This window comes from Brugia malayi (genome assembly GCF_000002995.4).
Source record: "Brugia malayi strain FR3 genome assembly, contig: Bm_007, whole genome shotgun sequence".
NCBI lineage: Eukaryota > Metazoa > Nematoda > Chromadorea > Rhabditida > Onchocercidae > Brugia > Brugia malayi.
The window spans coordinates 167,788-447,156 of record NW_025062284.1 but is presented as its reverse complement, the minus strand read 5'-3'; the positions used below and the strand labels follow the sequence as shown (position 1 = coordinate 447,156).

Sequence of the window (279,369 nt, the reverse complement as noted above, 5' to 3'; positions counted from 1 at the left end):
TTTGTAGCTCTCTGTTAATGAATTAAACGGAAAATACTTTGAATATAATCATAATGAATGTTTTTTTTTTTATTTTTGTGATTGAAGTATGCAACTTATCAATTTCGAACATTGTTAGATAATTTGAGACAAAACTCATAAATGAAACAAAATTCACAATAAAAAGGCATAACTACCAGTTCGATCAATATCTATCATTTTTGGTTATTTTTTTCAAAAAAAATTTGGTTATTTTTCAAAATTTCAACTGTCTATCGTGCAATATTACTCTAAGTAAATGAAATGTTTAATGCTAACTTAAAATGTAGACGAAGTTACTGCAATAAAATATAGATAAATGTAAACAATGTTATATTTAAATAATAAAAAGTTATGTTTTTATAGTCCAATGGAATATTTGTAAATGAAAAAATATAAAAGATGTGAAATATAACATTGAAGAGAGAATGTAAATTGTATTAAAATCAGAGGGAAAAAAAAAACTTTATTTAAACTTAAACTAAGCTATTCCATATATTTATGCACAAAACAACGCTCTTCCTATTTTTCCTAAAAAATTTTTGGGAAAAATAACTTTTCAATAATAATTTTTACTTTATCTCTGCTATTACTGAGTTTTTTTGATTAGCTAAAAAAAAAAAAAAATGAATTAGCAATCTGTTTTTTTTTTTTTTTCTCTTTTTGAACTAAAATTAATAAGTATATGATTAAAATAATACTTAAATAATATCTAAAACATTTTGTAGCAAAATTTGCATATAACTTTTAAAAAAATAAAATGCAATTAATAATGAAAATTATTCTTTATAGAAGATATTTCCTATTTGTTTGCCATTTTTTTTTTTTTTTTTGTTTATTTATTGAACCAATCAGTTATTATTTATTGTTTCGGTTGCTTATTGTCACATCATATAACTATCATCATTAATTATAATTTATTTATAATACTACTTCAAAACCATTTCATGTAAAATTAATATGATAAATTTCCGCGAAAAATATTTGACACAAAAAAAAAGAATTTATAATAAATAAAATTGAAATGCAAAAGAATGGCAATTTTTTTGTTTACAGTTTTTATAACTACCATACATAATTCAAAATACCTGTGGTAGTGTATCAAAGATCGCAAACTTTTTTTTTTTTTTTGTTGTACACAAACAAAAAATGTTCTTTAATTTTTCCTTCTTTTCTGCTTTTTTTTTTTTTTTTTTTTGAAAATAAGAAAAGAAATGTTATTGATAATTTTAGTGATATTAATTTGGATTTATTGATAATTTTAGTGATATTAATTTGGATTTATTGATAATTTTAGTGATATTAATTTGGATTTATTGATAATTTTAGTGATATTAATTTGGATTTATTGATAATTTTAGTGATATTAATTTGGATTTATTGATAATTTTAGTGATATTAATTTGGATTTATTGATAATTTTAGTGATATTAATTTGGATTTATTGATAATTTTAGTGATATTAATTTGGATTTATTGATAATTTTAGTGATATTAATTTGGATTTATTGATAATTTTAGTGATATTAATTTGGATTTATTGATAATTTTAGTGATATTAATTTGGATTTATTGATAATTTTAGTGATATTAATTTGGATTTATTGATAATTTTAGTGATATTAATTTGGATTTATTGATAATTTTAGTGATATTAATTTGGATTTATTGATAATTTTAGTGATATTAATTTGGATTTATTGATAATTTTAGTGATATTAATTTGGATTTGATAATTTTAGTGATATTAATTTGGATTTATTGATAATTTTAGTGATATTAATTTGGATTTATTGATAATTTTAGTGATATTAATTTGGAATTATTGATAATTTTAGTGATATTAATTTGGAATTATTGATAATTTTAGTGATATTAATTTGGATTTATTGATAATTTTAGTGATATTAATTTGGATTTATTGATAATTTTAGTGATATTAATTTGGAATTATTGATAATTTTAGTGATATTAATTTGGAATTATTGATAATTTTAGTGATATTAATTTGGAATTATTTGATAATTTTAGTGATATTAATTTGGAATTATTGATAATTTTAGTGATATTAATTTGGAATTATTGATAATTTTAGTGATATTAATTTGGAATTATTGATAATTTTAGTGATATTAATTTGGATTTATTGATAATTTTAGTGATATTAATTTGGAATTATTGATAATTTTAGTGATATTAATTTGGATTTATTGATAATTTTAGTGATATTAATTTGGAATTATTGATAATTTTAGTGATATTAATTTGGAATTATTGATAATTTTAGTGATATTAATTTGGATTTATTGATAATTTTAGTGATATTAATTTGGATTTATTGATAATTTTAGTGATATTAATTTGGAATTATTTGATAATTTTAGTGATATTAATTTGGAATTATTGATAATTTTAGTGATATTAATTTGGAATTATTGATAATTTTAGTGATATTAATTTGGATTTATTGATAATTTTAGTGATATTAATTTGGAATTATTGATAATTTTAGTGATATTAATTTGGATTTATTGATAATTTTAGTGATATTAATTTGGATTTATTGATAATTTTAGTGATATTAATTTGGATTTATTGATAATTTTAGTGATATTAATTTGGATTTATTGATAATTTTAGTGATATTAATTTGGAATTATTGATAATTTTAGTGATATTAATTTGGAATCCATCAATATGATCAATTTTCACACTTCGATTGGATGAAAGACCTGATTTGACTGTATTTTGCTTGAAGAAGCAGTATATTTTTTTTGCGTGACATTGTCAGAATTAATTAAGAGAGTCATTTTAATGATAGTACTACATGTGACAGGTCATGCATAGAACCAAATTTATATATGCATAAATTTAACTAAAATTTACCCATCCCAAATAATTAAGTTTCTATAATCTAATTTTAGTGTGGGAAAAAACAAAAAAAAAACAAAAAACAAAAAACATGTAGCATAAATATTTGTAATAATTTCTAAAGTAAAAAAGTTTTTTCTTTTTTGTTTACTTTTTGATTTTTGAAAAATGAAAAAAAAAAAAATTGATTTGTCAAAATAATTTAAATTTTAGATTGGTTCATTTCAGTTCAATGAAACATGTTAACTTTCATTGTAAATGTCATTTTATATTTAAATGATAGAAATATTTCATAAGTGAAAAGATGCATGCAGTAATACGTTGCAATGCGCAACCTGCATTATGCATGCAGTAATACGTTGCAATGCGCAACCTGCAATATGCATGCAGTAATACGTTGCAATGCGCACTCTGCAATATGCATGCAGTAATACGTTGCAATGCGCAATCTGCAATACGGCATGCAGTAATACGTTGCAATGCGCAATCTGCAATATGCATGCAGTAATACGTTGCAATGCGCAATCTGCAATATGCATGCTTAACTATAGCTTTTACAAATTGCGCACATTCAATTTATTACAAAAAATCGTTGTTGCAAAAAGCAAATTTTTTTTCCAAATTGCTTGCAAAATGTCATTGTTCCGCGTCTTATCGATTGATGATGCTAATGCTAAGTGGATGACGTGAATTTGCTTAAAGGCTTTATGCAAAGACATTTTCGTATGACAAATTGATGTGACAAAAAAAAAAATTGGAACAATAAAGTTAGACAATATAATTGAGTTACACAACATGGAGAGTGAAAAAAGAAAAAAAAATTCGTTTCAAATTGAAATTTCTTAAAATTATTAATTCATCAAAATATGTAAACATTGATTCATTGACTGATTGATTGATTCCTTGATTCATTGATCCATTGATTCATTGATTCATTGATTCACTGATCCATTGATTCATTGATCCATTGATTGATTGATCACGTTTGTATTATGAAATGCTTCATTAATCAATAAGACAAAAAATACACGAATAATTACACGTGATACGTGACAATAACCACAACTGGTTATTATATCATGTGAGGAATATTTTTGCAGTGTGTGATATTTTGCATGAAGATTTTATGACACAAGCAAGAAGATATCGATGACTATTGGGCACAACGATAAACGAGTGAAGACGTGAAACAGAGAGAAGTAGAGAAGAGAAGAATGATACTGATGACTGACCGACCGACCGACCGACCGACCGACCATTCGTCCACAATATTGACAAATCGATCATCTAGGAAGAGGAACGGGGTAGACGGGAGGAATGGGGGTGGAAAGTAGAAGAAAACTATATTGAAATTTTGTCAAAAATATTACTGGTAAGAGAAGAAGAAGAGAGAGAGAGAGAGGGAGAGAGAAAGAGAGAGAGAGAGAGAGAGAGAGAGGGGGGGAAAGAGAAAGATTCATGAAGGGGGACAATACGGCACTCCATTAAGATCGTAGTCGATAGAATATGACAGTTAGACGCCAACTGACGGCAGACGGGCAACTGACGGCCATCTCTCTCTCTGAGGTGCAGAAGAAGAAGAATTTGAATTGTGTGTCGCTGTCTGTTTGTCTAAATGGCTTAACTTGCCTGTGTTTACGTTTTTTCAAACAGCAATCATTGTCTGTCATAACCTTCAACGAGAAATATTTTCACGTTCTCTAATACTTTCAACTTTATGGCACTGCCATACTTTCTTTCTTCCAACAACCAAACAGTTTTCAGTTTTTGAATTCTATTTTGTGGTGGTAATATTCCTTCTTTCATTTGCTTTTTCTCTTTGATTTATTTTACAATTCTTACCTTTAATCATCAATTCTGTCCGGATTTGTTCCTGACGTAAAATGTACATACACATACATACATACATACATACAAACACACACACACACTCACACACATATACTGTTTGTGGAATTGTTTGTTGGATTATTTGGCTCTATGTTGCCATAGTTTTATAAAGTTTGCCGGAATGTTTGATGTTGTTGTTGAATGAATATAAAAAGTACAGAAAATATTGATAAGCTAATTTGATTAATAAGTTAATTGTATTGATAAGCAAGTTTGATTAAGTTAATTATATTGATAAGCATAAGCGAATTTGATTAAGTTAATTATATTGATAAGCATAAGCGAATTTGATTAAGTTAATTATATTGATAAGGATAAGCGAATTTGATTAAGTTAATTATATTGATAAGCATAAGCGAATTTGATTAAGTTAATTATATTGATAAGCATAAGCGAATTTGATTAAGTTAATTATATTGATAAGCATAAGCGAATTTGATTAAGTTAATTATATTGATAAGCATAAGCGAATTTGATTAAGTTAATTATATTGATAAGCATAAGCGAATTTGATTAAGTTAATTATATTGATAAGCATAAGCGAATTTGATTAAGTTAATTATATTGATAAGCAAATTTGATTAATAAGTTAATTATATTGACAAGCAAATTTGATTAAATTAATTAAATTTGTATTATCTATGACATATAAGTTAGACTAAGGTAAGCTAAGGTAAGGTAAGAGAAGGTAAGGGAAGTTTATTTGATTAAATTTGTATTATCTATGACATATAAGTTAGACTAAGGTAAGCTAAGGTAAGGTAAGAGAAGGTAAGGGAAGTTTATTTGATTAAATTTGTATTATCTATGACATATAAGTTAGACTAAGGTAAGCTAAGGTAAGGTAAGAGAAGGTAAGGGAAGTTTATTTGACTTGTGCTAGAGTTTTAATGAAATAATATGATGATGACTCATTCATATATTTATCAGTGATATTTCATTTAGTTTTCAATGAATGAAATTATCAAAAAAGGAAAAAAAAATTTTTTTTTTTCCTTTTGCTCATTTTAGTTAACTTGATAGCAAAAAGAATGATAATTATTTCTTAAAACAAAATTAATTTGTTTTATAATTATTTTTCATTTTTTGTCGTTTCTTTTTTTTTAAAAAAAAAAAAAAAATCCATTATTCAAATTTTATAAGTTATTAAAGAAACAAAAATATGTTTAAATTCAAATTATTATTATTTGCAAAAAAAATTTTTTGTTCTAATTTTTTACAAATTAATGAAATGGTAAATTTCTTTTCTTTTTCTTTTTTTTTTTTTTTTTTTTTTTGTTAAAAAATGTTATATCTTTTTTCATTAGCAGTCATTTGTTTCCTCTTCTTTTATCATCATCTTTTGCTTACTTTGTTGTTATATTTTAGATATTGCCATTTTGTTTGTTTGTTTGTTTATCTTTTTTTTGTTTTTGTTTATTTCTGTAAAAGAAGAGAAAAGCGCTTAACCATTGCAAGCATAATAAACGATTAAAATGGAGAAATTACTGAATAATTGTTTCGTTTTTCTAGCCTTGGATTTTTTTTTTTTATGTTTCATTTTTCAGTTTTATTTAGAAAGAGAGAGAGAGAGAGAGGGAGAGGGAGAGGGAAAGGTGTCACGACATGGATTTATTGTCACAATTGGTTGCCTGCAAACAATCATCAAATGAAACTGATCAAGAAGAGATCAATTTCAGTACTACTACTACTACTACTACTGCTGCTATTGCTACTAATATTAGCTTAAATAGAAATGAAGGATTAAAAATGATGGAATCAGATGTTAACAAAATTGCTGTAAACACAATGAAATCAAATGTAGTTTGTAAAATGGAAGAAGCAAATTTGGAGAGCAATGATTCACCTAAATTTGGAATTGTAGAAAGTTTTATGTTGAAGGTTTTATCCTTTTTATTTTTTGAAAAGTTAAAATTGCATTCATAAATTGATAAAATAAAATTCAAAAAGATTACTGAATAAGTTCTGAAAGCTCTGAAAATATAATGAAAAAAAAAAAAATAAATAAATAAATATTTGAAATAAAAATGAAAAGAAAAAAAAAAAAAAAAAAAGAAATTAGATTTACTCTTCAAAAGATATTACTATAACTTCAGATGGCACCAGATTCAGGTGTTCAAATTTTTCGTTCAAAAAAAGGTTTCGAAAAATTGGCATACGATGGATTCCTGTATAATTTGGATAAGCGTCATCAGAAATATGTCTTATGGCGATGTGAAATGAGCAAAAAACCAGGATATAAATGCAGTGGTCGAGTTCGAATGACCGAAGATTCTCTCGAGGTAAAGTTCAATGTTCTCCTGAACATTCTTGCCGGGTTTGAAACCATTTATGTTGTAGAATAAGATGTTCTTCTCTCTCTCTCTCTCTCTCTCACTCTTATCGAACAGCTATAATTCAACAATGTAAACATATTGTTGATTATTATTTTTTTTTTTTTTTTTAGCAATTTCAAAAATGGGAATTATATGCTTAAGTTGCTACCATCCTTTAGTTTTCTTCTTTTCTGTCTTTGAATTATGAGAGTTTAATATATGATCTCATCTCAATATATAATCTCTCTATAAGAGCTTAATGATCTCACAAACCTGAAGCAGGCAGGTGACCAACTGACTCCAGCTGACCAGCCTGAGAGCAGTCGGATGTTCAGCTGACCAACCTGCTAATCAACTTGAGAACAGATAGGTGTCCAGTTGACCAACCTAAGAACAGTTAGGTATCCAGCTAACCAATCTGAAAGCAGGTAGATATCCAATTGATCAACTTGAAAGTAAATAGGTGTCCGGCTGACCAACCTGAGAGTAGGTAGGTATCCAGCTGACCAACCTGCTAATCAACTTGAGAGCAGGTAGGTGTTCAGCTGACCAACTTGAAAGCAGGTAGGTGTCCGGCTGACCAATCTGAAAGCAGGTAGATATCCAGTTGATCAACCTGAAAGCAGGTAGATATCCAGTTGACCAACCTGAGAGCAGGTAGGTGTCCGGCTGACCAACCTGAGAGCAGGTAGATATTCAGCTAACCAGTTATATGCTTCCAGTATTGTACATCTTAATATACCATCAATGACATTGTAATGAGAACCTGTAAGAAATTTAGAAGTAAACCACTTAGTCATTCTATCCTGTAACATTTGATCAGGTAAAATCAGCCAGATCATCTCTTTATGGTTTTTTAGGTGATTTTTTTTTTTTTTTTTTTTTGAAAAACAGGATTTGATTATGGGTTATGCAAAAGTAACAAATAGCGCCTGCTTATTAGCGCCATATGAATGATTTCAGATGTATAGTTCACATTCACATCCACCAAATCCACTGAAAGTTGTCGCAGATATACTAAAGGCACGACTCTATGCTGCTGCTGAAGATCCAACGAATAGTTCAAAATTTTTATATCATGAAGCTGTTCATTTGGCTTCATTTGCTGGATCTTCAGGTAAAAAAAAAAAAGAAAAAGAAAATTCAATCAAGAAAAAAACTTACGAAAATATATTTAAATTTCAAGTTTAAATTTTTCTTTTTTTTTTTTTTTTTTTTTTTTTGTTCAAATATTCAAATTTACTAAATTATTATTAATCGTAAAGTAAATATGGGAGAGCTGAATAAAGCTTCATTATTATTTTTCATTGGTTAATCGTAAAGCTATATTAGCACTATCGGAGTGATAATATCCTTTCATATCTGAATATTATCGAAAAAAAATAAATTAACTTCCTGGATTTATTTTTTTAGTTAAGCAATGAGTGTTAAAGAATGAGTATATAGCATCATTTCCTGAATTGTTTATTTCCTGCAGTAGCACAGTAATTTCCTGAAAACACTTATAGTTTGGGAAGTTTTTGAAATTACTGTCATCGTTTGTCCAACATATATATAAGAATAAATTTTGAAATTGTTCGTTTTTTTGACGAGAACATTAGACTGATACTTGACGTAAGATTTGACGTAAATAAATTTTTCGACGTAAATAAAATTTTGGTATATACTCTTTGAAGATATTATTTTACTTGCCAAACATTCCTGTAATCTTCAGCTAATATGAACTACACTTATACTAAGCTACTTTGTTTATCAGTTAACCATTTTATTGATCTCCTTGATATGTTAACTTTTATAGGTCTACCAAAACTTGGCTCAATGCAACGGGTGATCAGTCGTAAACGTCGTCACACGCAAAAATTATTGGAAGAAAGTTTAAATCCTACTTCATCAAGTTATGATTCGAGTAGTATTACCTCGACATCAACCTCAAACGATGGAAATTGCTCCATTAGTGATCTTTTGCAGACTGCTGAACGATTGCAGTTCCTTTTCACTCCCTCAGGAGGTAACACTTATGATTTTTATCAATTCGTTATCATCGATAAACAATCTTATCATTGTTTATTGTGCAATGGAAGATTGTATGATTGGTATGGGAATGAATTCTTGATGGTGCAGATTATTTGATTTAACTGTCAATGATCATTTAGCATTGATTAGCAACTTGGCATTTGTCTCCTTGATATGCTTGAAATATCCAAGCGGAATTCTGCACCATGTTTATGACATTTGATTTCTTATTAAATTAATATTTCTATCACAGAACTCAGAGTTGACGTTTTTTTTTTTTTTTTTTTTTTTTTTAAGGATTTAAAGAAATTGAACCTGAAAGAACTAGAGATACGAGTGCTGAATATTGTACCGATGAATGTAGTAATATGAAAAAATCGAAAGCAAATATGGATGATAGGAAAGTTGAGCTGTTGCCGTTGCAGTCATTTTTTGCTGATGCAAGCATATCCGACGAAAAAACGGAATGTTCTTTTAAGCCTTCGGTTAATGATTTTTTTTTTTGTTTTCTTTTAAACTTTTTTTTTTTATAGCATGTTTTTTTTTTTTTCAAACTTTTTTTATGGATAAATAAATTTGGTTAGATCTTTTATCAAAGCTATTATGCCTTCTTTTTGTTACTACTTTTACTTCGTCAGTATTTTAGGAGTTAAATTTATTACACACATACACTTATTATTTTATTTCTGAATTTGTACAATTCTTTTTAAACTTCAGTACATACTTCTTGACTTGACTAAATTTAATGAGTTAGAACTTAATTCAATCAACTATACCAGAGTGTTTTAATTTGAGTAACAAAAGATGAAGTTACTTAATATATCAACCTTAAGGTAAGATGTCATTATTTTTTCATAAAATTTGTGCTGTTGAAAACCTGTTTGCGTTAAAAGAATAAGCGTTGTGTTTTTGGGAGGGGTTTGCGTTACTTTCTCTCTATCAGTTTGTATCAAAATGGTTTGATTGGTTTGGTGCAAATTTTGCAAATAATCATGAGATTTGTATGAGAAAAAAAAAATTTCTAATATCAAAATTTTATCAGAGAGAAAATTTTATCAAAATTTTATCAGAGTAATTAATTATTCATGATATTTTCAGAGAAGTAAACGAATGGAAATTCAGATTCATTTACAACGTGTTGCTCAAGATATCGGTATATCAGATCTTACTTCATTCGATCTTGCAGAAGCATTAGATGATGCAGATCCATTGAAATTTTTGCGTAATGAGTTTGCATATCCGAAAATGAGAACTTTACCACATGGTAGTAAAATTATTTATTTCATTGAGAATTTTTAGACTGTATAATTTAGAATCATCATGATGAGTTGCATACTTGTGATTTAACTATTTTAGTGATTTTAAATGATTGAAATTAAAACACAAAAAAAAAACAGTCATATTGTAGGGTTATTCTCTGAAAAAAGACTGAGCAATGTGATGGTAAACAAAAGTTGAAAAAGTTAAAAATAAAAAAAATGTTATTGTCATGATTTTATTGAACATTTCGTTCTGTTATGCTATTTGCATGAAATTAAAATAGGTAGACCAGCTCTTTTTCTGATTTTTTTTTTCGGATTATTCAGATTATCCGTTTTTTTTTTTTCATAAAATCAGATTATTTTCATAACACTAGTAATGACTTTACTAATTTGTTTTTCTTTTTTTTTTTGCAGTTGATTTATTATTAGTGAACGCTAACGATGATGCCATTTATATGTGCGGTAATTCGTTAGGATTAATGCCGAAAGGTACGAAACATCTTATGGATGAACAGTTTGAGAAATGGGCCAACATGTAAGTATATATTGTCTATAAATAAACTTAAAAATTTGCACAATTGTGTGTTATAATTTCACATTTATTACCAATGTTGTTATGTTGCTTTTCTCAATTAGATGTCTGAGTTCAAGTTTAACAAAGTCAGAAATTTTTCTCATAAAATTTTTCGAAAAAAAAAAAAAAAAATAGTAATTGACATGAAATTTTTGGTTTTTTTCATTTTATTTTCTAATTCTATATGGTGATTTAATTTTAGGGGTGTTTTTGGACATTTGCAAGAACCATTAGCATGGGCAAAAAGCGATCAATCAATACTGGACAGTATTGCCGAATTGGTTGGAGCTCAACGAACAGAAGTAGCTTTGATGAATAGTTTAACTGTTAATTTGCATATTTTGTTGGTAAGTTGGTAATTTCAAGTTGGTAATTAAGGATAAATTAGACTAAACCAAAGATTTTTCCATTTGTTTATTTTTTAATTGGTATCATCGATACTATGGTGTTATATGTAATTGAGAATTCAGTTGTAGCTCGAGTTTCTCTATTTTCCTTATTCCTGCCTCTAAGAATGCAACCCGAAGTCTTTTTCCTCCATGTTTTTCTCTCGATAAGTAATGATTTATATACTTTTTATTGCAGACAGCTTTTTATAAGCCTACACCGAAACGCCATAAAATCTTTATTGAATCAAAAGCATTTCCTTCGGACCATTATGCAATTGAGTCGCAAATTCGTCTAAAAGGATTTGCTGTTGAAGAAAGTTTAATCTGTATGCATCCACGGACCGTAAGTTTTTTTATTCTTTTAATATTTTATTTAGTTTATACTTTTAAGCACTGAAGGATTGATATGAAAAAATTTTTCAATTTTTCAACTTTAAAAATCTACATTATAAATGATAGATTCAATATGCTTTAATTTTCACTCAGCAAATGTAGCTCTGCTAATTTAAGTATTTAAATAACGAGATGTTGCAGTGTAATTGATTGATTGATTAATAGACTACTACTGCTTATTTTAGTTTGAAATATTCATAAAAGTTTCACTAACTATTCTGTAGGGTGATGATTGTATTCGAAACGAAGATATTATAGCGTTAATTGAAGAACAAGGTGATACGATAGCAATAATTTGGTTCAGTGCTATTCATTATTATACGGGTCAACTGTTTGATATAAGGAAAATAACTAAATCTGGACATGATAAGGCAAATATTTCAATCTTTTTTTTTTTTTTTTTTTTTTTTCAATTTTATCTGAAGTTTTGTTAATTTCGAATTTTATAGCTAATTTTTATTTTTCTTCCTGACTTATGTTTATCGTGAAATTATTTTAACATATTTATTCATTGCAATACTATTAGCTAGAAATTAACTAAATTCAATTTCATTTTCTGTTTTAAGGGATGTCTTGTTGGTTGGAATTTAGCGCATGCATTTGCAAATATTCCATTATCATTGCATGAATGGGATGTTGATTTTGCGTGCTGGTGTACCTATAAGTATAGTTGTTCTGGTGCCGGAGGTATTGGTGGCTTTTTTGTGCATAAACGTTTTGAAACGGATAAACGTGAAAGGATGGTTGGTTGGTGGGGTCATAAGGAAGAGACACGTTTCTTCATGAATAATCGTTAGTTTCACATTTGCAAACATTTGACCGTTTTTGGTTCGGATTTTATTTTCATAGACTGTTATAGTTTAGGAATTTTTCCAGAAAATGAAACTTACAAAATGCATAATATTAAGCATCTCTAGCTTAATAGCTAACACCCGATATTACTTACCAAATCAAATAGTAAATTAGATATTACTTATCAAAATATTACAATTACCAAAACTACCTGGGCTTGATGGACTATTTGCTGGCATATACCATGGTTAAATAAAAGTGAAAATTCTTTCCATCAAAATTCCAACTAAATTTGTACCTCACAGCATTGAAGTAAAATTGTTGAAATAGATTGATGTTAAAATTAAGCAAGAAATATTTTGTTTTCAGAATTGGAATTAGAGAATGGTGCAGCAGGTTATCGTATCAGTAATCCACCGATGATGCTTATGGTTCCATTAATTGCTTTTTTAGATGTAATAGCGCTTTTATTGATTTCACAGTGCAGTATATTTTCTTTTTCTTTTCAAATTAGAAGAAAATTCATGTTTGATAAGCTATTAATATTGATTAGATAAAATGTTTTATGTAAACTATTACTTTACATATGTAAAAAATTCTATATTTGATATTGGCTCGATTTGTTACCAATATAATAACTTAAAAGTTGACAATAAAATTTAGATAATCTTATAATAATTTAATACTATTTGATTTGAATATGCAAAAAAAAAGTGTTTGACCGTTGACCATTTTTTGTAGGTGCTTTCGAAAACAACAATGCAAGATTTACGAACAAAATCTTTATTACTTACCGGTTATTTAGAATACCTCATCAATCATTTCCTCAGTCCGTCTTCCTTAAATCGAAGGACTAAAAAGGTTAACTTTTTTTTTTTTTTTTTTTTCATTTTCTGAAATAATTGATATTTTGCGTGTCGAATATTTTTTTTTTTTTTTTGTTTGTGTAAATCATTTGTGATTTTTGAATCAATAACACATTTCATCTACTTGTTATGAGCTATATATAAAGTGATACTGATATTTTATACTTGTAAGAAATGTTTTTATCTTTAAATTATTAAATGATTTCTTTTTTTTTTTTTTTTTTATCTTTTACTTTATTATTTCAGATAATGTGTACAATCATGACGCCATCTGATCCTGAGCAACGTGGATGCCAGCTTTCGTTGAAATTCAATATTGACATATCACTTGTGTACAGAGAATTAGTTAAAAGAGGTGTAGTGGTATGTTCTTAATAAAAATTATACATAAATTTGAAAAAAAAAAAAAAAAAAAAAAAGGAATCTTTTTTCTTTATAGATAGTTTTCCATAAATTTTTCAAGTTTGAAAAGATTGAGTCTAAAAAAAGAAAAATTCTATAATTTTTGATTTAAAAATTTTTAATTTTTTAGATTGATAAGCGATATCCTGATGTGATACGTGTAACACCAGTACATCTGTATAATAGTTATACTGATGTTCATCGATTCATGCGAGCATTATTGGATTCATTGATTGTTGTTGAAGGTGATTATGAGAAATTATTGTGATCTGAACTTTTTTTTTTTTTTTTTTACTAAAAAAAGATTAGAATTGTATTTAACAACTATTCACAAATTTTTATTTTTTTTACTTCTAGAAAATTCCTTTTATGTCGTATGAATATGAGAAATATGTACAGATTTTTTTTTATATGGTATTTGATAAAAGTTATTAGTATTTGTTAGAATTTGATGCAGTAAATTATAAATCTCATAATTTATCCATAACATATCAGTGCTTAAACTGGACAACATTCTTATAACTTTTTTCTCATCTAACACTTAGAATATTTAATTAATTAATTTCCACAAAATGGCGGAATCTTGATTTAATTAATTAATTTCCACAAAATGGCGGAATCTTGATTTAATTAATTAATTTCCACAAAATGGCGGAATCTTGATTTAATTAATTAATTTCCACAAAATGGCGGAATCCTGAGATGATGTAAATTAGGTTAAATGAAATTAAAATTTTGCTTATACAATAACAAATCTAAGCTCTAAGCGTTATTCTTAGCTCAAATCACTGAACATTAATTAGGTAGAACAGTTAACTTTAATTGTTTGTGGTAGTCGAATGATCTAGCATAATTTTACGGAAACTTTTCAGTTAAGCGAAATGATCATAATACGGAAATATGATCGTAAGTAAGTAATAGATGTTAGAGTAATAAAGTAGCAGTAATTTTGGATGAAGCATAGAAATTCAAGAAAAATGTTGAAAAATTATTTTAACCAAATATAAATTGTAGAAATTGATTGCATGTTTGTTTACCCTTCAAAATACAAAATTTACCCAAGGATCAGGTATGTTTGTTATTTACCTATCATTCATATGCATTTGCTTTGGAAGCTTTGTTTTCTGTTTTAAAAATTTTGTGATAATTTAAGTAATTTCTTTTAATTTTATATACTGAAATAAATATTATTAGAATAAAAGTGGTATGAATGGTTTTAATAGATAAAACTGCAAATTGATAATTAAATTGATGTTAATCCATCTGTCAAATGATTGAACAAAATTTGTCAAACTTAAGTTTACTAGTGAAATCAGTGATTTCCAAGTATATTGTTTTTTTTATTTTTTGTTTTTTTTTTTTGTTCATAAATTTCAAATAGTTTAATAATTTTTTTGTATGAGAATTGTAAATTAATTAGTTATGTGACGAAGCTGATTAATTTTTATTAGCATAAATATGATTTTAATTACTTTCTTACTCATATATCAATTTTAAAAATCTTTTTTTTTATCGGGCAATTTTCATTTGCAAATTTAAACTTTTTTATTTGTTGTTAAATTATTCTTCTGCAATTTAATTTAATTCTGTGACAAACAAAAAAAAAAGTAGAAACTTGAAGAAAGAGGAAAAAATTACTGACGAAAATAATATAATGGAAATTGGTAATTTTTCAATTAAAGTATTTTTAATTGCTTTGGATAAAATTAAAATTCAAATTATATATATTTCGTTCTGAGAAAAAAAAAAAAGAAAAAAAATTTTTTTTTTCCAAACAAAATTGCTTGATAAGAAAATATTACTGAAGAAAAAAGTATATATGTCTTCATGAAATGGAAAATTACCAAAGTAAAAAAAAAAAAAAATTATTTGCAGAAAAGGCAATTTTTTAAATTTGAGAGCTTTTTGTGGTTGTTTCTTATCTCAGTAAAAGACATTAAAATTAGCAGCAAATGATAAAAACTGGAAATGAAATAAAATGAAATTAAATTAAATTAAATGAAATGAAATGAAATAAAAAGGAAATGAAATAAAATGAAATGAAATGAAATAAAATAAAATGAAATGAAATAAAACGAAATGAAATAAAATAAAATGAAATGAAATGAAATAAAACGAAATGAAATAAAACGAAATGAAATAAAATAAAACGAAATGAAATAAAACGAAATGAAATGAAATAAAAAGGAAATGAAATAAAATGGAATGAAATAAAATAAAACGAAATGAAATGAAATAAAAAGGAAATGAAGTAAAACGAAATGAAATAAAATGAAATAAAATAAAATAAAATGAAATAAAACGAAATGAAATAAAATAAAATGAAATGAAATGAAATAAAACGAAATGAAATAAAACGAAATGAAATAAAATAAAACGAAATGAAATAAAACGAAATGAAATGAAATAAAAGGAAATGAAATAAAATGGAATGAAATAAAATAAAACGAAATGAAATGAAATAAAAAGGAAATGAAGTAAAACGAAATGAAATAAAACGAATTAAATAAAATGAAATGAAATAAAACGAAATAAATGAAATGAAATGAAATGAAATAAAACGAAATGAAATGAAATGAAATGAAATTAAATAAAATGAAATGAAATGAAATAAAACGAAATGAAATAAAACGAAATGAAATAAAACGAAATGAAATGAAATAAAAAGGAAATGAAATAAAACGAAATGAAATAAAACGAAATGAAATGAAATAATAAGGAAAAGAAATAAAATGAAATGAAATAAAATGAAATGAAATAAAATAAAACGAAATGAAATAAAACGAAATGAAATGAAATAAAAAGGAAATGAAATAAAACGAAATGAAATAAAACGAAATGAAATGAAATAAAATGAAATGGAATAAAATGAAATGAAATGAAATAAAACGAAATTAAATAAAATGAAATGAAATGAAATAAAACGAAATGAAATGAAATAAAAAGGAAATGAAATAAAACGAAATGAAATAAAACGAAATGAAATGAAATAAAATGAAATGGAATAAAATGAAATGAAATGAAATAAAACGAAATTAAATAAAATGAAATGAAATGAAATAAAAAGGAAATGAAATAAAACGAAATGAAATGAAATAAAAAGGAAATGAAATAAAACGAAATGAAATAAAACGAAATGAAATGAAATAAAATGAAATGGAATAAAATGAAATGAAATGAAATAAAACGAAATGAAATAAAACGAAATGAAATGAAATAAAAAGGAAATGAAATAAAATGGAATGAAATAAAATAAAACGAAATGAAATGAAATAAAAAGAAATGAAGTAAAACGAAATGAAATAAAACGAAATTAAATAAAATGAAATGAAATAAAACGAAATAAATGAAATGAAATGAAATGAAATAAAACGAAATGAAATGAAATAAAATGAAATGAAATAAAATGAAATGAAATGAAATAAAACGAAATGAAATAAAACGAAATGAAATGAAATAAAATAAAATGAAATGAAATAAAACGAAATGAAATAAAATAAAATGAAATGAAATGAAATAAAACGAAATGAAATAAAATAAAACGAAATGAAATAAAACGAAATGAAATGAAATAAAAAGGAAATGAAATAAAATGGAATGAAATAAATAAAACGAAATGAAATGAAATAAAAAGGAAATGAAGTAAAACGAAATGAAATAAAATGAAATAAAATAAAATAAAATGAAATAAAACGAAATGAAATAAAATAAAATGAAATGAAATGAAATAAAACGAAATGAAATAAAACGAAATGAAATAAAATAAAACGAAATGAAATAAAACGAAATGAAATGAAATAAAAGGAAATGAAATAAAATGGAATGAAATAAAATAAAACGAAATGAAATGAAATAAAAAGAAATGAAGTAAAACGAAATGAAATAAAACGAAATTAAATAAAATGAAATGAAATAAAACGAAATGAAATGAAATAAAAAGGAAATGAAATAAAATGGAATGAAATAAAATAAAACGAAATGAAATGAAATAAAAAGAAATGAAGTAAAACGAAATGAAATAAAACGAAATTAAATAAAATGAAATGAAATAAAACGAAATAAAATGAAATGAAATGAAATGAAATAAAACGAAATGAAATAAAACGAAATGAAATGAAATAAAATGAAATGGAATAAAATGAAATGAAATGAAATAAAACGAATTAAATAAAATGAAATGAAATGAAATAAAACGAAATGAAATGAAATAAAAGGAAATGAAATAAAACGAAATGAAATAAAACGAAATGAAATGAAATAAAATGAAATGGAATAAAATGAAATGAAATGAAATAAAACGAAATGAAATAAAACGAAATGAAATGAAATAAAAAGGAAATGAAATAAAATGGAATGAAATAAAATAAAACGAAATGAAATGAAATAAAAAGGAAATGAAGTAAAACGAAATGAAATAAAACGAAATTAAATAAAATGAAATGAAATAAAACGAAATAAATGAAATGAAATGAAATGAAATAAAACGAAATGAAATGAAATAAAATGAAATGAAATAAAATGAAATGAAATGAAATGAAATAAAACGAAATGAAATAAAACGAAATGAAATAAAACGAAATGAAATGAAATAAAAAGGAAATGAAATAAAACGAAATGAAATAAAACGAAATGAAATGAAATAATAAGGAAAAGAAATAAAATGAAATGAAATAAAATGAAATGAAATAAAATAAAACGAAATGAAATAAAACGAAATGAAATGAAATAAAAAGGAAATGAAATAAAACGAAATGAAATAAAACGAAATGAAATGAAATAAAATGAAATGGAATAAAATGAAATGAAATGAAATAAAACGAAATTAAATAAAATGAAATGAAATGAAATAAAACGAAATGAAATGAAATAAAAAGGAAATGAAATAAAACGAAATGAAATAAAACGAAATGAAATGAAATAAAATGAAATGGAATAAAATGAAATGAAATGAAATAAAACGAAATTAAATAAAATGAAATGAAATGAAATAAAACGAAATGAAATGAAATAAAAGGAAATGAAATAAAACGAAATGAAATAAAACGAAATGAAATGAAATAAAATGAAATGGAATAAAATGAAATGAAATGAAATAAAACGAAATTAAATAAAATGAAATGAAATGAAATAAAACGAAATGAAATGAAATAAAAGGAAATGAAATAAAACGAAATGAAATAAAACGAAATGAAATGAAATAAAATGAAATGGAATAAAATGAAATGAAATGAAATAAAACGAAATTAAATAAATGAAATGAAATGAAATAAAACGAAATGAAATGAAATAAAAAGGAAATGAAATAAAACGAAATGAAATAAAACGAAATGAAATGAAATAAAATGAAATGGAATAAAATGAAATGAAATGAAATAAAAAGGAAATGAAATAAAACGAAATGAAATAAAACGAAATTAAATAAAATGAAATGAAATGAAATAAAAGGAAATGAAATAAAACGAAATGAAATGAAATAAAAGGAAATGAAATAAAACGAAATGAAATAAAACGAAATGAAATGAAATAAAATGAAATGGAATAAAATGAAATGAAATGAAATAAAACGAAATGAAATAAAACGAAATGAAATGAAATAAAAAGGAAAGAAATAAAATGGAATGAAATAAAATAAACGAAATGAAATGAAATAAAAAGGAAATGAAGTAAAACGAAATGAAATAAAACGAAATTAAATAAAATGAAATGAAATAAAACGAAATAAATGAAATGAAATGAAATGAAATAAAACGAAATGAAATGAAATAAAATGAAATGAAATAAAATGAAATGAAATGAAATAAAACGAAATGAAATAAAACGAAATGAAATAAAACGAAATGAAATGAAATAAAAAGGAAATGAAATAAAACGAAATGAAATAAAACGAAATGAAATGAAATAATAAGGAAAAGAAATAAAATGAAATGAAATAAAATGAAATGAAATAAAATAAAACGAAATGAAATAAAACGAAATGAAATGAAATAAAAAGGAAATGAAATAAAACGAAATGAAATAAAACGAAATGAAATGAAATAAAATGAAATGGAATAAAATGAAATGAAATGAAATAAAACGAAATTAAATAAAATGAAATGAAATGAAATAAAACGAAATGAAATGAAATAAAAAGGAAATGAAATAAAACGAAATGAAATAAAACGAAATGAAATGAAATAAAATGAAATGGAATAAAATGAAATGAAATGAAATAAACGAAATTAAATAAAATGAAATGAAATGAAATAAAACGAAATGAAATGAAATAAAAAGGAAATGAAATAAAACGAAATGAAATAAAACGAAATGAAATGAAATAAAATGAAATGGAATAAAATGAAATGAAATGAAATAAAACGAAATTAAATAAAATGAAATGAAATGAAATAAAACGAAATGAAATGAAATAAAAGGAAATGAAATAAAACGAAATGAAATAAAACGAAATGAAATGAAATAAAATGAAATGGAATAAAATGAAATGAAATGAAATAAAACGAAATTAAATAAAATGAAATGAAATGAAATAAAACGAAATGAAATGAAATAAAAAGGAAATGAAATAAAACGAAATTAAATAAAATGAAATGAAATAAAACGAAATAAATGAAATGAAATGAAATGAAATAAAACGAAATGAAATAAAACGAAATGAAATGAAATAAAATGAAATGGAATAAAATGAAATGAAATGAAATAAAACGAAATTAAATAAAATGAAATGAAATGAAATAAAACGAAATGAAATGAAATAAAAAGGAAATGAAATAAAACGAAATGAAATAAAAACGAAATGAAATGAAATAAAATGAAATGGAATAAAATGAAATGAAATGAAATAAAACGAAATTAAATAAAATGAAATGAAATGAAATAAAACGAAATGAAATGAAATAAAAAGGAAATGAAATAAAACGAAATGAAATAAAACGAAATGAAATGAAATAAAATGAAATGGAATAAAATGAAATGAAATGAAATAAAAAGGAAATGAAATAAAACGAAATGAAATAAAACGAAATTAAATAAAATGAAATGAAATGAAATAAACGAAATGAAATGAAATAAAAGGAAATGAAATAAAACGAAATGAAATAAAACGAAATGAAATGAAATAAAATGAAATGGAATAAAATGAAATGAAATGAAATAAAACGAAATTAAATAAAATGAAATGAAATGAAATAAAACGAAATGAAATGAAATAAAAGGAAATGAAATAAAACGAAATGAAATAAAACGAAATGAAATGAAATAAAATGAAATGGAATAAAATGAAATGAAATGAAATAAAAAGGAAATGAAATAAAACGAAATGAAATAAACGAAATTAAATAAAATGAAATGAAATGAAATAAAAAGGAAATGAAATAAAACGAAATGAAATGAAATAAAAGGAAATGAAATAAAACGAAATGAAATAAAACGAAATGAAATGAAATAAAATGAAATGGAATAAATGAAATGAAATGAAATAAAACGAAATGAAATAAAACGAAATGAAATGAAATAAAAAGGAAATGAAATAAAATGGAATGAAATAAAATAAAACGAAATGAAATGAAATAAAAAGGAAATGAAGTAAAACGAAATGAAATAAAACGAAATTAAATAAAATGAAATGAAATAAAACGAAATAAATGAAATGAAATGAAATGAAATAAAACGAAATGAAATGAAATAAAATGAAATGAAATAAAATGAAATGAAATGAAATAAAACGAAATGAAATAAAACGAAATGAAATAAAACGAAATGAAATGAAATAAAAAGAAATGAAATAAAACGAAATGAAATAAAACGAAATGAAATGAAATAATAAGGAAAAGAAATAAAATGAAATGAAATAAAATGAAATGAAATAAAATAAAACGAAATGAAATAAAACGAAATGAAATGAAATAAAAAGGAAATGAAATAAAACGAAATGAAATAAAACGAAATGAAATGAAATAAAATGAAATGGAATAAAATGAAATGAAATGAAATAAAACGAAATTAAATAAAATGAAATGAAATGAAATAAAACGAAATGAAATGAAATAAAAAGGAAATGAAATAAAACGAAATGAAATAAAACGAAATGAAATGAAATAAAATGAAATGGAATAAAATGAAATGAAATGAAATAAAACGAAATTAAATAAAATGAAATGAAATGAAATAAAACGAAATGAAATGAAATAAAAAGGAAATGAAATAAAACGAAATGAAATAAAACGAAATGAAATGAAATAAAATGAAATGGAATAAAATGAAATGAAATGAAATAAAACGAAATTAAATAAAATGAAATGAAATGAAATAAAACGAAATGAAATGAAATAAAAAGGAAATGAAATAAAACGAAATGAAATAAAACGAAATGAAATGAAATAAAATGAAATGGAATAAAATGAAATGAAATGAAATAAAACGAAATTAAATAAAATGAAATGAAATGAAATAAAACGAAATGAAATGAAATAAAAAGGAAATGAAATAAAACGAAATGAAATAAAACGAAATGAAATGAAATAAAATGAAATGGAATAAAATGAAATGAAATGAAATAAAAAGGAAATGAAATAAAACGAAATGAAATAAAACGAAATTAAATAAATGAAATGAAATGAAATAAAACGAAATGAAATGAAATAAAAAGGAAATGAAATAAAACGAAATGAAATAAAACGAAATTAAATAAAATGAAATGAAATGAAATAAAATGAAATGAAATGAAATAAAACGAAATGAAATAAAATAAAATAAAATGTGTTCTGTTCATTGAAGCGTTATTGTTTGAAATATTCATAATTACAGATGCTAGAAGGTAGAAGAAATTTGTTGAAGACAATAGTAACAAATTCTAAATATTTCCAAAAACAAATTTCATTGCATTATTTATTTGTTTGTGAAATTTTTAAAAAAAATAGATTTTTTTGAAAATGTCCAAAAAAAAAAATTTTTTTAATTTTCAAATTTTATTTCAGGTGTAAAATTTGATTCTTTTTTCTTCTTAAAATGAAGTATAATTTAAGTTTTTTTTCAACAAAATATTCATCTCATCTTTTCGTGATTACCAATACATTTCAATAAATAAATCATATCAGTATCATATCAGTATTGATTAATTCATATCAGTATTCATGATCTCAGGTAAATGTGACAATATGTCACATTTACCTGAGAAGTTAATTATTGGACGTATACTGCTTAATTTTCAGTTTTAATTTTTTAATAATTGACGCAATGATATTTACTTTAATTATTATTACAATTAGATCATTTCAAATTTTAAAGTTACGTGATATTTCACGTAACTTTAAATTTTATTACATTGATTTTTTTGATATGAAATATCTAATAATTTATAAACATATTTTTTACCTTTTTTTTTTCTCTCTCTCTCTCTTTTTATTTCTAAAAAAAATAGAAATCTTTTTTGAACGTTTCTTTTTTTTTGCTTTAATTTGTTTTAGTTTGTGTTTTTTTTTTTTATTTTTTCACGTAAAAATATTCTCTACTCTACTCTTATATTGAATGACACTTTTTCACAGCAAATTAATTTTAATACTTTGACAAATTTTGACAAAAAAATAAAAAATTTGTCCAAATCAATGCTTTCATATTTGTTTATTTGTTTGTTTGTTTATTTATTTATTTGCTTATTTATTTGTTTGTTTTTACATAGATGAGAATTTGAATGCTTTGGCAAATTTTGGCAAAAATAAAAAATATTGAAAATTTGTCCAAATTATTGCTTTCATTTTTGTTTGTTTATTTATTTGTTTGTTTCTTTACATAGATGAGAAATTGAATGCTTTGACAAATTTTGACAAAAAAATAAAAAATATTGAAAATTTGTCCAAATTATTGCTTACATCTTTGTTTATTTATTTATTTGTTTGTTTCTTTACATAGATGAGAAATTGAATGCTTTGACAAATTTTGACAAAAAATAAAAAATATTGAAAATTTGTCCAAATCATTGCTTACATCTTTGTTTATTTGTTTGTTTATTTATTTGTTTGTTTTTACATAGATGAGAAATTGAATGCTTTGACAAATTTTGACAAAAAAATAAAAAATTTGTCCAAATCAATGCTTTCGTGTTTGTTTATTTATTTATTTATATGTTTGTTTCTTTACATAGATGAGAAATTGAATGCTTTGACAAATTTTGACAAAAAAATAAAAAATATTGAAAATTTGTCCAAATCATTGCTTTCATGTTTGTTTATTTATTTATTTATATGTTTGTTTCTTTACATAGATGAGAAATTGATACAATACATTTAATATTTTGTAATGAAGAAAAATAGCTGATTGGTGGATTGGTTGCTACTACTTCTACTTGCTACTGTTGTCACAAATCATCAATCAATTTGATAATTTAAAAAAAAAAAAAAAGATGAAAAGAAGAAAAGCAAAAGAGAGAAGCATTACAAACACATAACATTTAGTTATCGAATAGTTTTTAAAGGTTTAATTTTTCTTCTCCTTCTTCCTGCTCCTTCATTCCATTTTCATTTGCTTTTTATTTTTTAAATATTTTTTTTTGTTTTTTTGTTTTTTTGTTTTTGCATCATTTATATGAAATATTTATTGATAAAAAATGATATCATTAACTGTAAATGAATAATTGAAAATGCAAATGCAAATAAGTTTATTTATTTTAATTTCTAAATAAATTTCCATTTCTTTTTTTTAATTAAATATTTTTATTCGTTTTCATTTAATACACATATAAATTATTCTCTTTCATTTATCACAAATTTAATTTGATTAAGTTAGTGATAAGGTGAATGTATGCATGCAATATATATTTTTATTTTAAAATATTTGAGAATATTGAGCATTACTGAGCTTATCAGTTTGCTTATCACTTAGTAATTATGAGATGCTAAGATTGTTTAAAATTTTTGATTTCATATTTAAAAGGTAAAGAACACTTCTCAAAAAGACTTTTTTATGGTACCTGTTTTATTGTTTGACACTTTTATCAAACCAGTTTATCAGTGTGATGCGACATTTGTGTTCCTTTTTTTTTTCTTGATTGGATTTTTTTTTTTTTTTTACTTTTGTTTGTTGGAAATAACCTTTTTACCTTCAATTAACTTAACTTTACTTTAGTTACCTTAACTTAACTTAACTTAACTTAGGTGTCTTTTACACTATTATATTCTTTTTTTTTGTGTTTGATTTGTTGGAAATAACCTTTCTACCTACAATTAACTTAACTTTACTTTACTTACCTTAACTTAACTTAGGTGTCTTTTACACTATTATACTCTTTTTTTTGTGTTTGATTTGTTGGAAATAACCTTTTTACCTTCAATTAACTTAACTTTACTTTACTTACCTTAACTTAACTTAGGTGTCTTTTACACTATTATACTCTTTTTTTTGTGTTTGATTTGTTGGAAATAACCTTTCTACCTACAATTAACTTAACTTTACTTTACTTACCTTAACTTAACTTAGGTGTCTTTTACACTATTATACTCTTTTTTTTGTGTTTGATTTGTTGGAAATAACCTTTCTACCTACAATTAACTTAACTTTACTTTACTTACCTTAACTTAACTTAGGTGTCTTTTACACTATTATACTCTTTTTTTTGTGTTTGATTTGTTGGAAATAACCTTTTTACCTTCAATTAACTTAACTTTACTTTACTTACCTTAACTTAACTTAGGTGTCTTTTACACTATTATACTCTTTTTTTGTGTTTGATTTGTTGGAAATAACCTTTCTACCTACAATTAACTTAACTTTACTTTACTTACCTTAACTTAACTTAGGTGTCTTTTACACTATTATACTCTTTTTTTTGTGTTTGATTTGTTGGAAATAACCTTTTTACCTTCAATTAACTTAACTTTACTTTACTTACCTTAACTTAACTTAGGTGTCTTTTACACTATTACACTCTTTTTTTTGTTGTTTGAAATAATCTTTCTACCTACTTAACTTAACTTTACTTTACTTACCTTAACTTAACTTAGGTGTCTTTTACACTATTATACTCTTTTTTTGTGTTTGATTTGTTTGAAATAATCTTTCTACCTACTTAACTTAACTTTACTTTACTTACCTTAACTTAAGTTAGGTGTCTTTTACACTATTATACTCTTTTTTTGTGTTTGATTTGTTGGAAATAACCTTTTTAACCTCAATTAACTTAACTTTACTTTACTTACCTTAACTTAACTTAGGTGTCTTTTATACTATTATACTCTTTTTTTTGTGTGTTTGATTTGCTGCTCATGTATGCATTAACTCTTATCAGCAATGATAATAGCTAAGAACAGTTATCACTCGTTTTAATTATTTCACCTGACTTGAAATATTTTAATATTTTTCATCAATAAGATAATTAGATTCAACTTAAACGTAGAATGTAACCTAATGGTGATCACAGCATTCTGAACTCTGACCTCTAAGCTTTTTAATCACAATTCTGCTTTTTGAAATTTTGTTTTTTTGATGAAAATGCTAATGATTTGATGTTATCAGTAAAATTAACATTAGATTATCATAACAAAATGTTAAGCATTTTGCAAATGTTTAAAAGAAAGAATAAAAATTAAACAAATATACAAATTACAGTGAATTTTATTGTAATTTCTGAATAAGAAAACATTGATTATTTACATTTATTTGCTCTCAAACATATTTTATTCTTCCCAAAAATGTTTTTTTTTTTTCACTTTTGGCAGTTTTTCTTGGCTAAATTATCAAAATAGCCTGAATAATACTTTAGGCTAAGCCATATTATCAGAAAAATATTGATAAGGCTGAAAATAATTCGAATACACTTATCATTAGCCAAATGAAGTAGTTAGTTCGCATGCATTGGATTAAGACGAATAGTTGAAAAGAAAAAAAGGCTATCATAATGGCCTGAATAATACTTTAGGCTAAGCCATATTGTCAGAAAAATATTGATAAGGCTGAAAATAATTCGAATACACTTATCATTAGCCAAATGAAGTAGTTAGTTCGCATGCATTGGATTAAGACGAATAGTTGAAAAGAAAAAAAAAAGACTTATAGTTCTTCAAATTATTCCAATCAAACTTTAATACTGCAATTTAAATTTCGAATGTTCTTATGAATTTTATGGCAGTTGAAAATATGTAAAATTTTTAATTAAATAAAAAAAAAAAGTAGGAAGGAAAGCTTTTGTGAGGATTTGAGAAGGAATAATGCTAGATGGAGAAGTTATAATTTTATTTAATATTTATAAAATGCCATAAAATTCATAGGAACATTTGTCGAGATATTTTTATTGTATTCTTGCGAGATAAAAAAGAATTAGATGATTACAGGGGATGGGGAAAGTGATGATAATAACCCGGATGTTGGGTATTGTTAAATGTAAAGGAAGGAAGGAAGGGAGGAAGAGAGGAAAACGGATTCGATCATTTTACTTCAACAAATTATTCCGGTTTTTTTGTCAACAAAAAAAAAAAAATTTCCTTCCTGAACACAAAACGAAAAAATCATATGACAAAATTAAAAAAAAAAAAACTTTTTTATTTGCTAATTTTATTTTTATATATCATATTTTAAATTTAAAATAAAACTATCAATATTAAAGTTTAATAAAAATGACAAAAAGAAAAAAAAAATTGAGCAAAAAATTTTTAGCTTTTTTTTTTTTTTTTTCGAAATTAAAAAATTACTTTCTGTCACATTTATGATTTGTTATTTAATAACTTTTCTTTTTTCTTCCATTTCACTTTTTATTTATTTTTTTTTCTCTCTCTCAAATATTAATTTCTCTCTCCTTCTTTTTTTTTTTTTTTGAAAATTTAAAATATTTATAAATAATAAATATTTGCAAAATCTTTAATGAAGTATTGAAATAAGAATCCAATTGTTTTCATTTCTTTACCATTTTATAATTTTTTTTTTTTTTTTTTTTTTTTAAATTTCTTTTAAAATTTTAGTTTATAATTTATTTAACTGTTCTTTTCTTATGCAAATTTTTGATGTATTCGTTTATTTTGTCATAAAAAAAAAGAATAATTTTAAAAAAAAAATAAATAAATAAAAGATTTTCTTTTGATAATTTTAAAATTTAATTAGCTCTGTTAAAATATACCTGAACCACCTGTTATTCAGTGATAACAATGATAAATATTGATATGTGCTACTATTAAAAATGGTACTGTATGGCTAAGTAAATATTAATCAACTGAAGAAGAAGAAGAAGACGAAGTACCAGCACCTGCTTATTCAACCATTTGTTTTAAAAAACCACCAGCTGGCTAACATTTTTTAATAATCAAAAAACATATGGCAAAAAAAAAAATAAATAAATAAATAAACAAGTGAATTAATATGTTTTTATTTAATGCTTCTTCATGTGCTTAAAACATTTATTTCATTTTATATATAAAAGAAAAGTTTGAAGAAATTTCATCTCGAGAATATTGTAGTTCAATCTTGTAAGATACATTTTTCTTTTCATTTCGAGAATATCGTAGTTCAATCTTGTAAGATGCACTTTTCATCTCGAGAATATCGTACTTCAATCTTGTAAGATACATTTTTCTTTTCATCTCGAGAATATCGTAGTTCAATCTTGTAAGATACATTTTTCATCTCGAGAATATTGTAGTTCAATCTTGTAAGATACATTTTTCTTTTCATCTCGAGAATATCGTAGTTCAATCTTGTAAGATACATTTTTCTTTTCATTTCGAGAATATCGTAGTTCAATCTTGTAAGATGCACTTTTCATCTCGAGAATATCGTAGTTCAATCTTGTAAGATACATTTTTCATCTCGAGAATATTGTAGTTCAATCTTGTAAGATACATTTTTCATCTCGAGAATATTGTAGTTCAGTCTTGTAAGATAAATTTTTCTTTTCATCTCGAGAATATCGTAGTTCAATCTTGTAAGATAAATTTTTCTTTTCATCTCGAGAATATCGTACTTCAATCTTGTAAGATACATTTTTCATCTCGAGAATATCGTAGTTCAATCTTGTAAGATACACTTTTCATCTCGAGAATATTGTAGTTCAATCTCTTAAAATACATTTTTCATTATAATTCACTTAAAACAACAATATGATTGACTGTCACCAAATATAGATATATATACTAACTATCCTTCTTTGTTATTTTTTTTTAAAAAAGACTAAAATAATAGATGAAAGAGTATTTATTTCTCAAAAAAAATAAATAATAATAATTATAAACAATTCAAAATATCATTGTAAATAATGGTATGTGCAAAATTTGAAGAATTCAATCATCATTTTACACTTCTTGAAAATGATTTTAAAAATGAAAGAAGCAATTTTGAGATCGTTTTGTTTTTTTTTTTTTTTTTTTCATTTAAAATTTATTTCACTGAGACTTATGAACAAAAAAAAAAAAAAAAAAAATTGTCTATTCTTTTTTTTTTTATTTTTTTTTTTTTTTTTTTTAAAAAAATTTCTTTATGTGAAAAACGTTTACGAGCAGCAATTACTTTTCTTTTTTTTTGCATTAAATTATAAAAGCTTTTGAAATTAGGCAGTTATGATGGCACCAATATATTATTATTATTATTATTATTACTACTATTATCATTATTATTATTATTACTATTGTTATTATTATTATTATTATTACTATTGTTATTATTATTATTGTTATTATTATTATTCGTCGTCAATCAGCAATCTTTTACTAATTATTTTCACGACGTTTCTCATTTTTTTATCTCATTTTTCCTAATAATTTGTTTGGCGAATTTAATGTTTTCTCTTTCCTATTTTTCATCAATTTTTTTTTTAAAAAAAACATTACTTTAAATAATTTTATTTCAATTATAATTTTATCTTCTTACGCTTATCAATAGCGAAACGTACGTGTGTGTGTGTGTGTGTGTGTGTGTGTGTGTGTGTGTGTGTGTGTGTGTGTGTGTGTGTGTGTGTGTGTGTGTGTGTGTGTGTGTGTGTGTGTGTGTGTGTGTGTGTGTGTGTGTGTGTGCGTTATTTTTTTTTAAACTTAAAATTATTTAAGTGAAAAAAAAAAAAAAAAGTTGATAGACGACTTTATTTATTTTGAAAATTAAATAAAAATTAAATAATTTTATTTCATTTATAATTAATTTTTTTTTTTAAATAATTTTATTTCACTTATAATTTATAATTAAATTAAATAATTATAATTTTATCTTCATACATTTATAAATAACGAAACGTACGTGTGTGTGTGTGCGCTGTTTTTTTAAAAAAAAAAAAAAAAAACAATTCTGAAATGAAATGAGTACTAAATTTCATTTATTATTTAAAATTATTTAATTATTTAAATTTTATTTAAAATTATGAAAAAAAGAAAAAGAGAGAGAGAGAGGTAGAATGGTAGACAAGTTTATTCATTTTGAAAATTAAATAAAAAATTGCTTAAAAATAATTTATTCACTAGTCACTACTATTCATTCCATTTGCTTGTGACATTTGCTATACTACCATATTTGATTTTCAGTTGTTGACAATCTTTGATGGTGCAATTTTGTTACTTCAAAAATTCATTATTTTCTTTCTTTCCTCTTTTACAAACTTTTCTTTTTTTTTTTTTTTTTAAATTTAAATTTAAAATTTTTAAAAGATATCAACTATTCATTGAATATTAACTTTTTATTCAGTTAATATAAAGTAAAGTAAATATTTTTTCTAGAAAAAATAGCTTTGTTAATTTTCATTTCAAAATGTTTTATAAAAAAAAAAAAAAATTTTCATATCAATTAATAAAACAAATAAATATTTCGTTTACTTTTTTTATATTACTTTAAGTGTAAGTAAAAATATTTTTTTTTTTAAAATATTTTTTGAATAACTGAATTTTTTAAAATGATAAAATTGCATTTAATTTAATTTTTGCCCTTAGAAAGAGATAGTTAAAATAAAAGAAATTAAATTTTGTTTACATGTAGCTTAGCTTTTTCTCTTTTTTTTTTTTTTTTTTTTTTTGTTTGTGAAAAGATGCTCTGTCCTTAATTTCACTGATATTAGTATCATTATTTCAATCTTATCAGTACTCAATCAATTGATGCAATGATAAATTCAACATTATCATTTAAGTAAACAAAATTTCTTTTCTTAAATTTTTTAGTTTCTTTCCTGATTCATAGATAAAAAATACTTTGGTATTTCAATATGTAATGTTTTCAGTTATATATGCAAAAAAAAAAAAAGAAAATTGAATCATTTTGTTTACCAAAATCATTCAACAAATGAGTTTCTCTTTTTTTTTTTTTTTAGATTATAAAAAAAAAAAAAAATGAATAAAAATTTTTATTATAAAATAAAAATTAAAATTTTCTGAAAGCAACGATAGACTATAAACTAAGTTTTTGTTTGTTTGTTTGTTTTTTGTGTATTGCAAAAGAAGGAAAAGAAAAGAAATCACTGATACATTTTTTTTGATAATTTTTTGATTTTTTCAATCAGAAAAAAAAAAAATATTTTTTATTATTAAATAATTAATTTTTATTATTAAAGAAGAAGAAGAAAAAAAAATCTCCATTTTTTTGATTTGTTAATAAAGTAATATTTTTCCGTTTTTCCGTTTTTTTTTTTTTTTCTTTTTTTGATTTGAAAAAGATATAATAAAAAAGAAAAAATTAAGATGAAATTTTCAATAAATATTTTTTTTTTTTTTATTTTTGAAAGAAATAAAATTACAATCCTAATAGTTTATTTTTTAGTATTTTCATAACACTATGAAAATTTTAAATTTAAAATATAACAATATAAAAATATAAATTGTCATCATTGTCATTATTATGAAATGAACGAATGCAAAGCAAAAACAAATTTTTATATTTGAAATTTTTGAAAATTGATTTGAAAAAAAAAATGACGTAAATGAAATGATAAAGTAATATGCATCAGTCAGCTTTCAAAAAATTCCAGAAAAATTCTAATTTGTCTTATTCATACATTCAATAAAAATCAAACAAAAGCTTTAACAAAACTTTGATCTATTAGTGATAATAAAATTATGCTAAAGTTTTCTAATTGAAATGAAAATTTATTTCAAAACAATTTTATTTAATAGCTTAAGCATTTTTCAAATCACAAAAAGGAATACTTTTTGGATTAAACAGAAAAAAAAAAGTTTGCTTTTTTTATGAATTTCAAAAGTGGAACTCAAAAAAAAAAAAAAATTTCTTTTGCGCAAAACAAAAAAAAAGAAAAATATAATTTTTTTTTAAAAAAAAAAAAAATAAAATTACAACGAGAAAATGGAAAGAAAAAAAAGTGAACGATGCCGCTGTTTCTTTTTAACTGTAATTAAAGCTCAATGTAGCAGAAAGTTAGTAAAAGTTAAAAATGACTGTTTCATCTCGTAACCATTGTTCATTTTGCAGATGACAAATGCGCCACTATTCATTTTGCAGATGACAAATGCGCCACTATCTCAAACTCTATATTGTCGCTTTTTTACAAAGAATCAAAATACAGAAGTTGTCAGTGCTGAAATAAATTTGCTTATCAATTTAACAATTTAATTTTATAATCTAATTTTTCTTAAAATTTTTCACAACTTTCCTAAAATTATTTGACAATTTAAATGACCTGGAACTGTCCACTGTATATAACTTTTTTTGTTAAATGACCCAATCTTTACCTTAAACTTTTGAATAAAACAACAGTAAATTATTCCTTATCTATTATTACCTATTTCGTTTTTTTATGATAGAAAGAGGAAAAAAAATTTTTTATCATATCAGACTGATCCATTAGAAATTGCTATTTTAAAAAAAAAAAAAATTATTTTAATATATTTTTTAAAAAAAGATATTAAATGCAATGAAAGGCGAAAGAAAAAGCATCAAATTGTCTTCGTATCAGTTAGTTTTCTTTTTTTTTTTTTTTTTTTTTTTTCCTTTTCGAAATTTATATAAAATTATTTTATTAGATTATCAAAATTTCAAAAAAAAAAAAAAAAAATTTAATAATTTTTATTCTCTTACTATGCAAAATTGTTTCTTTCATTTTTTGCTCTACTTTTACAAAATTTTTTTTTTTTTTTTTTTTTGAAAGTAATAGGACATTTTCAGATGGAAGAGAATAATGATAATAATAATAATAATAATATCAGTGACAATAATAATTAATAATAATAAAAGTAAATAGCTGAGTACGTCTTTTAAGCATCTGATCAATGATAATACTTGATAAGATTCCTATATAAAGTTAACTGATAACGATAATGTTAATAATAATCATTTTCATTGCATTCTCTTTGTTTTGTCCATCATAAAATTACATTTCTTATCAAACTGATTATTTATCATTAATCAAATTTGATAAGATTTTAATATATAATAAAAATTTTTCTACGAAAAATTTTGCTGAAGAATTTTGTGCTATAGAAAAGAATACACTTTTTTTTTAAAAAAAAAAAACATTCTTAACAGAATAATTTCACTGTGAAAAATAATAATTTTTCTTATACATTTTTTTTTTATTGTTGGATAATTTATAATTGATTTGAAAAAAAGTTTTTTTTTTTCTTTTTTTTTCTTCTCTTTCTTTCAGTGACAATTTGTCTACAAAGCATTTTGAAATTTTAGCAGCACGGAAAGGATGACGAATAGTCTAGCAATATTTAGAAGCTTAATGAAGCGAAATATTTGGAATGCTTCGATTCTTAAAATATCACACTATATTTGTTAACTTTTATATTTTATACTACATCTTGGGTAAATGATAATGCATAGAAAACACCTGAGCACAGGTATTTTAATTATTTTGCCCCCCCCAAAAAAAAAAATTATTACCTATGCAAAATAAAGTAATTTTATTTTATACTACATCCTGGGCAAATGATAATGCATAGAAAACACCTGAGCACAGGTATTTTAATTATTTTACCCCCCCCCCAAAAAAAAAAAATTATTACCTATGCAAAATAAAATAATTTTATTTTATACTACATCCTGGGCAAATGATAATGCATAGAAAACACCTGAGCACAGGTATTTTAATTATTTTACCCCCCCCAAAAAAAAAAAAAAAATTATTACCTATGCAAAATAAAATAAAATAACTTTTTTTTTCCTTTACTTGAAATGAACAATTTCAGTAAAGCTTCTAAAGTAATATTTCCACTGTTATAAAATCTATTTAAGATTAGTAAAATGTATGTTTGAAAATTACAAGTAATATTGAAATGTGAAACAACACGAAGACAATTCATTCATTCTCAATTGATGATGGATTGATATACCAAAAAAAAAAAAAAAGGTAAAAAAAAGTAAAAGTGACACTTCCTTTTGAGACTTCGTTTTCCTTTTCGTTCCTTTTCTAATTGCTACTGTCATTTGATAAAAAAAAAAAAAAAACATTTCGCGAATGTACTAACCATCGAGTAAAGTCTATTCCATTCATTCAAAAACGATATTACTTACCTTTCATCCATCATCATTTAGACCACTTTTTTTCTTATTTTACTTTCAAAACAGGTTTAAATTTTGTTGTGAGGAAATGATAATTGATACTAAAGTATGTCTATGAAATAACAATTCACAAGTATTTGAATTATGTTAAGACTACTCTTTGTTGTTTTAAATTTGTAATTAAAACTAATTTTAGTTTGAATTAAGTTAAAACTAGCAAAAGTATATAATCATATTTTTATAAAATAACCACATTTCATTTTCCGATTTTTAAATTTAATCCATTTACAAGTAATGCTTCACTGGTACAATTTGCTTTTTTGCTTTGGATTTATGTAAAATAAATATTTTCATTGAAGTTTTTTTTTTTCTTTGTTTGTAATTTTCTCATAAATATTTCTAATTTTTTTTTTTAGAAATTTTAAAAAAAAAATCTTTTTTTTTCTTGCTTTCCTTTTTACCATCACTCATTCATTGTATTACAATTGAAGGATAGAAATGTATACACTTGTCTCTTCTCCTCTCTCTCTCTCTCTCTCTCTCTCTCTCTCTCTCTCTCTCTCTCTCTCTCTCTCTCTCTCTCTCTCTCTTCTATTTCACTGTCATCAACATTCATTATCATAATTGTATTCCAAAATGTGCAATTTAACATTTTCGTAATTATCAGCGCGTTAATTCTACCAACCATATGCTTAGACCATCTCATCTTTATTCTTATTTTCTTTTCTTAGCTATATTTAAATTTTAATGTTGAAATTTTATACGTCTTCATAAATATTAATCACAATGCAATGCAAATATTTCATTCCTTCTCTCTTTTCTCTTTCCATTCTGTCATTTCAAATTGTTAACGGTCATTTATTCAAATGTCATAGTAACTAGCTAACTATGCCATTTAGCGCCATTGCTGCATCACTAGGCTATTAGACAAGAACCATTTAAATAATGAAAGAGCATTGAAAGAAATGAATAAAATGTATTGCTTACTACCAATTTACCTATTGCCTTCTTCCATTACAAAGAAAAAATTAAATTTCAATGAAATAAAATTAATTTCTAGTATTAAAATTATGCAAACACAGCTTAACTACATTCTATCATCTCTTTTTTTTCTTTTCTTACTTACTTATCAGTAGAAGAAAGAATAATTGCTTAAATCAATCAAGTGATAACATTATCGAAGTTGCTAATATCATTTAATTGTGTGTGTGTGTGTGTGTGTGTGTGTGTGTGTGTGTGTGTGTGTGTGTGTGTGTGTGTGTGTGTGTGTGTGTGTGTGTGTGTGTGTGTGTATGTTTATAGGAACAATTTTCAAGTTATTGTTTTAAACAACTTCTATTTCATTTATTGTTCTTTTTTCTTTGAAAATTCAAATACATATATATTTCGATAAATGTTTTCATATCCATATAATCTTCAGTTTCATTTATTTTTAACAACAAAATTTACTGGAAAAAAAAAAAACTTTTTCCTTTTTTTTTGGAATTTTCATTAAAAAATTGCTGAAAGAAAAAAATGAATTTTGAAATAAAGCAAACAGGGACAAAACTGAGAATAGATTTATCTTCTTTTTGAACATTAAAAGATGGCGGAGTCATGGCAGAGGCAGTGAGACATAATATAAAATAAAATAACTATCGAAATTATTTTTTCTTTTCAGCTCAATGAATGTGCGTGCTACGGACAGATAGGTTGTATTTGGGTTAATAATAGCTGCAGAAAGACATACCTGTCTAGACAGGACGAATGACACACCTGTGTAGCCAGTATAACATGTCCATAAAATACAATGGCAAGAGGGAAAGCCGTTCCTTGGGTGCCATTTTTATTTCAACAAAATAGCATTTGGAGTGGTTCACTAACAGAGAGAGAGAAAGAGAGACTATGTGTCTACCTAGACAGTTTATTGTCGTCTAGCAAAATGACTCATCGAAATGATTGCTTGCTTCAGTTGTTGAGTCAACTTTCTCTCTCTCTCCCTCTCTCTCTCCCTCTCCCTCTCTCTCTCTCTTCCTCTCCTAAATCAAAAAGATAGATAATTAAAATAACCTAGTTTTATCTTATTTAATAGTGTATTTCTCATTTGTCTCCTCTCATCTTTTAGAAATGAAAAAAGAAATTTATTCCAGGTATTATCAGCTAAGGTATTATCAGTTAGGTATTATCAGCTAAGGTATTATCAGTTAGGTATTATCAGCTAAGGTATTATCAGTTAGGTATTATCAGCTAAGGTATTATCAGTTAGGTATTATCAGCTAAGGTATTATCAGTTAGGCATTATCAGCTAAGGTATTATCAGCTAAGGTATTATCAGCTAAGGTATTATCAGTTAGGTATTATCAGCTAAGGTATTATCAGTTAGGCATTATCAGCTAAGGTATTATCAGCTAAGGTATTATCAGTTAGGTATTATCAGTTAGGCATTATCAGCTAAGGTCTTATCAGTTAGGTATTATCAGCTAAGATATTATCAGTACAATAATCATTGGTATTGTCATCTTTGCATTGCAATTAAAATGATTTTAAAATTTTAAAATTAAATTTAATAAAAGAATAATTTTGGGATTTTTATGTGATATATAAACTGTTGAAAGATTGCTAATTGCATATTATCATATCACTATCATTATCATTATCATATTTGCATAGTAAATAAGCACATAACTGATTATACAATAAATTATTTTTTAAAAAAAAACTAAACATTTCACTATTTATCCTGTCATTTTCCCTGAAGTAATCAATCTTTTACTTTTACTTTCTTTTTTTATCTTACAAATTAGAATAAAAATGACAGATTGTATTTGCAAATTGTGTTAATCACATGAAATGAAGTAATTATAATTAGATTTTTAGCAGAATTATCTGCCGAAATCGGAATTATCCGGTTATTTCCGGTTATCCTCTTCAAAATTCATTTTTTGAATGCTATGCTTTTTGTTGTTTGTTGACATATTGGACTTTCTTCGAGATCGATGAAAACAATATAATACAGTGATGTTCATTCATTACAAAATGATTATTCATTCATTCTAGCAAATAAAAGCACTGATAAAACTTTTCTAAATTTTATAGCTTCAAAAAAAAAAAAAAGTCAGCAAAGTTTACGACAGGTATTTAAAACTGCTGATAAGAGTTGACAGTTGTCAACGCTGTTTTCTGTCGTCTCCAGGTGGTCTATCTACCTGGGAGAGTTTCTATCATTCTATCAAATGTTTATGAATACAGTATTTATTTCAATACAGTCATTTTCGTTGAGTATAATTTTGTATGATAAGTATTAATAAAAATTTTAGCATCTTTTAAATTCATAATTTCTAAAAATTTGTAAGTCAGTAATTTGATCTTTCTCGATAAGCGAGCAATCAATAATAGATAGTAATAGATCACACAACTTAATTATCATATCAGTGATATCAGTAGTATGGGTAGTATTATCATATCAGTGATATCAGCAGTATTGCCAGTATTATCATATCAGTGATATCAGCAGTATTGGTAATATTATCATATCAGTGATATCCATAGTATTGCCAATATTATCATATTAGTGATATCCAAAGTATTATCAATGAATCATTTAGTTGTCAAAAGTTACTAAGTGATAATTAATTCATCTTTCATTCTTTTTTCACCTTGTTTTCATTATAATTTCTACCAAAATTTCATCTTTAGAAGTAATTTTTCAGTTTTACTTACTTTTTTTTTTTTTGCCGACAATTATGCATTTAGTAGTAATACTTAAGTTTATTTTATAATGCTTTATCGATGATCAATATGATAGATTTAGATTTGACAAATTTAAACTGATATTATATTTCATGATATGACACTTACATTGAAGGTTTTCCGGAATTAGAATGATTTCTGAAGCTTTCAATGCAAAAAGTATCCGGAATACTTTTCGGATTAATGCACTATTGCAAAAGATATAAATGTCGAATATCCACTGAGATAGCATTTATGGTTTATTTAACTAAGGTAAAGTATCTTATTAAGCAATTTCTTTTGATACGATTCTCGATCGTAGGATTTTGATAAGACTCTCGACTGTAGGACATAGATGATGGGCGGAAAAAAGGGACGAGAGTGTTTCTTTTTGCTCATTTTTGATTTCAACAGGAAAGTGTTTGCATTTTTTTTTTTTCCTAAAATGAATGTATTTCCGGAATTACCGGAATTGAAGGTTTACACATAGACAAACTTTTTGCAGTTTACCCCCCGGTGAATTTTTACTCTTTGCTTCACAAACTCTCAGCAGGTGGTAAAAGTATTTTTCACGCAAAACTTTGCGACAAGTTTACGCCTCCAACACCGTAACAAAATGTTAACTTATTCACTTCCGTCATTTTTTCTCCTTTTTTAAATTTAATTATCAATCGTCACGGAATGTTTGAATAATTATTTGAGCAAATCTTTGCTACTTTTTATTTACTAATTTCAAATAGCATAGAGAGAAGTAAGGAGTTTAAGTTAATTGATAATTCTAAAAGTTGCAGATAGATCGATGATCTGTTATTACCCAACTATATATAAATATCTGTTGAACTTACCTAGTTGGGTAAAAATTGTGATTGATCAATTTAGCATTTAAAAAAAAAAAAAAAAACATAAAAAATGCAACAAAAAGAAAAGTGTAATTGCAAAATTTTCTATATATTTTTCCTGAAATAAAAAAAGCCATTGATAGAAAGTAAACCAATCAATCAATCAATCGATCAATCGATCGATCAATTATTGAAGATCATTGGTAAAATTAAAACTAAAAATTTGTGGATTTATTAAAAATTTTAAATTATTGGATGATAAGAGTAGAAGAGATAATGAAATAATGTTAGACAGTTCAAATGAACGAATTACATGCAAATATAGGACAATCGAGAATTCTTTGCGAGAATTCTTGCTGAGAAACGAGAATGAAAGTCTCTTCGAGAAATTCAAAATTGTTGAAAAATCGATTGAAAATCAAATTGAGAATTAAAAAAAGAAAAAGTGGGAAAAAGTTAATGTTAATAAGTTGAAAAATTATTATTTTCTGAGTAAATTGAAAAGTAAACCAATCAATCAATCAATCAATCGATCAATCGATCGATCAATTATTAAAGATCATTGGTAAAATTAAAGCTAAGAATTTGTGGATTTATTAAAAATTTTAAATTATTGGATGATAAGAGTAGATCAAATTCACACAAAGACTTATGTGACAAATTTTAAATTTTTGAAAATTTTAAACCTTACAAATAAGACAAAGAGTTTGTTTTTTTTTAAAAAAAAAAAAAAAAAAAAAATTGAAATTATGTGATTTTAATTTCATACTTTCATATTCTTTTTGTCTTTCCGTCGTATGCCTAATTAATATGGTTTAACTTTTTGTTGAAATAAATGTTTTTCCGTTAGTTGGACGAAGATTACGTCAAACAATCGTAAAATGCGTGACGTAAAATGCGTGAATTCAAGTAAAAGTTGAAGCATTTCTTTTTGTACGATGATAATGACTACTCAAGGATGTCACCTACTCTTTGTGACAATGGAAAATGGAAGAATTTGTGGGTCATTTCAAAATTAATAACCAATTGTATGAATGAATCAATATTTTCAATGAAAAAATTGAGCTAATTACATAACAAACATTTAACAAAATTTAAGTTTTACTTAAAGTTTTATGCTTTACCTAAAGTTTTACTTACTTAAAGTTTTATGTTTTTACCTAAAGTTTTACTTACTTAAAGTTTTATGTTTTTACCTAAAGTTTTACTTACTTAAAGTTTTATGTTTTTACCTAAAGTTTCGCTTACTTAAAGTTTTATGCTTTACCTAAAGTTTTACTTACTTAAAGTTTTATGTTTTTACCTAAAGTTTTACTTGCTTAAAGTTTTCTGTTTTTACCTAAAGTTTTACTTACTTAAAGTTTTAGGTTTTACTTAATAATCAAATAATAGCAGCATCAGTGAAGAAGTCGCCAAATATCAACAATTATAAAAAGTTTTGACAAATAAATCCAAAAATTGTCGTTTATAAAAAATTAAATGCCTAGAAAAAATTATCAACACAGCTTAACAAATGAAATAATTTTAATGAAACCTAAAATTTAAGTTTCAAATAATAATAAACAATTCTGATATCTTTTTTCTCATTTATTTACATCTATCTAAGAAAGCTATTTCTTCTCTTCCTTTTTGTTCATAAACTTTTTTTTTTTTTTTTTTTTGTCAATTGTCGTTTAATCTTTTATTAGCATACTAAAATATAAGTAAGTTTGATTGAAATGAAACCAAATGCCATACATATAATATTTCTTTCTTTTTAGCTAACAAAAAAAAAAAAAAAAGAAGAAAAGGAAAATTTTCACGATGTATCAATAAAAACAACAAAAAGATATTTTAAGTTTTCTTTTAGTGACAATTAGCGCCTGTCATTTTGAGCTTCACAGGAAAAGTTATATCATTTCTATCTCGAGATCAATTGTTGTATCTTTTTCCATTTTTGTTATTACTTTTAACTATTATTATCTGTTCGATATTAAAATTTGGTTGAAAAGAAAAAATCGATTGGATTGGAGACAGTTGGTGACAATGATTAAATAATGATGAAACAGGATGATGATGATGATGATGATTTACTAGCCAGAATCGACAGTAAAGTTAACCAAGCTGCTGATAGGATTAAACAAAATGGAAAGATGAGCAAATGATGATGATGATGATGATGATGATGATGATGACCTTGGTCAAAAAGGTCATCAACAACCACAAATTGCTATGTTCGCAGCAGAGGCGTAAATGTCGTGATGATGATCCGTTAAATCGAGAAAAATTTTGCACAATATGCTGCTGCTACTGCTACTGCTAATATATATTAGATGGAAAGCAATTCGTAATTAGCGCAGTAAAATGTTAATTTTAAGCGCTCAGTTGCGCCAACTAATTAATTTAGCTTTAGCGCATCGATCAGAACGAATGTCTTTTCGATATTTGTTAATGAGAAAATGTAGGATAATAAATAATAATTAAGAATTTAGGATAGAAAATAACACTATTTGTTTAATTATTTTGGATTAATTAAATTAATACAAAATAATTAAACTTACTTTTCTATTCATTCAAAATGATATTTAGCAATTTTTTGTTATTTTAATTTATATTTAGTAGTAAAATTGAAAAGGTTATTAAGAGGTTTATGATAAGCTCAACATTTTTGTATGAATAGTAAAAATGTAAATAATAAACATTTTACAAAGCTAAAATTTCCTTTGTGGTTTGTCTGACTTAAATTATCAATCTTCGACCGATAAAGCTAAGCTAAGCTTTAACTCTCGAAACTTTTTGTCGGCACAATTAAGAGCTGTCACTTTTTTTTTTCTTCTCTTTCATTTTTCATAAAACATATGCCTGTCCTGTCCTGTCCTGTCCTGTCCTGTCCTATCCTGTCCTATCCTTTCGTTCTTTCCTTTGAAGATGAAATTGCTGACCGAAGAAGAGGAAAAAGATTTATTGTCATCGCTGTGGCGGATGCATTGTTACTTATCGTAGTGGTAATTCTTTCTGTCTGTGGCCTTCCCGTCTCCTACCCTGTCCCCTTCCCGTCCTCTTCCCATCCCCTTCCCGGTCCCTTTCTCGACCCTTCCATTCAATTCCATTTTTGCAGTCTATCCTTTTTCTAATTAATCATCCTTTGTTAAATGAATTTTGATCGAACTCATTTCAGTAAATGACCAAACCAAATTTCAGATTCAAAAAAATGTTTAAGTTTATTTTAGAAATGTGAATTAGCTGAAAAGTAGCAACAGGATAGTTTTTGCAAAAAAAAAAAAAAATCAAAATCAAACAAAAATAGGACAGAAATGATAAATTTCTGCAAAAAAAAAAACAGACTTTCTAGGCTCTTGATGAATTCTAGGCTTTCAAAAGTAAACTTTACTGTCAACGAAAAGCATTTCTCATAAGCAACTTGGCCAATACTTTTACATACACGATAGTATGATAATCATGATGATAATGATAATTATAATGATAACGAATACTGATAATAATGATAATGATAATCATGATGATAACATATTTAGATTGAAATGCAACTTTTTCACTGATTCATTTTTCTCAGTCAGAAAATGTAAAATTGATAGTTGACAAGTTAAAGTTATGTCATTTATTGATTGCTTAGATTATTTCCGGTCCGGTAAAAATTTTTTTAATAAATTTTCATCTCTGAATTGTCCCTTTTGCATTTTAATTTTAACTTTTTTTTTTTCTTTTTTGTTTGTTTATTTGTTTGCTCCTCTGAGCATCACTCCATGTAATTAGGTTACGGTACAATTTTGTCAACCCCCCCCCCACCCACCTCCCCCTTTCTCGTCTCCATGTCAACAACTAATTCCCAATAACCTTGGCCTCATCAGCATTTTCTCTATTCTTACCCAAACACCATGATATTAACAATAACAACAACAACAACAATAATAATAATAATCATTGGTTTCTTTTCAACTGATCCATCCATCCATTCATCTATCTTTGACATTTTACCCACCCAATTATTTTACCCAACCATATATTTATTATAAAATATTTATTTTTTTGTATATGTTTCATATAAATTTGTGTGACAAAATGATAAGTACGTTGACAATCATTTATGACTAATTTTTATTTTTGTTAAACAATTTCATAGCAAAAGTAAACTTTTCTGTTTCATTCAAATTTTTAAATTAAAAAAAAAAAAAATTTTTTTTTCTATTTCTTTTGTAGTTATCAAAAAAAAAAAAAGAGAAAAATGTAAGTGAAAGAAATTTTATTCGTTTTTTTTTTTTTTGATTTAAAATAAACTGACCCTCAAGGACATATGAAATTGCAATGACAATCTTTTCCAGTTTTTGGAAAATTATAAAACGGAAAAAAAAAAAAATTTTTTTTTTTCTTTTTTTCATTCTCTTTTAAATTTCAATTATAAACGTTTTTTACTTTTCTTTTTTTTTTTTTAATTTTTTTTTCTCTTTTTTGTTGTTCTTTTAATAAATGAATGAACAATTTATTTTGTTTTAAAAAAAAAAAAAATTCATTTTTTGCCTTTTTCGAAATAATAAATCTTTTTTTTTTTTTTTTTTTAATGTTATTTTGTAGAATTGAATAAAAATTAAAATTGAAATTTGCATAAAAAAATTTTCATTAAAAGAAAAAAATTAAATTTTAGATTTAAAAAAAAAAAAAGACATTGATAAGAAATAGAACTGCTGTACCTATATAACTGATTGAACTATAATCTAAATTTTGTTATCAATTTTTTGAAACGAAACGAATGGATTAAACGGAAAACCGGTTATTCCGTTGATAAGAGCAATTCTTGTTCAATTCTTAAATTGAAAATTACTTTCCTTTCTGATGTCTTCATATGGTTTTTTTTTTTTTTTTTTAATTACCTTTCCACCTTTCCACCGGAATAAAAATATATTTCTATCATTTTTTTTTTTTTTTAAAATGAAAATTTTATAATAGTAATAATAAAATTTTGTAATTGAAATTAATTTTATTCTTTCAAATGCAAAAAAAAAAAAAAAAAAAATGTAAAATTGAAATTTTTTTATGACAATAATTAACGTTGTCAATGCCACAAAAGGAGAGAGAGAGGGAGAGAGAATGCTTTAGAATGAATTCAACAATTGAATAATTAAATTAAAGAAAATTTCACAAATGATTGAAAAAATTTTTAGCAAAAATTTTAAAATGGGTAAATTTTGGGTTAAAAAATATTTTTGATAATTTTTTTGGATAATTTTGATAATTTTGATAAATTGATAATATTTGTAATGCAAAGATAATTTTGATAATTTTGATAAATTGATAATATTTGTGTAATGCAAACTATCTCAATTGTTCTACCTAAAAAATTAAATTTTTTGTTGAGCAAACTTTTGATCATCATCCATCATCTTCCTGATCGATTTTTACAATCATCATCAATCATCTTCCTGATCAATTTTTACAATCATGATCATTTTCCTGATCAATTTTTTTACAAGAAATTGCTAGAATAAACAATTCCTAATAATAATTTAGGGATTAGATATATATTTTAGCAGTTATGTAAATGAAGACAAAAAATTTAATACTTATAAATTTTAATTTAAAAAAAAAAAAAAAAAAAGAAATATTAAATAGAAATTTGCTTATTTATTTTTTTTCTCATCAAAATGTTATAAAGCAGAAAGAGAAATAATATTGTTTGATAGTAATTTATTATAATTTGTACTAATTTTTTTTTTTGATCTTTTTTGATTTTTCTTTCATACATACACTTTTCATCATTGAAAGATTCATTTTTCTGAACGAAAAGATTAATTTATCAATTTATTTTGCTCTGTTTTTTTTTTTTTTTATTTTGTTTTTATTTTTTTTTTGCCGAACTTAAGAACTTAATTCATTTATTTCTATTTTTTTTTTTTAAATTATAATACTATTTTTAGTAAAATCAAAAAAATTATGCTATGTAGCATAAAATTTTTGTAAATTTGGAACTCCCTAATATTTATTGATAAATTGATAATATCATAAAGTTAATCTTGTAAACAAGATTATTTCAGTGACAGTAATAATCGATGATTAGGTTTAATTGTTTCATTGATTTTTGCTATCAAAATTATCAGTAGTGAAGAAATGATTTCTGATATTGAAGTAATTAAGCTTAGGAACTCTCTGATATTTAGGTATTCATCTATACTACTTACTGATAAGTTGACAAATACCATAAAGTTAATTTTGTAAACAAGATTATTTCAATCGATGATTAGGTTTAATTGTTTCATTGATTTTTGCTATCAAAATTATCAGTAGTGAAGAAATGATTTCTGATATTGAAGTAATTAAGCGTAGATTGTTAACAAAATTTCTCGTTCTCGAGAAAGACTTTCTCGTTCTCGAGAAAAAAGTTCTCGAGAAAGACTATCAGTTTCTCGAGAAGAAAACTTACTTTATTCTATTTTATTTACTTACCTATTCCTGTCCCTTTCTTTGCTCATTTTTCTCCATTTTATAAGTACTTTTGAATGTATAAGAAGAAAAGCATTTATTTATATAAACTGTATTAAATTTAAAAAATTTTTAAAACAAACAATCTCTCTCTCTCTCTCTCTCTCTCTCTCTCCTTCCTTCTTTCTCGATTTCATATTTTTTACTTTCATATCAAGAATGAAATGATATGTTTTTTTTCTTCTTCTCTCTCTCTCTCTCTCTCTTTCTCTTTTTGTGAAGAAGAGATTATTTTACTTTGCTTTTAACTTGTCAATCAATCGAAAATAAGGAGAAGAAAATGTAATTATAAATGCTTGCAAGAAGGGAAGGACTGGCAGATAAACGATGTTTAGAAAATATTTTAGAATCGATAGTTTGACAAATAAATAATTATCCAATAAAATTTGTCCAATAGTAGAAATACTATCCGTTAATAATATAATTAATCATATCTTCTTTCCTTTTCCTTATCAGTGAGCCATTATCATTGATCATAAATTATCATCCAATAAGGATTGTCTCTTATCACAGATATCATAGAGTTTTCCGTTTTGTATCAGTACCACAATTTGTCTCTGATATTGAATAAATTAAATTTTAGTACATTTAATTATCTTATTAATTAGTGACATTCCCTTTCCTTAACAATTTTTACTAAAATTATCAGTGAGCCATTATCATTGATCATAAATTATCATCCAATAGGGATTGTCTCTTATCACAGATATCATAGAGTTTTCCGTTTTGTATCAATACCACAATTTGTCTCTGATATTGAATAAATTAAATTTTAGTATTTAATTATCTTATTAATTAATGACACTTTGATCATTTCATATTTTAATTTTTCGAATTAGCATTTTATCATCGCTTACACCGATTGATTTCTAATAGTGTCACCACTAAAAATTTGAGAAAAATGCCAAATTGATAGGAAGTATTTATGCTTATCGAATGAATAAAACAAAAATTTAAATGACGTAAATGACGCATTGCAAAAGTTTACGTATGTATATCTATGTATGCGTGTAAAATTTATAGTATTTACGTGTGATGCTTTAGGTATATGAATTGTCATTAGAGGTACACGTAAACGGAAATAATTATATATTAAACAAGTATAACTCAAAAGTGTAATATAAATGATTAACGTAAGCGTAAGCGAACGTAAAGAAGTGAGTAAAAGTAATAAAGTAATGTATGTATAAAGTATAAATAGAAAATTTCTGATTGAAAGTATATGTTTAACATAAAAATTTTGAATTTTAAAGCACTTTTTTTTTTTTTGTTTTTAAATTTTAAAAGTATTATTTTATTACTTTAGCTTAAATGAATCAATCGTGTAGAAGCTTTGATTATTTTATAGCTAAATTAATTAGCTGTTTGAGCCGTTAACTGATAATTCTATAGATTTACTCGGTTGCACCTCCCTCCAGAATCAAACCACTTTTGCACCAAACAACCTTTGCACCAAACACTTCCGCTCCAGTCAGTCCACCAGCAGCACCACCAATTTCAATTAACCCTCTCATCCCGAATCCAATCTCTCGACTAGTAGTGTCTCTCTGCTACCACTGTGACAACGAGTCACTCACCCCGAGTTCTGCTTCCCTTCGTTAGCTAAACTAACCAAGCACACTTCGTTAGACATTGTCCCTTCCTTATAAACTGTCTGTCAATTTTGCTGCTTCTGCTTCTACGTCAAATCTAAACTTGCTCAATCATCTGTCAACTTCTGCATAAATATGTACATGTATGTGTGTATGTGTGTGTGTGTGTGTGTGTGTGTATGTGTATGTATGTGTCATGCTTGTCCACAATTTTATCTGTGGTCACTTTAGGAGTAGGATGTGACCATGTGTAGTTATGAGGGAGAATGATTGCTTTTTTCGCATTTCACAATCACAGCCCAAGCCAGTCTTGACTGTCCTTTGCTGAAGTTATCGCCTGTCCAAGTTGTCACCTGTCCCAGTTGTCGCCTGTCCCGTCCATGTCACATGTCTACAATGACACTACATTGTCTCCTGTGTTTATCTAGCGTCTTTTCTTGCCTGAAAATCAAAACGTTACACTCACTGTGACAAGTGGTAGAATGGATGACCGAAGATCGAGAATCTCTTTTTTAAGTCTCTTCTGAAAACGAATGAATGAATGAATGTCACATCATTATGGCTAGCTCTGTCACCTTCTCTCTTCTCTTTTCCCGCTCATTCGTTCAAGCAAACTGTTCAATTTCACTTTTTTTTTTTTGATTGACATTTTTCAATTTTCTTTTTCAAAATTTGCTCTAATTTTTTTGTTTGAAATCAAGAGAGACAGATAAAAATGATAGCTAATGTTAGGTTCAATTTCAATTAAAATTCAAAGAATAGAAAATGTTTCATTCTCAATTTCATCGTTACTTCACAGCTGTGACAATTGCACATCCTATTCATTGGCTAACTTGTCACATGATACACTCCAATTTCTTTCTGATTAAATGTTAATATGTCAAATTAACTAGTACCATCACTTATAAATTTCAAATTTAAAATTACAAATTAAAAAAAAAAAAAAGAAAATGCAATTTGTATTTGCCATCTTTTTACTTTTCTTATTTCATTTCTTGTTCGTTCGATTGCACACTTTTAACCATCCATGATGTAAAAAATTTAGAGCTTTTACTCAAAAAAATTTATTGCAACAATAATTTTATGCAAATATAAAGCCATATGAAGAAAGGATGTGACACTATAATGTGACAATAAATTTGAGGACATTAGGCATTAGTAAAAAATAACTTTAGGAAAATGCATTCAATACTTTCGTTTCATTTTTGTAAGAGACAGTTGAAATTTAATTGATTAATTAGTTACTGTTAGCAGCGGAGAACCTTTTTTTTTTTTTTTTTTTTTTTTTCATTTTTAAATTTTTCATTTCGTTTCTTTTAACTAATTGTTGAATTTGAAAAAAAAAAAATACTCTCAAATGACAACTTATGATGACATCTAATTTTTTCCGCCATAAATCTCACTCACTTTTTTTTTATAAATCTTTATTATATGTTATCGCAAAATATTTGCATCAATTTTTGTCTGAAAATTTTATTTTGCAAAATTTTTTCGGATGCAAAAACTCTTTAATGTGACATTAGTAAATGTCACATTAGCAGTGAATTTACAAAAATAGACAATAGCTAAATGAGAAAAAATTAAAATGTGTGTGTCATTTTATTTTTTTCATTTTGTTTTTGAGCAAAATGAAGTATTGCAAAAAAAAATGGTTGACACAATTGTGTCACATATTTTAGTGTCATTTCTTCAGAAACATTCATTCTTACTATCTGATACCAATGAAATGAAAAAAAAAAAAAAAAAAAAAAAAAAATGAAAATAGTCTAAATATTTGAATCATTTTGCTAGAAATACTTTCTTCACTTTTTTTTTTTTTTTTTTTTTTTGTTTGTCTCTTTTTGGTTTTATTTATTCTGGATGAATGATTCTATATATGGTCAGTTGACATCATGTGACATGTGACAAACGAACGGTTTGTCATTCTCTTGACCATCAACCAGTAGTAGCAGCAACATACATATGTCTTTGTAAAAAGTTGTAAAGTCAAGAAATATGGTATGAAATGAAAGACATTTATTCATTTGTCCTTTCTTTTTTTTGATATTCTGTGACAGGATGTAATCATCGGATGACTAATTCGTATAGCATAGTCGAGAATTGAGATGTGACATGCTAATTTCACTATACTTTGAGAATTTTTCCTCTGAGACAGAACAATAATATATATATTTGCTTATTGCTATCGGTTTAAAAAAAAAAAAAATGAAAGGAAAGTATTGGAGAAAGGGAGAGGACAGAACCGCCCAAGGAAGGCAAATGAAAGATGTATGTCTAGACATCTCCGCCCACATACTTCTTCTGCTTCTTGTCCAATCTCGGATTTATATTATTATTACACTCGATAATAAATTCAGCAATAAATGTATGCAACCTCCTCGTTCATATCCATTTTTTTTCTATATGCATTATATTAATGAAATGATAGGCTTTGTGAGCACTGTACCGTACCGCCAATCTCGAGATTTGAGCTCTTTTGTCCTGCTGAAATTTTTTTTTTTTGCTGAAATTGATTTTAGTTAATCAAATTTCAAAATTTGAAAAGTTTTCCGGATGGAAACCTTCTGTTAGTATCATTGTAAAAGCATTGATAATTTGATTAGTGTAATCTTAGCTTGAATCGATAATATAAATTTTTACACTTTTGGATTTTCCTAGAAACAATTTATTTTCCGGTTTCATCGAGAATCTTTTTTTTTTTTTTTTTTTTTTGTCTGAATTATAATGATATGAAATTTTTCAAATATTTTATGAAAAATATTTTGAGATTTTAAAATGGAAAATTTTAAAGTCGATGAAAACATCGATTTAAATTCATACTTTTAGAATAAGTTTTGAATTTTTCATTCTTAGTGCTTATATAGGGTCGGGTATTTGTTTTTTTTCTTTTTAATCAGATATTGATTAGTGATTTTGATATCAGATATCAGATATTAGATATTGATTAGTGATTTTGGTATCAGATATTAGATATTGATTAGTGATTTTGGTATCAGATATTAGATATTGATTAGTGATTTTGGTATCAGATATTAGATATTGATTAGTGATTTTGGTATCAGATATTAGATATTGATTTTTTTTTATAACTTAGACAAGACGGAGACTTTCATCTCTTTTCTCTCTCTCTCTCTCTCTCTCTCCCTCTCATTCAATTTACTTTTCTATCTTGCTTAAAAAGCAATAATAATTTGAATTTTTACAGTGTTATCAGAATTTTTATGTTATATATTTAATTAACAAACATTTTTATATTATATTTAATTAAGAAATTTTTTTTTTTTATTTAAATTTTTTTTATATTTAATTAACAAACATTTTTATATTATATTTAATTTTTTGTAAATATATATTTATTTAATTAATAAAATTTTTATATTATTATTTAATTAATAAATTATTCATATGCTCAAATTTGTTTATCATTAGAAAAATTAAACTAATGATTATTTTAAAGAAATTACATTCATTAATATTTTTCACTCTTCAATACATCGATTTCTTTTTTTTTTGTTTCATTTTGCATTTTAAAAACAAAAAATTGATCTTTGATCATATGCATATTAGTAATAATAATAGCTTTAAAAGCTTTTTGTAGATAGCTATTTGCTTGCATCATTAAATTTCACAGAAATTAATGATTAATCTAAAAAAAAGAGCGATCCATTATGATTGATTTTTTGATCAGTTTCAATTGATTGATCATTGTAATATCATCAGATCACTAAATATCGATTATTACTGATCATCCATAGGGATAGTTGAGGAAATGGATGGAATATTATAAAGCAGAAAATTGATCAATTCAATTCATAATTAAAATTAAGTATTACTTATTAGAAAAGTAAGAAAGAGTAATATGCATCCCTTTTTACTTGTTTAGTATTTATTAAATACAATTAGAAAATCTCTATTGATTGCTTAATAATTCCCTGTTTATGTTAGCATTTTAATGATATGGTGACACAGAGAGAGAGAGGGAGGGAGGGAGGGAGAGAGAGAGAGAGTAAAGTAATTAGTAGTAATATCGAGTTAATAATATTGGATATCTCTCGAAACAAAGAGGAAATGATTCTTACTTAATAGATAAATTTTTTTTTTTTTTGATGGTAATTGTTAATTAGCGCAATTGTCCTTTACTTGGCAAAATCACTTCATCATTACTAGTAATATATTATTATCATTAGTAATTATGCAAGTTACTGATAAGTAGTAAAGTTTGACATTTGAATATAATTAATTTTCTAATCGTTAAAGATGTCAATAAGCGCAATTGTCCTTTACTTGACAAAATCACTTCATCATTACTAGTAATATATTATTATCATTAGTAATTATGCAAGTACTGATAAATGGTAAAGTTTGACATTTGAATATAATTAATTTTCTAATCGTTAATGAAATCTTTTTACTATTGCTAATTCTACTTGTCCGATTAATTTAGTATAAATTTAATATATAAAAATTTTAATATAAATTTAATTAATATATTTATTTAATTATCAAATTAATTAATTTATTTTTGATAAAAGATAAACATTAAGTTATTTTTTACTTATATATTTTTTTGGAACATTAGTAATTTGCATTGATGAAATGAATCTGAGTAAACTTTTGATTACTTTCATATTTGTACTATATTAAGAGAGGGAGAGAGAGAGAGAGAGAGAGAGAGAGGGATTACTCTCGCAATTTCTTTGCATTTTTCTTTTTTGGCATATTTTTTGTTATTAGTTTATACTAAATATTTTATCAATAATTTTTTTTCAAGTAAAAAAGTTAAAAAAAAAAAAAAGAAAAAGAAAAATATTATATTATAAGGTAATTAGTAAAAATTCAGAAAATTTTAATTTTTTATTCCTTTTTATAGATTGGAAAAAAAAATTTAAATTTTAGGATTAATTTAAAAATTTTTTTACTTTAATTTGCAAATGTCATTTTTCACTCCCCCCTCCTCCCCCGCCCCCGCCCCCTCGGTGATATATTTTACTGTAAAAAATTAAATATAAAAAAAATTTTTTTTTTTTTTTAATTTAAATACGAATGGAATTAAAAATGAAAAAAGAAGGATTAGTGACCAATGGGGGGAGGGCGGGAGGGAGGGGATTATTGGCGATGAAAATTTTCTAAATTTTTCTTTCAACATTTTTTGAAGATAAAAAAAAAAAATATATAAAAGGAAAGAAAGAAACTTATTTAACAGTTGGAAAATTTAATTTTAAAATATCCCTTTTTTTTTTTTTTTTTTTTTTTAAATGAAGCTTAAATTTGATAATTCGAGATTTTACATTGTTTGTGACATTCGAGATGGAATTCATTGTTCAGTGATAAATGATGATAATTTATTTTGATTATTTTGACTTCAAATTTGTGGGTAGTTAAATGTATAATTGTTCTTCCTCAGTCATTTTCAATTTCTGATCCAATTTTTGATCTATAATATTCAGGTCAAAATCCATAAAATTGAATCTAATCAAATTAAACATAAAATATAAAGAAGCTATCACTAGAATATTTCACACTCCCTCTATGATCATTTTTGATCAGAAATTAAAGTGATAAAAAAACTTTATGAAATATTTTGTAAATTTTAAAATTAAATAAACAATGAGCTAATTAGCATAAGTTCATTTTAAAATCGATGAAATATGATGACAGAATGTAAAACTTTAGAAATGAATCTTTTTCTTTTTTTTTTTTTTTTTTGCAAGGTACAAGAAGGTACAAAACCATTTTTAATTATTCGTTGAATTGTTTGTTACCTTTTCTTTCATCTGTTAATCCTTTAGTCAATTATTTCTTTCATTAAAACCTAAATTTCATCAAATTTTTAATAAAGAACAAAAAAAAAAAAAAGTTTACAAAAAAAGAGTAATTTAAGAATTATGTCGAGATTTCCAAACATTTTAATTACAATTCTTTTAAATGTTTCTCTTCTCTTTTAAACTTTTTATATTAAAAAGAAAAAAAATTAAACTATGTTAAATTAACATTCCGTTCTGCGATGATTGTTTACAAAAAAAGAAAGAAACGATGCATCAGATATGTGATCAGATAATTTCAAAAATCTTAGAGTAGAAATATAAACCAACAAAGAAATAAAATGTTTATGATAAAGTATTACTAATCATTTCTTCAATTATCATTTCAAGATATTTTCATTCAGTTGAAAAATATGATTTTGTGTTAAAAGTAAAATAAAATATATATGTGACAAAAAAAGTTAGCCAAATCTGTTAGTGTCAACTACTTATCAGTACTTAATATTATCATTGTTTTCGATGTCAACTACTTATCAGTACTTAATATTATCATTGTTTTCGATGTCAACTACTTATCAGTACTTAATATTATCATTGTTTTCGATGTCAACTACTTATCAGTACTTAATATTATCATTGTTTTCGATGTCAACTACTTATCAGTACTTAATATTATCATTGTTTTCGATGTCAGCTATCATTATTATTACCACTATTATTTATTACTGCAGTTATCATTCTTATCATAATTATAATTATCATTATCATGGTAATTGCTCACTGGTGACTATTATTTATCATTCTTATCAGAATTTTAATTATGATTGTCATGGTCATCTTATCATAATTATAATTATCATTATCATGGTAATTGCTCATTCATGATTATTATTTATAATTATTATCATAATTATAATTATCATTATCATGATAATTGCTCATTGATGATTGTTATTTATCATTCTTATCATAATTATAATTATCATTATCATGGTCATCTTATCATAATTATCATTATCATGGTCATCTTATCATAATTACAATTATCATTATCACGACAAATACTCACTAATAATTATTACTTATCATTATCATTGCAATTATCAGTAAGAACATTTCATTGAATATTGTTAGAAATTCATTCATTTGCATAGTAAAAATTTCTCACATAAATGACATTTTCGTTTCGTTTCTTTTTCTTCGTTTTTTTTTTTTTTTTTTTTTTTTTTTTTTTTATTAATGATTTGTTATTCATTTCTGCTATTTAATATCAAACAAAAATCGTATAAAAAAAAAGAAGAAGAAAAGAGATAAGGAAAAGAGAGAATAAGTCGTTAGCAAATTTCTTCTCATCAATAATCTTTTTTTTTTTTAAATTTGATTATTTTCTTTTTTTTTTTGATAATCTTTTTTTTATGAGGACGAGAAGAAATTCCTTATCACATTTTTCTTTTGCTTTGCTTTTTCTACTTTACTTTTTTTTTCCTCTCTCTCTTCTATCAATCTCTTGCTTGTTTAAAATTATTCGATTTGTAAAATTTATCATGCAAAAATTTGTCAAGTAAGACCATATCCGGCAGAAAAACGTATAAGCGTTTATTTTCCTGATTTTCATTGTCACATACGGTAGTGGTAGTGGTACGATAATGATGGGTGACAGGGTAGGATGAAAGTATTTTGAGTATTTGTGGGTTACGAAGAGAAATGATTGATGAATGACGGACGGATGTACGGATGGACGGATGGACGGACGGACGGACGGACGGATGACAGAGGAGAATAGTTAACAATTTAAAATTGATTGTAGTGGAATTTTTATGCTTCTCAAGCAGATGTTACCTTTACGGTTTAAGATTTGATAATTGATGTCACAGATAGATAGAAGAGACAAAAGTAAACAACTTGTTTATCGTAGTTAAATTTTCTGTTGTTTACCTTAACTTTGATAGTAAACAACAACTTTTATTTACTTCCAACTTTTCATCAGAACAACAAGAAGTGGCACATTTCACAACAAACGCTTATTATATATATCAACAAAATTTTCACTCATATTTATTTACTCATTTCGATTGTTCATTTCTAGCAAATTAGTAAACTTACTGATAGATATATAAATGAACGTTTAAAGGACAACTGTTTGTGTCATCCTAATTTGATGTTTGTCACTTTAATGATAACTGATCACAAGCATATTTATCTGATGATTTAGCTAGGCTATTTGTTTATTTGTTGCAAATTGCGCCCTTTGCGTTGAAATTACACAGGGCGGTTAGATGGCGAAGAGAAGGGAACAATCCTTTTGCGCTCAAATCTTCCCATTCCAAGAAGCTATTCTTCTACTTCCAGCTCCATTTTACTTCCCTCCATCAACTAGCGCCCCACCGATCGTTCCAACCATTCCTCTCTCTTCCAGTTAGTGTCACCAACCCAACAGACAACAACACGCCTACCATTTGCGCCCTGCAATATGCAAAAATGTTTGTCTGTCTGTCTGATGACGTCGTGTGTGTGTGTGTGTGTGTCTGTCTGTGTCTGTGTGTGTGTGTAGATGTTTATATGTCAAATATGTTTACATTGTTCAATGTCGCGACGTCTAGTCTCAGTCTCGTTCTATTTTTGACATAAACACAAATATCGGATTGAATTCAGAGAGAGGGAGAGAGAGAGAGAGAGAGAGAGAGAAAAGAAGAGAGGTTAAGGAGGAAACAATGCATTTGAAGATTGTTATGCAAAGAGACAAACAAAAAAGATACTACTGCTTGTTTGTTAACTTTTAAATTTGTTGTTAGGAGTAAATGACGTATGTATGCAATAAGAGGAAGAAAAGAAAAGAAAGCATTTGATGTGATCGTCTTACCGTGTGATCATCTCTTACCGGATTAACTGGAATCGGATCGAATCGGATCGGATCGGATCGGATCGGTGGTGACAATTATAGCTGTGACAAATAGTGCGTGGTGGTATTGACAGGTGACGATGGTAGGAGAAGGAGGAGGAGAAGGACAAGGCTGCGTGGTTAATGTTTGTCGGCAATGTCCCATTTTCAGAAAACAAAAACTTGATGCAATGGACGTTTTGGGTGTGTGTGTGTATGTATGTGTGTGTGTGTGTGTGTATGTGTGTGTGTGTGTGTGTGTGTGTGTGTGTGTGTGTGTGTGTGTGTGTGTGTGTGTGTGTGTGTGTGTGTGTGTGTGTGTGTGTGTGTAATTTTGAATTTTCATTAGAATTGAAATTGTAATTCAAAAAAATTAAATTTATCTTTCATTTTCAATTTCATCTTTTTTTTTTGTTAATATCACAAGTAGTAACAATATGTATGGATGATGATATCATAACAGATGGTGTCAAATGTCATTAATACTTAGCACTAAAAGGTTAAAGGTTAAAGGTTAATGTTAACCGATGAAAGTAAACCCTTATAAGCATATAAGATGATTAAGTGCTGGGAGAAAGAAAAGATAGCTGAATAATGATAATAGCTTGAAGAAATTTTAATTTGAAACAAATTTTTAAAAAAAAAAAAAAAAATTGAAAAAAAAAGTTTTGCATTGCCTTTTTTTTTTTTGTTTATTTGTAAACAAAAGATACTTAGTAGTATGATAATTGGGATATTATATTAATTTAGAATGTAATTTTGTAAGAAAGAAAATATTTATATTCCTTTCAGACTAAACAAACTTTCTGAGAGAGAGAGAGAGAGAGAGACGAATCTTTGCTTCTGTTATTGTTGTAGAGTGTTGCATGCATGCAAAACATGCATGCATGCAAGTTTTGCATTTTATCGTGCTGCTTATTTCTTCATATTTATTACACTCATTCACAAATTCAAATCCTAGAAGAAATGTATAAAATTTAAGAACGATTTTTCGTATATTTAATGAATTTTGTAAATATAATTGTCATATTGTCACATTATTGATTGTCTTAAAATGCTGCGCTGTTGTTGAATGATTAATTTTAATTTTACTTACCAATAATAAATCTATTTTTCAATTAATTTTGAAAAGTGATTGATCGTTATGATGAAAAATAAGTAAATAAATAAAAAGTTAGATGAAGAGAATTAGCATATTTGACATCTTCAGTTCTTTGCTTAATTACTTATTACTTTTAGATTAAAGTGTTAGTAACACTGAATGACAAATGCCCTTCAGACTAATTTCACTGATTGATTTTAAATTATTTGTTGTTAGACCATTTTCATTTACAGCAATAATTCAGCTAATATTTTAGAGGCCAAAACAAAAAAATTAATTGCCCAGTACTTTTCTCTCATTCTCTCATATTTTCTTTTTATTTTCTTATAAGAAAAGAAGAAATTTTGGAAATTGCTTTACTCGGTTGGGCTTAATTTCCTTGTGCGGAAAATGCTTTTGGCCAGAATGAATGATGGAAAGAAGATAACAACAAGCAAAAGAGAAGTAAACAAAGCCTAAAACTTGTATAGCTGATTTGTTTCAAAAAAGTTACTATTGATGAAATGTGTATGTGTGTGTGTGTGTGTGTGTGTGTGTGTGTGTGTGTGTGTATGTGTGTATGTGTATGTATGTGTGTATATGTATGTGTATGTGTTTGTGTGTGTGTGTTTGTTTGTTTACAAACGAAGGGTCATTCTCCACTGATTTGTTTACAATCTTTCCTGAATATATTATATTCATCTTAGATTATTTGAAGATATTTGTATAAGAATAAACTTACTTATAATCAAAGATACCTATAATCAAATGAACTTACTTGTAATCAATGGTACTTAAAATCAAATAAACTTACTTGTAATCAATGGTACTTAAAATCAAATAAACTTACTTGTAATCAAAAATTGAGGAAATGAAGATGAGATGGTAATTGAAGAAAGAAGGTTTTCTTTTTTTTAGAGAAGTAGATGATAATTTGAGGAAAGTTTTAGAGTAATTAAGGAAGTTATAGATTGTATTTTATTATCTATTCTTTTTGTTTATTCTTATTAATTAACTAAAGTGGTTTAAAAAAAAAAAGGCTATAATTACTTTTAGTATTACAAAAGGTAAATTAGCTATTGTTCAATTTAAATTTTAGCATATTATTCATTCAACTACATCTGTTATTTCAAACTATTTTGTAATAAAAATGAGAAAAAAAAAAAAAGAATGGAAGGAATTTTGTTTACATAAAGAATGAGTGAATCCCTTTTTCTATGTTTGGCTGTTACTGTTATCAATCTTATGCTATGCTAACGAAATGAACTAATTGATTGATGACAATTGGAAATGTTTGCTTCGTAATATTTGTCATCGTGATGAAACCAATATGATAATGTCGAAGATAAGACACACACACACGCACACACACATATGTTTCTATTATAGATTGAAAAATTTTCTTCAATTACAGCATTTTTTTGCTTTTCTTATTGTTATTTATTTGAAACATTCTTGCGCATTTCTTTTCCATTTTTTTTTTCCGCTTCTTTTACTCAGATTATTCAGGAAAATAAACCAAATGAAGTGAAAAACAATGAAATTTCTGAATGCAATTTACCTTAATAATTAATCACATACCTTTTAATACCTGGTTTAAAAGAGTTTTATGAATGCTTAAAGGTGAAACACCTTGCTGAAACACCTTTCCATAATGTCATTTTGTTTGTCATTCTTCATAGCAGACGATAACATTGACTATCGATAGTGCATGCCATCGTCTAAATCAAAATTCACCATCATCATCATCAGCAACACTTTACCAAATACCGTACAGAAGAAGCCCTCTCTCTCTCTCTCTCTCTCTCTCTCTCTCTCTCTCTCTTGTGAAAAAAAGAAGAAAATAATTGGTGTGGTTGCAAAGAAATGATCAACAACAACAATAACAACAACAACAACAACCTGTCTGTTGCTTCTTCTTGTTCATGAAGAAGAAGAAAGAAGAGAAGTAGTTATCACTTTACAATGTATCAATTAGCTTTTACTTACTTTTATCAAATTCAATCAAATCAATGATTGTACTATTTCATATCATATTATTCTATATCATCATTTTTTTTTTCCTTTTTCTATGACAATAAGTATTACTAAGCAATTAAGAATATATTAATAAGAATGAAATATTTTTTTTTTTTTTTAATTGATTTTATGGTACTTTTAATGTTATAAAGTTACATTTGCGCTCTATAAAATTACATTTGCGCCACACTTGAAAGCAATATGATCGTTGTACGTTGAGTGGTACAAAGGTAGTAGTACGTAGTGCTACGTAGTAGAATGATGAAAGTTAGAGGAGTGTAATTGATTGGTTAGCTTGGTTGATTGGTTCATTGGTTCATTGGTTGGTTGGTTGGTTGCTTATCCATCTGAAAATGTTTGCACGGCTCCTTTTCATCTGTTTATATGAATGAGAATAGTGCTGTGCTATTTGAAGCAAGCTAATATGCATTGCATTTGCATATTAGCTTGCTTGCCTACCTACCTGTTATTATACTCTCTTCTACAAATGAAACACAAATGCTTTTACTACTTTATAATTTTTAGTTTAGAGTAGAGTAGAGTAACATTTACTACTTTATCATTTTATAATTTATAGTTTAGAGTAGAGTAGAGTAACATTTACTACTTTATCATTTTATAATTTTTAGTTTAGAGTAGAGTAGAGTAACATTTACTACTTTATCATTTTATAATTTTTAGTTTAGAGTAGAGTAGAGTAACATTTACCTACTAAATTCATTAGTTTACTCAATTTGTTTATCCAAAAGATATACATTTGTTATCATATCATTGATAAAGATAATTTTCCTTCATTTAATTAGGTTCTCTGTGTTGCGTTACTTACGATTTACACGTTACGTACGTATCGTTACGTGTCGTTCGTTACGTATAAAATAATGAAATATTATTAACTAATTGTAACATTTTTCTTCTTTCAGTTTGCAAAATATTTTGAGGACGCATAAAAGATCTAATTGTGCGTGTAATTAAATTAATTCAATCAAAGCAGTATCTCACAAAAATCAAAAAAAAAAAAAAGATCGACAATATTTATTCTCATGCATTATTGTTGTTGTTGTTGTTGTTGTTGCTGTTATTGTTACCTTTATGCGTAAAAAGTTTACAAATTTTTAATTTAATCTTTTGAAGAAAAAAAAAAAAAATACAAAAACGTATATTATAAAACAAATCTAAAATTGTAGCAACAGTGGCGGTAAAGTTACCATCTCAGACAAACAATACGAACCGGTGAAGTAGTACCTGTTGAAAGTAAACATTAGCATAAGTACAGGTAACTGAAACAGCAGTAACAACAACAACAACAACAACAGCAACAGCAACAACTATTACCATTATCATTATCACTAATTACCGCCAACAATTGTGACAATACAGTTTGCTTATCATTTCACTGTTCAGTTTGTGTCGATTAGATCAAAGTTAGTTCAATTTGACTGAAACGAAAGATAATTCTTCTCATTTTTATAATTTTTAAAAAAAAGGAAAATGAATTTAAAATAAATGAGTTAATTATTTTTTTTTTCTTTGTTTGATACCTGTATGTTAATATATACTACTAGCTAGTAGTAGTAGTAGTTGTGATGTTAGTTTGTAATTAGTACCAAGTTGTGCCTGTCCCTAAATATGCCATCTCATTCTCGAACAGAAAGAAGGAACTTAGAAAATAAATAAATGAAAATGACAAACAAAAGAAATTTAAAACATTCCAATGGCTATTATCATCATCATCATTATCATTACTTACTTCAAATTAACTATTATCAATTTGATTGATTTTTTTTTCTATTTCTTCTTATCATTATAATCAGTTTGAAATGAAAAATAGCAAAAAAAAAAAAAAAAAAGAAAAAAGTGGAATTAGTAAAAAATTTTTATTTTAGATAAAATAAAAGAAAAAAAAAAATAAAAAAATGAAATCTAAAAGAAACTTTCAAAAATTTTCCAATGTTATATTACAAAAAAAGAAAAAAAAAGTTAAAAATTGAGAAGAAAGCAAAAATTTGGGAATTATTTTTTCTTATTATTACTACTATCAAAGTAACATTCACATTCACACTTTACCTTCATCAATAAAAGTTTTAGTTTAAAAAAAAAATTGGAAATATTCTTTTTTTTTTTTTTTTTTTTTTTAAAACCAATAAAAGTGTTTGATAATTTTCTTTCTCAATTTTCTTCACTAAATTTCTTCTCCTCTTTTTTTTTTTTTTTTTCAATTTTTATTTAAATGAATGATAAGGTGTAGTAGGAATAAGAACAAAGAATTTTTTATCAGGAGAATTGGATCAATTATCGATCAGTAAATATCAGTTCAACAAATGTTAATGTATAAATATATGATGTGGTCATTAAATATAGCATTTTTCATCCTTATCATCCTTTCTGGTTTGTTTTTCTTTTTTCATTTTCAATTTATTTATTTTTTTATTTATTTATTTTCATTTTCAATTTATTTGTTTATTTTCATTTTCAATTCATTTATTTATTTATTTATTTTCATTTTCAATTCATTTATTTATTTATTTATTTTCATTTTCAATTTGTTTATTTTTTTATTTTCATTTTCAATTTATTTATTTTTTATTTATTTATTTTCATTTTCAATTTATTTATTTATTTATTTATTTATTTTCGTTTTCAATTCATTTATTTATTTATTTATTTTCATTTTCAATTTGTTTATTTATTTATTTTCATTTTCAATTTATTTATTTATTTATTTTTCAGTGATATTTGCATATTCCCAAACAATAATAAATAAATGTTAAAATATTAGTTTTTTTTTCAGTGAAATCTCTTCATTTAATCAATGATTTAAATGTTTCTTTTTTTTTTTTTTTTAAGAAATAACAAAAATCTTAGAATACTCCATGGAAATTAAAAAAAAAAATTTTTTTTTGAGAATTTTTAGAATTTAAAAAAATGCAAATGTATTTCATAAATTTATTTCATTTTTTACAATAATATAATTCATTTAATGAATAATTTTTTTTTTTCTCTTTTAAGAAACACATTCATCAGGTGTTGCTATACATGAATTATTAGAGCAATATCTTGGTGTCGCATGTCAACGAGAAAGGTTTCACTTCTGATTCACTTGAAAATATTTGTTAAAATATTTTTTTAATGACAAAATGAGATTGACATTTTTTTCGTTTTGTTTTTGTTTTCTTTTTTTCTAGCAAAAATTTATGAATTATTTTTTGTTATCAAATAATAATAGGTTAATTGATGTGTAATTTTATAGGATAAGTGTACAGTTAACATTCAACCGGAAAAGACATCCGGAAATGACAAAATCAATTCGTGAAATGATTTGGCGTGGTCGAATGTGCATTGGAGATGATCAATCTGGCTCATGTTGTTCACAACTTAATATGATACAAGATGTAAGCTAGCATTTTCATTTTCATTTTTAACAATAAAATATGAACTTAGAAGTAGTTGGCCGAGAGTGACAAAGGTCATGACCCGATGACCAAACTTGTTTATCTTCTATCAAGCTTGTTTATCTGTTTATTAGTTGCCCGAGAGTGACAAAGGTCATGACCCGATGAACTGTCATCGGTTCTTAATGAGCATTGTGAATCTATCAGACTTGTTTATCTTCTATCAAGCTTGTTTATCTGTTTATTAGTTGCCCGAGAGTGACAAAGGTCATGACCCGATGAACTGTCATCGGTTCTTAATGAGCATTGTGAATCTATCAGACTTGTTTATCTTCTATCAAGCTTGTTTATCTGTTTAGTAGTTGGCCGAGAGTGACAAAGGTCATGACTCGATGACCAAGCTTGTTTATCTTAATTATGAAAAGAATAGAGTCATTTATTTATTTTATTTATTTTTTTTTTTTTTTTTTTTTGCTAGGAGGAAAAGCTATCACTTATTTGACATTTTTTTTATTACATTCATATGATCACATCTGTTCTCGAAGTAATTATAATTTTTAGTTTATTTTAGACAAATGCTAATCTCTAAAATAATAATTAATAGTATTATTTATCAACAAAATTAATTGTCCAATTATTCATTTTAATTTTTTTCTCCACAAAGATTTGTACTTTGTTTTTTTAAAAAAAAAAAATTTTAAATTTTTTTGATATTTCAGTATCATGTAGTATTAGTTGGCTATAGTAAATGTGGTATAGAGAAGACATTCTTTGCTGGTGGCTTCAATTTTATTGCTAAGGTTAAAATTTTTTACATTAAAAAATTTATATCTTTCTTTTGTAAACAATTTTTTTTTTTTTTTAATTTTATCATCTCGTATGATTTAATTTGATTCAAATATGGAAGTAGAAGTTTACGTAAGCGTACGTAAGCCTTATCTACTATTATGGCTTATTTACCTACGTGTTAGCTAATGTACATAACTTATTTGTAGTTGAAATTTATTTACCTACTAAACTAAAAGCAATTAAAAAAAAAACAAATTGTGGTTGTATTAAATTACGTCAAAAATTATTTCTTAGTTCAAGCTAATTGAGATAGATGGATGATTTCTTTTAATATTTATATTAAATTTTAATTTTTATATTAAATTTTAATTTTTATATTAAATTTTAATTTTTATACTAAATTTAAGGTTTATTTCTGGGGTATTGGTAATGTAAATGAGCAATTTGAGATACAATGTGCGGTACCATTCGTTGAATCTCACGTTAAAGTAAGTTTTATTTTTGATAAACAAATCTCTTCCATATTTTTTTTTCTTTTTTTTTTTTTTAAAGTTATTTTCAGTAGAAAATTCATTTCAGAATAAAATTGTTGTAATTTTTTTAAAAAAATTTTTTTTTTTGCTTCTTTAGTATTTTTTCTTTTAGTTGCAAAATTTTTAATGTGTAATAATCAAACGAATTGATTTAAAATTTTACAATGACTCAAATGAAGAATTTTACAAGAGTTAACGAATTAAAATTTAATTTTAATTTTACATCTAGCAAGCAAGATGGCTAATTAATTAGATATTTGTTCATCTTTGATGTTATCTCCTTTGATCACTTTACACAAGAAGAACCGCCATATTATCTATGTATTGATTTTATAGGATGTCAATTGATTGATCGATCAATCGATCAATCGATTGATTGATTGATTGATTTATTTTTGTAGATAATTTGTTGTCATTTATTTGTGCAGGCAAAAATGATAGCATCTCGTAAACCGATCCGGTTATCATCTATGGATTTTGTTAACATTCATCAATCATCGTTATCATCAACGCAACCACTTTCCGTCCGGTTAGGAAGTAATTTGCATATTGCTATCGAACCAACTCTTGAAGGGATGCAAAAAAGTAAGAACCCTTTCAGTACTAAAACAGTATTTAATTTTTAAATATAACATTTTCTAGAAGAAAAAACCAAAAATAAAAATTTTGATAAGTAAATTGTACTCAGTTGATTTACTCTAAATAAGTTAGATTAACTCTTTGCGAATATTTGTTCTGGATCAGTTAAGATAATTTAAATTATTTGTATGAGAAGAAAAATTAAGTAATATGTAGAGATATGCAAAAAACGGAATTGAAATAAGGTTAGAAATCAGGTATGTCATATCAATTTCTTGATAATATTACAAACTATCATATCACCAAAAAAAAAAAAAAAAAATTTATTAAAATAATAAAAAAAATAATTTTTCAGGATTACACACATATCCATTACGCTGTTGGATTACCGTTCCTGAAATTGTTATTCCTGAAACAGTAACTTCTGCTACTTCTGGCAAACAATTAGCAAATTCTGTTGTAGATTTAGCTCGTAGGTTGGTATTAATTTTAAACTTTTTTTTTTCATTTCTATTTTTTAAATTTAAATTTAGTTAGTACTTATTTTTTGTAGAGTTAAAAATAAAAAGTAAGTAAATTTGTTTGCAGATATTTCATAGAAGATGGATGTCCATCTACTGATCATAATTCAGTGTTAGCATTTTTAGAACAAGTAAGTTATTCCTGTTATTTCAATTAAAATTTTTGTTTCTGTCTCTAACTTTTTATGGCTGCATTGGAATCCTGAAAACGGATCATGAAACAGGAATAAGTACCTTAAACGTTTAAACGTTAAAAAACGTTAAAAAAAAAAAAAAAAAACAGGATAGGCTTATGAAAAAGCATACGAAAATTTTTAGCAATTATCAGTAACAGTAGTTATACCGTATTTCTTCTCAATTACCGGATTATAATACCATATCTTCTTTTCTGAATTCATCATATTAACCATAACTCTGATTATAATTTACCACTCCTTTAACTTTTAACTTTTTAACGATTCAATTTTTTTTTTCCGATTTCAGAAAACGGGTACTGATCGTTATGCGGAATGGACTAAAATAAAAATTCCAATTACTCGTAATTTAATTAGCTCTTCATTATTAAATGGGTTTGTTTGTTGTTTGATTTTAATTTCTAACAGTTTTCAATCTCATTTCAATTTGAATAATACTAAAGAATTTATTGAAACAAAAAAAGAAAAAAAAATTCTTTTATTTTAAATGAAAAAAAAAAAATATTATTATAATTTTCATTTGTTTCATTTGAAAAATTCAAAATTATTTATTTTAGATCGGCGGTAATTGACGACGATTCCACTGAATACGGGCGCATTTCGCTTCATTGCGATGTAATTTTCTGTACAGCTAATAAATTAAATGGCTTTCAAAATACTCCAACAGTAACGTTTTTTTTGCTTATTGTCTCTCTTTCTCTTATTTTATTTAAATTTTAAAATTTAATTAAAATATCCTTTTAAGTCATACTTAAACTTCCTTAGTTTCTTATTCCATAAAAAAAAAAATCTCATAAATTGAGTAAGTAGAATAAAATAAGAAGTAAGATTTACTCTAATGATTTCTCTTATTTTATTTAAATTTTAAAATTTAATTAAAATATACTTTTAAGTCATACTTAAACTTCCTTAGTTTCTTATTCCATAAAAAAAAAATCTCATAAATTGAGTAAGTAGAATAAAATAAGAAGTAAGATTTACTCTAATGATTTTAATTTTTTTAATCTTTTATTATTATAATTTTTTTTTTTTAAATTTTATTTTGTTTATTCAACATTTGCAATTATTAGTGTATTAAATTTAACTAATTTAATTTGATAAAATTTGAAAAAAAAAAAAAAAAAACTCCATGAATGCTTCCCTTATTTTTTTTATCAGTGAATAAGATAAGATTTTTTTTTTTTTTTGTTTATCATAGCTTTTCTTCCTTTTTTTATTTAACCAAATTTTTCATTGAAATTGAAAAGAACGAATACGAAATGTCAACTTTAATCTGTCACATCCTTCAAAAAGTTTTTTTTTTTTTTTTGTTTATTTAATTTATTTCCATTCTTTTCATTCATTTTTTTTCTTTTTTTTTTTTTTTTTTGTTTATCATAGCTTTTCCTCCTTTTTTTATTTAACCAAATTTTTCATTGAAATTGAAATTTTAATTCAACTTTAATCTGTCACATCCTTCAAAAAGTTTTTTTATGTTTATTTAATTTATTTCCATTCTTTTCACTTTTTTTTTTTTTTTTTTTTCATATCATAAACTTCAAATTGTAGCAATTCGTTCATTCATCTTTAATCACTTCAATTATTTTTTTTTTTAAAAAAAATTTTTTGAAAAAGTGAAATAATTTTTTTTTTATTCGTTTTTGAAAAAAAAATTTTTTTTTAGAGTATCACTGGTCGGTACACTTTCAGTTTTAAATGCTTTTGAATTCCGTTTTTTTTTTTTAAAAAAAAAAAAAAAAAAAAAAAACTTTGACTTTTAAAATTGACAACTTTAATAAATGTTACACCTCTCTCTCTCTCTCTCTCTCTCTCTCTCTCTCTCTCTCTCTCTCTCTCTTTGCTTGCTATTATTCATCCATCAATCCCTCAAGGACAAATTCATCATCACCACCGGGTCAAGGTAAATTCGACACTTACTGTGATGTCGTGTAGAGCGATAGACGAGCTCTTCAGTACTTTTCAAATAATTCAACCTACTTTTATAACTATTTTATGTATGTGTGTATGTGTCTGTGAGTATGTGTATGTGAGTATGTGTATGTGAGTATGTGTATGTGTGTATGTGTTGTTAATTATAAGTATTAAACGGAAACGGATAGCATGGAGAAACTTTTTAAAGGAAATAAAATTCATAAATTACTGTTCATAACATTTTATCATTTGTTAGATAAATTAATTAGCGTTCAAATTTTTTTTTTCCTTTATTTCATTATAAAAAAAACTTTGAAATTTTTTTTTTTTTTTTTGTTAAATTAAAATTTCTAAATAATTTTTATATTTGATATGAATTACTTTAATTGTTTATAATTTTTATTAGAACATTAAGTTTATTTATTATCAATTCGATTATTTTTTATGTATGTGTCACCACAATATGCTAATTGCTTAATTCTAACAGATTTCTTCTTGTCATTCCTTTTCGTAAAACGTATAAGTAAAATTGTTTGACAGATGTATGTGACACATATGTTGACAGATGTTTTTTTTTTTTTTTTTTTTGTTGTTACTATGATCGAATTACATTTCTCGAATGCTAGAAATAGTTTAGCAAAAAAAAAAAAAAAATTAGTTGAATGGATGTTATCATCGTTGTATGTATAAAATGCTATATTTGAAGTGATCGGAAATAATTTTAAATTATTGTTTACAGTGTAATTAAATTATTAATCTTATTTGATTACATATTTGATTAGTAATTAATTGAAATAGATTTAAAATTAGCCAAAATTGAGATATTTTTTTTTTATTAGTTTATATTCAAAATTAAATTTTTATTTAAATAAATTAAATTACAGTAGACAAAATTGAGATTTTTTTTTTTTTTATTAGTTTATATTCAAAATTAAATTTTTATTTAAATAAATTAAATTACAGTAGACAAAATTGAGATTTTTTTTTTTTATTAGTTTATATTCAAAATTAAATTTTTATTTAAATAAATTAAATTACAGTGTCCACGAGCATCGTTCTGTTCATCAACATCCAATGATAGGCGACATTTACCAACTTGGATTGAGCCTTATTTACACCAAGCAATAACAGTTAGTTCAAGTTCAACAATTCGTATTCTTCTCACAAATGCTACTGAACCATCGTTGGATAATGATGATAATGATGATGATATATCAATTTCTGATGAATTAATTGCTGAAAATGATGATAATCTTATCAATGTTGCATATGGTAAATTTTTTATTTTCCATCACAAAATTTTAAATTTATGATTAAAATTTTGAAAATTTTACAAAAAAGAATGCTTTTTTTTTTTTTTTCTTTTGATAAATAAAAAAATATTTTATTTTAATTTGAAAAAACCATCAATGTATGACAAAAAAAAAATTTTTAGATTCAAAATGTGCTAAAGTATGTGCTGTAGCAGTTGAGAAAGCACTAAGAAAAGAAGAAGAATGTCATTTAGATGGTATTCCATTGTATGTTGTCATCATAATTGCTGTCATATCATTTGCTTTTGGTGTCGCATTTGTGGCTACCTTATGGTTAATACATAATAAGACAGGTATGATATGTTATTACCTTTGGGTAGCAATTTTTTTTTTTTTCTTTTTGCTTATGCTCAAATAAAATATGTAAAAATATTAATTAAGATAATTAATTAGTAGTGATTATCAGTAATTTAAAATTGAATAATAATCAATAAAAAATAAATTCAGTAATTACTTGAGTAATTGATAAATGACTCAATGCTCAAATGAAATATAAGGAATGTTAATTAAAATAATTAGTTAACAGTGATTATCAGTAATTTAAAATTGCTCAAATAAAATATAATTAAGATAATTAAGATAAGTAAGAATATTAATTAAGATAATTAATTAGTAGTGATTATCAGTAATTTAAAATTGAATAATAATCAACAAAAATAAACTCAATGACAAAGAAAAGAAAAAAAAAACTTTCAATTGAATTTTTTTTGTTTGAAATATTTTATTATATGAAATTAATATTAATTTAGTTAAACTGAAACTTACTGTAATTATTTGAGTAATTGATAAATGACTCAAATTATTATTTTTGGATAAACATTACTCATATTTGTCATTTATCAGTAATCAGTTGATTAAATGCCAAAAGTTAATTTAAAAAGAGGACAGAATTTGTAAGATTTATGACTTCTGCATAATTAAAATCTCATACAACTACTATTAAATGAAATACGTTGCAAAACAAAATGTTGTTACTCTTTTCCGGTTTTCTGGAAGTGCAATAACTTGCCGGATATTTAATTTATGAATGCAATTTGAAATTTAAGAATAATTATTTTTGATGAAAAAAAGAATTGATGATAATTTTATAGATCCATTACGGAAGATTCGTTGCGCTGATCGAAATAGACGTGGTATGCCATTAAATGCAATTTATCGAGATTCAGTTATTCGACCATTAAATAATGCCAACGCATTTATGACCACGTGTAGTGCGTCAATAGCGGAACGAGAACGTTTGGTCTGTGATCGACCTCAATAATTGTCAACGTTATAAAATAATTTATGACCACGTGTAATACGTCAATAGCGGAACGAGAACGTTCGATCTGTGATCGACGTCAATAATTGTCAACGTTATAAAATAATTTATGACCACGTGTAATACGTCAATAGCGGAACGAGAACGTTTGATCTGTGATCGACGTCAATAACTGCCAACGTTATAAAGTAATAATAATAATAATAATAAAGTAGTAGTATTATCAATGTTTTATATCATGATGATTCTTTATGAAATTGATAAATTCAAAAATTTCTAGAATTAAAATAGAAACTATACTAGAATCATTTGCATATATTCTTTTTATTTATTTTCTTCTAATGTTAATAATGATATTAATTAAAATTAAAATCGAGAAACCCCCCCCCACCCCACGTCCCCCCTCCCCCAATTTAAAGAGCAAGAAACTGTCACTTACGTGTCTAATAGGTGACACATGATTATACTCACTCAGGAAATAAGTTTTTATAATTTCTTGTTATTGAATATAATTTTTATGTTTTGCATTTCATTTCTTATAGTTATAAGTTTTTTTCTTTCTTTCCTTTTTTTTAAATATAATTAAATTTCTTTTTCTTTCTTTCTTTTTTTTTTTCCAATCAATAATACATCTTTAATTGATTCGTTTATTGATAGAACAGTTTCGTCTTTATCACTAGTCCTCTTTTACCTGTTTTACCTGCAAATTTTTTTTTTTTTTTTTTGTTTATAAATTTCTATTCAATTTAAAATAGTTGAAAATAGGAAAATTAATGAAAGTGAAATTTTTCAAATTGCTTATTTCATACATTTAACATTTTCATTTTTCAGTGAAATCTGGTGCTTTAGCTAGTTAGTTAGAATTTTCAATTTTCATCACATTATTATTATTATTATATTTAAATAAGTAAAAATAAATTCTCCTCACATTTAATAGTAGTAATCAGAAATTAATACTATTAATAATTAGTAATGATAATAATGATAATAATAATAAATAATAACAATAATAATTATAATAAATAAGTAGTAATGACAATAAGTAATAAATAAGTAGTAATGACAATAAGTAATAAATAAGTAGTGATAACAATAAATAATAAATAAGTAGTGATGATGATAAATAATAATAATAATAATAATAATAAATAAAAGTCTTGTTTGATGAATGACATCGTGACATTAGCTTCTTAAAGCTAACATTTACGGAATTGCTTTGATGATAGGAAATGTCACAACAAAAATTGAATACTTTTTTTATTCAATTCTTCTTCTACAGTTTGTTTGAGTGTGAAATATTGTCTTATTGCTGATATACCTATTGAAAAGCAGAGTAGTAGTAATTTCTAATTTGCATAAAGTACTTTAAATTTCTATTAACTAAATGACTTCTCTTTATTTCTTTGTCTCTTGAAACCATTCATTCATTTATTCACTCATTCTTCTATAATCACTCCTGGTTTCTTCGCCTTCGCCTTCTTCTTCATCATCAAATATTTCATTTTAATTTCATCTAAACACGGTTATTACAATTATTACGGAAGAAAAAAATTATCATATATAAATTTAAAATACATTATTATCCAATGTTATACATCGTTCTTTCAGTTTTTATTTCCTTTTTTTATACAAATCATATATAGATAGTACTTGACATTAGTTTCCTGCCATAATTTTTCTCTTTCATACATTTTATGATTTGAAATTGTTCGGTGAAATTTTATCTGTTCTAATTTAAATTTTATAAAATTGAAAAAAAAAAAAAAAAAAAAACAGAATAATAATTAATTTGTTATTAATGAGCTGCTAGTATATTTCTTCCATTTTTAAATTTACTATTTGTTACGTTAACATCATTTTTTTGTTCATAATTCAATTTCGCTATGTTTAATTTTAATTTTTAGAATTTGCATAACTCTTTGTTTAAAATAACTTTCTTACTTTTTCCTCCCTCTCTCTCTCTCTCTGCATTTATTATCAAATGTAAGAGAATTTATGCTATTTCTAATTAAACTTTTGCATTTCGTACGACGAAGCTATTAGTATATTCTCTCAAAAATTGTTTATTAAACAATTTTATCCTAAAAAATTCTGAGTTATTTCACAATATGAAAAGTTCTTCCTTTGAAAATTTTTTGTTTTCTTTTTTATAATGAGAAAATTTATTTTATCATTTGCTATTTGTTTGTATTTGATAACGAGCTGATAACTGTTTTATCATTTATCATCACTATGAAAGAAATCACCTGAGCTCGCCTTTGCTGTTAACATTATTTCTTTCATATATGTTTATTTTATTTTTGTTTGTCATGTATTCAATTCCTTCCCTGTTAATGTTGATTATTACCCGTTCAACGGGTTTTTTTTTTTTTTTTTTTCGTTTTATCCATTTTTTTTGAATTCAATATTTGTTGTATGTTTGATCATACATATACATAATATATATATACATATATAAATACATGTACACATATAAAATTGTTTAGAAAATTTCATCGAATACATTACTGATAATTTAGAAATGACACTATCATTTAAATTGTTATTAATAGTTTTTTTTTTTCCGATAAATGTCCAAACTTTTAAGTGCTTTCTCAATTTTTTGTTTTTTTTGTTTCTTAATATTTAAAATAAAAAAAAAAAATGCTCGTTTGCATCTGAAAATTATCTCTTTGTTATCTTTGTATCCTCTCTCTCTCTCTCTCTCTCTCTCTGTTTTATTTGTATGAGATAATTCATGCTATGCTGTAACAAAAAGTCCATTTATCCCTTTATTTTCCTATTTCCATCAAACAAAGCTCAGAAAAGTTTTCTGTACTTAATTTGTTCACATTCATTCCCCATTTGATCTCTGAATTTTAAGTCTTTGTTTGAATGGAAATTTTCAAAATTGTAAAAGAGTGATAATGAGAGATATTATAAAATTCTCTAGATAATCATAGTTCAGATGCAAGCAAAAAATTTGTCTTTTTTTTTCTCTCTCTCTCTCTCTCTTATGAATTTGTGTTAGGCAGCAGAGATGCCTCTAAAACTTAAACTTTCGTGTTATCGATTGTACACCAACCAATAAATTAATTTGTCATACTTGAAAGAAAAAAGATTTACAAAAATTTACTTACCGAAGTTCAGCAAAAATGATATATAATTGCAGCTAAACATGAATGAATCGATTGGTATTATTTCGGTCATTCATTCACAGACTAACCGGAAAGATTCTCTCTCATATGAAACACCGGTAGTGAGAAGGTAAACCGAATGATTTGTTCGACAAGTACTGTTCAAATTCAGGTGTAGCAAGAAAAAAGAACATAGTTTAGAAGAGGTTAAACACAAATTACATATATAATTCATTTAATTGTTACAACTTTTAAGAAAACTTCTCCAGTAGTAGTGAAAAGTGAGGAACAATTTTAAATGGCTGACTCAAATTTAGAGTAAAATTTATGAAAAAAGACCTCTATAGAACTGTTTTAGTTTGAAAGCGTTTTATACATAAAAGGGATGAAAAGTATAGATGCATTTGCATGGTTGAAAGATGTAAAATATAATTTATTCATCTGTACGGATTCATCTAGTAATGAAAACGTCTCAGCCACATTATCGATCAGTGTCTCTGGAAGAGATCTATACAGAACTGATCTTGAAAATTCTGAATTATTTAACGCAACTTTAACACATTTTTAACATTATTTTACAACACCTGAACATAGAGAACAATTTACATAACTATGAGAAAAGTATTTAGCTAAAATTCAGTTTATATATTGATACATACAATGGTCTTTACATTTTGTCGTATGAAGACAGCAGCATTTAACATCTTTCTAAAGATTCACTTATTGTTCTGAATTAGAGGAAGGTGCATCCGCTCGAACTGAATATTCAGGAGGTTCGGGTGCTGAAAATACTGAGTGTATTAATGATAGCTCAAAGAAGACTACAAACTACAAACGAAAAAAAAAATTTCACTTAAGCAATCGTCGTCTAGTTAGATAAAACATTTTTGTATTGGAGACTCATGAGTCATACTCATAAAGTAATCAACACTTACATATCTCCTAATAACCTTGTTTTTTTTTTTTTTACAAATAACCTTACAAAAAAAGTAGAAAACTTCATATAATACGGAACACATTTAGCTTTTTTTTTCAATAAACTTATATTTTCACCATTAGCTCAGTATAAATTCTGTTTATCAAACTAAATATCCAGAAACGAGAAAAATGAGTTTGTTAGAATAAAAAAGTTTTAAATGTTCGATACCGCAGACCCAATATTTCATTAAAAACCACAAAAAGCAAAAATATGTGTAAATAGCGTTTCACAATCAACTTTCCTATTAGCTTATTCTAGTTAGATGTTCTGTTTATCTCCATGAGTACTTCAAACTTCTCACTGTAACAAAGCATACACTACAGCATTGAAACTAAATGTGGATAATGGAACAAAGATAAATAAAAAGTAACTTACAACGAGCAAAATTCTCCCAAGCCATTTTACCATGTTCGAATGCAGTGCGAGTAACAGCAATCGCTTCATAGGGATAACAAAATGCTGTCATCGTTAATAAACCCATCCCAGAATACAGAAATCTGCGGAATACTGACCTAAAAAAGTCCACTTGACAACAATCAGGATTTCCATTAATGCTGAACTAAACAATACTGCACTGGCAGCATTAAAATTCCACCTGTTTTAAATGAAAAGTAATTGCTATATTTCTGAGCAATGAATATAGCAATATTAAAAACTAACTTTTTCATACCAAGAAAAAAACCAGTAAGACCACCAATGGTGATAGCAGCGGCTTTCGGTAATAATCCATAATCTTCTTGCAAAAATCGTTGGAATTCTGCAATTAAACATAATTCCTCTGGAAAGGTTAGCAAACTGTTTCATATCAAATTACTTCCTTGACCAAGCGAATCTTTGAAAGTTTCCATAACTTCATCAGTTACTCTTCATCAGATACAATAAAATTTGAAGATAAAAAATACATACATGAATTATTCGAAGAGCTAACCTTGAGCAGAGTTAAAAACCTTTTTCGATTTCTCCTCAACATTCAGATAGGATTCCTGCAAACGCTTTGCATAAATAATATCTATATGGAATAAATACATCAGAAAATAAAGTGTAATAAGCAACAAGTGCAATGAATTTTCTTGGAAGGATAATAAATAGTAGTATATAATAGTTCGTGAATTTACTCATTCTTATGTTTCCAGTTTCAAGATACAATCATTTGATAATTTACAGATAATTTCCTATATAAATTCGCTTATTTTTTTGACATAAAATTTGATGAAATTCCGCTATTAACCACAAATTATTATCCGCTATTATCACAACAGAAAAGTGATATAGGCTAAGAAAAAGGATAGACATGAGAAAAGGATGAATGGAAAAATGTTAGTATTCTGCATTTAAAGTCTTGAGTAATCTTGATTAACAAAGTTCCAAATGACGGTTACAAACACCTGGAAGTCATGAAAACGATGCATTCTACCGCATAATACATAATTTATTTTTAACTTTCCTTAAACATCTACTTGTGTTCCATCCAGCATCCAATAAATACCTCAAAACATGCTAAGAGTTGCGTGTTGCCCGGTGTATCCAAAAGAAATTACCCCAAAATCTCCAAAGCGTCGTAAAGCAGCACGTCGTAATAATGCCATTTCCTTCTGTATCGACATAGGAAGTTCTTCGACTTCTTTATAGTATGGCTTCTCATCCGAATATATCGGTAACTGTAAAGTTTCTAGCATATATTCATTTATCTCCTCAAGTAGTAATACTCATTAGATAAGTTTCATGAAGTCCAACCTAAGATAAATCATCGGAATTCTTGCATAGATTCAGTTACATATGTCAAAGTATGCAAGAGCAAATTAAAGAGTTGAAAAAAATCCAACTAACTGGCAAGATTTATTAGTTCAGAATACTTGAAATCTAATTCATTAATGAATTGTAAACAGATTTAATAAAACATTTCTCTCATGTAAGCTACCAAATCTTATCCATATTTTGTAACGGTCAGAAAGATATGGAACGAGAGAATAATCAGAATAAATAAAATTGAAACTTTGATTCAGAACAAAATACAATGAAAATCTTACTTCCTGAACAGTGACCATTCGTGCCGGATTCGGTTTGGGTTGTTTATCAGCATTGACTGCTGTCCACCAACGTATAATGGAAGATTTGATATTTTCCAGTGTTTCACTCATCTTATTCGTCCCAGAAAAAGATTGACCTGTGAAATAAACAAATCTCGAATATATTCTTCACTTCTCCTCTTCATTCTCGAGATCAAAGATGAATGAAAAAACGAATCAATTGCATTTGGGGGTCAAAGTTCAGAGTTGTTTCCCGTCATCTTCAATCCTTATAATTAAGACTAGAAACGTAACGTGTCACCGACCAGTATAATCCCGAGATATACCGGTGATTAGCAGTGAAGTAGTGAAGTTCTCAGTAAACTATCACGTCCATTCTCGAAATGATGCTAAACAGGCTCGTATTCGGAATGCGAAAACTGGTCCTTGTCGCGACAAGTGACGTACGTTTGTTTACGGTGAGGGATTACTGGATGTGGCTTTCTACGTGGTAGACATTTTAATAGGTAGTTTCGTTGGCTTCAATACTTTTCTTTTTTTTACGTAGATATTATTTTAAAACTATTTTCAATAACATTCTTTATTTTGTTTATCTACCTGTTTATCATTTTTTGTTTATGCTTTTTATACAGATTACGTTTTTCTGAGTGAATCTTAAATTTTTAAATGTGATCATTGTCTTTTTGTTTTTTTTTTCTTCACGTAACATTTTACGTGGTTATTTTACGTGATTTCTTTCCGTTCGTAATGATTTTTTTTTTCTTTATAAAATTAAATACATTTTTTGCATATGATAACAACTCTGTGCAATATTTATTTAGTGTGTGTTGTCGAAATGAGTAAACGTTCGAAAAAAGATCGTTCATTGCCACCTGCAGCATCACCACCAGAATTGTTAACACCATCAACAGTGCTAAAAGTGGGTGAAGCATTTATTGTATTACGTCGAGCACCGAACAAGAATGGCGTAACGGATGAACGCTGTCTTGCAACGGTCGTGGAAATTCGTGAAGGTGAACAAGCAAGCACATCTGCATCTTCTACTTCGACAATTACAACTACCACCACTTTATCATCGGTGAAATTACTTGTTCTCTGTGTGTTGTATGAATAGTATTGAAATTTTGACATGTAAAGAAAATGATGAGTTAATGTAGAACTCACGAAAACATGCATTACTTATTTGATACTGATTTGTGCTTAAAAAAGAGCACAGCAGAAATTGTAAGAAAATGTATTTTTAAAAAAAAAAAAAAGAATGTGTGTGGAATAGAAATATGAAAAACAAAGAAATAGAAAAGTATATGTCTAATTGATATACATTTTACTTATAGTGATTTTTTAAAAACTAGCAATTTATCCTCTTAAAAAAACAAAAAAATATTTTAGGATGATATGGATGTCTGTAAGGTTTGCACAAATTTATTAAATGATGTGTCGGGTGAAAACGTTTCGGTAGAAGCGGACATTGCTGCAAGGTTTGTAGAATAAAAAAACTTTAGTAAAAAATTTAAAAGTATAATTTAATGCTAAGTTATGCAAAGTGTTGTCATTAACAACAGTTAACAGTTGTAGCAACAAAACTATTTGAGCTATTTGAGAAATGATGAATCCAACTAATAGGGAAAAAGCTATTAATTTTAAAGAGCTAAATGAAATTGGCTGTTATTTAGCAGTTTTACTGCTCTCGCAAAGATTTCCTTTTTGAGTTTTTTTTTTTTTTTTTTTTTCGAGTATGTAGAATTTATATACAATTATTTACCATTGAAAATATTTATATTCAGATTATCAATATATCAAATGTCTTAAAAACACTAAAAATACTTATGCTTCTTTAGAAAGTATTTACGTGAAGGTTTATAACTGTAAGCCATGTGAAATAATTGAAGTTAATATTTACAAATACTTTCTAATTACTTTTTAATAACTCCTTTATTGAATGATTTGTTGTATTTGCAGAAAGGAACAATTTAAGATGTATTATGTTCATTACGATGGCATGGATAGACGACTGGATGAATGGGTGGGAAGAAATCGTATTGTGGCAAGAGCAAATCCGAACGCTTTTACTTCTGTTTTGGTACAAAACATTTGCTATAGTTTGAATATTTCTATCCATGGAATTGACATATAGTTCGTAGTAGGATGAATTTGTTATGTTCTATTGATGGGATGTGGGAGTAGATGATCATTCATTTAGAAATGTAGAAAGTTAGCTAAATCACCTTTCTGTAAATCAAATAAGAAATTATCTATTACTTTCTATTTATTAAAAAGCATTTACTTTCCCTCTTATTATATTACCTAATAGCTCTATATTTGGTGATCACATTTCAGTGTTGCTAATATGCATTTATTTTTGTAGTCGGTACCATCATCGTTAACTGGTACCCTGGAAAGTGGAACGTTAACTCGAAGTCAGCGACGTATACACGAAGAATTTAATCATGTGCAAAGAAGTTATGAAGATATGGATGCAACAACAGCAAAGCTTGAAAAAGAACATGCAGAGGTATTTATTTTTGATGATTTATGCCTATATCATTCGTTAGTAAGCTATCATTCGTTAGTAAGCTACTTGGCTACGTTTGATTATTAGCTGATGTATTGTGTTGAAGTTTTATTCCACTAACAATTAGATTGAAGATTGTTTTTTCAATCTATTTAACGGTGGTTTTGTCATGCTAATATGGACCTCTCAGATATCATTCCCTCTCATTTTGTCCAAAAAAATTTGTATTCTAGAATTTTTTAGTGTTATACTTTATTCATACTTTTGCTTCTCATCATAGACATGTCTTTTATTTTATAACAGATGACAAAAGTAAAAAATATCGACAAGATACGGTACGGTGATTATGAGATAGACGCATGGTACGTCTCACCATATCCGGATGAATATAGTAAGGCAGCAATACTGTACATATGTGAATATTGTTTGGCTTATATGCGAACGGAAGCGGAATACTGCTGTCATATGGTTAGAATCTTTTTTACTTTTTTTGTTTTATCCCATTTAAATTTGTGATATGTGGGATTTTTTGTAAAAGATTCGTTCTTCATTAATATAACATTTGTAGTTACATTACTGTGATCGACGACAACCGCCAGGTGATGAAATATATCGTGACGGGAATTTATCGGTTTATGAAGTTGACGGGAAAACAAATAAGGTGGGTATTTTTCTGATCCAAAATGTCTCTTTTTTAAATTTCTTTTTTTTTTTTGAAATTACGTATTGTCAGTTATAGTCAGTTAGTAATTCTTTTTCGAGTTTTGCTAATGAAATGTGCATTTCTATTTAGGCTTATTGTCAATGTCTTTGCCTGCTATCAAAATTATTCCTGGACCACAAAACGCTATTTTTTGATGTTGAAACTTTCTTGTTTTATGTGCTGTGCGAGGTAAGTAAAGCTTTTATTATTTTAGAAATGAGAGAATTTTAATAATAATTAGTGGTTATAAGGATTCTTTTATTCGGGATACTATGTTTTATTTCTCATTTCAGTGAGAAAGGCATATGTCGAAGTAATTTTGACATTCATTTCATACTCATTGTGATAACAAAACTATCACTCATAGCAATGTCAATAGAAAGGAATTATATTGTAAGGCATGGAATCTGTGTATATTCCATTTTACTGAATCTGTTTAGGTTGATGAAGTAGGCGCTCACGTGGTTGGTCATTTTTCTAAAGAACGACTTTCTGCAAACAATCTTGCGTGTATTATGGTTTTACCGCCGTTTCAACGGAAGGGTTACGGGAAATTGCTTATACAGTTGAGTAAGTTCTATTTTCCCCCATTTCGTGTTATTCTTTGTAATCATTTAAAGTTATAACTGAAATCATAAGTCATTCAATCATTTTTTAATATTTTTTAACAGGTTATGAATTGTCCAGTCGTGAAGGAGTAATTGGAACGCCCGAAAAACCGTTGTCTGATTTGGGGAAAGTTAGTTACCGTAGCTACTGGTGGTGGATATTACTAGAAGCCCTTGATAGGCTGAATATTGATGATGTAACGGTAAGAATGATTCAAAATTAATTGTTGATTTTTTTTTTTTTTTTTTTTTCATACTTTGAAGCTATTAATTGAATTCAATTGATTACCGAGTTTTAAATGTGATAATTGTTGAAAGTGTGAAATCTATGCAGGTGGAATATGCCACTATAAAGAAGTTACTACTGTTCTTGGTATGATTTTTGAAGGGTGAAGTGAGAGAAAGAGAGATGGCATATATTGTAGAATATTGATTTCCGATTTTAGGTATCAGATTTGAGTTCTGCTTCTGGTGTTGCCGAAGATGATATAATTTCTACCTTACAAACAATGCAGTTAATTAAATATTGGAAAGGTGATCATGTCGTACGGATGACAAGACGACTTGTTGAGCACTGCAAATCAATTAGTATGGGACGTCCACCCAAGTTACTTCTTGATCCTGATCTTTTACGTTGGTGGCCAAAGAAACGGCGTCAGATCAGTCATCGCGACTAACTGTCACGTAAAGGCGAGGTCGAATGATTAGCTGAAATGTGCATGAAATTTACGCAAATCAAATACTGAAAAATGTTTTCGCCTGTTACTTGTTATATGAAAAGGTTCTCATCTTTCAAATGTTTCCAATGTATTATTTTGATAAATTTTTTATTATACTATGTTTCAAATATTCCACATGACATTCCGAATATTCTCTAGTTCTAGTTCCTGTTTGTATTAACGATTTATAACTTGCTTATGCTCCTGAAAATATCAGTGAAAATTCTGAATGAATTTGAAATGTTTTTTTTTTTAACAATTCCGGTTAAACACTCTGTAGATGGTTGATCATAAAGTCAAATCCTTTTTTGATATCAATGTTGGCATCTTATTTAAATAACAAATGAGATTTAAACATTGTCCTCTTGATGACTTACCAGCAAGACCAGTGGAGACATCAGGATTAAATTTTTTGTGCTATTACTTTGATAGGTTGTAGCAATTTTTCAATGCTTTAGCATATTCATTAATCTTCCTTCTTCGTTAGACATATCTCTACAGATTAATTATAAAATACAACTATGAAATGAATTAAAGAAGTTACCAAATTATACAACAAATGATGAGATAATTGCTCTTCTAAAATTTCTGAATTTAAAAAAAAAAAAAAAAAACTAAAAAAAAGGTTAAAAAAAAAAAAATTAAATTTCTGAAAACTGATATCAAATTGTTAACAAACTAATACTCATTTCTTGACATTTACATTATTACTCCCATGAAGTGATACTATAAATTTATGCTTTCAAAAGCACTCTGTAAAATGATGGTAGGGTATTATTCTCATGCAGACAGGTTTTTTTTTTCAAAACATTTCGAGATGAAAGCAAATTGAGAATCATTGCTTACCCTTTCTCCTCAATCTTTCCCTAAATTGTTCGAATTGAAATCATGGTTATAGATCAGTCAGATCGCACATCTGCTCTTCAAATATTTATTCATGTTATGTTATAGAGACAATCACAATGTTTTTTTTTTTTTTTTTCTTCTATTTCGGGTAACCAACAATCACTCTTCTATTTCGGGTAACCAACATCATTCCCCTCTTTCCTACCCATCAAATCGAAAACCCATTGCTGCTGCTGCTGCTGCTATCAGTCTTAATTATTATTCAAATATTTTCTTTTTCTTTTTGTCTTTGAAAAAAAAAAAAGTTTGCTTTAATCCAAATATTATTACATAATTTTTTTTTTTTTTTTCTAATGAGAAACTCTTTTCTAATCTTTGATTTTAATTGTTACTTATTTTTGCATAAATTTTACTACAAAATCAAATAGAAGAAAAAAAATTGAATAAAAATTCTTCCTGCAAAGAAACTTATAAAGTGACCAACTTTACTTTTACTTTTTGAATGTTTTTTTTGATGATAAATCATTGTAACGAATATATATTACTTAATAAATTTCATAAATTTAATAGCAAATGCAAAATGATAACTATTTTTTTTTTTTTCATAAATTTACAAAAATTTGATCATTTATTTGGATATTTCAGTTAAAAATGATTACAAAATAAAGTGTAAATCTTAAAAAAAAATAAATAAATAAATAAAAAAGTTTAGAAAAACAGAATAATAATTAAATGAAATATTTTAAATGTTAAAATTATAATTATTAAAGCATAATATAAAAGTATTTATAAGTATAAAAATACACCATCAGATTGTTTCTAAATTATTAAATCTTTTGATATAATCAATTTTTCGATTTTTCTTTTTTGTTTTTTTTTAGGAATTTATAATAAAATAGTTAAAATATTTACCCTAAAATAATATGTAATAGCAAACATAAATGATAGAGAAGCATTTATTTGTAATGTATTATTGAGTTTTTTTTTTTTTTTTTTTAAAAAAATTATTTTAAAAAAAAAAAAGTGAAAATTTAATCGTTCTATTTACATTTCATTGCTATAAAATACTTTTTTGCAAAAAGTATTTTTGTTTATGGATGGAAATTTCCACAAAAACTTAAATTCTTAAAAAACACAAAAACTTAAAAACAAAAACATAAAACTTAAATAATTAAAACTTAAATTCTTTAATTTTTATGACAAAAAAAAAGTAAATTGTAGTGGATGTTAAAATAGTCCAAATAATATATAATAAAAAAAAAAAAAAAAACTGAATTAATTATTAGATTTAACAGGTAACCATATTAATTATAAATTTGTTAAAATAAAATTAAATAAAGTAAATTTTATTTTAGGAAAACAATTTTGATTAATGGCTTTACTCTTAAATCTATTAGAATAAAAGTAAAATTATTATTAAGTGTCAATTATTAGATTTAACTGGTAATCATACTAATTATAAATTTATCAAAATTAAGTTAGATAAAGCAAATTTTATTTTAGAAAAAATAATTTTGATTAATTTTGATTTTGTTTTAAAAAATTTTGATCAATTTTGATTTAAAAAAAAAAAAACAATTTTTGATTTAAATCTATTGGAATAAAAGTGAAATTATTATAACATACAGATTATTATTATTAAGTGTCACATAGCTCTTTTTGAGTTAAAATTTTAAAACTCTTTTTTGAATTAAAATTTTAAAATTCTTTTTGAATTAAAATTTTAAAATTCTTTTTGAATTAAAATTTTAAAATTCTTTTTGGGTTAAAATTTTAAAATTCTTTTTGGGTTAAAATTTTAAAGCTCTTTTGTTTCATAACAAACTGAATTGAGCCAAATGTCATAAATCATTGTGTTATTTAAAATAAAAACGCATCTGTTTTCTAAGCCAAATTTGAATTTGTCTCTCTCTTTTGTGCTAAAATGATGACGATGACTCATCCCTTAGACAGAGAGGTATTTGTCCAAAAGATATTTCAATTTAGTATTATATAAATTTCTTATTAAAACTAATCTCATCATCCTCTAAATCACTGAACAGATTGAATTCAATGCAACAAATATTTGTCACATCTCTCTGTCACAGCTGCTAATCGTTATTTTCACCTTAAGGTCAAATCAAATCTTTTTTCAATTCCGGGTCAAACAGGTAAGTTCCACTCTTACCTGTTCATTCCTAGCATTCATCTTTCCATCGAGAAAGTTTCAAATTTTCCTTCCTTTTTGCATCGTTACTAATCCAACGAATGCTTAATCTACCTCTATCGATAGTACATTGTTTGAACGAAATAATGCCAACAGCTTTATTCAATAAATTTTAGAGTGTATGCTTGCTCGGTCAGTTATCAACAAAATGACCGATGGTCAATTGTCCTAGCAATTATAAATAGTAGATAGATATATCCATCTATCCTTTCTCCATTTCATTTTATTCTTAGCCTTTTCATTTCAACAAGCCATGTTCGCTTCTCCTTCCTTCCTTCCTTCTTTTCTTTCTTTTCTTTTTTTTTTTTTTACTTTTGAGAGGAACGAAAAGGCTTATTAATTTGTTAAACTAAACAAAGAGAGAAAGTCCTTTCGTTGAGGAAATGTTTGAAGATTGAATTCTTTAACTAATTTTTAAAGTTCTAAAGGTCAGTAATCTTAAAGTTCTAAAGGTCAGTAATCTTAAAGTTCTAAAGGTCAGTAATTTTAAAGTTCTAAAGGTCAGTAATCTTAAAGTTCTAAAGGTCACTATTCTAAATGTTCTAAAGGTCAGTAATCCTAAAGTTCTAAAGGTCAGTAATCCTAAAGTTCTAAAGGTCAGTCATCTCGTCTATTCACAATGATACTTTCTTTGATTTATTTAAATCTTTTGTGTAACAAAAATTCTTTTCTTGCTCGATTAACTTTTCCATAAATAATTAATTACAAGAATCAATTGGCATTGTAAACAAAGTACAGAAATCAATGAGATTAATAGATTTACCGAGGTATTACTGCTCTTCTAGTATCTACCGAGATATTACTACTCTTCTAGTATGTACCGAGGTAGTTCTACTTTTCTAGTATCTACCAAGGTAGTACTGCTCCTCTAGTATCTACCGAGGTAGTACTACTCTTCTAGTATTTACCGAGGTATTACTGCTCTTCTGCACCTACCGAGGTATTACTACTATTCTAGTATCTACTGAGATATTACTGCTAGTATCTACCGAGGTATTATTGCTCCTCTGGCATCTACCGAGAATTCTTACTGCATAAGCCACTTCTGTCGGTAATTCTCGTTTAAGCAGCGATCTCCTGAAACAGATGAATGACACAACTGGCAGAAAAAAAAAGTACATTTTCTTGCTGCATTTCCTTCTATTCTTAATTACTATTCGGATATATGTGTGTCTGTGTATGTGTATGTATGTATGTGTATGTGTGTATGTGTATGTGTACGCTTCTTGGGATTGTTAGCCATTAGAAGAAATATGAAAGCTGTGGCGGCAGTGGCAGTATCGGTGGCGGCTTTGGTGATTGATGGAAGAGTAAGTGATCTGAATGTGTTCGGTAGTAGTCAGTCGTAGTGTGATGATCTCAGATTCAGATATTATTCATTTGTCCTTGTGAAATTCACTAAAAAAAAAAACTATTATCTTTCTTTTGCACTATGAAATTTGAAAAATGTTTTTTTCTCATTTCACATTGACTTATGTTTTTTGTGGGTGAGAGAATAATGCATAAATGTTAAGCTAATTAAAGTTAAAGGAAAGATGTGAAAGTGTTGAAAAGCGCTCTGCTACTACCACTAGCGCCCAGTTACTATTTCTATTTGCAATTCTTTTTTTTTTTCTCCCTTCTTTCTCGAGAATTACTCTACAATTACAAACAATGCTACAAATCGATACATTATGAGAAAATTTTTGATATAAGGTCAAAGGTCAAAGGTAATCAAATGTAGAGAAATTTAAAAAATTAAATATAACCCATTGCTAATCATTAGTTTTCACAAAAATGTTAATTAAATGTTAATTTTGCACTTTTGTACGGGGGGGGAGAGAAGGGGTGAAGCGGGGGGGGGGGAACTTCCTGGTCAAGAAAAAACTTCTGAGAGATTTGAGATTAAATAAATTCCCACAGTTACCTGTCGGATTGGGAATATTCATTTTGATAAAAAAAAAAACACTTGGCCATATTTTATCAAAATTACATTGAATACATTTTTTTTTTTTTTTTGGGCAAAACTTTATTGATTTTTTTGAAAGAAGAAAAGTCACAAATGGATTTTATTGACTAATCAATAAACTGATCAAAATTTTCATCTTTTAATTTATCACTAATCAGAACTGATCAACGCAACAATTAATTTATCACCAATCAGAATTGATCAACCCAAGAAGTAACAAATAAACTTATTGTTTGAAATTACAAATTTAATTATTTATCGATTATTCAACATTTTATTTATTATTTGAAAACTTCTGATAATGTTTTATATGTAAAAAAATATAGTAAATTGATTGATATGATTTCATTGAAATTTTCTATTTTGCTTTCGATATATGTGCATCAATATGATACCATCTGCACATCTGCGCATCTGCGCACCTGTCCGATTTCATTCCAATTTGAACAAATTCTCATGCAGTTTAACTAATTTTTAATCATTTTCATTGCATATTCTCTTTGTGAAAAAAAAAAAAAAAAGCCATCAAAATGTTTTTGTCAACTATTCTATTAAAAGTTTAATGTTATTATCATTTAATAAAATGATGTGAATTCTTCAATCTCTCAATTTGGTTTATTTCTCTTCCGGAATTTTCATTTGGAAATTAAAATTTGTGCAGTAGAAGTAAATTGTAAACAATAAAATGAAAATAATTAACTTTGAAATATAATAATTTCGTTAATATATTTGCATTTTTATTGTTTCACTATTTTTTATCCATTGTTTACTTACTTATTTATTTGTTTACTTATTTGTTTTCTTTTGAATCATTTATTCCTGTCAAAGACAAAATTTCATTCTTTTCTTCTAAAATCAAATTTCATTTGTTGCAATTAGAAATATTTTCTTGTTAATATGAAAATTATTTAAACATTTCTTCAACAACAATGTGCTAGCTGTTTAATTATTTGTTTGTTTGTTTTTTTTTTCTTACTTTAATTATTCCTTCTTTGTGCCTATTTAATTTCTTTTTTATAAAATTTAAAAGACACTTAGACTTGTCTGGATGATAACATCCGGTTGCAATCCAGATATTTTTAGGATAAAATAAGACTAAACTTGAAATGATAAGTGCTAATTCACTTTTTAACTTTACTTTTCATCGAGATTACAAAAATAAAATCATCGAAGAATTCAATCATCATTTTTTCACAGAATTTTTCATTATCACTTTTATATTTCAAAATTTAAATTTAAAATTGATGTGATTACTGCATTTTCAATTAATTTCAAGATTTTAATTCAAATTTGAAATGTTTTATTTGATGGACATTATCTTCTATAATTCCTTTGCTAATACATTTATCTTTGTGAAAAGCAATTTAATTGGACAAATAAATGTGCAAATAAGGGAGTTTTACTAAAGAGAGAGAGAGAGGGAGAGAGAGGGGGAGAGAAAAAGAGAGAGGGAGAGAGAATAGATCAGAAAAATTTAGGATATTAGTTGTGTTATCAAGGGAAATTCTATTATAGTGTGCAATTTTCATTGTTATTTGAAAACTTTCCGGACCAGAAATTCCATTGTAGATTGTCCGGTTTTCTCTACCGGTCTGTTAATTTCAATTTCATTTGTATCAATTCTTTTTTTGCATAGTTTTCGATCAACTCAACTATTTATGGACCATATGACTAACAATACATATACCACTTACTTCCCTCTCTCTCTCTCTTTTGAAAAACTTTTTCTCTTTCTCGCTGATGTATAATTTTTATTTCATTCTTTGCAGAAGAAATATTCCAATTACTTTGATAATTTTTTTCTTTTTTTTATTCCTCGAGAGAGAGAATTTTGTCTCGAAAGAGAGAATTTTGTCTCGGAAAAGAGAGAATTTTGTATCGAAAAAGAGAGAATTTTGTCTTGAAAGAGAGAATTTTGTCTCGAAAGAAAGAATTTTGTCTCGGAAAAGAGAGAATTTTGTCTCGAAAAAGAGAGAATTTTATCTCGAAAGAGAGAATTTTGTCTCGAAAGAGAGAATTTTGTCTCGAAAAAGAGAATTTTGTATCGAAAAAGAGAATTTTGTATCGAAAAAGAGAGAATTTAGTCTTGAAAGAGAGAATTTTGTCTCGAAAGAGAGAATTTTGTCTCGAAAAAGAGAGAATTTTGTCTCGAAAAAGAGAATTTTGTATCGAAAAAGAGAGAATTTAGTCTTGAAAGAGAGAATTTTGTCTCGAAAGAAAGAATTTTGTCTCGGAAAAGAGAGAATTTTGTCTCGAAAGAGAGAATTTTGTCTCGAAAAAGAGAGAATTTTGTCTCGAAAAAGAGAGAATTTTATCTCGAAAGAGAGAATTTTGTCTCGAAAGAGAGAATTTTGTCTCGAAAGAGAGAATTTTGTCTCGAAAAAGAGAGAATTTTGTCTCGAAAGAGAGAATTTTATCTCGAAAGAGAGAATTTTGTCTCGAAAGAGAGAATTTTGTCTCGAAAAAGAGAGAATTTTATCTCGAAAGAGAGAATTTTGTCTTGAAAGAGAGAATTTTGTCTCGAAAGAGAGAATTTTGTCTCGAAAAAGAGAGAATTCTATCTCGAAAGAGAGAATTTTGTCTCTGTCTTGAAAGAGAGAATCATTTTGACTTCTTTTTCACTTTCTCTGAAGAATATTCTATTAAGAAATGAAATATGAAAGACATTCAATCCATTAATACTTTACTTTTCAAAATTTGATGTTAATATTATCGTTTAACATAGTTTTGTGATCAGTTCGAATACTATTATTTCTTATTATCGTTAAATACAAATATTTTTTTGTTATTAATAATAATAATAGTAATAGTAATAATAATAATAATATTAATAATCTGAGGAAAGCTTAATCCATTTACTGTGATTTGTTTGAAATTATTGGCCAAATTAATTTCTTTTTTTTTTGGTTCTTTAATATTTCTGAGCTAATAGTAAGTTAAATGTTTGAAATGATAGTATTGTAATGTAAATTTGTATGGAATTTTCATGAGACAAAATTAATTGACTCGAAAATTGGGGACAATTTTAAAGTATGTCAATTTTAAGCAACGGATTAGTCATAGACAATTCAAATGGCTAGCACTGATTGACAATTCTCGAATTCTCGAATATACTCCTAAAGCAATATATTCTTTTTTTTTTTATTTTTTTCTGTTAGAGGTTGAGATTTCAGATATTTGTCAATTAACTATGCTATGTCTGTTCCTTATTAACTATTTCAGAATTATAGAATAGAAGCTTCACTCTTCATTAAAATAATTAATAATTCTCGAGAAAAAAAAAATTAGATTAGTAGTTAGACTAAATTGTAATTTTGTATCTGTCTTGCTCTGCTAAATGCAGGTAGGATCATTTTCAGAGTAAGGTAAGTATCGATTATTAGTTTCAATCCTTAATTAATATATAAATTTAATTAATATATTAGGAAAAGGAAGAGAGGTGAGTAGGGCTATAATTTAATTATTTCATTTTTAAATTATGGTGTAATTCTAGTAAATTATTGCATTAGATTCAATGCTACATCCTACCTCTAACTTATTACTCAAATCAATTGATGATGAGCGGAAAAATGCTGACAAATACCGCCATCATTATTTTCATCATCGCTATATACGACTTTTTATTCATTCAATATTGTGTAATATTTGAAAGTGAGAAATTTGTTTCAGACAATTTAATTGTTTAACTTTTTCTCTGACCTTTTGATATATTTCCTTTTTTTTTTTTTTTTATTCTCGAAAAAGTACTACTAAAATACTAATTCTCGATTACTGTAAAGCTTGAAATATTTATTTTGTTGATACGGTAGTGCTTCAAAAATAAACGAAATAACAAGCAATCATTTTATTTGAATTTATTATTTTCCATCAAAGAGAGAGGGAGAGAGAGAGAGAGAGAGAGAAGAGAGAGAGTGAAATTTTTGAATTTATATTTAGTTTGCATTAAACAATGTCATCAATTTTCTCTCAAAAATGCTTAGCAAAATTCGTTTTAAATAAAAAAAAGCATAAAAATGGAATAACTGATAGAATTGCTTTCTCTCTCAAATATTTATTATTATGCTAAATGCTTCCATATGCTAGCTTACACTTAGATTATGTGACAATGTGACACTATTTCCTAGTGAATACTCTTTCTAGGGATGATATGACTCATCCATTGGTGACACATGTATGAGTCATCCTGTCATCTTATCATTCACAACATAATTTCACTCTTTATTATCTCCTATCACTGATAAAACTGATAGAGACAGTTTCAGGAAGAGTTTTCCCATTTTGCAACTTAAAGCTTATCAGTCTAAGTACATTCCATTTAAATTTTAAGAAAAAAGTTCTTTTTCTCTTTATGCATATGTATGTGTGTGTGTATGTGTGTATGTGTGTATGTGTGTGTGTATGTGTATGTGTGTGTGTGTATGTGTGTGTGTGTATGTGTGTGTGTGTGTGTGTGTGTGTAGAAAAGAATTTTAAAATGAATGTAACTCTAAGCTAAGTATAATATATATGTATGTGTATGTCTGTGTATGTGTCTTCGCTAATACATTTTTGCAACTTCTTTGTTGTTTTGAAATTTCAGGTAGAAAAGAATTTTAAAATGAGTGTAATTCTAAGCTAAGCTAAGTTAAGCTAAGTTAAGCTAAGCTAAGTTAAGTTAAGCTAAGTTAAGTTAAGCTAAGCTAACCTAAGCTAATCTAAGCTAAGCTAAGCTAATCTAAGCTAAGCTAAGCTAAGTTAAGTTAAGCTAAGCTAAGTTAAGTTAAGCTAAGCTAATCTAAGCTAAGCTAAGTTAAGTTAAGCTAAGCTAAGTTAAGTTAAGCTAAGCTAAGCTAAGCTAATCTAAGCTAAGCTAAGCTAAGTTAAGTTAAGCTAAGCTAAGTTAAGTTAAGCTAAGCTAAGCTAAGCTAATCTAAGTTAAGTTAAGCTAAGTTAAGTTAAGTTAAGCTAAGTTAAGTTAAGCTAAGCTAATCTAAGCTAAGCTAAGCTAAGCTAAGCTAAGCTAAGCTAAGCTAATTTAAGCTTAAATAGGTTCTATTCATTTGGTATTCGTTTCATTTCATTTTATGAATTAATCATTGCTAAATGAATGCAAAAAAAAACTTTTTTTCACTTCTGGCAGACATTTTTTTTTTTTTTTTTTTAGAGAAATTTTCCTTTCTTTAATTCATTTTTCTTTCTTTTCCAATCATTCAGTGAAATAAATGAATGAAAGCTAATTAGCATACTTAAATAATAAATTCGAAACATTCATTGAATTCAAATTAATTTTTCTTTTTCCTGAAAACAACAAAAAAAAAAAAAAAAAATTGTTTAAATAAAGTTTAGATTACTGGATGCAATTTCAGTATTTTTCCTGAACCATAATAGAAAAGACTTTTTCTCATTTCATCGTCCGGAAAACTTTTACGGAACTATTTTTGTCACATATGTATATTTCAATTATTAGAAGTCGAATATTGTTCTTCCGTTTTTTGACCTTTGACTTTTTGCTTCAATTTTAAAAATAAATAATAAAATTACTAAATGAATTACTTATGCTTGAATTGTACTTCTCAATTTGATTTACCGATAGAAAGTTGAAAATAATAATTTTGAAATAATTATATTATATTTTGTACTAAAAGTCAACACATAATTTGATGGCTAATTCTTTCTCGACATGCAAACTGCATGCATGCATGCATGCAAAGTGCATGTACAATAGAACTTAATGCATTATATCAAAATTAGCATAAATATATTTGTTTTACGTTATTGAAATATTAATGTTATGAAAAAATTTGCATAATTTTCATTTCATAGAATGTTATTTCATTAAAATTAAAATTTTGAAATTTCTTTAAACAAATTTCGTTTTTTTCAATTATAATAAATTATTAAATTTGCTGATTTTTTTTTTTTTTTTTATTAAAATATCTTTTATCAAAAGAAAAAAAAATAAATTATTAAAATATATGATTAAAAAATATTAATTATAATAAATTTAGAAAAAATTATCTGATGAGATAAATTAATTATAAAATTTATACCTTCCGTCTCTTTTTATTCTTTCTAGTAATTTCTAATTAAGTAAATATATTAATTAGTGTTTACTTTGCATAAATATATGAATATATTTTAGCAGGAAATCTCGAGATTTTAACAGAAATTCTTGATTTTTTTAAATTCACATACATTTATAAATTTTTCAAATTATTTTTTAAAAGAAAGAAATTTCTGTGACAGTAAAAATTTGTAAGACAAATTCAAAATTTATTCAACAATTTGTGTACTTTTTATTATCACATAAACATTTTGTGTATTGTTTATTAAAATTTGTTTATTAAAATATGCGACATATTTTAATAATTACTATTCGTCGTACTTCAAAATAACTTTTAATTCGAATTTTGTTTTCTAAAATTTATCCAAAGAATCATTTTTGTGAGTAAAAATGTAAATTATTGTTTTTTCAAACTTTTTTAAAAACTTTTTTAATTTGCAAATTATATTGTTCTACTTATTTTCATTGCTTCTTAGCAAAACGAAAAAGTAAAATAAATTACTGAATATCAAATATTAATTCATTTCAAGTAAATCTCATATTTGCTTTTTTACTTGTTTAGAAATTTCGATAAAAAATTAAACTCAAAACTAATTATAATAGTAAGAAATAAATTTGTGTATCATAAATGCTATTTTGTTCTCGAATGGAACAAAAAAAAAAATCTCGAATACTTACTAAAGACTTAGTTATCAATTTCAAAAGTTTAAATTTCAAAATTACTTCTTTATTTTTTAATCTTTTTGTAATTACTTAGAATAAGCTAAAGCTAAAGCAAAAGCAAAAGTAAAAAAAAAGCTAATCCATTTGTTTGAATTTAATTTCAGATTTAAATTTGATTTCATTCCGATCCAATAAGCAATTTTGATTTTCATTTCCGATCAAATCGTTTCAATTTTATAGCTTTTTTTTTTTGAATTATTTCAGCTTTTGCTAAAATATTTTATACATTTTCTAATTTTTTTTTTAATTAAATCAATTTTCTGCTTTTTTCTTTTTAATTTGAAAAAAAAAAAATTGAATTAAATGAAAAAATAATTTTGATAATAAAATTTTATCCTTTCTTTGTCAAAATTTGCATTCATTAGCTATCATATATTTATCTCTTCGAACTAAATTCCGCTCGTTTAATTTTTCCTTTTTAAATCTGAATTTTAAAGTTAATTTGATAAGTTAATTTTTGATAAGATAAAGTATTCTCATAAATTTGTCAAATCATAAGCAAAAGATTATTGAAGTACTTTTGCTGTCAACATTGGCTATCATGCTTATTTCAATTTTAATTATTCATTTAATTAATTAATTATTCAATTTTAATTATTCATTTAATTGATTATTCAATTTTAATTATTCATTTAATTAATTATTCAATTTTAATTATTCATTTAATTGATTATTCAATTTTAATTATTCATTTAATTAATTAATTATTCAATTTTAATTATTCATTTAATTGATTATTCAATTTTAATTATTCATTTAATTTAATTATTCAATTTTAATTATTCATTTAATTAATTATTCAATTTTAATTATTCATTTAATTAATTATTCAATTTTAATTATTCATTTAATTTAATTATTCAATTTTAATTATTCATTTAATTTAATTATTCAATTTTAATTATTCATTTAATTAATTATTCAATTTTAATTATTCATTTAATTTAATTATTCAATTTTAATTATTCATTTAATTTAATTATTCAATTTTAATTATTCATTTAATTAATTATTCAATTTTAATTATTCATTTAATTAATTATTCAATTTTAATTATTCATTAATTTAATTATTCAATTTTAATTATTCATTTAATTTAATTATTCAATTTTAATTATTCATTTAATTAATTATTCAATTTTAATTATTCATTTAATTTAATTATTTAATTTTAATTATTCATTTAATTTAATTATTTAATTTTAATTATTCAGCAGAAGTACTTTTGCCGTCAACACTAGCTATCATGCTTATTTCAATTTTAATTGTTCATAGTTGCAAAATTTCTAAAAATTCCACAAGGATCATGAGTGATTCATGTAAAATTCAATTACAATAGACTCTTTATTATCCAGCAATTCCGGAACAGGAATTCCCATCTTCGTAACGTTGCCATACAGGAAGAAATAATAATTATATGCACCGGAAGATTACCTGTCACCATTATCTGTCATGCTATTGTCACCCATCCTTCTTCTCTTTTATACTATTATTTGTAATTTCAATGTAACTAACTTCGACAGTATCTAACTTTCATTGTTTCCGGATCAAATTTTTCACTGCTTCCGGATGATTCTTGAATTTTATTTCTTGATTGTTGATCTCAGCCTTTTCTTTATACACAAATGAAAATTTTGTTTAATTCGATTATTAATTAGCTCGTTGATAATGCTATTTGAAAATATTTTCAACCACCTAAATGAAAATACTTGAAAATATTTTATTATTTTAAATTATCTTTAATGTTTTCAAAAAAAAAAAAAAAAATTAGCAAATATATATTCAAAATTTCTTTTTGTTATTTACAATAATTTATAAAGCAATTTAAATAAGTTGTTTACATTTATTTGCGTTAAAAATTTATTGTTAATAACTTTATTGTTCAAAATTTATTGTTTTATTGTTATTAAGCAAATAAGAAATTAGTTAAAATGGCACTAAAAAAAAATTTTTTTTATAATTTATGATATGCTATTGTATAATCAAATAAAGACGAAATGTCGTAGCGATTTTTGAATTTATTAAATTTTCGTCAATTTCGAGTAATTCAACTATTATTAGTAAAATTTCAGACTAATTTAAATGAATCAAATTTTAGGAATCTGATTGATATGATTATTGCATTATGTGTGTTCAGTTTCTTATCAAATCTTATCAGATCAGTGATATGATAACGATCATTACAAACCGTTATTGTTGCTCTTACTGAATTCAATTGCTAATGATTGATTGATTGATTGATTGATTTGATTGATTGATATGCTAAAGATCATATTTCTATTTCATCCTCTAATCCTTCTATTTTTTCATTTAACTTCAACAGAAACAAATTTTAATTTCAACGTTACATATGAGGTAAGTAAAATGATAAAATTTAAGTTAACTTAGTCACGTGGAAAGTTACGTGAAAAGTAGAAAATTGCGTCAAATCAATAATGTTTCAAATATCAACAAAAAATAGTGATAAATATAAATAACATTTTAAGAGATAAAATATAATTTTGATTGAAGTTAAAAATAGAAATAAAATTACGTGAATTTTCCGTGATTTTCCGTGATTTTTTTTTTTTTTTAACTGATCAAACTAATTGATCATCTGATCATTTAACTTTTATTCATTAAATTTGTAACAAACTAATACTTTTGCAATTGTTTGTTAATTTTCAGTCAAATTTTACGGATCAAAATGAAATCCATGCAAGAATATCACGACGATTACGTCGTGAACCAGCCGTATGGGGTGAACCGGCACCGGATTACACCGGTGTTCAACTGAATGATTACATACATTTCCTGAACGCTCTCATTTTTGTTGATTCAAAGATTGTAAGTCTATTTAAGATTATTTTCAATTTTATATTTCAATTTAAAATGGGATGCAGTTTATTCTGCAGTTTGTCACTAAAGCATCATTTCCGGTTGTTTTACTTGTTCTGTTAGATTAATTGCAATTCCTGAAGCAATTTTTAACTATCCGTAAATGATTCATTACAGACAAATCATTATGGCTCCGATATGGATAAGGTAAAGAGTGATGTAATGAAATTGATTCAGGAAGCTAACAATGTAAGCTTTCTTTGAACTTTTAGCTACTCATAAAATATGTCATTGCTTGTCACCATTGTGTCACATTCTTTTTTTTTTTTTTTTTTTTTTTTTTTTTTTTGAAATTTAGTATTTCTATCAAATAAATGTTCGAATAATTGTATTGGATGTATTGCAAACATTTCGTGATGACCTCAGTTTGTATTCTTTTGAGGAATACAGAAATCACAGGTAAGCTATTCATATTTATTATTAATTAATTTCGAGCGAAGGTATGAGAATTACTTTTACTTTTAGAAAACTATTATGAGATTAAAATTCACAAAATGAATTGAAAAAAGAAAATTAATGCAGAAATGATACATTTCAAAGTGTTGTTTACAATTTCATTTAATTTTAACAAAAAAAAAAATTTATGAACTTTGTTGTTTACTGTTTATTGTTTATCAGTAGTTTTGAGATGTGCTATTCTAATTGTTGTCAAATATTTTCTGTCATCAGATTAAATTTCTCATATGAGTGATAAATTTTCAGATAGCTCTCTCTCTCTCCCTCTCTCTCTCTCTCTCTCTCTCTCTCTCTCTCCCTAGTCTTAATATTAATGAATTCGAGAAAATTTAGCCAACTTTGATCGATTTTTTAATTTCATTTGGAATAAATTGTGAATGATTAAATTTGTGAAAGAGTAATTAAAATTTAAAATTACAAAAAAAAAAAAGCAAGAAATTAGTTTGAGAAGTAAGTTATACTTTCAAGATTGACATTAAATTAAACAGCTCTTCAAATTTTAATTTTTAACTTTAAATTTTTTTTTTGCAAAAAATTTTTGAATTTTTATTTTTCATAGAATATCACAATTACCGAATCATGATTTTGCTGCTTTAATTTCATATCGCTATGCTGGTGGTTTAGCATTTGTTAATGGTATGTGTACCGCAAAGACTGTTATGTTATGTGGGGTATGTTTACATTTCATTTTCTTTTTTTAATTAATTAAATTTTATTGGAAAATTTTAAATAAACATCAAAAGTACCAATTGTTTCATTTTTTTTTTTTTTTTTTTATAATTTTAATACTTTTGAAATGGTCAATTTCTAAATGCAAAAAAAAAAAAAAAAAAATTAATTTAAATTTTTTTTTTTTTTTTTTTTAAGTTAAAATTTTTTTTTTAGTTTTATCCAAATAATCCAACTGCTATGGGAGGGATATTTTTTCATGAAGTAGCACATCTTCTTGGTGTACCACATCGTAATGCAACTAATCTCATTAATATACCGAATTGTTATTGTCCGGTAACTCAACGTACCACTAATTCCGGATGCCTAAAAATACCGTACGTTTTTTGAAATGAAAAAAAAAAAAAAATTGTAGAAAATTTTTTAACAAATTAACCAATAATTTTTTTTATCTAATTTTAAATGTGATAGAATATTTCTTATTTCAATTACTTATATGAATTATTTAATTTCAAAAAAAAAAAAAAAAAAAACATTGTTCAAAAATCATTTTTAATTCATTTCTGATAATTTTAAATTAAAATTAAATATTCAAAATATATAATTTACCTTAAACTTAACTTTAACTTATGTCAGAGGTTACGATCATGACTGTACGCTCCAACAAATGGTCAATATGCTCGAGAAAAATCGCTGTCTCAGGCATGTTAAGGCTACTAATTTCTTCTTTACGCAGCATATAGTTGAAAAGTCGTCATTGCCGCTTTGCGGTAATGGTGTTATCGAAGGTGAAGAGGAATGTGATTGCGGATTGCGCAAATTGTGCCGCAATTGGAATTGTCGCGCCGATGAATGTTTACAAATTGTGAAAACTTGGCAAATGGTAAGTTAGCATTAATTTAAATTTTAAATTTAATTTCACTAGATTTAAAATTTAAAATTTTAAATTTTAAATTTTAAATCTAGTGAAATTAAAACTGGAATAGACACTTTACAAAAAGATATTACGAGACTATCACCAGCACCAATGATTATTTGAGCTGATGTGATGACCTTATGACCTTATAGGGTCAAAGTTTACTTCGTTGATAGAATATAATAAACTTTCTACCTTTTTCTTTTCTTAAATAATAATTTTGAAAAAAAAAAAACATAGTTCGGTTGAAAAGAACATTGAATTTATCAGAATTTATCATTACTTCTTATAAAGTATTAATTTCAGTACATTTGCGCTTGGTTAATTGCTATGCTTATTGTCACAGTAATTATTTGCTGCGTTATTCGACGATATTTGTCGCATTGTTGTGGAACATCAACAAATTATAGCTATGGCGCTTATTGTTCATGCAATCTCTTACAACTTCTTTCAAATCTTAAATCAGTAATCCGTCCAAAAAGTAAACATTTCTGGTATCGTACGGGCAGTAACTTCACGCATTCTTTACGTCATACTGGTAATGGTACCATCGGAACCAAACAACACTTCATTGGACTACCTAATAAGGTACATTTGCAACCATATTCGATTTTCTTCCCAATCTTACCTAAACAATAGCAATAACTTGTTTTTTGCAGTTGGATTCAAATAGCATAGCAATATTAATTGCACCGAGTGATAAGGAATGTCTCATTCGGAAGTCAATGTCAACACGACCTAAACAACCACCACCACCACCACCAGCACCAGCACCACCAGCACCACCAGTACTACCATCGCTTTCATCTAGGTATATTGCTAGATTATCGCGGTTTCAAATCTTCAAATTCTGATCAAATTTAACTTATTAATTGTTTATTTCAGGAACACTCTTAACAAAGTGCTACCATCCACTGATAATATACCATCATCTCCTCTAAAACAACCACCACCATTACCAATAAAACCACCTAATTTATCTCTTAAAATGTTTGTAACAGATAATGATGATACCTACGAAATGCCAAATACCGCAAGAAAAAGGTATGCAAATTTGCTATTTTGTGGTACCTAAGTATACTTAGTGCTTACTTAATCACTTAACTTTAGTAATATAAAAAAATTTTTTTTTTTTAATTCTTTGTACATAATTTAAAAATGTGACAAATTTGAGATTATCTTCACTAATTCGATCAAACACAATGGATTATTCGCAATCATTGGATTTTTATACTGATCACTATGATAGTATATCTCGAAAATTTGATGATGATTTTGATGATGATTTCGATGATAACGAATTTCTTTCTGAATCATACAATCATGATAAACAATATCATGATAAACAACAACAACAACAACAATCGATACATTATACAGTAATTGTTCCTACAAAAGAACGTTTACCTATTCAAGGTAGTTTAATTTTATTTTCATTCAAACATTTGAGCTTTCTTTGCAACCGTTTACTTTTCTGCTTCATTTCTGATTTTTAAAATTTGTTTACTTTTATTTATGTCATAAATAACCTTTTACAGTGTTTAACTTTCACGTTTTCACCTTACAGAAAGAAAAGACGTAAAATCAGTACCAATGCATCACTTGGAACACTTAGCTAAATTATCTGTACGTGAAGAATCATTCTCGTCTAATGAATCCAGAAGTCACTTCTATCCGTCAGATGACACAATAAGCACTGGACTAAGCGAAGAAGATGAACGACTTGTTTCTGTCGTCGATATTGTGCGCAAATTTAATGGCGCAAAAAGCTAAAAAAAAAATTCAAAAATAACGAGAATGAAGTGCTAACACCTGAAATGTTTCCTGAAATTATTTTTTTTTTTTTTTTTTTTTTTTGTTCCTGAAATTCTGAAATTAGTGGCATTGTCTTAAAAAAGAGTAGCTAGATTGCTGATCACTATAAATGATCTTTTAGAAAGATGAAATTGTCAAATTAGCATTGTTCTCATTTTCTCACTTCTCGAGATTGTATAAAATGTTTGGTAGATTTCGAATAAAACATTTCGAAAATCTTATTTATTTATTCATATAATTATACTTAAACATGCACATAGTTTGATTTATTGTTATCATTGCGTTATCACTTTATCAGTAACAATAATACTGCAATTATCACTGCCATTGTTCCTTTTTTCTGCATTATTCGCTTATCATCATTACTTTTTACTTTATTACTTATATTTTGCATTATTACTTATATTACCATTATTTATATTTTATATTTATCACTACTTTGCACTGCCAATCTATCATCTATCACAAATTTCATCGTTCACTTCAATTATTCAACGACCTTTTTATCTTCACCACTATCAGTTATCAGTTATCAGTTAATGTTTTCTTCTTTCTTTTATCACAAAATGTTCTAACTCTTTTCGAAATATTGAGCAAAGCATTTGAAATAAATTATCACTCAATTAAATTGCATTTTACTTTGAAATGAATGTTTATGGTATTATTTCCTGCCGAAGTTAATAATATCTCTTACTCTTACTCTTACTCTTACTCAGGTCGTAATTATCAATAACAATAAATAGTATCATTTCATTTGTTTCTCCTTGTTTTCATCTTTTTTTACTGTTTTCTTTTTTTTTTTTTCTTCAACTGACTGTTGTTTATGTTTATTGTTTACTTTATTTTTCGTGTGAAATTATCTTGTTCACTTCTGCCATATCAAATAAACATTATCATTTGTAATTTTCAACCTACTATCATTTGAGTGAAAAATCATCAGATAGTAAACAGGTATGGAACTTAAATGAAAATAGAAAATCATCAAAATTGAAAATTTAAACAAAGCAAATTTTGTTTCTCAAAGTTAGTCTAACAAAATGTCACACATTTGTCACACATATATTCAAAACATAATAATATTTAAATTTCCACTGATGACACTTTATTAATTTGAACTTAAATGAAAATGGAAAATCATCAAAATTGAAAATTTAAACAAAGCAAATTTTATTTTTCAAAGTTAGTCTAACAAAATGTCACACATTTGTCACACATATATTCAAAACATAATAATATTTAAATTTCCACTGATGACACTTTATTAATTTGAACTTAAATGAAAATGGAAAATCATTAAAATTGAAAATTTAAACAAAGCAAATTTTATTTCTCAAAGTTAGTCTAACAAAATGTCACACATTTGTCACACATATATTCAAAACATAATAATAAGAATAATCAAATTTCCATTAATGGTAGTTACTCAATCACAATCTCAGGCAGATTATCATCCATTTTTTTTTTCTGTCCCATGAAAATAATAACTTTTCAGTAACTTTCAATAATTCAGGAATGTATCGATGCGTGAGAGTTTCTTTTTCCCATTCTCTAATTAATTGTTCGTTCAATGGAAGAACAATGATGGAATAATACTTTCTCACAAACAAAAACAATGCCGACATTTGACTAAAATATAATTTATAATTTCACTTTATTTTACAATTTCAAAAAAGAAACAAAAAATTAATTTATCAATAATATTTGATTCATCGATTGATTGATCGATTGATTGATTGATCATCAAAAAAAAAATTAATTTATCAATAATATTTGATTATTGATTGATTGATTGATTGATCATCGAAAAAAAAAAAAAACTAATTGTAATAAAACTAAAAATTTTATAATCAATATTAATTAAGAAAAAAAAAAAAAAAAAAGAAAAAATCCCGAAAAAGATTTTAAAAAAACTTGAAAGAATGTTTGGTTGCATCGATCATCGATTACAATCCAATCCGATTTACCGGACAATCATTCCCACATTGATTTGTCGCATTGACTTGTCGCATTGATTTCATTTCATTACAATATGTTATGCAATTCATAAAAGATTTTCCCATCGTACCCGTGTTTCTCATGAGGGTATCGTCATCATCATCACGGGCAGGCAGTGTGATATAATGGGATAAATGGGTTAAAGTTATTAAAGTATGGGAAACAAGCAAATAAGTTAGTTACTTCCTTCATTTTAAATCATTTTTACATCTATCCAATCTATTGTTTATTTTGTTGTTAGTCTTCATAGGGTATGGGTATCAGTGCTTCTAGGTAATTTACTTACTTTTCTTTTCTTTTTCTTTTTGAAAAAAAAAAAAAAAAATGAACAAATCTAAGTATGTGACATTAATGTAAGTTAAGGTTAAGGTTAAGGTTAAAGGTTAAAAGTTAAAGTTAAGTTTAAGCTTTCTTTGTATTAAATTCAAGTATTAAATCAATGAAACGAGTGAAAAATGCCTAAGTGATTTTTTTTTTTTTATATAATTTCTAAATTAGATGAAAAAATAATTTTCTTTTTTTCTTCAACAAATTTTCATAAATTTTTTTTTTTTTTTTTATGTCCAATGAAATAAAATGGAAATTTTAATTAGTAATAATTTAACAGAGATTGAATTCAATTATTATTTCAATATTAAATTCTAAAGTATAACTTACCTAAAAGCACTGCTTCATAATGTTAAGATTAAATTATTTGAAAATTAGTTCACACTTAAACTTCATTTGATAATATTTGGATGACTTTTTTTTTTTGGTTATAATTTAATTCAAATTTAAATTCCAGTTTCAAAATACTGTAATTTCAGAATCTACAATGAAATCAAACGATTTTAATGCTATTTGTTCGAATGATTTAAATTTCTTGCCGGTACCTTTTTCTTTTTTTTTTTTTCATCATTAAATTGTCTTGTGAAGTGAGAATGATAGCCTAAAGGATTTCTAGATTTGAAAATTATAGATTTAAAATTTGTGGCCAAAGAATATACAGTTTTCAGCCTAATAAAACAAGCATGGCTAAGCCAAGTTAAATGTTTCCAAATAATACTTCTGAATAATAAAGTTCATTTATGAATATTCGTTTCTAAATGTGATTAATCATTTCACTTTCTGTTTTTCAAATCTAATCCAACTATAAAATTAAATTCAATTTATTAATTCCATACGTAGTTTTCTATTTTGTTTTATTTTTTTTTTTTTTGCAAAAAAAGTGTATTTCTGTAAAGAAATCGAAAATTATATTTTAAATTTAATTCTTTAGTCAAAGTCAAATGGTTTTAATTCATTTATTTGTTTGATTTAATTAGCAAAGAAATGAATCAAATTGAGTAGCAATAAAGAAATTGGATTAATAAACTTTTTTTGAAATTTGTTAATTTGTTTGAAAAAAAAAAAAAAATTATTTCTTTGATTTAATTAGCAGTAAAGAGGCCCAAAAAAAGAAAAAATAAATAAATAAAATTTTGAAATTTTCCTCTTTAAGAAAATCATAATAAAAAGTAACAATAATGGTTGTTTAGTAAAAATTCTTTTTAATAATTATTTAATTAGATTTAGACTGAAAGATTTTGAAATTCAAAAGGAGAAGCGAATTGCTAAAATTTTAATTTTAAAGCTAAAAAAATAATCAGCAAAATTATCAATTTTATCAATTTGAATGACTAATATTTGTTGTTTGTTTAAATTATCACAAAATGATTAATATTTGATGTTTAAATTAAATTAAAATTAATTCAAATGGAAGGAAATATTCACTCAGTGATTTTTTCTACTCAAAAAAAAATTGAAGCAAATCAGTTTGCTTAATAATTTGATTTGAGTGAAACGAAGAAGTTTAAACAAAATTTTTTTGAAGATTTTTAGAAATTTTATACTTCAAAAATGAAATGAAATGAAATGAAAAAATTAAAATGGAAATTAATTTTGTGTTTTTTTTTTTTTTTACAGAGTAAAGCAGAAATTGAACGTCGTCGACGAGCTCGAATGAATGCTTCGTTGGATAAATTGAAAATGTTTCATTTAATAAAATCACCAACAATTGAATCAAAATTTGAAAAAATTGAAACTTTGAATTTAACAATCAAATATCTTCAATCAATTAGTAATGATCAACGAAGAGGTACAGATAGTATTATGCGATGATCTCGAAGAGATGATCTCGAATGATCGATCGATCATCTTTTGTACATTTTTGAAATTTCTATTCTATCAATATCAATTAATCAATTTGATATTTATTTTCTTTTTTTTTTTTTTTTTTTTTTCTATTGGATTATCAATTACTCACAATAAAATACTTTTCAAATTATAATTTGATATTTAATTATGAATGTAATCATAGTATTTACAGGATTATTATATTTTGGCCAAAACAAACATTCTGCATCGTATCAGCTTTATATGAGAACTAACTTCTTGGCTTTGACCTATTTTTAACATTTTTTAGTTTTATTTGAACTGCTAATATAATTGGAAATATTTAAGGAAAGGTCAAATGGAAATTAATTACTCATTAATTCTCTCATGTAATTTACTTCAATCTATCAACAAACACAACTTTTTTTCTTCCCAAATTATTACTAAATTCTAAATTTTCCAACTTTAAAAAAAAAAAAAGAAAATCAAAGTTTTTTTTTTTTTTTTTTTCACAATAATTTTCTTCTTTATCTACCTTTTTCAATGATCATAAGTTGTGTTACTTTTTCCTTTCCCAAAAATTTAAATAAGTGACACTAATCAATTCCCGTACTGTTGTTCCGGTGTTCCGGTGTGTTCCGGTGTTTTGCTGAGCAGATTGTATTGGCATATGGAATCCTGTGAAGTTTACCGTTTTTTTTTTTTTTAAAAAAAAAAATATATTTGAATTTTGTTTGCTTTTTTTTTATCCCAAACACATGTAATTATTTCAAATTTTACTTAAATTTTGTGCAATTTTTTTAAAAAAAAAAAAAATTAATTCTAAAATTACTTTTTTTTTTTTTGAAAAAAAAAAGTTATATATTCTAAAATTACATAAATTCAATTAAGTTATTATTAATACAGAGGTCATTTTCAGGATCAGAAAAAACAGCATATACAGGATTTAAAGATGGATTTGAGGCGGCGCAAAAAGCTGTCACTTCATTTATCTATCATCGATGTCCTCCTTCGATCTCATCATCACTGGTTGCTTCGGTTAATGCAGAACTCTCTGCAGTATTTGATCAATCTTTTAAATCAATGAATTGGTTACGATCTGTTTATGGAAACAATGCTACAGGTCAATCAATTTTTGATCTGAATTGTTGATTTAGTTAGGGTTGAAGCTCAATGATTCATTTTAGTGGCCCATTAGTCTATTTATTCAGCTTACTGAATTTACAATTCAACTAGAGCTTATCCAGCGATGAATAAACAAATTTATTTTTAATTACAATTTACTAAATCGAAATGTCACCAAGTGATTTACGGTTGTCATTCTACAGTATTCCAGGAGAGAAGCAATCTTCGGCAAAGAAACCAAAGAAACCAGAAATGAATTTACCGCAATTTGGACGACAATCGTCAAGTTCCTTGCTACAGCTGTATTCGTCACCAGTTTCGCACTCACACAATATTCCACCACTATTTGAGTCACCTGAAAGTGCATACACTAATCAATCGTTGTTATCATTATTATCATTATCAACAATGTCATCATCATCACCATCATCATCATCATTATCAGCAAAAGGAAGCGACGAAATTTTGGATCAGTCAAACAGTACTGCGGAATTTGTTTGCATCACTTGTGACGGAAACTGCATTTGTAATAGGAACTAATTCCGGATCATGTTGACAATCTTTTTGCAGTGCTCTTAGTTTAGTGAATGAATGACGACGACTGTTAAAATTTGAATTTTTACATTTCAAATTTTTGCAGTCTGAAATTTCGAACATTCATTCCTCTATGATACCACTACTAATGCAACAGTGAAATTCGAGAAGATGATGTATATTTATCAATGTTTCCATGATGACATCCGGAAAAAAGGAAATTTCAGTTTCATTATTCCAGTAAATTCAACCAAAAAAAGGAAAAATACACCATCTACTCAAAGTATATTATCCTGAATATGAAATTATCATCGATGATAATGCTTGTGTTTACTAGTAATAATTAATTGTTCACTCTGCATCTTCCATTAATTTTATTGTGAACTTGAAATTGTGGCTGAAACTTGGAATAACTTTTATAACTGTTATAGCTAAATCATAACACTACTTCATCATCCTTTACATGACAACAATTTGTATTGTTGTAACAACTTATTGTACTAGTTGTTTACTGTTGTAAGCTAAGCAAACTTTTATAGGTATGTAGAGATGACAGATGTGTTTGATGAGTTAGAGTTCAGTGGAAGAGAGTTGAATTGAATGAATTTTTAATGACTAAATCTTTTGTTGAAGATATCTATCTACAGATTCATCGCTGTCAATTGCTAGTATACCTTATCTTAGAAAAATTTAAATGGAAAATTGCTAGCACGTTGAGATAGTGATGACCTGTTGCACTTTTTCTCGAGATTTTGTTTGCTTACAGAAAATTGCACAGCAAATTTTGTTAGAAATCAACTCCCTGTCTTTCGTCCACAATTAATTGTTTAGTTAGCCAAACCATTAAATCTTTCTGCAGGATTATCACGGAAAATATTTTTACCATAGCATCAATGATATATCAGTTTTACTTAGCACAAAAAATAAAACAATCGAGAAGAGATACCAAACAGCCAAAATAACAAGGCTCTGCACAAGACGTATATCTTCTTTAAAGTATATATATATATATATTTCGAAGAGACAAACTAGTTCCTAATAATTTCAGGAAAAGGAAAAAAACAATGTCGAAGATGAATAATTTAGGCAGCAAAGTTGAGCTATATATATATATATCTTAAAAAAATGCTTAATCACAAATATTTACGATACTGCTTACCAGGATGAAAGAAAGTTTAGTCGAATTATCAAGAAACTAGAATAAATATCTCTGCTGCTAACTGATTCATCATCTTCATATCCTAGACTTCTAAAATATTGCTCTGCTTCGTCCTATATATACATTCAGTTTACTGCAATTTCAAAAACATCTACCCAGTCATCCTAAAAAACCATCCCTTATGTCTGAAATTGTGCCAAAGCATGAAGAATTGCAATTCGAGCATGCACTCTACTACCATTATCAATTGACTTCAGTGACATACAAACAAAGTCGGCAAAACACTCGTCAGCATCACGAGAACCGACTGCTCGATCAAAGGCAGGTTTCCGTTCCGCTAAACGCTGCAACGCTTCAACACTACGCATCAATGCACGCGCAACTGTATCTGATGGTGAATCCGGTGAAGGATCGAGTCTAGAGCGTTTTACTGGTACTTTTTCAAGTGACACTAATTCAGCTATTTCTGTTCCAGCTGTTGCTGTCGCTGAGCTTACGGGCGGTGTTGGAGATTTATGACTTGCTTTTCGAATCCTCTGTCTTCTTTGTATTGAACGCTCAGGTCCTGATGAAGAAGGGACTGTTTCTTCTTGCTCCATTAACATGTCATCAGCGATCCTAAAAATTCAAATGAATAATGGAATTCATACAAACTGTAAACTATTTCGATAAATATTCCATCTAAAATATGGATAAAAAAATTCCTGGAAAATTAAACCTTGTCTTGTTTTAACTCATAAGATTTTTGAAATAAAAAATTTGTGAAGCATGCGAAACATCTTAAGAATAGAAAGCACTGGACGGAAATTTTATCGACATAGCAACAATAATTTCTAATTCCTTCCTATTACCAGCACTAATCTCCTAATTCACAATAACTACTAAATTCCACAAATGTCAATTTCTATTAAAAAATTTATCCTGAAATCTATGAAAGTACGAAAACGAATAACCTATTATCGAAATTATAACTGGTATCGGATGACTGTTCAAAAACTTCTGGTTTCACGAACATAGATGTCGCAACATCGCAATGAGCCGCAGTATTGTTGCTATTTCTATCATTGCCGCTGCGGTTACAACTTTTGGTAGGTTTTGATAGTACAATCCTAAATGAATCAAATATTTACTTTAAAAAAAGCAACTCAATTTTACAGAATTACAACATGTTTGATGAAATTACGATGAAAAACAATAAATTGAAAAAAAAAAAAAAAACAATTCAAATATTTTTGTTCCATTCTGCCTGTACAAATGCTTAGACAATCTGGTATTTTCAAGAGTGAAAGAATATGTTAAACCTATTTTCCGTGCAGGAGTTGTCCAAGAAACAGAGATCAGCATAATAGGAGAACGATGATCCGACACCGCACGTCATCACACGTCGACGTTCCTTTGTGTATCGGTCGCGTAAAGTACGCCAGCGAGTTTTTACAGCTTCTACTAAAGTTAACAAACAATTGTAGTAAATTTACTTTCGCTCCTTCTTTTTTTTTTTTTTCTTTTCCTTTTTACAAATTAAACGAATCACAAGAATTTAACAAATAAACAAATTATTATTCCTAACTAACCCTTCTCATTAAGTTTGGCAGCAATTTCAATCCAGGTCTCCTGTTTCTTGATTGCATTACCATAAAGAGGATGTGAGAAGTCATAGATTATTGGATTCAGACGTACTTCTCTGATTAAACTATCGTTAAATGTGGAATCTGGTCCACCTTTCAATGACATCACTGAACTATTACCAGCATCGGAATGCCTGAAAAATTCAAAATATTCGCTTTTATTGACTTTTTGTTACACACCAAACACACACTCGAATATGCAAAATTAACAAATGAGCAGCAGCTCCGTAATATTAAATACACATTAGGCGACAGCACTCAAACAAAGATTAAGAACAGGAAGAATCTCCTTTTCCGGAAAAGTAATTAAGGTTCTGTACCGAAGCATTAATACTTAACCATGTAATCTATGTCTTTGTAGGTTCAATTTTATATCAAATTTCTATCATTCTAAATTTCTCTTGCGCAAATACACCTAATGAAGTGATGATCTAACTCTGAGAAATTTTTGCTAATTTGTATCAAATTTCCCTATCAAATCTCTCAATTTATACTTCGCTGCAAACATAGTTATTATTAAAGCAATAATATTTTACATTAAATATGCATAAATAAACAAATAAACAAATAAATAAATAAACATATATATGAAAAGAGGAAACGATGTATTTTTTACTCAATACTTTTTCCCCTTGGGGTTAACGAACTTAGTCTAGTAAAGGTCAAAGTGAAAAAGCTGCTGTTGACGACGATGTGTATGAATGGAATAGCTATGTTATTATTACATATTACGTATACATACACACATACACATACACACATACACATACATACATATACATATATGCATGCGAGGAAGAAAACATCTGTTGGTCGTCGCTGTCGTCAGAACCAACTGAGCACGTCGTCGTGGCATCCTGCCGGTACCTTACAGCACCGTTCTCCACTTCCTCATCACCACTACCATCATCACCGCTAGCAGCACCAACAGCAGCAACAGCACAATCGATCCGGGCTTCGCTGCGTACCGCTTGTTCCGTCGGCAGTCCGCAAAAGATATAACACTTTACAAAGTGTCAATGCCTGTCTATCTTCTTTCCTTCTCTCCGACCACATCTATTGTATGTGTTTGTATGTCTAGCATGTCTGTGTGTGTGTGTGTATGTGTATGTACGTGTATGTACGTGTATGAAGGGTACTTATCTCTCTCTTTGTTCTATCATTTACAACACAGTTATGCAATGGGTTATGGGTTATGGGTCGTACTCCGTATGTGTGTGTGTGTGTGTCTGTCTGTCTGTGTGTGTGTGTATGTATGTGATAAGCAAGAAGCGCACAGTGTTTTCCGTAAGGCAGCACTGTCCGCTCCTGTAGGAGGGTATGATGACGACGTATAGGTACTGACTGAGCTGAGTTTTCTCTCGCAGACTCTCACTGATGCGATTATTCCGCCGTGGACGAATTGAGCGCTCATTTTATGTGTTTATCTTTATGTGATACCTTTCTTTCTTCTATAAATAAATGAGAATAAACTGAGAGTTACGCAGAGTTCTCGGAGACTTTCCGGACTGATCGTTCGTTAAGGTAAGCAGTAGGTAGCTCCGGTCACTGTTGATTGTCATTAGAGTGGACAGGGATGCTTGATTTTTTTATAAAAAAAAAATTTGTAAAACTGTGAAATCCTCTGAATATTTATTCATTTATTCAAAACATGAAATGCTATATGCGTACGTGTAACGTAACATAACGTAACGCAACATAGTTGGTAGCGGAATTCATCATTCAACCGGTAAAGTAAGTAATGCTGTTCCGAAATTTAATGACATTCCAAAATTACACACATAACTGGCATAGGTGACTTGTCAATAATCGAAGCACCAATGGTGACAAAAAAGATAAAGGAAGGAGGAGAAGGATAGGAATTGATATGATTGAGTACTGATTACCTGTCCTTACCTGTCCTTCAGTCAGGTAATCATTCCTGATAGTAAATCGACCGACCGACCGACGGTTACTCTGGCAGTATCATAGATTCTTCAGTACATTCTTTTCCTTTATTGTTTTGAGTAAAAAAAAAAAAAATCATCGTACAAAAATTTTCCAAATGTTTATCGTTGGCTTAAATTGGCGAACAAATTTCATTTTAAAACTTCCCAAAAAAAAAAAGTAATGTTTTTTTTCAAAAAACTGATATTTATTTTATTTTTTTCTCTTCGTTTATTAATATAAATAACAGCAATATTTTGTATATTATTTTCAATAGTATTTTTTATGATGAAGTCGATGATGTAATGGCATCTTCAGATGATACGGCTAGCTCAGAACTGATTGATAAATCGGTGTCATCAGGTTTGCCATCTAATTTTTGTGATCCAATCATGAATTCATCAGGTTCCGGATAGTCACCGATCATCGCCTGCAAAAAGTCCTTTAATATGGGTAATGGATAGTGATGTTGAATTCCTCATAACATAATGCTTCTTGAAATTTCTTTTGAATTATGGATAATAATCCATTAACAATTCAATCATTTTTCATTTCAACTTTCCGCCGTTTCTCATCTCATCTTTCCGCCCTTTCCGTCGTTTTTCATCTCAACTTTCCGCCGTTTCTCATCTCATCTTTCCGTCGTTTCTCATCTCATCTTTCCGTCGTTTCTCATCTCATCTTTCCGTCGTTTTTCATCTCATCTTTCCGCCGTTTCTCATCTCATCTTTCCAAGATCAAGATAATACCTTTAGCACCTAGTGTATTCAAATATGAAGAAATACAAGAAACTAGAATTAGTCATTATGCCAATGCGAATCGATGTAGTCATTTTGCTGAATAATTTAACCTTTCTACTTTTCTTTATTTTGAATTTTAAAAGATTTTTATTCTCTCAGTTCGCAGCATCAGTAATCTATGGAAAATAATAACAATTTTCTATTGTTTGTTTATGATTTGAAAGTAAACATTGAAAATTTTTGGATGCATAAAACAGGATCGTATTTTTGGAAATTTTGCTAATATTTATGTGACATTTGTTTTCTTTTCATTACTGTAATTTAAAAAGAACTCACTTTTAAGCCAACAATATCTCCTTTAACGACCAATAATTGAGGTAGATTATGGAAGTCTTCAAAAACCTACAATAATTACTCGATTAGATTGTCTAACTTAAAAAAGTTTTAGCAAAATTTTCGAGAATAAATTTTGCTCGAGAATTTTTTCCAATTGAAACCAATTGATGTTATATCCCTAAAATGATACAATACACAGAAAAGTTATTTTGAGAATTTATAGTTAAGTTCGTTGATGTTATAGAAATTTTGGACAATCTCGAGTAATATGGCTTACTTCATAATTTCGGCATTTGTGCACAATAAGCTTTTTGAGCTGAGGATGTTGGGCTAATTCAACCATCGTCCCACGATTAATCTTCTCGAGATCAATTTCACGCAAGTATATAAACTGAAACAATGGGAGGTTTATAAAGTGTAACTTTTTTTTTTTTTTTTAATTGTATAAATTACGTATACTTATGCTAGTGAAGTAATTATCTAACATTTAGCTTCCGATATTATTGAAATCTAAGACAAGCTACAGACGCTAACTATTCAGTGTAAGCTTTTTATCTTGTAGACTGAGTATTCTCGAGAGTCTTCTCGAGACTGGCAGAATAGTTTCCAGTTCTAATTGGTAAAACGTCATATTAACGTATTATCGACTGGACTGAAATACCAATGTATTGAGGAGAATGCGATGAACAACAGTAAACTTGAAATATGTTAACCATCGTGATGAAAGAAATAAATTCACACTAGAAGCTGCCCATATGATTGAATAAAAATTTCAGGATACGATAGAAAATTCCTGACATACCATCATATTATTTAGAAGCTATCCATTTAAACATGAATGCATTAAAATTAAAATTAATTGTCATCAATCTCGGGTAATTTTGTGTGTTTTCCAGTTTGACTAGAGGAGGGATAGAATTATCCATTCGGGCCAGGAAAATTTTATAAGAACGAAGTGAAGAGACTTACCTGAAGACGAGGCATACTTCTGGCCATATAGGAAAAGAAACTATCTGGCAGAAAAGCGTAATCCACGGGCGTATCCACAATACATACACGTCTCACTCGATGCTCCAATTTCCTTAGCAGTGCTAATAAAGGCCCCTGTAAAGTGTGATGACGTATAATTGATCAATTGATAAATAATCATCTAGATGTTATTAAAATTGAAGTCTTAATTAATATATTTAAAATTAATAATATTCCTTATTAATCTTTTTTTGTAAGTGAATTAAACTGGAATGGAAAAATTGTTTTGTACTTAATTTTTATTTAAATAACTTAATTTTGCCAATATTCCGTTTTTTTTTTTTTTTTTTTGTAGTATTTCATTCAGAGATAAAATATTTTTGAGGAAGCTATGGAAAACTGTAAGCAAACAAAATTTCAAAAATATAAAAAATAAATTCAAAAAAAAAAAATAAAATAAAATAAATTCAGGTAACTAATTTTTTCCTAATGTAAATTGATAGGTTGAATTAAAACGATGCATAGATCATCAGTTATGACATAAACATCTTTGTTTACACCGGAGGCAAACCAGACTAACTAACTAACAACTCTTTCTGCTTTGCATCTGAAACTTCTAAAAGTTATCAGTTAAGCGAAAAATAGTAAAATACTAAAAAAAAAAAGAAATAAATTCTGTGTAATTCAAATTCTGAATTAATCCTTCTGTTTATTTGTTTACATCATCAGATAAGACAACAACTTTGTTTTTTTTGCAACATTGAATTTTTCATTTCACACTATATGTTAGCCTTTTAACTATTTCATTGTGACTAAAACTTCCAAGTAAGATTACATGGATGAAATTTCAGTTTTTCACTAAAATTTCAAAACTGATAGAGTCACGACAGTAAGCTTTAAATAGCAAATATGTCTTCAAATGGTTTAATCTAAAGTAAATTTAGCAAAAAAAAACAAAAACAAAAAATAATGAAGTAATTGATCGAGTTATAATATTTTACAAGTACTACTAGGAAGAGTAATTCGAGAATGACAACTTATTAGAACTACTAAGAAAGATAGTTCGAGAATGACAACTTATTAGAACTACTAAGAAAGATAGTTCGAGAATGACAACTTATTAGAACTACTAAGAAAGATAGTTCGAGAATGACAACTTATTACTCAGAAAGAAAGTATTACTACTATTAAATATAAGTATAAGTACCTCATGTTCATGAAAATGGCAGCTACAGCAATAAATATAAGCCACTTGTCGTTTCCAGAAGATTGGTCCATCGAAGCTCATATTGACAGTCATTTTCTCGTGTCCACTGCAATGATTCTTTCGAAAAATGATGTAAACCCATACGGGTCGATCATCCTTCTGTGATGCCATCAGTGACACTTCACGCCACCTTCGATTCACTAATTCAAGTCTACAATTCAGACAATTGGTAATAGCATGTAGAAATTTGTGAACTAGCTAGAAAATGAAATGAGAAGAAGCTATACCGCACTTGTGTCACAAAATGTCACAAGATTCTCGCATGAGGTAAGTTCGAGAAATGCTCCGTGCTTAGCTCTGATCATAAAATATCTTTTATAAACCGCAGCAAAACACAACAAACTTCGAAAAACATCCAAATGCCAGCAGATGCAATACCCATTCCCGAGAAAATGGCATGGACGAAGAGATGTAACATAAAAGTAGGAATGAAGAATATAAACAGAATATTCCAAAACAACAACAGACACACACACACATACACACACATACATACATACATACATGTAACATACACTGAGGAGGAGAAGGAGAAGAAGCCTGGTGCAGTTTGGCTTATGATTAGTTTGAGTGATTAGCCGTATCTCTCACTGTGCTAATCAAAGTGTACGGATGGGATGGATGATTTATACAAGGCTTAGCTGGCAGGTTGGTGGCTTATTTATGATTGATCTCTAGCCTAGCAACAAAGGAGCCAATGTTTTGTTCTGCTGCTAGCCACAAGGTTCAGGCTCATTATTTCTAGAGCCAGAACTACTTGACAGATAAATGAATGTCTTCGATTGCAGTAAGTGTGCTATCACTGTCTTCCGTTCTATTCTCGAGAATAAAACTGTAATTAGACTTCTTGTCTAATCTTTGCTTAGAGGTACTTGGCTCCTCTGAAATGAATTTTTACCTGTTAAGAAATGGTAGTATGAGAACAGAGAAAGAAAGGAGCAGTCTCATTTTTGTTTGTTTCTTTTCATTATTCGGTCTGATAGGAAACCGGAACCGGAATCGGAACCGGAATAGCAATATTTCTAGCGATCAGTTCATAATGTTATCTATTCCACACTCGTAGATATATTTATGTTTCCTTATGACTGTGTGTGGATGATTGCACGTACTATGTTTATATATGAGTGCTTATATGTGTGTGTGTGTGTGTGTGTGTGTGTGTGTGTGTGTGTGTGTGTGTGTGTGTGTGTGTGTGTGTGTGTGTGTGTGTGTGTGTGTGTGTGTGTGTGTGTGGTGTGTGTGGTGTGTGTGTGTGTGTGTGTGTGTGTGTGTGTGGTGTGTGTGTGTGTGTGTGTGTGTGTGTGTTGTGTGTGTGTGTGTGTGTTGTGTGTGTGTGTGTGTGTGTGTGTGTTGTGTGTGTGTGTGTGTGTTTGTGTGTGTGTGTGTGTGTGTGTGTGTTTGTGTGTGTGTGTGTGTGTGTGTGTGTGTGTGTGTGTGTGTGTGTGTGTGTGTGTGTGTGTGTGTGTGTGTGTGTGTGTGTGTGTGTGTGTGTGTGTGTGTGTGTGTGTGTGTGTGTGTGTTGTGTTGTGTGTGTGTGTGTGTGTGTGTGTGTGTGTGTTTTTGTGTTTTTGTGTGTGTGTGTGTGTGTGTGTGTGTGTGTGTGTGTGTGTGTGTGTGTGTGTGTGTGTGTGTGTGTGTGTGTGTGTGTGTGTGTGTGTGTGTGTGTGTGTGTGTGTGTGTGTGTGTGTGTGTGTGTGTGTGTGTGTGTGTGTGTGTGTGTGTGTGTACTATGAAGTGCACAGAAAATGTATAAAAGTTCAATGTTCCGCGCGGTGCAGCCGCTGGAGCAGTGGGAGCAATGATGCGCTGCAGCGGAAAGACTTAGCTAAGTGTGAAGTAGCACAGAGCGAAACCTTCTGGAAAAGAGAACAGAGGGGAAGGAAAGAGAGTGGGAAGGAAGAGAAGAGGGGAGCAAAGCAGAGGGAAGGGAAGAGAAGGAGAGTTGTCCGAGACGAGGTGCAAATAGCAGCGATCAGTCATCTGCGCCAATCTCGAATGAAATGTTATATCAGTTAGCCATAGGTAACTGATAACGATGATAACATCGTAAGCTTTACGTTGATTCGAAATCTTTTTATTTACCTTTATCAATTCATTCACTATTTCAACATTTTAGCATTATCATTCAAAAAAGTGATAAGCTAAAGATGAAATGAAAGGTGTCAATAACAAAAAGTTAGAAATACAGGTGATAAGAAGTAATATAGAATTGCTATTACATGTCATCCGGAAAAACGGATTGCTTGCCGGATTGTATTGTAAATTGATGTACTTACCTTGTTCGTTGTTTAAGTGAAAGTTGTTGAAAGATATGTGCGCTTATTCGTATCGGTAATTGTTGTATTGGATCGATGGTTAATATGCATCGATGATAAGACTGAATTTGTTGTCGTCCGTTTGCATTGTATTTAGAATGCATTGCTTGTTGCTAATTTTAGTTTTAATTTCGAATGTAAATTAATTTGAGCAATTTTTAATGAAATACTGAAAAAGGTGGGGGGGCTTATCGTTTTATTCAGGTTTTTACGTAACTTAAAAGTTACGCAACGTACGGTTAATTCATTGAATACAGAAATTGAAAAGAATTCATTGAATGAATGTACTTCTCTTCCGGTTATTGCTATATGCATAGAAATGTCCATAAAAGCATCTATCATGCTTCCGGCTTATCATTAAAAACCGGAACGATTATTGATGATAGATAGAGGCATGCATTATTAAACTTTGCATTATTGATCTTTCACTAACTAATTCAATTATAAATTATTTGTGAAAAGATAGCAGAATGAAATTTCCTGTTTTTTGCAAGAAATTCTAGCTTAAAATTACTTTACTAGCAAGTTTACATAGTAGTAAGCAGCTATTTCTTATTGATTTTCAAGTGAAAAAAAAAGTTGAAAATTGAAAATTTTAATGATTTAAACAAAAATATTTAGATGTTTGTAATTAATGTGTGGCTTTTTTTTTTTTTTATTAGTGTCTATTTAAATTTGACATTTTAGATTGAAATTTTAGATTGCAAATTTTGCTTTTTCATCTACTAAAAGCTTCCATTTTAAAGGAGAAAATAAATTTAAAATTTTCAAATGATCCCTGTTCAATGGCAAAAGCTCACAATTAATATTAAATTTGTCTTCTTTATTACCATTTTTTTTTTTTTTTTTGACTTTTCCTAAAATTAATTGTTCTATTTTAGAATGTCTAATCTGAGTTAATAGACTGTTCCGAAATCTGAAATTGAGGTATAGCGGAAAAAGCTAGTCGGAAAAGCGGAAACATAGCTTTCTATAACTAATATATCTAGTCGACTACTTCATACATCGTTGTGAAAAATCGTTGACTGTCGCGAAAGCGATTCGTTTCAGTACTTTGTGTCGCATACCTTATTGGTGACACTTTTAGGATCATTTCAAAATTTCTTTCTGTTAATGACGGAAGGATTTGTTGCGTAAAAGAATTAAAATTTCGATCAAAGAATGTACATCCACAATTGACATAACAGTTTGATTTGTTAAATTTAAATTTTGTTTTTTTTGTTGACAAAATTTTTATTTGCTAATTTTAGCATAATATTCTAAAATTATTTAACTAAAGTGAAAATTCATTTTAAAAAAAAATTCGTATCAGATTTTCAATGTTTCACATGTAATTTAGTAAACAAACAAAGAAAATACTTTTTTTTTTTTCTGAAGAAAAAATTTCAAAAAGAAAAAAAAAAACGTATTTGAAATTTACTTTACTTCTATAACTTAACTGTACGTTTGACATGATCAAATATTTGGCGCAAAGTGTGTCAACTATTTGGCGCAAAATGTGTCAACTATTTGGCGCAAAATGTGTCAACTAAAGAAGACAAAGAGACATCATATTTTCTTACTAAAAGTGCTGCATAAGCACTTTTTAATGATTTTGAGTTTATGCATAAATTTCAATGAAAATTTAAAAGCGCTCAATATACTTTCTTTTTCAAAAAAAAAAAAAGTAAAAATTCTCAAAGGCTTATAAAATCATTTCAAATTATTAATTTACATATAAAAAATTAAATTTGATATTATTAAAGAGATGAAAAATGAAGGAAAATAGAAATGACTGATATAATTTTTCCTTCAAAAGTAGGTAAAATAATTTGAAAGTTTTTGAAGTCTTAAAATTTTAAAGTTTAAAAAATCACTGATATTTTTAAAAAGGAAACTGTTACAATGATAACATTATGCTTGTGAGAAATCATTTAGAATAAATTATAAAATAGCAATTTGTGAAAAAGAATCAGTGCTGTGTTTGTAATAGTTTTTAAAATATTAAAATTTTTTTTTTAGGATTTTTTTTTTTTTTTTTTAAAGCATTCATCTTCGGGCAGAAATTGAACTATTTTGCATGAACTATGGAGATGATGGATAGTAACATTGGACTATATTCAAAGGTAGTCTGCGGGTAGCTAACCATGCATGGGGAAATATGAATTCAAATATGGGAAGTATGAAGTGTGCGGGTAACCAGCCATGTATAGGGAAAGAGGAATTCAAATATGGGAAAGTCTACGGGTAACCAGCCATGTATAGGGAAATAGGAATTCAAATGTGGGAAAGTGTGCGGGTAACCAGCCATGTATAGGGAAATAGGAATTCAAGTATGGGAAAGTCTACGGTGTATGGGAAAGTGTGGGGTAACCAACCATATATAGGGAAATATGAATTGAAATATGGGAAATATGAAATGTGCGGGTAACTAACCATGTATGTGGAAGTAGGAATTCAAATATGGGAAAGTGTGCGGGTAACTAATCATGTATAGGGAAATAGGAATTCAAATATGGAAAGTGTGGGGTAACCAACCATATATAGGCAAATAGGAATTCAAATATGGGAAATATGAAATGTGCGGGTAACCAACCATGTACAGGGAAATAGGAATTCAAGTATGGGTAAGTGTGCGGGTAACCAACCATATATAGGCAAATAGGAATTCAAATATAGGAAATATGAAATGTGCGGGTAACCAACCATGTACAGGGAAATAGGAATTCAAGTATGGGTAAGTGTGCGGGTAACCAACCATATATAGGCAAATAGGAATTCAAATATAGGAAATATGAAATGTGCGGGTAACCAACCATGTACAGGGAAATAGGAATTCAAGTATGGGTAAGTGTGCGGGTAATCAACCAACCGACGTAAATGTTGCCAGGAAACGAACTGATAGTTATTAAAGTTAATTAGTTTATATAATCAGTTAGCAATGTCTCAACTAACAGTATTTCCATGCTTATACTAAAAAGAAGAAAAAATTGGAAACTAAATTATTTAAAACGATGGATTTGGTTTCCATTTGGAATTTTTGTTGATTTAACTAATTTAAATTAAAATTGAACATTTTCTATTATTATTATTATTATTATTATTATTATTATTATTATTATTATTATTATTATTATTATTATTATTATTACTCTATCTGATTTCTGGCATTAATGGTTTAAATAAGGAAATGAAAAATAGAATGAAAAAGCTAAAAGCAAGGAAGCAAAATTGAAATGATAAAATTAATTAACATCAAAAATAACTCGAAAAGACTTAATTAACTTTCATGCAATTCAGCTTCTCACCAATATTCTTGCAAATATTCAAAGTAAAAGTAAAAGTAACAATAACATTTTAAAATTACAAATGCAATTGAATAAAATTATTCCTAAAAAGTAATGACAAAAGAATTTTTTCATCAAAAAATTCACTTTACAATATTTACTTTAATAAATTGAAAAAAAAAAAAAAACAACTGTTTGAATAAAATCATCTGATGATAATTTATACTTTATTTCTAGATAGTTTAAAAACTTTTTTTTTTTTTAAAAAAAAGATTCTTTTAGTTTTGAAAAGTTAATTGGCTGGCAGAAGTTTTTCGGAATACAAATAGTTCCGGAAGCATTTGCATATACTTTAAGAAAATGTCACATTTCAATGAATGAATGCAAGATTAAAAGAGTGTAAAATCTTTATTAACTTTGAATTATCTCTATTATTTCTTACTCAAAACATCAAATTTTGATTTGGTAAGTAAATATGAAATACTAAAAAAAAAAAAAAAATTAATTAAAAAATAAATAAAAATTAAAAAAAATTAATTACGATTATTCAGTTTATTGAACTGATACATTTTCTTTTCTTTTCATTCATTATTCGATTAATTTAGTATATTATTTGTGAAAAAAAAAAAGTATTTATGAATTGTAAGTGAAAAGGAATAATGGAAAAAGAAAAAAGAAAAGTTTAATTAATTATTTGTCATTAGCTTAATGAATGATCTAAAAAGTGTCAACAATAATACTTTGTATGCTAAAATTGTGTCTGATCACTTAACTAATATTTATAAATTTTCTAATTAACTAATATTTATAAATTTTCTAATTAACTAATATTTTTAATAAACTAACTAATATTTATAAATATTCAAATTAACTAATATTTATAAATTTTCAATTGAAAAATGCTAAAAGACTATGTTTAAAAAGTTGTAAGTGTTTTGAGTGTTCCGAAAACAATGATTCCTGGTTGACAGTCCACTCGAGAAATGGTTTCATTGTTTCTTCCGTTCACTCATTCGGTTGTCGAGAACGGAAGGCAGGAAGGAAAGCATTTTTTTTTTCTTTCTTTTTTTTTATGCAAACAAATTGTCCCAAAGAAAATTCTTTTTCTTCCATTATGTAATCATTTTAAAAAGAAACTAAAAAAAAAAAAAAGAAAAAATGGAAATGTTCATTTTTTTTTTTTTTTAATTTGAAAAGTTTGATTTGAAATGTATATTTTTGTTAATGTAAATGAATAAGAAAATGAGGAAGAGAAGTTCCCCGTTGGATGAGGTAAATAATTCCCAAATGGGAAAAATTCTGCTTTTCATTTCACTCACAAAAAGAATAACCAAATAAATGGATAAAATGAGAAAAAGAAGAAAATTAGATATTTTAAGGATTAGGAAGCAATTTAATTTTACCCGAAGAATAGCAATAAGAATGCATCAACAAAAATAACAATTTTAAGTGGAAATTTGTGACATAAAAAAAAAAAAAAAGTGCAAATTTTAAAATTAATTTTTTTGAATTTCACAAAGAAAAGAATTTTTGAGTCATACAATTTGCAAATATTTGCTATTTGTTAATTAATTTTGCTAAAAATTAAATTTAATATTTATCATTTTAAATTGATAAGCATACATTTCTTTCTATTTTATTTTAAAATATTCCGAAAGCTATTTTTGAATTTTTATGCAAAATTTTTAAGTGATTAATAGTAATTGTTCTAATAGCAATTAGTTGGTGATAAAAGGAGAAATAAATAAAATTATCAAAAGGTACTAATTTCCTGTCACGTTACTATCACGTTTTTACGCTTGCGTGAAAGCAAACGTTGTTGGGAAAAGGAGCTGTTAGAAGTCACAGAAGAAAATATAATTTAGAATTTGGACTAGTGAGCAGATATCGATTGATCATTTGATCTAAGTTTTAAAAATAAATGAATAGGAAGATAGAAGAAGAATTATCTGATCTAAGAAAGAAGTTTGGAACATTCGCTCCAAGCAAGCGCAAATGTCTCAATGACATCAAAAGGAACAAAATTAAGTACAAATATTAATTAATTTTGTGGTAGAATATTCAGCGAATAAATAACTTAAAAGTTATTTAATGAATACTTAGCATCAATTTTAATTTTTGAATTTTTTGTAAAAAAAAATTTTTTCCGAAATTGCATTTAATTATGACAAATTACCATAAAGGAATTAAAAATTTAAACATATCATACAAATTATAGATGAATTTCAATCTTAAAAAACTAAATTTAATCAAAACATGGATGTGAGACGTGGCGGTGTATGAAATAAGTGATAAATTATTTATGAACTGATTATCATTAGTTAAAGAATTAGTGATAATAGAATGATAATGAATGATAGTAGAAAAACTTGTTGTGATAAAATTTTTGTTAAAAGTTTATCGTAACAAGTTTTTTTTTTTCCTGGAAATGAATAAATAAATATAAGAATAAGTCTAATCAATTTAATCAGTGAAATAAGTATAAGTTAAATTAATGTAATCAGTGAAATAAGTATAAATTAAATCAATTTAATCAGTGAATTAAATATAAATTAAATCAGTTTAATCAGTGAAATAAGTATAAGTTAAATTAATGTAATCAGTGAAATAAGTATAAATTAAATCAATTTAATCAGTGAATTAAATATAAATTAAATCAATTTAATCAGTAAAATAAATATAAGTTAAATTAATTTAATCAGTGAAATAAATATAAGTTAAATTAATTTAATCAGTAAAATAAGTATAAGTTAAATTAATGTAATCAGTGAATTAAATATAAATTAAATCAATTTAATCAGTGAAATAAATATAAGTTAAATTAATTTAATCAGTGAAATAAATATAAGTTAAATTAATTTAATCAGTAAAATAAATATAAGTTAAATTAATTTAATCAGTGAATTAAATATAAATTAAATCAATTTAATCAGTGAAATAAATATAAATTAAATCAATTTAATCAGTGAAATAAATATAAATTAAATTAATTTAATCAGTGATTAACTAAATTAAAACATAAAATTACTGCATGAAATTTAAAATTTGATAGCTAAAAGTGATATCGTTGAATAGGTATAGTATAGTTTGTATAGATGAGAATTGAGAAAACGAATGAAAGAAATTTAAAAGTTTATTTATTTTTTTTTTTTCAATATCTTTTTTAAAAATAAAAAATGAAACTAATCTTTTAGTGCAGCGAAATTAGATGAAATTGAACCGATCAGTTTGATTTGCATGAATTTGAGGAAATCAGCTAAAGTGTTAATTCAAATATTAATATCATATGAATAGTTGGGCAAGTACCCTGGAATTGGGTACAATTGTTGACATATTTCCTGGGATTTGAATATAATTGCTAGCATATGTCACTTTGGTTTACACATAATTGTTGACAAATTTTCTGAGTTCACTATGATCAACTAGCATGTCATTCTGAGTTGGACATAAATTATTGGCCAAGTTTTTCTAGGCTGGACATCATCATCACTAATTTGTTTTGCTTCAATTTTTTGCTACTAAGCCACTTGAAAATCATCATCGTTTCACACTTTAGCAAACAATAATTTGTGGCCTGATAAAAAAAAGTATGGGCAATATACTTTCATCAAATTTTAATTTCTAAAAATATAATAAAATATTTGAATCAATAAATAAATAAACAAAAAAAAAAAAAAAAAAAAAATCGATATACTTTTATTCGATAAAAATTATTTATTGTATGAATGTTTGTTATTGGTAAAAATATTTCAAAAAATATTGCTTTTTTTTTTTTTTTTTTTGTTTATTTCAATATTTCTTTTCTTACTTTTCTACTTTTCGGCAATTTGCAAGACGATGTAATAATGAAAGATAGCAATATCGATTGATGTGTTTTTTTTTTGCCTCAATTTTAGTTTAATTATTTGAATTAAAATTATTTAAATATGTTGCAAATTAATGAGGTTGAATTGATGTTTATTCGAGAGTATATTGTTGAAGCAAATGTAGATTTAAAACTCACATTTATTTTATTAATTTGAAATTGAAATGATAAGAAAGAGTTTGCCAACTTTTAACACCACCAATTCTTTTAGAGTTTTTATTGTGACAGTCAACAAGTAAACTTTGTCTAAATCCTTAATGCGGAAAATTTGGGGCGGAAAAAGGTACTAATTGGCGGCTTTGACGTGTGTGAATCTACCTGTACAGGTGATCTGCAGTTGATAATTCAACGCAGATGACAATTGCGATCGGTGTTGACAGTAAGTGAACTTTTCGTCCTCTTTTCGATTGATCTGCTAAAATTCTGAAATGCATCTCAGCAATCGGTGTAGAATTTAGCTTTTCTAATTTATCGAACTAAGTTGAATTGATGGTTTGTTGACATTTCAATTGACATATCTCTTTTCAAAATTAAATTTTATGTTTAGATTGAAAAAAAATTTTTTTGCTTCAATCAAAGATCTTTTCATCTTTATAGATTGCCAAGCTTATATTTTGAATAAATTTAGTGAATGATGTAATCGAAATTATAATCAATGATTAAATATTTCTGAATGATTCTTTTCATGTGAAGTGATTTCGATTTATTTTACAATTACTGCGATTGAAAATTATCTGTGATAAGGATTATCTGTGATAAGAATTATCTGTGATAACGATTATCTGTCATAAGAATTATCTGTGATAAGAATTATCTGTGATAAGAATTATCTGTCATAAGAATTATCTGTGATAAGGATTATCTGTAATAAGGATTATCTGTCATAAGAATTATCTGTGATAAGGATTATCTGTGATAAGAATTATCTGTGATAAGAATTATCTGTGATAAGAATTATCTGTGACAAGAATTATCTGTGATAAGAATTATCTGTGATAAGAATTATCTGTGATAAGAATTATCTGTGATAAGGATTATCTGTCATAAGAATTATCTGTGATAAGAATTAACTCTGATAAGGATTATCTGTGATAATAATTATCTGTGATAGAAATCATCTTTCTGAGACATTCTTAAAGCATACTTTTTGCAATTATCAAAATAGTATTTTATTTCCATCTTGAATTTGTAACTAATTCTAATGAGCCAATTTGTCTTGGAGTAATGTATCTCCATTATTCCCATAAACGTTTCCATACTTTGTCACCTAATTATGTGTCACTGATCACGCTGATCACGCTGATCACGCAGATCATAATGATGGCTTTTATCCTTACATCGTAAAAAAAAAAAAAAAATTCACCACATACTTAACTTATTTCAAACATTAGAAATCGATGAAATGTTCATTTACAGATTTTTGATCATTGTTCGTTTGTATTTTAGTTTCTGTAGGTCAGTAACGAAAGGTAGAAGATTTCATTATTTAAGTTTAATTCATTAATTAATTAATTTTTATTGACAAAGTTTCTGTGTGCTAAAAATATTTATGCAAAAGGTAACTTATTAAAAGTATAAATTAAAAAATTAAAACAAAGTATTGTTTGTTCCGATGGTACCGTTACCAAATGACGTAATGATTGCGTGAAGTTGCTGCTAGTATGACGTAAAGAATGCGTGAAGTTACTGCCAGTATGACGTAATGATTGCGTGAAGTTACTGCCAGTATGACGTAATGATTGCGTGAAGTTACTGCCAGTATGACGTAATGATTGCGTGAAGTTACTGCCAATATGACGTAATGATTGCGTGAAGTTACTGCTAATATGACGTAATGATTGCGTGAAGTTACAGTATGACGTAATGATTGCGTGAAGTTACTGCCAGTATGACGTAAAGAATGCGTGAAGTTACTGCCAGTATGACGTAATGATTGCGTGAAGTTACTGCCAGTATGACGTAAAGAATGCGTGAAGTTACTGCCCGTACGATACCAGAAATGTTTACTTTTTGGACGGATTACTGATTTAAGGTTTGAAAGAAGTTGTAAGAGATTGCATGAACAATAAGCGCCATAGCTATAATTTGTTGATGTTCCACAACAATGCGACAAATATCGTCGAATAACGCAGCAAATAATTACTGTGACAATAAGCATAGCAATTAACCAAGCGCAAATGTACTGAAATTAATACTTTATAAGAAGTAATGATAAATTCTGATAAATTTAGTTATTTTATCTCTTATATTATCAATTCTACTTCGTTTAATTTGCATCGATTTTAAAGATAAACCATCGAGAGGAAGGGAAGGGGACAATGTGGTTGACAATTTTTGCTTTTTGTCTTTTAAATTGATTCTTTTTTGATCCCTGATGAGATCAGTAAAGTATAATTGAGAAACAATCAATTAAATATTTGAAAAGTTTTTTGCAATGTTTCCTTAGAATTTGATAAAATTGTAGTAAAATGATTCGATAATGTCAAATTTCGAAAAAAGTAATTGAGAATTTCAGGTTGTTCACGAGTACGGTCTCAAACAGTTTTCCGGTTAAATCCATTTGCTTTTTAACTTTCCCAAAACAGTAAAATTGATTTTGTTAATAAACTGATTAAATTTCATATTCCATTTTCCATCACAAAAATTTCAGCGAAATTTTTTTTTTTTTTTGAATTTAATTGTTTAGTTAGACGGTTGCAGTTTAACAATTTTGTTTATAACTTTAAATATGGGTCTAAATTTTAATTAATTTTAAGAATTTAATTCCTAAATGAAATTAGCCGAAATTTGTTTTGATTAACATAATGAATATTCGAAATATTTTATTACAGTGTTATAATTTTGATCACTATTTCAAAGAAAATTTTCCTTCTAATCTCATTTCACCATTCCATTTCCAGATATGATTTCAGGAAACGTTCATGCACTTCCGTATAAACCGCATCACAATAACGAATTTCATACCGGAGCTGCTAAAAAAAGCACATTTGCGCCATTAAATGATTATTTATTATTCAAATTAAAACACATTTAATTGCTAAATTTTGATGATTTTGATGAAAAGAAATTCGACAGAATAATTTTAATGCTAATTTCAAAGATTACGCACGTATCACGTACAGTTCACTTCTAAACGTGTACTTACATCTCTTTCATCATTTACACCCACTTGATCACCTTTCAATTTGTCAAATTCATTAATAATTTTATAAATAAGATTAATAGCATTATTAAAAACAATCAGCAATCTTGCTTCGAGAACCACTCGATGACCATATGGTACTTTTCGATTCTGCAAACTTTTCAACTATTTTAAAATAAAGCATTTTAATAAATTAAAAAAATTCAAGCATATTTTATGATTGATTTCATTTTAACAATCAAACTTTCATATAAATTTCAAATTATTGCAAATAATTTTTCAATTTTACTACTAAGTAATTTATCAATTCCTTCTTTTCTTTCTTTTCTTTTTTCCACTTCAATGTTAGCTAAACTTCATTTATCAAAAATTTTTCCTAACAATTCTATGACTAAAATTCTTTTTTTAAAAAAAATATAGCTCACTTCATGCTCTTCAAAAATTTCAAATGATTGAGTTGCCTTATCCAATAATTCTCCAAGAATCTCTAGACGATCCTCCTCTAGGGAACGATCTTCATATTTCACATTCGAAAGTAATTCTTCGGTTTCTTTGATACGTATCTCTGATTGCTGCCAACGACGACTGATATCCTTAACATTTGAATGATAACATATCACCAAAGGAAATCGCTGTAAATTATTTTAATTTAAAAAAATTTTTTTTATAAAATTTATTGAACCATATAATGAGAATATTATTTTTTGATTGATTTAAACAAATTAAATAATAATAATAAATTCTTCTTTTTATTATTATTATTTTTTTCTTTTACTTTATAATAAATTTTTGCAATAGCATCCGGTACATCTTTCATATTTTTAAACCATTCCAGAGGCCTCTTGGCAATCTCTCGAAGCAATTCTACCTCATCATACTCTTTCGATATTTTTGGTAGACTATCTGACAAACATAAATTAATTAAAATTAGAAATTGTTATTTATATAAAGTAAAAATTAAGAATGGAAAAATTTTTTTCTTAAAATTGCAAATTTTTAAATTTAATTACTGCTCTAACCTTTAGTTTTTTTATTTTCATCAATTTTTTGCTCATTTTTATCACACATTAGCAATTTTTTAACCATATCATTGCTGATTTTACTCATTTCCATCTCATCATCAATCTCGATGAGATCATCAGTAAAACTTTCATCAGTTATTTGTACAATTTCCGATTTTCCTCTTACCTGAAAGTGGGGCGCTACTGTCACTGTCAATTTTTCAGTAGTATAAAGTAATGAAGAAGCGCTGTATGGTTGATGATGAGAAGGCAAAAAAAGAAAGTAATTAACAATTATTATTATTGAAACTTGGAAATTAATTGAGGAATAAATATTACTTTAAAAAAAGATTGGAAAAACTTATCGTATTAAAATATTTGAATTTAATATTGTTTGTAATCTAATCGTTATCACTTAATCAAAAATGATTCTTTTTCATTATTTACTTAATTTTTATAATTTTTTTTTTTCAATTTTTTGTCTTCCTGAATACATCATTTCCACTTTTTTTTTTTTACACATTGAAATTTGAGAACTAAAAAATTAAACGATAAGTCTGATTTTAAAATTTGATTTTAAAATTTGAAATGAGAACTATATGGATTATCTGCTAGTAATATGATGATAATACTCATATTGCATAGATCTTACTGATTTTGTTGAAATTTTGGTCATCGTTTGATCATCGACGTCGATTGCTTCTTTCTGTAGTACAACTTGAATTTCTGTTGTGTTGTTATCAGTCATCTAAGAAATAATTAGTTGAATTAAAACAACAACATCATCATCATCACTTACTCTTGGAATCTCGAACAAAGTAAAGTTAATTACTTCTCGATCAATTACAAAAATATCTTTCTTATAAAATGGTGAAATTGCCAGCTTTGATAGAGGAAGCGCAAAAGTCTCGAAAGATGCTTCTCATTTAAGTTGTTTTTAATTAAGCTCTAATAATTTGAATCATTTTCACACTTATTCATCGTGTTGGCCAGTTTCAGGACAAATAAATCTTCCAAGATAAATAACCTTGATAGCTGGCAATCTTGGAAGCACTTAGAAAAAGAAAATAAAATGAATTCAACCAACTTCCGTAGCTCTTGGAAACAATAATGCTTGTAGATAACAAACTTTTAACATTTTAAAAATTATTTTTTTTCCACCAAAATATGATTACATTTGCATAATCATTTCAATAAATTAATGGATTGGCATGAAACAAAACGAGAAATAATAAACATAAACAAGGATGAGAGTTAAACAAAAGCTAAATTACTGATAACAATTTGCAAAGATCAATTGATATCTCGAATTGAAGCATCTTATCAGAATTAAAAGCTACTAGTCTAATGTAAATTGCAGCACATATGCATGCAGTGAAAATTGTTATAAGTTTAAGATTTGACATCTTCCTCAGCTATCTTAATTGAATTTTATTGAAATTTAATTGAATCATTTAAGTGAAACCCATCTTTTCTTGAACTTCACAAAGTTATTATATTATCAAACAGCTAAATGTTTGTATTTTTATCTGATTATTTCGATACTATAGTGGAAAAAAGATTTTTTTTTATGATTAAATCTCTTGCTCACAAAACTTGAAATTCAATAAAATTCATGCAGCTATTGTTTATACAGCTCTTTTCATTATTTGAGGACACTTGAAAAAACAAACAAAAAATTCTACTTGAAATCTGTCTGTAGCATCATATTTCTGTTGTTTTAGAATGTGCTCCTCTTCAATAAAATCCAATTCTTTTATTGAAAATGAAAATTCTGGTAAGAAATGCTTAAAACTATCTCCTCTAGCAGACAATAACAACCAAGTTAGATATGTCACATGCAATCCTAAAATTAAACGCAATTAACTAAACAATATTCATTTATTTTTTTGGTAGATCTCGATAAACAACTTCAATGGTATATAATGTCTGTTCTCCACATAATGTATACAATTTTGAATATCGATCCATCTAATAATTTTTGCTCTCTTTAACTGCAACTGAACTAACCACTTCAAATTTGCTTGAACTATTTCTGGAATTAAATTAAAGTGACCAGCACTATGCACCCTTTTTTGAATAATCGATCACCTCAGTACTACACATCAATCCAAAAATCGATAATCAATCCTTCAAATCAATAAATATTACTCGACAAAAAAATTACACATTAATGACAACAACAAAGTAAAATTTACATACATTATCCAAAAATTATCATGCACCTACTTTACCGTAAATATAAAAGCATTAAATATATGATTATCATCAAAACTACCATTCTATTATACTTACAAAACAAAAAATTTTACTACCACATATTTATTTATAAAATTATTAAAATGACAAGCTAGAATATAAAATAGATATACACCATATATGGTGGACATTTCATTTTCATGTCCTTGGATTGGTAAAATTTTGAGTGCAAATACATACGATATAATAAAATCACGATATGATACAAACTATCTGCTAAATACTCTATAACATCCTTTCACCACCAACATAGCAGACATTCCATATACATTTTTAAAAGCTAATTTATTTAGAAGCTGGAGACGTTGTGACATCATTGCCCGTACCAATGAGGTTCGGATCGTCCATTTCTTTGACTGGTTCTATTGAAAACAAAGATCCAAACTGAAAGTGTTGCACTACTGGGAACTTCTTGAGCACCTAAAAATCAAACTGAGAAATCACATAATAAAGATAAATAATAATAACAACTTTGACAATTTAGAGAAAATCAATTCATGAGAAGTACTGCCTTACTCTATCTTTTCAGCTTTTTGTACCTTCAGCTTTCATTCGCTCAGCTCTCATTCTCAATCGACATTTTTTTTTTAATTTTAGAATATACTCTCATCAATTCTATATTGTCTTTAACATAATTCTGCCATTTTATTTCATGTAATTTTCAGCATTATCAAACAATTTTTGGTCAATATTTTTCTGAGTAGATGTCGAAAACTTTCTGAGTAAAGCAGATGCCGAAAAACATGAGAAAGCTACTACACTAACTGATAAAGATTACCTCAGCTTCATACATCTTGAACAAGCCAGAATTTATCTTTTCCCAAGTTTGTACAGCGCTAATATTCCACAATTGATTTGAATGCTCATGAAAGGGACCATTTTTTGTCTAAAAATCAAAAATGATGTTGGAATCTCAATACCAGATTGCTCAAAACAAAAAAAAATGATAGTTCTTCTATTTTTTTCAGAATAAGTAATCATTTACATTGTTTTTCCGAAATATTTGGCATTCAGTAGCGGAGAAAGAATTTACGGTTCAAAGAAAAAATCTGAAAACTTATAAATGACATCATTACTGCAGATTATCGAGCTGATCTATAAATACCCCCTTTTATTTATATGATTAATCTTACGGTATTGATATACTGGATAGCATCAAAAAATAGATTTCTTGAAGAGTGCATTTCGACAATATCAGGCTTCAAGTAAGACTCTGGTACCAATCGTTTATTTCCTATAATAAAGAATAGAGCGAAAAGACTGTAAGAAGTCTGGCAACAAAGATAAAACGTAAGTTTTTATTCATGATATTTTTTCAGACAATTACCTACCGATAAGTTGGGAACTACCCCAGAGAAAAGGTATGAACTGAAAATCGTCCAGTGCATGTACACCTCGGCTTCCAGCTGGTTCCATTCTATAAGTAGTTTGAAGACACCGTATTAATCGTATATATCTGAAAAAGGATATGCAGAATACAAAAGAGACAAAACACCGATCATTGACAAACTTCAAAATAAGAATTTATCCGTTCAACAAGTTGCAGCATAATAACGTTATTGATAAAAGCTCTAGAAAATAATACATAAATTTCAGAAATCAATCATAATAAATGAAATAAAGGACAAAGTAGTTATGTTCATCAATAATCTATAGTTTATTTAAACGATCATGTAACCTTACTTTAGAAATAATCGAAGGACAAGTGAGCGATTATCTGATGGCACAAATACGCCCAATTTACGGAGACAAAACATAAATATTAGAAAGGAGGCTTCATGTCCTAAAAGATTTTTGAATGCATTGTAGAATAAACACAAATCAAGAAAAACCACCAGTCTTTTTAATCACCATAGATCATTTCGATATAAAGTAAATTTTCAAAAAGAATATTCAGAAAAATCAATGTAAAGTAAAAATGTGCAACCTGATCCGTAATCAATTCGCGTTGCATTGCCGAATGAATTCAAAAAGTATGGAAGTAATTCCACGACGAAGCCTTTTTTTTCTGCAGTCAAAAGGCCATAAATTATATCATCAGCTTCCTAAAAAAGCAAATCAAAAATTAAGTAATTTAACGAAAAATTAATTGTCTGCATGAATACTACTTAAATTCATAAATGAAAATTCATGAAAATGCGAAACCTCTGTTAGACGATCATACCATTTACGAAATGCAACATTACCGAAACGCTGTGTTCCCATATCTTCTGGAGGATATTCAAGTGTCCATTTCTAAAAAATAATCATTATTATTTGATCTGAGAATATTTGTTATCGAGTTTTTGGAAGAATCGTTTCAGTGATAAAGGCAAGCAGTGTAATCTGATGTTAAGATGGCAAGAAAAATTAGAATATAATAAATGTCATTAATGATTTAAGTAAGGCATGTATACAACATCGCAAAAAGGTAGAACGCTACTTAGTAAGAGAACAAACGAAAATATGCTTCTTTACAAAATGTCGTTTTAAAATTTGCTACCGATAATAAAAAAGCATAAGAAACCTGAAGATCGTCCAAAATGTCAATTGCATCCATAACTTTTGGACTGATAGGAATATCTTCCGTTGACATAACACCTTTCACTGCATCATTCAGTTCATTTACCATTGCCATATATTCCATATAAGCCTGAAAAGTCTCTAAATATCTTATCACATAAAACCGCAGATAATGAAATATGGGATGATATAGAATATTAATGATCTCTCATCAAAAGGTAATTGAATTTGTTAAAATACTATCTCAACACTTTCAACATATAACAAATATGAATAGTCTACGCCATAAACAGCATCTCAGAGCACTGATTGAAAATTTTCACTAAATTAATATTCTACTCAATAATTAGTTTTTGCTTTGTGATTACTCATGAAAATTGTTTAATCAATTAAAAGAGCATATTACTGCTCTGTTTCTTTCTTTATTTTATCGTTGTCTTGAGCAAATTTGTTCTTGGTAGTCAATGTTTATATTTACATAAACACGAACAAACAATCTTATCACAACTCTTTTCAGGATGTGTATCCAAAAAGTTCTAAATAAGTGGAAAACTATTTCGGAACAATGAGAAATAAGAATAGCATTCTATCAAAGTTGCATCCCTGATGCACAAAAAAGTAAGAAATTGCTCGAATTAAACAAACAAATGAATTAACCTTTGAGCGGCACCATTTTGTAAGATCGAATACGGACAAAATATGACGTTCTGGACAGCAAATCGCTTCTTTGGCCGATTTACCTGAAATGCCATTCATCGGTTCCGTTTTATCTGAATATTTCCAACTCGATAGAGTGCCTACAATCAGTTTATTAGCAGCAAACAATGAATTTACAAATAATGCATCGGCGTTAAATGATCTATAAATTATTGAAAGTTTATTCAGAATAACTCGAAATTAAATAAAACGCAATTAGACTATGTGTAGTGCAACAAGTAGAATAAAAATTAAGCATGATGTATACTACCCTTCTAGAAAGTTCATTAAATTCCCGTAGTTAAGTTAAAGTTAGATGGACAGGACAAAACCGCCAACGAAGAAAGGCGCAAAAGCAACAGTGGAATGAATTGGCATGCAGCCAACATTCATATTACCGCCTTTTCTTCCTATAACACTCTGATATGTTTGCTCTAGCCATTGAGTATTTTACGACAACAATGACGCAGGATAGCAGAGAAAAAAAGAAAGTGCGTGATTGTATGAGAGCAGAGACATTGAGAGGAAATGATGTTTCATGCTGTGCTGACACGAGTAGAGAGCATTCGCAGAGAAGCAAAGAGGAAGTGGAGGAGCGGAGAGTGATAGTGTGTTGTGGCGAAGCGATGAGGACGCACTGCTTCTTCTCTTCTCCCTACCGTCTCCATGGCCGTCGCCCTATCGTAGTGTCGTGTCTGTGTCTGTCGGTGTATGTATGTATGTATGTGTTCCGGTCGATACTGTATGGTACCATATCGTCCCACCCGCGTGAATGTATGTCAGTGAATGTTCATATGTGTGTCATCTGCATGGATGTGCATGTGGGATACACACACGTGCGTGTGAATGTTCCGTGAGTGCTTCACGTCTGTGGACGTCCACATGCTTATTATGCCTTTGCGTACATGCATATATATTGGATTATATATAGATGTATGTATGTGTGTGTGTGTGTGTGTGCAGTGTACATCTACCATACATTTATGCAAGTTAATGTACGTGTGTGTGTGTGTGTGGCTGGTCTGTGTAAGCACGCGGATGTATGTTCACATGCATACATGCCCGTGTGTGTATGTGTGTGGGTGTATATGCATGCATGTATGTGTGAAATGTTTGATATTCTTTAAAATAACCATATATCTTGTTGTATGACTTGGAAAAGTTTTCATGCATTGTTGCTGAGTTGTGGTAACCGCGGGAATTTTATTTCCTTCAAATTTATGACTGATCTGTTGGGTTCCTGTAATTGTCTTTTTTTCAAAGTTTTCTTTTTACATTTGTTTTTTTTTTTTAAAATTGTTTAATTTATTTCGACGTTTCAATCGCGTGAAAAGTTTAATTTGATAAAAATCAAAAAAGTTTAATCTGCTAGAAGCTTAATCTCCATTTATTTACAGTTAGTTTAAAGCATATATATTGCATACATATGCATTTAAACATTTAAAACACAGCGACATTCACATGAGCAGTTAAGAGTGACTTTTTACTTGAAATTCATTTAAATTGACTTCCCTAATGAGTTTGCCAGTCCTTTGACCTTTTACTTATATTTGATAGAAATGAAGCATAACAAACTTTAGCAGAAACTATTGACATATTTATATATTCATTATGCTTCCATTCCTAATGTCGTTGTTCTCGGCTTATTCCTCTTGAATATCGCTTTCTTCTGTTACATTTCACCGTCTATTGTTTGATAAGTTAAATGATTACAAGAGGACATCTTCAGTTCTACAAGAGGACATTGTGTAGAATGTCTGATCTGTAGTAATGCTACCCTCAAAGAGTGTACTGAACTGAATATCGCGATGTTTTGACGATTTTGTAATAGTGTACCCTACTTACCGTATCAGTGAATATTCATTCTCTCATCCCTTGCTTGTAATGAAATGTCAAATAGGACTGCTGGATACTTATTCCTTTATCTGTAATAACAATTAGCTTATATTGAAATTGTAGTCGAGATAGAAAAAATCCAGCAAAGTATGCTTTTGCTGGATTTTTTGAGCAACTTATTGCAACTAAATGATTTTATTTGTGTGAGGTCATTTGTAAACTTCCCTTCTGTATTTTACTTGTTCTTTTTCAATGACGCAAAATTTTTGTTCTTTATGGACTAAAATTATTTTTCTAGTAGTGTTTCATTTGTTTTCCCATTTCTTTTCCCATTTCCTTTGCTTGTATAGTTTTTTTTTTTTTTGAATTTTCTTCTACCTTTAACATTTTATGAAGATATGATCTAACGAACGAAATCCTTCTTCGTTACCAATGATGATGAGACACATTTACATTTCAGATTGCTCTTTACAGAATTTTTAAGACACACTCATTGTTCTAGCTCCTTTCATTGTTTAACTGTTGACCCTTGCTTTTGTTTTGATAAAAAAACAAAAGAATTAATTTGAATAGTGCTGATTTAGAAAGCATTTTAAGTGCCACTTTTGGTTTTCTAATTTACGATGCAATGTTAGATTGGTAGTACGCAGTAGTCGTAATGAAGACACTTATTTTCTGTAGTTTATGTTCGAAAGTAGCTATTGTTTAAATTTCGGATTTTCCGAATAAAGATTCACGTCCGGTTTTTTTTTTTTTTTTTATTCCATTTTACCTACATTTAGCATCAACGCTATTTTAACATAGGCAGCTAAATTATAATTCAGAATGTGTCTTAAGATATGGTAGAAGAAGGGATAAGCTGAATTAAGAAAAACATTAGGATTAACATTTTTTCCTTGATTGAATACCTTGATCATCGTGACTTTTTGGGTTTGCTTGCTTCCCGGAAAAGTCACTTACCTAGTGATGATTTAATCTCGTTTTTGCTAGACTTTGATAAATTTAAGCTGATGAATATGATACTTCGCGAGAAATTAACTATTTTTTCGCAGTTTTGCAAACAACGATATGCTTAATCTTTCCAAATTCGGGTCATATTCTTTCTTGGTTCCAAGATAGCACGGCTTATTCTTGTATTCCTAGGTTTTTCCTATTAGGTTCAACTCATGTCACTCAAAGAACTGAATTTACAGATTATGAGTCAGTTTTTCGGGAAGAGGGATCATTCTGTATGAAAAGTCGCAACAGTCATTTGTTGTCATTACTTCATCTCAGCCATGTATTATCATAGAATATTCGAATTTAATTTTCAGGACATTCCAGGTAAAAGTACTAGTAACATAGAATAATTTGTTGAGTATATTGGAAGAAAAAAAAGGAAGGATTCGCTGTGATCTTGAATTATCTGGATGTACTGTTCATGTTATGGCTTTACATCACAACGACATGGCAGGAGGACATGTAACACCAGATGGGGTTGTTTATCATCAACAGATGGATCCAGAGCATGACGACTTACGGCGAATGGATGATGATCTCCACGATCCTACATATGCTACTGAACATGAAGTAAATTTCAGTATTCATTTAATCTGACGACAAAAACTAACATGAGTTTTTTAGAGTTTCTGCCACCTGCATTCAAGTTCATAAAACTCGCTTCTTGCATTCATTTTGCATTTTACACTAATTTTGAAACTCTTCCAAACTATGACAACTTTGGGTATTCGTTAAGAAATAAGTTTGAGTTCCCTACCACTGCAAGAATTTTAGTCTGTATCGATTCTGTGGGTTTCGGTTGACTGGATATTAGAATTTATATTAGAATTTTGATTATTCCTAAAATTCTGACATTTATTTTAACATGCTGTATTTAAAACTGTTAACGTAATCTTTTTTCAAGTTTGGTACCGACGATGATACTCCACATCATACCCAACCACGGGCTGTACATCAATGTAATATATGCAACAAAATTTTTGTTTCGTTTAAAGGTAAACATTTTCGCCCCATTCTTTCCTTGTCAATTTTTCATAACTGTAGAATGAATCAGTTGATAAATTTCCATTTCTCGGTTTCATTAATGAATTCTAAAAGCTTTAATTATCCTTAAAGTGAAAGTATTTGGAACAATTAGTAAATGGTTTTTATAGATGCTTTCACTTTCCTCATTTATTTGTTCACCATAGAAGTTACACCGGTATGCGAGAAAGATTCCATATTTTAGAAGTTAAAAATTGTGAACGAAGAATTAAATTGTGCAAGTTGTGCACATAAAAATCATATGTCTCGAGATCCACATAGGTAGTTTGAGAACTATGCGCGTGCATTGATCATTCGAAGCTCACCAATGCAGTTCTTTAGAATTTCTATGATTTTCTTCAAAAATTAAGAAGGAGTGCAATCTGATAGTTTTAGGCCTGCAACAACATGCTGTAATTCATACAGATCAAAAACCGTTTGGCTGTGATATTTGCGGGAAAGCATTTCGGTTTAAATCGAATTTATTTGAGCATCGCTCGGTACATAGTGGGTTCACTCCTCATGCGTGTCCTTACTGCGGCAAAACATGCAGACTTAAGGGTAATTTAAAGAAACATTTGAAAACACATGTTTCAACAAAGGAAGAACTTGAAGAAGCCTGGAAGCCGTTTGCAAGGTAAACAACCAATTCTCCTAATTTATTTGAATGAACATTAGGATTACACCAGGTTGAAGTTTGCCCCATAATTTCCATAAAGTCTAATTCGCGTAGGGACTTGTACCTGTAAGATCTGTATTACTCATATGGGGATTATAATTTAGATGTGGAATTATAATTTAAATTATTTGTCGATTTTGATTGCATTATAAATGGTTATTTTAAGAATGCTTTCTTTATATTCTTCCACCTTAACTCATCTTTGTAATTATGGAAAAATAGATAGCTTTGGCTTGTCTAAAGTCATGTAATAATAAAATTGTATAATTTATTTCTTTTTTGTACGTTAAAAAAGACATTAAAAGTTGAAAAATGAATTTTTTGAAAGGACACAATTATACTAAATGTTTGATTTTAATATTGCTTCTGATTTCCACCTTTATCATTTTTAATTGATATCTCTATTATTACAGCAATCGAAGGCCACCAGCAGATATTCCTGATGATGCCATAATAGTGCGTAGCGCCGGTGAACCCTTTTTCACACCTCCAAGTCGTCCACGAAAGCGAAAACTTGGTTTAGGTCCTGATGCGCGGCCGTGGATTGAAAAAATTCGACGTGGAGAATTATTACCAAGTGCTCCCATAGTTGAAAAGGTAACAAAAAAAGAAAAATATTCAATTAGGGAGGGTTAATGGAGGATTAAAGTTAGTTTCCATCAGAAGAGTGAGATTAGAAGAAAGATCTAAGAAGATTGTAGCACATTGATCATATAATTTTCACGCAAAATTGACTTCAATGAAGAAACATGTTTCAAAAACACATTTTCTTGAAACTTATTGACTTTGTGCACTATCGAATTATTTCCATTTGTCTAGACTGCATTTATTAAGTTTCTTTGTAACTTCCAATTATATGTTTCGAAATAACTCAGGAACTTGCAATCATAATTATGTGAATTCCAGATTAATAATTTCATTTGTAGATGCGAAGACTATCAGAATTATTAAAATCAGCTGAAGAAAATTCATTTAATCTTGACGAAATATTCGAACAAGCCCGTGCATTGTCATTTGAACGTTTTGATTGTCCCATCTGTAAAGTAGTCTTCATGTCAAGGTTGGAATGCGTGGAACATATTGATATTGAACATCCGATGGCAAGAACTGAGCGGCCATTGTTTTGCGAAGTAAGTTTCATTCTTCTGTAGAATAAATAGACTTAATGAGATTGTAATTCTTTTACAGTTCGAGTTTTGCGGTTCTCAAAGCATATTTGTTCTACTGTTTTTCCCCATGAATATTTTTCATGGTAATGAATATATTTTACACAACAAATGAATATATTTGTTACTGTTAAAAGAATGAAACTTGTTCAAATGATGTAAGTATAATATGTTTGATTTAGGTTTGTTTGAGAACTTTCGCAGATCGCAAGGCAATGGAGCAACATGAAAGTTATCATAAACGGGTTCATTTGCTCATTGAACATGGTGATCTCGAGGTAAAATATTTGTGTGATTTTAATTTAATAAATGAAACTCATAAATGTTATGCATCTGCTGTTTGATACTGAATGATATGGTCCGGGATAATGGTGAGCTTGACTTGGGATTTTTCTTGGTTTTTTCTAGTTTACAGGTGTTGTATGGTGGACTTGTATAATAAACGGCTACGTAATTTTACAATCATATACAAAAAAAAAGAGAGAGAGAATTAAATGAAATATTTGTGGAATATTGAAATATGAATCATAACCTGAAATACGATCATTATAACTGAGCTATTTATTTCTCTGGTTGATGATGAATTTAGAGAGAAAAGTTTATATTATAGAAATTATCAAACTTATCTTATTGCAGTTTAAAATTTAATTGTCTAGCTGAAGCTAGTTAATTTACATATAATTTGTTTAGATTGTGGATCCGGAAATTTTACTTCCGGAAACGTGTGACGTCATGGATGAAGAAGTAGAAGCTGTTTGAGACCGTTGCTGATTAGTAATGAATTTATACATAATTTGTTTAAAAGTTTTGCATTTTCAACTGTGCATCAAAAGCCAATTTTAATTAATAGTTTTCCTCCAATTTCGAATATTGATTTTCTAGAGTTTTTGAAATAGAACTCATCTCATTTATGACTCTATCTTAGATTTTTCCTGATTTCGGCAGTAAATATTAGTTAGCCTCGATGGAACTGACCTTCTGTTTAATCCATTATTTGTTCTCCTGTTGTTCTAAATTCTAACTCTTGAGTAATATTACATAAGTCTTTTGATTAAAACTTCGAGAATTTCTGTTTATGTTTTCGATTTCGATTCTGTATTTTATTGTAATTATTATTAACAGAGTGTCAGGCAGATACTCAAGGCTAATTTTTCGTATGCATTAATTCAGTACATAAGCAAGTAAGTGATTATATAGACCATTTATAAATTGACACTCTTGTTTTACGGTTTACCAATAATTTGCAAAATTTTTAATTTTCTATTTATTGGTTATTTCCAGCTGTTCATGTTTTTATTTCTTTGTAAATTTTTATTTTTGGTGCATCAGATGATTTCAGGCCGTTTTTCTTTCGCTGAATTTATGGTTGTTAATTGTCTGATATAATTGTTTTATGTTGACAGCTGTAAAGTTTTTGCGGTTTGTACAGCTATTGTCCTCATCTGCTGACTTTAACAATTTTATAGGGTTCGTTACGAAGCATATGATAATATGCTTCTAGATGGTTGATGTTGACATTTTTAAATCAGATAAAAGGTCTGAAAACACTTAATATTTTTAAAATTGTGGGATTCAAATAACTTCCGAGTGATTCGTCATCTATGTTCCTTTCTCACGAAGAACTGCCATCGATCACTTCAGTAACAGAAACTGTTTCTCGTGTGCATCACTGTGAGTTGTCGTTATTGGTGTATTATGGATACGAACAATTCCAGGCTTTATCGTGAAGAAAATGTTTTCTCGGGAAATTTTAGTGTAACCTACTTTGAATTTGAATAAATTTCATTAATTGATAGCTAACACTGAAAGCATTTAAATGGGGGAACAATATAGGTCATTTCTAACGTATATTTCATTTCTACGGAACATTTCTTGGTTAATTCGCTCTAGTTAGGCAGCAAAAGTCAGTGGAGTGGTGTATTTCGTTGATGTCATCAGACAAAAAGCAATGCATTTCTGGTATTCTCGAGAGCACTTCCCGAGTGAGCAAGCAGATCGCAAGGAATGCAAAATTCACAACTTTTGTAGCTCATAATGTCCTGTTGTCCTATTACTATTGCATTTTGCCTCACTTTGTCCACTATCAGGGAGCGGAATACTGTGATATTCTCGTACCTGGTTTGATATATAGCTCATCAGGACGAGAAGTGAAGGCTTAAGTCTTCTCGATGCACTCAAACAATTTGCAACTTCAACTGATCATTTCCTTTCTCACTTATTAGTCCTTTCTTTTAATAGAAGTCATTGTAATACTCCTGCTGTCCTCTATGATATCTATTTAGTTCATAGATGATTTTCCACTTGTATCGGTACTTGCTACTTTGTTCAACAATGATTACATTGAAATTTAACATCCCACGAATCTATCCATTAAATGATAACTCTTAAACAACAAAATGCCAATCAATTTTATTATGTATAGAAATCAGTTGCACATAACATCACAAAAAAAGAGTAACAAGTAGCAAAAGCACGAAAAAGTCGGTCCACCCCAATCACTTTTTTCCCAAACATGAGGGAAGATGCTTCATTACCGACTTTAGAAGACTTAAAAATTATTAAATACTAGATCTGGCAAACTATACTTGAAATAACAGTAGAAAAAAATTCATACCAACTAGGAAATAGTGTACTAGTGAGATGCTGACGAAAAAATAAAGCAAATGAGGAAAAAAAAAAAACCAATGAGCGTAACAGGTCAGCATTTTAACGCATATACAACATCAGAGAAAAAAAATTGAATTAATTGTAAATCATATTCTGGAAACCACGTCCTCGACGACTTGTTACAGGTATACGCTGGAGAAACGTGTTGCTTGACTCGAAACGCTGTGGCTCCGACTGAAATTTTTAAAAGTGTAAGAGAAATTTCCCTAACCTCTTTTTATTTCGGAAGCGGAAAGTATCAAAAACGTTTTATCACATAATGTGCAAACAACATGTCACATAAGTAAACCTTCAATGAAGAAACTTTTTATGCACATGGAGGACTTACTAAGCAATGACTAACATCGTCATCTATTTGACAAGTTGTGAAAACTTACTCTTCGTAAACCAATCCCCAATGCTTTACGCATCTGCACAGCATTTGGGTTGACAACATATGGCGTTTTGCGAATTAGGCGGTTACGCGGTAGCACGTCGACAGCACGCTGAACACGTCCAAATTCAGGTTGTGTGCGGAAATGAACCTGCGGTGGCTAAAACAATACACCAGTTGAAATTGTAACTGTCGAAATGAAATCATTAAATGACAACAGTAGAAACAAATTTTTTGAGGAGTAATTCAAGAAATGTACCGCATTTCTTACAACGACGACACTTGGTTCATTCAAAACAGCTCGTTTACGTATCCCTCCACGACGAATAATTATGGGCTGTTGTTCAACTATCACTGGACGTGTACGGCGCTGCACGACAACTTCACGATGTGGATGTGCAGCCACCATCTCACGACGTAACATCTTCTGTTGAAGCACTGGACGAACACTGTAACAAGCAGCAAACCTTAATATTGAACACATAGCTGTCATGAGCAGTAGTGTCTGCCATCAACAACTCTCAGCAACTTGTTTTCCAAAAGATCTATTTCCAATGTTCGATATTATTTGAAATGTATTATATCTTCTTTTTTCACCACTGAGTTTAAAAAGTAGATTACAACTCGACCAAATAATACACGAACTTACATTTCGCGTTGCCCAACCATGAATGCTTCACTATCACTTACAAGTTGACCCATATGTGATAATCCTCGACCACGTACCAACTGTAACGACAAGTAAACTGGTACTTAATGTAATGTAAACAAAACCAGTCGAGCCAAAGACGAGCTAGTGCTACCTGAGGTGAAGTGAAGACTACTGGCTGTCTGCGCACATTTCTTCTGGGATTTCCACCAATTACTCGAGAGCGTTGACTAACACCTGATAAACGGCCTACAAGGCGTGATCCAACAACTGCTGTTTGTCTCCGCGCACGTAATCCGTTCACCTGAAAATGAGACTTCCCCAAACTGAACCCATTAATTCAAATAATTTAATCCCTATAGAATTACTGCATACTTCACAAAAACTCACTTCGTGAATGTTGAAACAAGGATCTTTCCTACTCTTCACACAAAGTAAGACGCATGCCGAAATAATGCATTTGATGAGAAAAAAGCGTTGAGTATAAAAGCTTTCTTTTCGTAACTCATCAACAAACAAAAAAACTTCACCGGATATCGATCGGTAATTTTTTTTTTTTTTTAAATCATTGTCCGTCTGGTGTGTACAATGCAGTAAATGGCGACGTTCACTCACATTCCATGGAATTTTCAAAACATCAAATCAAGAACCCATCAAAGACCATTCATTCATGACAATAATAATAGTAATAACACGGCTGATTCATTGCCTTTGGCATTCTCAGGTAAACCTCCTCTTCCTGAGGTTAAAGTCATGTGACGTAAGCTAAGTAATTGCCAACAAAATTGCATCACAGTGACACGTATGGATTTGATGCAACACCACGCCATAACAATTTCTGTTTCTAGTTCTTCAACAGTAGTGCTTGACGTTATCTTTACGTGCTGCTTTCTCGAACAATCAATTGGACGATCATTTAGATCACTGGTTTCCAATCATTTAACAACGCATTAAAATGCAGCAGGGCCTTACAGCCCATACAAAAAGAGGAATGGCAGCTGAACATACGGCTGGTCTCACAGCAGAATTCCGTCGAAGAACGCGACGACGCAATGTCACCGCACGATTTATAAGTGACTGATTGGCTCGTCGTCGAATCGCTTTCTGAAATATAATTGAACTTATGCTTCATATAAAAACTCATAACTGTCAATGAAAATACTAAGCAGGACGTAAATTCTAGATCAAATTGAAATGAAAAAGATACGTTGACAAGTCTATTGACAACTTTCATCGTAGTTGCTGCTGAAAGTCCACCATTTGCAACAGTTTGCTGGCGGTTTCTACGTGTGATTGCTCGTTTGCCCTACAAAGATTCTTTCATTTCTCTAAATCGTTTGGAAGTAGAGGATACACAAAACCTCTATCTAAACATAGGTCTCTTAAACATAGCGAGTAATGAATACCATTAATCAGAAAACCATAAATAATGCCCCTTTACATAAAAAAAGTACACTGTAATCAGAAATTACCCTCTTAATGTTAGTGCGCTTTGGTACCACACGTTTTGTTCCTAACCCTTGCATACCACTATCTTGTTGTCGCTGCTTCGCTTTACGTTCTCTTTTTATTATATCATCTGTAAGATGAAAATTGGAAGTTATGAATGGGAAATTAACCAAGAAATTCAACTAGAAAACCAACACAATGAAATAAATTTGAAATCCTAAATTTGAAACAAAATACGATCAATCAGCCAACAGTCGAATAAAACAAGTTTTTATTGAAACAAGCACATAAATTAAAAAAAAGAATCACATAAACGAAATAAGTTAAGTGAAACCAACCCAGCGACATATTAAGCTTATTATCAACAATGCTACCATCCATTGTTCAGCACAAATAGAAAGTTTGCAGAATAATAACTCGCAAAGTGTGTATTCACTAATGAAACCTTGACGTATAATTCACAGTGAAATGCAGGAGCAGACCGCGATAGCACTCTGTAAGAACAAATGTGATCTTTAACTTTTCTGTGCAACGTGATTGGACAATCTTATTACTCCGGGATACAACTGATACAAAGAAGATTTTGCATCGATTCGCTCTGGAACAAGACTCACACTTGGGATTCAATCTATTAACTTATTCTAAATCTTTGCCTTCTAAGTAAAGGAGGAAAACTTTATGTGCAGGAGAAAAAAGATTACTGAAAACACATCAAACTTGACCCCTCTAATGTAAACTCAGATTACAAGCCGTTACAACTTTTAAAAACGTGTATAGTTGTTAGTTGCAACGGACAAACTGCTCCCTGCCGTTGCTGAGAAACGTGACAAAAACGCTGAAACGGTACGTGAGGACGTAAAAAGATACGCCTACACTACGTCTGCAGAAGTCCTCACGCACTACACAAACACAACCGATCCACACGTGAACAGCGAGCAAGAATCACGCGATCACAACATCACTGCCAGGAAATATCGATCGAGAGGCATGCTTTCGTCGTAAAACCATAGCTGGAAATTTTCCAGCACCAATGAGAATTTCTGTTTTTCTTTATTCTCTCACACTCACATATTCCCTAACCCGTCTTTAACGTCTAACCAAAGACAGGTGCAGTACTAGTGGATTCCTTTCGCTACCTTAACATCGTGGTGACGTGTGTTGTTAGGCTGGGACACACGAACCGGAAGTGCAGGTGTGTATTGCATTCCGTAAAGGTAAAGGTAGACTGTACTGCTGCTCAGTGAAAGGTTATTTTCTTGAGAAGCTAACTCAACTTTTGGGACTATTTGATTATTGCTTTTCTAACTTCCTTAGATCAGTTTTTGTAATTTCATTTCATCATTTTGCAAAAAAAAAAAAACTGTCCTTATTGAAGTAGTTGAATGTTTTGTGACACTTTCACTTGAATGACTGACTAGGTCCTGAGACACAGTAGATGAGTTTATGGACAAAGAACTTATAGTCTCTTCAGCAATAGGTGAGCAACCTGTGATGCTGTCATAGGCGACAGGTTTTTTTTTTCCGACATCAGTAAACTTCATTAATAGGTTCAAAGTTCCAGAAATTATCTTTAACTATCGATTGAGAATTCCAGTTACTGAATGTCTCTGTGTTTTTACTTATCTAGAATGCTGAAAAATGTGATTCAATGATATATATTTCGAATGAAGGCATGAGCTAGGAAGAATTCGTAGATTAGGATGAAATGTTTAGACATAGAGTATTCAAGTTAAACTATCATCTGCAATAAATCGCTAGTGAAATAAATGGCTTCACTGTTCCTGTTTTTTTCCACATCTTGAAGATCATAGAGAGTAAAATATTAGTAAAATATTAGCTTTGGTTATCTTTCTTGATAGGAAGTGGAGTACTTTGCTTATCGTAGAAAATTTTAAACCATGTTTTGGATTATTCATGAGATTCATGTTTCATCTATAATGTTTGTTGTCCTACAATTTTAGCGATTGATTACAAGGTTGCTGTAGAAGTTTTAGTTCCATTTACTAAGAAGTTGGACTAAAATATAGTTAGACAAACTTCAGTTGAAACAGAATTCACTATCGACGTCGTGTAAAGTGTTAATATCTATCAGGATATTATATTGTTTGCAAGTATTGCATTACACGACGATAATATTAATTTTCATTAAAAGATGTTTTTCAGACAATATTTGTAACGAAAGAGTTGCAATCATGCCATCCAAAGTAAGTCTGTTTTGTTGATATGGAGAAGCTTTAAATTTGTTTATTAGATCTTCCAAAGTATGGAGAGAAGTAACTCTTACTTTTTTGTTTACTTCCGTCTTTTTTCATACGAATTTTTGTTACTTATTGGTTATTTTTGTTGATTAATTTATGGACTATTTTTTTACACATAAGGGGTGTAGGAAGATAGTTATTTAAGAGAAAATATTTCGTAAATTATCAGGCTTTAATTAATACTTGGAACATCCACTGCTGTAGACACGATGTTTCCCAAATCTTTTAGAATTCACAAAGCAGTGGAACTTCTAAAGCAATGTTGGATAAATCTTGTGATCAACTGCGAGTAAATAAGTGGGATGGGCCAAGCGTAAGAAACACAATTGATGATGCAATTAGAAAGGTTAATACCGCTTATGTTTTCTGAAAGCAAGAGTACTGCTTCATTATCAATTCATTTTCCGAAATAGTTTTAAGGTCGTTGTTGGGGCGTTGACAAGTCCTTTGTAGTTCACTATTTTTCATGTTCGGAGAGCGCTATAAATGTTTACATTTCTATCGATGAATAAGTTGATAACTGCTAGGTTATCAATAACTGTATTGTAAAAATATTTTTTAAAAAAAATGCATTTACATTTTGTGTACCCAGAAGCATTTAGATTTTCAATGAAAAATATGATACTTGGACAGAGAGACATACGCTAGCAGATGGACGGTTAATAATATCTACTATTGCTGTTGGTTTTGCCGCTATTGCCCTCATATACGATTATTATGAGCCATTTCCAAAATCGAAACCGGTGATTTTTTCTCCAAATTCAATTTCATTATGTATTTACACTTACATATAAATTCTTTATATTTGTTAATCCATAAATAGGTTGAATTGTTGATCCAGTTGTTTTTCTCTTTTAATTTTTGTTACTTTTAAAACGCAAAATAATGATTTTATGAAAGTTTTAGGTGCTTGCAACATGTTCCATTACATATTTTATATTAATGGGTGTTTTACAACTCTATCAGTGGTATATTGAAAAAGGTACTTTTTATCAAGCCGTTGAAATAGATCCAAGTGAACGGACTCCGAAAAGATATTGGAAATGGTCATCATCGATCAAAAAGTTGGTTTTTTTCAGATTTATTTATGTATCCATAAAATTTCTATGAATGTGGAAAAGCTTTTTATATGGTCATTGTTCATCGATTTTTCAGATATGATGACAAATATATTCTAGAAGCCGAGTATATGCAAGAACCGCGTACAGGATACATCAAAGTATGTGATTTTTTCCAAGTTTGTAAAATGTTATTCATTTCGTAGTAACTTTATGACAAATTTATCGGTTGACGTTATATCCTCGGTTAGAAACAAATAGGCGAAACTTTTTGAGGCTTCAGTAGTAGTAAAACAAAATATAAAATTAATACTCTCCATATCATTTTTCCTCCAAAATGTGACTGAATTCGTTAATGAATACAAGCTGTTCATTCATGCATTGGTGTGTGGGATAGTTAAAAACATATTTTGGGAGAAGTTTAAATTGTTTTCTCTAATAATTCTTATTGGGAAACTACATCCAACATTTCAGGTCCTCAAATCTATAGGAGCATTCATAGATGAAGAAGGTGTTATTGTTCTGCCACTCCTGGAAAAAGAATTAGCACATATTATTAACAGTGTATTAAGAAAAGATGGATGACCAAAGACAGTGACTTTGTTGGTACTTACGCTGTTGTGTTACAGTTTTCCTGTTATTTTCTCATAAATTTGAAGCAATATATTGAAAAATTGGGGGAGAGCAATTTTTTCTTTGAAGAATAAATTATTGTTCGGTTTACAGTCTTAAATTCAACAAGTCTATTTTATATGGCTATAAAATTATTTTTTTGGTTTTCAATAAAAAAGAGCTCTTGTTATTTATATTAGGATATTTCTATTTCTTGATATAATGAGGTGATATTGTTGTTTTGCAGTTACGTGTATGACAGCATATCTTTTATCATTCTTTTTTCATAGCAATCTTATTTTCAGTCGTTTAAAATGCTTTACTTTACTAGAACTTTCCAATTCATTTTCCTAAAAAAAATCTGGTTCATGAGTATTGCTTGTTATTAGAAAAATGGGGGTGAGGATATTTATTCAACGTCTTTTTTTTTTTTTGCGTAAGCAAAACTGTTTCGGATTATATACTATAATATACTCTCTCCTGTTTAAATAGCTATTATCATAATTTTGAAATGTACTTTTTAACATTATCTTTTTGTATGCTTTCACTCTCCGTCTTGTTTGTATAGGTAAATTGTTTTTATCGCAGTTGTGATCCTGTGGTTAAGATGGTGTCAACACCATGCATATACTATCCGTTGCAACGTGAAGATGTTAATTTAAAATTAAAGAATTTCTCGAAATTTTTTACTATGGAAGTATGTGATGTTTACTTATCCATGAGCATATGGATATTATTGTTCACATACGTTTGAGGCATGCACTTCGTGTAAAATATCTACATACGCGTATTGATATTAACGTATAACGAAGGTATTGGCGATTTGCTCTCTTGCAGGTGAGTCAAACTTGATCTCATTGTGCGGCATGTTGAGTTCAAATCTTCTAGGAGTAATCATGTTCGTTTTATAGTTTAACTATTTATTTTCAGGTGCTCTGAATGTGAAAATTTATTTCACTCGGAATTTGTGGATTGATTTAACGTCCTAGCAGTTTGTGAGATATCGTGCTAAAAGCGGTTGATTTCTGAATCCCGCTGTTCAGCACGGCAACGGTGCAAACGGTGTAATGCCAAATAATGTTCAGCGTGTGATTAATGGTGGCCATCAGAATGTTGCTAGCACATCTGGTTAGTGTTTATTGTTCATATTAAGGCTGTTATGATGCCTTTGAAGTTATTTCATCAATCGTTTGGTGGAACTGAGACGCTGTGTATTAGAATTATTCTGGTGATCCGCAGTTAAGCAGTTAGTTGATATGGTTTGGGAACCAAATATAGTTGAGAAATTCAAAGTGAAACCTGGTCGAATAACGAACTGTGTTAATTTAAGTAGTAGTGGAGTCTTCTAGAATGATAGCTCCGACAAATTACAAGAGGAAATTTAGCATTGTTTTGAAGGAATGTCTTTTTTTGTTGATATATTTTTAATTGAATCGAGAAAACCGAAATCCTTATAAAATTTTGGCTCAACAGCAATATGCATATTTTATTCTGTAAAGTATTAAATTTCTTATTTCATTTTTTTCTGACGTTCTATTTATTTAATTTATTTTTACAAACACACGTTTTTAACAGGTGCAGCAAATACACACACCAGCAATTCCGGAGCAGCAAATGTAGATGCGGAATATGGCATTTCATATGTTAAGGTAACATACATTTTTCCTGTTACACTAACCAAATTTTTTGTTTTTTATGATCACTGAACACAGCCTCACTTTTTTTTTTTTTTGTTGTTTTCGGAGACTTAGGTTGTTTAGCGATTCGTTTTCTATAAATTTGAGCATAAAGTTCAGATGCGAATTCCAGGTAGTGGCAGAATCCGTTGGCATAGCAGGGCTTTCCGATGTTTGCGCATCTCAAATAGCAGTTCAAACGACTTATGCAGTGAAGGTAACAACATTCTACTTTAAAAGCATGTGCATGTCTTGGCTTCCATCTTTCCACCGTAACTTTATTTAGGTTACTGATTGCAGACATCTTTGGCTTTTGAGTTTTTTTTTCAGATGGTAACTGAACAAGCAAAAAAATTTGCTGTGCACGGTCGTCGTAAGCGCGTCACAGCTGAGGACATCGATTCAGCATTTGCATTGGGCGGCTATCCGGTATTAATTTTTGGTTACAGCTTTAGAATTTCAAGATTTTCTTAAATTAGAAATGAAAATATTGTAAAATCAAATATATTATTCTAGCCTTTATTTGGTTTCACTGTGAAAGAAGGGTTGCCTTTCCGTTTCGCTGGATCGATGGGACGTGATTTGTTTGTTACGGATGATCGTGATATCGAGATCACACCAGTAGTTAATGCTCCTGCTGCTAAATTACCTCTTGAAACCAATATTAAATGCAAGTTTTTAATATGTTTTCTTCCTCTCAAAAAAACCGGAGAATTGCTGTCCCTCGAATTTGAGTATATTTTGTCTGTTGTTTTTAGTGATTTACAAAAACTTTTTTTTGTAAAATTTTTAAAGGCAGTTGCAAAATTTTTAAACCATTTTATGTCATGTCGGTTATCACGACGTTTTCGTTACCTTTTGTTTGTTTTTTGCAGATGTTTCAGTTTGTTGTGCTGTGCAGGCTACAGTTTTCTGCAACAAATTCACCATTTCGGCATTATAAGGTGCAAAAATAATTTCGTTTCAGCTCATTGGTTGGTGATTGATGGCGTGCAACCAGCTGTGCCAGAGAATCCAGCTCCTGTGGTACAGAAAGAAGCGGCAGTAGTAGTTGCTACTGAAAAAGCAGCAGTTGATACGGGTCTATCGATATTATCAAAGGCATGTAGAGGCCTGCGACAGACCGAGCAAGTACAAATCAAAACAACTTCTACACACGCACTATCCGTGGTTGGTTTTTGCTTTACTTACTGACTATGGATTGATATGTCATTCAGTTATTGTTCATACTTTTCGTGAATGTCATGTTGCCTGTCATGCAGAAATGAAACAGAAAGGTTAACAGTCTGGTATGTCATTATGTACGGTTGAGATTCTTGAAAAAAAGAATTTTTTTTTGGTATCTCAACATTCAATACTTATTATTGTTTTTGTATTTCATTATTGTTGATTTTACTTGCAAAGTCAGGTCTTTTTATAGTTGATTATTGGTTTTTCTTATCAATAAGAAAATTCATTAGTATGCGAAATATGTTTAATTTCCTTCAGGAGCAGCAGGTGTTCTTTAAGGAGATTACTGAGGCTATTATGGGCAGTGATGATACAAGGAGGACGGTACGCTTATTTAATTGTCTGTACTTCTTTCATTTCATGTTATGACAAAGCTTAGTAGTAAGTTGCTAATGATAATAAAACAATGTTTCTATCTTACCACATTTGTGAAGTAAAAATCTTTGTTTTAATGTTGATGAGGCATAATGTTATTGAGATTAGAATGGTTGCAATATCCTGTTAATTTCATAATTCATAGTTTATTTTTTAACTCAACTCAGTGTTTTGAATCCATGGTTTCGTTCTTGTAATTCTCTGATTCTCAATTCTGATTTACAGGAAGCCTTATACAGCCTTCAAACAGATGCGGGTTTACAACAATTACTGCCTAGGTTTTCGGTGGTGATTGTTGAAGGGGTTGGTTGCTTATTCGTTCGTTTATTCTACAAAGTGAATATTTTTTGTTATCGAAGTAATCTTGTTTTCGCTAATTTTACTACATTTTTTAAATTAAGGTTCGATGCAATATTGTGCAACACAATCTGGCTATTCTGATATATTTGATGAGGATGATTCAGAGTTTGGCAAATAATCCAGCATTATCATTGGAGCGTTGTGTCAGTGACTATATTTCGATCTGATTTCTAATACATTAACGAAACTAAAGAATTTGTATAATGATTTGGTGTGTAGATGATCAATCATTCTTGGCTGACAATAAAACTTTTTGGTGTATCTTTTTTGACAACAATAATTTGTTTGTATTTTCTAATTACTGAATTACCGATCCTGAGATTTACAGTTACATGAGTTATTGCCTTCTATACTGTCGTGCATATTAAGTCGGCAATTGTGTGCTCGCCCAGAAACAGACAATCATTGGGCATTACGCGAGTTTTCCAGTCGTTTGTTAGCCAATATATGCAGGTGGGATTTTTATACATATTATATAAACGAGAATTAAAATTGTTCAGCAATAATCATTGGAATATTCTTGTAATCTTACATAAAAAACAAAAATTGAACCCTATAAAATCAACTACATGAAAAAAGTTTTCATATTGGAACAGGACTTTTCAGGTCATATAACATCAACCACTTACGATCGCGTGTAACTCAAGTGCTTGCCCAAGTTTGGCGTGATGAAAGTTGTACACTTGCGGCATTGTACGGGTCACTGTATGCTCTGAACGAGCTCGGTGTTGATGTACATCTTTTAATTATTAAATTTCTATTACGTTAAGTAATATATATTAGAACAAACAAAAAAAAAACGAATGGCACTTTTAAATTATTGTTATTGTATTTTATCGCTATTCTGAATTACTTTTTGTGTCTTGTTTGATAGGGAGGTTAGCCAAGCTTCGGGTTTATTTGCTTTGTGTTTGGTGTCCAAAGTTTGTGTTGAGCCATTATGAGTATGTGAAGCTGGAGATGTTGGCTTTGTATTGTTTTAGAAAATCCTTGAATTTTTTTTATTTTTAAATTGTTGGATGTTATAAAGTTCATAAAACAGTTTAAGTAGTAATAACAATTAGATTGGAATTCGTGACATTCTATATCTTTTACGTCATAATTATGGGATTTGTTGCAGACTGTGCATTCTGTGGTGATACCTCGAGCTGCTCAGCTACACAATGATCTTCGGAAAGTTATGTCGGACAAACCGAACGTGGTTGATAAATTAGCCGCAGAAAAACTTCAAAATTTCGTTATTGTAAGTGAAAATTCGTTATCATAACTTAAACTTCCGTTAAAAAAATGTTAATATCATACATTTTTTCTATATTGCCATTTAAAGAACTGTTTTAAAGAAAGTATTGGTGCATTTCGTAAAAATTCAAAAGCCAACTGGACTGAAGGAAGTTACGGATTATCAGAACATGTTCGGAGGATTTGGCGAAGCTGTACACAAGTATGTTATGGTCTTGCAGTTTTTCTTTTTTTTATTTTTTGCAGAGTCTTGAGTTTTACATATTATTAATAATCACTACTTTTGGTTAAAATAAGATTAATGTAGTCCGAAATACATATCGAAAATCATTCTCGTTCTGCAGTAAATTTCAGGACATTTTTGGACTAATTACCGCAAAACAGTGCAGAAATTACAGTAAATGTTATTTTTACAGAGTCATAACAAGTGAGCATACATCAGTAGTATCTGGTAGTACACCGGCAAGTAACAACAATGTACATTCTGCTGTTCTGCACAGATCTGGAAGTGACCGAAGGCCCTCTGCATCCACGGTTAGTGTATACTGCATTCATTAAGCTTCTTTGTGGAAAGGAGAGAGAGAGAGGAAGAGAAGTAGGAAAAGAGAAGAATTACTAAGGATTAAATTTTTTTGTATCCGTTCATTTATTCTAATATCTACAAATCATTTCAGCAGCAGCAACAGCGTTTGATGATAGGTACAAAACAACCTGTGACTTCTTTATCCAGTTCACCACTTTATGTGGTCCGCCCACAGAGCTCACCTGTGCCTGTTCGAAATTCTACCCAGCAACCATATGTTAACATTATCAGTGGTAGCCGTTTGCAACAATCAACTTCAGTACTGAGTCGTCCAACACAACAGAGTACATATTATGTCTCGGGTGGAACAAACTCACCGGTATGTCGTTTTGTTTGCTTTTTGCTTTATTATTCTTCTGTTTTCTTCTTAAGACGTGTAAGAGAACTATTTAATGTCTTGCTCTTCTACGACTCTATCATTAGCACTAGATTCCGAAGTAGAATGTTATCAGCGTAGTTTAAATTTAAGCAAAAATTTTTCGTTTTAGTTTGTTTATATTATTTATTGTTAATGTTTGGAAGATGTATGTATGCATTTCCACTCACCACACTATTTCGTAATATCGAATTCCAAATTCGTATTATATCCTAAATTAAATTTAGACAAACTCTTATGTTGTTCGACCAAGTGGATATAAGAAAATGATTGTAACAAGTCAGCGTGGTACTTCGAGCTCCACGAATGACAGTTTTAGAAATTCATGAATGGTGTCATGCATTTTTTTTTTTCTTTTTCATACCAAATTACCTCTTATGTTGAGGATTAGAGAAACAAGCCGATCTCAGGTTTTTTTCCTTTCTCTTTATCTTGTTCGTTGACAAACTCAGAGAGAGAGAGATCTGTGACTGTTGTTAGTTAGTTTCCTGTGTCACTGGTCGCTGAATAATACAAATGCACTTGTATTATATATGTATCTCCTTATTACTTCTCTTTTTTGTCTTATGCTAACGTCAGTTGGGATCATTTTAAAATGAAAGTTTAAATTGGATGTAAGTATTTTTCGTTTTGGGTTTCTAGATTAGATCTATACATAGTTTAACTTTTTAATGTCTGAAAAAGAAGGCTGAGATTTAAAATCATTTCTGTGGCATTAAGAAGAGTGCTTGGTACCTTCTTTACTTCAATTCCCTTGCATTGGATCGATGGTTTTTATTGACGATATGATTTGGAAATTTTTTTTAATATATTCATTTTTTTTTTTTTTTTTTGTTGCGGGTTGATAAGGCGATGAAGACCCTACTATAATTTAAATTTTTTCTTTTCTCTATAGGAAAAAGCAAAATTATTTATAACGATCAGCGCATGAACAACGTTTTATTTGAGAGGCTTACTTCATAAATGTTGTCATTAACTAACTTTCAAACACACTATATTTTATCAGGCGTTTATGATCTCAGAATCCAGTATGGTTATTTTGGGCTAAAAAAGCTCTCGTTCTAGTCTTTGCTGAATTAGCCTGTTTGTTATTTCGGACAGCGCTAAATAAGGTGAGAGATATATCTGAAGGCTTTAGATATGAGACAGGAAAGGTAAAAGGCAGTTACAACCAGTTCATCCTAAATTGGAAAAAAAAGCGGTAAGCTTGGAACTAATCTTGACTTAATGACTGAACATTTTAAAGAAAGAAAAAAACGCTGTCTAGATTGTAATTTACATCATTATTTTCAAGTAAAGATATTAGTACTGTCCTCTTTTAGAGTTTTAAATTGTATGATAAGTATCAAGAAATCTCTGCTGACATGGAGCAATTGTTTGTATTATATTTTCAATATTTACATTTACATCATGTTTGTTTTGTTATAATGTCTGCTTGTTTTTTTTAATTATACGATGGATTAAGATTCAATTGCTCATGGCGATACTATCATTAATGTCCTAATGCAATAGTGACATATCCAGGATTAAGTGAGGTTGAATTTCGTTTTCATCTCTTTCTTTTATAATATTTTACTAAGTAGTATTTTAGGTTATCACTGGTCATCTATCTTTTTATCACTTTAACGGTGTAGTGACAGAAAGTGAAAAATGAAGACAACAAGACTCAATCTTCAAGTTTGATTTAAATTGAGATTTTTTTTTGTGTTAAACTTTTGTTTAATCAAGAAGCTCTTCCCAGAAAAATCCTGGATATGTCGTCGGTTACCTCAGAGGACGTATACAAGCACACACTTATATTTTCACTACTTGCAAGTTAGGGTGAACAAATTCGTTTGTATAAAAATAAACATTTTTTTTTAAATTCGATGGAGGTTCAATCTTTTTAATGGGAAGGAACTTTATTCTAGGAAATATTTTTGCATGTATTTTCTTGAAAATGTTAATTTCATTAAGAGGGAAGGTAAAAAATTGTTTATTTCTACAGTTGTGAGGAACTTGGATTTGTATACTGAAATTGTATTGATGAATACAGTGTTACCCATTGTTGATTCTATGCTTTTGCTCAAGGGTTGGATGATTTTGTATATTTGCATGATGTGTCAGATCTGCTGCTGCTGCTCTGCTCATTACGCAAAAATAGGTTTCCATTCGCTAAAATGTAATGTTTCTAGTGGTTAATATAATTTTTGGTCTACAATAGTAGTTGTTTCTCATAGCCATTCAATGGTATATTATCAATGCTGAATTTTTTGTACCAAATATGAAAATTATGCTAGAATTTTACTTCGAATTTACAGGTTCACGCTCATTTTCAGTCTTTTCATGTTTTTTTTTTTTTTATTTATATATTTATATCTAATCCTCATTTTAAGCATTTTTTTTTTAGCTTTCGCAAAACTACGGCAGATTTCCTGTGATAGTGATGTTTTCAAACAAACTTGATTTTAATATAATATGCATACAATGAAAATTTTTATTATGAGGAAGATCATTTACTTGGTTCAACAAATTATTTTCAGTTATTAAAATTTTTGTGCAAATCCATGGAAATACTGCTTTTTAAAACAAAGAGGTCATTTTATAACTTAGCAAATCTTTTTTTTTTTTTTTTTTTTTTTAGAAAGGAATTAAAATCCATTATATGACGATGTCATATTTTTTTAACACATCACCTTGTTTGTTTACTTATTTGTTTGTTTGTTTGTTTGTTTTTATACAGTGGTTATTCTTTCTTCATTTAATGAATGCCAGGAGACGACATTATACCACTGTTTCGCATGCATAAACATATGGACTTTTTTTTTTTTTTTTGAATGCTTTGAAATGAAATCTGAATATTCAAGGTGTCTTCACAGATTCTGAAAATACTACCTATCAAATGTTTTTTTTTTTTCATAGACGATGGATGCTGCTAAAAAGTATTCGTGATATATATAAAAATTGATCGATAAAATACGGTCACATTAATACGAAAATAGCTTTTTGTTGTTGCTAGGAGTGGATGACACATAATGCTCTCACCGACAATGCAAATAGATCATATGAAGAAGAGAGGAAGAAGAGACGATGTTTACTGTATCCTCAACAGATATTATCATTTAAATTAATCTCGTACACTAGGAAAGCATTGTCATCGATGTGTGTCTTTTTTAAATTCACTGGGTGTCATCTGCTCAAGGCTATACAAGAGACTGAAAGAAAAACAACTTCATTCTGATCATGAAATGAAGAAGTTTGTGCTAATCAATCATGAAAGTGTTTATGCTAATCAGAACGAATATGCGCTCCATCCATTTAAAAAACATCGGAAGAGCTCAGCAAATTTTTCGATTGTTTGGAGTTCTTTCTAAATGAATCCTGTAATGCTGTAATTCCAGTCCGATTCAGGTAATCAGCACAATAGATAATGTTTTTGTAAACAGGGAGCAATATTCAAGGAATGAAAGAATATTAATTAGTCTTAGCATTCATTTGCAAATGTGACCACTTTTGGAAACTTAGTACTACTTCTCTTCTTCCCCAAAATATTTTTTTCTGTGAATATGTACAATTTCGATGGCTTATCTTTCATTTATGTAAGAAAATTTTAAAAAAATTTGTATTAAAACGTAATTACTCAGAAGTTTACATATAAACGTATTAAATCTATCAACAATTAGTTAAAATTCTCAACTTCTCTTTTCAGAAATAAACAAAATTTTCATGAACGAAGCCTTATGAAGTTTGGCATTGAACCATACGAAGTTTGACACAGTTTGAAAGCTTCAAATGCATTTTGATAAACTAAAAAAATTTGATAAGCTAAATTAAATGCCAAATAAACAGATAAATAAATTTAAAAAAGTATGGCAATGTCGGTTTGTAAGACTAGATGACTAGGTGAATCTAATTGACTTTCTGGATAGCTCAAGTTTTTCAACTTTATAAGAATGTTTTTTTCTTAGAAAAGAAAAAAGGTTAAAATTTCAACATACGACAAACTTTAAGTTATTTCGAATTAACTGTAATAGTTGGTAGATTATCCTAGAGATAGAGAAGTGACATTTATTTATTATAAAGTAATGCATACCTTTATCACCACTACTACTACTTTTCTTCCAATGTCCTTTAATCGATATAAACAATCTTCAACCAACTCTTCTTTAATTCAATCATCTCTTCACTCTGTCTTATAAATTACAGCAACAATAATAATAGATCGTCCATTAACACAGCACTGCTTTATAAAGTATAATGCATGCATTTGTCTAAAACAATAATATCAAATAAATAGGATGACTGACTGTCTCATTTACACAGGTAAACAGGTAATTGCATAAGTTTTCATTTTATGAGATTGTAATTTCTTCTGCTACAAATATAAAGAGTACATTGCTGATGTATTTCTTAATTTTACATGCAACTGCTTTAATTCCATCAAAAGTTGACACAATTTCATTTGTCAACTTTTTTTTTTTCAGATCATCTACCGATTGCAACTAACTACTCTTATGATACTTCTGAATCTACATGATTTAAGAGGTGAAATAATTGTTTTCACAATGAATTATATGTTTTACTTGCATGCATGCACTTAACTATTTCATATGAAATTGCTTGCAATTAGCATTTAAATTTATTTATGTAGGACAAAAATTTCAACGATGTAGAATTTAGTCATAGTTTGTTCGATTTTCTTTTTGATAGTTTATTCTTTTCACCTTTTTATCATTTATTTATCAAATGGCTATTTACTATAAAGACTAGAATATTATTCTATTTAGGTTTATAAATTTCATCTAGATGTATGGCAACAAATACTCTTATCCTGTTACCTTTATAGTTTGCTTTTATAGATGAAAGCAAAATATGTTGGATACTGCTGTGCTGTGAAACGAGAGAGGTGGATGAGAATTCTGATACGATGAATGCTCTTAAATGAAATTTGTTGTCACTAAAGTGTCCTCTTAATAATATTCTCGTAAATGCAATGCTAAAACAGAGAATTACTTCAAATGTTGATGTGAATTTATTAAATTTACCCCACTATTTGCTTGGCTCAGTGAAATTTAGCGGCCAACTTCTATAATTTATGCTAGCTATACAGATTTATTCTTTGATCACTACTAACACTTTTCTCAGAATGAAATTATTGGAGTAGAAAAGCCGATGATAAATTTCTACTATTTTAATAAACTCTTATAATAATAAATGTTTTGTTTTCTTTTCTAATAATTAATATTTATTTTAATAAACTATTACGACAATAAAATGAAATATCGAGTGGTATAAGAGTTGTGATGTGAAATGTTACAAGTAATCTATAACAACAAATACTTAACTTCTCTTTGAAGGTGAACAAACAAATACTATCACCATGTGATGATGTCATGTGTTTCTCGATGAAAACACTACTGCTAACTGTCACATTCATTTTATAAACTTATACTAATCTAAATATGTATATTGCAGGTTTATTAACGATAGGTGTGTCTGATTTATAGGTGCAAATAATATCACACATACACAGACAGACAGATCTGTAATTATAAGAGCTACTTAAATTTATTGAATGAAACATTTCCCATCTAGTAAGCATCATCGGATATTTTACTTTATAACTTGTCTGTCCTCTTTGATGTCACTTTACTTGCAATTCATTCTAGCAAGCACTCGTCTGTTTCTTCCTATTCTACAAGTTGCTTCAGTTGTAATCGAAGTTCCTCACTTCAAAATAATTTCAAGGAAAAACTAATTTTATCACATGCAATGAAAATGATTATCAATGTATGAATTAATGATTATAACTGGATAATAAATTTTTCCGGAATTCCGCTTCTATTTAAGAAACTTCCGTTATAACATTTCTAATGTTTGCATAAATACAAACAGTGCAATTCAGTAGAATATTTATCATCAAATATAAAAAGCTAATCTACCATTCAGGAATAAATCACAAGTTTGTATAAGTTGTTGATAGTAAAGAATAAAATCACAAGTTAAATGCAGCATACTTAATTTCAACCATATTTAATTCTCGTATTATCACTTTGGCATCTAAAAACTGAGATAGTCGATTGATAAAGAGGTATGTCCTTGTCTAAGTGATGCTATCAAGTGATATTCTAATAAAGTTTTTGACATTTTCCTGTCACTTCATTTTGAATTGCTTTTGGAATATGACAGGAATGTTCTCGATGCTATTCACAAGAATGTCAATATTCTACTACCTCCATTATCTACCTCCATTCTAGGTGGTTTCTTCTGCATTATTTTCCTCCTTTACTTTTCTCTCTGGATAAAACGGTTTCCTGATTTGTAGGTGGTAAAATTAAGATGGAAAATTGCTGCAATGCTGATGATGGCTGCTATTGTACTTATAAATTAATTTATAGAGTAAGGTAGGAGGATTTTTTTTTTTCTTTTGTGAGATCATTTGCGAAGTGAATAATAGCATTAAGTGATAATAAATCAGGATGACCTTAGGTCATTACTGGACATTGTATTAATGGATTATCATTGTTTGATCGTATTAATGGATTATCATCGTTTGATCGGATTAATGGATCAAGATCAAGATCGTTTGATTTCTGACAGACGATTCTAGGATTGAAATTTATTTTTGTAAAATTTATTTTTCTATCATTTTGATCTTCATTTTCATGCAATTTTTCCAACAGTTGGATAAAAATGTCGTTTGAAATTAGTTTTTTCTTCCACCGAACACAAGAAAAATTTGAAATATCTGTGGAATTTTCCTGAGCTGGGCAACTTTGATACCATCTATGTGTGTAATTAGTACATGAGTTTGAGTTAATGAGTTATTATTTTTTTTTATTCTAAATTATAATTAAGTTTCTTTGCATAAATACAGTTTACATGTCTAATCCAGAATTACCAAAGCGTGTCCATTCGCAAGAAGAGTTCACAGGAAAGGGTTTACAAAAGATTACCCGGAAAATGATGTCAATCACCGATCCATTTCTATTTATAGTTCAAACCATCGTTCAGCTAACTATATGCATGTGTTACCCATCGTTCAGGTAACTATATGCATGTGTTACTAAAAGGTCCAATAAACTTTACTTTTGTTACTATAAATTTTTTAAGGAAAAATTCAAAAAGTTTAAAAATACAAAGAGTAACCAAACGAAAAAGTTTTTGAAATCAAAGAAATATAAGTGCTCTAAGTGAAGGATGGAGGGACATTTCGATAGATATGTCTGTGTGACACGAGTGTGTCCTGCCTGTTATAAGCAATTGTTCAACGTCTCCTCATGTTTTATGTCTCTTGTCTTGTCTTATCTTTTAGCATTGTTTGCAAAGATTCTTGATGAGATTGCAAATTAAAATTGTCAATTAATCAAATCGAGAATTCACAAAAAATACTCCTTGTCTACTAGACAAATGCACTTCTCCATCACCAATCAAATCCTGCATGAAAACTGAAACTATGCCATCATCAAAATCCACTATCAACGAAACAAGATTTCACAACCGGATCTCCACAAGTTACATCAAACCGGATGATATCCGGACTTTTATCTCAGCAAGCAGCACGCAGCAGGAGACTGTCACTTATTTCGTCTCCAAAGCATTCTATTCTCACTTCCTCTCCTCTGATTAACCATAGAATGAGGAGAAACTTGGTTACTTCAAATTTCATATTTGAATTTCACTAAACAGTGGGAAACGAAGGGAAGCATTTGTTTACTGAACTAGTGAAAAAGTTTAGACGGATAAATGTGAGATACTTCTTCTGCTGGTACTATGAAATAGGATGTTTATCTGTCGCTCTTCATCTAGCTAAGAGAGCTAGGTGAACATTTCTAGAGTAAATCAGAAATATATGAAGCAACAGCCAAACCATAAAAAAAAGTGTCAGGAATTTCGAAAATCACGAATTTAAATTAACAAAATAAAATAATTTCATATAAAATATTAGTCATACGAATTGTAAAATGTTAACAATATCAGCATTTTTTTCTTATCTTGATTTAACTAATTTCACATCTGCTGCTTACTTTAATTGAGTTAGTCGTATTTTAAACTCCTAATCTCCTTCACTACATTGTATTGTAATACGATTAAAGACACGCAACTGGCAACAGAAAACTAGAATTCCTTCTCGAAGAAGTCAAAAGCGCCGTTAAATCAAAATACGCCTCGTTGCACCAAAAATTTTATGAAGGAAGTTTAATTCATTTGGAAGGTTTGGATTTGACACAATCGGATATTTGCTAATAAATGTTAATTGCATTATGTGATTGCAGCAGAAGCATCTATTCTCTGAAACAATGACCTTCAGAACATATGTTTACACGGTATCACCAATTTATTTTTTCTTTCCTCAATTAAAAAACAAACCAAAAGCCCAGAAATGAACATTAAAGATTTAAATTCCAAGATACAATAAGGCAATGCGATATTCAAATGAATTGAAACCGACAAGTCAACCGAGAGAGATCTAATTTCTGACAAAAAAAACATACTACTGGTAAAATTAGATTCCTTCGTCATATGCACCAAATAGATTGACTTGCGTACCACAGTGCAACAATACCTTCAGCTTGGTGCATACAAATTTAAATACCTATCCAAAACCAATGAAATTACTCGAAATGGCTGATAGCCGCTGTTAATTGAAAATGTATCAACAGAAACTTCACGAAGTTTTTTAGTTCATAGCATCGGAATACAACTATTATACACTATGGCATGAAACAATATACATAAATTAAGGAAAATACATGGCGTTAATGATTTTTTTTCACGAAAGAGAAAAGGGAAGTTGTCCTGAGTTTTGAAAAAAAATGATTTATGAAAAAAAATATACTCGTACCAATTTTCTTAAGCTCGTACCAATTTTAACATTGGGAGGTACAAATTAATAGCGATATTACGAACTTGACTTTTTCATTCTGCATTATGAATGGAACACACATAAGCAAATGAAAAATATAAGTTAACATTTGTTATTTTTCCTAAAATGATTAAATTTCTTTTTGCACAGAAGTAATAACCATAAAAAAAAAAAAAACGGTATATTGAATTTTTCCCATCCAAAAGGAAGTGCTATCCTACTTCAAATATGCTTTATCTTATCCATAGCGAACAAATCATTTTCGGTATTGGATGTTTCTCAATCTTCCAAGCATATCAAGAACGAAGATATCCGAGAAAGAATTGGCCGAATTTGGTCCTCACCGATATAATCCGAGTCCCATACATTTAATAAGTGACTGAAAAGTCTTAATTTAGAACGAACAAAACAAGATCATATGAAAAATCTCCATGCTTTGATATGGGAAAATTTCTATTCTGAGCATGACATAAGATGATATACGTCCTCCTGAACAGCGAACAAAAATATAAAATAAGGTGTTTAAGACAAAATATTTTAAAAACATGTCCTACTCTCACCTAGATATTTCATCTTCACAGTTAGGATGAGAACCGAAGAATGAATTAATAGTCAGTATAATGAGTGAGGAACGAAACGGTGAATGGTCAGCATCAGATAAACTGTGTAAGTATAAAGGAGCATATCCTCGCAATGTGTCGATTCCTGAAAATTTCGAAACCAATTATTTTTTGCCTCTACTGCTTAACAAACCAAACGGATAGGAAAACTTTCAAGAAGACATATAAAACCTGTATTTTCATCTAACAGTGTTCATCTCTCACTTCTCAAATGCTCAGGTATGAATGAAAACGTTCATTTTAGAATGTTCCAAAAATTTACCATGTAAAACCACTGATTTACTGTGTTTTGATAATGATTTTGTAACTTCACTTTCCAACAACTGTCGTTCTTTGTATTCATTACAAAATATCCTATCAATTTCTCCCTTTCCAGTGACATTCGAAAAAACATCACCAAGAGCATCTGCTAACATACCGGCTTTTGTACCCGTAATTAATACGACATATGGTTCGACTGGTTTCTGAAATCTTAGAATAGTATTCCAAACTTTCAAAAAAACTCTTTCCGTTAGAGTAAGTAAACTTTAAATTACAACCAAAAAAAACACCTTGTTCAGTTCCAAGAGAAGTCGCATATTTCTACAAACTGTCATTTGAAGTAAAGTATTTAGGGAGAAATTTTTCTTCACGTGATAATCCAGATAATGTGCAGTAGTCTAGGAAGGACTCACCTCGTAAATCCATTTTTCACCAATAAGCCGTAAAACTGCCTTTGTATTAACACCATGTTCATATTCGTTAGTGAAACTCTTCTTCAGAATGCCGTTTACCTGCTGTTTATACCTGCAAATAATAAATAAAATACATACATACACAGCACCTCTACTTGTATAAATCCCACTTGTTTTCAGAGATTACTCATTTCGTGTTCATCTGTTCATCGTTATATAGCACAAAAGTAGATGTCTATGCAGACAGAATGTATTTATGATGCTTAGAACTTCAAGTAACGTTCGTCGCATATTAAGTATTGCAGCAGCATAATAATAATAATATGAACATATAATCATGAAATATGCTGAAAGTTGAAAAGCACAAACTTCTTCAGTGAAATGCCTTCACTGTTTGGATTTGAGAGTGAATAAATGAGACCAAGAGAAACAATGATAATTGCTAACACCAAAAATAATAACACCAAAATAGACTGAAACAGAAATAGTTGATCTAAATTCTGTGGGAAAATAAATTCCTTCTTGTTTGCTTTCAGAAACGGATCAGCTAAACAGTTACTTCAAAATATGATTCAGCCAAATTCCCAGACCCGTCTGTCAGTCTTGTTTCAAATTTGATTTATTAGATCACTGCGATGATTGTGAAATTAATTAATTCCAGATATACTTTACAGTTGTGTGAACATTCACATGCAAGAAAAAAAGTTTTACTATATGTGACCGAAACAGATTCCAAATCCATTCCAATACAGTCAGTATTGGCAACTTTTTAGCATCCCTTTCGGAATCATCTTCTCCATGGTCTGACTCATAAGATCTAAACAGAGTGAAATTCGTTGAAGAAAGAAAAATAGAGACAGCAACAAGCAAGTTTCTAAACTGAAGACTGAAAAAAGAAACCGCTATCTGACTCTGTCAGCTCATTTATGGAAACTGTTTGTCACTGCTAGTAAAAAAGGCTTGGGACAAGAAACAAAGCCCTCTTTTCTGAAACGGACAACTATTCTAGTGTCCTGAACCATGTCCAACAAATGAAATGAGTTATGTTTCTACACCTCTACGGAATCGAATTAATAACAACCAGATTCAAGCATTAAACAGGTTGAAATTCAAAGCCATCGTGTCAAGTTTGAAATTGAAATAAATGCAATGTCAAATGCAATCAATAACTTACACATTACCATCGTTACTATCATCACCATCATTACTAAATTGTTCCAGTTTTGGATATAAGTTTTCTTGCTGATTTCGCTTTCGAAATACCGAACGACCCGGACTATATCGTTTCATACTTTTAATCCTACTTCAAAATCTACGTAAATCAATGTTGTTACCAGAAAAAAAAAGTGAATAAACTGACAACTAAATAATAAGAATATTTGTCGAAATTAACAAAAGCATTACAACCTTTGCTTTCTTTGCTTTTATTACACTACAAACTGCAGATTTTAAACTTGAAAAGCAAAAAAAAAGAAAAATCTATATTCTTCAGAAAATGTAACTTACACTTAACGCTGGAATATCACATTGATCGTTAGGAAATACTTGTTGAAATCCAAACAGACAAACTCTGACATCACACTAACAATGCAGTGACAGTCAAGCCAAGGGGACAACCGAATACTGAAATTCACCTGAATTACGCGGCATTCTCTTGCTGCCGTGAATTACCAGGGAGCGATTTGCAAGACTGAAGTCTCAGGGCGGTTTGTTTATTGATGAAATATTGAGTTATTAGTGGTAATTGTGACATAAGCGCCATTTTCTAATTATTATTTTGATGCAATTTTGTACAAAGCCTTCTTTAGACAATCGTAGAAGATTTCTTTTTGGGTAGCATGGAGGAATGGGAAATGGGATTGAACGATTTGCTGTACTGAAATGATATCCGACGTAGACTTCAATAAAACTCTTTGTCAGTTCTATCATTTGTGATTGCAGTAACGCTAACAGCAGTATCAGTGACAAAAATGAAATAATTAATTCCAAAATTATTTGGGAATTCACGGACAGATAAGATTTCTTAACAGAACAAATATATGTGGAATTCAATTCAGGTAAATGACAGAGTAAGACTGTTTGGGTTGTGAATGTCGTAGAGTGGTCAACGATAAAGGAATTAGAGAAGATAGTACTCGGAATACTTCCCAATAATTTGACACTTGAAAAGAGTGAGCTTGACGGAATGGAAACGTATTAGGCCGTATGAGATCCATCCGTTATATTGGCTTAAAAACCGGAATGTATCACTGGAAAAGAGAATAGAGTCATTGCATAATTACACTAACGTAAATACGGAAAGGATATTCATTCCGGTTTCGAGACCATACAGAAATGTGAGTTTAACTGACGACTGCTAAATTGGAGAAATAAATGATTGCAGTGGAAGTATTTGAGAATTATCGCTGGTAAAGGTAAAAGAGATAATTAGACTATTTAAAAGTAGAAGAGAAGAACCAAAGGATATGAGGTGAACCCAGGACCAGGCATAGGTAGAGAATCCATTCAAATAGAAATCATTAACTGATAGCAGGTGGTGGTCTGTCAGTGATGGTAACTCTTGTGAAATTGCATAAACCGATAATTGATTTCATTATAATCGGTTTTTTGATTGTATAGGAATTTTCGCACAACAAAATAAGTGTAAACAAACAAATGCAACAAAAAGTGAAATTTGAACAGTTTAAAATACTTCGGGAAATTTAAAATATAAACTGGAATCAGTATATTACTGCATTTTTAAAAAAATGACAAATTAATTGATATCATAAAATAGCAGATTATCAGCCAAATAGTATCGAAGCCAAATAGTTACAAAGTTTCGAACTCTAACAGTAGTGCTAGTAGTCAGAACAGTGGAGGAAAACAACAACAGTGAAGGAACTGGCGCAACTATTAATGGAGATGCGCAAATGTCCTAAGACGTTATCCACTTTGGATTTGTGAACTTTTTTAAATCCAACAATGCAAACAGTTATACTCCAAAACCTTAATTCCAAGCAAAATGCTTACGAGCAAAACAATGCATTGAACAGTATTGCAAAATGGATTCTAAAATGAGCCTTGAATTGCTTTGGCTTCTCAAAATAAAACATATGGCCAAGGTCTGCACTATTAGTCTATGAGACATATAAATTATGAAACAAGTGACAAGTAATAAGTGTAAATAATGCTCTGTTCATACATGTTCAATTGATGTTAGCAAGGAATTTTGTTCAAAAATTATTTTAATATGAGTTCATGTATTAATCTGTAATGTACAAATTATTTACAGTTCAAAGGTCATTCTTAATAGGACAAATACTGGCGTATTTTTGACAATAATTTGTTGCTTTATTAGCCAAAAAAATTTATTTTGCAAACAATTTTAAAATCCCTCGATGTGTGTCATCTTTTGACGGTTGTTGAAAAGGGCAAAAGATGAAGTGGCATTGCCTGAAAAGTTATTTGTCTATGATAAGCTAAAGAGAAATTTGATAAGAGTATAACTTTCAGTGTTATTATTCCCAGTTATCACTGCTCCTTTTCTATTCTCACCCTCATTCTTGATGATAAATCCCGAACTCTATTAATTGCTCTCAATAATTCTTTGTAATCTCTCTCTCTCTCCCTCTCTCTCTCTCTCTCTCTCTCCGTATATTATACTTCACTTAATTTTTGCCCCACTTTTAACCAAATTTCTTTCATGACCATTTTTTAAATGTGCCATCTGAAATTTAGTGAATGGAACTGTTCGTCTACAAATTGTGTTCCGCGTTGCATATTTTGCACGTTTCACGTGTGAGCAACGTGAATACAGGTGAACAGGTGTTTATTGATTGGATATCTCCACACTTTGTTGTTTATTTTTTAGTAGTAAGCATACATGGGTTTACTGAAATTAGTTGGACGAGAAGTGACAACGGCTTTGTAAACAGATCAGACATCCTAACTATGACATTTCTCGATGCTAATCAGTGATCAGTGCAGAAATAAGCAATCAGTGATCTCTTTATGGATCAAAGCATTTCATATGTTCGATCTTTTCCTAGCATCATCACATCAGTGTTCATATTCTTATCAGCAATCAGTTTTATCATTCTTATGATCGTAGCTATCACAAAATAGTCTGGTTGAAGAGTAGTGTCGAGAATATTTCAAATAGAAATTGCTATGACGAGAATGAGAATCTTTTGAGATAAGGTTGTTTGGCAGAGAGAAGTGCTTGCAGAATATTTTCAATGGAAGAGAAATTCCAGGCTGCTGTAAGTATTGTCCAGAAAATGCCAAAAACTGGTAAAGATTTTATCTCTCTTGATTGCTAGTATTATAGTTTGAAGTGAGTAAAAAGTTATTACTGTTAAAGTCTAAGGCTTATTTTGTAATAAAATAATTCAACAAAGAACTGAGATTCATTAACTTTGAAAAAAAAAAAAAAAAAAACTTATGAATTATCTGTTTCAATCAATAAATTTCTCTTCAAAACTATTTTTGAATTTAACGATTATTGGTGTATAACAGTTACAAACATCCAATTAGGACACATTTCTAAGCTTTAAGTTTGAGACCCAAAAAAAAAAAAAAAATGGTTTGGAACTCATTTAGAAATGGAAATGCTATTTGAGTAAATGTGTAAATTGATATCGAATTTGGTGGTATTAGTACTCACACTCTAACTGAATGACTTCACTAAATGAAAAGTTTCATTTGTGAATTTCATTGATCGTAAACGTTTGGGTACGTTTAGTAGGAAATACTTATTTGACGTGACGTATTATGTTCACGTGACAATTATGAGCAAGTCTTAGGTCTACAATTAGCTATGATTGAAAAAAGTCTAATGAAATGGAAAATGTTATAGGTCCAATGGTACCAACAAATGATGAAAAACTTATGTTTTATTCTCTGTACAAGCAAGCAACAGAGGGTAAAAATAAGAATGCACAACCAAATTTCTTGCATTTCCTGCAGAAAGCAAAATGGTTTCTACTCAATTTTCTTTTTTTTTTCAATTAAAATGTTGAAAAATCATCAGGAGAAACAAGAGTAAGAGAAAACTTTGAAAATTCCCTCAAAACTCTATCGAATTTCGAGAGTTTGAGTAGTGGAAAACTTTAAATAGTCTTTGACTTCCACTTCAATTTACTAATTTGCAGGGAGGCATGGAAAAAATTAGGTGAAATGTCATCAGATGAAGCAAAAAAAAAATATATTGATCTGGTAAAGCAAACTATCAACGAGATGTCGAGAACGATGAATGTAAGCGAATGGCTTCAACAAATTGATCCAACGCTATCAGAGAAACTTGATCTGATTATAGCAGAATAATGATAATCATAATTATCATTATGTTTGTCATAGATGATTGTTATAGCAGTCAGAAGATAATACTAAATTTTTATTGCTAGGAAAGAATTTGTTTTGAATTTTGAATTGATGAAAAAATTTTGTGTTCAGAAGAAAAACTTTTTTTAGCATAGAGAAATTTTTCATAATTGTTTGTTTATGTTTATTATTCGTTTTTAAAACAGCAAAAGAATTTACAACAGCGAAAAATTCAAATGTTTCTAAAATTTTTTTGATCACTGCAAATTAAATTATGCAAATTTACTGAGTTAAAAAGCTGAGATAAAATTTAAGCTCAATTTGCTTCAAAATAAACTATATTTCACTTTGCAATCGGAATCGATTAATGCAGATGAAAAGAAAAAAAAAAACAAACTACTGCTGATCGATTTATTTGCGATAACATTTGCGATAACATTTGCGATAATCGTAGCCATTTACGATAACAAATTTTTTTATAAAGAATTTCTCTATGATATATGATTATTCCCTTTTCTTTTACACAGGTAAATTGCTGCCACAAATATTCTCTTTTAGCAATTAAAATGAAAAACAAAAAAAAAATGTATGAACAAACAACCAAATTCACTTTCCTTCTTAATTTTTTGTGGTGCCATTTTTTCTATTGGTGATAATTTCTACCTTATCACTAATCTCGTATACCTGGTTCAAGTTATCACCATATGATCCTACCTTATCACTAATCTCGTATACCTGGTTCAAGTTATCACCATATGATCTTCAATTTAGGCCATTCATGACTGATTTCTTCTAATCCTTCTTCTACAGTTTATTTTTCTCTCTATCCTCCATTTGATTGCTTATTTATTTATTTGTTTGTTTGTTGGTCTATAGCAACAATAAAGTATAGGTATTAGTCTATAGCAACAATAAAGTATAGGTATTAGTCTATAGCAACAATAAAGTATAGGTATTAGTCTATAGCAACAATAAAGTATAGGTATTAGTCTATAGCAACAATAAAGTATAGGTATTAGTCTATAGCAACAATAAAGTATAGGTATTAGTCTATAGCAACAATAAAGTATATTGATGAGAACTTAAAGGATTTAAATAAACTGAATTAAATGAGTGCAAGATAGTAGTAATAGTAATAGCCAAACTATAAAACTTGTTGGTACAAAGAACTTACCCAAGACAAGGGATTTAAACCCTGAGGCAAATAGTGGGCATTGATTTGAAACAAACGTATATATAAGAGTCAGTTTCTTATCTCATAAGGATGACTATTAGCCTGGAAAGCATATTAAAGAATTGCACAGAGTTTTTGTTAACAGTTTGAAAATTTCTAGAAATTTCTAGACAGGTAAGCTCAGCTAAATTGAGAAGGTAAATGATGGAATAATGATTACTTAGATGAGATGCAATTTGAAATAGTTTTGTATTTCTTTAAAGAATGTTCAGTTAAGACAGATTATGGATTTATGCAATTTTATTTGGTATACTCTGTAAGTTATTTGGACATTCGAGTGATTTATCTCGAGAATTATCTCGAGTTTCACGACAAATTGATGTACAATTTCAAGGACATCCATCTAGAGTAGAATCGTAACGCATGAGTCATATTCAAATGCTCATACTGGTTGAGATACCATTGGCAGAAGCTTCCGGAACTGTTCCGGAAGCTTCTGCAAAACAATTTTTTAGTGCACAAATAATAGCAAATCATTTATGGAAAGATCCCTTTTATTATGTACACATTTTTTTTCTTTTTATGTCACATCTTACTGTGTGACATCACTAATGAACTAAATTGTTTAATTCATTTTGTTGATTGTTTAGTTTAAATTCCGCTCTAACCCAAATCACATCAATTCAAATCGAAAAATACCTGTTCAATGAATCAAAATCCAAAATCAGGTCGATGTCATTTCGTAGAGTAATGTTTTTTAAGTACTTTCTCAGAAGTTTTTTTTTTTTTTTTTTTTTCTCATCTCTTTTCGGTTTTGTTCTTTCGTTTGTTCCGGTTAACAAAACAACTTACCGGCTTGATTTTTTAGAGATAAGTTTGATAATAAAGGTACTTGGATAGTAAAGGTACTCACTTTACTGCCAAAAAGTCAGTGCTTCTGCTCTTCCATCTTCATATCGAGTCATATAATCATGATTTAACAAGAATTGCTTCATGTCAACTAGCATCTACTTCTTCAACATCTAATCTCTAAAAACTCAACACAATGTTTTCCTATGTGACAGATCGTTCCCTTCCGGAAAACTGCTTTAACGGATCGCACTTATCAAAAGTTGCTTACCCAACTTAGCGTTTAGTATACTGAAATGGTAATAATTTCAATATACCATCATGAAGTGTACTCAATTCCTCTTCCACGTGACACACGTAAATGAACTGAAACTAACGTATACTTCCTGAACTGAAACTAACGTAAGTAAACTGATTAATATTGTTTTGATTTAAACTTATTCAATTTTGTGATCAATGAAGATCAATTAAATATTAGAATTCATCGATTAACTTTTCTCTCTGTTTTATCATTAATGATGCAGTCAACATCGAGACTAAAAATCAAGACAGATGTGACATGTTGACATTTACAATTAAATAAACAAATGTCTCATGTCACATCACTCTAAGACAACAACCTAACGTTAATAATTTGTACTGAAAATGATTGTTAAATGAATCTTTTAAGATAACTTTGAACACTTATCAGATTATTGTTAAATTATTATCAATCACAACGATCAATGTTGATGATAAACAGTCTTGCTTCTTCAAATATAATAGAAATAGATGGTAAATCAATAATAATAAAATAATTAATAATTAAATGTTAATTAGCTTTCAACAAGCATATCGCATCAGAACTCACAGGAAAGCAAATTTATTCGCATTAATCAAGAAAAAATTTTGCATTTATTAATTCTCAAAAATTGAATAAACTGAAATTAAATAAAAATTTGCACAAAAAGTTAAACTTTTGCTTTATTATACGACTTATTTACTACTTGTTGTACAGATATTATTGGATAGACAAGCATTTTTTTTTTCATTTAGAGTTATTAATTGAACAAGCAAAATTATTTGAATATACTGTGGCGCAAATAATAACCATCAAACATTGTGTTTCCTGAATCGATCAGGAATTACGGAAGAGTGACACATTTATAAATTAAGTCTTTTCTAGATGTGACAAAATTTTATTCAAAATAAAAGTTAAATGATGACATTCCTCTTCTCTGTGCATATTTCTTCTTTAATTCTTGACAAATTAGCTTCACGATGGCATTTCGTTTTCTTTTTTTTTTTCTTGTCGTTTTATTTTGGAAAACTTTATGCGTTATGATTATTTCTTGATTAATTCTATTCAGCCGAACTGAATACCTAGTTTAGTTAAGCTTTGTTTGACATTGACTTTGTCGCGTAAGTTCATCTGACTGACAAATTTTTGCGTACGTCGAATCCGAGTAGCTCACTTCCCGTGAATTTTACTAGCATATGTTTCCACTTGAATTTAATTATGTATTTGATCTAGTGAAGTTAGCTTAGGGTGAAAGAGTAAAGTAATCTTTTCCGATATATCTGATAGGACAATCACAAGTTTTCAATCAGTGTTCTCAAAATGCAAAATTTCATTTCATACAAGAATGGAAGTGGTAAGATGTGCTTTTATATTTTGTAAATTGCTACAAACTTGCCAGAACAAAACTATGGTATCTGAATCTAATCTTTCCGTAATCAACGTTTGAATTATTATGTTTGTATTAATTAATTCGTTTCTTTTTTCATTTAAATTAATTTACAACTATCTGCTATATTTATGAAAAAATTTTAACAAGAATCCCAACAAGCAGAAATGGGAATAAACATTAAATAACAAACTTGTCGAAGAGCAGTAAACAAGACCAAGAAAATGAGTGGTTGAGGTTGAGCATAGGAAGGTAGGGAAGGAGACGGTAGTCTTGAGAAGTGCGCTTACAGGTTTATTTATAACAAGAATGAAGAAAGCAGTGCTTTTAACTTTTCTATGAAATTAAAATGAAGAAGGCGAGCAGCTTTTCCTCTATCGGTTTCCTTCTTTCAATAAAGATTCAATCACCAGATGAATAGCTACAAGGAGTAACTGAACACATCCATACTAAAAACTAGGATTATGTAAATAATGAAGAAAAATATGCATAACACTCCTGAAGAATCAATAAATTAAAGCTTTCAAGATCCGTTTTATTTACACATAAAATTAATTCCTTTTCTGGATAAAGCTAGACTTTTCATCATTTAGTCATCTCACAAGAAGACAACTTTGTTCACAAAAAAACTATGTTACGAATGCAAGTTTCATTAGGCATATAAAATAGTTTTAATAAATTGCAAAACTAAGAAACTACAATTATTTCTATAAGAACACTTCGTCATCACTTATATGCTTTAGTGACAAAAAACAATTAAACACTTTTATTCACAATGAAAACAGAAATAGGAACCTCTTCCCACACTCAGCATTATTTTCACTAACGTCTCGATTAACACATGAAATGAATGCACTGTTTAATAAAGGTCACACTTCTATGCCTTATGTAATTGCTGTTAGTTAACCTCGTATTTTACATCTTATCCGTTATACATACAATCACTAAGAGATTAATTCGACAATCAGTACCTGACTGCTTTTTTAATGACTCATAATGTCTAACACAAAACAGCGCTAATACCAGAAAGCAACAAAACTCGTTGTACTGAGGGGCAACAAAATTAATTAAATTGATTCTGCACCCTTATAAAGCCTTGTCTGCGAAGCACATTTTGCCTCCAATTCACTAGGCCATAGCTAGCAACAAAACAGGAAGCACATAATACTGCGAATAAATTAAACTGGGTAGACCGATTTGTTTTTCCAAAACATGGCTTCAAACCAAGCCGTTTACTTTGTGTACAGTTCACTTTATCGTAATATCCGGTTTCAAAGCAATAAGCTGAAAAAGATCACGAAATTTTGCAAAATATCATTCATTTTTAATAAAGCGTATCAATTCATCTAAAGGATAAAACATCTCTCATAAAAGTACTTCTAGGACTATCTCTTCTGAATTTATCTTTTCTACGTTACGGACCCATTAAAGAGGTAGAGGTTAAAACTTAAAGTATTCAGATATTACCAAATTTTAATAAAGTGGGGAGTACGAAAAAAAAAAAAAAGTACTGGACAATAGGAGACCCCAGGAACGTACAAAGAGACAATTATACTGCTTTCATAAGATATGCCACATTATTTAAATAAACAAAAAAACAATTCAATAAATAAATGAATCACCTGCTCTTATAGCACTTTGCTCAAACTGAGAGCACGCTATACAACTTTCCAGAACGATAAATGGCTCATTTTTATAGCACATATGATCCGGTAATTTTGAAGTAATTCCATTCGAGATCTTAATTTTTTTCCTTAATTGAAGTCACATGAACAATTTTTATGTAAACACTTTGTAACTTAAAAAAACTTTTACTTTTTAAATATCATCTATCACAAATCCTAAATAGCTGTTTCACGTAAGGTTAATTAATATCAAGTTGGAGCTCAATATTCGCCCGAAAAGTAAAATTTTACCGGCTGGATAACTCGAGATGCATCGCTTGTAGTATTTTGTTGAATATTCCACATAACAAATTTCTTTAGCACAAAATCTCCGTCGTAGACATTTTCTAATGGATATATACAAACGAACAATATAAACGTAACTCTGAAAAAGGAAAATTTTATCTCTGTCCTACTTATGCTTGAGAAGCTCTCAAACTTCATATTACATCTGAAAATACCATGATCTATCATTTAAGATACCGGAAAGTAATGTGCAGCTACTGTGGTAGCAAACATTCCCGGCATAATGGGGTTCGTAAAACTCAATTAATACTATTTCCATTCTCAATCCCACTTGTTGATTTAAAAGTTGAATATCAGGAAATCAAAGAGTAAACACGTGGATGCACTGCATTATGGCATATTTAATATTTGTTAATTTGCAACAAGATATAAAAACAAATAAGCCTACAATTCCTTCAAACAGAAACGATCTATGATGATTTTAAAGTGCCGAAACGAGATAGATAATCCGGCAACTCCAATAACAATCTATTTTTCAAAGTAGAACCAATAATTCAATTCAATTAAATTAGAAGCATTAGAGCATTGAATAAGTGAATCAACGAAATGAAATGACTTTTCGATTAATAACCTTTTAGATTAGTAATTCAGAGCTATAATTAGATGTGAATGATCAATGAACAGGTATTTCAGGAAGAAAACCTACAAAGTGATGATAGTACCAAGTAGTAAAAAGCGTCGACTGAACAACAATTCAAGCATCATTTATCAGTTTTTTGTTGAATAAACTGAACCAAAACGATCTTCCATTCTTCTAGTATTTGAGAAGAATTCTGAAGTATGAAAAATATTAAAATGAACAATTGATAAGATAAATTCATCGAAAAAAGGCAAATTCGTTGCTAGAAGTATATGATTGGAGTACAGTGCAATAAGAACTTCTAATCTTTTAAAAGTTAAATCTCAGAATTTAATTTTAAAAATGTGCTGGAAGCAACACCAAGCATTGACTTCACAACGAGTGACAATAAGTGACACTATCGAGACAGGTTAGTGCTCATTTCGCGATCCTGTCAAACATTCATGTGTATTTAGCTGATTGGACTGCTAATTGCTAATTAATAGATTGCTAATTACTAATTAAAAGCTAATTGCTAATTAGTTAATTGCTAATTAAAAATTAAAGAAAACAATTAATATTTTACTTCTAGGTACATTTGTTGACATACATATTTGCTTGTAATTTTCCAAAAATTATTGTTTAAAATTTTGAATAAAGAATGATTTTACATTTTAAGATGGTCATTACTTGATAGTTTTGATGATGATAGCATTGATCATGTGATAAGTGTAATGAAAGATGCTTAAGGCATCTCCAGACATTATCTTATCAATTTATCACAATTCATTCATGTATAATTTTGTCATCATTTTTACACTACATTATCTTATCAATTTATCACAATTCATTCATGTATAATTTTGTCATCATTTTTACACTACATTATCTTATCAATTTATCACAATTCATTCATGTATAATTTTGTCATCATTTTTACACTACATTATCTTATCAATTTATCACAATTCATTCATGTATAATTTTGTCATCATTTTTACACTACATTATCTTATCAATTTATCACAATTCATTCATGTATAATTTTGTCATCATTTTTACACTACATTATCTTATCAATTTATCACAATTCATTCATGTATAATTTTGTCATCATTTTTACACTACATTATCTTATCAATTTATCACAATTCATTCATGTATAATTTTGTCATCATTTATAGACTTTTTTCCAGTTGCTTACTCGGATATGAATCAGAACAGCAACGATTATTTGATCATAATGGTTAAGGATGAAGGAAGTGGCCGTAATCATAATCTTAGTTCGAGATATTGGGTACACTGACAACACAAGGTGTCCTATTCAGATATATATATATATATATCATTTCTAAATGTTAGCAGGCTGTTATACAAAGCGTTTAGTAGCAAATTATTGGATATTTTTAAATCGATGGGTGTCAACAGCTCAAGACAATATTACTTATCGTATGGGTTTGGATGCATCTGGAAGTCATGCGACACAAACTGCACTGATCCTTAATGATACTGATAGAGTAACTTATAGAGATCTGTCAAAAAAAGTTGGTTCGATGGTGGCACTTCTACATAACACATTTGGACTCTGTGTACGCAATCTATTTTCTTTTTTTTTTTTCTTCAAATTAAGCTGAATTCAAAAAGTTTAGTTTAAGAAGGAGTTTATTTGGAATTTATTAATAATTTTTACTGCATAAACTAATCATTAACGACGTCTGGACTGATGTGTCACTTTATTCTACATCTCATAACCTTGACGGATTCTTGACTTCCGAGCAATTTCGACTTTAGATACAGTAGATATTCTTTCTTCACATCATTTGACTGAAACAAAAAACCTTTTAATATTAAACTAACACGTCTTTTACAGTGTTACTTTTCAGCATGGCGACAGAGTACTGAGTCGTGTTGAGAAATCGATCGATAGTTTGGTGCTTTATTTGGCAACAATACGACTTGGGGCTGTTTATGTACCTTTAAATCCAAACTTTAAACTAGCAGAAACTATCCATTTTGTTAAAGTTAGTTTTTTGATTAATAATTTTGTCATTTACTGACAAATAATATATTGTACTAAGATATCCGTGTTATCTTTCGAGTGCATGAGTTGCCCCACATAATTTTTATAGAATTATATGGGTAATGTCTAGAAAGCTTGGCTTTTATTATTTATCGGAAATTCTTCCATTTACAAAACTGTAGAGAAAAAAGCATTCTCTTGCAGGACAGTGATCCTTATTTATTTGTTACTTCTAATATCAAACAAGATGAGATTTTTGCAAATAAAGTTGAACATGTCATGGATTCCACTGCTTTGTTCGAGGAAAGTCGCCAGATGGAACCCGACTATGGTGTGGAATGCGTAAAACCTGATGATACTGCATGTATTTGCTATACTTCAGGAACTACAGGTTTGATTTAACACTTCGCATATAGAAAAGAACTTTCCAAATTTTTTTTTTCGATTACATTTTAAGAATATATCGGTTTTTTAAGCATATGTTAGAAGTGAAGGAGAAAATATTTAGGTTTACCAAAAGGCGCTATGATAAGTCATGGTGGTCTTATATGGAATGCAGAAACACTAGTATATTTGTGGAAATTTTCACAGAAAGATGTGCTGCTCCATATGCTTCCTTTTGATCATATACATGGGATGTTCATAAGTCTCAATTGCACCCTGTTCACGAAATCTAGTGTCATTTTCAGGTAATGATCAGTTTTCCTTGATCTAATTTCAGTTTTTATATCCATCCTTGATTAAAAATTTGAATGCATGAAGTAGTCTTTTCATTTATCTTTCACCAGCAAAGACAGAAGAAGAAGGATAACATTGAAAGGAGATTTATCTCTTTGGTTTTGTTAACCTTAGTAAATAAATTTCTTAGGCCGAAATTCGATGTGAACGATGCTTTGGATTGGTTACCTCGATGTACAGTCATGATGGGTGTCCCGACATATTACAGGTTTCAGTTTTTTGCATTTTTACATTTCAGCAAATTTTAATACTTCTCGCCTCAAAGACAACTTTGACTGTTCTTCACAATTTAGAATATTTTTGAAGTTTCTAGTGTATGAAAGATGTGGTCAGATTACAAAATATTATTCATTCAGTACAACTAGTAAAATTTAGTCGTTTGATGCAAAAATCCAGTTTCGATAAAGATCTGACAAAAAATATTCGCTTATTTATAAGTGGAAGTGCACCTTTATCTACAGTGTTGTGGGAAGATTTCAAACAACGAACTGGACATGAAATATTGGAACGTTATGGCATGACCGAAGGTTACGATTTGTTCTGTCATTAAAATCAGAATTTCTCTTATTCTATTATTTTTTTATTTTTCTTAGATACATCACTGTAGTGGATGAATAATTATTTTAATAGTCTTGCTAAAATGATATTGATTTGGATGTCAATAAGCTACTGAGCCTTACATTCAAACGTTTAGTTATAGTTCTGGCTCAAAATAATTGCTTTCAGCAGCTGTAATTACAACTAATCCATACAATGATCGCAGAAAAGGATCTGTTGGAAAAATTTTACCGGGTGGCAATGTAAATTTCTTTTCTCCACTTTCATATTCTATTCAAACAATTACTTCGTTTTTATGTCTTCCTGCATTATCTTGTTTGTGAAAAAACAAAATTGAAAATGGGACACCCTTTGTTACAATATAATTTCTTCAATTCTAATGATAAATTTTAAGTAATGCAAGAAAAAAAAGCCATCTTTCCTTTCTTAGTCTTTCTTTTCGTCTTTCTTTTCTTAATCTATTAGACTAGAAAAAAGTTTAGTAGATTAATTCTTTTAAAAATTTATTGCACTGCAACGTAAATATATATGCGACTGTAATATAAATTTATTAAAATCAGTGGTTAAGGATTGATAATTCAGGTCATTTAATAGCCTATCATTCATTTCATATTAAAATGTTAAAACTATAATCTAACATATGTGCATTGTAGATTCGTACAACCGAAACTGGTTTAGTGCAGATTCGCCTTCCGAGCTTGTTTTCGGGATACTGGAAAAAAGACAACAAAACACAAAAAGTTTTCACTGAAGATGGCTTTTTCAATACTGGCGATATCGGTAAAATTGATGAAGATGGTAAGTTTTGGAGTACCAAAATTTGTGTTTTTACTCCATTCGCTAAAACATACTGTATTGATGTGATCTGTTATGTTAAAATTATTTTTTACTGTTTTTGCGTATCAACTTTTATCAATTTAATATATGTTTGAAGGTTTTTTATGGATACAAGGTCGCGAAAAAGACTTGATTATAAGTGGCGGATTAAATGTTTACCCGAAGGAAGTGGAAGATGCTATAGATTCTTTACCGTATGTATTGGAATCAGCTGTAATAGGTAAATCACTTATGTGTTTTTTTCTTTTTTTTTAATGTGTAGTATCAGAATAGCGATAAATAGCCAAAATTCGTTCTGTCGGTAGTTCTAATTTATTATGTTTCATTTTATAGAATATGTAAATACCATCATTTTAATTCTCGAATTTTTAGTAAGGTATTTTCTCTTTTTTTGTTGTGTGCATTTGAACACTATGAGCATTATTTCTTGACCTTTCACTCTAATCCAGTATTGTTTTCTCAAGAGAGCTTCACATAGTTAGCTTAATGAACGAAAATGCAATTTGATAACGTTTACATTACAATTTATTAAATTCTTGGTAATAATGTTGATGTTTTGTGAGTGTAAGCGAGAAGATATAAGAGGAAGGATTTTTGCAGTATTAAGTTTGAATATGTGATGCATAGTTTATCTTCCTTCAGGTATCCCACATCATGATTTGGGTGAAGCAGTGTTGGCTGTTTATGTACCGGAATTAGGTAGTCATGCATTTCTGCATGAATCTGAAGCAATTCGTATTCTTCGTACAAAACTTGCTAACTATAAAGTACCAAAGCGTTTTCTCTGTCTTGATCAGTTGCCACGAAATGCGATGGGAAAAGTACAAAAGAATATTCTCAAAGAACGATATTACAGTTTATTTTGCGCTCAATAATGTGTGATATTTATTTATGTAATTATTGATTGGTAATTAATTTATGTAATTATTTATCAATAACTTTCAACTTTGTTAGTAATTGTACAACCATAGAAAATTAATGAAAGAAATTTCCAAATTACTGCTTAGATTGTACATTTGGCTTAAGATCTGAGCAATATGTTTTGTATTTGATGGTGGGTTGTGATTGGTTGTGTGACATAGTGAATTATTAATAATTGCGCTTGTCGCATAGAGTGAGAATTTTTTAATATCTTAGAGAAAGAGATTCGAAACAAGAAAATTCAAGGTTGTCTGTACAAATAGGATATATTTTGTATAAAGCCAAGTTTTAAGAACTTTTTTTTTTGATAGATTTTGACCTTCAATGTAAGCCTATATGTTGATAAAGTAGTTGTGCTCAGTGATGTTTGCATAATATTTGATATTTAGTTTCTATTTTTTCACATAGTTTTGCAATTTTTCATTGTTCCGATGTTTTCTCTTTCTCACATTGGTTCTATGCACATTCACAATTGCTTAAATTTCAATGAAATAACCTTTTTCTAGTAATAAAACATATCCTACATAACTATTACCTTGTTTCTTTTTCTCGACTTTTTATTGTTTTGCTTTCTTTTCAACCATTCTAGCAAATTATGACATGTCTAATTTACCATCTTCCTAGTGTTATTATGCATTTAAGGAAGTTGCTGAAGGTAATCAGTTGCACATTTCATTAGTATATTAAGAGAAGTGTTAAATTTAGGTTCAGGTTCAGATTCTGTTTGTCATCTGCAGTACATACATTGCTGTTGTTGTTGACGATGACAGATATTGACAGAGTAGATTTGTTGTTTCTCTCATCAAGGAGCACATTGTAAACAAAGAAGCTGTAAACATGCAACCATATTATTATACCAGTAGCAATATGAACTCCTGTATCGGACAAATACGAGAGAGAGAGAGAGAGGGAGAGAGAGAGGTAGCATATTTTATTGTCAGCCAAGTTAATATTTCTCACCGTGCATTCCTTTAACCCGTGGACATTTTGTTGTCAGTGGTAGTAATAATATATCGAGAATGGAGTGCATCAGAGGATGCGAAAGGAGAGAAAGGTTATAGTTTACCCTTGACCTTGGGCTGTCTCTCCTGTCCTATCGTTATACAGTGTTACTGCTAATGAGACAATTTGTACGAACTTCTGCGAGAACTGCAATTCGTTTGATTTGTCAGTGAATACAAACAGATAAGATTAAAGTAAGATTGTTTTCTCAAAGTTTATTTAATTTCACTCAGAATGAGAATGAGGTACAGTAATAGACAAACGATACGGTACTGATACAAGTTTTGAAATTGAGGGAAGGATGAAAGGATGAAAAGTTAGTTTTGCTGATAAAGTGCAGTTTACAAAATGGAAAACAAACGTAAGGATATTTCTGCTATAGGAAAAATTTATATTTATTAGAAGCTTAGCAATTTAGAATTGTTTCATTTTTCAAATAGTACTTTTTCCATTTCCATTTCCCTGTTGTACTTGAAAATGGCACCGATAACTGGGAGAGTTTAATCCAACTATAAGTGTCCCAAACTTACAGTAATGTCCTTGAAGTAGTTGACATCTCCGTTATGTACAGTGAAAAAGCCGCCGTGTTCGAAAAGGACCTGATGAGACAGAAGGAAAGCAAACCCATCACCTTGCTAATTTAACTAACAGCTAACTTATCCTATCCTAGGATTCAAAGTTTTGATCACTTGCAGTAATTTCATAAAATGACTTGACATGAGTGGTGTGACCAATGTTGAAAAGAAGAAGAAATTGTCAAAGCACTTTGTCATCACTGATAAAACCACCTGCTAATATGAAGTTTTCAACTTCTGTCACTCACATCCTTCATGCAAATTTTACAGTCTATAATATTAATAATTAATTCATTGACATACTCTACGCTTCTAATTAGGCGTAAATAACAATCACAAATACATATATGAGAAGGATGACGTGATACGTGATATTCTCACTGAAGGATGACGTGGTACGTGATATTCTCACTGACGTAACGTCATTACCTGTGCAGTTTCTTCCCCAGTACAACAATGGAAGACTATAAGCGCTCCTGAAGTTGATGAAAATTTAAAAGGAAGAATGACTGAAAGTTTGGAAGAGAATCTGATTGGCAATGGCGTTGATGGATAGCCATGACGATACAGCGCCACCGTACCACTACTACCGCTACTGCTACCAGTGCTACCATTACTACCGCTGTCACCAGTACCTTGCTGCTATTAGAGAAAGGGACGGATGGATGGGTATGTGGGAGGAAGGAGGGAGTTGAGGAAATGGTCGTTGGCTAAATTACTCAAGCAAACTGCTACCACCAGCACCGCTAACTTAACGGTGTCTGCTTAACCGGTGGCGTACGGTTTACCGCTTGCGATGACACACACATACATACATATACACACATACATACATATACACATATACATACATACACACACATACATACATATACACACATACACACACATGCATACACATACATACATATACACACATACACATACATACACACATGCATACACATACACATACACACATACATACACATACATATACACATACACATACATACACACACATACATACATATACACACATACACATACACACACATACATATACATATACACACATGCATATACACACACATGTATATACACATACACACATACATACACATACACATACACATGCATATACACACATGTATATACACATACGTACACATACACATACATACCTACATACATATATACATACTTCTGGGTGCACCTCAATTCTCTCACTATCTTTTTTGACACCTTATATTACGTACCGACTCCTTCCTCTTTCTTAAAGTTTACCATTTCCACACCATTCCTTGCAACTATACACACACAGACACACACATACACAGACAGACAGACAGACACGGGACAGACGAACAGACACTGCACACCTTGAAGGCAATCGTCTTCACTTTCAGTGTCTTAGCTGCTGTCACTACTGCGCTACTGCTACTCATAGGAGCGGCTTTGACCCGACCCGACCCGACCCGAATGATCCTGATCTAATCGAAGAACGTACCTCATCTTTCTGTCTGCTTCCCCAGTAACACTTTAACAATTAAAGAGTAAACTTAACTTTCTTCTCTTCTTACTTCATTTTCTGCTCCCCTCTCCCTCTCCCTCTCCCCCCTCTCTCTCCCTTTCCCTCTCTCTCTCTATCAACACACCTTTCAGTTAAACTTGATCGGAACTGCAAAACAGAAACCATTCATTTGATAACGCGTTTAACTGCTTGCAAAGCTCACCATCCATCCATCCATTCTGCTTACTTTCTATTCTTTCATTACTCTCTGTCTTCCCTCCTTTCTACTTCTCATTCATTTTCCGGTTTTCCCATCATTCGGTCACTCCACTTCTAGTTCCAGCTTTTTTTTCCGAACGACAAGTAACAAACATCTATCCATCCATCCATCCATCCATTCAGCCAGCCATCCAGTCAGGTAGCCATTTCACTTCAATAAACAATCGCATCAGATTGTGCGGGTGGTTTGAGATAACCCATGCTACTATCTTTTACCATTCTTTATCACTTATCAATACATGTTAGATTCTTGCTTACCTGATACTTACCTGACATACTGCTTACCTACCTATTCTTCTTCCCATGCATAGGTGATATGCAAGAAATGGGAAAGCAATACTTTGGTGCTACACTGGTCCTACTCAGTTCCTTATCACTCTCCTATCAGTTTGTGGCAATGTCACAGCAACAGATGGCTTTCTCTTCTTCATTACTTACCCCTCCAGTGTCTCTACCACTTCCATAAATCATTGCTGCTGCTGCTGCTAACATCGTCCTCATTATCAGTGTCATCGTAAGATTTCATTACCCTTATCAGCATGCCACACCTCTCTATTAGTATCGTTATCATCATCATCATCATCATCACCATCCATTTCCTCACAGACCCACTCACCTTGTTTAATGTAATACTTTTAACTCTCTATTACTGGAGAAGATAAGAGAGAGCCATTGAACGGTCTAAAAGTGGACAAATGCAGTTTCCCTCGATGAAGTAAGTGCAATTTCTGATCACATCGTCATTTCTGTGCTGAAGAACAGACAGAACACAATTGGAGACGATCATCGGACATTGTGACGTCAACCGAGCAGTCAAATAATTTTTATCTTTTCAATTCATCCATCAACAGTCTTCCTTTTCTCTATCGCTTATTTGTTTTTTTTTTTTTTTTTTTTTGCAGATCTGTAACTTGAATACTATAACTTGGATTTCCTCCTTCACTTTCTTATCTCTTTGTTTTTTTTTTTTTTTAGATCAACAACAGGTATAATCATAGTACCTAACTAAATCTGTTCATCAATCAGATATGAAACAAATCAAATAAAATATATTGGTATCGAATAAGTCAAGTAAAATGGTTAAAAGAAGTGTAAACATTTGCATCCTTTTCTTAATCACTCACTTATAATCATATTCCACAATATCATTTATTTAAATTTTGCATTAGTTGAAAAAATTTCAAAAATAAATGAAATAATTTGAGAGTTATTATTTAAGCTTTCATTTTAAGATTTTCTTTTTTTTTGCTCAAACAATGAAATATTTGATGAGAGAGAGAGAGAGAGGGAGAGAGAGAGAGAGAGAGAGGTAGTTGTTGTAGTGCTACAGCAAAATACCATATCATCATCTCTCTGTAAAGGAATGTAACGTTTGTGTATTATCGAAAATTGAACGTTGTAAATATCAATGGCCTTTTCATTTTTCTTTTTTCCCTTCGTCTACGTTCCCGTAGCATCGATTTATATCACTACAAAATGACATTATTGCATCATTTGCTATGTCTGGGAGGAGGGAGGGAGAGAGGATGGGTGGGTGGGTAACGAAGAATTTCTTTGTTTTGTTTTTCGATCGAGCAGTCCGGAAGTTGTGAGAAGGTATTTTGGCGGTCATTCATTCATTCTCCCGTTAGATCCGATTGAAGAAAACTCTCTGCTATGAATACCTGGGTAGGATCAGGTAAGGTAAGAGGAAGAGGAAGAGGAAGAAGGAGAAGGAGAAGGGGAAGGTATTTTCAAGACAAGAAATGTTGTTGTTGTTGTTATTCTTTATTAATTGGATGCATGTTTGAATAATTGGTACAACTAAATGAGATGAATTAAAAGGAAATCAATCATTTTGACAAGAATCCAGAATTCCTGAGTGATATTTCAAATCTAACATAAAATAATATAATTTTAGGAGAATAACCAATAAAATGGTACCTTCTTTTCACCAGAATATTAACAGTTTATAGAAGAAGTTGGTACCAAGATACGGTATTAGAAATGTTTCTGGTGGAAAAAAAAAGAAAAATTGAATTATCAAAACTGTGAATTAACTATTATACCTGTCGTATAGTTTACATTGCTTATAGTAGATGTTACTATGAAAAAGTCAAAGTTAATATGAAAAGTAAATAATACTGCTTTACATGAAATCTTCAGGAAGTTCTTTAAATTCTTTTAAATTTGGGAGTAATAGTGGGTAAGGAAAGGAAATTTTTATATCAAAAGCTTCAAGTAATCAAGAGGTATGCTTTCTCATTCTCATGTGTGTGTGTGTTTCAAATAGAGCAAAATTAGCATTGGAGATTGAGAATGCTTGGAATCTGATGTGTGATTGGGGGAACGTTGGGCAGAATTGAGGTATTTGTCGGGCAGAATTGAGGCATTTGTCGGGCTTAAAATCTTCATTTCCCATTAACGCTGCCACATTCGCAAATGTGTAAGCAATGTTTTGCTGAGAAAAAAAAAAGTATATTTTGCCCGATGCCGAAATTGGGCTAAAGCTTTACCCTTTTGGTAGTGAATTATTGGATTGGAAAATGATGCATTACTTGCATATGCATGTGCATGTGCATGTGGCAATGCATGTGCATGTGGCAGTGCAATTTAACTTTAAGCATTGCTTCCAAATATCCATCCTTTCTAACTGTATGCTATCAGCAAATCCCCAACAAATTTTGCTCTTAAGAAATTTCCAGTATATGCGAAATGAATATATATGTATGTGTCTGTCTGTGTCTGTGTGTGTGTGTGTGTGTGTGTGTGTGTCAGAAAGCATCGAAGTAGCAATTAGATAGGTAGAAATTAAAATAATGTGGTATTGAGAGGGATGGGAAGATAGAAGTGTGGTCCAGTAGGCTCCGGAATGTCGCCGATATTTGTTGGACGCTGAAAACAGAAAAATTTATAATGGTAATTATTAGATTCGCCGAAAGACAATCATATAAGATGTGTTTTGGTGTGTATGCATGAATAATTCAATTGCTACCTTTCCAAGAAATGAGGTAGAGATAAGGTAAGGTAAGGTAAGATGAGGTAAGGTAAGGTGAGGTGAGGTAAGGTAACAGAGGACGGGGATGTACCATTGTTACCGTAGTGGATGGGAGGCTTCCAATGAAATTGATGCTTTTGCCGCTGTTGTTTAGGGTAGGGCATATGCCCATTTGTGGATTTCCATCCCATCCGTTTGCTGCAATCCTGTGATGGCTATGGATTACGGTTCCTTCTGCATTTCCCTTCTCTTTTCCACAATTACATCTCATCCAGTTTTCCGGTTTTTTTTTTTTTCTGTTTCCACATCCATTTCACTAATTCTTCCATTTATGTTTTACTCTAATGAAATTTTGCTTTAAAATTAAGTTTTATTTCACAGCTATTAAACTGTATAAGTTTGATCTTTTCTTCTGGTCAATGTTCCATGGAAATTTTCTTTTATATTCCAAAGTTAATATTTGATTAAGCAATGCCAACTGCCACCTGCTATGTTCAGTACTATTTCAGAATAGTCCAATGAACTCATAACACTTAGTATCGTTCAGGTACCACAAATTTACAAATAAGCAAGGATGTTTGTTTGTTAATTAACTGATTAAACGTTTTGCTTCCGTTATGGTTGTAAACAGATTCAATTTGCTCACAGTGAATTTTATTTTTCCGAAGAGTCGCCGTGATGGCGTCGGCGAAAAAACGAGTGGAAATGGCGATGGCATCGAAAGCGAAACTACAAACAACAACGATGACGAGCACTCCGCACGTGCAAATTAACACGCACGTCGATGATCCGCAGAAGTCGCTGGAGGAGCTCTTCACGGAAGGAATGCGCACACACGGAAAGCACTTTGAACGGAAGAAGGTATTTTAGTCATCGGTGAATAGTAGCACACCATTTTATTTCATCTAACGCAGTGTGATGCGGAACTGATTTTGTCATTGCTGTCATCATCAGTTTATCTGATGCAACAGAATATCACTTCCATCAGTATTGAGATGCAGCGGCAGTTCATCCTTGTCTACTTGCAAAGTGCTGTCTCATGTTACCGCATATCCGGAAGAGATTATCGTTTCAGCCAAGTGTGCCGGCATCATTTAATCAGCGACCGGTGTCATCATTGAAACCACATGTTTCTTCCACAGAAGGATCAAGCGATGATGGACTTGGCTCTAGTGGTCGACAAACTTTAAGTCCAAGTTCAGTCTCATCCACACAGCTTAATACATCTTATCAAGGACCTTATCATCCCAGACAAAGTTCTGCACCTGCACTAATCAATTACGAAGATAATATTGAGCATCACTCCAGGTATTACTTTCCTCTTTTTATCATACAGTAGGACAGGTTTCCAAGTGCTGCTGCAAGTTTAATTAATAAGGAAAAGACAGCGATGGCTAAAGTAAAAATCTTTTCAAGCATTTCAAAAATATACAAAATTGTCTGAAAGTCAATCTTACCGACATTTCGTCACCACCAATTTGCAGTCGCTTGGCATCTAGTATAACACATGTACCTTCCAAGTCGTTAAGTGTCATGGCGGTATCTAATGTTGGTGAGCAGTACCAAGCTGCATCTCATCGAGCTGCCAAAAGTTGTGACTTAGATTGCGAGCCTAGCAAACACTTCGAGCCAAATTACACTCCGCAAGGACAGCCTTACTTTATCGAGTATGTTTCTTCTATTCGACCATTTCAATTTTCATGAACAATAAAAAAGTGGAAATTTCACTTCTAAGTTTTAAAAAAAGGTAAATATGATGGACTGAAGATTTAATTTCTCTATCTCTCTAGATAACAGGTGTTATTTTCTTCTACTAATATGTTACCACAAATCCGCATGCAATATCTGATTCATTTGATTGCTCACTTCAGTGATTAAAACTTGCCTAAATGAGGTAGGAATTCTAAAACTCAGGTAGGGATTACTTCAGAAGCAATACCACTTATCAGCTACTTTTAATTTCGGGATTTTTGAAAAATTTTTTCTTCATACAGAGTGGATATTTTAACAAAGAAACTAAAATTGAAGCAGAATTGTACTTCAAAATACAGTAATTTTTAATAATTAAATCATTTGAACCTTACCGACTTCTCTTACATTAGCAATTAAACAGTTTCAATCGTCGTACATACTTCGAAAAATTAATAATTCAAAAATGATATTGGAAATGATACTAACATATATTAGAGCGGTGATAACAATGATATGAATTGGGAGAGAGAATATTTGATAAAAATAATTTGGGACAGATTAGTAAAGTTGATGTTTTGAGTTTTTTTCAACTGGATGATGACTTCAGGTATATTCTTCTGGTATTTTGCAGAAAATTTCTTAATGCTAAATATTCCACCATCGTTTCATAATTTAACAATTTTCGTTAAACTTTTTTTTGAACAAATTTAAAATTTTTTTTTAAAAATAAAAATTTTATAACAATTTTAACAATTTTACATATTAACTAACCTATACTGAAATAGAAACTGAAATTGAGTAAAATAGGAGTTTATAAGAGTTTATCTAAGATCACATAAACAGAACTGAAGGCTGTTATCATCCATTTTAGTAATGCAACCGAAGTTACTTACTGGAGTGAGCCACGGGCCAAAAGTCAATCATTGGATCCAATGGCTTTGGTTGCCAGCGAGAGTCCAATGATGGAACGACAACAACAACAACAACAACAACAACAGCAGCAACAATCTATTTTACAGCCTACGGCACCTGTGTCGCAGACTGTACGTCATTTTCTCCTCTCTCGGATGCATTGCTTAGGTAATAGGATACCAGACTTAATTACTGCAATAATAAGTATTTAAGTAACCTTTCAGGAATACAGGAGCTAAATGCAGAGTTAGTGTCACAATACGATTAATCATTAACGAAAGTTTGCAAAGAAATTTTGATATAAACAATTAAACTATGCTATTATAATTTATTACATTCTACAGGAATTGGATGATGGATTAGGACCTTTACCGGATGGATGGGCAAAACGTTATGATCAGAACGGTGAAGTGTACTTTGTAGATCACAACAGTCGTGAAACAACCTGGTATGACCCCAGAATACGTACGTTTTGCTTTATACGATATCCAATGAAGTACTATGACTATGATCGTTGAAATCATTGCGAAGATAATTTGCAGATTATTTCAGCCAATGTTAGATGGTTTAAATTATTTTCATAAATAAATATGCTAATTCGAAATGCATTCCTATTTCATTCATTTGAAGTGTCACATTATAGCACCACAATTGCAAGAAGAACGTATATGGCAAAGGCATGGATGTACAAGGCAGAATACAGGCCAAATTAGGAGAAATGTTTATGAAGTGTCGCAGGTGGATCTTTCAGCTTTAGAACATTTTGCGCCATTTTCATTTTCATAGCAAAAGGATTACTAAAAGAAAAAGGAAGATAAGAGGGTGATCAGTTAACATAATAATAGTGATCTGGAGTGATAGGTACCTACAAGAAAATTAGGCTTAGAGTAGTTCTTTTCACGTGGACATGGATCAGAAAGTCTTTCTGGATTTGCATTACATTCTTTTTGGTGTCTTGGTGCTGACCGTTTACCACAGGATGATTCATCGGTTCGAAGACAACAACTACAGATGGAACGGCGTGGTATGCAAGAACGTCAACAGCAGCTTTACAGACAGGTAATTCAATTTCAATTTCACATTTTGTGATGTTCCGTTCCGCGCAAAAATACAAAAGAGGAAAATGTGCGGAAATGGAAAGTGTAGCTGAAAGCGGAATGTAGAAAATGTGTTCGTTATGGAGGATTCCTTTTTGTTTATCATTTCTATGCAGACAATCACATATTTCTGAAGCATGCATGAATTTTTAGGGCTGGATTGGGCCACCATGGCAGACCGCTCAGCAGCAGCCGCAGCCGCAGCAGCAGCAGGTTCCAGTACCTTCTATGGTACAGCAACAACCTGAAATCCCTGCGGTGCGGAAAGATTCAAAATTCGTTACTTTATTATTTTATATTGCATCAGTTATATTCTTAATAGAAGTAGGAAGAAGAGTAGTGATAGTTTTAAAGTTCAAAAAGAAAATGAAATTGATAGAGTAGAAATGTGATTCATACAGGTGTAGCTATTAGCATGAAATTTTCTGGAGATTTTTTCTGAGCGAAAGGTGGAACACTGATTACCAATATAATTACCTTATTCTAAACTTTAGAAATCTTTCTTGCAGTGCTATTAGTCATAGTATAGAAAATTTTTTTGCCACAAACAGGTGGTTCATTTTCACTATTTCTACATTTCATATTCATTAAATCTTTCATTTCCTTTAAAGAAAATTTAAAAAACCAAAAGTGTATACAGAAATTCCAGGTATCTGGTTACAACGAGTATTACGTTTCCGGTCAAACAGTTGGCAATGATTTTCTTGGAAGAACTCCGTACTATGCACATAATGTATGATTTTTTTTTTATCATTTTTTTTAAGAAAGGAAAGTAAATTGGAATTCTTTTCTGGAATTGCTATAGCAGTCCTTGCATAAAGTTAACTCTACTAAATGATAATGTAATGATAAAAAAATGATAATGATAAAAAATAATGTTAAAAAAATAGTCATTAATTATCTCAGTCGAAAATTGGGAAGAAAATGAGGTTTAAAGTTCAGTAAAAATTTAAATAGCACTCTGATTAATAATTTAAGAAAAAAAAAAAAATTTCTTGAAATAACATTCTAATGTTAATAATTTCTATTACCAATGCAGTCGATCTTCATCACCTGCTACAGAAAGGTTTCATGACTTGAAAAAAAGATTTGAAAAAAGAAAAAGTTGTTTTATGATTTACTTTTCATTTCATCTTACTCTATTAATTAAGTATAAAAATATCAAGTACAAATGATGAAAATATGAGAAAGGTGCAGGGGAAAAGAAGTGAAAAGTAATAATAAATTAATAATAATAATAATAGTAGTAATTAAATTGAAAGCATTCAATTGCAGAGGAATGTATCGAATGATTCAGCTGTAGACAATACGATGGAAATCGATTACGTAAGCGTAGGTACCGTAAGTATGGTTCCGTTACAAAGTGCTCATGAAATTGATCCCAATCTTGTGAGAGTAAGTCGAAATTTTGCAAATAAAAATTCAAAATTAAATCCAAAAATGTTTTATTTCATTTTATTTTTATGAGCATTTTTGACGTATGAATAGAGAAGCTTAAGAGTAATTGCATTTGATAAGAATTTATTTATGAGTAATCATCTGTTGTTATTATCATCACTAATACCATTTGATGATGAATTATTCATCGATAAATGGATGACATTTTAGTATGTTCTAATGAAAAGTTTTTTTGCTCTCTTAGTAGAACATAATAAATAAATAAATTAGAAATTGGATGAAATCTTAATTTCAGGAATTAAATGCACAAGATTTGAATCCACGTGATTTCGACCAGTATCTTCAGCTAAATGATAACCGTTCATCAGCAGCTGTTGCTAAGCCATACATGTGAAGTAAGCATAAATGCAACGAGAAAGAAAAAAAGAAATTGAAATACGGATGGATGGCTATTTCCGGAAAATGAAATTTAATCCCATCATCAATCTGTCAGTAGTTCGCTTCGATGCTGTTAGTTGTGTCTACAGACCCAAAACTTTAACATCAATTCAAAAGATCAGTTTAACTACACACACACACACACACACAATATATGTCGCATCTAGCAGGTCACCTGTGTCAAAGCAATGCAAAAAAGGTTTTGCAAGAATTAATATTCCATCTATACGATCGAGCGATTTCAGTTCCCTCTTTTGCTTCCTTCTTTCTTTTAAACGACCATCCCAATTCTTATGTTATTTATTGTCGTCTGTCCACTTCCAATCATTGTCAAAATCTATTTCACGCATTTTTCATAAAAAATTATTGCTTTTTTTAAAAAAAATCTTACTGCCAATTTATGAATGATTCCAAATAGATTGACGAATTCATTTTTCTTTACTTTTTTTATTATTTGGAAAGAAAATATTTTTGCTAAACTTCCAAATCTTATCATTTAAGTGTATTATTTTTAAGGGATGGAAAGAATGCTATCATTATCGAAAGATGTAAATTAGAATTGTTGAAGAGCACATTTGTATTTATTTATTTATTTATTTTTTTTTTCATGCGACATAAGTTTTAAATGCTTGACATAGATTGAACGTATGTGCTAACACAACAGCTAAAAGAAACGAACTAAAAAGTAAAACTCCAAGTAAAAACAATTTTTCCGAAGGTAATTAATACAAAGTAGTGAAGTTTGAAATCAATTTAATTTAACAATTTACAACTTAATTTCCTTAAAGTTTCCCAGCTATTTTACTGATAGCTGATGATAGCTTGTATTCATGCCATTCCGTTTAATGTGTTTTCGGTGATTGATTAAGTAAGTCTTCGATGGTCATAACTTTGCCTGCATCTTCAAAAAAAGGACGAGTAAAATTTCTAGATTCCAGTGCGGGTATCATTTTCCTATTCAAGAATTTGCATTTTTTCCGGTTTTGGAATCAGAAGTTTTCGATGATGGATGCAACGGATATATGTCCTTGCAACGAATTCAATATTTACCTTTAAAATTTACCTTCAATATTTACCTTTAAAAATGACTCTATCGGAAAGTTCAAGTTATACTTGACATTTTTCAGTAATTCAACTTATGAATTATGAATGCAACATGACAGACATGAGTAGTACTTATCTTGATTAACTAACAGTTTGATATGATATGTGTTTCTGTCTTAAATTTAATTAATATTGTTTATTTGAAGAGTTGAATGTATGATTAACTCAATGATAAGCTAAATCACTCGTTCATTATTAGCTATATACATACGAGTGAGTACAACTGAATGTATTTTTGTTTTTTATATTTGTATCTTTGTTACGAATAATTCACATTATATTTGTTTCTTTTTTTTTTTTTGTGTATATTTTAAAAAGAAATCTCTCTCCTTTAAAAGTCTCTCTCTTTAGACTTTTTACAGTGAATTAATTAGTTTATATGAAAGAAAGGATTATCTTTTAGCTAAAATTTCTTATCAAAATCTCGAGAGATTTTCAGTTCTTTATCAAATTTAATGATAAAATAAATGTACGTTTATTCTATTGATGAAAACCATCCTTCAACTAACCACTGCTTTCAGTAAAACTAACGAAATATGTGTTTTGCATGTGGATGGATTAGTTGAACGTTGGTGATAATCACTGATAATATTTACAGTAGTGAATCATTGCAGAGAGTTAAAAAACGATTGATGTGATAACGGTGAATATAGTAATTATCATTGGTGATAATTATGATTGTTATTATTTCTCGAGTGCTTTTGTATATGATAATACCTATGATTTTTATCCATTGCAATTAACAATTCTGTCAACTTTCTGTATGTCATCAATGTTGATTGCATGTGATAAGATTAATTTATACTTATTTCTCTCTTGCACACAAATTGAATTAAATTGTGTTGTGCAAAAAGATTGTTTACTAAACTATAATCAAAGTCTTGAATTTTAATCCAGTGGTATTTCTGTGGTACACCGAATTATAATCCAATCATTTAAATTTACCTCTGCAAATTACCACTCATTCGTTTCGTCTCATCAAAGGATGATAGCTCTATTTAATTTGCTAGAACTACGATAACAACTCACACACCGATTACTTACTGTGACAGTCCTTCCATATGATCGAGAATGATTTAAGATTTAAGGCATCCCAAAATGTCATCAACTTTTATATCTGCAAAAGCAATATGACATTACTAATTTAATTTACCAATAAACAATAATACAATGCAACAACGCAGCATTGTTTCTTTTCAAAAAAAAAAACCTATTAAAGTATTTACATTTTTGAACTGAAAAATAGTGTAAAAGCAATATTTCTGCAATAATCGAAAGAGCATTTCATTTGGAAACAGTTTTTGATAATTATTATTCTGCTATTCTGCTATCCTAATTTATCTCTTAGCTTTTCTTCTAGCAAAAAAAGAAAGGAATAATTTTACGAATATGAAGATTTTAAGAAGACAGCTTCAAAATTAAGTGAGCATATTTAACAATTGCTACAGTTTTAAAATTGCACTAGCAAGATTTTTTCAAAATTAAAAAATAATTGGGATAATTTAAAATTTATGATTCGTATGATTTCAAAATGAGCATATGATTTTTTTTTTTCTAATTAGCAAAAAAAAAAAACCATGAAATAGGATAAAAGAATGAAGTAAGAGGATTGATTCAATAACGATTCTGCAAATATGTATGGGAAATACTGCATCACATTTTTTGTTTTTTTTTTTTTATCACTAATACTCTCGAATGTCACCATCCATGACAAATTTGCTAGATAAATGCATTAGAGTTGCAGTGGGAATACCTATTATCAATAATGATTATCAGGATGGATTTGATATCATCAATTTTCAATCATTGTCTTCACTGCTATTCATTAGGATGAGTTTACTGTCGCCTTGTTTCATCTCTCCGACATATTCACATGCTAGCAGGATGGATGATGCTAATCTTCAATTCAATTTAATAAACTCATCTCGAAACACTGACCAATTGCTGCGATAATTCAGTGCAGTAACTCTACAGTGCAGTAACTTGCTCATCATATTCACTTTCGTCATCGTCATCGTCATCGTCATCGTCATCGTTACCTCGATCACAGTTGTCATTGTCACCACCATCAGTAATGACACTGTTGAAGCCATCATCAAAATCATGATAACCGGACTCCTCGCTAATTGTGTCTGTTTCTCGTTCTAATCGTTTCTCTCCGTTCCGCAATTCCAAGGGTCGATTTTCTGAATCAGTGCATTGAATGCCATCATCTGAGCTAATACTGGATGGAGCAGAATCAATACTTGAACTAAAATCACTAGTCACTGATCCATTCCGTTGTTCTTCCTCTCCAATCCTCCTCTTATCACATAATTTCCTTATTAAGTGCTGTCTCTGCTTCACACCATAACTGTCTAAAAAAATAGTTAAATTATTGTTCTAAGCACTGTGACATATTCAAATTGAGTTTCTTCATAAATCTAAATAGCTGCTCTTATTCATCCTTCTAACTATGAAAGGAAAAGTATGACACTGCAAGAAAGCAATAGCAACGAAGACGTTTAACGTCAAACACGTCAATTTTCTAACTTGTTTTTTTTTTTTTTCTCTTGGATTTCAGTAAAATGAAAATAAACCGCGGGAAGAATTCTGTCGACAGAAAGGAATTTCCACTGTCTCTTCTAAACTATTCGTACTACAGGCATCAGCACCGACCGATGATTCTATATAACATAATGAATCTTCATCCGAGTATTCTTCCTAAAATTCCATCTTCTCATTTTCAGAAATATTTTCGAAAATCCGTTTAATAAAGAAATGAGGAAAAATCATTATACTAAAAGAAAAGAAATTAGTCTGAAAGGACATTAATGAACATTAAGAAATATTTGCAAATGAAAAAATCCGGCTATTCAGGAATTCATTCAGGATGTAACAGAATTCAGAAATGTGAGGAAGGAATGCATTGATGAAGAGCATTTCCCGAGCAAAGTTAAAAACCTGTTGTTCCTCGGGATATTCATTCTCCTCATCGATATCAAATAATCTTGGAGCACTTTTTGAACGACCACCTGGAGGGCGAAAATTGAGTGAACCAGTTTGCAGCAACAGTTTCCTAAATTAAAAATCAATTGGAATACGAAGAAGGACACAAGGGTCGCATATCACTGAAATATCATTGGCAAAAATAAGATACCTTTTAGGTCCAGTGAATGGTTGTCCAATAGTTTGGGCATTAATTCGAGTGTTTTGACGATACAATTTCTCACGACGATACTCCTAAAATTTAAACCCAATTTATATAATTATTATTCAAACTAATAAAAGAAAAAAAAAATGAAATAATTCAAATTTTAGTTTCTAAGAAAAAGTAATCGTTTTATGATTTGTATGGATGAAATGAAATGAATGTGGTATGAATATCTTAAAATTATCAGATTCTCAGAATATATCTCCTTCTCAACGTATCTAGACCATCATTTATGTATATTGGTAATAGTAAATCAAATTTTTGATCTTTTGAGCAATTCAAATTTAGTGTTCATCATATTTCATCTAATATACTTGTTAAATTAGTGATTAAGATAGGGAATTTTGAGATATAATTAGTTGAAATGGAACCTAGTAGCAACTACTGTACGAGAAAATTCAAAATATTAACGTTCAGTTCAGATGGAAAGAGCAACATTGTAAACAATTATTGCGCTAAAGATCACAATAATTTTGATGTCAACTGAGTTCAGTGAGAGTGGTAGATGACATGCCATGACATGAAATGACATGGCATGACATGCTTTAATGATAAAGCAATCGAAAGGTATAATTGGCATTACCTGAAGAGCAGCTCGAAGGTAATGTTCCAATGTTTGAGCTATTCTATAAGGATCTGATGGCTTTTTGCATAGTGCTGCATGACATCTGAAATTTAGAATGATTTAAAAACATGTCAAGTGATGATTAATAATTTTAATCAAAGTTATTATACGTCATTTTATCCTCTAAATGATCACGAAAAAGAAATAAACATCGAATATTTAAAAAAAAAAAAAAAAATCATTACCATTTATTTGATTTATAATTCCACTACATGGCAATAAATAAGAAAGAAAGTGATAGTTATCGGAGAAAAAAAAAAAAAAAATCTAATTTAATCATTCTTATTCTTTAAGCAAATTTATTTTACGTAGTTCATTTCAAAGAACACACACACAAAAAAAAAAAAAAAAAAAAAGGATTCTAGCTAGTTATAATACCTCAATTCCGGTTTCATCTTTTTCCCTTCGTGCTTATAAACCCAACAAAATACCCGTGGCAAATTTGACGGAGCCAAACAATACGTTATCCGATGTGACCAATACTCTGTGATACCTTGTTGCTTTGTTTCTGCCTAAAAATAATTTTGTTTTTATGAAAATGCTTTTAATTTGCATTTAAGATGAGATAAAATCATCTTCTTGCAAACAGTTTACAAGTTAATTAATGATCATCATCTCATTTTGCTTACAGGTTAATTAATGATCATCATTTCAGTTAATTAATGATCATCATCTCATTTGGCTTACAAGTTAATTAATGATCATCATCTCATTTGGCTTACAAGTTAATTAATGATCATCAGTTCAGTTAATTAATGATCATCATTTCACTTTACTTTTACTTAATCATTAGCATTGAAGAATCGATGACATAAGATTATTACTGTCTTTTGGTATACCACTAAATTGCAACATACTCATAAAATAAAGCATATTTCTAATTATTTCAACTATTCCACCCAATAATTTACTCATTCTCCAAATAATTTTTTTCAAACCACTGATTGAAAGAAAACATACTTTCATTTTGATAGTTAATACAAATGTTTATTTTAGGATAGTTCTTTTTTCATTACATTATCAAAAAAAAATAAAAAATAAAAATAAAACAACTTATTGCACTAATAAATTTACTCAACACCAGAAAGATTAAAGGAAATACAAAAATGATTTGATGAAGTGATAAAATTTATCGAATCTTGTTTATGCTAGACTCACTTTGACATTATCATGATTATTAAATTTAACTAACTTTAAGTCCAGAACGTGTAACAGTAAGTTTCATTGGTAGTTCCGTACGTTTCCTATTGCAATACGTGTGCCAAATTAACGAAAGAGGCTTCTCCAAGCATTCCTCGCCTGAAATTACGTCTTTTGTAGTTTTACTTAAAAAATAATAAAAAGTATCGAGAGTCAAGAAACAGATTCTGAGTGTTGTTATTCTGATGCTAAGGTATGCAAGGTTGATATGAATTGAGGATAGCACTTTGTTGTCTATTTGTCATTTTGTTGAGTTTCACTTTTTTGACGTTTCCCAAATGACTTCGTTTCCAGTAAACAATTAACTGATGATGCTATTCATATCACTATTACTATTTATGTAAAAAAAAAAAAAAAATGAAGTGCTATTAAATTTCATAAATTATTTTTATGGAAGAACAAATCAATCAGAAATTTTGCTTACCAAACGTACGCTTGTAACGTACGAGTGCGTACGTGTACAGTTTAGTTAAGAGTATGAATTCAATATTGTTGCAAAAATTTAGTGATTTGATCAGAAAAAGATCAAAAGATGTTAAAACTATTACCTTTAGCAATGATCGTCAATACATTACCAAGGTAAATGACATGGTAAGTGTCATTTGGCGGATTTATCGTGTAATGTTTCCGCCAATGCCGAAATGGAAACGTCAAAAATTGCACCCTACTGGTTACCGTTTTATCGTTCGCATCGTTGTTGCCAGTTGTATTGGCCGTTGTAGTAGTGGCCAAGAATGATAACATGAAAAAGGGACTAGGCTGAAAAAGTTTTTACAAAGTAAGGTTTCATATCAAATGTTATTCATCATGCAACAGCAGCAAAAACATCAATCAATCTGATAAGTTGGATAAATTCTTTCTGATCCATTTTTTCATTTCCATATTCTCCTCAAATTCCTTGAAAATGAACTCTCACCTCACCTGAACCAGTTCAGTTCGGTATTTTTTACTAGCTAATCCGTATGGGAAGATTAAGCCAGGTAAAATGGAATTGACAAACTGAAAACTGGATAACACTTTGATATAAAGAACGGATAAGTCTTCCCAATTCCGTTTGACAACTCAAAAATGGTTGCATTGGTTTCTGTCTGATTTAAAAAGAATTCCATGTGAAACAGTTATTTCTTCTTATGTTAAACTTGAGACAGTAAAGGAGAAGAAAGGAAGTAAGGTGACTTCATGTCTTAAAAAACTTTGAGAGTTCATCTTGGAAAGGAAATGAGAGGAAAAAATGGGACAGTGAGTAATTGCCAAATTGAAATTCACAATTTATGTGATATGAAATGGTGATGGTACAAAGAAGGAGTAAGGAGAAGTTAAAGTATGAGATGAAAAGAGGGACAGAAGACAAGGAGAAGAAGAAACCGGATCGAAGGTGAAGTGAAGAACAAGTCCTTTTACTGTTGATTTAAATCAAGAGAAGAAAAGGGAGATTTCATTGTTTAGAAAGCTGCACAAATATGCAAAAAAGGAATTTAAGATTATTGGAGGAATAAAAAAGAGATTTCCTCATTCCTGAAGCGTTAATGACCTCTCTGAAATCATTGTTATATGAAAATGAATTCACCATTTCATTTCATTTCTTACAAAAAATTGAGAGCAAAATTTGGAATTGAAAATGTCGAATTTTCTTTTATTATAACTTAAATTGCTACTGCTTATTCACTAATTTTCCTTACATTTATAGCTATACACTTCAATAATAAGTTAAATGAAATAAAACCTTTTGAAGAAAGAATTTAAAATAAAAGTTTCACTCATCACAGACTTCATGTAATCCTATATATTCTTGTTTGAAATGATAACTGACCATTGTACATCAAACTTGATCTATTAAATTTAATTCATTGATGAAACAATTAAGAATGAAGCAATTAAGAATTTTTTTTTTTTGTATGAAATATATTGGAAGAAATAAGGAAATGTGTTGAAAATTTAAAGGAAACATGTACTCATCAAATTCAGAACAATTTCTGATATACAAAGAAAATTTTAAGACTAATTTTAAGAATATTTAAATAATGTAGCATTACGGCAAGTAATACTGAAAATGGAAATAATATAGTTGTGAGAAAAGTAATGGCATAATTGGATGGATAGATGGATGGAAATGATAGATAGTGGAATAATTTGCAGGAGAATATGTGGGAGAAGGGAAATAAAGAAGATAAGGAGGAACAGTTGGATGTGTAAGATGAAGTAAGTGGACAGGAGACATTCAGTGGACAGGAGACATTCAGTGGACAGGAGACATTCAGTGGACAGGAGACATTCAGTGGACAGGAGATATTCAGTGGACAGGAGATATTCAGTGGACAGGAGATATTCAGTGGACAGGAGATATTCAGTGGACAGGAGATATTCAGTGGACAGGAGATATTCAGTGGACAGGAGATATTCAGTGGACAGGAGATATTCAGTGGACAGGAGACATTCAGTGGACAGGAGATATTCAGTGGACAGGAGATATTCAGTGGACAGGAGACATTCAGTGGACAGGAGACATTCAGTGGACAGGAGACATTCAGTGGACAGGAGACATTCAGTGGACAGGAGACATTCAGTGGACAGGAGATATTCAGTGGACAGGAGATATTCAGTGGACAGGAGATATTCAGTGGACAGGAGACATTCAGTGGACAGGAGATATTCAGTGGACAGGAGATATTCAGTGGACAGGAGATATTCAGTGGACAGGAGACATTCAGTGGACAGGAGACATTCAGTGGACAGGAGACATTCAGTGGACAGGAGATATTCAGTGGACAGGAGATATTCAGTGGACAGGAGATATTCAGTGGACAGGAGATATTCAGTGGACAGGAGATATTCAGTGGACAGGAGATATTCAGTGGACAGGAGACATTCAGTGGACAGGAGACATTCAGTGGACAGGAGATATTCAGTGGACAGGAGATATTCAGTGGACAGGAGATATTCAGTGGACAGGAGACATTCAATGGACAGGTAACTCCTCTCCTCACCTCTCCTTTCATCTCATCTCTTCGAATTCCTCTGATGACCATCACTGGACAAGACGAGACTAGACGAGACGAGACAGTCGTTGTCACCACTGCCACTACTCTTATGCAAATCTACGTAAACAATAACTAAGAGAGTAGCAGTAAGTACATCTGTAAACGGTAATAATTGAAAGTGAAGTGAATTAAATGCATTCATTCATCGTCTTATGCAATCCTTTAAAGTATATATATCTCAATTCTCGTGAAGACTGTCAGTAATACAAATAATTTCACGTGTAACAATTACTTACGTTACGTAAAAAATAAAAAGAAGTTCTACTATTTATGTGTTAATTTATTTAAAATGCTTTTTAATATCTAAAGTCGATCAGATATGAATTTTGTTTGCAAACAAAAACTAACTTGAAAAATTTGAGTAGTGAAAATGAAAAATTTTGAACAAGAATAAACGCACAATTGAAGTGTTTATTTGAAGTATCAGCTATTCTTGAATGATAAGAAGCTTACTAAGGAGAATCTTCAATAAAGCAATGCTAAAAAGCTAGTAAAACCGGTCCGGTTACTCGTTGCTTTAATCCGTAATGAAATCCGTAATAATTCCTTCCATTTTGACAAGTGAGAAAAGAAAATAGATTATGATATAAATAACACTGAGAGAATTTTACTGCAATCTACTGATCCCATCAAAATTAACAACAATGCATTTCCAGAAAATCGTCTCCAACAGCTGTCATTGCTGTCTGTGTCCCAGATATTCTTCTTCCAGAATATCAACAATAATATATCCATCCGGAGTCAAACATCAAATACAGACATCCTTCTTTATTCTTTTTTCAATTTAATCAGAAATGCAAACACGGAAAATCTTTAAAGTTTTAACATTTAACGGAAGGAAAGAAGGATTTATAATAATATGAAAATTGGAAACTAAAAAAGAAAATTTGCTTTGAACAAACATTGACAATTTTTATAGAAAAACAGTAGTGGGCTGTTAAAAGAGAGAAGAGAGTTTGCATTAGTCGAAATAACATTAAACAAACGATAAATAAATAAATAACAAACTACTTGGAAAATTAGAATTATGCAATCATAAGGAAATAAATAATATAAATTAGTGAAGTGTCACCAATACTTTAAGCACCAATACTTTCCTCTAAATAACTCCCACAGAAGTGTCAAGCATGTCAACGAATGACCAATCTCATTTGGTTAGGACAAATTCACCAATAAATAATTGTAAACGAACAGAAAGAAAAAAACAACGATAACTGGGCCATCATAACCCTGACCCGTTCTAGGGTATCTGTTGGGCAGGCAGCAGTAGCAGTAGCAGTAGCAGTAGCAATAGCAGTCGGGCAAAAGGGACAGCAATTGCTGAGAATGACACGAAAGCATCGTTTCTTAGTGTCGTGACGGTATGTCCCCATTGTGTGTTACCTTTGTCGAAGGTCATTTCGACGTATCACACCTTCCTTCACTCATAGCAACAACAAATCATCCCTAAATCCTACTCTAATATAAGCAACACTCACTCAAATGACCAACTGTACAGTTTTAAGAAGCGCGAAACCTAGCTAGGTGCAAATCTTTGTCTATTTCTATTGCTACAAACTCAGCCATCGCAAAACTTTGACAAGTTTTTGTAGACAAACTTAAATTGCAAATTAATTTATACGTAAAAATAAACTTGAGAGAAGGCGAGAAACCACTGTGAAACATACGAAAGAAGATATAATGGTCAAGAAAGTTTCTAATACACTTAATGATTAAGAGAGTGATATTATTAATCCACTCAATCACAAGAGAAATCTTTGGCCATACTAATAATCACTGCTGTTTCATTTTGAATATTCAAATAATTGGTGGTAGCTGAAAAGCAAATTCATCTATTATTCGTGATTGCATTTCCAAGTCTTTCTACTGCTTTCCTGGTTTCAAATAGCTTCTCTGTTATAAAATATTATCGATTCTCAATGCTAATTTAGCTGCTCAACGATTTAATATCAAAAGAATGATGAGAATTTTCCCACAAGACAAATGAATAAAAAAAGTAGCACACCATTTGTGAATATAGACTGAGAGTACGAGATTGAAAAAGGAAGGAAAAAGGGTTATAGCACTTCTTGAAACATGCAAAAATGGGAGCAGTAGCATATATTGATGACAATGGTTGAATATTATTTCTATATAACTATAAATATCAAATATTGTCATCATATGTGTTCGAATGAAAGACTAACAGCAGATGATTTTCAACAACAAAGAAGAAGAAAAGGTGAATCTGGGTTCGTTCAGACCAGGTGACAACCTATTCTCGTCCATCACAACGATGTCACCTCTTTTCTTACCCTTCCTTCTCTTCTCTTAAGTATAGTAATGAAAATAGCTGGATGATGATTGCAAGTGTGGTATGTTTTTGTTCACCGAAATCTCTTTCTCTTTATGTCTATTCCAAAATCACAGTGATAACAGTCGCATAGAAAAGTAAGAATGTTTAAAATGAAACATGAACAGTTGCTGATGCTAAAGCTATACAAAAATTTACATTCATGAATTGCAAATTTTCAGGATTTCATTCTATTCCATTCCGTTCCGTTCACATTCTTCTTCACACAGTCCACTTCAAACACCTAAAGTACAATAGCATTAATGAAAATTCCTGAGTGCAAAATCAATATGTTGTTGTTATAAAACGTTATTGAAATAAGCAGTTCCTCTCCTGGTAAACATAAAATATTTCTTCTCAAATAACACAACATTTCCGAAATAAATTTCACTGCACATATACTAAAATTCACTTCAAATTAACGATATCTAATGTGCATTATTAAGTCAAACTTTTCTGAGTGCATCTGCAGAATATCTTTCGTTCTCCAGAAAAGTTTGACAAAAAATGAACATGTTTTTCAAACTTATTCTTTTTCTGTCGTCTGACAAGCATTCAGCCTTCTTGATCGTTTAAAGACCGCTAAGTCATTGCATAAAATTATCTCGGGTTTTTGAAACTGGCAAATAATTGCGAATTAAGTCACGAGAAATTTTCTTCCTTTAACTAATTATATGAGTGTAAAAATGCTTTAAAAACATGTCTTTCTTTCTGCACATTTGAAAATTTAACAGTCCGTCGAACCTCGATAATCGAAAATTTCACCAAACAATACTACATAACAATGACAGTTTTCTCTGCAAAAATTTTTTTGAAAGTAGGTGTAATTATATGTCAGTCGAAGGAAAAAAATGTGAGAGCATTGTAAAGAATTGCGATTACACAACATCAAAGTTTCACATTTCCAGATCACAGAGTTAAAAACAAGATGGTTTGCTGAACAATTAAAAAAAACCGTATGTTCTTAACCATCAAATAAAAAACCGTGCGAGCCTTTGCAAAAAAAAAAAAGTTTTCTCATGTCCTTAGGGTTGATTGATTAAAGAGCATCAAATTCGGTCGTATTTATGTAGAAAACAGCAATTTCTAGGTGTGTGCACGGAATGACGATCAAAAAAGATCAGAATAACTTTTGCACTGTCTCTGGTAATGAATCGAGAATGACATCCTACCATCTGTCGACTTCCTCGAATCTTCGTTTCGTTAGGAACTGCTTATTTAAAATTTTGTTTAAATGGTAAAAACCAATTAAATTAATGTAATCATCACCTAGTGTCATTATGCAGATCTCTGCAACTTATTGAGCAGTATCGTACACCACACCTCAAGCATGTATATTTGGAGAAGAAACCGCAAGCTGCGCAAAATTGCCGTGGTGGAATACAGCTTGGTGGTGCTCGCGCAGCGTTATAAGCATCAAAACCCGAAATTTCCATAGATTTCGACAGCTTAAAAAATATATTAAATGCAAGCACCAAGACCTTAACAACAATTCAAATTTAACCTTTTAATTAAAAAGTATTACGAAGAACGGCCTTTATTATATTCTTTTCTTTTGCTAATAATAGCAAGAAATTAAGTTTGAATAAACACGAATAAATAAAATAAGTGATGACTCCGACAATAACTGATGGAAATTACTATGATAAGTTGATAAGAATAGATTCCACAAAAAATCCACAAGAATCTTTAGTGATAATTTACATCTATAAAAGACATTCATACCGTTTCCTCCTCTACTAAAGCTGAAAAATTTTTCCGAAATCTCTGTTTGAAATATTCCACTTTGAATTTCTTCCTTTTCTTTCCTGCAAGCAATGTTTAAGTCTTTACACGAAATCAAAAATACATGCCAACAGCTACAAAATCAGCAAATAAATATGCTTCCTCAACATCAAAGCAATTATAAAATGCAACTTAATGAAAAAACTGTCTGGAATGGCTACCAAACTCATAATCGAAATTCATGATAGAAATACCAAATAAGATGCTGTAATTCTAATAAATATGTACATTTTATATGCACTTATAGCATCAAAATCATACCAAGTTATAATAAAAAATGATGTGATAGTTCGCTAAGTTATATTTTGTATAATAAAGGAAACTACCTGATTCAGAATCTGCTTTACGAGCTGGTGACTGTCCCAGTTGGTCATCCTCGAATTTGGGAATATTTTTATGCCACTGCAATTGTGCATGAGGGTCTTCATGAAAATTGTCCTAAAGAAATTTCAATTAAATCATAAAGTAAATTTCAATTTGCAAAACTGAATGTTATCAACGAGATAAACAGCAATACTTTCCATTTTTCGTGAATGAACAAAACGGTTAATTGAAATAGTTATTCAGAATGCATAAAATGTCAACAAACTGCAGTAATTTTGTTTTTCTTTTTTTTAATGAAAATGACAATAGTTTTAACTATTGTCAACTATTGTTAGCTAATTCCAATCAAGGAGTGCACGATCATTCTAAAACATTTCAAGAATTGGAAATATTGCATGACGTCTCCTAGTAAAGTGCAATTAAAACTTTTAAACACGAAGCTCTAATCAGAAATCTACATTATTAATTGCTAATGAAAGGGTAACAGATCATCATAAAACACAACGAAAAATAGCAAACAATCAGTGCAAAACAGAATGTGAATATTCACTCTAGATAAGTATTTAATTGTAATGTTTTCCTTTGGCAGTGTAATATAGAGTCTCAGAAGTACTTTCGTACAGAATTTAGAGAAATAAGACAACTCATCACTACTTAAATATTTATTTCAATACAAAACTGAAGGAAATATACAAAGTAGACAACATGACTAATATCAAAAAAACCTGTTCAAGAGCTTCCAGCTGTTTTCTCAAACGTCGTTTTCGTGTTATTTCATCTAACACACGTGTTGACTCGACTGCATGTAAGCGCACTAAAATTCCTTTTTCTTTTACAATTTTTAGCGTAACTGAACTTAAAAAACTTAAAATTAGATTTAATTCAAACCAGAATGTCGCTGTGCCTGCGTTGTTCGACTAATACTCATGAATGAAGCCAAATCGATCCATTAATTTCCAGCAAAAAATGCCAAACTTGGCCTAAGAAATGAAAAGAATCCTATCGATATTAAAAATGCATTACAGAAATATGATGAACTAAAAATAATCTAAACTACTAAAGTAATAACTTCCTCAACTGTGATTATAACCCACAGCTTAATGAAAGAAACCACTCGTTGGTTGGACTTCAACTAATATATTAGAAGAAAGTTAAACAGATTCATAAATTAACAAATTCAATACTGATACATAAACCATTCATTTGTAACATGAAATGGGAACTTAAATACATTATATTGTGGAATACAAAGTTGAAAAAAAAAGTGTAGTAAAGAAATCAAAAACGATATCGACATATAATGCAGTTTTACGAAAATTACAAGAAACTCAGCTTCAACAGGCAGTCAGAATTTCAGCTATCTATCAACAATTCGACCTATTAAAATGATTTATTGCATAATACCTTTATGACTCAACGTTGACCCTTGGTACCTATATCCTTGTAAAGAACAGAACTATGTTATTTTCCATCTATCATTCGACGATCGCAGTGTCTAACATTTACCAGCAAGGCAATTAATATGTCCAAAAATGAAAAAACTGATTGTAGTTGTTGAAAAAATTGACTGTACCAGAAAATACTCAACCAACTTCGCATCAAAAGAGACAAAAAAGATAGGCAAAAAACGTGATCGCATTATAGGTTTGAAATGATTAATTTTAACATTGTTATTATATTCCAGAAAAATTAAAGCGCTGAGAATTTTCCTGCGTTTTATCTTTTTCCTTTTTCAGTCATAAGAATCTTAGGGTTATTTACAGCTAGTGTTAAGGTGAGATAACTCAGCTCTGCAGGAATGAAAATAGCTTAAAATTGTCAAGAGTGGATATTGATTTTGCAAATAAAAACTTCACAACAGAGGAAACAAAAATACATTTTTTTCTAACATAAAAATAACAGAGTCACGACAAAACCGCTGCGATGAAGACATTATTATCATCCACTCGTAATTCCTCCAGTCGTTTCAGATGGGTCAAACAAGGTAGCGCATATTTCCAGCAAATTTTTTCTTTTGATGTGAGTCGAACAAGGATCTCATTCAGTGTAATATACCAGCGTCCCTTCAGTTTTTCACATTCCTGTAATTTGGTGAAGGAAATAAGTCAAATTACAATCAGCTAATGTTCCTAGATCTGAACCGAGTGCTCACTTCAAATTAGTGTATTAATTTCTGGTGCTACTCAGATTTCAATACTGAATTAAGCCTAGTCTCGAAAAGCTTGAGAAAGTGATTAAGAGTTTTACGAAAACCCAACAGCATAAAAAAATCGCAACATATATTTTCAGGTAAAGAAATATACCTGTTTTTTGGCATTCTTCAGTGCAAGAGGGAGACGTTTTTGGCTTAAATATTTGTCGGTAAAAATTTCATCTATTTTCTTTAGCAACTGAAACGAAATTTAATTAGCCATCAATTGAAACAGTAACACTCTAACTGTGGAGGACAGAATAAAGAAAATCCTACATTATTGATTTACTGCTACAGAAATACATATTTCGAAAAACAAAGCATAGTACTTTAGAGACTTTGTGCACAAAGACCTATTCTTTAAAAAAGTGATGAAATATTCTACCAAACATTTAACCTGATTTAGCTCAAGACGACCTATTCGACCACGCGTTTTCGATGGAATTAGAATGAATTCACCTGTTTCAACTAATCGTAAAGACTTCTGAAATATTAGAAGAGAAACAGAAAGTACACTGTGATAAATCCAGTTATTATGGTAATGGCGTAACTCTTTGGAACCACTAAATGTGCAGTTCAAACATTTTCTTGCAACGAATAACAAAATAAACCTTCAACTGCGAAACAAGAAGACTATGTCTTTGCCGTTTGGAATGCCTTTGATTATTGCTCCCCGGTATCTGTTCTAATTTCAAAGCGCTATCCAAATCACATTCATATGAAGCACCTTCTTTTGGACTATCTTCATCGAGAACACCACCTAATTCCTAAAAGATAGAAGGCATTTCAAAAACTCAAATCAACGATTTCACTTTTTACAATTAATATACATAAACAATTACCACCTATATCTTACATTACCATTCGATCAAAAGTCTCTTACGAAATTCTCCAACTATATTTTCTAGACAACATTTACACTGCCATATTAATCAGATGATAATACAATCTTCCCAAAAAGTCGTTGTATGAATATAGAAAAACAAAAAAAAAAAAACAGATGAAAATCATCTCAAAAACTGAATATAAAGATATGGAACAAATAACTAACAGATTAACTATAAAGAAGCAGCAATAACAAATGAGCAATTGGTATGAATCATTTAATATTTCAGCATGTCATAATTTGAGCTTCATAAGGTTAAGAAAATAATGTAAAATCATTGGCAAAAATTCGAATTCAATTTTGCAAAAGTTTGCAGTAAAAGACATCAACCTTTACAAACAGTAGAAAAATCATCGGAAAATAGTACCTTGAAGTGCAACAATTTCTGTTCCATATCTGCTTCTTCCAATCTCTTCAACTTTTCTTCTAGCAACTCAATATCGTGTAATAAATTAGCTAATTCTTTATTCTTTTCGATCAAACCACCAACCACTGCAATTATAACTTTTCCGAGCTCGGCTTCTTCAAGTTGCTTTATTTATCATTAAACATAAAGACACAGAAAAAAAAAATTTCGAGTATTAATTAATTAAAACATCGTCATATGACATAAAATACAGCTTATACTAATGTTCATTAAACAAGAGCTAAAATCGCTTTAAAAAATGTTAAGAGCAAATCTGTACGAAATATTTAAAATTTTCAACTACAACCTTCAATTTCCAGCCATATGAATTATTATCTACATTTAATTAAATTATTTAAATTTCAAGCTGAAGATAGCTATAGACTGGAATGTTCAAAAATCCACAAATTAGAGCGGATGAGTACCTGACTTCACACACGATATAATGAAAATATGGAAAATAAAATAAAAATCAGAAACTGAAACTAGAATGATCCACATAAACATACAGATAACTGCATAAAGTTTGAAAAACAAGCTGATTAAAAGGGATGCTTAAACTGGAAATCTAAACTACAGCTCAGAAAATTGCAAATAGTGAATGATAAATTGGAAATTTGCAAGAATCCGAAATTAAAGATTTCAATTAAAATCTCGAAGTACCTCGGTTAATATCTGTGTCGGAAGCTCCAAATTGCAGCATAGAATTACAGTATCTTTCGACCTTACAACAACTTTGCTTCAGAAATTCCTCCCTTGCAACTTCAACCATTGAACGTAACATCCGGAAAGAACTGTGATGGTGAGAGGACTTCACAGATAAAGCACTCTCGACTCACGATTTCCAAATACAGAAAGGTCAAGAGAGATATGAGAGACCCGGCAAATACCGGAAAATGAAATCTCTCTCAGCTCCTACACTGAAAAATGAAATTCTTGAGGGGAAAGATTGCATACTTGCAAGAGACAGAAGAGAGAAAGATCATTGCAATGGAAAATCGATTCCTGAAGAGAAAGATTGCATACTTGTAAGAGACGGGAGAGAAAAGGTCATCTCAGTTGTCCCCTCGGTCAGCCAGGTTTGGGCGGGTAGTTGTGGAGTGCTCTCGTTTCGGGTATCTTTTGACAGGCAGAATTTAATGACTTCTGAATAATTCAATCACTTCTCTTTCTCTCTTGGCCTTTTTCATCTGATAGAATTTTAAGACTCATTTGACTTCTCATTTTATCGAATATACCTTCTCCTCTCATAAAAAGTTAACCACTGGAAGAAATGGATGTGACAGATCCATATTTTTCTGTACGAGAAGTTTTAGACAAATTTCCCACCGACGACAGTGTCAAGGTATGTTCTCTTTAGTTACTGCAACTTCCTAGCTTGTTTGTTGTAGGTTTTTTTCTACTAGTTTTTTGCCTCTTTTAAGGAGAAAATGACTTCATACAAGTATCCACTTGTTATCACTCTTTCAAAGATAAGAAAAACAAAACTTTTGCTATCATTCTTGGTATTCATTCCTTAACCACCCAGAAAAATACATTTTTTAGAGAAAAGCTACTGCTATTGCCACTAATACAGTTGGTATATTTTACACAGAATTCTTCTTTACAACGAAACAGTTAAAAGCGCTTGGTTTAGTTTTACTTCTACTATAGATTTGTTAGATGATTATAGGAATCAATGGAGCAACGTGATATCGATTACCATCAAATTCATGTCAATATATTGCATACTGTTGGAGAACTGAATTGTTTAAAGCCATCTTATAATGGTATGTGAAGATTTTGGGAAAGTAGTAATTTTATACTTTAAGCTTCAACTTATTTTATAGTTACTTAGCATAATTCCTTAAAAATATCTGAATTGGAATAGTACACAAAATAATTGCGTTTGATAAAAGTAATTTAAAAAGTTGGAATATTAAAGTATTATTGCTAACAAATGAACATTTTTTAATGTTTTAGTTCCACTTACTCACTCTTAACAGAATTTCTCTTGATAATTTTCTTTTTGATAGAATAGATTTTTAGGACAAGTGAATACGAACCTCGCCGAGAAAGAAACTTTATTAACTACACTATATTCAATCGAAAGAGGTAATAAATAGACTTGTCAGAGAAAGTCAGTATTATAGCATTTGTAATAATTCTTTTTTTACTTCATTGTTCACACGAAACTGTTCTACATTGATTTAGCATATTTTGGTAGGAACAACTGCTATGAAGATCTGAGCTGCTGACGATATAACTATCCAAAGTTATTTATAATTCTGACAAAAGAGATTTTATTAGGTAAAATTACAGATACTTCCAATTCCTGATTTCGACTGTGAGGAAAAAAATATAGGATTGATTTATGTACACATTCTTCGATATAATTTTGTTTTTACTCATCACTTATTAGATATACATAGCATTGAGTTACTGATATATATACTGTGATATATCTGGAATTACGAACATTGCAGATACAAAAAAAAAAAGATTGTATTTGAAGGAGAAAGAGATTGAGTTAGAGGATTTGCAGCATCTCACCGAAACGGAACGAAAAATACTGGATGAGCACAAAAAGCAATTCGAATTGCTAAAAAGCATTAAGGTAATATTTGAATTTTACCACACTTATTTTATCTAGACTTGTTTAAAATGTTAGCTATTATTTAATGTAAGATCGGTATAATAAATAATTTCATTGTGGCAATAAACTTCATTATGAATTTTAATAAGATAGATAATATCATGCATTTTTTGTGCTAATAAAGCTATAAAAACCTACTGGGAAAACAGCCCTGATAGAGATTTAGAGGCAGGAAACACTCATTTTATATCTTCTCAGTTTAGTGCTCTTTTCAGTAATTTTTCTCTTATTTCTATTGTCCAGTAATTTAATTTTTTATTTCTACTGTCCAATCATTTTCTTAACATTTGTTTTTTTCCTGATTAGAACTTTATTTCCTTATTATTTTGTCTAATGAATTTTGTACAAAAAACTAAATCGTTATTTTTGTAGGCAAAAAAGGACTCGATTGGAGATACTGCGGATGACCATTGAAATTTTCAGAAATACTTCACTTCTGACCTGATATATTTTAAATCGTACACAGGCAGATATAGTTTTATTGAAGCGAACAGTTCGTCTTCGTTTTTTTTTTTTTTTTTTTTCATCATTCCATTGTATTATCCTATTTTATAGTCATTCATATTCTAGATATTTTTATGACACAAAGATTTTTTGATTTAATGCCGATTAAAATTTGTTGCTTGCTTCAGAAATTGTTGCTTCGATATCCTTCATAGTCATTCATATTTCCATATCATTGCTATTGTAAAAAATATTTGTTTGCGCATCCGTAATTGTACATATATCATTTTTACATCCATAGTCTTCTGGTTAATAGAAATAGCTGTTCAAACAAGACAAAGTATTTGATGCATCAAAAATGGACTAAATGTGAATTGCACTCTTTCGAAAAATTTGCACAGGTCTAGATGCACTCTGCTACCTCTAATTATCGGTTATTGAGCTCTATTTTGAGCATGGCATCATCGATTGTTCTTTTAATATATTCAAGATGTTAGCTTGAAATTGATTTGCTTATGAACAAATATTTTGAAGAGTTTATTAACATTCATTGTGCAAATCTATTGACATCACTGCCTTAATCTCATTCTATTTATCACTATTTTTTCTTCAACTTCATGTAAATTTGCGTATTTCTGAATTTCGAAAAAAAAATTGTGCGACATGTTACTTTCTGAGTTACTATCCATGATCTGGAAAGTGTCAGGGTATTATCTGTAATTTGGAACTCTAAATCAGTGCTGATTGTATTGGAAAAGTTCTAGTAGTGATGGATTGAGTGAGTTAGTGAGTGCTGATCTTTGTAGTGGAAAAAGGAATCATTATCTGGGGGAAGTTTGCTGATCTCTGGGAGAATTGTTTAGTGTAGACGAAAATATGTGGAGTAACACAGGAACATGATATTTCCTTTATTAACAAAAGCAGTAGTATAATATAAAATTTATAAAGGCAGAGGTACAAATCGAGGAGATAGAAGTCGAGCAGATCCATTCTTTGTTAACTGCAATTGTTCTGGTACAACTGGGAGGATGCTGATAATTTCCAAAGCTAGTGACAATCAGAATGTAAACATGGAAAGTTGGAGAGGTTAATGTGAGGTTTAAGTATCAGCTAGGAAACAATGTGTAAAGTATTTACAGTAGAAACATTAGAAAACAAAGAGTTTAAGCTACAAACATTTTTGGAAACATTGTGTAAAGAGGTTTACGTAAGTATGCTTAAATAAGAATTATTTGCAAAGAGCTTATCGATCATATTTCATACTCTCATTTTTCTTTACTTTCATTAATATTTTAGAGTTTCGCGACACTAAAATGTCGCAAAAGTCATTGCAATATGCAAAGATTGACCGAGACAATGGTTTTAACTCCTTATTAACAAAAATGTTGAGTAGAAATTAGTTCTTAACATTACAATCAGTTGTTTATAAGAGTGACCGCTGGATTAGATCTGTACAATTTTTCTACCTTACACAAGAAGGTTTGATTTATAACGAAGAAAGTTAATTTAACGAAAAGTTGAGATTCTTTTAGTCGAATATAAGTTTGGCAGATCAATGTCAACATTAGAATTGAAAGCAGTTTTCAACATTTTAAGCGGTGCACACATCATTTGTTAACAAATTGTGACATTCTTGACAGTATACAGTTGGAAAATGAATGTTGGATAAATGATTTCTTGCTTGAGATATAAAACTTAAGGAATATTTAAATGAGATAATCTTTAGTCTGCAAATTTCTAATGGATTTGAAACAAAATTATTTCAATATATTATGAAGTGTGGTTTTTCCGGCAATTTGCTATTGCATAGAAATCTGGTACCTTAGCCGAGTTGTATTTTTTTCTTTCGGCAAATAATTCTGAATCTCCGTAAATAATAACGTATATTTTATCATACATGAGTGATGTTATCTATTATGACAGGAGACAAAAGAATCAATCGTAAACGAGACAGCGGAAACCTGAAAGTATTGTTGACGAAAAACTGGCAGCCGATGTTTGATTTGTGGAAATTGAACGTCTCGCATGACTCTGATGTGGGATTCCGTTGTTATGCTACTGTCTCAGGTGAAATTCTCAGATTCAGAATATTATTTTATGTTTGTATCTAAATTTCTATCATATTCTCATCATTTCATCAGCAGTACAGAAGTCTGGTGGTGGAAAAAATTTCCAAATAATTACTATTTATTTCAGGTAGTTTTCTTTTTGTTTGGATGGTTCTTCTTCATGAAGCAGTTATTTCGTGATTATGAAGTACACAAAAGACTTGTACAGATATTATTTTCGATTACATTTGCATTATCTTGCACAATGTTCGAACTGATTATTTTTGAAATTATTGGCTTCCTAGAACCGAGGTGAGCTTCTTTTTTGCTACCTCATCAGTAGTGTTCACAGTTTGATTACTCACATTTTGCAGCTGTGCATATCAACATTTATACTTAGAGAGACCGATAGGTAAATTGTGTCAAAAAATCACATGAAAAAAATGTATAATTAGATAGGAATTTGTAATAATAAATTTTGTAATAATAATTTTTTCTAATAATAATTGTAATAATCTTATATCTTTTACCATGCTTTTGTGAAAATTTCAGTTCTCGATTTTTGCACTGGAAGTTGGGACTTTATTCAATACTTTTTGTATTAATTGTAGTGCTTCCAATTTATTTCTCTTTTTCATTGTTCCGTTCAATCACTTTCAGTAAGTATCATTTCTCTTTTTATTTTTTTGCTCCTCTTCATCTTTAAATATTTCTGTGGAATTTTTAGCTGCTTTCTAGTTTTTTCTTCCTTCAAATAAAGAGTAGACAAATTTTGGATAACAACTCCTATTAGTACAAAAGTAGAAGAAGGAAGGTAACGTATGATATTAATAAAATAGCCTTCGGGATGCTGAATATTTTGTACTATAATGAACGACGAATATTGTTACTTTTAAGTAGTTACATAAAAACTTCTTAAAAGCCTACTTGTGACTTTCAAAAAAATCCATGAAATTAGCAACATTGTAAGTATTTTCTTTCTTTTTTCATCTATGGATAGGAATTTCATGTACTTCGCATCATTGACAGTTTCAAAGTGTTCAATTGTTTTAGTAAGAAGAAAATGGATATTGCCTCTCACAGTAGTTTCATGGATAATATTTATCTATTTCTTTTGGAAAATTGGTGATCCATTCCCAATTTTGAGCGCCAGACATGGTAAAAATAAATTTTTACTCATTTCTGAATTTTTTTGAATTCATTTCACTTGGCATAACTTTTCTTCACCGTTATCGTCTTTATTGAAAATTCTGCATAATTCAGGTTATCTTAGCAAATAGAGTATGAAGAAAAATGTATAAATTTCATTAATGCTGAAATAGTTATTTCTTTAAAACATAAACAACCTTCATAACCTTAATTTGAAAATATAATGTGCAATTTTTGAAATGAATATAGGTATATTTACAATTGAACAAGCAATTTCACGTGTGGGTGTGATTGGTGTAACAGTTATGGCTATGTTGTCGGGATTTGGTGCTGTGAATGCCCCTTATTGCTATATGACAATTTTTATGCGACCCGTTGGACAGGTACAAATAGCACAAATGGAACGAAAACTTATGCATACTATGGAAATGATTGTTGCTAAGAAAAGACGCTTATGCATTTTAGAGAAGGAAGTTGCATTAAGCGCTTTTACTCAAGGTATTGCCCTTTATATGAGCATCGATCTTCATTGATTCTCTACAGATTCTCCTAAATGACGAATCGGTCCTTCTTTACTTGCTGTTCGTTGAATCAGTGTTGAAAGGATATTTGTGTTTTTTTGCCAACTTTTGTAAAGTAATGTATTATTTTAGGGAGTGACAGTCAAGGAGGTCTTCTGCAGAAATTGTGGGGTTCAGTATCATTTTCTTCGAGCTCATTAAAAGATCAAATAAGGTTGGAGTTTTAGTAACCTTTTAGTTGTATGACTACAACTAATTCATTTCTACTGTTCTGTTTGTCCTGTTTTTCTGTATGAAATTTATGTGTCTTCAGTTTGAAATTCTTAAAAAGATGGTTTTGCAGCACGCTTAACTCAGAAATAATACCTTTAGAAGAACTCAGTCGCTACCTGTTTCTAGAAATTGTTGAACTACGAAATATGCGAGTATGTGCTTCCATATTAATGAAAAAATTTTTAAGATTTTGATAAAAATATCAGAATCCTGATAGTGCACTTAATTGGTATTTGACAGAACTAATATCGTTTATTCTTTAATTGAAATTAGGTCAAGAAATAGCCGAGAAATCATTATAATTCAAAACGAAGGTAGATAACCAGAAAGCTAGCAGGTGGCATATCAGATATTGAAGAATAAATTAGTAACTTTTTTATATCATACTTAAGCAAACACAACGAGTGAAGTCTAAGTTTTTGTAATAATGCTGAGTATTTACATTATTGATATTTACTTTTTTTCTCTTTTTTTACAACTATGTGAAATCCTTATGAATATATAATAGGAAATCTGCTAGATGTTCTTTAGAATTATTTCTTAAGAAAAAAACTCTTATATGTACGTTATTACATTTTGTTTTGTTCTTGTTTTTTTTTTTTTTTTTGTCATTCTGTCATACTTCATTATTTTTGATTGACTAGAGCGATAGAATATATAAAAATTTTAAATATAAAAAAAAGATGAGTAGTGAAACATTTTAAGAAAAGGAACACATTTATTTGTAAGATTTTTTGTTTTATCACAAAGTTGAGCAAATCTTAAAACTTCTAGTACGAGTCAAAGTTTCTTCCATATCAATTGGAGGTTTTCTCTCTAAGGTTTTGCTATAAATCATAGTTTTACATTTGGAAATGCAACCATCTCTCATAATTCCATCAGCAGTTTTTTTGCAGGAGCGCATGGAATATAGTAAAACTTGGCAAGGACAATATTTCAATGTAGTGGGACATTTTTTTTCAATTTATTGTATATGGAAAATATTTATTTGTACTGTGAATATTGTTTTCGATCGAGTTGGTAAAGTGGATCCGGTTACAAGAGGAATTGAGATTGCTGTCAATTACATGGGTTTTCAGCTTGATGTAAGTCTCTTCCATTGTAGTTCGTCATTTACTGCAAGTTGCATCACAAAAGAATGCGTGTGAAAGCTTCCTGCTTATGAAAGTCATCGTTATCTATCAGTTAAAGGTAGACTTGGATTGTTCATTCCACTTAATCCTTCACTCATTCCACAGTAATTTTTACCACTGTCTCAGAGTTAACTGAACAGATTAAATATGAGACTTAAGCTATCAGAGTACATTTGAAGATTCGGTTTTGGTCACAACATATATCATTTCTGTTAGTGGGTGTTATCGCCGTAACTTCGATACGAGGTCTCTTAATAACACTAACGAAATTCTTCTACATGATCTCGAGCAGCAAATCGTCAAATGTGATTGTTCTAATTCTTGCTCATATTATGGTAAGCAATGAATTCATGCTTTTTTTTTTTCCAGAAAACCTGGATTAAAATGTAAGAAGGATTACTTATACAGTCATTCTACAGGATAAATGAGGAATATTGCATTTCCGTGGTGCAGTACTCTCGGCATCAGTTAGGTAGCGATGGTAATAGAAACACACACTTTTTTTCTGTTCAATTAGCAAGAAATTAGGAAATAAAGAAAGTTTCCGACTTTGTAAGTAGTATACAGCCTTTACTATTTCTAGGGCATGTATTTTGTTTCAAGCGTGCTTTTAATGCGAATGAACATGCCACATCAATATAGGTTTGTTATTATCATTAAACTTGTTATCGGTTCACTTCTTTGTGCTATAAAGCAAAAATTTTATTAGTGCTTAGGTGAGGAAGCGAATATCTCCCATAATTTAATTTAATAAATTTAATTTAAAGAACGATGTGGATTCCATGAACAGAGAAGTATCCAAATCAAGAAAGTAGACAGGATGTATAACATATATATTGCTAACATTTCAGGAATAAAAATATGAATGAGAGAATGGAATTTTTTTTTTCAGGTCTAGCATTACTGTTGTTTTGGGAGATTTGCAATTCAATTTTTATCATCGATGGTTTGACGTCATGTTCCTTATTTCAGCCTTGATCAGTATTGCCTTCCTTTGGTTAGCTCATAAGCAAACACCAGTTTCAGCTGATTTGTAATAGGTGAATATTGCTAAAAATCCGCAAATTGTTGTGAGCGTATTTTTAGTCAAAAAAAAAGAGGCAAAATGAAATTTATCTTCTGCCTTAAAGCACAACAAGGATTCACTGAAATATCCTGTTTTAACTTTATTGCCAATTAACCAGCAATATAATTACTAAATTGAGCGTTTATCTTTCATTGGGGCAGAAAACATAGTCCTAGACATCGTTTAGGATCGTCAGCATATTGCCTCAGACATTTGTCGTAAGTCTTCCAAACGTTCTTCATCAGCCCAGCGGAGGAACTCCAATACATTTTCATTATCTATTGGTTTCTGTTCCATCAAACAGTTTTCATTTAGCCGCTGCAACAAATTATATGTATTACTTAGGCTTCAGTGTTTCCAATATTGAAGCCTAACTAACATAGTCTCGCTCGACTTCTCTGATCAAGAGCTACAATCTTGACGGATATGACATTTTCAGTGACTTTTAATCACCTCTAAGCCGAAAATATCCGTGCAATTCTATCGACCAAGATTTGACGTAACTGATCAGTTTAATAAATTATTTTCATTAATTGCAAATGGTTCAGTAACAAGAAAAACCTTTAAGGGTATCTGACTTTGTTGATAAAAATATATTGCCTTACATAGGTTCCAGTAGTCAAAGTTTGGCCACAGCACTCCATCAAAATAGATTTGACATTTTGAACACTGAAAACATGAATTTAATTTATCAAAAAAAAAAAAAAAAACAACTTTTATAGTTAACTGTAAGAATACATTGTGAATTGTTTTTGTTTAAAAAGTTAGAAATCAGAGATGATATCGAAATTCTTCTGTTAACCAAACCTGCCATAGTAAGAAATCACTCAAACGTGTCTCTCCACTTGTTCTAATCAGCAGATCTGGATCTCTCGAAAAACGACTATCAAGGCATCGTGATATCAAACATTCGTTTATATCAGTTGTTGTCAACAACCCTAGAATACAAATATTTTCAGAAAAACAGAAAGAAATTAGATTGAATTCAGCATGGATAACAAAAATTTGAAGAAATATAATCCTTAAAATTAATCTGTACAACAGTTTGCAGCTACATACCTTTTTGTATGCCATGAGCTATTGTAACAAAAGCTCTTCTCAGCTCATCCTGCGACGTATAAGCAATGCATACATTCACTGTGCCACTAAAATATGTAGCAGAAATTTCTATATCGTATCAAAAAAACTGAACAATCGAAAGATGTCTTCATCATTTTATGTTTAAACAATTAGTCTATTTAACAGTACGTAAATTATTTCAACACTCCTCACTTTTTAATTTCAAAAGTTTAATTAGAGATACATGGAATTTCTCTCAATGTGAAAAATGTGATCAGCAAATTGCATAAGCCACTAAATATTTGGTCAACATTTTATCTTGCCAATCTAAGAGTTAATAGAGAATTAAAAAAAAAGGAAATACCATTGTCTTATGCATTGCTTAGTGCTTTGTTGAATATTTCAGATTGGTGTATTTAATTTTTGCATTAGGATTCTCAACAAAGAAGAAAGTTAAAAAAAAGTACTCTACTTTGCTTAATGTAACAGATAGCAGAGGAAGGGATGACATTACCTATTGTGTTCCCTCGTTAATAATTCAATTTTCGCCATGTATTGTTGAAGTTTTCGAGGAAGATGCTTTAAATTACCAAAAAATTGAATACGAATACCATTTTCAGTAAGTTTATCTCTAAAATGTAATTACTAAAATTCATTCTTCCTTTATAAAGCGTGGAACGAAGAACTATCCATGAATGTTTTCATTATAAAATTTTCTTTATTAAGATCAATTACAAACTGATTCGCGCAAATAATGCACATACTACTTACAAAGAATGTTTTCAATTTTATATGAGGAAGTACTAAACTTTCATCAAGAAGCTGTAAAAGTTTATGCTCGAATAATGTCATCAAGTCGTCAACTTCAGTTCTGCTTCGCTTAAAATTTTCTAAACTAAGCGCATACACGGTCACTTCTTTTACACCAAATTCTCGACACCACTGCATTACCTGCAAGAACAATTTTGTCGCAATATTTTTAAATCACATGCATACTTTATAATTTTCTAAACTGGGCTAAACAATATGAGCTTTGATTGTAATCAGTAATGTAGAGAATAAAAGATGTTAAATCCCTACTTTTGTTAACTTATCAAAACCCTTGCGATGACCTTCGGCAAACGACGAATACCGTTGTCTGCGAGCATATCGTCGATTACCGTCCATAATGAAAGCAATATGTTCCGGAATCGGACCAAGCGTAAGAAAATATTTTGCCAAACTATGCCACCAAGTTTTTTTTTCGTTCACATTCAAATCAAACCACATAATACCAAATGCTATTTTCTTTTTCCCAATAAATATAAGCTGAAATTAGAAACTACGACTCTGGTCTAACTTTAACTTTATCGGAATATGATAGATAAAACAATTCGGACTGAAATACAAAAAGTCGCTCTAGCAAAAATAAGAACCTAATACTACAAAAAAATTTACTGCCAACAAGCAGGCACCAGCTTGAAAGGATATCAGAAATGTCTCTTCCTAATTCGATATAATCAATAAAATAATGTTACTTAATTCCTATCTAAAGGACTATATCGAATCAGAACGTCCCAGACTCAAAATTGTCATTGAATGACAAAGACAATACCTGCATCCTTATATTTTAAACCAATCTGACGGAGAGAACTCTCTTTGCTTTACACTGTTAATTGATGTAGGAATTATGAAATGTCAAAGGAATACGACTAATACTTCGTCTTCATCTTTTTACAACTATTTCAAAAGATAATAGATAGAAGAAAAACTTTATAGCAACAGATATGCAATTAAAAATACATAAGAAATTATTATCCCAAAAGAATTGCCGCATACTTCAAATAAGTCCATATTAAATTAACATCGTCAACAAGAAAAGTTCTTCCTGAAAAATCACAGGGGAAAATTTAAAAGAAATAAGAAATTTGTATGGCTTACATAAACTACAGAAAGAAAACAAACTGCTTCACTAGTAATGCTTATGAGATTTTACTACTACATTACATTATGAATAAAAAGTAGATTTTTTCATATTCACTAGTTGTCTAGAAATCTTTATAGATGAACCGAAGAGTTGGAAAAGCTGTATACAAATACCGAACATAGAAGATTATTGGCTTATCGTACGCAATTATTCCTATAAATTTAGCTGGCATTCTTATCTTTGAGCCTTTCTAAATGCATTTTAACATTTCAACAAAGTATTAAACGAAATAACACAAACGACAACACAGAAAATGCATGCTGACCGTTCAACAAACGCTAATACAATGGTGTATTTCATATACCAAGTATTAAGCATAAAATCCGTCTGAAAAAAAAGTTTAAAATGCCTATGTATGATTGACAAATACAAAATTTAAAAACAATGCGAACTTTATTTCTTCAATATTCTTGGACCATAAAGTAACACGTATGCACAGTGCCAATCACCACCACCTGATAACTTCAAAATATCTTCTGTACTGACTGGATGTACCTGTAAACCCGTATAATAAAAGTTCGAAAACTTATATTATCATAAGAAAATAAAGTGCCGCTATTTGGAAAAAGATAACACTGATGTAAATTGAGTAATTTACTTCATCATCGTCACACATTGCCCAATGATTTTCTTTCACGCGAACCCATGCGACATAATGTCCACTACTGGATGAACGACCTTTGTGTGTTATAACTCCCTAAAGCAGATAATTCAAACGCTAGTACTACATGGAAGATTTCAAGGATGAATATTTTGGCAACTACTTTATTAATAAGGATCACATATCACTAAAGAGACTTTATTCATTGCCAGAATTATTTTAAGGCAAACTACCAACAGGGAAATGAGTTAATAGGAATTATGTGATACCAATATTACCAGCATTTTCCGAAAAGTTAAATCTGGATTTTGGCACTATTCAATGATGAAACTACGGAGATATTTTAAAATAAATCGAAGATGTATAGACCAACTTGCAATTCATAATATCCACTATTATTTGATCCAGGATCATTACTAAAACTAAAAGGAAAAGCTTTTTCGATTTTCTCATCCTCATCCGGTCTGGAAGGATGAGTTATCTCATCAGAAGTTTTTGTTGCTCTTAGTTTTTCAACTTTTTTGTCCTCCTCCTCCTGCAAGACAGAAGCACATAATTACATAAAGAATGTCTTCAAAAATTATCCAAAATGTATTTTAGAAGCAATGCAGAGAATATTTGAAAATTTTCGATATATCTTGTATACATGCGATGTTCAGAGAAAAATCATCTTCTAAAACTTAGACAGAAAAAAATTCGTACAGATATATTCGATAGTATCAAAAACAAAGAGACTAAATATGGAAATATTTTCATAACATATAGAAAAAATGTTACTTTAAAAGCATCCCGTGCCGGCAATAACTCCTGCTGTAATTCGGGAGTGCACATGTCGTACAAATCGAGAATGAGGGGAAATTTAACGTCTTTTAAAATCTTTGCATTGACCTAAAACAACTGTGACTGAGTACAGTACAAAAGCATGACGCATCCAAATCAATTTAATGTAAAAACCAACTGCAAATCTTAAATGGTCAAGATTCTATAGAGGAATTCCTTTTAAACCACATGGGAATTGTCTACGTTCAAGGCACTGGGAATATTCAAAGCAATCAAACTGTAACAAACAAATTCAAAAAAAAAAAAGCAGTTGGACTTACCTTATCCTTTTCCTTGTAGAAAAACCGAACCATCTGTATTGAGAGATAAGCCGGAAGACGATCGATCAAAGTCTTCTTCTCATATCTAGCGTCACGTCCAAGCACTGCTGACTTTTTGATAATTTCCTCCGTCAGTTTACCTTTAATGCCGAGTTGCACATACTTAACTTCTTGGCTAAGGAAACAACTTAGCTGAAATGGAATTTTTATAAAAATTTGATAATGAAACATCTTATTTTAAAATTAGATGAACTAATAAATCATCTCTCATCTCTTCCTTCAAAAAAGGGAACAAAGATTGAGAAAAAAAAAAAAGACCTGCAGAAAAGTTTCATTTGTGACACTAACAGGTTCGACATCGGATTCCAGATTCTTCATTTCAATCTTGAACCTACCTTCCATATATCTTGAAATTATGGATGCCAAATCATCCTTTGAAGATGACTCGGAATCTATACGAAGAAAATAATATATCAAATATCAAACCAACTGGTTAAGAAATTTTAGCCAGAAGCAATATATTTCAACCGTAGCACTGAACCAAAAGATAATGCATTTTTGGCTTACTACTAAGATTTCCAGACATGAAAACATTTTTACAAGCTTATTACTCTCACTCAATGGAAATTGAAAATTATGGTAATTAGCTATGCTTTTAGCAAAAGACAGAAAATTAAAAACCTGCAACTTTCAGTTGAGTCTGAAAAGCCCGAAGTAGCTCAGTCCAGCACTCATTTGCATCCTGTTGCATCCATCCATGTTCATCTCTAGCCGCAAATTGTGGAAGGACATTATGTACTACCTTTAACAGATAACCGATAATTACTATCCCTACAAACTCCATTCAAAATCTCAATATATTACACCGTAGCCTGAGAGAGTATCAATTGCACTGCTAAAACAGTTGGGCCTACAACTTAAAAAATGAACTGTTTACTGAAGGAAAAAAGCCACTTCGACAATTTGTATAATCGATCGTTAAACTCACCTGTATCATAATAAGTGGAATAACACCGCCAAAGCTTTTTGACTTTTGATTGTCCATCATCCGATACAAGTCACGAACAGCAGCTGTAAGAGCTTTCGAGCCACCCTCACCATCAACGGATGAACTTTGAATTGATTCAGAATATTTGCTTAACGCTTCCCTTAGTTCTGGTATTACCTAAACTGGGCATATGTAAAATGTTAAAATGCACTTTCAAAAAGCAATTTTAGTTTTAAACAACAGACAAGCGATATTACCTTGAAACACTGCAAAGTTGCATTCAGGTAACATGTATTGCCTAGATTCTTCAAACCTGTTGGTAGAATGATTGAATTTGACGTCTGAAAACATAAAAAACCACTAAGAACATCAGCAAGTAATCATTTCCTTTTCTTAATTGACTAAATAAAATTCTAGGGTTAAATTTAAAAATAAGATTCAAGTAGTAAATGACTCCATCCACAAAAAAGATGAAAAAAAAAAGTACCTCAGCTTCCATACCATCAAAGCTTTCTTCAAGACTGCTAATTGGTGGAGGTGGCGGGACTACGCCCCCACTACCAATCATCATCATTATCATACCATCTTTCAACTCACAACCATCCCAGCTGTTATCACCAAGAATTTTACCCTGCAAGTATTATAAAAATGAATCATCAAAAATGTTCTACCATTTCATGAAAAATGAGTGTCCAATGTCATAGACATAAGTTTAAACATAAAATGATGCTATTCAACATTTTTTACGTTCTCACATATTTTCATATTCATTTGAAAACTAAGGAAGTTGCTTTCATTGTACAACAAAGGATAAAGCATTCAGCAATAAAAGAACCAATAAAAAAATGAAATTTTTAAACATAAAAATACAACAAAATTAAATGACATAGTAAAGGTAACCACAAAAGATTACAATTAACTCTAAGTTACATTAAAGTCAAATGCAACTTAACAATCTAATGCAACATATTCTGTTTAAAAAAAAAAAAAAGTAACGCTTAAAACATCTAAATTCAATATAATGTGTATAAATTTATATAATTCTTCATACATAAACACTTGTATATCTCAAAAAAAAAAAAAAAAATTAAATATAGTATAATAAAAAAAAAAATGTAATAAAAAATATTTAAAAATATACTATAATAAGGATAATAAAAAATATCCCAACTCGCAAGTATTCATAAAATAGTAAGCTGACTTTACAAAAAATTTGACTTACTTTAATGAGCACTTTTTGCCGATCCGGATTCACACCTGTTAAGGAAAACAGTTGTGATTTTAGTTGAAGCGGTGAATCGTTCGTATTTGCTTCCACTTCGAATCGTTCCTTTCCCCACTTAACGAATACTCGTACCATTGTTTTATCTTAAGGAATAAAACTGAACGATCGATTAAAATGTAAGCTAAATGTCTGAGAATTATCAGAAAAGAGTTAATCATTAGCATAAATCATTGATAATCTGTAGATAAAGTGATAAAGTGGAGATTTTGGAAAATTTCTCACAGTTACATGGAATTTCTAAAACGAGTATTTGCTTAGTAATAAAAAAAAATATTTTGTCTGAGATCTTTTCATCTTATTCCGAAAGGTACCAAGAAAAGGTAAGCATGAAAACCTTCAGGTAATAAAGGTGACAAATTAGGATAATTAACCAGTAAAACCGGTTAACACGACAATAAACCACTGAGAGTAGTCATTTTGCAGTGACCTCACAGGAGCCGGGCACAAATAGCTAAAGAAATGTCTTTTGTCAATGCAAAAAATCTCGCAGAGGTCGAGAAGAGGTTGTTTTCCGGATGACGGTGTGATGTAAATCTACCTGACAGACTGACGTAATTAATTGTCGGCAAATTACAGTTTTTTTAGAGATTAGAAATTATGCAAATTACTGTAATTTAATTGAAAAATTCTGACAAAAGGAATTTGTAAAGACGCAGGAGTGTTTGAGATAAATGTTAAATGTTAAACTGAGTACCTTCGAAGGATACATCGAGAACGGAAACGAAGAATAGTCTCTTCCGGCTGTGTTAGTTTGTTTGACCTAAGCATCACAATATCGGACAGATTATACATAGCTGCATCCGGAATACTGCAAGCCGGAAATAGCAATTATACTCGTGTAAATATGCAAATTCTCTGTTTAAATTTAACCACTGCAAGTGTAAGAGTAATTTGGAAGAGGACACATTGTTTATTATGGCGAAAAACGGAAAGGTTGGTAAAGCAATAGCCACCGCTTATGTGAAAGATGAACGAGACATTCCGGATTATGAGTTTCCTGATAGGTAATATTACATATTAATGCTAATTTCCGGACATCGTTTCATCATATATTTTATAGACACATAAGCTATTCTTCTTTCTGAGTAGATTCTCAGAAACTATAGAAGCAATTCGTCTTCATAAAACCGGTCCAGGTAAATTTATTCCGGAATAAAATTATTCAGTATCGTTACCACGTCCAAACGTGCAGCAATAGCGACAATTTGGCTGCGAATGTACTTTAAATTCAATAATTTGTAAAATTGAGATGAATGTGTGAATTTAGTGGCCATGTAAAGCTAAACTTGACGACATCAGATGTAGCAGTTCTTGAAGGAGCAGCTTCTGAACCGGATATGCAAAGCAAGTCATCGACATCGTTAGCAGATATGTAAGCTGAGAATACTTATTAACACCTGCCGGACTGTCGGTAAAGCTTTTGAACTAGTGAAATATCCTTGAGGTTGAAGGTTACTGGGAATTCAGCACCAACCTCTCATCAATAAAATTTCCTCTCATCTTTTACAATGACATTATTACCACTGATCACTCTAACGACTACTCCGATTCGTATCCGTATCCGTATTTTTACCGGAACATCAATAATGAACTTTCAGAGGTTTATCCCAATTTGAAATTCCGATACATCTATTATTATCATCTAAAGTTTGTTAAGTAGCTGGTAGAATATGGAATTTGTTAATATCTGGAAATATAACGAAACTTAAACCAAACTCTCTGAGCAAAAGAACGAGAACTAACTTAGTTTTTTTTAGGAAAAAGCAAATTGTTGAAGCTCGTTTGCTTGCAACAGTAGCAGTACTTCTTAGTTTAGGATTTATTTGGTTAGCTTTTTTTATTCTTAGATTCGATCATATAGCACTGTCTCAAAATTAAAATTGAAATTGAGATATCATTGTTCTGTCAACTTTCATTAAGCAGCAATTCTCGAAATACAGTCTGCTGCTAAATTGTTTTGTGTGGCATGCGGTACGAAATGCAGAGATGAAGCAAATTTTGTTGGGCATCTTAACGTTTATTGTGGGAATGTCAACTCGAGACTGGTACCGCTTACATGGCGAGAAACTAACGAGAGCTTTGAAAGCGCTTCTTAACGTCTCCAACATGCTTAATTCTTTTGAGTAGGTACTTTCCCTCCTTTTGTTCCAAAGTTTTCCTTCATAAAAATGTTTCTTGAATAAACAAGGATCGGGAAGCTTGAAGGGAATAATTGTTTCATGTTTCTTAAAAGCCCCAGAAATTGGCTTTCATATTTTGCTCCTCAAAAGTGCGACCAAATCATAGGATGGGGACTAATTCTTCGATGGTTGAACTCTTGAATTCCCTTTCATCTGCACGAATTCGGCAAGAAAATTGTCCAGTCCTAATCCACAAAAGTATGGTTCTGCTTCACATATACATTAAACTTTCTAGTACATCTACTTTCGATTTCTTTGGCATCTGTAAGTGTTTGAAACTCAACGGGAAGTATACCCCGGAAGATTTAAAAATTAACGAAGGAATACCACGAACGCCGGAAACCAGGTAACTCAAATAATTTCCGTCTATAACTTTCGGAATTGATGAAGATATCACACACATCAAAACACAGAGTGAGTAACAAATCACTAGACTTCCAGTTCAGATCTTTTAATGCATCTAAACTACAGCCCAATCAGATTTTAGAACACGGTAATACTCGCATGTTTCAATAAAATAATATCCAATCACTATAACAAATGATTAGATAATTAAAGTAACTGATGGTAGATCGGAAAATTTTACTGAAAGAACAAAATTAATCGAAAACTATTTATAAATTCTCTACTGTTTTTGTTTTTTGTAGTCCGCCGTTAAGTCCTTCGACTGAAGAACAAAGCGAAATAAGAAATTCGGCAATAAGCAAGTCTTGAATCTCCGTCAATAGGTCGTTACAGCTACGTGCATTTTTTATTCCAAATAAATAAATAAATAAGAAAGAAACTACATTGCCAAAATTGAAATTGCCAATGCAAATTTGAAACTACTTTTTATCTCATCTTGTGGTCGGTTATATCAAATTAAACTTTTAAAGGATAGTATTTCTACTGAAAGATGTTGAAATAGGATAGGACACTCTCAGCTTTTAAAACCTTCAAAACTCACGCATGTTGAACCAAATTTAGGATTCAGAATCCCGTAGGAGAAATGCAGAAACGACGGCTTTTGCGCAAATATCCAGGAAAAGCCAGGGAAAAACTTTTCGTATATCACTTTTGAGAAGAATTAAATTATAAAGCAGTAGAGGAATAAGCAAAGTCCAGAGGCATTTGGAGATCTTTTTATCTAAGGATAACACTAAAACAAAAAAAAAAAAAAGAGTCTAAAATAGCCTATGTATAATCCTATATAATCATTATTCTATAAATGCTTATCAAATCAATTTAAACCATATTAAACACAAAACACATAATCTTTGTTATCATATAGAGATCATTTCTTATGTAAACGAAAAGAATGTAAGAAGGATACTGTACAAAACTGATGATTTAACCAAGTAAGAAACCATCAAAATAAAGTTAACTCATTAAAGAAAAACTCAGTAATAGTTAAATAAATAGTTGGGTAAAGATTGAAAACTCTAATTTCAAGTGATAGGTATGAACCCATGAAGTACCATATGCCTCTCCACACCTTACTTATTTCAACTATTTTGGTAGTGGGAAAAAAACCTGGAAGAAATCATCCATATCCCTTCTACAGTATTTTTTTTTATCTTAGTCATTAACTAATAACAAATGCAGATGCTTCGCTTCCTGATAAAAATCCTGATTTATGGAGAATAAAATCTCAATTTATTTCTATGAAGTCGGGCTTTGTTGCATTTCTGTAAGTTTGGACAGTTTCTCTGACACGTTCAACAGCATCACTCAACATAGCCATAATATCTGGATCTTCCTGAAAACCTCATATTGAACAATGCATCACTAACAAATTTTCAGTGGTCTAATTCTAAATATTTCGCTTTTTACGATGAAAATAAAGAGATAAAGAATGAATGCTAAGTGGGCAAATATGACAGTCCGAGCTATGTTAGTCTTCATGAAAAACTTCCAATATAACTGCACCGAAAATACGAAGCTTTTGCAGACTGTTCAGAAAATAATTCTCACTTTTAAGAATTGATCCAAATATGCTTTCTTTTTGAGGAGTGTTTCGCACTGATTCAAACTCTCTTGAAAAAGACTAGCTGCATTTGTGTGATTACAAAGCATCAGTCCGGAAACTCTATTTGTTACTGGTAAATAAGGCGAGCGACGACATTGAGTTATATTTAATGAACCTGAACCCCATGGCGCAAACCTGAAACATTACGTACCTTTTTTGAACTATTTTTCTTGAAGAAACATTATGAAATTAATGAAAGCATCAGCAAATCCTATTATTTAATGTAATGCAGTTGCGGATAGTAATGCATGGATGTCTAAAACAATGTCCCTTTATTCAGACCATTTAATTCACTCGCTGAAAAAACTATTTGAAGCTTAAAAATGCAAAGAAATAAAATAATTGATAGAGTGGAGCAAAAGGCTTTGGAGCAAGAGCTTACTTTATATCACGTCTTTCTTTAATCTTTGCCAGTGATGAATAAATTTCAGTTGGATCAATTCTACCCTGCAGAATAGCCAACGCCGACAACATACAATGATCAACTCCTTTTTCCATTACAGCGCTGCTCATCATACTTTTTGATTGTAGCAAGCGTCGAAGCACATCACCAACTGAAGTTTTCATCACCGTAGCATCACCTTCACGAAGTGGTGTAAAACCTAAAGAACGATATGCAGATATGTTTTTGTTAAAAAACCAAAACAGTTGTCTGATAACAACCAACAAAGGATATACCAAAAACGAACTCAATTAAAGGATGAGATGGAGTAATACTAAAATATGAAATAAACTTGAAATGAAAAAATTTTAATAAGATGAGATTGAAAACGAATTGCACGCAAATAAAGACAACCTGTCTGGATAAAACGCATTGGTGGATATGCAGCCAGTGGAGCAATTAGATTAATCAGTCGAGTATTCATTGCACCAGGAAACCGTAGAGTAGCTGTTGATGCGCACATAATTCGTGAAACCTGCATAAATTCCAATTTCAAAATTTTTGTTTATGTGTGACCGTAACATGCGATTAGTAGGCTTATTTAAAAAAGGGTCGTTGCTAAGGATATCTTGTATAGCAGACAACTTAATAAGATATAAAGCTGAGCAGTTCCATATTTTTTACTGAATTACCATGGAATTTATGTGAGAAAATGATGAATTACTATCTGGTGCATTTTCACTTGCAATCCGATGAAGAGCTGTATTATCCAGAACAACTACACAATTTGGATGTTCAATTAACCGAGCCAAGGTCAAAATAGAATTATATGGTTGTACCACCACATCACTAGCTTCACCTTTCTTCATCACTGGGAAAACTGAGTAGGTTTGCACTAATTTCTTCGGGAATCTGCAAAATCCATATGAAACAACTTCAAAACAAGCTGTCTTTCCCACCAAACATTTTTATATTATTAACTATAATACCAATACAGTTTCTACCTAACATTAATTATAAGAAACGAAACCTATCACTTATTTTTTCCAGCGCATGAGATCCCATTCCTGAGCCAGTACCACCAGCTATGGCGTGACATAACATGAATCCTTCCAGATAATCACTGTTTTCTGCTTCTCGTTCAAGGATATCAAACAACGCTTCTTGTGCTTCCCTTACAACATTCTGTTTTATACAGTTAGTATTTCTTCTTTCAATCAGAAATTTGATAAATGAAATATCTCATTTCCGAATATTATACGACAAACAATTCAGTGGTTTTTTCTCTTTTTGTACAAGTAACTTCGTTTGCTTCACAAATGTTGCAAATTCAGAACTGACAAAAATATTAAATAAAAAAAAGAAATCCTCGTCCATTTAATTTCTTGGCTGCATGCAGAAGGAAAAGCAAACAGGACAGTTCCAAAATAAGACACAAAATGTAATCCAAAAACTTCAGCAAATACCACAGAAAGAATACCTACTATACCTAACATTTTCAGTATTTTCCTTCATCTTTCAGAAAAATGAAGAAATCTTACCTTCCTTGCTTGTAGCCACTAGCAAAATTATTTCCCGCACCACCACCACTTTTCGACATAAAGATATTTTCCATATTGTACAATGTACGATAGTCAGAAGTGATAATACCATTGATAACACGTGGTTCCAAGTCTACCAAAACAGCACGTGGAACATAACGCTCGTCGTCCGCCTATCATTATCAATATAAATTTCAACGTTCTGAATAGTTACTCGACCAATTTGATCCAAAAAAAAGATCGTGAGGAAAATCAAAAAACTTTGAGTAGATGATTCGACACACTGAATGATATAGATGCTTTAGTATCTTCTCATAGGTACACCTGATAAAAGAAAACACGCTTCAAGTCCTTCGCATCAAGATCACTTTGTATAGGCACACCGTTCGATGCAATACCGTGTTCGGCACATAAGGCACGCCAAAATGCGTCACCTATTTGATTTCCACATTGACCAAATTGTACAGCAATTATTTCACTCGGCATACCTGTCATTAATAAAATTGAGTTTCACGCTTATCAAACTTCTATTGACTATTTAATGTACCAGTCAATCAATGTGTGCTTCACCATCATTTTGTTCCGAATAGGTAAAATTCTAAAGTAAGAATACCTTACTCTTTTATCAACCAGAAATATCGCTCAAAATATAAAGTATAAAACACCTGAGAAGGCAACAAATACACTGACGAGCAATAAGGATAAAACATACATATTTTATTTAAAAATTTTTAATCCGAAAATCCAATCAAACAAAATCTTACATGCATGATCAACAAATTTCTATTTAACAAACAAGCACTAATCACTTAAATCAAGAAAAATTCGCAGATAAAACAGAATAGTGCTACACAATACCATGTAAACAGGAAATATTTGGCTAAACTTTAAATAAAATCGGCACAAATTTCTGTATGACCAACTCCTTTTATGCAACTAACAAAGAGATCATATAACAGCAAGGAAAAACTAACACACAACGAAATAGCAATTCCTATTTGCAAAGAATCATGATTTCGTTCCTGACAAGTTGAATCCATTCTAGTCTTCAGTATTCGTTGTATATAAAGCATAAGAGCTATCAAATTTTTGCCTTATTGAAGCAAAAATACATTCCAATTCTTCAAAACCTTTCATAAGCATACTGGCTGCTGACACTCCACGTTTCGTTTGCAAACGGATTAGGATTTTATCTTCCAAAGGATGGGGCACATTGTAACCACAGAACTCAACATCTCGCCTAAAAACATTTTCTTAGCAGCAGTTAAAAAATGTACGTGAAACATTATATTCGACTCTTTTCTTGTAAATCCATCAAGAATTACTTGTCATCTAAAAGATCATTTTCATACCTTTTCTTCTACTTCCCACATAGTATACTGCGCCCATCCCTTTCAGAATCAAACTTATCAAAAATCAAATCTATAAATTAAATCAATGAAAAGATCACTAAATAACCAAAACTAAAAGATGAAAGAATAATGACATATATATAAGCTGCAATAAAATTTTTATTGCAGCTTTGTTTCTACTCTATGCCAGTTTAATGCTGAATAACGAATACGCAACAATAAGCATACATTTTGCACAAGACATGTTTCAGTGAATTGCCAATAGTATGATCTTCTTCATATAATATCACTGTTAAATTTGACGGGTCTGAACGGAACGAATCCACATCTAACTGGAAAAGAGGTACAGTTAGTGAGAAAAAAACTAAAAACTCTAGAAAATTTTGTAAAATTATTTAACACGTTAAGTTACTAAGAAAAATTGAAAGTTACTTCAAAATAAAAATATGATAGAAGCAAATTATCTTAGCAAGGAAAAAGATGGAAAGCCCCCAATAACACTATAAAATTGGAAGTTACGCAAACTATTACTGATCTTACTTTCTTGATAAGAACTAAATGAAACTATCATCCATTATAACATTTGGCTTATTACTTGAAAGAGATGCATTATAATTACCTCTACCACTGTTATGTCATTTCAGAATCAAAACAAATCAACTAACAATTTCCACTTTTCGCTCCGAGTCTAATAGACTTGTCATCACTGAATCTACGGCCACTGCTTCAAATTTGAAATCAAGCAACAGTCTCGTTGCATTACGGACCAGACGTGTCTGATTCCATTCTGGTGGTACAGTATGAAAACAATGATGACTTGAAAGCACCGCGGTGTGTTGTCATTGTATCGTTGATAGTGTATAAGCTTGGAGAACTCATGTCACCGCTATCAGTTACTTATCTGTGTGACCTTGCAGTGCATCACGTAAAGGTCACGTCTTCAAAGCATTCCGCTACCAAATTACTTTACTTGATAAGTTGACATCAGAGAAGTTGGAACTTATTGTCTGTATTTTTGTTTAATTGGAACATAAGTTCACTGTACACTGTAACAGTGCAGCATATTGTGATATAAGTTTGTACTGATTTGATACAGATCACTCCCAATCATTCATAGTTGTTGTTGTTGTGTAGAAATCTGTGATGAATGTGGTCGCCTCTTTCTTCCTGTTTCTGGTTTGAAAGTTAATTCAAGTCAAAACTTTGTTCTTTTTTTTTTTTTCTTTAGTTTCGACACACTCTTCCAGATGTAAACAGAGACTGTCTGATCAGTTGAAATGAGCTCATAAGCTAAGTCCCTTGTCTCTCTCAACCATAACGTAAGTACAAATAGATGAGTCATCCCTGTCGTCCGGTTTAACCATCGCATTCCATCTTTCATGTAATAAATGCAGAAGTAAATTATAATGCTTTTGTCCATTTTGAAATGATCAATTCGAAAGATGAAGAAGTAAATTTTTGCTTTTAGAAAAATTCTAAGTTTTATTCAGTTTAATTCAGATAATAATGCAAAAGAGAGTTTAATGTTTTCATGAAGGATTAAAGAGAATTATATAAAATCTGAAATAGTTTGTTCGGAAAATATGACTCAACAGACAACAGAATGCATAATACTAAAAGTTGAGAGGATGATAAAGATTTCAAAAGTGTTCTGCGAAATAGAAACGGTTGCTGACCTGATTTAGAGAATCGATGATACAAAAAAAAGAGAGAGATGCCGATGTCAACGATGTCAATGACAGCGGTGCAGAATGATGCGACGCAAAGTGAGTCTGCGTTGTGCGCTACGACAGATGACATCTGCATTTTCATTCACATTCAAAATGTCCCCGAAACGATGTGACAAAGAGAAGGGATAAATCTGTCCATTCAATCCTTCTGTCATTGTTGGAGTGAAATCGCCGCAAGTCCCTTATATATTCTCTGTTGTCAACGTCTCTCATTGTTTTTCACTGATTATCAAGAAGGAATGCTGAACGACTTTTGCGCAGTTCTTGTTAATTGAAGGTGTGAAAAATGGCAAAAATTTCCTACAAGGAGAGATTTTACAGTAGTATTGGAATGTTCCTGCATGTACTCTTTGTGGCTGGTCCTTTGGACTTTTGGTACTGGATCAGATCCAGTTTGAAGTCTGTAAATGGACGCACCGTTGTTATCACAGGCGGTGCATCCGGCATTGGTAAACGTTTAGCTGAATTATTAGCCATCCGTTTCGGTGCCAAAGTTGCTATTTTGGATATAAACGAAGTAAGCCATTCTTCATAGCTCTCAACTTGCTGTAATCGCTCTTATAACTAGTGACTTGGCCACAATTAATCCTCCAAGTATTTTGCGATCATTGCTCTGAGACAAAGTACAGATATTAAGGAAAGTACAGATATTAAGGTTGAGATGAAATTTTTACAATTATAATATGCAATGTGTTTTTTTAAATTTTCTTTTAAAAGTCACTCAGTGCTTTCATATTTGCTATTAATGCAAAAAAATCGTGCTATCTCGGCTATTCTTGACTTTTTTTCGCTGGAAGAACAAATTCTTAGTAAACTTGCTGCTTTTTATTTGCGCACATTGTGTCCTCTTTTTTGAGATCAAAATTGAGCTACTCGATAACTGTCGCCTCTACTCGATAGCTGTCACCTAAGGTTATGTCAGCAGACACCTCTCATCATCAGTCATCAGCTAGACATTAATGTCCGTATGACTCATAACAATTTCTCCATGGAACTTACTGGTGAAACTAAAGGAAAGGTAAAGTATAAATGAGCGCTATGTATATATCTATTGTAGCATGGTGCGCAAGAGACAGTGGACAACATTGTTAGAGGTGGCGGTATTGCGCATTGCTGGAGATGTGACATAAGCCAGGTGGAGGAAGTGAACGAATGCGCCCGACAAATTGACCTCACATTTGGTATGGTCTTTGTTTGTTATCGTTGTTTCCGATCTCTGTCTTTACTGTTTCTTTCCCTCAAACAGTACTTTAATTTTGCGTTCTCTCTTACTTCCTGTTCTGTTAACGGATGAACACGGAATATGGAACGCATCGGCGTTTGCAAGAGATATGAGGAGCGCAAGGGAGACAATTCAGTAGATAAAGCATGATAGAGAGCAGTAGATTGAACGATGGTTCTAATCAGGAAATTTCAGTGAATTTCAGGAAATGTCGATATCGTAGTCTGCAATGCGGCCATTTTGTACATTGGAGGAATGCTGGATTTGACGACAGCTCAACTGCAGAACTCGCTCGATGTCAACGTGATGGGCACCATCAATGTTTGTTTATAGACTTTTGTAGAATTTGGAGTTTTTTGAGAATTTGGGACTTGGAGGTGAAGGATGTATAGCAATCGAAGCTGCTAGTCCACTTTACAATTATTTCATGCAGAGTAATGAATTTAAAAAGAAACTTCCAAGAGACATGGATGCAGTCGAAGTATAATACAAATTTGAAGGACTGGGCGCTTATAGCTACGCTACAAGCAAGAAACATATCTCAGTGAGTGTTCGAATAGTTTTAGTATTTCGGTATTTCAGTCCTGGGGACATCCACTTTTTTAACTTTTCTCTTTATTATTAGCGGTGTTCCAGCTACAAACTCTAACAAAAATCATATTTGTGCTAATTACTTACTCTCTTTAAGTAGAACACTGACTGAATTCGAGTGATCATCAAAATATGGTGGATGAAAATGTGGGAAGGAGTGGATGAAGAAAGTGAAATCTAATAATGGATTGGTACTAAGTGCGCCTTTACAGACAATTCGAGCATTTCTTCGTTCGATGGAACAACGAAATGAGGGACAAATAGTTGCAATTTCGTCAATTGCTGGTTTCTGCGGTGAAACGAACGGTATTGCATATTGGTTAGTTAGTAATTATTAAGTTTAAATCAAAGAATATGTGAAATGCACAAGTTTGCATAAAGTATTAGGAAGAAATCACGCAAAAGAAGAGTTCATCTGTTATCTTAATTTTTAGATATTATATGGGACTTTTTATTCGTTGTTTGATCCAAATAATAGTTATTAATCATCTAATTAAGATGATTAATTATAAGCATATATGATCCTTATTCGGAAGCATTTTGTTGACAGTCTACTGGGTATTATCATGTCACTAAATTATTGTTTTATAGTTATTCCATTTATAGCAGTACGAAATTTGCCATTAGAGGTGTAATGCAATGTCTGCAAATGGAAATGAAAGACAAAGGTCTGAATGGTATACGATGCACGACAGTATGTCCGTACTTTACACGAACACCGATGATTCTGAATTTAGGAATGAGACCCACATCCATGTAAGCTTCTCCTTCTTAACATTCTGATATCAAGTGTATCTTCCATCATTTCTAGAAATTTTGACTATTATAGGAATTGTTGTTGCTTATTGTCTGTTTAATTCTTTTGTGAACTTCACCATCTTCATATGATCAGAGGATAAAGACTGAGAGACAAAAACGACAGGTAATACATTTAAGTTTATTGGTGCATAAAGAAATATCATCGATATGATGGTGTTGCAGATGGTTGCCATTCATGTCAGTTGATCGCTGTGCATGCCAAATTGTAGATGCTATTCTGAGGGAGAAAAGTATCGCATTCGTGCCACATTATATTAGTATCATCGCACAATTGAAAGGGTAAATAAATAAATGTTCGAATATTTTTCGTATGCAAATGAACGAAGTTTTGAAATGAATTAAAATTTAAGTACAAAAGTGAGAATATTTCGTTGACATACTTCAATTGAATAAAGAAAGAAATAGAAAAGAAAAAAAAGAAAATATGAGATAGAAGAAAAGTAGTTGGTCGTTTTAATGGATTATTAACGCTTTTGCGATCTTAATGGCGCTAATTGCGACTATGCAGAAAGAATAGAGAAATAGTCTTTCGGTTTCACGAAGACCGTCTGAGTTGTGAGCAGTTCAATTACTTGATATGAATGATAGTCTTAATTATTACTATAAGCTATGCCCATTACACCTTAATTCTGATCGCTCAGGTTGTTATCGGAACGTGTGGAAAATGCCTGTCGAGAATATCTGAACTGTCGATATGAACCACTAAAACATGAAGAAGTGGAAATGAAAGAGATAACGATTGCCAAGAAAACGGATTACTTTAAAAAAATGGACGCTGGCAAGAAATATGTATTTTTTGTCGCTTATCTCATATTAGTGGTAATTTTTCAAAACTTTTAAATTGCTTTTAAATTCATATAGACTTGAGATGATCGCGAATAAAGTGGGTTTTACACACATATTTCATTTTACTATCTCTCCATTTATTTAAAAAAAAAAATAAACTGATAATAAATTTGATGAATCAAGAAAATGAAAAGTCATAATTCCAGTTTTTTTCATCCAAATTCTCCACTTTTAGTTTCTTTTTTTGCTTGATTTTAGCGTTAATTTTAGACCGGTTATTTGATAATGCAAGGTGATGTGCAAAGCATGCTGCAAACACTGGTAATGTTAATCATTTCATCGAATCTCGTGCTAGCAATTTGGGCACTGCATGTTTGTGATCAATTGCAATTCTCGTTTCCTTGTAAATTTCGGTGGTTCATGCAAATTTTCTGTTTTGGTTTCATTTCTTTTCTTCAACTTTATCGTTTTCGATACTCTTCCAGTAATAAAAAAGATTGCATTACATGAAAAAACGCTCCTGTCCGGCTAATACAGATTGAATTATATCTAAAAAAAAGTGAAAATTTACAAACGGATTTTGCTTCTAAAAATTATTCTATGAATCAAATTAGTCAAATTAAAGAGAGAAAAATTCATAATTATTACAAAGTTAAATACTGTTAATTTAAAATAGCATAATAGAAGTGAATTTGGAAAAAAGGCTAAATTCGATTTGTCCACCAAAAAGTCTCGATTATTTTCCGATCATTTCCATTTGCTGTCTAACATACTATGTACGTTTTCTATATTATTCTGTCTTTCAATTATTGTTTGATAAAAAACATATTTTGAGATAGCTTTCCGTATTTCATTTTACCATTTATTCTATACGTCCTGAGGTACTCCAATCGTAACCTCTAAAAGACGACTGCTTCCAGCGGTACTTTTGTCCACTGCGGCATCTATTAATAATGTAAAAAATTGAGGACTTTTTATTTACTATTTATTGAACACCTAAGCATAGCAAGCATGGAGAGTGGTAATCTAATCGATCATTTCACGCCGTACTAACGGATTATACGGAATCGGAAAGGAATTCCTGAAATTCCCCTTATCAATATGCAGCGCAGGATTCCTTTGATAAAGAGAAAAGTAGGGGAAGCTTAGTTCACATTCTTTACGGGTTAAGAAGTTGGAAATAAATATCAGTCATTTCAAGCATCGATCCCGAAAATACTGATGGCTGATGACATGTTGTTGTATTGCTATGCATTCTAACTAAAAGTGTATTAAAATTGAGAAAATTTCAGGAAGGAGCAGAAAAAAGCCATGTCATTCTCGACTCAACCTATTCATTATACCACAGTTTCATGCTTCACTATTAATACAATTTCCTGTCGTACTAACTGTCCCCTGATAGCTTGCTTACTAATGCATCATTTGTTAGTAATAGGCATTTCTTACTGAACATGAATGCCTCTAATCTTTTCAGAACTTTTTAAAAAAAATATCTGAATCCTCGGAATAAAACTTTGAATTTCAAAATTCGAATAGCAATGAACGATTTCTTCAAATCACCTCATCTGATGTGGTGGATTCTCGTACCAGTTGCTCTCTTGATTAATTTTGTAAGCTTATTTTATTTCTGTTTAGTAAAACCTCTTTTCTTATTTTTCAGCATAGATGTTTACTCTTACGACTTTTTTTTAGACTTTAAACGATTATCTTATATTTTTAAAGTCAAACTTTGCTACTACCATCTTTCTGGTAGATAACGATCAAGTGCCGTCCTTTTCTATCAAATCATTTGAAAGCCCTCATTGCACCAGGTATTTGGGAAGTAATAATATTGAGAAAGGTTAGAAAATGATCAAAAAAACAGAATGCGTTTCTTCCCTGAATCACATTTGCAAGTGATATTAGCAAATTCAAAAATTTAGTGCCATGAAATTCTTTGTTGTGAAAGCAAAATAGTCAATGCACAAGAAATGAACGACCCACAAGAAGCTCTTCCTAAATCTCATTTTCTCGTTAATGAAATTCTGTTTAGATGACATGGTATGATGCACATTGGTTCGGTCAGTTCGGTGTGTCAGGAAAATTCTTGGAACTTCTAGGCGTACGTTTCCCATCGTTCTTCATAGCAACCAACTTGTTCGCACTGATAGCACATCTCGGCGAATCAATGTATTCTCTAAAATTGTGCAATCTGCTGCGTATATCACGAAATAATACGTTAAAATGGATGCTGCAAACATTTATTCTTGGTTATCCATCACTACGAATACTTCTAAGTCGTAATGTCATGTCTCGGCATCGTTGACAACTCATATGAACTTTTCATTCTGAGTGATGAGTGATGAAGTTGAAAGTATCTCTTGAAAACTATACTCTTTCTTTTAGTAAAAATAAAATAGAACATATGAATGCTTTTTATAGTTGAATGAAACTCGAAATTTTCAAAAACTTATGACGGAGCTAAGATAACATTACATAAGGGAGCGAAATCAAGAAATCTTGAAATTTGTCGCTTTCTTTCTTTTAAAACAAAACATCACACTGATACACTATGGCATATCGATCTATGCGGAACTGGAACTGATAGTTTAGTCTGATATCTAATCAGACTGATCTGGTATGGCATTTATCTAACTCACCATCTTTAGTTTTTGTAACAGTATTAAAAATCAGAAGTATTATTTCAAAGATATATTTCATCTAAATTACACATCACGACAAAGATCATCGATTTCAGTAAAAAAATTTGTTTGTTTCAGTGAAACTTTTTTGCCTTTGAACTGTTTGGTAAAACTGATAGATTTCGATGTGTCTAGTACCCATTGTCACCTTTTGTCACCACGAATTGTCACCTTTGAGGAGCACTAAATTGATTCCATTGCAAAACAATTATTTGCTATCAACTGCGAGACTCTTTGATAACAGTGAAACTTCTCTTCAACTCATCTCTCTCCTGCAACGAATCAATTTGAACTGATTATTCCACAGTGTCAGTAACATGGACGAGTCACAAGTCACTCAAAAATTGAGGACAATTCTCTCTCTCTCTCTCTCTCTCTCTCTCTCTCTCTCTCTCTCCCTCTCGGAAGCTAACATTATTCGCACTCAGTTCTTCATCAGATCGCCACTGACAAATATGAAACGAATAAATAAAATCAAACAAGACAAGCTTAAAATAAAATAAAAAAAGAGTTCATCTAACTCTTTCAAGTTGAATTCTTATACGGAGGCATTGATTTTTAGATCATGACAAAGTAATAAAAGCCTAAGAATGTTTTCTTCTCAATATCACTAAAAATAATACTACTCTAGATGAAATAGCACATAAAGTCTGTGGCTAAACTCTCGATCTCGAATAGATTTGCAACTTAAACGAGCATTAAAATAGTTGCAGAGATTCCATAAGAATTTCTTACAAGTAATACATGGCATTCTTTAGCTTTTAGCCATTGCATCAATAACTAATAAATCTTTTTGTATTAAAACATGCTTAAAAGAGTAAATCCCTTCAATATTAAGTTTCCCTTCTGTTCTTTAAAATTTCTCTCCCATATTTCTTATCAATTTTTCATATTAAAGATCTGGCACTCATCTTTTGTTGGAACTAAAATCTATTATCGAAATAATCACTATGATTATCATTATGCGAACAAAATCATTTTTATCCAACAGTTTCTATTCTAAGCAATTTTTCAACCATTTAGAAGTAATGGTAAGGTTCATAAATAAAAAGTAAATGCGGTAAATATTTTTTTGAAATGAATTTGAACTGATCATTTTCTAGTGATCGAAATTAAGAAGGGTATCAGTAACATTCTCTTCATTAGAAAGGTCTTGGATAAGAAGAAACTAACTGTATATTTGTGTTTTCTGATTTCAGACCTGTAAAGAACTTCGCTCTCAGACAACTTTCTGCACTTTAACACCTTTAATTCTTGGTTCATGAAGTCCCCTAAGTTAGTACCTGGTTTTTAGCCCACCATCTAACCAAAACAAAGTAATATAAACTCTCAAATTCGGGTTCGAATATTCGGTGCAGCGGTATAAGCAGTAATTCTGAAATAATTTCCAATATATATTTATATATGACTTTAATCACTCGAAGTGATAAGCCACCCAGTAAGCAACTGCAACCGCGGTATGACTCAAACAAGGTGACAGGCTTGTGTTCAGGTTGCAAATAGTTGTATGACCGCCCAGCTTTCAGTTGCTACCTTCTTTTCGGTTCCTCCGGTGCAGTCTACCTGTCAGGTTGTGGGTCTCGAGAAGTGCCGGGACATTTGCTAAGAGTTTTGACTGGGAGGTATTAATTAGATGTAAAGTAGTGCTGTACTTAATATTTACGATATAGTTAGTACATGCGTGAAGCTATTTTGTCAGTTTATTTTGTCTCTTTCAATGCATCTCTTAAACATAGCATTCTTTTCTGAATATTGACACATTAATTTCTCAGGTATGAGTGGTAACATTGGTAGTAATAATAATGATCCGTACAAGGAAGTGGTCCGAGGTGGGTTGAAATTGAAGAAAGGCAAATCAAAATTCAAGAAAAAGGCAAGTTCTGTATTTGAAAGTTTATGACAGTACAGTTCTGAAATAGTGCATTTTTTTAAGCAGTACTTACTAAGGGTGGCATTATTTTTAAATAGGTATTCGTGGAATGATATTGCAAGAGCAGGAAGGTGCTGCGATTTAAGTAATGTCATAAAATAATGCTGTAGAAAGCTTTCTGGATTATCTGTCTTTTAATATTCCGGAGTAAAACTATTGTAATAAATAATAAATAATGGAACCTTTCAGTAGAATGGTATTCTCAAAATAAATGTAATAGAGGATAACCTAAACAGATTCTTCCTGTTATATTTCTTTTATAAGTTTAGTGAAGAAGGCGACTAATAATTTGCCAGTGATTTCTGCTTAATTGCCTAAAATAATCGTATTTTCAGAAGAGAGAAAGTGTTGATCTGAAGAGTATTGATATAACTATCCACAAAGATGTCGATACGACAGTTACATATAAGACACCAGCAGAGATAGCATTTGAGAAGCGGCAGTTGCAAAATCAGGCGAGAATTGTGTTTTCTTGATTTATTCAATTTATTTAACAATTTTTTTTTCAAGTTGCTCAGCTACAGTAGCAAAAACACATGGGAATGTTCGCTGTGATTGGATTTTTCATCTTGTATCACTAAATATTATACATGTTTCTGTAATACAGTGTGTATTACAGAGGCATTTTTAACAAATTTACGGTTTTGCATTTTGTCGCACTTGGTTTCTTAGTTTATGAATCATTTTATTGTTATTTGCAACAGAACAATAACTCTGGAGAATTTAATGTTTATGCTTTTATAGTTCGAACGGCTGGCGAGGAAAGCAGCTGTAAGTCATCGTGAAAAAGTTGAAAAGTTCAATCAACAAATGAGTGAACTAACCGAATTCAACGATATACCAAAAGTTTCATGGACGAAGTGATTACGAATTGCGTGGCAAGACTTGAGAACCAATTTTAGAAGTATTGCTTCCAATACTTTGCTATCTTATTTTATTTTCATCGGACATAATAAAGTTTATAATTATAATTAATTATGTCGTGTAGTTGTATATAATATTCCTGTAACTGTTCATACCGTTCTTTTCAGTCCATTCGTTATTTACAGTGATGATTATTTTTTAATTGATTATCACTCTCTGTTTTGTGCATTTACTTTTCTACTTTTCTTGTTTTCATGTCGTTTTGACTTCTTTCGAATAAATAAATGAATTGATATATTTTATACATGAATGATAACTGGAAATCCATGGTAGCTGTTTAAAATTGTATGTGTATAGAACCATAATTGCAGAGCTTGGTAATTTAGTATAAGTGATGTTTAAAACAGTCGATCATCTTGTAATTATTTTAATTCATTTATAATTATTGTTTTAATCAATTGCATCACGATAACTGGAAGTTTTAGGATCCTAACATAGAAGGCTTTTTTTTTTTAAATTTTAATTTAAAAAGGAAAATTCTGTTTGAGATTGTTATTGAAGTTAAATGAACCAGTCGTTCAAAAGTGAGAAAGTGGTTGCCAAAGCTAATGAAAATGAAGCGTCAACTTCACATGTTGTAAAGGACAAGTTTGTACCATCCTACACATATAGCAGCTGGAGAAGGTATTGCATTGAGTCAGATTTAAATTAAAATATGCAGTTGCAATGCATAGCGGTCAGATAAGATATTAGTAAGATAATTGGAGTGAAATGCTAGAGCTATAATGGAGTAACAAATATCCGTTGCAGGTTGCGTGATGTTTGCCGTACATTGCAAGAAACGCAGGAGATTGTTGCATTTCAACGAAAAAAACTGGATGTACTGTTGGCAAGTGAGGAAGAGTACCGTGAGCTGGTTAGAATTTCTTATTTCGAAAAATTCCGACTCGATATTTTACTTTATCAGGAATGCTTATCCTTAAATGTTATTTAAGGCCGAACGAGTACAGTGCGAAAAAGTTGAACTACAAGCATTGCGAGATTATGTAGAGAAGCAGAAATGTCGTATAATGACGTGTCGTATGAAATTAATTCATTTTAATGACGAAAAATTCCAGAAAGGTGTTTAATTTTTAATAAGATTATTCGTATTACGTATCATTCGTGAGATTAGCTGAAGAATTATCATATTAAAACTGGGCAGTTAGCCAGATCACTTTTTCATTCTTACTGACATCTCAAAACTTTTAAATCGAAGCAGTCCTAATTGAGGAATGAACAGTATTTTAAAACAATTAACAGATATTTGTTGATGTAGGATGATTACAGTGATTTTGTAAGTCGAACTTATTGCAAAAATAAAAAAAAATTTTTTTTCATTTTCTAATCTCTGGTTCAATCAAAAAGTTATTATAAATTTGCCAGAATCACCTCCAGACTATGGAGTAGTTTAAGAGTAATTCTAATAATAATTACTGCTTGCTTACAAATACTTTCTAATCTTTCGTCTTTGCTGAATATTTGCAAGTATGTTGTTACAGATGTAATGACTAATAAACGATCAAACGAAGTTATAAAAATGCAAGAAGATTTATTAAAACGGAAAGCAGCACTTTCTTTGGCAAAGTATGATCTTTGAGAAATTTTTTTGATGAATGATAGTGCAAACTTTAGAAGTTTAAAGTAGGTCAATTTGGCTTGTGATAAACTGTTCCATTAACTTTATAAGTGAAAGAATTAGTTGCTTATTAATAGCTTTGAACAGAATCTGCTTGACACATTAAAAACGCTTACATCCTATAACTTATACATGATATTTTGCGAAATCATTGATATTGTTTATCAGAGATAATTTGCTCTTGATCGCTTCACATCTGGCCTGGCGTCGAAGGAAGATGGTTGATGATCTGATGCATATTTATGTCATTAATTTAAATACATCACCAAAAGCACGTTTGATGCCTTCATCGTGTGCTTGTCATTCGATAGCCTGTATTACTGGTCTTCATCTTCCGGATGCTTTATCTTTTCTTGGTTAATTCTTTAATTTCATGTTAGAGGTACAATAATGTCGCGAAAGAAAATTTGGTGCAAATTAATTTATTTGTTGGAAATTTATTAAGCTATCAAATGATTATAGTCATGTGGTATGTCATTTTTAGGACATTCCGATATAGAAGTAAGTGCTGCTGTAGGGTATGTTGTTCAGACGTTATCCTTACTTTCTCGAATATACAATTTTCCATATCAATACGGCATGTTTTTCTTTGGCTCAAAATCAACAATAAAAGATCCAATACTTGAGGAGACGTAGGTGTTTATGTTTATTTTATTTCTTCAGTTGATCATTAACACTTATTTTTTAATAACTTGCAATTAAACTTTCCTCCAGATATGGATGCCTGGGTTTTTTCATTTCTGTGAATTTATTTGATAGCTGGTATTTGTTTTTGATTGGAAAAACTTAAAAACAAGTGTTATATCGTAGTTCATTAAAAATGTCCATGTATTTAGATATCCTCTGTACGGTATGACACGAAATCGTGAAAAATTTGAAGAAGGCATATCGCTGTTAAATAAAAATATATCGCAGCTTCGTTGGTCATTTGGTATAACCACGAAAAGAGTAGGACGGACTCTGTTTAATTTGCAGGATTTATTGCTGCACATTGTTAGTGGAAGGTGATTTTGTAGAAAAATTGATTTCAATATTTATAGCTAACTGAGGAAGGATTTGGATGAAAATTAAGATAGCTGGTATTGCAGTATTTTTATTTATGAAGAATTAAGATTTTGTGGAATAGGATTGCTTGTGTTGCAAAATTGAAAGTAAGATGGGCAAAGTTATGTATACATAAAACGAAAATGTTCGATAATTTTAATCCAATATAAGAAATGGGAAACGTTGATAATCAGTTATAGTTCACATTTCAGACATGACAGTTCCACGGATCCAGTCCTTCAAATACCGTCAATTAGCTGCAGAAATGTTGGGAATGTAGATATAACTTTGCATAAATGTGCTGAAAGAAATAATGAGTTTAATCAAGAAAACGAATCATCAAAAGTGGATCCTCCAAGCATTTGTAGGTGCTAAATCTGCACCATTATTTGTAGGTACTCATTTTTCTCATTTGTATATGTGCTATTACAATGACAAATCTGCTGGACTATTTGTTGTAAAACAATAATAACCCATTTGCTTTTTTTTTTTTCTGCATTAGGTTTCTTCAGAAAACAGTGAGGAAAACGAGAGGAAAAAATCCCTATAAAAATTCATGTTCTTACATTTTTTTAAAAAATTTTTTGATCTTCTGCAACGTTGAATAATGGTGTTACATCAAGTTAATTTTTTGAAAATTTAGTAGCTAAATTTTCTGAATCTATTGTAATTTTTACAATAACGCATGAAGATTGCATGGATTAAAAATGAATAAAATTAAAATTAAAAATAAATTAAAATTAAAAATATAAAATTTTCTCGAGAAACCTTTACCTAACTTTGTCAAACTGTTTATCTATCTTATGCACTAGTGACTTCTTTAATTTGCACAAAATATTCAAAAATATATTTTCGTATTATTATTATTGGGTAAATAATGCACCGCTATAAATGATTTTTTTTCTGCATTATTTCCAAATACTTTGGAATGGTTAAACTGGTGCATAATATTTATGGATTTATTTCCACTCATTAGTGGTTTGTTTTATTTATCATGTGCAGTGGTCACATTTGCTAGTGCCATACTATTTTTAATCTTTTCCTCTATAGTTATTTAAGAAAGAAAAGTTAGTTCACTGAAATGTCCTTTGTATTTGCATTAGTCTGAGTTACTTTATCTTTTTTAAAATACCTTCCGTAGTTTTTGAATCGAAATGGTTCAGAATAGAAAATGTAATTGTTTTCGACTGTAATACATTGTGTTGAAAACCAAAGCCTGTCACCAAAATTATCAAAAAAAAAAAAATATTAATAAAACTTCACTTCACCGTTCCGCATTAGTTTTGTTATTTGAGTTTTAAAGTATTTTTATTTTATTCTCTCTTCTTAACTATTTTAGGAATAGAACTAACAGTACTAAGATTTTATTTGGATTTGATGTAAAAAAAAAAAAAAAAGCATCTTATTTTCAAGTGATTATGATGACAAGTTGTTAATCAAATTCTCGTGTGAAATTTTCTGTGCCTTATATTTTGAAAAATTCTTTTGTTTAAAAATGAATTAATGTTGCTTATTTTTCTGATCTTTTCTAACTTAATAGCTTCTTTTTCACACACTGTTTGCAGTAGAATAAGGAAATGCCAATAATTGCCAATGTCCATCCATTAATGACGGAAGTAGAAATAAATCATATTCACCTCAAAGTAATTTATATCCAAGGCTCTTATTTGTAGCAATTAAAACAACAAAAAAAAAAAAAAAATGCATATTTTTGCTACTCCTAAAATCTATACTTTTTCTAAGATGGTGACTTCGTTGATAGCTAGTAGTATTTTTATGATGTTATGACGAGGTGAATGTTATCTATCATAGAACAGGTGTGGATTATTTTCTTCCTTACATATGATAATTTTAACAACATTTTCCTTATACATTATAATGCTGTGCTTCTTCACTCAGTATATTTCCTTCATCCTTAATTACTTCCATCCTTCCAATATTTCGCTATGCTCACTTATTGTATGTTAACCAAGTATACATGTATTATTGTTATATACCTGTGTTCTCGTTATGTTTAACTCTTAGGACAATAAAACTTCGCATCACAGCTTTCAATCAGTGTTATTATTGTCGGTCAAAGGTTGTAACCTTTTTTTTTTTTTTTCAAATTTATAAAATCAGATTTAATTTGCTTTTATGATTCGATTTAAAGCTTAAAAATTTATGATTGCAATCGTTACTTATTAGTCTGGGATATATCGTAACCCGATATTTGCTTGTGGAGTGTTAAGAATATTTTGTAATTTAATTTGGAAATCTTGGATTACTAGTATGGGTATGGGACACCGAATGTATTACTGTTATTTGTTATTTGGAAAGATTTCAATTTTTAAATTTATTTCCAGTCATTTCTCTGTCACTGGAAGTTGTAACTCTAGCATCACTCATATGCAAGAACAAATTGACGAGGATGAGAAGAGTGATAGGATGGAATCTGACATCGAGGAAATGTTGCTGGAGCCACGATTCAAATATTCCAGAATTTTGAATAATGTGCCTGGAGTAAGTATCACATGTTGCTGTTCTTAAGAAAAGTAGGGTTTAAGAAATTTGAGGAAAAGATCATTGCTGAATTCTGCAAAAAAATGCAACGAAAGAAACTGAATCCTATAAATTTAAAGTGAATGCGACCAGAGCTTGTAAAGAACCTTATGCAAATGTCTACGGCAAAATGTTTCTTATTGTTGATGTTACCAGATACTGAGAAAGGATATGGCAACTTGTATGGCAATACATGATAAGTTCGCTGCACTGGGTAGTCGTTCCGGAAATGTATATATCATTGATCATTTCGGAAGCTTACATCCAGAAAGTGTTAGCTTTAATTCTTCCGTTCCATGTACCGTATGAATTGCCGAAAAATGAATCGTCAGTCAAATTTCAAAGCAAAAATTCGCAGATTATTTGGCTTATTTGAAATTTTACTTCCATGAAACGAATGCGTCTTATGCATGTCTTTAAAATACATCGGAATTTTCTACTATGAAATTTGTTTCTTTGATAGACAAACTTTATAGGTGTCAGAGCAAAGACTAAACGAAATGTCAGAAATTGCTATTTTTGTAAATATTTGTAAAATTAGAACTACTCGTTCAGGGATTTAAATTTCTGGCTTTTCAAAATAAAGTGAGTTTAGAAGAGAAATTTATGAAAAAAAAAAAAAAAATTAGCATGTTATGCAGTCGTAGATTTAGACAGCACGCCATCATCGATGTCCCGTTACAAAAATATCGATTGATCCGACCGGATCATACTTTGTCAGTTGTTCGCAGGATGCTCGAATCAGTGTTGCAGGAATTACTTCCTTCGAATTTGCTCAAGTATTGTTTAACGAACAATTTTTTTTTTAGTTTTTGCTTACAATATTATTACTTGAAATTTATTAGGATATTGTTTATTTTAAAGCACACTATCTTATATGTCATTTATTAGAGAGGGAGCATTATTTATTTGCAAGTATTTCGAATCCTTAAGAAAAACATAAATAGAGTACATTTTAAGCGGAATTCCTAATTAATTTTAAGAAAATTATCAGTATTGGAAGAACACTAAATCTTTTTCTGAAAATAAAATTAATTTTAAAAGCAGCACGAGAGAGACTTTCAAAATTTTATTTCTTTGTTTAATACTATGATATGGAATGGTAGTAGAATGCTATTGCTGTTAAAGAACATGTGATAACTGTAAAGCACTGGTTAACATATTGGGATATTACTCCCCTTCTGTAAGCAGTACTCTTTAAGTTTAAAACTATATGAGACGCTGTATTGTTGTAATTGCAGATTATAGATTTAAAGATAGCTGCACGATCGGTAGCAATAGATCCGGACTTCACTAAACGTGGTTCAGGTCATATGTTTGTGAGTGGGGAACGGAATTTGTTGCTGCATCACCGAACATTTTTCGGAAATTACAGAGAAAAGGTTGTCGTCTATATGATTATAATTTTCGAAGTACATACTCGTAGGTCATTTTATATGAATTCTGTTTCCTAACAACTGCTCTTTTCCTTTGAATTTTATCGATTGTTGGGGGTACAAATAGTTTTTAACATTATATCAGTAATATTCACTACAACACAATAAGAGTGAGTATCTCAAAACGTATCATTGATTATCATACGGTAGTTTGTGTCCGTGATTGGATCGTACAGTCCTTTCAAAATTCTATTAATTTGTGCAATTCAACATAAATGGTCATTCAAACGAGAAACAAGTACTTTTGCTACTGTTCGTATTTTACTTCAGTTAAATGTAACCTTGCTTTGTTCAGATATTATATGAAGGTATGGACTGTGATGGAATAATTACACAAATTTCTTGGCAAGGTTGTTGCATTGCTTTTACAAATGAAACAGGAACTAGGATATTTGATAAGTAAGTGGTAGATGATTTTCTAGTCTTACTTTATTTATTGAATCTGCAGATGTTAACTATCTTTATATGATTTCAATTATTGATAATGATTGATCAATCGAAGAAAATATCATTTTTCATTAGGTTACTTTAACCTCCTTTTTATTATGACTTTTTGATAAGCTCAAAATTTTGTTTTATTTCCGAAATGCGAACCAGTTAATTGCATTAGTCCAACCTACACATGAAAAACAATCAACATTTGCAATCAAAGTTCGTCCGTCTCACTGTTGGATCAACAATGAAACTCTGGCAATCGGATGGTACGATACTGTTTCCATATGTATGATTATCGGTTCATCTGATTCACAGGCAAGTTTTTACACTTCTTTTTTTCAAGCTTTTAATAAGTTTAGATTTAGCTCTTTTCATAAATTTGTTGTTAAGGTAGTTTCATCCATCGAAAAGAAAGAAGTGGAAGTGCATTATGCTTGGAAATTCGATATGTATATAGCTGATATTTCGTTCACTCTTAGTGATGATAAATCTTGTTTCTGGAAGGAAATAACAGTTTTCGGAATGAAGAAGGCAGCCGTTGAAAATGTGCATTTTTTTTATTTTTTCATGACTTCTTTTCACAATATTTAAAACATCTTATTAGGAGTTTATTTAATTGAGATTTGATAACGTCGTGGTCTTAAATAATCTGTTTTAAAAAAGAGTTAGAATGAATGAAGGAATAACTGCTTCATTTTCTTTCTACCATATTCTAGAAAAAAAGCTTTACTTCTGAGTGAAGAAAATTTGATTTATTGATTAGAGCCTATCTTAAAATGTTTCCGTTGTGATCCATTTGCAAAATATTTTCAAACTTATGCAGAATGAATGTGAGATGGTACTGGCATTATTGGAACCTGAAGATTCAAGCACATTTAGTTTGACCACCGAAGATAGAATTGAAATGTGTACTTGTGATCAGGGCAACCTGACTTTGTTCCATATGTCTTCTGTTCCACATGAAAATGTGTACTTTTTGCTTGGCTGTCAGGAATTCATTGAGGTCAGATTTTTTTTTTAAAAAACAATTTTTCGTTCTTAAATCGATATAGTTTGAAATTGTACAAGGATGACATTGAAGACATTTTGGTTGGTGCATCTGTGAGTAAAAGCATCACAACGATACTAAGCTGCATACTAGTCTTAATAGGATTGTGATTTGATTGATAATATTGTAAACAACTAAACAATTGTGACAGGAACATTGGCTAGAACTAGTTGCTTACAACTATCTGCAGCAAAATAAATGTTAAAGGCTCAACCATGTTCGGCCGATGACCGAGTACGATGGTATTTGGAGAATGACCTGCTTCGTGATGCAATGCAATATGCAAATGAGCACAAAGCTCAACTTGAGCATTTAGATCCTGTCGATATTGGAAAGCGCTATTTGAATTCTCTCACTAAACAGAAACGTTTCGCTGAAGCAGCGGCAAATCTTAAAGCAGTTTGTTTAGAATTTATTACATAATTTTATGAGAATCTCCAATTATGAAAAGTATATTCTTAATTTATAGGATAGTAAAAATTCTTACCAAGTGAATCATTTCATCATTCCACTGTTCTTCCTTTTTTTGTTTTTAATATAGAATAAGACATTCTCTATTAATTTTAGGTTGTTTCCTTATTAGATCATGTATGAATATTCTCTCATAAAAAATTCCATAATTTCAGCTGTTTAGCTACCATTTATTTATGTTTAGTCGATTTGCTCTAGTTTTCATTAATATATCCTTGAGTTTTACAAACAGACATGCGTCCACTTTATTCAATATCATCTGAGCAGTTTGAAAATTTGATTTTTAAGGTCTGTGGACGTCAGAAAGATCTGTGGGAATATTATGTAAATGAATTTGAACAGAATAATGTAGTCCTTCAGTTGGCAAAATATCTCCCAGTAAGGGATCCCCAACTGGAACCGGAATGTTACCAGTGTGTACTGATTGCTGCATTACATAACCATCCAGTTTTGTTTTATAACCTGATCAAAGTTTGGAATCCGGATTTATTCCGAGTAGGTTGGTATCTTAATTACTCATTACTGTCTATTTATGCACATTATGGTTACGGTGAAGTTTTCCGAATAAGGAATGCAGAAGGAAGAAGAACATTCTCACTTCAAATTAAAATTTATAATAGTTTAGGTGCAATAACGGATATGGCAATGAAACGGATTGTACATGATAATGTAAATCCACTATCAGAAAATGATGCCGTAGCTATTTATCGATCACTGGCTCGTCTTTATCTGTATGAACGAAAGTATGATAAAGCTTTGATGCTTTATATTATGTTAAACGATAAAACTGTTTTCCAGGTCATCGAGAAGTATCACCTTTTCGACCTGGTAATTCTTCGATCCTCTGTGTATCAACCATTCTAATTTCATTCGGAAAATTTAATGTTTCTTAAAATACAGCATTGTAGTAATGAATGTTTAGGAATATTCGTGTGTTATTTACCTTATCCCCTCGAAAACTGAATCCTGAGCAGGTTATAAAATCTGACAAATACAAGTCGAGAGTAAAAGGCTAGAACAGATGGCATGGATGCTTGAGTTATATCTTTATGCCGCAGGTTAAGAATGATTTAACAAAACTGATGGCTATCGATACGAATCTGACAATACGATTGCTGATTGAAAATGCCGGAAGTCTTCCAACAAAAACGATTCTAACTCAGCTCGCAATGTACCCAAAATTGCAGGTTTGTTTTTCTCTTATTTTTATGTTTAATTTTTAAAATATTTGAAAAAGCAAAAAATTATAATCATTCAAGACAAAATAACGTATTTCAGTTGGCATATTTGAACACACTATTTGAGAGAAATGAAGGCGAAGAATTTATCGATTTTGCCATAAAACTGTATGCTGAAAATGAACCACAACTTCTTTTACCGTTCCTCCGAAAAACAGCAATCTACGATATAGCAAAAGCCATTGACATCTGTGAAAAAAAGCAATACATCAATGAGGTTTACTGATTTGATGCTTTAATTGTTAGTTTTTAAGTTTTTGATCATCTTGAGAGATAGTACGAATAGTGTTATTGTAGTAATATGACAAAGCTCAATTCACAGGCTAGAGTAAGCAAGTTAAAGCCTGGAGTTAGTTAGCTTGGTATTAGGTCATAGCATAATATCATTACAAATTAGCAGCTTTATCGAGCAAAAACTCTAGCAGGTGATTTTTTTTTTAGCAGTGATATGATTTGCAGATGGTTTATTTGCTGGGAAGAAGTGGAAATCGTATGAAAGCTTTAGATTTACTTGTAAATAAGCTTGGTCGCATTGATAGTGCAATTGACTTTTGTCGCGAAAACGATGATTCCGATTTATGGAATTCACTAGTCGATGCAGCTGTGAAACGACCGGATCATATCATGGAGCTTTTGAATACTGCTGGAAAATATGTTAATCCATTAAATATTATTGAGAAGGTTCTTTTTTTCACTTAAATATGTAGTTTTGCATTTCTCTGACGTAGTATGTATTATCACTATTATTAGTTTTATTCTTAAAATTCAAATCCTTAGTATTTTATGGGAGATATATTATGGAGATGGTTCTCAATTCTCATATAAAAAAGCTCATACACAAAATGGAAACCTGGAATACCTATGTCCAGTTATGTTAGATCAATAGTAAGGGCAGGGCATTAACAACTGGACAACTTTGACGATCACTTCCTATAAATCTGTATTTTATTTTAAGACTTTAGGAGTTAAAAGATGGGCTGCTTCTGTAAGTGAGAAACTGGTCCATTTAGATAATGGTCCGACTTTGAGTATACTAATTCTCAGAATAACATATACTATTTTGTCACAAAATTTTTGAGTTTCCAGATTCCTGAACAGATGAACATCCCTGGTTTACGGAATTTATTGGTAACAATTTTACGTGATTATGAACTACTTGTACAAATGCAACGCGGCTCTTTGCAAGTAACAGAAGCCGACAGTAATCATCTTTTTGCAAAATATTTATCAAATCGTAAATGTTCGACTTTTATCGGTCTCGAGCAATGTTGCATTGTATGCAGGTGAAACAACAATTTCTTCATTGCAAAATTAACACAAATTAAATTTGAAATATCATTGGCCAGTAGGCTTTCTTTTTGTTTCTGCTAGTGAGTCGATTTTAGGATAGCTGTACTGCTAGAACGCGAAAAGTCCACTGACTGCAGACATGCGAATTGTGACATCATTGTTTATGATTGTGGACATTCAGCACACATCCGTTGTATATATGTCCCTCATTCAGATGGACAAACAGTTATGGAGAGTAGATGTCCCATGTGTTATGGGTTGCATTTATATGGAAAACGTTAGCAGGATGAGTTTACATTTTGCGTAGTTTATGGATACTCTTGGAGATAATCCTTCCCAAGAAATCACGTATAAAGAATTTAAAATATTGTGATATCGCTGATAAAACCAAGTCATTCAAAGAGATCAGTTTTATTTACTTATATTGTTGTAAATAAAATGTTTGTATTCTTTTCCCACAGCTAAATTTTGTACTTCAAATATAAGAATTCATTGGATGTTCCTCAACTTTATCTTCCACATATCTAATCAACAATCACACAAAATATTTCGGAATACAAACGCTATTGTTAAGTATTATTTTTCAATCATAAAAAAAGCATAACTGCAAAAGCAATTCTATCATCGGATGGATATAGCAGTCTGATCAGGAAAAGTTAATGACTTATAATTCATTTTCATGCACAATCTTAATACCCGTAAGAGTGTCTTAATAACTACTGCTTGTTGTTAATCGATTATATAAGTCATTTTTGATTTTTCAGCATGGGAGAGATTTTCGAGATGAATTATTAACACGACAGTACATAAAACATGAGTTTCAGTGAACTGAAATCGTATATTATTCGTCAGACAAAAAAAAGTGCAAGAATTTAATGAAAAAATTTGGGAAAGTATGAGTTGAATTTTGCAGATGTAAGGAACCAAAAGAGGAAGGGAATTCCTCTGTTGATGGTGACACATTTGACTCCGAGAAGCTGAAGAAAGAGAATGAGAAGACAAAAACATAAACCTGGGAGAGGTACCTACCTCAGCATCTGTATATGTTTTGTTCCCGGTGTTAAAAACACAGCAAATGCGGTAATTATTTTGCCGTTAAACATAAATACAGACACAGGTCTCAATATTAGAAAAGAATCTTTTAATTTCGACTTTAGAATCATTAATTATTGTCGAAGGTTTTACAATACAAAAAAATTATATTTGGACATTAAGTTAAGCCTGATGAGAAATAAATGTATTAATGTAATTGTACTGTAATAGTCATTACTGATCATGAGACTGGAATGACTCGTAACAGATGGAAATCTGTAAGAATGAAAAAAGTAAATAGTATTCAAAATAAATAAATATATGAGAAAAATACTAAAAGGAAGGGATGGAAAACAGTGTTAGGTAAGCAAGCTGCTGATGGATGACAACCTACCCACACTTAACACAAAATACATTATAACATGAATTCGAACTGAGAGGTGAAATTAACATGAATATGACCTAATCTGTTTGAAATAATAAATAACGATAAGTCTCTTTCTCCCTAGATAAATCATACTACAGAAGTGAAAGAACCATATAGTGTCATTACTATCGCGAGTACTGCACATATTTTTATTGTAAAAGGCAACTCTGGTGCTATGAACATAGTAGAATGATATGTTAATGTTGGATATCACCAATATTTCAGAAAATACAAAGCATGCTAAACTTGCACAGCATGCGATACATAGCATGCTAAACTTATAAACATAAGATAATCCTTATATGGGAAGATAATGCATTTCCAGATATCCCATTCGTTAGCTATTTTTTTCTTCACAATTATAGTGTCCGGTATACAGACTAACGGCAAGAAAAAAAGCCAAGCACACCTATCAAAATGTTTTTCTAATGAGAAAGCTGAGACAGTAATGAAAAAATAATATCTCCATTCAACGAACAAAGGAAAAATACAACATATTCAATTTATTAAATTAAGTTAATATTTCAGTAACACAATTAATGCTATTACCAGCGAACTATTACTTATGAGACCTCGGAAATTATTCTTAGTGACATGCATCAGTAGCAAATGTATCCAAGTCGTCGGTCTGTGGATTAAAACATTTTAAAATAGCAAATAACCAATGTCCGAACGCTGCGCCCGCAATTACAGCCATGGTTAGCCAAACATTATACGTCATCGCGATAAGCATCAAACAATATGCCAATGTTAACTGTACAAAATAAAGGACTGCCTATAATGATACACTATTCAAATGTTGTACTACGTTCCTGTCAACATTTCACAATCTCTTACTATATCTGAAGTTAAAGAAGGAAAATAATAAAGTGCTGAATGTGTACATACTTGCAAGAATCGAATTTTCGCAGAAATCTCTTCCTTTGTTGTTCTGAAAAAAAGTACGACTTTGAGTTTTAAGTATACAAAACAAAAACCAAATCTTCAAAATCCCTTTGGATATACTCCGACAACAATAATCAGTTTGGATACTTCGACATTGTCCTAACGCAAATTAAAATAGAAAACTCCGTCTAAAAAAAAAAAAAAAAAAAAATACTCTTCAAATATTAAAACACTATGCAAACCTTTTGGAGATCTGGTGATAATCAGATGGTAGAGTGGTCGTCAGAGGTGCTGATACAGACAAGCGATTGCAATCAATACGTTTTTCATCATCTTGCTTTACTTCATCTTGCTTTCCTTTATCAACTGCATGATTGCAACTCGGTGGACATCGTGCAGCAGAAAGCTGCAGATAAACACGAAACCATTTAATCCACTCATAAAAACAAGCCATTATGAAAATCAACACACAGGAAAGCAAGAGACCTGCAATTACTACCAAACAGTATTATGTTACTCATGAAACTGTTCCGTTTAATTCTTTCATGTTATTTCCACCTTTATAAGATAAATAAACGTGAATTGATATAAAGGAGTAAAAAGATGAACTGATTAACTGATTGCTTGCATAAGGATAAAAAAGAATATCAACATTTAACGAAAATATATTGAAAGGTAAGAATTGATCTTCTCCTCTAAAGAAGATAAATGATCAGTGTGATTAACAAAAGCATTAAAAAACTAACCATACAAAGATTCAATTTGCCAAAATTCGAATAAAATTGTTTCATGATAACCAGAATGAAACCACATCTTCATAGCATGCTCGCCATGCTGATGGTTATGTCCTCCACCGTGCTTCATCAGTTCATCATTCATTCCATGCATGTGGTGGTGGTGCAACTGTTCACTAGATCCAAGTACTTCGTCCTTATTCATTATTTCAATATTATGTCCTTGATTTCCTTCAAAAGAATAGGCAAAGTGTATTTTACAAGTGACAAACACAGACGAACATACGAAAATATTTCTCGCTTCTTGCTTTTAAGAAAGATCAAATTGAGGATAAGCAGGTCCAGATTAACGCAATGATGATATAATTTTAACAAGATAACATTAATTTCACCTCACCTACATCAGTCTTATATTTTTTTCTTTTAACAACGCCTTCCGGATATACTGCAATGCGAATGACACCACCGGAACTTTAGCTGATGCCGGGCAACACAACCAGTGCTACAGTGTGGTTTTTGTTTCATAACATATATCTTTCTACTGATAACAAACATAATCAAGTAAATTAAGAGCACCTGGTTCCTTATAATCATTCGCTAGTTCATCCAAAAAGCTTTTCACACTACTTAACCGATCAAACCCTGAAAAACCACTGGTGTTTGTCGGAGATGCATTCAACCTTCCATGTTCGGGACTCAGTGCAGTACTCATGATTGCCTGAAATATTCTAAATCCTACAGCCGAAAAATTATTTCCATCTGCTGCATATAATCGATAGCCGTAAAATATACGTAGAATAGCAAACACAGCTCATTGCCATAATGAACCAATTATTTTAGAAATCTCTTTCGAAACTCATACTGTTATATCGTTCCAATCACGGAACTGAAATGAAACTGAGTCAGGAGAACCGTCCATCAATTACTAATATCCAAAAAATTGAAGAAAATTCTAGAAGATTCAAACATAGCGAATTAGTCCACTTCCTTCCTGTATGAAAACCTAATACATGAACTCAAAATAAGCTACTTCATATACAAATAGATCAGTCCGAACAGAATTAAAAACAAAAGAATGAATCAATCAACTTAGAAATGTTATTGATGACACGTAACAAAGGATGAAAGAAGCAGTACTCATATGTAGATAAAGCTGCTTAATACTTCGTGATACATAATGCTGTTGCAGACAACTTTATCGAGACAGATTAGCTCCTTAACAAAATTCCAAACATTCGTCCGTTTCTGAAACCTAAACTAGTGCTCTGATGAAGTTACTATTAACAAATAATTAATGGAAATCAGATGAAAAATATAAAGTGCATGAATATAAATAAAGTTAATGTAAACTACAACAATCGCTATCAATATGTTCAAAAAATGAAGCATAAAATAAAAATATAAAATGAAGGCACTTACAGGTTAAAAATTCCGAAAAATAACTAATAAATAACAGAAAAAAAAAAAAGTTTCCCGATCATGTACGGCAATCACCAAAGGGAAAATATGAGCTAATGTTAAAACAAAAATGTTAGTGAAAGCACTGTCATCAACGACAAAAATTTCTACTCTCTCATGCTTCAAAGAGTACACACCATATTTACATATTAAAATATATCACTGTCTCTTTGTACAACCGTATGATTTTTCATCACTGGAAAACACATTAAAGTGAATATATTGTTAGGATTTTTGCATGTTAATGACTTCCGGCATTCAAAAAAAAAAAATTCATTTCATTTAGTTTCAAAACTATGCATCAAATACCTCATATCTTTTGCAAAATCCTTCAGAGATTCATTATCTAATCACTAATATCAGTCATATTTTAAAAAAGATATTTGTGTTATAGAAAATAAAGGAATAAAATATTATGCTTACAATTCTATCTTTCGAGGCAGTAAGAAAAGAATTTCATGGATTGAATTGAAATCCTTTACAACAGATTCGATAATTCTATTCAGATATTTCAGACAAATGCTATTCCTTCATATTTGAACTTGCCAAAGAGTGGCATTTCTTCGAGCAAGATATGACCCATTTCATGATTAAATACTGTTATGTAACTGGCTACTGGTAATGTGTCTTTTTCCTCCGATTTTAATGCCACAATTATTCGATCACTAGTACCAGGAACAAATTGGAAAGCTGAGAAGCCTCTTGTACTGCTTAATGGCCCAATCTGTTGGTATTTTATGTCAGAAAAGTCCTCCGAAGCAGAAAGCAAATAATTAGTTCCTGAAATAGGGAACATGTGTATAACAATAAGCTAACTTAGTCCATTTGTTTGTCATACTGAGGTCTTCAAATCCGATCTATGTAGCTAACTAGTTGAATCCAGAATATCTCTTAATTTCACTCTTCTCATATGTTAATCTAAGTGGTAGCAAAACTCGAAATTTACTTGATATAAGCTCAATATACTACTGTATTTCATCGCAATGTAGTCCAATCGTGTACAGCTATATTGTCTCGTCATTATTACAAGTAGGGTAGGTAGGCAAAAATGTTTGGGGGTACTCACATTCAGAAAAAAGGGGTACTCACATTCAGAATATGAATTATTAAAAAAATCTATAGCCTACAGCCTAGTTCCAAATTTCCAAAAATTCAAAGAGTATGACGATTAGATTTCGAATCATACGATTCAGTGTACACAACCTAAATGTCTACTAACCTCTTTCTTCATCCTCTGCTTCGTTGTATACTTGCTTACTAGCTCTTCTGGGCAAGAAGAACCACTTTTTGTAGATTTCTGACCACTGAACTGATTCGTGTACCATATAACCAGGCCACTCAATCCCAACTGCAGAACGTAATTTCTTGTATTCATTAACCCAACTGATATGCTCGACACTACCCTCGGGAGTTACAAGCTGAAATCTTTTAAAAGAGACTATTCTCAATTAAGTTTATAGAAACCAGAAGCGACGGATAAATTTTAGTGATAATAAAAAAATTTTTAATTCAATCAGCCCAATACTCGATTATTCAGTATAATGCGTCTTTTATATAAAATAAAAAATGTTCCGAAAAACCGTCGGATGATTTCAACAACTTCTATTATAATCACAACCATCACTTACAGCTTCCTACAAACCATTAAATAGGAAAAAGTTAATAAATAATATCAAAGTTTCCCATGAATACGAGGCTGTACCTTGATCCACATAGGATCCTCGTTGTCAAATACACCTTCTGTTGTTGTCCACTCTTTCCCAAGGCCACCGACGTAAAGATTACCATCTTTCACCGTCATCCATTCACCTTTGAAACCTTTGGTTGCATTTCCAGCACCATCACTGAGGTAAATCTTGAATTGATGCAATTCTTTCATGCTATTGCAAAAGTAAAAAATTTTCAAAAATAGAGTTCAGAAAAAATGACAAGATCTTTACAACAGAAGTCAAAAAGAACAAAAAAATAAAAAATAAAAAAACCCAAGGATAAGCCATGTCTTTTTCGATTCGATAAATAATTCCGGTTCGATCATCTATTGATAACAATTTCCCATCAAAAACGACAAGATCAGATAGTTCCATCGACCGTCCACCACCAGCAATTGTCGAATAAAGTGAAATCTACATGAAAAACTTATGCATGCATACTGGGCCATTTTATACCACAGTTAGTAAAAGATATCACCAGTTTCAAGAAACCTGCACAACTCTCGCAAGCAATGATATCGGATGATTTGAATGGTGATACTTCACAGAGAAAACACAAGAATTTTCAAAAATATGCAATTCAAAAAAAGTGACAATAAATATATTTAATGCTCCACCTGTTCATTGCTATTCCATTTAAGAGATGCTTCAGTGTAATCCTTATTCACTGTGAGAATACCAAATTCTATGAAGCTCTGCCATTGATTTTCTTCTGTCGGATGCTTACTGCTCTTGTCAAGATCTGTCACAACCATTATACGAAACTGATGAGATCCATCAGCCAACAAAACTTCATGACCTATGTAAAAATCTTGTCAAGAAAACTGCCACCACATACGAAGATTATAACAAATATACAGTAGTCCTCTCAAAAATATCATTTGTTCAAAGCATAAGTGAAATGTTAGGCGCAATAAAAACGGTTCAACATGAACACAAAAAACTTTAGACATTGATAAGCTTGGAACAAATTACTTCAGTTGGCTCTTCACTCTCTCTGAGAAGAACAAAACATTAACTATGCAATCATAATAAAATCAATAGATGAATTAAAAGAATGAAGGCAACAAACATAATAAAATGGACATTCCTGTGGAAAATTACTAAAGTTACTTACCAAGCTGTGATGTATTATATGGTCGACGATAGCATCCAGGTTTCTGCATATTTTTGGTTAGTGCAATAAATGCTGCACATAAAGTGACTATAAGCACAGTAGTAGTAAGGGAGGAACCGGTGAATGATAGTCGGTGAACACCATCCTTCCGAATTCTTGAACGTGTTTCGAGATTAACCATGTAATTGAAAATTGTACTAATTATGAGGGCCTGAGAGGACGTAGAAATCTAAAAGTAATTCAGGTAATGATATATATGTGTACTAAGTAGTAACAAGTCAACAACAAATACACATAATATTCAGACATTAGTCTTAGTGATTAAGTGCTAAGAATAAACAACTGAGTGGGAGAGATTGAAATTTGAGATGAAAGAAAGTTTGAAACAAAATTGAAATACTTCTCGAGCCGAAAGATTCTAATCCAAAGATGGATATAAGCAGCGGAGAAAGTTGACATCTGATTTCTTTCAAGCAGATAAAACAATTAAAATGTTTAGGATGAGCTTTTCGAACAGACAGAGTTATCTATTTAAAATTGAAACTCCTATATCCATCCCATTCCTCATAAATTTGAATTAAATTAAATTCTCCTGCAACTCGAATATAAGCCTTTTACAATTTACAAATTATTCGGTGACATCCGATCAGGAAAGGTGAGATAAGTGAAGTGAAGTGAAGTTTTATTCTTTGTTACCATTAATCTCTCATCTTTTGATTATTATAAGTTTATAATGATGAAGTATACCTGTCTACTCTAATAGAGACTCTTTTATAGTAGAATAAAACTGTTGTAGTGCAGTATTTCATTCATTCTTGTCACTGATAATGATAAGACAACAGCAAGGAGCAGCTAACTCATTCTGTCTAATGTCAGTTTTTTGTGGGCAGTTTGGATAGCTGGAAGGGAAGGGAAGGGAAGGGCAAAGAATCCTGCCATCTCGTCTCATAGGTAGGTGGTGCCGGGTGATTAAGGATCCACTAGTCGGGCAAGTGACAGTGAAGAACAGCTCCCGAAGGACGGGAATGGTGATCTTGCATCAGCAGAAATGGGCAGAGACAGGCAAGTGCTGATAACAATTACTGATAATGCACTGTCGAACATTCAATTATCCAAAAAAAAAAGTAGTCGTAAGGGGTAGAATCTATGTACTTCCGAGAATCAATCCTCTATGAAAAATTCTCGGGAATGTACAGAAGGAAAATACTCTTTATTCAGTTATCAGAGCTGGTTGCAATCTGAAATTTGCAAAAGGATGGTCATAAATGTAGATAAATTCTCGGACATTTACAGCTATTTATGTCTTCTATTATGTGTCCACAATTTAAATACCTCAGTTGATTTTGTCAAATGACAAATTGCTCATTCTTCGAGTTTTCTTTCCAAGCTGAAAATTATCAATCGCAGCAAGCATATCAGCAAGATTGTATCACTACACCATAACAATCAATAGTACAATTGCCGAAAAGTTAACAAAAGGACAAAAAGTCCACCATCACTGTCAGTTCAACACTGAGTCGCTACAATTTATATCTCGAATGTTTTATTGAGGAGAAGAGAAAAAGTAATACTAGTTTCGTCCTCATCACCTCGTAAATTGTTGTTCAAACAAGAATTTTATTGAGATAATTTGTGTAACCACATTTTGTGTCAATTAATGTTGGCTTGCAAATTCGAGTTAAATTGAAGTGCGTAATTATTTGACGTCTAGCAATAGCTCTCCTAATATTTAAAATCGAAGTCGACGAAGTTTATCGCTGCACGAAAGATAAGATAAAAGATTCCTGTATAGGTCAAATAAGAAAAACTGTGAGTCTAAATGTACTGCAGATCTACTAAAAAAACTAAAAGATATTCTTTCAAGATTACTTAAGTCGATTATAGCTACTCCCACTCTCTCTCTTTTACTTAATTATAACCTACATGTAGACATTGTCTGTATATTAATTCTGAAGTGCTCGGAAAGTGCCAAACATCACGATGACTCTAGAACGTGGAATGGTGACATGCAGGTTAAGAGGATGAACGACACTGTAGATTGCAGAGCACTGTTGACATACTGTCTCAAAGGATAGATTCAAGCATTCTCCATAACGTTATTATTGAACAGATGTCATAAGAATAGTTATGGGAGTCAGTAGTTCATTCAGCACGATCAGATGTTTCTTCTATTCTACGGCAGCACAAGTTTAAATGTTTCAGAAACAAACCACATTCATAATTTAGTGTTAATTGTTTAATGATTATATGGCTTTATACCGCATCAGTTGCAAATACTATCTTTTAAAGGAATTAAGGATGTCTATACTACTTCAACGGGACGATAAAATGAGTCTGATGATCTTAGTCATAAAGAAAGAATAAAAGAGCAATACTGCTATATTATAGTGGCATCGAGGAGCAAAATGCTGCAAGTTCAAACGATATTAACGTATAACAGAAACGGGGTAATTTTATACTTGTTTGTACCAGCACCAACAGGAAGGTTTAATTTCGTGTCAATAGTAAAATAACAATATTTGGGAAGACACCGAAATTTTTATAAAAGAAAGCAAAAAAATACAATCACAGTCTCAAAACAGCTAAAAACTGAAATGTAAAAGTAGTCCTATCTATAGCTCATATGTGTCCTCCACTTTAAAGCTAAACAATATTTTTTCCAAAACTGAAAAAAAAAAAAGTTTCCCATAACAGGAGAAAGGCTGCAAAGGAAGAAACAACATACAGATTATCATGACAAATTTTATTGATTTTAGCGCCTTTCCAATGGTTCGGTAGTACCTGAAAAATAAGATGAATAAGAACTCGTAAGACAGTTGGAATTAAAACTTTTTATAACGATCTCTTGCAACAAATATCTCTCTCATACCTCACTAGGCACAAATTGACGACTTGTAGCTTGCAAAGGGAATATATGTAAAATTATGAACATTATTTCAAATCATATACTTGATTAAAACGATTACGTTGATGAAATTGTTTAAAAACGAACTTTTTGGTCGTGGCGTTGGTTTTTTAATCATTGGGCCCGGAGGTGGGATGCCTGAAAGCAGTGCCATTTCTGGAGGAGGAGAACGACCATCATTTGAACCACCGGAGGAATAGTACAGAATACCACTTTTGCTATTTTGCTTGTTGAGAATTGTGCCTGCACAAAAATCTACAGAAGATTCTGGATATCCAGGCATATTTAACATTGGAAAATAATCCGTATGAAACGGATGTCGACCATGAGAGCGCGAACGCATCCTCCTACTTTCCTAAAATAATATACAGTCAAATGCCACACAAAATCAGTATTAAACTTTCTACTTCCTCAACTAATCACATAAACAGTGAACTCTAATATATATTATAAACCTTCTACAAGGGAGGAAAATTCATAGTTATGACTTTTACATTGTGTCATTATCTGTGCAGGTGCATTGAACAATCTCACAGCATTTCCAAATGATTTCAAATCAAATAGTTGACTAAATTAAACAACCTTCTTATGGCGTGACTGTGCACCATCCACCTTTACACCAATATTTTGTTCTTGCTCCCTAATACTTCGTCGTTGCTTTGATCCTCGGTTATGGCTCATATTACTATTTTCTACTGTCGCACCATCTAGTAAAGGGTCTATCTTTTTTAACAGCGATGATTCACCATGAGAAAAAATCTGTAATAAAGCCATGACATATGTAAATCAAACTCTAACAAACTAGCAAGTTAAACTTATGTATTAAAGATTACAAATCCCCTTTTTCATGTTACATTAATGTTTTAGAAAAGTCTACGAAAAAAATTAAACACTGAAAGAAACGTAAAGAAGGGAAATCTTGAGAGAAGTGGATAAGATTGCTCTGAACAAAAAATCATACTTCATTCCTTTCTTTCTTCTTTCATCCTATTTTTTTTACTGTATATTGCTAAAAAAGAAAAATTATTTGTCGTCAACAAAAAAGTTTTGATCAAATCAATATTTTATGTGCAAGCAGACCTCAGGTGGCTCGTCATCCCATAAAGGTCGTATATGAGATAATAATGGTGGTGCAACTAGACCACCACCGCTGAGTGATGCACCATAATCACGATCTGATGATGATGCCGAGATATTCAATACATTAGCATTATCAAGCATATTTGATGTTGGATTTGACAGATGAATTTGCTCCAGTGACTGCAATTTCACTCTTCAGTGATTCCAAAAATAGCAAAATACATCAAATTCAAAAAAAAAAAAAAAAAAAAGGCAAAGCTAGAAGATTAACATTGTTCAAAAATATTTCAGTACCACCTATGTGCAACCAATTCATCCATAAATAAAGCAGTATTTCAAAAAACTTTAAAGAAAGATAAAAAAAAAAATAATAAAATAAAACGATCAAAAATTTAGACCTGCTGTTGCAAAACTGCTATCGTTTGCTTACATTGACGTATTTCATGGAAAGTACGTGTTTCCAACTTAGCATATTCTGCCTTTAAACGTTTTAATTCTTGATCAGTTTCCTAAAAAGACGGAAAGCTTTGATTACCCGAAATCTGACTTTTCAGATATATTTCACTTCCTTGGATACCTCATTTCAAAATCATCATTTTACTTCTTCACTTCATACACTACAAGTTCTATTTCTACAAAAAGAACCTTCAACCTTAAGAGGACAAAAACTTATATAAAATCAGTTCTATCATCAGTTTTAACAACAAATCATACAAAGTAAAAGTAATTAAATTACCAATAATTTAAATTCCACTGCTTTTTTTTGATCTTCCAGTCGTCTTACTTCTTCTTGCCATTTCATCACCTCGTTACGGAGCCTTTCTGTTAGGTCTTCTGCACTTCGTAATTTTGCTTCCTTCAATTGAACAGAAAGATTGAACTAATCGCTTACACATTATATATTACAATTAGTGTTTTAGCCCCTTTTTCTCAAAAACTTACTCGTTCTTCGACCATTCCTAGAATTCTTTTGAATTGATTCTGCGCTTCAATCCTTTCAGCCTCCTTTGCCTCCACTTCCTTCAGTCGTTTCGCCGCTTCTGTTTCGGCAAATTCAACTTTACGCATCAAATGATCACGCTCATTTAACTCCTTTTGCAGTGTCAATCTAAATCATTACTGCATGGAATATAAAGTTACTTAATTACATCAGTATCACAAGCAGAATATTAGACTCAGCTAATGTTGCACTAAATTAGCATAAAACCCAACAAAATCTTAAATTAGCTACTCATCACGGAGCTGTATATAAAAACATTTGTAGATTGCTTTTCCTAAAAGACGAGATAGAAACTAAAGCCACCACAATGCAAAAGAATGTTAAGCTTATAACCAAAATACTGTAGAAAGGGAAAAAGACCATGAACTTTGTTATTCGGTATCCTTCATAGCGCATTTTTTTTTTTTAGTCAGAATTATAGTTTTTGAGCATACTTCGCCTGATCCAAATCTGCCTCAACAGTCTTTAACTGTACTCTGAGTTTTGCAACTTCGATAATTTCAGCAGGTGAAATCCGTGTAACAGTATGATCTTTTTTCGGTTTTTCTGGTACTTGCGCTGTCGTTGGATTGTCTACATCAAATTCATCAAAATCTGACCAACCGCTTTCACCTGAACAAACTTCATAAATAAGTAAATACCCCAACCTTTCACCATAAGTTATCGTTTTTTTACAACTATATTTTCATTATATCCTTCCCATTCAAAAGTATTACATTTGCCTACGTAAACTATTCAGCCAATAGAAGATAAATTCTGAAAAAAATGAAAAGTATCAATGACATTTAAATGCTATTAAGTGAGACGAACAATTATACATATACATCCAAGTGACAGTAGAAGAATATACACGGCCAATAAGAAACGAACAACGGGATAATGAAATGACAACAACGTTAGAGAGACGTATACTAGAGCAAGAACCTCAAGTTTTTCAGTATTCCACTGAATCAATATTAGATAAGAAAAGAAACCTAACCATTTACATTTTCTTGTGCTTGTCCATCATTTTCTACCTCAGCAGCTGATAATCCGTCCTGTTCAACATTTTCCGAATTACGTATTTCATTTATAATTTCCGACAATTGAACAATTTCATTTTGGAGTTCTTCCACCCGTTTGCGTAGCATTTTGCTTTCTGATAAGGACGTCTACAAAAACATAGAATCGAGAATTCACTTTCGAAAATTTGCTTTCATTTAGTATTAGCATGATGAAAAAACTTAGCACACTGTGGAAAGAACAAACAACTTTGTCACGCAAATTCTTCGAGTTAAAGCTAAAATGTATCCTTAAATGAATAATCCTGAGAAATGAAGAAAAAAAATCATTGAAGAAAGTATAATGTACCAACTCTTACTTTCAATTGATCTTTTAAATTTTTGATTTCGAGAGAATATGAATTTGCTTCCGACTCAAGACGCATTAAATGTGCATTTTTTTTGGTAGCTTCACTAACCAAACGTTCATTCTCTTCATGCAATACTTCCATGGTGGTATGTAATTCGGATGACTGTTTCATTAACAACTAAAAATATATCAAAATGTATTAGTGGATTTGGACGGAACACAAATTTTCCAGTTCTTTTAAGCACAATTCTCTTAGTTGACATTTTAATTCCTATATGCAAATAATAAAAGAAAAATCCTCTCCAAGTTTCAAGGTAGATACAACAAGAATAAGCACAGTTCACCACAATATTATCCTATTCACGCTTACAAAACAAGAAAGGAAACCTCGTTTTTCTCCTCAAGATTTCTATTTTGTTCTGTTAAATCCTTGCATTTCAAACGTTCCCTTTCAATCATTTGACTCGTTTCATCCGTTTCTATTTTCAGATTATCATTTTCTTCCTCAAGCATATGACACCTATAAGTGATATTAGTTTGTCTTTACGCGATAAAACTCTGAAACCAAATCACAAATTCTTCAAAATGCAAATCCCTTCCTTATTTCTCAGCATAAAAAAAAGAAAAAAAACGCATACTTAGTTTTCAATTGACTCATTTCCAACTGCAAATTTCTGAATTTCTCGTCCATTTCGGTATTCCATGCATTTCTTCCTTTCTCTATTTCAGCATGCAGCAACTCAAAAAGCATCAATTAAAATGATGGGTAGACGAAAATTCTTACTATTACTTCATGATATTTCACTAAATAAACAATTTGACAATACCGCCGATTCGATTGTGATATTGGTGAATAAGTGATACATTAAGAAAGAAAAGAAATTTCACAGATTTTTAAATTCTCTCATAATTCAAATACTGAAAAGCTTTTTATTTCAAGGAAGAAACTTTGTGGGACGTAACAATTTACCTTTATCTGAACTTCACGTTGTCTAATGGTTGTAAATGCATTATGTAGTATTCTTCGATCAAAATTATCCTTGTCAGAAGTATCCGCAAAAACTAGCATCCGTAGCAAATGAATCAACAAACAAAGGGGAACGAAAATTGTTACCAAAACTCCTACAAAAAAAGAACAATGTTGGCTATGTTTCATAGAAATAAAAAAAAATGAGAAAGAGACCCGCGAAATGATCAAATGATGAGGTATTAACAGAATTATGACCAAAGAAAAGGAAACATACGATACTTAAATTTTGTAAGTCCTTTTACAATAAAAAAACATGCCTTAACGAATGAAAATTAAATATCTAGAGCAAAGATTGATCTCTTAAATAAAGCTCAGTATCCTAATATTCAAAATCACGTCCGCTGCTTTTATTGGTTTAAATCACAACAGTTTTTTTTATTTGAGATATAAAGTAGGCTTAATTACACAAACAATACCTGCATCGTCAATGTTACTTAATGATGATGGTAATATATAACGTGCAATACCAATCAATTTGCTGATCCACTTGCCAATCACAAATAAATATTCCATCTTTGACTTTTCATCATTTATAGCAGTCTTATAAACCTTGTCACATTCACCTTTCACGCAGTAACCCTATAAAAAAAGCAAATGAGACGTCAACTACCATTTAAATAAATAATTACTACATAATATTAACTCTTAAAATATACCACTGCCTTAACCTTTATTACAGAACTAACTGAAATAGATGTGAACTGCTTCTTAGCTTTTCGAGCTGCCATTCAATAAACATAAATAAATAATGTTCACCAAACATTTTCTCCGCATATGCGCTCTCACACTTTCAATAGGAAAACATATTCCTGCACTGCAGGTCACCACTCATCGACCAATGAGGATCACATAAAAGATTTTGAAAGCACTAATTTATCCTTCACTTTAAGTTATTAGTAAATAGCCTACTAGTCCATCTTCTTCTATAATATCTGTCTTCACTTCTTCCTCTGTCTGTACAGGTCCATCGACACTTCTTCGCTCGGTTTCTATTTCTGTATTAGAATTTCTTTGTGCTTCCTCAAATAAAGTGAAAATAAAGTTGATAAATTAAAAAAAAAAAAAAAAAATCCAATTCAACAATAAAACATCTTTGCATAACTGTTATTTTCTTTTGACATGACTAACAACCATAAAGAATGCTTTCCTGACCTATTCTTCTTTGTTTTAACGTCATTTTTCTATTCACAGCACAAAAATCTTAAAATTAAGAATGTGTGAAAAAACTTTCGGTACTTTAGAATAAGAAAGTCCTAAACATTAAACTTTAAAATTGCATCATGCCTTATGTGTTTTCTAACCAGTCTTTTCTATGAAACGAATTAGTAATTAGAAAACGTATAGGGAATTATCTAAAAAAACTTTCACTATTATCCATTTCAGCTAATTCATATGCTGATAGGGTCAAATTTTCTAAACAAGAGCAAAAATCTAATATCATATGGAATTCGATAACAGACACACCTGCTCATAGTCTTCAGTCACTGATGAACTTATGGAAACAGATGAAAACGATGGTGAATCAAGCTGATGGTTAATTGTCGTTGTTTCTGTATCTTTTTCCCATGATCCCAGTTTTTGCTCCATTTTCACTGCAGAACCGAACTCAGATGATACTGTAACCGGATCAAACTGTTGAGCAGGAAAGGTGGCGATTGTTGGTTCAGCATAAGTTGACATAGGCGTAACGTCGTGATTTGCGAGGATTGCTGCAGTGCCACTTGGAGATGATGTCTCCGATTCAATAATATGGTGTTTTGTTGGAGGAGGGGATGATGGTGAAGATACGTACACAGAATCTGGATGCACAGATTCTAATGATGGTGGTGGCATTCCATCTGACACCACTGCTACCGAAGGAGGGGGAGGGGTTGGTATAGAGCCATCGGCTTCAAAAGGAACATTTGGTAAGGATGGATTAACTGAAGGGAGAGAGAAATTGATTTGTGATACAGTGGGAGGGAGAGTGGATTCAAGAACTCCAACTGAAGTAGTCGTAATTTTCGGGTGAGGAGGTTTGATGTTAATCTGCTGTACGGATACTGGCTGAAGTGATTCGGTGGACAACAACTGCGCGTTCATAATGCTTGCAGATATTTTTTTCTCCGATGAATCGGTCTGTGGAAGATTACCATCCTCTGCAAAACTAATATCAGATGGGAGCAAATTTTTCAGCGTAGCTGACGATCCTTTTACATCTGAAGGAAGCCCAGGCACTACTGTTTCAGGAAGATTGGGAATGACATTTGATGATTCCACGTCTGGCAGCAAGATAGGAGTACCAGATCCGTGCATTATATTTTGTTGTACAGGAATCTCTGGCACGACATTGAATTCAGAGTCGAGAAGAGATATCTAAAGCAACAGCATATAAATGAAGTATACCAAATCCAACTCATAATGCTACAATTTACAAAGGTTTAACTATTCACAAACAAAAGAATTATGTAGGTTTTTAACCTTCTGTTTTTGGACTGAAGTGATCGTCCCATCAGGTGTCACCTGCGGTTCATTTTTTGGGACATTAACTGCGGGAAGTGATGAAACTGCCTGGAATATGTACTTCAATTACATCATAAAATAATGAAACATCTTATTATATCATAAAATAATCAAAAATATGATCACAATACCGATGCGGCAATACCAAGCATGCTATTATAGAGAGGAAGTTTCAACATTCTACGCACAATTATTAAATAAAATATAGCGGAATAACATAAGGCTAGATTATCACAGCAAGGTCATTTTAGGTAATTGTAAAAAACTGTTTTCGACATACAAACTCACTGTATTAAACTCTAAATCACTTCATTGCTAAAAATAGTTTATAGAGCGATACGGAAAAAAGTTCGCGCAATTATCATAACCTAGAATCTACTTTTAATCAAAGGTTATAGTTTTCTAATGAATGAATAAGAGAAACAGAGATACACAAATACACAAAGAAATACGTACTGTTGCTTCAGAAGATTGATGTGTATGCTGCACAGTTCGGATATGCTCGTGCGAATCTGCATGTATGTTACGACCATGATAATGTTCATGATGATGAAGTTCGTGATCATGAGAATGTCTATGACCGTGTGAATGGCTGTGTGAATGTCCGTGTCCTTGATAAATATGAGGATATAAATGATGGAAATAAGCAGTAGATTAAAAACTACCAGTTCTGTCCAACTTACAAGTATTCAAAATGAGATTAAACTAGACATATTCAGAACATTAGAAAATGCAGATTTTAAATGCAACTTTGATTAAAAAGACCATGTATGTCTCCTGATTCTGCAGATAAATACGATGAAGTTATTAAAATCAAAATAACCTTGGGCATCGGAAAAGTATCCCAATGAAGCATAATCGATTTGCTCTGCTGGTAACTGTCTTTCAACAGAAAGACGTTTGGCATTCACTTCATAATCTTTAATTAATTCTGGTAGAGCTGCTTTGATACCTCAAAATTTTTTTCACTCAAAAAACAAAAAAAAATCGACAAGACAATATTAAAAAGAAAAATTACAAGTTCTATCCAGTTTAAAAATGTCTAAAATGACGATTACGATATACTCAGAATATTGGAAAATGCAGGTTTTAAATACAACTTTGATTAAAAGGCCATGTAGGTCCTCGAAGAACCTTTATATAAAGCAACATACTTCCGAAAAGAGCAATGAAATAATGCCAGAAGCAAATTATTTATTACCGACTAATCTGTGAGAAGGATGATCGCGCGGATCTCTACTGATCATAAACATTGTTTTATTAGACACAACCGCATTTTTTAAGAATTCTACGTAGTCGTCGAGATTAATATGCATCGAGAAAAAATTTCCTTTCCTTGCCGGTTCACGGACAAGCTGCAAATATAAATCCAGAATTAAACTAGTAGAAATACAAGTCAGAAACTTTAAGATGACAAAACAAAATGATCTGCTTGCTGGTATGTAAGATTTTCTAAAGAACACTATTCAAAAGAAAAGTTGTGACAGAAGCATTATTATTAACTAAAAATATCGTAAATAAAAACTTACAGCGCCTTCCATTAAATCCGTCCGATCACTGAATTTAATTGCATAGACGCTGACAATATCATTTTCATTAGGCGATAGGAATGACTCGTGAGTAGCTAACGATGAGCGATGAAACTTTCCTTCGAATAACTTCTCTAAATTTTAAAATTAAGGTCAGAGAGAAACTGAAACTAATATTTAAAAACAAAAAAAAAAAAATCAATAATTTTTCCACACCAAGCAAGAATTGTTACAATTTGACAAGAGGACGAGTCATGATGATAATTCTCCCACCAATTAACAACATAAAAAGTTTCAAAAAACTTGCAAAACTCATGCAATAATTCCTCGAGAAAAGATAGTGGAAAGCTATGTCTGTAACAGCTAGCAAATTTACTACAGCATATTATTAATAACTGACTCAAAAATGCATTAGTCAATTTTTCGAAACGAGAGATTTCAAATTTTCAAATTCCTACATTACAAAAGACAACTATCTTCTAACCATCTCTAATAAATTGACCATTTAAAAAGTTCGAAAAAAGTATCACCTGAACAAGCTTCGTCGCCACACAACTTTGTTTTCTTTGCAATTGTTCCTACTGATGAAGCAAGTGGCAAAAAGCACATAATTACCTAAATAAATTACTTCCTAAACAACTATTGATAATATTGCGTTAAAAAACATACTCTAAAGTAGGAAAAGAAAACAACCTTTCACACCAAACAAAGAAAATCACTTCAATTTGAAAAAAAAAAAAAAAACCACTTCACGATAACCGAACTTATGGAAATAAGTTGCTTTCTTTTACATCGTTGACAGGTGGGGCACCTGACCGAATAGAGGCTATAAATAAGGTATTTACTTGGAAGGCTGTACCTGAGAAATGATTCACTCTGAAGTAGACAAAAATTACAAATTGGAAAAAAAAAAAAACAAAATTAAATTAACTTACATTAACATTAACGAAGTGGAAAAACATTGTGGCCATAATCGCAGAGTAATCTCAAACAATAAAATATAAAAGCAGATAAATAAATACAGAAAATGGGCTTCTTTTCGTTTTCAGATTTCCGAACACATCTTCTACCACCTCTGAATTAAATTTTATAAAAAAGTAGTTCGACACAGCAATTCGAAATAAGAAAGCTAAATTTGAATCCCAGCATTCTGATTTTCACATATGAACTTGTAGTAAAAGCTACTTAAAAGATATTTTAACTAAACTACAACCATTAAAGATCTCAGAAAAATGAAAACAATGAATTCGAATCATGCGTTTCCTTTACATATGTCTTCTCTATCAATAGCAGAAGTAGATAATAGAACAAATTAAAATTCGCTTGACATTAAATTACCACAAAAATTCCAAAGCTCAGATTCATTAGCAATTGAGCTTGTATTATACAACAAGCAGAAATGATACGCTTAGATTATACACATCATTCGAGTTTGCTTCTAATTTAGATCTCAAGCGAATGATCATCTCTAATAATAAAAGGAAAAGAAGAGCCATTAAGACTTCATCAAAGTACACCAACTTTCCCCTGCAGATATCGAATACCTGAACCCCGCATCCGGTAGGAAACGACCGGAAAGACTGATCACTCCGTCCGGTACAATCCAGCCAAACAAACCACCTGTGTTGACGTGTTCCAATCACCATTCGCGTTACGCTACTGCTCGAATACCTTGATGGAATCTCATGAAAATCTTTATGTCAATAATCTATTTAAATGATCTTAATAGTCCACAGCGGGAAGCTTAAACTTCACTGCGTCTTATTTACGAAGTATTCGCACGTGTGACTTACGTGGATGCATTTTCTGACGTGAATTTTATAAAGCATAAGGCTTTCGATTTCAAGCCCACTCACTCCAGAATTTGAAAGGATTTTGCTTAAGTACAAAAGGTAGATTTTTTGCTACTAATTAAATTTTCCAAATTTGTAGTTTAATGTACTTCTTGAGTTTGCAGCAAAAGGTAAATGAATTGGATGGATTCTGTAAAACATACTTCTCATTTGCATTTGACTTACTTTTAACTTGGCCAAATTTAATGTGCGGGAAATAACCCATCACTGAAACAGCTAGGAATCACTGCAGTGGGTTATGAAAGTGCGAAGGATGAAATATGGACTGAGATTTCTTTGCAGTTGAACTGTACAGATCACCATTGAACTGTACAGATCACCATTGAACTGTACAGATCACCACCGATTATTTGTTTTTGGAATTATCTTGCATCCACTGTTGACTGCAAATTGCTTGCAAATCCAACTGTGATGTGCACGATAGTACGGGCTTGTCTACATAAATGCTATTGTAATTCCAAGACTAATTTATGACACTTCTGTCTCTTAGGAAAAGTTCCTGTGAATGGTGGAACGCAGTGAAACAGACTGCAGCTGCAGTGTCATCTCTTGCTGCACCTACGTTGAGAAGAAATTCATCTCAGTGAAGTGTTCGATTACACTGTACTATCAGGATCTGTCTACCTGTTGCAAATGCTGTCACCATGGCAATTTGATGGGTCATCAGGATCGGATAAGTGTGGAAATATTAACTGAGTAGTGACCAGTCGAAGGAAGGAAGACAAGAAGACAGATAGATACATTGGCCATATTGTTCCCTTGTCACCATGGCAATTTGATGGGTCATCAGGATCGGATAAGTGTGGAAATATTAACTGAGTAGTGACCAGTCGAAGGAAGGAAGACAAGAAGACAGATAGATACATTGGCCATATTGTTCCCTTGTCACCATGGCAATTTGATGGGTCATCAGGATCGGATAAGTGTGGAAATATTAACTGAGTAGTGACCAGTCGAAGGAAGGAAGACAAGAAGACAGATAGATACATTGGCCATATTGTTCCCTTGTCACCATGGCAATTTGATGGGTCATCAGGATCGGATAAGTGTGGAAATATTAACTGAGTAGTGACCAGTCGAAGGAAGGAAGACAAGAAGACAGATAGATACATTGGCCATATTGTTCCCTTGTCACCATGGCAATTTGATGGGTCATCAGGATCGGATAAGTGTGGAAATATTAACTGAGTAGTGACCAGTCGAAGGAAGGAAGACAAGAAGACAGATAGATACATTGGCCATATTGTTCCCTTGTCACCATGATAATTTGGTGCTGAGAGGAAGTTTTTTGTGAATTGCATTCTTTTTTGTAGAGACTTTCATTTTCGATTGCTAAATGAGTTGTATGTAATATAAATGCTTGTCAAACAGGTTTGAATCTCACCTACCATTCATTATCTTTGCCTTTTCGATTTCATTTCCAGTTGATGCTTTAAATGAATTAAATGTGACAGTAAGGAATGCCACCTCATCTACCGATGATGCATATCTTCAAGCTTACTATGATCAAGTTTTCTACAATTTTTACCTTTTTATATGTACATCGTTTGCTAACTATTTAGTAACTTCTAAAAGAATCGAAACCAGAGCTGATTTATGGGATATCTAGCTCCGGCAAATCTTTAGGACGTAAATTTGGTTTCTATTAATTTTCCCGTCATTTCTGGCGACAAAGATTCACTATAATTCATAGTGCTGTGGTCATTCTCGATTAATGCGGGTAATTTAGAGGAACAATGCATCTTGACTTTGGTCAAACGCGAATGAATGATACTAATTTTTTAAGATCGAGAAATGAATTGTCTTACTTAGTGACATTTAAAGGTTGCATGGATTCAAATCAAAGTGAAGTAGTCAATTGAATTATGCAGGTATATGTACAATCTTTATCAACTACTTGCTGATATTCTGGACGAATTTAGAACTAATCAAAAGCTTAGAAATGTAACTTGGATATCTGCGCTTTAACTTATTATTCGCGTGGATATCTGCGCTTTAACCAATCAGTCATTGCAAATCATTGACTAATGGCCTAGTAAAATAAGAACATGTTTTGACGACACTCTAATTTGTTTAATTCTGTTATAGTCCATAATTTCGAAGTTTCAATTTTTTGCAGCCTTCTGCTTTATTTGCTTCTAATGTTCTTTTTCTCAAGTCTTTAGCTCTAATTAATCGTATCTATAGAATCGTACCTATAAAATTTCAATGTTATAATGAAAAAACCATGCGCGCAACTTTTTTTTATCCAACGAATATTTAATTCGGAGCTAGCATTCAATATCTGGTTAGTAGCAGATACCAGGAGATAGCTAGCAAAGTTAATTAGTCTTGGCTTGGACTAATTTCCCAAATTGTGGCCCATTACTGGCGACGAACATGTTTCCACTTTGTAGAAGAATCGATGTTGCTGTGAAATCTGAGAGTAAAGGGAAAAGTTGTGAAGATTTTCTTCCTCCAATTAATTCACAAGCAATTAAATCGACGATAATAGTAAAAGCTTCCATTCTTAGATGTTAAATAAAAAAAGATCATAGCCATTCCATGAAGAGTCTGCTCGTAAACTTTAGAATTTCCTGCATGCTATTAGAAATCTCTATCTCGAGATGTAGAGAAAAAATGAATCGATAAGGGTTGCACTAAACTGTTTGAATGTCATTTAAGAAATTAGAGGAATTTCGTACTAGCACCAGAAATCACTTTTATTCCTTCTTTAATTTAGCATGTGCATTGATTATTTTACATATAATTTACATTTGTCCTGCTTTGGAAATCGTTGATTTACAAATTCCGATTGGATTGAGAACTTGAGTTGAAAATTTGTTTCAACTTTCACTGCATTACAATTCATCATAAACTCTTATTCTTAATTTAAGCTTCGTCAGATTATATTGGAATTTGGAATTTAGAAAATTCAACATGAACTGGTAGAACCATCAATATTGTGCACAAGGTGTTAATTTACGTGAATGCATGAGAAAAAAGTAATCCTTCTGCTTACATTAAAATAAGTAGTTTTGAAGACACTTTTGTATGTGAGTACAGAAAAGACGTTTAAAACCTTACGTTAAGAATATTCCATTACACGAGTAGTAGAAGAGAGAATGCCGAAATGCATTCAGGACAAACTGATACTTTTGAATAAAGTAGAGTGAATAGTCCTAGTGATCCTGGCTCTTTCCCTCTTGATAGCAGACGATACGTCTCACGTGATCAAGTTGAATGAACTGAAGCAATCACCTGTTTAATTTTGCAGTTCTGAGAAAATGGTGCAGGTGGGATGCGAAGAAGGAGAGAAGTGCACTTCCAGGATATCATCTGTGCTGCAATTCCCGCATGCACATCAGTCCTACAAGTGCATATGTGGCTTGATACACGTTAAAGTAATCTTCCATGCAACGTTTTCCTGATAGATCGAAAACTACTCTGTACTCTTATTTCTAGCGGTTAGTTGAATAGCAATCATAAATGTACTGGTATTTGTTGACATACTCTTGAACTCTTGTTAAGAATGGCTGAGATTTTGTATCCTGGAGTTGTCCTCAATGTTTACTTTTGTTTACTGGGCAAGAATTTGAGTTTGATAGAAAACAAAAGAAATTGGAGCTTTAATCAAGCATTCATTCTTTTCACTAATTCTTTGCAGAGATGAATAATTGAATAATATTTTCAGCCTGCAACAAGAACAATTGGCGCAGTTACAGTGTTTCTCATTTCCATGAATTTCTTCTGGGTCATTTTGACTTATTCTGATACAAAAGATGTCTCAGTAGGCTCAGCTGTACTTTACAGCACTTATGTGCTAGCAGTTATTGTGTCAACATTTGCATTATTCCTTGGAGTGAGCAGAAAACGGTACAAACTTCTTCTACCGTTTATTTTTATTCAGGTTATCTTCCGCTCTTCCTGAATACCGCAGCTGTATTGAGAGGAAATTAATCTAAGCGAAAAAGGAATTCAAAAATTGGATTACAATTTTATGACAAGCAATCGGATAGTAACTTTGTAATGAACAAGTCTTTACATGTTTTGATGACCTACTCTAGACATTACAAGCTGATCAGAAGAACATCAATTCGTTTACCGCTCATTATGACTATGTACTTGATAGAAGATAAGCAATCCAAAAAGATCTGAATGTTATGCTAATCAGTCAAAAAGTAAGCAATCCTTTGTGACTCAGATAGTGACAGCATTGGCTTCAATAGTGTTTCTCATTATTGTCATAATATTTGCTGTGTGCAATACATGGCATCTCATCCATCCACATGTCAGACTACTGTTGGAGGATTCAGCAAATCAAAGTAAGAAGCAAGATGTGATTTTTATATCTTCTTTTTAAAATGTCACAACATAAATCGAAGAGAAAAGAAAAAAACACAGTTACGAAGCATCGATTTAGATAGTTGTAGAGGAACGTCAAACTCATTCAATTCATTCCTTCCTAAATTCGTAAATTTCAGATCAACCAAAAGAGTTATTAATATGCTTTCTGGCTGTTCATATTTTACTGTCTCTATGGTCAACTCGTATAGTGTGCACGTGCTATCGATATTTCGATGAACTTGAAAACCTTTATAAGTTACATGTCTTTATCTGAGAAAGATAAAAATCGATAATCGGTAATTAGAGAGTTCGAAAAGCAGTTTTTTTGAATGGTACACATTCCGTCAACTCAATGTTTCTAGAAGAAAATAAAATCTGTGATTATAATTTGAAGCGTAAAATAAGACTCTATGGATTGATTATAGCATTGTAAATAATATAAATTTTTACCACAAATTAGATATCACGTAGCACGTGAATACTTCCGAGATATCACGGATTATTCAAATGTGTAGCTTTTCTTCACTCCAGCAAATAGAGTCTATTTTGTTGTTTCTTTGCATAACATTATCGGTTGATTTAATCTAAACTGTTCAAATTGTTACATATTTCTTTTCCAATCATAAAAAATATTGAAATTCAGTAAATATTTTGTTTTCTATAGACAAGCGAGAAAAAGGTGTAATACTTTCATATATTCTGCCAAAAAAATTAAGCTGGACTTTGGCGGATTTTGAATCACAACTGATTTGGTAAGTGAACAAAGTACTCAATTATGAGTCATTTTCGCATTTTCGTTATTATGATATCCAAAACAGGAATAGAATAATCAAATATTTCTGGATGAAAATGGGATTTTTTGGTGACAAATGAAATAAGAATACATTTCTGCTAATTTCTGCTAATAAATCGAAATAAGTTTTTGGGCAAAGTGTAGGCAACCTCTAAAAAGGATGCCATATCTGCTCTTAATTATGATAGTTTGTGTGCTAGAATTTCGCTATAGAAGGCGATGATTAATTTATACCTTTGTGACAAAGGTATAAGTTAATCATCACATTACCAAAACTGGTTTGATTGCTTTTGATCATTTTATGGAAATTAAATGACATTAATACTTTTCAAATTAACCGGCTTGAACCAGCAATATAGTAGTAGTGGTGGATTTTGGTGTGACAGCAAGAGACATTTTTGTTGGTAGTTGAAAGGAGCAAAGCATTTGCAGGATGAAATGGGCAAGCAGTCTAGCTGAAGTGATTTAAGTTAACAGTAGCTCACATTCTGAGTCACTTTGGCTATGAAGTGATCAGAGGTTATTATTAATGTTGCTTGATTAAGATAAACTTTTTCAACGCTCCTAAAATTGCAACGAGAATTGAAGATTCAATGAAACAACGAGAAAGGATTGATTATTCATTTATGTTTTTGAATGTTGCATTCGTGAATTGCTGCTTTGTGTGGTATTTACAATATGTGTGACATTTCATCTGATGCAGTCATTGATAATATCTGCTTATCAGGAGTACGAATAGCAATTCTTATCAGTAAGCAAACTAACAATACT

General features: G+C 29.8%; 46 protein-coding genes and 2 non-coding genes across 56 annotated transcripts; 24 read left to right on the top strand and 24 right to left on the bottom strand.

Annotated features, from left to right (window-relative positions):
* Positions 1-6,384: 6,384 nt before the first annotated feature.
* On the top strand, positions 6,385-14,053 carry Bma-kynu-1 (the record flags this gene model as incomplete). 2 transcript variants are annotated; one of them, XM_043082683.1, is made up of 15 exons in its annotated part: positions 6,385-6,660; positions 6,876-7,061; positions 8,058-8,211; positions 8,893-9,102; positions 9,405-9,592; positions 10,206-10,371; positions 10,784-10,904; positions 11,146-11,290; positions 11,529-11,675; positions 11,950-12,096; positions 12,292-12,517; positions 12,887-12,972; positions 13,259-13,378; positions 13,630-13,746; positions 13,916-14,053. In XM_043082683.1, the coding sequence occupies 15 exons, from the start codon at positions 6,385-6,387 to the stop codon at positions 14,051-14,053; spliced, it is 2,427 nt and encodes an 808-aa protein (XP_042938617.1). The 2 variants fall into 2 exon arrangements, with proteins under 2 accessions (XP_042938617.1, XP_042938618.1); XM_043082684.1 differs by lacking the exons at positions 6,385-6,660; positions 6,876-7,061.
* A 31,233-nt stretch (positions 14,054-45,286) lies between these two features.
* On the bottom strand, positions 45,287-46,836 carry Bm10776 (Uncharacterized protein; the record flags this gene model as incomplete). 2 transcript variants are annotated; one of them, XM_043082682.1, is made up of 2 exons in its annotated part: positions 45,287-45,413; positions 46,602-46,717. In XM_043082682.1, coding segments are annotated over 2 exons (243 nt in total), but the record flags the coding sequence as incomplete, so codon positions are not given. The 2 variants fall into 2 exon arrangements, with proteins under 2 accessions (XP_042938616.1, XP_042938615.1); XM_043082681.1 differs by lacking the exon at positions 45,287-45,413 and adding an exon at positions 46,816-46,836 and having other exon boundaries at positions 46,598-46,750.
* A 12,926-nt stretch (positions 46,837-59,762) lies between these two features.
* On the bottom strand, positions 59,763-59,876 carry Bm1473 (Uncharacterized protein; the record flags this gene model as incomplete). The annotated part of the gene is made up of 1 exon (XM_043082680.1): positions 59,763-59,876. A coding segment is annotated over one exon (114 nt), but the record flags the coding sequence as incomplete, so codon positions are not given.
* Positions 59,877-60,853: 977 nt separating this feature from the next.
* On the top strand, positions 60,854-69,025 carry Bm10775 (Zinc finger, C2H2 type family protein; the record flags this gene model as incomplete). Its single annotated transcript, XM_043082679.1, has 13 exons — positions 60,854-60,920; positions 61,542-61,614; positions 61,783-61,924; positions 62,644-62,724; positions 63,121-63,201; positions 63,675-63,831; positions 64,181-64,301; positions 64,414-64,477; positions 64,830-64,915; positions 65,098-65,206; positions 67,492-67,723; positions 67,887-68,057; positions 68,856-69,025. 13 exons carry the CDS (start codon positions 60,854-60,856, stop codon positions 69,023-69,025), a joined length of 1,554 nt encoding a protein of 517 aa, XP_042938613.1.
* Positions 69,026-72,861: 3,836 nt separating this feature from the next.
* On the bottom strand, positions 72,862-75,258 carry Bma-moma-1 (uncharacterized protein; the record flags this gene model as incomplete). The annotated part of the gene is made up of 6 exons (XM_001892987.2): positions 72,862-72,923; positions 73,496-73,632; positions 73,781-73,877; positions 74,049-74,103; positions 74,659-74,778; positions 75,148-75,258. 6 exons carry the CDS (start codon positions 75,256-75,258, stop codon positions 72,862-72,864), a joined length of 582 nt encoding a protein of 193 aa, XP_001893022.2.
* A 724-nt stretch (positions 75,259-75,982) lies between these two features.
* Positions 75,983-79,647, top strand: Bma-mys-2 (conserved hypothetical protein,hypothetical protein; the record flags this gene model as incomplete). Its single annotated transcript, XM_001892986.1, has 10 exons — positions 75,983-76,225; positions 76,537-76,625; positions 77,107-77,227; positions 77,513-77,659; positions 77,963-78,127; positions 78,228-78,320; positions 78,453-78,551; positions 78,803-78,932; positions 79,034-79,173; positions 79,417-79,647. The coding sequence occupies 10 exons, from the start codon at positions 75,983-75,985 to the stop codon at positions 79,645-79,647; spliced, it is 1,458 nt and encodes a 485-aa protein (XP_001893021.1).
* A 14,067-nt stretch (positions 79,648-93,714) lies between these two features.
* On the top strand, positions 93,715-98,146 carry Bm2597 (uncharacterized protein; the record flags this gene model as incomplete). Its single annotated transcript, XM_043082678.1, has 12 exons — positions 93,715-93,810; positions 94,123-94,281; positions 94,450-94,521; positions 94,631-94,731; positions 95,348-95,459; positions 95,674-95,834; positions 96,094-96,340; positions 96,680-96,961; positions 97,033-97,184; positions 97,259-97,417; positions 97,548-97,789; positions 97,941-98,146. 12 exons carry the CDS (start codon positions 93,715-93,717, stop codon positions 98,144-98,146), a joined length of 1,989 nt encoding a protein of 662 aa, XP_042938612.1.
* Positions 98,147-100,997: 2,851 nt separating this feature from the next.
* Bm10773 (Helix-loop-helix DNA-binding domain containing protein) lies at positions 100,998-103,981 on the top strand (the record flags this gene model as incomplete). Its single annotated transcript, XM_001892984.1, has 4 exons — positions 100,998-101,051; positions 102,128-102,299; positions 103,236-103,439; positions 103,653-103,981. 4 exons carry the CDS (start codon positions 100,998-101,000, stop codon positions 103,979-103,981), a joined length of 759 nt encoding a protein of 252 aa, XP_001893019.1.
* Positions 103,982-105,313: 1,332 nt separating this feature from the next.
* Bma-madf-9 (Uncharacterized protein) lies at positions 105,314-106,865 on the bottom strand (the record flags this gene model as incomplete). The annotated part of the gene is made up of 4 exons (XM_001894124.2): positions 105,314-105,752; positions 106,088-106,243; positions 106,436-106,577; positions 106,706-106,865. The coding sequence occupies 4 exons, from the start codon at positions 106,863-106,865 to the stop codon at positions 105,314-105,316; spliced, it is 897 nt and encodes a 298-aa protein (XP_001894159.2).
* A 622-nt stretch (positions 106,866-107,487) lies between these two features.
* Bm12730 (Uncharacterized protein) lies at positions 107,488-108,173 on the bottom strand (the record flags this gene model as incomplete). The annotated part of the gene is made up of 2 exons (XM_043082677.1): positions 107,488-107,763; positions 108,033-108,173. The coding sequence occupies 2 exons, from the start codon at positions 108,171-108,173 to the stop codon at positions 107,488-107,490; spliced, it is 417 nt and encodes a 138-aa protein (XP_042938611.1).
* A 795-nt stretch (positions 108,174-108,968) lies between these two features.
* On the bottom strand, positions 108,969-112,108 carry Bm7092 (Uncharacterized protein; the record flags this gene model as incomplete). The annotated part of the gene is made up of 5 exons (XM_043082676.1): positions 108,969-109,115; positions 109,762-109,827; positions 110,039-110,152; positions 110,731-110,865; positions 111,938-112,108. The coding sequence occupies 5 exons, from the start codon at positions 112,106-112,108 to the stop codon at positions 108,969-108,971; spliced, it is 633 nt and encodes a 210-aa protein (XP_042938610.1).
* Positions 112,109-116,856: 4,748 nt separating this feature from the next.
* Bm1472 lies at positions 116,857-117,066 on the top strand. Its single transcript, XR_006227890.1, has one exon. It is a non-coding gene; the product is annotated as an Unclassified non-coding RNA Bm1472 (non-coding RNA).
* A 7,259-nt stretch (positions 117,067-124,325) lies between these two features.
* On the bottom strand, positions 124,326-126,334 carry Bm6755 (Uncharacterized protein; the record flags this gene model as incomplete). Its single annotated transcript, XM_043082675.1, has 6 exons — positions 124,326-124,415; positions 124,589-124,735; positions 125,011-125,178; positions 125,361-125,488; positions 125,605-125,773; positions 126,239-126,334. 6 exons carry the CDS (start codon positions 126,332-126,334, stop codon positions 124,326-124,328), a joined length of 798 nt encoding a protein of 265 aa, XP_042938609.1.
* A 1,796-nt stretch (positions 126,335-128,130) lies between these two features.
* On the bottom strand, positions 128,131-131,103 carry Bm7078 (protein phosphatase 2A, regulatory subunit B, putative; the record flags this gene model as incomplete). The annotated part of the gene is made up of 9 exons (XM_001897070.2): positions 128,131-128,265; positions 128,624-128,731; positions 128,979-129,079; positions 129,177-129,301; positions 129,529-129,628; positions 129,773-129,890; positions 129,991-130,080; positions 130,352-130,477; positions 131,005-131,103. The coding sequence occupies 9 exons, from the start codon at positions 131,101-131,103 to the stop codon at positions 128,131-128,133; spliced, it is 1,002 nt and encodes a 333-aa protein (XP_001897105.1).
* A 401-nt stretch (positions 131,104-131,504) lies between these two features.
* On the top strand, positions 131,505-131,900 carry Bm10771 (Zinc finger, C2H2 type family protein; the record flags this gene model as incomplete). The annotated part of the gene is made up of 1 exon (XM_043082674.1): positions 131,505-131,900. One exon carries the CDS (start codon positions 131,505-131,507, stop codon positions 131,898-131,900), a length of 396 nt encoding a protein of 131 aa, XP_042938608.1.
* Positions 131,901-134,304: 2,404 nt separating this feature from the next.
* Bma-lsl-1 (conserved hypothetical protein,hypothetical protein) lies at positions 134,305-137,505 on the top strand (the record flags this gene model as incomplete). Its single annotated transcript, XM_001897071.2, has 7 exons — positions 134,305-134,448; positions 134,783-134,873; positions 135,298-135,538; positions 135,994-136,177; positions 136,507-136,710; positions 136,929-137,024; positions 137,437-137,505. The coding sequence occupies 7 exons, from the start codon at positions 134,305-134,307 to the stop codon at positions 137,503-137,505; spliced, it is 1,029 nt and encodes a 342-aa protein (XP_001897106.1).
* A 1,983-nt stretch (positions 137,506-139,488) lies between these two features.
* On the bottom strand, positions 139,489-142,265 carry Bm10770 (Uncharacterized protein; the record flags this gene model as incomplete). The annotated part of the gene is made up of 9 exons (XM_043082673.1): positions 139,489-139,587; positions 139,791-139,946; positions 140,046-140,235; positions 140,436-140,515; positions 140,590-140,739; positions 141,444-141,539; positions 141,643-141,741; positions 141,908-142,014; positions 142,223-142,265. 9 exons carry the CDS (start codon positions 142,263-142,265, stop codon positions 139,489-139,491), a joined length of 1,020 nt encoding a protein of 339 aa, XP_042938607.1.
* A 1,811-nt stretch (positions 142,266-144,076) lies between these two features.
* Positions 144,077-145,785, top strand: Bma-hpo-21 (Conserved hypothetical protein, putative; the record flags this gene model as incomplete). The annotated part of the gene is made up of 6 exons (XM_001897074.2): positions 144,077-144,088; positions 144,372-144,488; positions 144,745-144,885; positions 145,049-145,206; positions 145,298-145,361; positions 145,675-145,785. The coding sequence occupies 6 exons, from the start codon at positions 144,077-144,079 to the stop codon at positions 145,783-145,785; spliced, it is 603 nt and encodes a 200-aa protein (XP_001897109.2).
* Positions 145,786-146,419: 634 nt separating this feature from the next.
* Bm974 (Uncharacterized protein) lies at positions 146,420-146,801 on the top strand (the record flags this gene model as incomplete). Its single annotated transcript, XM_043082672.1, has 3 exons — positions 146,420-146,509; positions 146,625-146,649; positions 146,743-146,801. 3 exons carry the CDS (start codon positions 146,420-146,422, stop codon positions 146,799-146,801), a joined length of 174 nt encoding a protein of 57 aa, XP_042938606.1.
* Positions 146,802-146,879: 78 nt separating this feature from the next.
* Bma-taf-6.1 (Transcription initiation factor TFIID subunit 6, putative) lies at positions 146,880-151,980 on the top strand (the record flags this gene model as incomplete). Its single annotated transcript, XM_043082671.1, has 16 exons — positions 146,880-146,940; positions 147,388-147,461; positions 147,622-147,705; positions 147,819-147,917; positions 148,005-148,158; positions 148,456-148,658; positions 148,977-149,042; positions 149,319-149,396; positions 149,495-149,596; positions 149,782-149,906; positions 150,060-150,186; positions 150,574-150,696; positions 150,794-150,894; positions 151,109-151,226; positions 151,367-151,594; positions 151,879-151,980. The coding sequence occupies 16 exons, from the start codon at positions 146,880-146,882 to the stop codon at positions 151,978-151,980; spliced, it is 1,845 nt and encodes a 614-aa protein (XP_042938605.1).
* Positions 151,981-160,775: 8,795 nt separating this feature from the next.
* Positions 160,776-163,080, bottom strand: Bm10769 (Uncharacterized protein; the record flags this gene model as incomplete). The annotated part of the gene is made up of 7 exons (XM_043082670.1): positions 160,776-160,875; positions 161,057-161,201; positions 161,379-161,580; positions 161,791-161,902; positions 162,160-162,263; positions 162,502-162,607; positions 162,965-163,080. The coding sequence occupies 7 exons, from the start codon at positions 163,078-163,080 to the stop codon at positions 160,776-160,778; spliced, it is 885 nt and encodes a 294-aa protein (XP_042938604.1).
* Positions 163,081-166,010: 2,930 nt separating this feature from the next.
* On the top strand, positions 166,011-167,097 carry Bma-acbp-3 (Acyl CoA binding protein; the record flags this gene model as incomplete). The annotated part of the gene is made up of 3 exons (XM_001895645.2): positions 166,011-166,065; positions 166,631-166,751; positions 166,926-167,097. 3 exons carry the CDS (start codon positions 166,011-166,013, stop codon positions 167,095-167,097), a joined length of 348 nt encoding a protein of 115 aa, XP_001895680.1.
* A 4,750-nt stretch (positions 167,098-171,847) lies between these two features.
* On the bottom strand, positions 171,848-173,459 carry Bma-jtr-1 (Uncharacterized protein; the record flags this gene model as incomplete). Its single annotated transcript, XM_043082669.1, has 4 exons — positions 171,848-172,068; positions 172,407-172,524; positions 172,701-172,833; positions 173,401-173,459. The coding sequence occupies 4 exons, from the start codon at positions 173,457-173,459 to the stop codon at positions 171,848-171,850; spliced, it is 531 nt and encodes a 176-aa protein (XP_042938603.1).
* Positions 173,460-174,668: 1,209 nt separating this feature from the next.
* On the top strand, positions 174,669-178,341 carry Bm3983 (AMP-binding enzyme family protein; the record flags this gene model as incomplete). The annotated part of the gene is made up of 10 exons (XM_043082668.1): positions 174,669-174,902; positions 175,197-175,334; positions 175,538-175,724; positions 175,842-176,022; positions 176,202-176,279; positions 176,447-176,598; positions 176,798-176,871; positions 177,283-177,427; positions 177,564-177,686; positions 178,109-178,341. 10 exons carry the CDS (start codon positions 174,669-174,671, stop codon positions 178,339-178,341), a joined length of 1,545 nt encoding a protein of 514 aa, XP_042938602.1.
* Positions 178,342-180,217: 1,876 nt separating this feature from the next.
* On the bottom strand, positions 180,218-182,331 carry Bm11879 (Uncharacterized protein; the record flags this gene model as incomplete). Its single annotated transcript, XM_043082667.1, has 4 exons — positions 180,218-180,235; positions 180,394-180,603; positions 181,326-181,436; positions 182,284-182,331. The coding sequence occupies 4 exons, from the start codon at positions 182,329-182,331 to the stop codon at positions 180,218-180,220; spliced, it is 387 nt and encodes a 128-aa protein (XP_042938601.1).
* A 3,059-nt stretch (positions 182,332-185,390) lies between these two features.
* Bma-yap-1 (Uncharacterized protein) lies at positions 185,391-190,205 on the top strand (the record flags this gene model as incomplete). Its single annotated transcript, XM_043082666.1, has 11 exons — positions 185,391-185,573; positions 185,788-186,020; positions 186,197-186,379; positions 187,276-187,447; positions 187,661-187,781; positions 187,960-188,054; positions 188,295-188,375; positions 188,567-188,671; positions 189,063-189,146; positions 189,689-189,808; positions 190,107-190,205. The coding sequence occupies 11 exons, from the start codon at positions 185,391-185,393 to the stop codon at positions 190,203-190,205; spliced, it is 1,476 nt and encodes a 491-aa protein (XP_042938600.1).
* A 3,116-nt stretch (positions 190,206-193,321) lies between these two features.
* Bm12745 (GH04568p, putative) lies at positions 193,322-197,115 on the bottom strand (the record flags this gene model as incomplete). Its single annotated transcript, XM_043082665.1, has 8 exons — positions 193,322-193,710; positions 193,933-194,056; positions 194,297-194,411; positions 194,493-194,575; positions 195,130-195,214; positions 195,550-195,683; positions 196,364-196,470; positions 196,920-197,115. 8 exons carry the CDS (start codon positions 197,113-197,115, stop codon positions 193,322-193,324), a joined length of 1,233 nt encoding a protein of 410 aa, XP_042938599.1.
* A 1,398-nt stretch (positions 197,116-198,513) lies between these two features.
* Bm17081 (Uncharacterized protein) lies at positions 198,514-199,485 on the top strand (the record flags this gene model as incomplete). Its single annotated transcript, XM_043082664.1, has 2 exons — positions 198,514-198,560; positions 198,630-199,485. 2 exons carry the CDS (start codon positions 198,514-198,516, stop codon positions 199,483-199,485), a joined length of 903 nt encoding a protein of 300 aa, XP_042938598.1.
* Positions 199,486-201,963: 2,478 nt separating this feature from the next.
* Positions 201,964-204,778, bottom strand: Bma-zhit-1 (Uncharacterized protein; the record flags this gene model as incomplete). Its single annotated transcript, XM_001897169.2, has 6 exons — positions 201,964-201,985; positions 203,011-203,189; positions 203,467-203,549; positions 203,853-203,964; positions 204,576-204,664; positions 204,739-204,778. 6 exons carry the CDS (start codon positions 204,776-204,778, stop codon positions 201,964-201,966), a joined length of 525 nt encoding a protein of 174 aa, XP_001897204.1.
* Positions 204,779-205,754: 976 nt separating this feature from the next.
* Bm10765 (Uncharacterized protein) lies at positions 205,755-208,117 on the bottom strand (the record flags this gene model as incomplete). Its single annotated transcript, XM_043082663.1, has 6 exons — positions 205,755-205,931; positions 206,154-206,240; positions 206,439-206,525; positions 206,653-206,808; positions 207,295-207,419; positions 207,997-208,117. 6 exons carry the CDS (start codon positions 208,115-208,117, stop codon positions 205,755-205,757), a joined length of 753 nt encoding a protein of 250 aa, XP_042938597.1.
* Positions 208,118-208,606: 489 nt separating this feature from the next.
* Bm14795 (CG8090-PA, putative) lies at positions 208,607-210,382 on the top strand (the record flags this gene model as incomplete). 2 transcript variants are annotated; one of them, XM_043082661.1, is made up of 5 exons in its annotated part: positions 208,607-208,678; positions 209,006-209,102; positions 209,362-209,427; positions 209,799-209,929; positions 210,341-210,382. In XM_043082661.1, the coding sequence occupies 5 exons, from the start codon at positions 208,607-208,609 to the stop codon at positions 210,380-210,382; spliced, it is 408 nt and encodes a 135-aa protein (XP_042938595.1). The 2 variants fall into 2 exon arrangements, with proteins under 2 accessions (XP_042938595.1, XP_042938596.1); XM_043082662.1 differs by lacking the exon at positions 208,607-208,678 and having other exon boundaries at positions 209,012-209,102.
* Positions 210,383-212,437: 2,055 nt separating this feature from the next.
* Bm7138 (CG8090-PA, putative) lies at positions 212,438-216,573 on the top strand (the record flags this gene model as incomplete). Its single annotated transcript, XM_043082660.1, has 11 exons — positions 212,438-212,479; positions 212,609-212,772; positions 213,013-213,119; positions 213,514-213,618; positions 213,859-214,107; positions 214,263-214,344; positions 214,474-214,555; positions 215,300-215,488; positions 215,716-215,871; positions 216,120-216,178; positions 216,429-216,573. The coding sequence occupies 11 exons, from the start codon at positions 212,438-212,440 to the stop codon at positions 216,571-216,573; spliced, it is 1,380 nt and encodes a 459-aa protein (XP_042938594.1).
* Positions 216,574-216,794: 221 nt separating this feature from the next.
* Bm5483 lies at positions 216,795-218,930 on the bottom strand (the record flags this gene model as incomplete). 4 transcript variants are annotated; one of them, XM_043082656.1, is made up of 7 exons in its annotated part: positions 216,795-216,920; positions 217,164-217,271; positions 217,410-217,540; positions 217,662-217,747; positions 218,176-218,294; positions 218,472-218,612; positions 218,742-218,930. In XM_043082656.1, 7 exons carry the CDS (start codon positions 218,928-218,930, stop codon positions 216,795-216,797), a joined length of 900 nt encoding a protein of 299 aa, XP_042938590.1. The 4 variants fall into 4 exon arrangements, with proteins under 4 accessions (XP_042938590.1, XP_042938592.1, XP_042938591.1 ...); XM_043082658.1 differs by having other exon boundaries at positions 218,774-218,809; XM_043082657.1 differs by having other exon boundaries at positions 216,910-216,920; positions 217,208-217,271.
* A 1,090-nt stretch (positions 218,931-220,020) lies between these two features.
* Bma-usp-14 (Ubiquitin carboxyl-terminal hydrolase family protein) lies at positions 220,021-223,676 on the bottom strand (the record flags this gene model as incomplete). The annotated part of the gene is made up of 11 exons (XM_043082655.1): positions 220,021-220,122; positions 220,226-220,324; positions 220,602-220,763; positions 221,006-221,116; positions 221,329-221,520; positions 221,647-221,780; positions 222,010-222,130; positions 222,317-222,493; positions 222,574-222,657; positions 222,804-222,947; positions 223,539-223,676. 11 exons carry the CDS (start codon positions 223,674-223,676, stop codon positions 220,021-220,023), a joined length of 1,464 nt encoding a protein of 487 aa, XP_042938589.1.
* An 840-nt stretch (positions 223,677-224,516) lies between these two features.
* Bm10764 (Zinc finger, C2H2 type family protein) lies at positions 224,517-226,495 on the top strand (the record flags this gene model as incomplete). The annotated part of the gene is made up of 6 exons (XM_043082654.1): positions 224,517-224,605; positions 224,869-224,973; positions 225,359-225,427; positions 225,542-225,724; positions 226,017-226,127; positions 226,429-226,495. The coding sequence occupies 6 exons, from the start codon at positions 224,517-224,519 to the stop codon at positions 226,493-226,495; spliced, it is 624 nt and encodes a 207-aa protein (XP_042938588.1).
* Positions 226,496-227,411: 916 nt separating this feature from the next.
* Bma-tbg-1 (Tubulin gamma chain, putative) lies at positions 227,412-230,198 on the bottom strand (the record flags this gene model as incomplete). 2 transcript variants are annotated; one of them, XM_001902471.2, is made up of 8 exons in its annotated part: positions 227,412-227,519; positions 227,735-227,924; positions 228,172-228,391; positions 228,586-228,706; positions 228,864-229,083; positions 229,202-229,345; positions 229,713-229,885; positions 230,037-230,198. In XM_001902471.2, 8 exons carry the CDS (start codon positions 230,196-230,198, stop codon positions 227,412-227,414), a joined length of 1,338 nt encoding a protein of 445 aa, XP_001902506.2. The 2 variants fall into 2 exon arrangements, with proteins under 2 accessions (XP_001902506.2, XP_042938587.1); XM_043082653.1 differs by lacking the exon at positions 230,037-230,198 and having other exon boundaries at positions 229,713-229,786.
* A 555-nt stretch (positions 230,199-230,753) lies between these two features.
* Bma-rpac-19 (putative DNA-directed RNA polymerases I/III 16 kDa polypeptide, putative) lies at positions 230,754-231,768 on the bottom strand (the record flags this gene model as incomplete). Its single annotated transcript, XM_001902470.2, has 3 exons — positions 230,754-230,952; positions 231,293-231,396; positions 231,730-231,768. The coding sequence occupies 3 exons, from the start codon at positions 231,766-231,768 to the stop codon at positions 230,754-230,756; spliced, it is 342 nt and encodes a 113-aa protein (XP_001902505.1).
* Positions 231,769-233,125: 1,357 nt separating this feature from the next.
* On the top strand, positions 233,126-236,722 carry Bma-dhs-29 (Uncharacterized protein; the record flags this gene model as incomplete). The annotated part of the gene is made up of 8 exons (XM_001898302.2): positions 233,126-233,311; positions 233,852-233,975; positions 234,222-234,337; positions 234,820-234,926; positions 235,214-235,363; positions 235,589-235,705; positions 236,068-236,245; positions 236,483-236,722. The coding sequence occupies 8 exons, from the start codon at positions 233,126-233,128 to the stop codon at positions 236,720-236,722; spliced, it is 1,218 nt and encodes a 405-aa protein (XP_001898337.2).
* Positions 236,723-237,750: 1,028 nt separating this feature from the next.
* Bm3654 (oxidoreductase, short chain dehydrogenase/reductase family protein) lies at positions 237,751-238,517 on the top strand (the record flags this gene model as incomplete). Its single annotated transcript, XM_043082652.1, has 2 exons — positions 237,751-237,822; positions 238,245-238,517. The coding sequence occupies 2 exons, from the start codon at positions 237,751-237,753 to the stop codon at positions 238,515-238,517; spliced, it is 345 nt and encodes a 114-aa protein (XP_042938586.1).
* A 373-nt stretch (positions 238,518-238,890) lies between these two features.
* Bm873 lies at positions 238,891-239,167 on the bottom strand. Its single transcript, XR_006228224.1, has one exon. It is a non-coding gene; the product is annotated as an Unclassified non-coding RNA Bm873 (non-coding RNA).
* Positions 239,168-240,667: 1,500 nt separating this feature from the next.
* On the top strand, positions 240,668-241,687 carry Bm4734 (zgc:91831, putative; the record flags this gene model as incomplete). The annotated part of the gene is made up of 3 exons (XM_001898301.2): positions 240,668-240,766; positions 241,159-241,278; positions 241,568-241,687. 3 exons carry the CDS (start codon positions 240,668-240,670, stop codon positions 241,685-241,687), a joined length of 339 nt encoding a protein of 112 aa, XP_001898336.1.
* A 565-nt stretch (positions 241,688-242,252) lies between these two features.
* On the top strand, positions 242,253-244,784 carry Bm16937 (Uncharacterized protein; the record flags this gene model as incomplete). Its single annotated transcript, XM_001898299.2, has 8 exons — positions 242,253-242,371; positions 242,498-242,603; positions 242,683-242,809; positions 243,229-243,313; positions 243,534-243,721; positions 243,850-243,997; positions 244,202-244,369; positions 244,622-244,784. The coding sequence occupies 8 exons, from the start codon at positions 242,253-242,255 to the stop codon at positions 244,782-244,784; spliced, it is 1,104 nt and encodes a 367-aa protein (XP_001898334.2).
* A 2,013-nt stretch (positions 244,785-246,797) lies between these two features.
* Bma-vps-41 (Vacuolar assembly protein VPS41 homolog, putative) lies at positions 246,798-253,150 on the top strand (the record flags this gene model as incomplete). Its single annotated transcript, XM_043082651.1, has 16 exons — positions 246,798-246,911; positions 247,107-247,223; positions 247,604-247,729; positions 248,192-248,332; positions 248,682-248,747; positions 248,948-249,136; positions 249,212-249,367; positions 249,645-249,824; positions 250,077-250,268; positions 250,629-250,839; positions 250,966-251,168; positions 251,399-251,527; positions 251,619-251,795; positions 252,038-252,259; positions 252,665-252,861; positions 252,964-253,150. The coding sequence occupies 16 exons, from the start codon at positions 246,798-246,800 to the stop codon at positions 253,148-253,150; spliced, it is 2,607 nt and encodes an 868-aa protein (XP_042938585.1).
* A 1,763-nt stretch (positions 253,151-254,913) lies between these two features.
* On the bottom strand, positions 254,914-256,658 carry Bm3143 (Ctr copper transporter family protein; the record flags this gene model as incomplete). Of its 2 annotated transcripts, XM_001898297.2 has the most annotated exons (5): positions 254,914-255,102; positions 255,216-255,258; positions 255,455-255,698; positions 255,959-256,177; positions 256,523-256,658. In XM_001898297.2, 5 exons carry the CDS (start codon positions 256,656-256,658, stop codon positions 254,914-254,916), a joined length of 831 nt encoding a protein of 276 aa, XP_001898332.1. The 2 variants fall into 2 exon arrangements, with proteins under 2 accessions (XP_001898332.1, XP_042938584.1); XM_043082650.1 differs by lacking the exon at positions 256,523-256,658 and having other exon boundaries at positions 255,959-256,151.
* Positions 256,659-257,915: 1,257 nt separating this feature from the next.
* Positions 257,916-260,411, bottom strand: Bma-apy-1 (MGC52693 protein, putative; the record flags this gene model as incomplete). The annotated part of the gene is made up of 6 exons (XM_001898296.2): positions 257,916-258,184; positions 258,624-258,822; positions 259,107-259,259; positions 259,387-259,527; positions 259,731-259,912; positions 260,231-260,411. 6 exons carry the CDS (start codon positions 260,409-260,411, stop codon positions 257,916-257,918), a joined length of 1,125 nt encoding a protein of 374 aa, XP_001898331.2.
* A 2,571-nt stretch (positions 260,412-262,982) lies between these two features.
* Positions 262,983-272,597, bottom strand: Bm5427 (Uncharacterized protein; the record flags this gene model as incomplete). Its single annotated transcript, XM_001898295.2, has 23 exons — positions 262,983-263,011; positions 263,223-263,490; positions 263,718-263,894; positions 264,216-264,395; positions 264,614-264,724; positions 264,952-265,071; positions 265,158-265,323; positions 265,650-265,827; positions 266,195-266,366; positions 266,576-266,743; positions 266,953-267,085; positions 267,204-267,304; positions 267,536-267,687; positions 268,012-268,174; positions 268,505-268,615; positions 269,060-269,950; positions 270,056-270,145; positions 270,554-270,708; positions 270,921-271,049; positions 271,299-271,452; positions 271,627-271,760; positions 272,157-272,241; positions 272,562-272,597. The coding sequence occupies 23 exons, from the start codon at positions 272,595-272,597 to the stop codon at positions 262,983-262,985; spliced, it is 3,903 nt and encodes a 1,300-aa protein (XP_001898330.2).
* Positions 272,598-273,841: 1,244 nt separating this feature from the next.
* Bm17079 (Uncharacterized protein) lies at positions 273,842-274,780 on the bottom strand (the record flags this gene model as incomplete). Its single annotated transcript, XM_043082649.1, has 2 exons — positions 273,842-273,914; positions 274,104-274,780. The coding sequence occupies 2 exons, from the start codon at positions 274,778-274,780 to the stop codon at positions 273,842-273,844; spliced, it is 750 nt and encodes a 249-aa protein (XP_042938583.1).
* Positions 274,781-276,452: 1,672 nt separating this feature from the next.
* Positions 276,453-278,042, top strand: Bm16918 (Uncharacterized protein; the record flags this gene model as incomplete). Its single annotated transcript, XM_043082648.1, has 4 exons — positions 276,453-276,463; positions 276,736-276,862; positions 277,153-277,334; positions 277,943-278,042. The coding sequence occupies 4 exons, from the start codon at positions 276,453-276,455 to the stop codon at positions 278,040-278,042; spliced, it is 420 nt and encodes a 139-aa protein (XP_042938582.1).
* Positions 278,043-279,369: the final 1,327 nt, after the last annotated feature.